This window comes from Eumetopias jubatus, unplaced genomic scaffold, assembly GCF_037043125.1.
Source record: "Eumetopias jubatus isolate StellerSeaLion01/CBP00866 unplaced genomic scaffold, mEumJub1_p1.0 scaffold_9, whole genome shotgun sequence".
Classification (NCBI taxonomy): Eukaryota; Metazoa; Chordata; class Mammalia; order Carnivora; family Otariidae; genus Eumetopias; species Eumetopias jubatus.
Window position 1 is genome coordinate 115,907,588 of NW_028274815.1, and position 288,358 is coordinate 116,195,945.

General features: G+C 43.4%; 3 protein-coding genes, 1 long non-coding RNA gene, 2 other non-coding genes and 1 pseudogene across 15 annotated transcripts; 4 read left to right on the top strand and 3 right to left on the bottom strand.

The window, feature by feature from the left end:
- The first annotated feature begins 1,916 nt into the window (after positions 1-1,916).
- On the top strand, positions 1,917-23,242 carry LOC148163596 (uncharacterized). Of its 2 annotated transcripts, XR_015769007.1 has the most exons (4): positions 1,917-6,854; positions 9,891-9,963; positions 21,945-22,026; positions 22,736-23,242. It is a non-coding gene; the product is annotated as an uncharacterized LOC148163596 (long non-coding RNA). The 2 variants fall into 2 exon arrangements; XR_015769006.1 differs by lacking the exon at positions 1,917-6,854 and having other exon boundaries at positions 9,762-9,963.
- Positions 23,243-26,675: 3,433 nt separating this feature from the next.
- On the top strand, positions 26,676-28,725 carry LOC114220700 (zinc transporter 6). The gene has a single exon (XM_088026270.1). It carries the CDS (start codon positions 26,803-26,805, stop codon positions 28,186-28,188), a length of 1,386 nt encoding a protein of 461 aa, XP_087882396.1. The 5' UTR covers positions 26,676-26,802; the 3' UTR covers positions 28,189-28,725.
- Positions 28,726-76,391: 47,666 nt separating this feature from the next.
- Positions 76,392-76,498, bottom strand: LOC114220850 (U6 spliceosomal RNA). Its single transcript, XR_003611633.1, has one exon. It is a non-coding gene; the product is annotated as a U6 spliceosomal RNA (small nuclear RNA).
- A 17,491-nt stretch (positions 76,499-93,989) lies between these two features.
- On the top strand, positions 93,990-172,831 carry RALY (RALY heterogeneous nuclear ribonucleoprotein). 9 transcript variants are annotated; one of them, XM_028118508.2, is made up of 12 exons: positions 93,997-94,355; positions 113,799-113,924; positions 116,863-116,939; positions 127,858-127,940; positions 165,133-165,397; positions 166,485-166,557; positions 166,751-166,798; positions 168,727-168,929; positions 169,651-169,794; positions 169,944-170,122; positions 171,263-171,311; positions 172,492-172,831. In XM_028118508.2, the coding sequence occupies exons 5-11, from the start codon at positions 165,142-165,144 to the stop codon at positions 171,305-171,307; spliced, it is 948 nt and encodes a 315-aa protein (XP_027974309.1). In that variant the 5' UTR covers positions 93,997-94,355; positions 113,799-113,924; positions 116,863-116,939; positions 127,858-127,940; positions 165,133-165,141; the 3' UTR covers positions 171,308-171,311; positions 172,492-172,831. The 9 variants fall into 9 exon arrangements, with proteins under 9 accessions (XP_027974311.1, XP_027974309.1, XP_027974308.1 ...); XM_028118510.2 differs by lacking the exons at positions 113,799-113,924; positions 116,863-116,939 and adding an exon at positions 162,622-162,708 and having other exon boundaries at positions 93,990-94,355; XM_028118507.2 differs by lacking the exons at positions 113,799-113,924; positions 116,863-116,939 and having other exon boundaries at positions 93,998-94,355.
- Positions 172,832-176,406: 3,575 nt separating this feature from the next.
- Positions 176,407-203,794, bottom strand: EIF2S2 (eukaryotic translation initiation factor 2 subunit beta). Its single transcript, XM_028118665.2, has 9 exons — positions 203,639-203,794; positions 198,040-198,217; positions 196,477-196,580; positions 191,829-191,964; positions 190,674-190,774; positions 189,666-189,814; positions 186,798-186,854; positions 184,688-184,773; positions 176,407-184,066 (listed from the first exon to the last, which is right to left on the bottom strand). The coding sequence occupies exons 1-9, from the start codon at positions 203,651-203,653 to the stop codon at positions 183,891-183,893; spliced, it is 1,002 nt and encodes a 333-aa protein (XP_027974466.1). The 5' UTR covers positions 203,654-203,794; the 3' UTR covers positions 176,407-183,890.
- A 34,666-nt stretch (positions 203,795-238,460) lies between these two features.
- Positions 238,461-238,567, bottom strand: LOC114220852 (U6 spliceosomal RNA). The gene has a single exon (XR_003611635.1). It is a non-coding gene; the product is annotated as a U6 spliceosomal RNA (small nuclear RNA).
- A 22,733-nt stretch (positions 238,568-261,300) lies between these two features.
- LOC114220579 (large ribosomal subunit protein eL39 pseudogene) lies at positions 261,301-261,877 on the top strand (annotated as a pseudogene).
- The last annotated feature ends 26,481 nt before the right edge of the window (positions 261,878-288,358 follow it).

Here is a 288,358-nt window from a genome sequence, read left to right on the forward strand (position 1 = left end):
AGGGAGAAACAGGCCTCCTGCCGAGCAGGGAGCCCGATGTGGGGCTCGATCCCAGGACCCTGGGATCATGACCTGTGCCGAAGGCAGATAGATGCTTAATGACTGAGCCACCCAGGCACCGCCTCTCTCAGCACTTTAAAGATATCTTCTGCTTTGCATAGTTGTTTTTTTTTTAAGATTTTATTGAGAGAGAGAGAGAGAGAGTGGGTGAGCATGTGAGCAGGGGAGGAGCAGAGGGAGAGGGGAGAGAATCTCAAGCGGGCTCTGTGCTGAGCGCGGGGTCTGACGTGGGTCCCACGTGGAGCTCCGCACTGGGCTCGATCTCATGACCCTGAGATCATGACCCAGACGAAAATCAAGAGTCAGACACAGGCACCCCTGCTTTGCATAGTTTCTGATGAGAAGTCCACTATAATTTGTCTCTTGATACTATGTTATTTCTCTTGCTTCTTGTGTGTCTTCTAATTTTTTGTTGAAAGCTGGATGTCTTGTGTAGGGCAGTAGAGATCGAAGTAAATAGTACTTATGCCTGAAAATGGTCATGCCTTTTCCTTTGCCAGGCCTTTAGCATGGGGTTGGATTGATATGGACAGGAGTTAGCTGGGTTTGGGTTTTGTTGTTCCAAGGATTCCCATCAATGCATCACACTCTTCAAATTCCTCTAGCACTGCTTTGTGTTCAGGGTGGGAGCTGGGTCGCTGGAGGGTATTTTCCCCAGTGGTCCTGTTTCAGCCCCAGCTGTAGATTTTGCCTATGATCCTGCACCACAAAGAGGTTCCTCCTGTATGCTCCCGCCCGCCTCCAGCAGTAGACAGCTGTTACCTATTACTGGGTATTTACTAGTCTGGGGGTAGAAGGTGTGGGAGTTGCTCTCTGTTGTGAAGGTTCTGTTTAAGTCTTAGGCAGGCCCTCTGCGACCGGGGGACTTAGTGATCCAGCCCTCTCTCACCGATAAAGGGATTTTTCTGTGCTTTTCCCCCAGCTGCAATGGGCACTGAGGGCCAGGAGACTTGCTGTCCCTTCCCCAGTGTCTATGGCCTTCCTTCCAACAGTGGCTGCTGTTCCCTCCACTGGGTCTGCACCTCAAGGTGGGCTTTCTCTCTCACCCCCAGTCTCTCCCCCAGACCCAGTGCAGTCTACAGAGAAGAGCCTGTTGGAGGTACAAGTTTCCCCTTAGTTGGCTTCTCTCAGGGGATCCACACCCCCATACCAGCCCACACTCAGCCCTTGGCAACTTTTTAAAAATTTATTTCAATTCTTACTGGTTTATTGGTATCAGCCCTGAGTATGCAAAGGCTCATGTCCCATCTTCCTTGGAAGTGCCTGTGTCTCTTTAGATTTTATTTATTTATTTATTTGAGAGAGAGAGAGAGAGAGAGAGAGAGAGAGAGAGAGAGAGCACGAGCAGGGGGAGGAGCAGAGGGGGAGGGAGAAAGAATCTCAAGCGGACTCCATGCTGAGCGTGGAGCCCCAGCTGGGCTCGATCTCTCCACCCTGAGATCATGACCGCCGCCGAATCCAAGAGTCGGACACTTAACCATCCCGGGGCCCGATGCCTGTGTCTCTTTAGATTTCAGGCCAGTTGTTTGCCCTGTGATCTCAGCTCTCTGATAGGTACAAGAAAAGTTAAAAAGTCACAGATCAGCTGGGTTTTTCTTGTGGCAAAGATGGAAGTGATACTCTTTCCAGCTTTCTACATCCTAAGGGGAACCTGGAAGAAAACTGAACAGTTTTAAACGTGTCCATACATTCTCTGAAGGCAACAGGAATAACTCTGCATGGCTTCTGAGGCTGTGTCTTTTTTTTTTTTTTTAAAGATTTTATTTATTTATTTGACACAGAGAGAGAGAGAGAGTGAGAGCAGGAACACAAGCAGGGGGAGTGGGAGAGGGAGAAGCAGGCTTCCTGCTGAGCAGGGAGCCCGACGTGGGCTCGATCCCAGGACCCTGGGACCATGACCTGAGCTGAAGGCAGACGCTTAACGACTGAGCCACCCAGGTACCCCGAGGCTGTGTCTTAAAAGGCAACACGGCTTCTTCCACTTTGCTCACCGGAATGCTTGCATTGGCGTTCTGAACGGCAGCTCAATTACCCCAAGATCACTAGGCCGCAAGGAAGCCCAGGCCATGGGGACAGGCTACTAGGAAGTGGTCCAGTTGAAAGTTTTAGCTAGAGGTTCGTTCAGCAGCTAAGATAACCTCCAGAGGTGTGGCTGGTGATGCCTCCAGTTCCCAGCCTCCCATCTTGCGGGCAGAGGCCACGGACATCATGGAGTGAAGAAAAGCCATGCCCTCCATGCCCTGTCTGGAGTCCTGACCCACAGGATCTGTGAGCCTCATAAAGGGTTGTACCAATACATTTTGGGGTAATTTGTTGCACAGCCATGGAACCAGGACAGTAACTCATCGTCACAGGCTTGATTCAGCCACTGGGTACCTGCCTTGGGCCTGACACTGAGGAGGCAGAGACACAGGAGACACATCGTCCCAGCCCTCCCAGGGCTCCCAGGCTAATGGAGAGGCAGACAATTCCTGGGTGTAGAGATGAGGGACGGTGGGGACCAGATCCAGGGCCCTTGACACAGCTGGGGGAAGGGGCGGAGGGCAAGGGAAAGCTTCCTGGAGGAAGTGACTCCTACACTGAGACCTGAAAAGTGAAAGATAAAGGAAAGAGAGTTCATCCATGAGAGTACCTTGGGCTGGAAGGCCATTGGCAAGAGATGTGGGTGGCACTTTGGAGGGACCTACAAGAGGCTTGCTAAGGCTGAACTGAGAGAGTGAAGGTTTGAAGGGCAAAAGACGAGGGAGCGTTCCTGCCATCACAACCCAAAGGGATGTCAATGTAATATACTCATTTTACAGAGCAGGGAGTTGAGGCTCAGAGCAATGGCTTGCCCAAGGCCCCACTGTATGTCATAGAGCTTGGACTTGAACCCAAGTTGGTTTGACTCCAAAGCTGACGTGAATCACCTCTTCACACTTCCGAGAGAGGTTGAGGGGTTGGAGGCTCAGATATGGAGCTGTGGAATGTGTCAGCCTTGGCAGCATCTTCCGTTTGTTACGTTATAAACCCCCATCTGAGTTAGGGGGTCATCAGAGAGGGATGGAGGAGGCGGACAGCTGGAAGAGGCACCGGAAGGGCACTGGTGGCCTTGCTACCCCTCTGAATGTGCTGGATCAACTCTAACCAAATTGGTGCCTGCACGATTCTCAGCTGTTGTATTGACACATCTTGCCTTGGAGGCCACATCAGCCCCTAATCAAATTGGATTCCTTATTTCTGGCCATAAGGAGACCTAGGGAGATCAATAATAATAACAAAGACATTCAGAGAAGTACTCTGCCTCTTAAGAAAAATGAACAGGGTGCCTTCCGGCTCTGCCAGAGCCCAGCCAAGGATAGGTGTGTGAGCAAGCAGACATGATGGCTTTGTTTAACTGCCTCGACACATCGAGCAGCCCAAATTCCCCAGTGCCAATCTTAGTTAGGAACAGAGCAAAATAAAAATACTCAGACTGCTTGGTGGGGCCCAGCTGCCATCGTTAGGGATGGCAACCATCTAATGTGTTAAGTGATCATTAACTAGCTATCGACAGAGGACATCTGATGGGTACCAGCTATTTCTGTGGGCTGGGAGGAAACCTTCAGGGACTTGGCGAAATCCTGGAATCTTTGTCACAAATCATTTGGTCATTGATCTACAAGTTCCTTTTTAAAGTTTTGGTTATTTTGGTGGATTCCAAATAGGATGGACCTAAAAGTTCTCTCCCTATCTTCTATTGATCTGGGGTCTAAAGTTTAGGTTAATGGTTTTATCTCTTGTAACAAGTATGACCCAGGGGTAGTGGTGATCTAGAGTGCTGTGTTGAGAAGGATTCTGAGATTCCATGGTTTGGCATTATTCCCACTTCCTTCTGGAATCTGCACCCCCATTCTTCCAGGAATTCCCTTTCCTCTCTGGGTCTAACCTTGTGGATCTAGCAGGAGCCCCATGTTTTTATATAGCTGTTCACTTGGCCATGGCTGAGTGACCCGATTCCTGGTGGCATCTGATCCAAATTGGGCCAGAGTCCTTTAATCTGTAAAGGAGTGAGTCAGCTCCTCTCTCTGGTGTGAGAAGAGAAGGAATGTTGGTGACTATGGTGGCACCTGAAGTAAGAGAGAAGGAATCTGACACATGAGAAGCAGAGACAGAGTGGGGTTCAGGGAATCCTGGTGGCCTCCAGGCCCAGGTACCAGGAATTGGGTGATGCAGGTTTATCCCTCTGCAGCCTGCGCTTGGGTTGTTAACTTCATTTTTGCATTGCAGGAGTCACTCTCCCTTTCTCTTAAGCTGGTGTATTCGTCAGGATTCTCCAGAGAAGCAGATCCAGTAGGATATATAGAGATAAATATAAGAAGAGAGACTCCTGGGTGGCTCAATCAGTTAAGCGTCTGCCTTTGGCTCAGGTCATGATCTCAGTCAGGGTCCTGGGAGCGAGCCCTGCATCGGGCTCCCTGCTCAGTGGGGGGGGCCTGCTTCTCCCTCTGCCCGCTGCTCCCCCTGCTTGTGCTCTCTTGCTCTCTCTGTCAAATAAATACATAAAATCTTTTTTAAAAAAGAGAGAGATTTATTATAGGAACTGGTACATGTGGTTATGGGGGCCAGGAAGTCCCATGAACCAGGAAAGCTGGTGTATAATTCAGTCTGAATCCAAAGGCCTGAGCATTTGGGGGCGGGGGCAGCTGATGTAAGTCCCAATGTGAGTCTGAAAGCCTGAGGACCAGGCGTGCCAATGTCCGAAGGCGGAAGATGGATCTTTCAGCTCAAGCAGAAAGAGGGTGAATTCTCCCTTCCTCCCTCTTTTTGTTCTCCACAGGCCCTAAAACAGATTGGGTGATGCCCACCGCATTAGGGAGGGCCTTCTGCTTTACTCAATTCATCAATTCAAATGCTGATCTCTTCTGGAAACACCCTTGGAGACACCCCCAGAAATAGTGTTTTACCAGCTATCGGGCATCCCCCAGCCCAGTCCAGTTGACGCACACAATGAACCATTGTAACCAGTGTGGACTGGGTTTCTGTTGCTTCTTCTGGATAATACGTTCACCAGCATGGCTGGGGAGAGCGTGAAGTCCCAGGAAGGGAGTGACGGGAAAGTGCTGGCTACACCGTAGTGTGCTATGCCTCTTTGCTGGGACCTTCTCCACTCTTGTGGAGTCCAGAAATGTAGCCATACTTCTGTCCCTGAGGCCCTGGCTTCAGATGAACAGACCCTCTGCATAGTGGGAAGTTGAGGCAGGCAAAGTAATGCTCAAAATACCTGCTGCTTACACTTGCCCAGTCAGGCAGCCTCTAACGTGGAGATTTTGGAATAATAGAGAGTGGAAGAAGAGCTAAAAATTTCCATCAGCTTCTTTTCCAAATCCTGTGGGTATCCAGGATAGGCCTAATATGTAAAACAGACTATCATTTCCAGGGAACATCCTAAAACCTCTCTAGGGACCAAGGATTCTAAGGTCATGCATTTGAACACGTATCTACTTCTTACATTTGATCAAATTCACCCAGTGGCATTGGGAAAAATAAAATGAAGAAATACACCAGGATGGACCATGGCAGGAATATCAACAACTCAGCCTCAAACCCAGGGAAGAAATGAGCGAGTTGGATGTCTGATCATTGCTAGACCTCGGAAGACCTCCCAGAAATAGGAGCAGTGGCGGACAAGGTCTTGATTTTAGAGCAGGGTGAAGTTTGAGGAGCTTGCTTTGTCATCTGGCACTTGGTAACTGGCAATGCCAGAAACTAGGCCCTGGAGGAAGGAGGAGAGGTTGAGAATATTTTCCAGGTGGCCTATTATTTGAGGCTACCTCATCTGTTGGCCCATATCTCTCTGGGTTTCCCAGTGTACATTCTCTGCCAAGGTCAGGCTGATTTCTAGCCACGTGCTCCCTGCTTATTCCCACCCTAATACTTTGGCTTGGGGTATCTCCCCAGCCTTTATAGAAGGTTCTGACCCCACCATCTCAGCTGGGCTCAGTGGAACAAGTATAGAACCACCAGCTACAGCTGGATAAGCACCACACAATCCCAGGGGCACCATTCACAGTCCGATGTTCAAGTTGTCCAGTAACACTCAGCAGATTATTCTGCAGGAGGTTCAGAAGATCCAGGCTTTGGGGTTAGATGGGCCCAGGTTGAGTCTTGGCCCTGCTCATTATTAGCTATGTAACTTTGGACAAAACATTAGCTCTTGTTGCCTGGTGTTCTCATCTGCAAAATGGGGATGTGCCATATTTTATTGATTCTAAGATTCTAAGGCAGTCTTTCACATTTCCCATCTCTGAAATTGGGCTGTATCTCACAATGGATGGTATGCTGTATTTTTAAGCAGTAGCATTTTTTCTTTCTTGGTGGTAACAAAATAATGATGTATATTTTGATTGATACCATTGTAGACTTGTTGAAATATGGAATATGGAAATAGTATCTATCTCACAGGAGGACGGATAAGATTTTTTTTTCTTTTTTTTCGGATAAGATTTAATATGTGAAGTGCAGTGTCTAGTTTGGATCAGCGTCTTGCCCATATTCCTTCAGCCCACTCTGGGGGTCACCTGAAGCTTCTGTGAGCAGTCCCTGTGCTTTTTTTTTTTTCATGTAGAATTTTTTGCATTTTTATGCAAACGAGCAACCTTAATGTCCAAATTGTCGGTGACAATAAGCAAAAGTAATATACAGTGCAGCCAAACAGTTCATTTACAACTTAGCTTTTGTTCTGCGTTGTGGTTGTTACGGTTGTTGTTTTTCCAAAGATCAGTCCCTTAAAATGGATGATCCTGGAATATGAATAAAGAAAATACGTCTGAAAGGTGAGAATTTCAAACAGCTGACCTCTTTATCCTTCTAACTGCTGACCCCATGACAGTAGGCATAGCGCCTTCTGGTTCCTGCTTGCCCTCTTTCTCCACGTACACTCTGAGGTGGAACTTACATTCCTTAGCTCCGGGTGGGATCAGGCCGGGGCTGAAGTTGCACTCTTCTCTGCCTCTTTCCCCTTCCTGTCTTCCACACCCACGTCCAGCTTCTCGTGGGAGAACTTCCTTAACGAGCCACTTGCACAGGAATCCTCATATTTGGGTCTGAGACCGTCCCCCCACCCCCCATTAAGGGGGTCAGTGGCTCTAGCAAAATGTAACGTCCAGAGGCAAAGTTGGGTGTAATTGTGTGACACTTTCCCTTGCTCATGCTTGGGAGGGCCTAGGACCCCTCCTTTGGATGTCTTAAATCAATATGGCTCAAATTTTCAGTTAGTTTTATCTATCTTTCTTTCTTCTTTAAAAAGATTTTATTTATTTATTTGTCAGAGAGAGAGAGAGAGAGAGAGGGAGAGAACACAAGCCGAGGGGGAGTGGCAGGCAGAGGGAGAAGCAGGCTCCCCGCTGAGCAAGGAGCCCGATGTGGGAATCGATCCCAGGACCCTGGGATCATGACCTGAGCCGAAGGGGCAGACGCTTAACCAACTGAGCCACCCAGGGGCCTCTTTCTTCCTTTTTTCTTTTTCTTTCTTTCTTTTTTTCTTTCTTCTTTCTTTCTTTTTTTCTTTCTTTCCTTCCTTCCTTCCTTCCTTCCTTCCTTCCTTCCTTCCTTTCTTTCTTTCTTTCCTTCCTGCCTTCCTTCCTTCTTTCCTTTCTTTTTCTTCCTTCCTTTTTTTTTTTTTAAAGATTTTATTTATTTATTTGAGAGAGAGAGAGAATGAGAGATAGAAAGCACGAGAGGGAAGAGGGTCAGAGGGAGAAACAGGCTCCCTGCCGAGCAGGGAGCCCGATATGGGACTCGATCCCGGGACTCCAGGATCATGACCTGAGCCGAAGGCAGTCGCTTAACCAACTGAGCCACCCAGGCGCCCCCTTCCTTCCTTTCGTCTTTATGTTTTAATAGGAAAATACAACCTAATTTTTTTACATTTAAAAATTATTTTATTTATTTTTAAAGATTTTATTTATTTATTTGACAGAGAGAGAGCATGCACAAGTATGGGGAACAGCAGGCAGAAGAAGAGGGGGAGGGAGAAGCAGGCTCCCCACTGAGCAGGGAGCCTGACATGGGACACGATCCCAGGACCCTGGGATTGTGACCCGAGCTGAAGGCAGATGCTTAACTGACTGGGCCACCCAGGGGCCCCTAAAAATTATTTTAAAATTTATGTACAGTTAAATTCACTCTTTTTGGTGTATAGTTCTAAGGGTTTTTGAAAATGCAGAGTTGGGAACCATCACCACAATCCACAATGAAGATCCTAAACAGTTTGATTATCCCCCCAAATTCCCTCATGCTGCCCCATTATAGTCAAACCCTCCCCTCTCCCTGAACCACTGGCAACCACCAATCTCTCGTTCATTACCATGGCTTTGTCTTTTCAGAATGTCTTATAAATGGGATCACACGATAGGTAACCTTTTGCGTCTGGCTTTTTTCACTTAACACTTGAGATTCATCCAAGTTTTGCAGGTATGACTCACTTGTGCCTTCTTGCTGTTGAGTAGTAGTCCATGATATGGCTGTACGACAGTGTGTTCATTCATTCCTCAACCAAGCGATGTTTGGATTGTTCCCAGTTTTTCATGATTATAAATAAAACTGATACAAATATTTGCATTGGGTTTTTCATTTAAGGTGGGCTTTCATTTCACTTGGTAAATACCAAGAGGTGGGATTTCTGGGTCGTATGGTAACTGTATGTTTAATTTTGTAATAACCTGCCCAGGTGTTCTCCAGAGTGGTTGTACCATCGCCACCAGCAACGTGTGAGAGTTTCTATGGCTCAACATCCTCACCATCTTGGTATTGTCAGGTTTTGGTGTTTTCTTTTCCCCATTCTAATAGATCTATGGCCTCAGTTTAAAATATCAGGTCAGTGTGCCCAGGTGGCTCAGTCGGTTAAGCGACTGACTCTTGGTTTTGGCTCAGGTCATGATGTCAGGGTCATGGGATAGAGCCCTGCATTGGGCTCTGGGGTCAGTGGGCAGTCTGCTTGAGGACTCTCTCTCTCTCCCCCTCCCTTTGCCCCTTCCCCTGCTCTCTCTCTCTTTCAAATTAAAAAAAAAAATCTTCAAAAATAATAAATAAATAAATAATCAGGTCAATTGAGAAATGTCATTCATCTACTTAAATGCTCTAGTGGCTCATATCACCCCTAGAATAAAATTCAAGCCCTTGCATGGCCTCCAGGGCCCTTCTAACCCAGCTCCTGACAGCCCCTCTGGCCCCTTCTTCCTTTGTTCTCCTTCTCCCTGCTCTGGTCTCCATGTTCTTCCTGAGACCTGCCAAGATGCCCCACCGCAGGGCCTTTGCCCTTGCTGCTTCTCTGAAATGCTCTTTCCTCAGATTTTCACATGGGCAGCTTCCTTCCTGACATTCCGATCTCAGATGTAAGTCACCTGTACCAAAGGGCCTTTTCTGGCCTCGCCAACTAATGCTGCCCATCTTCCATCCCCACCTTCACATAACCCTCCATGTTACCCGGTTTTATTTTCTTCATGTCTCTCATGGTGTGAAATTATTTCAACTATTCTTTGTTTAAAATTGTTCTCTCTTTTAAAAGTTTAACTGAGGGACACCTGGGTGGCTCAGTTGGTTAAGCGACTGCCTTCGGCTCAGGTCATGATCCTGGCGTCCCGGGATCGAGTCCCACATCAGGCTCTCTGGCTCTCATTCTCTCTCTCACATAAATAAATAAATAAATAAATAAATAAATAAATAAACAAACAAACAAACAAACAAACAAACAAATAAATAAATAAATAAAATCTTTAAAAAATAAAAGTTTAACTGAGGTATAATATGCATGGGTAAAGTACATACATCTTATGTGTACAGCTCAATGAATTTTTACATATGTTATGCAGAATCACTTCTTGTTATCAGGACGTGAAATGTTTCCAACAATCCAGAGAGCTCCCTCTGCCTCTTCCTCCAAAGGTAATCACTATCCTGATTTCTGATTTGTCATATTCAATGTGCCTGCTTTTGAACTTCATATAAATGGAATCATATGGTTTGTACACCTTTTGTTCAAATTCTTTCATTCATCATTGTTTGTACGGTTCAGCCATGTTTTGCATGTGGATACATGCAATACGTTTGTTCTCTTTTATTGCTGTGTAGTATTCTACTATTTAAATACACCCCACTTTATTTATCCATTCTTCTGATGGTAGACCTGATGGCTGTTCCTGATTTGGAGCTATCAGATAACGCTGCTATGAACATTTTTATGCATATTTTTGGACAGATATACACTCATTTCTCTTGGGTGTATGCCTGAGAATGAAATTGCTAGATCATAGGGAGGGATTATGCTTATAAGCTGTTCATTCTTTTATATGTTTGTTATTTTTCCCATTAGACTCTAAGTTCTGTGAAGGTAGGAAACAAACCTGTCTTGTTCACACTGTATCCTCAGCATGTAACACAGTGCCTGACACAATGTAGGCTCATTAAATATATGTTGAATAAATGAAAGATCAGCTCAAAGTAAGTTATGGTGGAGCCAGGATTAGATCCAACTCCTCCGGACTTCCACCCTCTGCAAGCTGAGATTCAGGAACCCTGCTGACTCAGAAGTAGACAAAGCTGCAGGTGCTGGCTTGGTTTCAGCAACCTGTTATTCTTTGAAGGAAAAGCACTCCCTCTCCCTCTCTTGGCCTGCATTGTCACAGCTTGAAATATTCTTTTGATTATGAGAACATTTCCCACTAAGTGTACGTCTCCAGCGTCCCCCCCCAGGATTTATGAGCTCATAACTCCAGGATCTGTCACAATCAGTGTTACAAAAGTGTATCTGAATGTAATGAAATAATTCGATGAGAAACGTGGCAAAGAGACAGTCGGAATTTTCTCTTGCCTTACAAACCATCCCCAGGGGATGGGTGCATATAAATCAGCACCTCCCTTAATTAAGTAAAACACTTTAAGGAAAAAACAAATTAATTACCACTTCATGGCACCACCGCAGCTGATTACCCAAACGGTTCACGTTCCATAAACCTCGCCTGAATTTAGAACTAATTATTGCTCTTTTGGTCTGTTTATACTTCCCAATACGGCAAAGATCTGTATTAAAAGTGGGCGGTGTGGCTCTCACCACTGCTATTCAACATAGTATTAGAAGTCCTAGCCACAGCAATCAGACAACAAAAAGAAATCAAAGGCATCCAAATCGGAAAAGAGGAAGTCAAACTCTCACTCTTTGCAGATGATATGATACTGTATGTGGAAAACCCAAAAGACTCCACCCCAAAACTGCTAGAACTCATAGAGGAATTCAGTCAAGTAGCAGGCTATAAAATCAATGCACAGAAATCAGTGGCATTCCTATACACCAACAACAAGACAGAAGAGAGACAAATCAAGGAGTCGATCCCATTCACAATTGCACCCAAAACCATAAGATACCTAGGAATAAATTTAACCAAAGAGGCAAAGGATCTGTACTCAGAAAACTATAAAATACTCAGGAAAGAAATTGAAGAAGACACAAAGAAATGGAAAAACGTTCCATGCTCATGGATTGGGAGAACCAACATTGTGAAGATGTCAATGCTACCTAGAGCAATCTACACATTCAATGCAATCCCCATCAAAATACCATCCACTTTTTTCAAAGAAATGGAACAAATAATCCTAAAATTTGTATGGAACCAGAAGAGACCCCGAATAGCCAGAGGAATATTGAAAAAGAAAAGCAAAGCTGGCGGCATCACAATTCCGGACTTCCAGCTCTATTACAAAGCTGTCATCATCAAGACAGTATGGTACTGGCACAAAAACAGACACATAGATCAATGGAACAGAATCGAGAGCCCAGAAATGGACCCTCAACTCTATGGTCAACTCATCTTTGACAAAGCAGGAAAGAATGTCCAATGGAAAAAAGACAGTCTCTTCAACAAATGGTGTTGGGAAAATTGGACAGCCACATGCAGAAGAATGAAAGTGGACCATTTCCTTACACCACACACAAAAATAGACTCCAGATGGTTGAAAGACCTAAACGTGAGACAGGAGTCCATCAAAATCCTAAAGGAAAACACAGGTAGCAACCTCTTCGACCTCAGCCGCAGCAACTTCTTCCTAGAAACATTGCCAAAGGCACGGGAAGCCAGGGCAAAAATGAACTATTGGGATTTCATCAAGATAAAAAGCTTTTGCACAGCAAAAGAAACAGTCCACAAAACCAAAAGACAACCGACAGAATGGGAGAAAATATTTGCAAATGACATATCAGATAAAGGGCTAGTATCCAAAATCTATAAAGAACTTATCAAACTCAACACCCAAAGAACAAATAATCCAATCAAGAAATGGGCAGAAGACATGAACAGACATTTTTCCAAAGAAGACATCCAAATGGCCAACAGGCACATGAAAAAGTGCTCAACATCGCTCAGCATCAGGGAAATCCAAATCAAAACCTCAATGAGATACCACCTCACACCCGTCAGAATGGCTAAAATTAACAAGTCAGGGAACGACAGATGTTGGCGGGGATGTGGAGAAAGGGGAACCCTCCTACACTGTTGGTGGGAATGCAAGCTGGTGCAACCACTCTGGAAAACAGTATGGAGGTTCCTCAAACAGTTGAAATTAGAGCTACCATTCGATCCAGCAATTGCACTACTGGGTATTTACCCCAAAGATACAAATGTAGGGACCCGAAGGGGTACATGCACCCCAATGTTTATAGCAGCAATGTCCACAATAGCCAAACTGTGGAAAGAGCCAAGATGTCCATCGACAGATGAATGGATAAAGAAGATGCGGTATATATACACGATGGAATATTATGCAGCCATCAAAAGGAATGAGATCTTGCCATTTGCAACGACGTGGATGGAACTGGAGGGTGTTATGCTTAGCGAAATAAGTCAATCAGTGAAAGACATGTATCATATGACCTCACTGATATGAGGAATTCTTAATCTCAGGAACAAACTGAGTGTTACTGGAGTGGTTGGGGGTGGGAGGGTTGGGGTGGCTGGGTGATAGACATTGGGGAGGGTACGTGCTACGGTGAGCGCTGTGAATTGTGCAAGACTGTTGAATCACAGATCTGTACTTCTGAAACAAATAACACAACATATTTTAAGAAAAAAGAAAAAGAAGAAGATAGCAGGAGAGGAAGAATGAAGGGGAGTAAGTCAGAGGGGGAGACGAACCATGAGAGATGATGGACTCTGAAAAACAAACTGAGGGTTCTAGAGGGGAGGAGGGTGGGGGATGGGTTAGCCTGGTGATGGGTGTTAAAGAGGGCACATTCTGCATGGAGCACTGGGTGTTATGAACAAACAATGAATCATGGAACACTACATCAAAAACAAATGATGTAATATATGGTGATTAACATAACAATAAAAAATTTAAAGAAATTCAGGGATAAATTAAAAAAAAAGTGGGCGGTGTGGGATTTTTGTTTTCTTGTTTTTTTTTTTTTTTTTGCACTTTTAAGATGATGTTAGTTATCATAGATTCAAGAAGTAGGTTTCTTTTTTTTTTTTAATGTGAAAACACAGGGTATATAGAATGTAAAGCATCCAGAGGGGGAAATAGAAATGATCTTGGGGTGTTGCTGGAGTGGTGGGAAGAAACCCATGGGGTATAGAATGTGTGGGGTCTTGACCTGGATCAGTTGCTGACTTGCTGTGTAACTCTGAGCAAGAAACTGGATATCTCTGGTTTCTATCTGGGCTGGTTGAACATCTTTCATCCAGCCTCCTGTCCCCACTGTGGACCTAGGCCTCCTGGCATGTGGTCCCACTAGGAGGTGAGAATCCTATTATCTATGAGCTATTGTCCAACCGACCTGATGTCTTTTTTTTTTTTTTTGAGAGAGAGAGAGAGAAAGAGTGAGTGCATGAGGGTGGGGGGCAGAGGAAGAGAGAGAATCCCAAGCAGGCTCCACATCCAGCATGGAGCCTGACACGGGGCTTGATCTCATGACCCTGAGATCATGACCTGAGCCGAAATCAAGAGTCAGACACCTAACCGACTGAACCACCCAGGCGCCCTCTGATATCCTTTCTAATGCTCCTTGCTTGGGGCCAGCTCTATTCTTATCTTTGATCCAGACAGAACCCTGTGGCCAGGGCATCTGCTAACTAATGTTTCATCTATTCCCATCGCAAAGTGACCCTGTCCATCCTGGCCCATTGCGTCTGACTGCCTTCTGACTGAGCCGGTTGCCTGATGGAGTGGGCTGTCCAGGCCTGGCCTTGGCTGTTTTGGGGTGTGTGTGTGGGATCAGGGATCTCAATGACATCAAACTTGATTGGCCCTGGGGCACCCTCTCTGGCTGTGATCATTGTTCTAAGTCCAGAGCCATGTGCCAGCTCCTTGTGGGTAGAAAGCCAAATCCTAACCTACCTTTGCTTCTGCCACTTGCCTTGCATGAGTGGCTGTGTATGCTGTAGACACTCAATTGGTGTTGAGTCACCATCCAAATTTTAGTGAAAGACATGGATAACCAGAAAGACATAATAATCTAACCCTTCAAAACATTTTTATTAAGGTATGAGTTGTACACAGTGAAGTACATACATTATAAATGTATCACCCAGTGAATTTTACTTTGGGCACACCCACGTAATCCCCACATGGATCAAGACACAGGGTATTTCCAGCCCCCCTGAATGTTCCTTTGCAGTCACTACCTTGAAGAGAACCATTATCCTGACTTCTGTCACTAGAGATTGGTTTTGTCTGTTCTTGAATTTCATATAAATGCAATCACCTGGTATCTAGTGTGTGTGTGTGTGTGTGTGTGTGTGCGTGTGTGTGTGTGTGTGTGTGTGTCTCCTTTTGCTCATCTGCTGCATCTGTGAGATTCATCCTCAGTGCATAGAGCAGTGTTTTTGAACTCTTTTTTAGATTAAAATTTTAAAAAGTGATTTTGCTAGTGATTGCTGGTTATTGGTATTTCATTTGATGGTATTCTGTCCTTTCTAAATATAACCAAATGCCAAGATATTTGTGGATCTCATACTGTCATGATAGTATAACGCCCCTCACCCCCAAAAAGGGGAATAATTTAGATCTGGAGAGTATTCAAGTGCATTCAAGTTCCAAGTGGAGCAGGGGTGAGTTTGATTAGGAAAGTGTCTGACCACATTCCTTCCCTCTTGAGAACCTTCCAGAGCATCTTCTTATTGCTTTAATTTTGATTTCCTAGGTTATTAGAGAGGTTGAGTGTCTTTTCTTGGGATCATTTGTCATTTATATTCCCTCACGTCCTATAGGGACCTTCTCTGGAGGACGGGGGGAGTTGGGAGGTTGAAGGCTCCTTCCTCTGGGGGCCTGGGGGGAGGGGTGGGAATGACCTGGACACCCCTCTGGGGTTGTTCCCTAAAGGGTCACTCACCCCTGGATCCAAGGAAAATCCAAGGTGGGGGAGAGTCAGGCTCCACTTTCTCTAAGGTCAGACTCAGGCGTTGTCTGTCCCCAGAGAACCCTCAGTTTCAAGCCTCACCTTTAGCCCTGAGAGTGTCTTAGCAATTGATGCCTGGGGCCACACTAGAACTGTTCCAGCAGGTCCAGGGTGGATCCAGGAATCTGATACTTTATTATTTATTTATTATTTGTTAAAGATTTTATTTAGGGGGCACCTTGGTGGCTCAGTCGGTTAGGCGCCTGCCTTCAGCTCAGGGGTCCGGGCTCCTTGCTCAGCAAGGAGCCTGCTTCTCCCTCTCCTGCTCCCCGTTTGTGCTCTCTCTCTCTGATGAATAAATAAATAAAATCTTAAAAAAAAGATTTCATTTTTAAGCAATCTCTACATCCAATGTGGGGCTCAAATTTACAACCCTGAGATCAAGAGTCTCATGCTCTACCGACTGAGGTAGCCAGGCACCCAATCTGATAATTTAAAGCTCTCCTAGGGATTCCCTGGAATGGTCTGGAGCCAGACTGCTTGAATTTGAATTTATCACTGTGACGTCAGGCAAGTGATGTGCCGTAATTTCCTCATCTGTACAATGGGGCTAATAGTAGTATTGATAGAATTTAGTTGCATTAATGCACTAATGCTTATAAAGCACTTGGAAGAATGCCTGGCAGAAAGTAAGTTATCAAACAGAGTCGATGGCTACCACCACCACCACCACCACCACCACCATCATCATCATCATCATTTACGGGAGCATTACTGCTTTACTAACTGCTTCCCTTTACACGTGGGGTAATTGAGGACCAGAGAGGGGCCCCGGCTTATCCAAGATCCTACAGTGAGCCACAGGTGGTGCAGGGACCAGAAGGCCAATATTCTCTACCCTTGGGGCTATGGTCCCTCACCTGCCCACGTAGCCAGCTAGGACGAAGTAGACCAGCCAGGCCCCCCTCTTTTCCTCCTCTTTCCAGGGGTAAGTGGGGCTGGAAAGACCTGAGGCACCTCTGGATTTCTAAAGTTAGGACAAGTATCTTTTACCATTATCAAATCCCACCAATTCCACCTTGAGAATGTCTCTGGAATCCAAACCCACTGCCACACCTGAGGCCAGGTCACCAACCTCTTGCCTGGACAACTGCACTAGCTCCTCCCGGGTCTCCCTGGTGCCACTTCATCCCCTCCACTTCATCCTAGAAACGCACTGCCCCGTCCCACAGTGATTGTTCTAAATCACAGACCAAATTGGGTCACATTCTTGCTTAAAACTCTCCAAGTGATGAATGGATAAAGAAAATGTGGTATATACATAGGATGGAATATTATTCAGTCTTAAAAAGGAAGGCCATCCTGCCATGTGATACAACATGGATGAAGCTAGAGGACATTCTTTTTTTTTTTTTTAATTATATTATTTATTTATTTAGCTATCTATTTATTTATTTTAGAGAGAGCAGGGGGCAGGGAGAGGTTGGAGAGGGGAGCAGAGAGAGAGGGACAAGCAGATTCTGTGCTGAGCACCAAGCCTAAGACCTGTCATGGGGCTCTGGGACTCAACGCAGGGCTCGATCTCAGGACCCTGAAATTACGACCTGAGCTGAAATCAAGAGTCAGACGCTGAACTGACTGAGCCACACGGGTGCCCCTAAGCTAGAGGACATTCTGCTAAGTGAAATAAGCCAGTGACAAAACGACAAAGACTATGTGAGTAGAATATAGAGTAGAATGGTGGTTCCCCAGCGTTCAGGGAAGGGCAAAGTGGGGGAGTTGTTTGATGGATATAGAGTTTCTGATTTGCAAAATGAAAAAGTTTGAGAGACCTTTTGCACAACAATACGAATATAGTTAATACCACTGAACTGTACAGTTAAAAATGGTTATGGTGGGGGTGCCTGGCTGACTCAGTGGGTAGAACATGCAATTCTTGATCTCAAGGTTGTAAGTTTGAGCCCCATTCTGGGTATAGAGATTACTTAAAAAAAGAAAAGAAGATCTTTAAAAAAAATGGTTAAGATGGTAACTTTTTTTTAAGATTTTATTTTTAAGTAATTTCTACACCCAACGTGGGGCTCGAAATTCTGATCCCAAGATCAAGAGTTGCATGCTCTACTGAGCCGGCCAGGTGCCCCTAAGAAGGTAAATTTTGTTACATGTTTTTGTTTTTTGCTTCAATTAAAAAAAAATGAAAACAAAAACAACACCTGTAAGGCTCCCCATAGCCTTTAAGGCAAACGTGGACCCCTTCCTCTGTGAGGCCCTCTGCACTATCTCGGACCCTCCTTTGTAGCCACCTGCCCTCAGTCTCCCCTAGCGACCGTATTCTCCAGCCCCACCAAGCTCTTCAGCTTCCCCCAAACACAGCTCACACTGCCCTGGTGGTTTTCTCTGCCTGGAGCAATCTTCCCTCAGCTTGTCAACTTTTGAATTTCTAATCATCCTTCAAGAACCAGCTGTCCTCCTCTGGGAAACCTTCTCCTAATCCCACCCCTCCAGGAAGAATCAATGCCCAGAGTGTGTGCCCCTGACACTTAATATCGCTACCACCACCACCTTAGCTAGCATTTAACGGAGAAGGGCTCACTATGTGCTGAGCACCATGCCAGGCAAGCTATATGCATCAGTTAATCTTCATGATAACCCTATATCATCCCCATTTTACAGATGAGGAACCTGAGGCTCAGGCAGGAAAGGTATCATGCCCAAGATCACACAGCTGGTAAGTGGTGGCCCTGAGACTTAAACCTTCCTAATTCCAGAGAAAAGCTTTTAACCACTCAACTCCTCTTCCCATACACACCCAAATTCTTGCATTGTCCATATATTGTTTCCTATGCGCCATGTCTGGCCCAGGGCCTGGCACAGAGGGGGCGCTCATTTTGTGGGAATTTTGTCGCCCACCCTTGAGTAAATTGGAGTCAGTTCTAGCTTCCCTAATCCCACGGCTTCTATTTCCCCTCCAGGAATTGGCAGATTGGCGATTGCAAAAGAAACATCCTCAGCTGATCAATAAATAATAATGTTGGAGAATTTAAAATAAGAATCTGGATTATTAAAGTTACAAATCTTTAGTCTTTATACCTTTAATAAAACATGCATCTATTAATAATGGATACTGGTTCTGGCCTGCTGATGCTGAAAAGGGGGAAAAAAATGACCAGTTGAAAGATGCTAATATTTTTGCTCCTTAGCGTGCTTGGCTGCCAAATGCCTCGCTGACATATTGCTCATCGTTTAAAAAGGTTTAAAAATTTTAACAGCACGAAAGGGAAATTAAAGATGAGACATTCAGCCTTATGGGCCCTCAGTAAGAGATCGTTCCCTTCTGGAGGCATCTCTCGCCTGGGCTTTGGTGGACCCACCTCTGCTGGCTCCTCTCTTAGTCCTCTAGCTGCCCCTTCTCAGTTCACCTTTTTTTTTCCCCCAACCTCTTCGCTGTGCCCTCTCCTCTCCCCTCCCCTCCCTCTTCTCTTCTTTGCCCTTCCCCTCCCCTCCCCTCTCTTCCCCTTCCTTTCCCTTCCCGTATCTTTTCTTCTCTTCTCACTTAACTCCCTTGCCCTGACTGACCTCACCCACTCCTGTTGACCACTAGTCATCATCTTTGCATGAAGGCAAGTCACTCAATAGGAGAAAGAGTCAACGAACTAACAAATGGACAGACCATATGGGGCCTTAAAGGCCACATTCGTACTATGGCTTTTACTCCCAGCAGGATGGTGCCGCTGCAGGAGCAGAGGAATGCACAACCTGACTTACGGCTTAAAAGGAATATCTTTGGAGACTGGGAGTAAAATAGACTGGAGGGTGATAGGGGCAGAAGCAGGAAAAACATTTAGGAGAATATTATCATGATCCAGGCCAGAGATGATGGTGGTTTGGAATAAAGTGGAAGCAGTGAGGTGGTGAGAAGTGGTTGGGTACAGGATATATTTTATATTTTAAAGGTAGAGGCCATAGGACTTGCTGATGGATTGGAGGAGGGGTATGAAACAAAAAGAGAAAGGAGTCAAAGATGTCCCCAAGGGTTTTGGCCTGAGTAACCAAAAGGGGGGGAGGGCGGTGTCATTTTCTGAGTTGGGGAAGGCCATGAGTGGAATAGGTTTGGGGAGAAGGAACTTAGTCTTGGATGTGTTTAGTTTGAGGAGCCTATTGGATGTAATGATATAGACTGAATTGTGTCCCCTTAAAATCCATATGTTTTTGTTTTTAAGTAAGCTCTACACCCAACATGGGGCTTGAACTCATGACCCTAAGATCAAGAATCACATGCTCTACCGATTGAGCCAGCCAGGTGTCCCTAAAATCCATATGTTGAAGCCCTCACCCTCAATGTGACTATATTGGAGCTAGGGACCTTAAGGAAGTAATTAAGGTTAAATGAGGTCAAAAGGATGGGGTCTTAATCCAATAGACTGGTGTCCTTATAAGAAGAGGAAGAGACAGGCAGAGATCTCCATCCTCACGTACACAGAGGAAATACCGTGTGAGGACACAGTGAAAAGGTGACTTTCTACAAGCCAGGAAGAGAGGTCACATCAGAAACCAACCCTGCTGGCACCTTGATCTTGGACTTCAGCCTCCAGGACTGTAAGAAAATAAATGTCTGCTGTCTAAGCCACCAGTCTGTGGTATCTAGTTATGGCAGCCCAAGTTAACTAATACAGATGTCTAAGAAGATTTGTAGAATTCGCAGTTGGACACATAGGTTCAAAATTCAGGAGAAAGGCCCAGGCTACAGATAGAAATTTGGGCATCATCAGGGAGATGGTCTTTAAAGTCCTGAGGCTAGATGAAATTGCCAGTGAAGGTAGTGTCACAAAGATGAGAACATGACAAAGTACCAGACCCTCTGAACTTCCTATGTTTAGAGGCTGGGGAGAGGAGGAAGAATCAACAAAAAGACTGAGAAGTTGCCAGTGCGGTAAGAGAGAAACCAAAAGCTTAAATGGTCCTGGAAGCCAAATAGAGAGAGAGAGAGGTCCTCTATATTCAGTGCTGCTGATGGGATGAGTAAAGTGAGAAATGAGGACTGACCATTGGACTTAGCCACACGGAGGTCACTAGTGATCTCAACAAGAGCAGTGGATTTAGTTTTGGGTCCCTTGGTGGTAAAATCAAAAAAGGTAACCCAATGGATTCCACAACTATCATTCTCTTCCGGAAGTGAAACTACCAATTACTCAAGACAACTTTTGCTGGGAATTTATCATGTGTGTTCTTACAAAGGGGGCATGGGGTAGTATAACGAATCTTGGCAACAACTGTTGAAGGTCTTTCCTTTCCTCTGTCCCTTCTGACAATTTGACTCACGTACAAGTGGCAGTCTCATGTATCCATCCCAGTCCAGTTGTGGAGGTCCCCAAAGTGAAGGTGTTTGGAGAAACTTCACCTAGCAACCCACCACAAGGGCACGAAGGAGGGAGTGACTGCCTGCCTCAGGAGCTGAGAAAGAGGAGGTGCCATGGGGATGGGCTTTGAGAAGACAAATAGGAATTCTCAAAGAGAAAAAGAAGACAGATGATATTTTACGCACAGGAACCAACATGTGCAAATTCTAGCATGTACTTTCACTAAAAAATTTTCCTCTGCTTTTCTGACTTTCTTTCTCTCTCTCTCTCTCTCTCACACACACACACACCTATATTCACAAACACACCAGATAACTATTAGAACTCTTGTTTGCAACTGATAGAGAATGCACCTCAAAATGGCTTAAAACAAATAGAGGGAAATTTTTGGTTCATGTAATCAAAAAGCCCAACAGTAAAGTTTTTTTTTATTTTTATTTTTTTTAAAGATTTTATTTATTTGACAGAGAGAGAGACAGCGAGAGAGGGAACACAAGCAGGGGGAGTGGGAGAGGGAGAAGCAGGCTTCCCATAGATCAGGGAGCCTGACGCGGGGCTCGATCCCCGGACCGTGGGATCATGACCTGAGCCGAAGGCGGACGCGTAACGTCTGAGCCACCCAGGCGCCCCCCAACAGTAAAGTTTTTTTAAAAAGATTTTATTTATTTATTCATGAGAAACACAGAGAGAGAGAGAGGCAGAGGCAGAGGGAGAAGCATGCTCCCCGCGGAGCAGGGAGCCCAATGTGGGACTCAATCCCAGGACCCTGGGATCATGACCTGAGCCGAAGGCAGACGCTTAACCGACTGAGCCACCCAGATGTCCCAGTCCAACAGTAAATTTAAGACATGGCTGAACTTGGGGGCCCGTACAATGGGACTATAATTTGGTCTCTTTCCATCACATGGCTCAGCCTTGCTCCATGCTGGATCGGTGTTCACACTTCACACGGGTCGGGATGGCTGCCAACAATCTGAGGCCTAAATCATCCCAGTGGAATTGAACAGAGAGCCTCTCTGTTGTGCCTCATTGGCTTTGATTGGGTCAGTTGGCCATCTCTGAACAAATCCCTGTGGTCAGGGGGTTGAGATGCTCTGATTGCTACAGCTGAGATGAAGACACCCCCCCCCCCACAACCGCCCCCAGGGCCAAGGGTGTAATCAATTCTGTCTAAAACACAGGGACCGAGATCTGGGATGGAGAGATCTCACAAAGGAAAAACTTGTTGCCAAAGAAGATGGAATGGACCTTTGGCCACAAAAGGTGTGTATGTCCACTTCCATGCACTGGGATGCTGAGGATCTCCCAGAGATACTAGAGCCCTTCCTATTGTGTGGACACTTAGGCCTGGATGATTGAATTGCCCTCAGAGCAGTGGAGCCTGCAGGCCTGTGCTCTGAGGTACAGGGAGGGGAAAGGCCAAGAAATGTAGCTGGTGTGGGGCATAGCAGTCATCCAGGCTTCTCATTAGAGAAGCATATGACACCGGAGAGGGTAAGGAACTTGTCTGAGGCCATAGAAAGTTGAAGCAGAGTTGGGATTCAAACTTAGCAGACAAGAAGGCCAGAACGAGGCTCTGTCTATGTGTCTGGCAGCTGTCACATTCATTAGCTCCCTGACATCTTTCTCCTTGTTTCCTTGTATATTTTTACAAGGTTGTTAATTACCAGCCATAAAGCTCCACAAACATTTTGATAGGCTTTAAAAGCTCATGAAAACATTACATTTTAAGGCATGGTTTCCTAATTAATCTAATTAACTGTCAGCTTCACATCCTGCTAGGTTCCAGACAAGGAGAGCTGGGCCTCTCAACGTCTGGATCAGCCCCAGTGGACAGGGCTGGGGACTTTCAAGATCACAGTCTTCCAGCCCGGGAACTAGCCAACATGTGATCTGAGGTGTGGGTTATCTGAAGCAGTGTCTAGATGCTCAGCATTGTTCTGGCTTATTTCCTTGGATGATCTATTTCTAGGAAAAAGACACAGTGGTTGGAGATGCCCCAGATTAAAGCAAGCACATGGATGACTGGCCACCTCAGTTTAGGACCATCGCAGAAGGCCAAGGTACAGACAAATTTGGGGTGCCTTCCCCAATGATGCTTCCTTTTCAGAGATCGGTCCTCACTCATGGTGCTGGCCATGTGGCCCTGTTTCCCCCCCCAACAGCTGATTGGACTGGGATAGACACCTCACTCAAAGATGGCTCTGTCACTTTCGACAGGTGGTCTGGCTCGAAAAGATGAGCTGGGCCAACCAGAGGCCACTCTGCGGATGAAGAAGCAGAAACGGGGAAGGGTGAATTAGTTTGCTTGGGCTACCATAACAAAGTATCACAGGCTGAGTGGCTTAAACACCAGAAATGTATTTCTCTGGGTGCCTGCGTGCCTCAGTCAGTTAAGTATCTGACTCAAGGGGTGCCTGGGTGGCTCAGTCGTTAAGCTTCTGCCTTCGGCTCAGGTCATGATCCCAGGGTCCTGGGATCGAGCCCCGCATCGGGCTCCCTGCTCGGCGGGGAGCCTGCTTCTCCCTCTCCCACTCCCCCTGCTTGGGTTCCCTCTCTCGCTGTGTCTGTCTCTATCAAATAAATAAATAAAATCTTTAAAAAAAAAAGTGTCTGACTCAATTTCGGCTCAGGTCATGATCTCAGGGTTGTGAGATCGAGCCCTGTGTCAGGTGCTGTGCTGGGTGTGGAGCCTGCTTAAGATTCTCTCTCTCTCTCTCCCTTTCTAATAAAAGAAAGAAAGGAAGAAAGAAAAAGAAAGAAAGAAAGAAAGAGGGAGAGAGGGAGGGAGGAAGAAGGGAGGGAGGGAGGGAGGGAGGAAGAAGGGAGGGAGGGAGGGAGGGAGGAAGGAAGGAACTTCTCACGGTTCTGGAGGCTAGATCAAGGTGCTGGGAGGGTTGGTTTCTCCTGACGCCTCCCCCTCCCTGACTTGCAGGTAGAGACCTTCTTTCCGTGTCCTCACATGGTCTTTTCTCTGTGTGTGCACATCCCTGGGGTGTGTCCAAATTTCCTCTTACAAGGACACCAATCAGATTAGAGCTCACCCATTTTAACCCTCATTTTAACTTAATCCCCTCTTCAAAGACCCTTTCTCCAAATAGTCACTTTCTTTTTTTTTTTTAAAGATTTTATTTATTTATTTGAGAGAGAGAGAGAGAATGAGAGATAGAGAGCACGAGAGGGAAGAGGGTCAGAGGGAGAAGCAGACTCCCTGCTGAGCAGGAAGCCCGATGTGGGACTCGATCCCGGGACTCCAGGATCATGACCTGAGCCGAAGGCAGTCGCTTAACCAACTGAGCCACCCAGGCGCCCTACAGTCACTTTCTAAAGAACTGGGGGGCTAGGGCTTCAACATATGAAGCTTAGGAGGTTATAATTCAGCCATGACAAAGGGCAAGCACTAGTGATGAAAATTTACAGAGCATTTGGCCGGGGCAAGGGAGCAGCCATGACTGATGCAACATCCGTAAGTGTGAGATCCCCTGCTCAACACCCTGAACACCGTTACTGCGAACACCTGGGAGCTGCCACCTTCCACCTGAGGGCTTTCATTTGGCTGCTTCCCGCTGAAGGTGCAGGCACAGGCAAACAGGGAAAGCCAGAGTCCTGGGGGTTAACACCCAGGGGGCGGTCCTCCCCCAGGACTGATTGCAGTTGAGGGGTGAATACTGAGGCTCCCTTGCCCCTTGGGTGGGTTAACTCTGACCCATGTTCTGCACCATGTCCAGAGCTCTCTGGTAGGATCAAGATCCTGTTGCACAGTGGTAACTGGCCAATCGTGCATCCTTCCTTTGCTTTCCCTGTCTCACTTTCCATTCCCTGACCAGCATTTGCTGGTGTGCCTCTCAAGTAAACGACTTGCACTTGGATCCTTGTTTTAAGGTCTGCTGCTGGGAGAACATAAACAAACTTAGGTGGCACGTGGACATTATGTAGAAATAGGAGCAGGGAAAGCTGGCCAAAGGGAAGGGGAGAGAGAAAGATTGGACCTGAAGAGGGGGAAAATGTTCCTATGTTACCAAGGTTCAAGTTCTGATCCACATGAGCACTGCCCGGCACTGATCCCTCTTCGCTTTCCAAGTAGTCATAAAATGGGATGTTAGGTGTTCTAGAACATGAAATAATTCAGCCATTTCCCTATCCAAGTGCAGCAAATTCTCTTGGACTCTTCTAGAACCTTCCCTCTGAAATATGCAGCTATAAGGAAGTTCGTACCTCTTGCTCTGGGGAATTGTGCCACAAAGGACATTCTGTGGCTTCATAAATATGCCCCTCAAAGTTAACCCTTGGTTTGCAGAGCTGAAGCTGGGGATGACCTGGGAGAATTTGCATATGGGCCAGGAGCTACCTGGGAGGTCAGGAACTAAGGCCCTGTGCCCTTTTCTTTTGAACTAAAACATGATCATAACCTTTCTGGTTGATTGGGCTGTGCCCAACTGAGGCCCCCGAAAGAGGACATAAACACCCACAGGGAAAATGACCATAAATGCAAAGGGAGTCTGTAACTGTTGACCAGTGTTCAACACCAACTCTTCGGCTGCAAATTTGGAGTGGATGGAAGTAAGAAGGGCCAACTGGGGGAGCATGGGTCCTTTTAGTGAAGGAATCCAATCTTGTTACTTTGAACTTTCCCTGCTTTCTTTCCCTTTTACCCATCACCTTGGGCATGTTATTTTGCCATCCTCAGCAGAACTGAGTGTTAGCTGAAGGGCTAAGATCAGACCCTACCTATAAAATGAGATCCGGGAGTGTGAAGTCTTACAGGAAAATAAGAATATGATCATAAACTACATTTCTAAAATCTAAACACTCAACTCTTTAACACTTCCTATGGAAATTCCTTAGGCTTTTCAGCCCCCAAGCAGCATTTGCTGAACCTGGGTATGTGGGTCCTTGTAGGAATAAAAGGGAGGAAATGAGCCAGCCTAGGCAGGGTCTGGAGTCAGAAAGGAATGGGTGATACAGTTGACTTTTGAGCTAGAGGGGTTCTCAATATAGGGTGCTATAGTCACCAATGAGGTGTGCCCCAAGTGACAGGGGAGTCTGAAAAGCAGGGTGTAGCCCTTGAGTCAGGGATAGCATGATATTTATAATGCTAATGATGGTGAACATGATAATCCTCATAAAATCCCGTTTATTTTTTTAAAAAGATTTTATTTATTTATTTGTCAGAGAGAGAGAGGAAGAGCACAAGCAGGGGGAGGGGCAGAGAGAGAAGCAGTCTCCCTGCTGAGCAGGGAGGCGTTGCAGGGCTCAATCCCAGGACCCTGGGATCATGACCTGAGCTGAAAGGCAGACACTTAACTGACTGAGCCACCCAGGCACCCCATAAAATCCCCTGTTTATTTATTTATTTTTTAAGATTTTATTTATTTATTTGACAGAGAGAGACACAGCAAGAGAGGGAACACAAGCAGGGGGAGTGGGAGAGGGAGAAGCGGTCTTTCTGCGGAGCAGGGAGCCCAATGCGGGGCTCGATCCCAGGACTCTGGGATCATGACCTGAGCTGAAAGCAGACACTTAACGACTGAGCCACCCAGGCGCCCCAAATCCCCTGTTTAAAGATGAGAAAACTTTACCACCCTCAGCAGGGCTGAATGTCAGTTCCAAGAAGTAAAATGAGACCCTAAAAAATATGATTGACTGATTGATTGATTGATTTAACATATAATGTATTATTTGTTTCAGGGGTACAGGTCTGTGACGCATCAGTCTTACACAGTTCACAGCGCTCACCGTAGCACATACCCTCCCCAGTGTCCATCACCCAGCCACCTGTCCCTCCCACCCCCCACCACTCCAGCAACCCTCAGTTTGTTTCCTGAGATTAAGAGTCTCTTATGGTTTGTCTCCCTCTCTGGTTTCATAAAAAAATATGATTTAATTGTCGGAAAGTAGGAAGATGGGGAACAGATTGGGAAATGGGAGTCCTATTTGGGTCAGGATGAGCTGTTGGAGGCCAAGCCTTGAACACTTCAGGAGTATCAGAAGCCAGGTTGGGGAGAGCGTCTTCCGGCGGGAGCTGTGCTGCTCCTTATCATGGGGACAATTCATCTCTTTAGAAAACCGCAAAGATCTTTTTTTGGCAAGTTATTACAGGAATTTAGACTTGTAGCAGCTGACCGAAGGTCCTGGAAGATACTGCTCTTTGGTGCAATAAACTTAACATGTACTGGCTTCCTGCTTATGTGGTGCAGTTCCACTAACAGTATAGCTTTAACTGCCTATACTTACTTGACCATTTTTGACCTTTTTAGTTTAATGACATGTTTGATAAGTTACTGGGTAATGATGAGGAAACCTAGCCCTGTCTATTCATTTGGATTTGAAAGATTAGAAGTCTTAGCTGTATTTGCCTCCACAGTCTTGGCACAGTTGGGAGCTCTCTTTATATTAAAAGAAAGTGCAGAACGCTTTTTGGAGCAGCCTGAGATACACACGGGAAGATTATTAGTTGGTACTTTTGTGGCTCTTTCCTTCAACTTGTTCACGATGCTTTCTATTCAGAATAAACCTTTTGCTTATGTCTCTGAAGCTGCTAGTACGAGTTGGCTTCAAAAGCATGTTGCAGATCTTAGTCGAAGCTTGTGTGGAATTATTCCAGGACTTAGCAGTATCTTCCTTCCCCGAATGAATCCATTTGTTTTGATTGATCTTGCTGGAGCATTTGCTCTTTGTATTACATATATGCTAATTGAAATTAATAATTTTTTTGCTGTAGACACTGCTTCTGCCATAGCCATTGCTCTGATGATGTTTGGCACTATGTATCCCATGAGCGTGTACAGTGGCAAAGTATTACTACAGACAACACCACCCCATGTTATTGGTCAGTTGGACAAACTTATCAGAGAGGTATCTACCCTGGATGGAGTTTTAGAAGTTCGAAATGAGCATTTTTGGACCCTAGGTTTTGGCTCATTGGCTGGATCAGTTCATGTAAGAATTCGACGAGATGCAAACGAACAAATGGTTCTTGCTCATGTGACCAACAGGCTGTACACTCTAGTGTCTACCTTGACTGTTCAGATTTTCAAGGATGATTGGATTAGACCTGCCTTACTGTCTGGGCCTGTTGCAGCCAATGTCCTAAACTTTTCAGATCATCACATAATTCCAATGCCTCCTTTAAAGGGTACTGATGATTCAAACCCTGTCACATCGACTCCAGCTAAACCTAGTAGTCCACCTCCAGAATTTTCATTTAACACCCCTGGGAAAAATGTGAACCCAGTTATTCTGCTAAACACCCAAACAAGACCTTATGGTTTGGGTCTTAATCATGGACACACACCTTATAGTAGCATGCTTAATCAAGGACTTGGAGTTCCAGGAATTGGAGCAACCCAAGGATTCAGGACTGGTTTTACAAATATGCCAAGTAGATATGGAACTAACAATAGAATTGGACAACCAAGACCATGATGTACTGTAAATTAATTTATTTTTATGAGGAATACTGACTTACTGACTTCCAATTTATTTAGTAATCCAACTGTGCATTGACTGTTCAATCATTTACTCTAAATGTTAGAGAATAGTGGGTTTGTTCACATTACATGAAACTGATGAAGCTATATTTTTGTAAAATGTATTTGGGGCTGTTGAGAACCTTCTAAATGTCATAAGGTTTAAATAGGCTTCCTATAGAAAACGTGTTTCTCTAAATTTGAATTTTGCTATTTTTGATTTTATAGTTGACTGCAGTGTGATAGACATCATCTTTACAATAAGAGAACCACTCGATGGAGCAGATCTGTCACATTATTAAAAGTATAGTATTTTCTTCAGTGAAATGTATAAACATATGCTTCTTGAATAATGGTATACATTTTAGGAAAGGAAAAAAATGTCCATTTCAAAAGTAAAAGTCTCTTTTATAGCTTTTCCAAACTTAATTGCTACATTTTTCTTTGAGGTCCTCTTGATTTATGTCTTGCAAAAGGAAAGCAGAATTTTTTGTCAGACATCTTAGAACATATTCTGTCTAGCATAATTTGAAATTTTTAATTATTCATTTTTTATAGTTTTTCTCATTAAAAAATTTCAGTACATTTAAAAAAAAAAAAAAAAAAGAAGAAGCCAGGTTGGGGGTGGGGTTGGCTCTGGGAAAGGGCTAGTTTTGGTGACCTGAGGCCCAACAGGATTGTCCTTCCAGTGGTTTCTATCCTTCATCATCTAGCACTTCCTGGTCCCCGTGCTGCTTGACACTCCCCTACTGGATTTAAATTGATACCCTCAAAATTGTAAAACCAGGGCTGGTTCTCCCTCCCTTTTATCCACTCAACTTCAAGAATTTATTTATTTATTTATTTATTTTTAAAGATTTTATTTATTTATTGGAGAGAAGGTGAGAGAGAGCCTAAGAGGGGTGAGGGTCAGAAGGAGAAGCAGGCTCCCCACCGAACAGGGAGCCCGATGCAGGACTCGATCCCGGGACCCCAGGATCATGACCTGAGCTGAACGCAGCCACTTAACCAACTGAGCCACCCAGGCACCCCTCGCCTTCAAGAATTTAACGAGCTTGTCTAAGGTAAAATGTTTTATTCAAGCCCAGTGCTGGTGGTATCACTGAGGAAGTAAATCCTAAACTAATAGAAGTGAGTGTAATGTAAAATAGCAACTGATCTCTGTCAGAGAGAGTAAGAAAAATTAACAAACTGCTGTCCAAATATTTATTAGCAGGAGAAACTGGACAGATACCCTTATTCTTGGACTGGAGGCAATTGAAACTCAAGGAATTGTCTTGTCTTAAATGGAATAGTTGGTTCAGAAATAATTACAGGGGATGAGAGGACCCATCCTCTGGGAGTTGGGGAGGGGTGAGACCTGTGGTCTCTGAGGCAGGTCAGAATGGGGGACAGTGTCTCCAGATGCTTCTCTCCTCTCCTCTCCCCCACTGAAATCAGATTATAGACTTCATTCTGATGTGACTGTCACCAGGTCACCTCCGTGATACATGTAGGGGGGTTCTGGCCCCTCCCCCATCCAAGAGCTCAGTCCTGAACCTCAGACTTGACCTTCCTACCATTCCCCTGCCTCTAAGTTCCTTTCATCTACTCCCTCTCTGAAGACCTCGGCAGTTAATGACTATTCTGGATTTCTCCCTACAAACGCTCGGCCTCTGCCATTGGCATCACCAACCACCCGTCCGCCTCCATCAGTCCCCCACCTAAGACCTACATACAGGGGACTATAAAGGCTGGTACCTGGAAGAAAAGACTCCAGTTTTCTTTCCAACTGTGGGAGATTGCCTCCCAGGAGACTGGGGCAGGGAGCTCTCCTGCCCTATCACTTGTGCTCAGTTGCAAACTCAACAGAAGAGATGGACTGCACCTGGATACTACTTCACTATCACTTCCGCTCCCTGGCTTTCCTCTTCCCTTAGCAACAGCCCAGCCAATGAGAGACAGTCACAGCTCAGCCAATGAAAAGCCACTATAATTGGGACTTCCAGTTTACTCCAATGGACTTTGTGTTTACAACAGCCCGCCCCACAAATTTAGAGATGGCTCTCTAGAAGAGCATTTCTCTCCTGTGTTCTGTGGACTTGCCTGTGGTTTTGTCATAGTTAGCTTTTCCCAGGTTTCAGTTTTCTGCTCTTTCAGAAACAACAACAACAACAAAAAGCACATTTTTTTTTTTTACTGGTAAAATAATTGGTAGCTTTATTTTTATTTATTTTTTAAAAATATTTTATTTTATTATTTGACAGAGAGAGAGAGACAGTGAGAGAAGGAACACAAGCGGGGGGAGTGGGAGAGGGAGAAGCAGGCTTCCCGCCAAGCAGGGAGCCTGATGCGGGGCTCGATCCTAGGAATCCGGGATCATGACCCGAGCTGAAGGCCGACGCTTAACGACTGAGCCACCCAGGCGCCCCGGTAGCTTTATTTTTAAGGTTAACACCACCTTCCCATCCGTCCCAGAAAAGCAAGAAACATGCTGCTCTTCTCGTCAAGAGGTGGTGTTACTAAGAAAGAAATCCAACTAACTTGCAGGAGAGTAAAGCCCAGCCAGACCCCAGTCATTCCAGGCACCGTCTTGGACGTTGCAGACCCAGCAGAGCCCCCACTTGAGTTCGTGAGTGACCCAGCAATCATCGTGTGGGAGAACTGCACAGCTGCATCTGCCCGTCCCTTGGAATGGTAAGAAATAATAAATCGTTGTTTTAAGCCATTAGAATTTGCAGTGGCAGGGCACCTGGCTGGCTCAGTCTGTAGAGCATGCACCACTTGGTCTCAGGGTCGTGAGTTCAAGGCCCATGTTGGTCATAGAGCTTACGTTTAAAAAAAAAAAAAGATTTGCAGTGGCCTGTGAAGTAGCTGTAGATAATTGAAATACCAAACCTTGTAGGACTGGAGTCTGACTTTCCCTGCCTTATATTCTACTTTACCAACTTCAGAGCCCCTGACTGACACGTGTTGGACTTCCTGGACTGCCTGCCAGGGCTGCTCTCTTCTCTTGCTCGTTCAACTCCAAGCCCAAGTGCATCGTGTTTTTCAACAAACATTGATTCGTATTGGGCTCTCACCCCTGCAGGCTCTGCCTTGGCCTGGGCTCTACAGTTGGGGGAGAATTTTAAGTAGGAGAAGGGCATGATAGCTGGTGTTAGGGCAACATTGGGAGGAACCAGGGACCCGGCCAGAGACAGGAGCTCAGTGAGGAAGCTGGTGAAGTGGTTAAAGTGAAAGAATCATGGCAGGCAAGGGGCAGAGACTGTGCCTAGGATGGAGAGCTTAGGATTCAGAGGTACCAGGCCACCAGCCCAGGGTCCACTGACTCCCAATCCAGTGCTCTTTCCACTACTAAGCAAATGAAGAGTAATTCTAAAGGTGAAAAATATACAGGGAGAGGGGCACCTGGCTGGCTCAGTTGGTAGAGCATGCAACTCTTGATTTCAGGGTTGTGAGTTTGAGCCCAACGTTGGGGCTTGCCTTTTTTTTTTTCTTCTTTTAAATACACAGGAGTACGTGGAGGTAGGTACAAGAATGTTCCTGGCAGCTTTGTTTGTGATGTTAAGAATTTAGGGGAGCTTGGTGGCTCAGTTAAGCATCTGCCTTCAGCTCGGGGTCATGATCCCGGGGTCCTGGGATCCTGTCCTGCATAGGGCTCTCTGCTCAGCGGGGAGCTTGCTTCTCCCTCTCCCTCTGTCTCTATCCCCTGCTCATTTTCTCTCCCAAATAAAAAGAATAAAATCTAAAAAAAAAAACAACTTAGACATAATTTAGGGGCACCTGGGTGGCTCAGTTGGTTAAGTGTCCGACTCTTGGTTTCGGCTCAGGTCATGACCTCAGGGTTGTGGGATTGAGCTCCATGAAGGGCTCCGCTCTCAGAAGGGAGTCTGCTCAGGATTCTCTCTCCCTCTGCGCCTCCCCCTGTTTGCAAGCCCTCTCTCTCAAATAAATAAATAAATCTTTAAGAATTTAGAAATAATTTAAATGTCTATCAGTTGAAAAATAGTAAAATAAATATGGTCCATCTTTAACAATGGAATATTAGAGAGGAACTAAAAGGAATGTTTATATACATTTAGCTATGTGTAACAATGTGGGGTAAGTCTTGTAAACATGTTGTTGCATTTAAAAAGTTCCATATGATATAGTAAAAAAAAAACCCACTTATCCACTAAAAACACATAAAACAGTATTACATATTTTCTATCGGTTTCTATAAAATGCATAAATGTATTTTTAAAAATTCTGGAAGGCACTTGCCAAATTCAGTATTGAGAAAGGGGCCAGGGACCAGGATTGTGTGAGGTAGGCAAAAAAGACTTGTGCTTTATTTATAATATTCTATTAAAAAAAAAAGGCAGAGAAAGACAAATATCCTATGATTTCACTCATATATGGAAATTAAGAAACAAAACAAATGAACAAAGGAAAAGAGACAAAACCAAAAAACAAACTTTTTTTTAAAAGATTTTATTTATTTATTCGAGAGAGAGAGAATGAGAGATAGAGAGCACGAGAGGGAAGAGGGTCAGAGGGAGAAGCAGACTCCCCGCCGAGCAGGGAGCCCGATGCGGGACTCGATCCCGGGACTCCAGGATCATGACCTGAGCCTAAGGCAGTCGCTTAACCGACTGAGCCACCCAGGCGCCCCTAAAAAACAAACTCTTAACTATAGAGAACAAACTGAATCACCAGAGTGGAGATGGGGGGGGGGCGTGAAACAGGTGACGGGGATTAAGAGTACACTTACCTTGATGAGCACTGAGTAATGGGCAGAACTGTTGAATCACTGTATTATACACGTGAAACTAGTATTAAACACTGTATGTTAACTTCTGGAATTAAAAAAAAGCAATGGCTCAATTAGAACTGATATAATTACTTTTTATTTATTTATTTATTTATTTATTTATTTATTTATTTATTTATTTTTACTAATTTCTACATCCTACGTGGGGCTCAAATTCACAACCCCGAGATCAAGAGTCACGTGCTCTACTGACTGAGCCAGCCAGTGCTCCAGAACTGATATAATTAAATATTAATTAAAAAATAGAAAATAATCAGTGGAGGGGAGCCTGGCTGACTCAGTTAGTAGAATGTGCTACTCTTGATCTCGGGACTCTAAGTTTGAGCCCCATGTTGGGTGTAGAGATTACTTAAAAATAAAGTCTTAAAAAAAAAAAAGAATGGATTAAGGATTTGATGGTTGGCATCGTTACTCCCTCCAAATAATAAGCTCAAACCTCTGCTCTTTTTTTTTTTTTAAGATTTTATTTATTTATTTGACAGAGGGAGAGAGAGAGACAGAGAGGGAACACAAGCAGGGGGAGCGGGAGAGGGAGAAGCAGACTCCCCGCTGGGCAGGCGGGGCTCCATCCCAGGCCCCTGGGATCATGACCTGAGCTGAAGGCAGACGCTTCACGCCTGAGCCACCCAGGCGCCCCAGACCTTTGCTCTCCTAGAACTGAGAATGGGAGCTGAGGTTTTGCTATCGGGTGCCCCTTTATTCTGTGTCAAGCTTTGGGTGGTGGGAGTGTCACTGAAAAAAGGAGGGGACCAGATATACTGAACTTCCACTGCCTGGCATGCTCTGTGGGCACCCGGCCAATCCTGTGTCGTGACACCATCACAGCACCTCCAGAGGTGGGTAAGACTGTTGCTGTGTACAGATGAGGCATGAGGGGCTCAGAGGATCAAATAGGATCACACAGCATGTAAGTGGAAGGATTTGAACCTAGGTCTGTCTGAAAGCTGTATTTCTCTGTTCCAAGGAAGCAAGAGGATAGACAGGTATGAAATCACTTGAGAGCTTTCAAAGTGAACAGGTGCCAGGACCCCACCTTCAGAGATTCTAGTGGGATTGGTCTGGGGTGAAAATTTTTTTAATTCTCTTAAAGAGGTGTTTTTGGGGCGCCTGGGTGGCTCAGTCAGTTAAGCATCTGCCTTCGGCACAGGTCATGATCTCAGCTGGGATTGGGCTCCCTGCTTAGTGGGGAGTCTGCTTCTCCCTCTGCCCCTTCCCCTCTTCTGCCCCTTCCCCTCTTCTGCCCTCTCTCTCAAATAAACAAACAAAATTGAAAAAAAGAGGTGATTTTATGCTCTGCCAGTCTTGAAGACACTGCCTTTTTTTTTTTAATTTTATTTATTTATTTGAGAAAGAGAAGGCACATGAGAGGGGGGAGGGTCGGAGGGAGAAGCAGACTCCCTGCTGAGCAGGGACCCCGATGTGGGACTCGATCCCGGGACCTTGGGATCATGACCTGAGCCGAAGGCAGTCGCTTAACCAACTGAGCCACCCAGGTGCCCGAAGACACTGCCTTAATCAGAGGCAGGTTCCTAGCCCCCTGGATCAGCCATAATGGGGTGACCCTTCATCTGTGCCCTGTACTACTGATGTTCCGTCCTTTTCGACAATGACTTTGTGAGCAGTAAATGTTTATTAAACTCTGGGATGCATTTTTGAGAAGCAGCTTGCAAAGCCATTGTCAAATTTGGGTTCCCAGTTTCTCGTCTTTTACTGGGGATGGGAGACTGTTCTTCAAGAAAAAAAAGATTAGCCCAGGACATAACCACCAGTGATAATTTAATGAATTTTAAAGTCAGTGTTTCCCCGCTTCAGGCATTTGGGAATCACCTTCATATTTACTATATGTAGAGGCTGCTTTTAGGCAATAGGCTTGAGAAATGGAAACTTGAGCAAAGTAAAAGGGTCCGTGGTGACCACTGAGCTGAATGTAAACAGGCTCATTAAATGACCTGCCTCAAAATGACCATAGGCCCTAACTGACCAATTACAACCAGGCACCAAGATTACCAAAAAAAGGAAAATTCCATAGTCCCCATTCTCCCTCACTCTGCCGGGTAACTGTGGCTTCTCACCCCTGCCCCATCACAGTCTCTCCTTTGCTGTCCTATCCACTACTTCTTTGCTGTGTATTCAGTAAACTTCTATTTCCTTTGTTCTGCCCAGGTGAATCCTCTCTCTGTTTCTGTCTCTCTCTGTCTCTGTCTCTCTGTCTCACACACACACACACCTACCTTTCTTCTCTCTCACACACCCCCCAACCCCGTACCACCGGCCCCCATCCATTTGGGACCCCCATGCTGTATGTGCTTGTGGCCACTGCTAATTTACCTAGTATTGTACTTTAAATCAGTTCCCACTTTGTAAACTTAAATACTTTTATTTTAAAAGATAACTGTAGGGGTGCCTGGGTGGCACAGTCTGTTAACCTTCCGATTCTTGGTTTCAGCTCAGGTTGTGATCTCAGGTTTGAGAGATGGAGCCCCCATGATGGGCTCCATGCTCAGCTCAGAGTCTGCTTAAGACTCTCTCCTCCCTCTGTCCCTCCCTCTCTCTCCCTTTTTTTTTTTTAAGATTTTATTTATTTATTTGAGAGAGAGAATGAGATAGAGAGCATGAGAGGGGAGAGGGTCAGGTGGAGAAGCAGACTCCCCGCCGAGCAGGGAGCCCGATGCGGGACTCGATCCCGGGACTCCAGGATCATGACCTGAGCCGAAGGCAGTTGCTTAACCAACGGAGCCACCCAGGCGCCCTCCCTCTCTCTCTCTTAAATAAAAAAATCTTAAAAAAAAAAAAAGAAAGAAAACTGTAGGGGCACCTGGGTGGCTCACTTGGTTAAGTGTTGGACTCTTGGTTTTGGCTTTAGTCATGATCTTAGGGTTGTGAGGTAGAGCCCTCCATTGGGTTGCTTGAGATTCTCTGCCACTCCTTCTCCCTCGGCCCCTCCTGCTCTCACATGCACTCTCTCTCTCTCTCTCTCTCAAATAAATAAGGGGTGCCTGGGTGGCTCAGTGGTTAGGCGTCTGCTTTCAGCTCAGGTCATGATCTCAGGGTCCTGGGATCAAGCCCTGAGTCCGGCTCGCTGCTCAGCAGGGAGCCTGCTAATCCCTCTCCCTCTGCCTGCCACTCCCCCCTGCTTGTGCTCTCTCTGTCAAATAAATAAATCTTTAAAAAAATAAAATAAATAAAATCTTTTTAAAAAGATAACTGTATATCACCACTAAAAATGAAAACCAAAAATACTTGTAATAAACATAACTGTTAAAAATAATGGGCAGTATCATGGGGCACCCTGGGTGGCTCAGTTGTTAAGCATCTGCCTTTGGCTCAGGTCATGATCCCAGGTTTTGGGATTGAGCCCCGCATCAGGCTCCCTGCTCAGCGGGAAGCCTGCTTCTCCCTCTCCCACTGCCCCCTGTTTGTGTTCCCCCTCTCACTGTCTCTCTGTCAAATAAATAAATAAAATCTTTAAAAAAAAAATGGCAGTATCTACTACTATGAGATCCCTCATGGCTCATTCCTCACTTCCCTCAAGTTGACCCAAGCGCTACCTTTCTATGGAGTCTTCTCTTCCCTGATCACCCTTTTAAACATTGCACCCCCCCCCACTTTGATTCTTCTCCAGAGCACTCATCACCTTCTCATCTACTGTCCATTTACTTTAAAAAGAAAATTGTCTCATGTCCTCCCACTCTAGTGGACACTCCATGGAGGGTAGAAATTATTAAAAAACAAAATTCAACTGAGTAGATTTAAGTACCAGATTGGCTTGCAAATAGAAAGGAGTTCTGAAGAGCTGAACAAAGTGGGAGACTTTTTATAGTGTCAGGGAGCAAGAATTCCTGTCCCCTCAAAGGTCCTTCTAGCTGTACTAAGAATCAAATAGGCGTGAGACAGCTTAACAGGAGAGATAATCAAATTTAATAAAGCATATGTACAGGGAATTCACATAGACATGGAAATACCAAAGACAGGCAGAATGAGGTATATATGTCATTCTGAATTAAGGAGAAGGGGGTACCAGTCTGTGATTTCAGGGTAAAGGTATGCAATTAACAGAGTGATAAGAAGAGCAGATGTTTGGTAATTAGATGTTTGCCCTACCATACGGATGAGTTACTCATAAAATTTATTTTTGCTGGGCGCCTGGGTCGCTCAGTTGGTTAAGCAACTGCCTTCAGCTTGGGTCGTGATCCTGGAGTCCTGGGATCGAGTCCTGCGTCGGGCTCCCCGCTCGGTGGGGAGTCTACTTCTCCCTCTGACCCTCTCCCCTCTCATGCTCTCTCTTACTCTCTCTCTCTCAAATAAATAAATAAAATCTTTAAAAAAAAATGTATCTCTGCTAATAACGCTTATGCTGGGAAAGACCCCCAATGTATATTCTTCTTTGTAGGGAGGGACAAAAGTTCCTCTTGAGCCCAAAGGGTCTCAAGTGCCTTCAGCTTGAAACAGTCCCCATGTCAGAGTGGCACATCGGTGCAGGGCTGTCCTGAACCCCTTCAGTAGGCAGAAGGAGGCATGAACAAGGAAAAAGCAGAGTATCTCATCTTTGGGGGCCGAAAGCAGTCTATCAAGTGGATTACCTCACTAGTGCTGACCAGGAAATTCCAGATTTACTGATTTAAGATTACATTCTTGGGAGGGGCGCCTGGGTGATGCCGTCGATTGAGCATCCAACTCTTGGTTTCAGATCAGGTGGTGACCTCAGAGTCCTGAGATCAAGCCCTGGGTGTTGGGCTCTGTGCTCAGCGCAGAGTCTGCTTAAGATTCTTCCTCCCTCTGCCTCTACCCTACCAAATAAATAAATCTTAAAAAAAAAAAAGGATGAAGATTACATTCCTGGGAAAGTTGAATCTAATTAGGTTAGATGTTAAGTCTTGGTTTGCTGACGTGGGGTTTACCACAAGTGACTCCATTTTGAGCTTTTGTTGACTTTTTCTTTTTTTTTTTTTAAGATTTTATTTATTTATTTGACAGAGAGAGACACAGTGAGAGAGGGAACACAAGCAGGGGGAGTGGGAGAGGGAGAAGCAGACTTCCCGCTGTGCAGGGAGCCCGATGTGGGGCTCGATCCCAGGATCCTGTGATCAGGACCTGAGCCCAAGATAGATGCTTAACGACTGAGCCACCCAGGTGCCCCTGACTTTTTTTCTTTAATAAAATGTTTACTTCTTTGTGCCCACAACCGTGCTTCACACATAGTGGGTGCTCAGTAAATATTTATTAAGTAACTTGAGCAAAGGGTAGACCTGAATGTAGCCTTAGAAGTAAGTCATCAAGTTCACCAGTCTTCAAACTTATTTCAAGTGAAATCTGACATGGAAGACCTATACTGAAACCGATAAAAAGGAACAATATCCGAGTACTCTGTGCAGGTGTCCTGGCGGGGTCCCCCTCCTTTTGTTAGTCTTGTGTGCTTTTCCAACACTACTGAGCAATTCTCCAATTCTCAGTGGACATTGATTGGTGTCCTACAGATGTAACTCAATTCTGACTCGACCTGAAGATAACGTCAGAACCCACAGGCCAAGTGCTTTAGTCCCACAAATCTGCACCCCCCCTGCGCCCTTTACTCAGATGTCTAAATTCCAGGTTGTCACCTGTGCTTTTGACCAACCAACTGGTTATAAATAGGAAGTTCCCATGACCCCTGTGCTCAGATTCAATTAATTTGCTAGAGCAACTCACAGAACCCAGAAAACCAGTTTACTTACTAGATAACCAGATAACTAATTACAAAGGCTATTAAAGGCTACAAATGAACAGCCAGATGAAAGATTCATAGGACAAAGTAGATGGGGAAGGGGCACAGAGCTAACGTGTGCTCTCTGAGCAGCCACTCTCCCCATACCTTTACGCGTTCACCAGCTCACAAAGCTCATTAAACCCCATCCTGGGTTTTTAGGGAGGCTTCATTACTTCAGCATGGTTGATTAAATCTTGGGCCATTGCTGATGGAGCCGGATCTCCGGCCCCTCTCCTCTCCCAGGAGGTCAGGGGGTGGGGCTGAAAATTCCAATCCTGTCATTGTTGGTTCTCTGGAAACCAGCCCCCATCCTTAAGGGCTTTTCAAAAGTCATCATTAACATAAATTCAGGTGTAGCTGATAGGGGCTTGCTATGAATAACAAAAGGTGCTGCTTTCACCTTTATAGCACTTACCACTTGGGAAATTCCAAGGGTTTTGGGAGCTCTGTGCCTGCAGGAGGACCAAATATCTATTTCTTACTGTAAATCACAATATTACACTTAGTGACAGAAACACTGAGCCCAGAGAGGGGATGTCCCTTCCCCCACATAACTCTACACTCAAAAATAACAGACATAAATAAGCTGGAGTTGCTTTTCTGCTTGGGACTATTGCTTGAATGCCTAGAGCGGAAGAGGAGCACAGCCTAAATGGAATGTTCCCTGTGCTGAGAACTCTCGCACAGTCCTTTCCTGAACAAGGAGCAAGGAAATCAAGTTTTCAGTTTACAGTGTCCTGGTTTACAGGTGCTGGGAGAAGACCCATTATTTCAGAAGCAGTGTGTGCTTATTGCGCTCTTTAGGCAGATGTTAGACTTCTTCCTGGAGAGAGTATTGATCTTTTGTTTGGGAAAATATTTCAAGAGACCTATTGATTTTGCAAAGGGATACCTGCTGAGGGGCCAACCTTGCTGTTCCCGACTAAGCAACAGGGATTTTCAGTTTTACCTAAGTATCTTCTGTACTTGCCTCATATATCTTTGCCTTACTTCCAACCTTTATTTAGCACTTTTTAAAGATTTTATTTATTTATTTGAGAGAGAGCACAAGCAGGAAGGAGAGGGAGAAGCAGGTTCCCCGCTGAGCAAAGAGCCTGATGGGGGACTCAATCCCAGGTCCCTGGGATCATGACCTGAGCCAAAGGCAGACGTTTAACCCACTGAGTCCCCCAGGTGTCCCTAGCACTTTGAACAGATTTTTTTTGTACACAGTATGTAGAGGGGAGATGGGGAAAGAACTTGGCAATAGGCCAGGGCAAAAGGAGTCAGGTATCCAATATGACGTTCCCAGGTAGGGAACATTGGCCACGGTGATGTCTAATGCTCAGTTTAAAGATACTGTTCGTTCTGTGATGATACTGGCCCAGATATTCAGGATCATTGTTACCCCAATGGGTTGAATTGTGGCTCCCCTAAAAAGATATATTCACACCCTAATCCACCTGTAAATGTGGCCTAATTTGGAAAAAGGGGTTTTGCAGATATAATTAAGGATTTTGAGATGAGATCATCCTGGATCATCTGGATGAGCCCTAAATCTAATGAATGACAAGTGTCCTTATAAGAAACAGAAGAGGGGTGCCTGATGGCGCAGTTGGTTGAGCATCCAACTCTTGGTTTCTGTTCAGGTCGTGATCTTGCGGTCGTGAGTTCGAGCCCCTGAGCTCAGCATGGGGTCTGCTTAAGATTCTCTCTCTCTCCTTCCCTCTCCTTCTGCCACTCCTGCTCCTGTTCTCTCTCACTAAAATAAATAAATAAATCTTAAAAAAAAAAAGGGGAAAGAAACAGAAGAGGGGCCCCTGGCTGGCTCAGTCAGTAGAGCATGTGACTCGATCTCAGGGTTGTGAGTTTGAGCCCCATGTTGAATGTAGAGATTACTTAAAAATAAAATGTTTTTTTCTTTCTTTCTTTCTTTTTTTTTTTAAAGAGAGAGAGCACAAGCAGGGGGAGTGGCAGGCAGAGGGAGAGGGAGAAACAGGGTCCCCACCGAACAGAGAGCCCAATGTGCTGCAGCTCAATCCCCAGGACTCTGGGATCATGACCTGAGCTGAAGGCAGACACCCAACCAACTGAACCACCCAGGCGCCCCTAAAAATAAATTCTTAAAAACAAAAAAGGAAACAGAAGAGGAAAACATAGAGGAGAAACAAAAAGACAGAGACAGAGATGGAGCCAGAGGTTGGAGTGATGTGGCCTCAAGCCAAGGGATGCCTGGGGCCACCAGAGTCTGAAAGAAGCAAGAAAGTATCTTCCCCCTAGAGCTTTCAGAGGGAGCCAGGCCCCCTTGTCACCTTGATCTCGGACTTTGGCCTCCAAAACTGTGTGAAAATAAATTTCTGTCATTTTCTGGCACCAAGTTCATGGTTGTTGGCCATGACAGGCCTAGGAAGATAATCCAGGCCCCCGGGCCTTGTTTTGGTGGAGCTTTGGGAATGCGGGAGCAGGTACAGTGAAGGCTGCCACAGGGCATTAATGGGACAAGATGTTTTACTGAAGATTACTCAGGAGCCAGAGCAGGGGCTTCGCCTGTCACGTCGGGTGTCAGGCGCTAATCCGGCTTCCCGATCTGTACCCTCCCACAGTGCTCACTGCTCCCTTGGGTCTCTCCTCTTCGCCCGCAGCAGCTCTGTTTTCCGTGCTGCTCAGCCCGCTGGCAGCTTGCTTCCTGGTCTCAGCTGAACGAGGGTGCCGTCCTTACCGGTGATTTTCCCTGCCTCATCTGGTGAGCCCTAGGGAGTCTCGGGTTCTGAGGAGTTCTCTCCTGACAACCCACAGAATCTTCACTAAGGCACGAGGTATGGAAGGAGCCCCAGTGGAAGGAAAGAGGATTGTTTCCACTGACAGACGCCAGCCCTGGGCCGGGTTCCTCATGATGCACCCCTCTGGGCTTCTCACTGCCTCCCCACTCCCCACCCTCCCCCCAAGAGCTCTCTCTAAAAAGTAATGAGGCCTTAACGAATGCCTGGAACACATGGAATAAACCTCGGTATTTCCCGCGACTTAATATTTTTTGGAATGGAATGAAGGAGTGGATGCCGTGAGGTGTAAACAGGTCCCTGGACGCCCGGGGCCGCCCTCCACTGCGGCAGTTTGGCACCTGCTGGCCAGGAGTGGAGGGTGCCGTGCCGTGCAACCGGCGGGTCATGGCTGTCTGGTGACACCGCCATGGGCCACGCACTGCGGCTTCACAGATTTCCGACGTGGCCCCGCCCCGGGCCCGGCACTTAGCAGGTGCTCAGGAACCGTGTCAAGCTGGACCGTGAGTGTGACGTGCACATGTGGTTAGTTCCCATTCAGTACTGCCCTGAGACCCAGTAAGGGGCTGTCCCCTGCTCTAGGCTCACGCCTCAGGGGCCTTATGCTTTGGAGTGCGTTCCTCAAAGGCATCCTCTTCAGGTGTCTGGAATGGGGGGCGGGGGCAGCAGTACTATTCAGGCCTGGTACCCTCAGCCCGTACCTTGTCCCGCGTTAAGTCCTGGTTGCCAGAAAACCAGGGAAAAAAATGTTTTTTAGATTTTTTATTGATTTTTAGAGAGAGAGAGTGAGTGAGCATGTACAAGTGGGGGGAGGGGCAGAGGGAGAGGGAAAGAAAATCTTTGAGACTCTCCACTGAGCACAGAGCCCAGCCCAGGACTTGATCCCGTGACCCCGAGATTATGACCTGAGCCAACGCCAAGAGTCAGATGCTCAACCAACAGAGCCACCAGGTGCCCCTACCTCAAAATTTCCTAAGAACCACTCTGCCTGGCTAGGGCTGGCAGTGTCATCTAGGTAGGGCTCCCCGAGCCTGAACTGGGGTCCACGTGGGTTCTTGGTTCTCTTTCTCCGCCTCTTTCAAAGTGGTCTCTAACCCTCTACCACATTTATGGAGTTGACCAGATGACCTGAAAAGCTCATGCCTGTGGAGTGTTCCTAGGGTCTTGTGGCCAAGACCTGCTTCAGAAGGATGGTGTAGGAGCAGATCACTCTCTCTGGCTGCTGTGGTATTTCTTTTGTGGTATCACATGAAATCACATCTGCAGAATGATGCTGACACACAGATTCTAGGTGACTCTCATATCAGATGCAGGAGGGGTTCAGAGCTCTCAGCTATGAATGGTTTACCACTGACCCTTGGGTTTGACCCACATATATGGGCCTGTGCATTGGCTTTTGCCCATCTGTGTTCAGACTATAATGCCACCGCTGGTCTGCAGCACCCATGGGTCTTTGTGTAGCAGCAAGCGTCCTTACTCTATACTGTCTTCTCTTAGACTCAAACCACTCTGCAGGCTTTGGGTCATGTGTCTGTCTTCTGAGTGTAGCCGTGCTGACTCATTGTTCTGCAACGCCCATGAGCTCTTCCTCTTGATGAGGAGGCAAGGGCAAGCTGAGGACAAAGCACAGGCTGACATCCCACAACTCCGCACCCCCACCACCACTCCTGGGTGGGATGCATGTGACGGTACTCCTGGAAACTCCCTACTATCTTAATGTTAATGCTTTGCTAGGGGGAAAAACAACCTTAGCTTGACAATAGCAAGGCCTCCGGGATCCTGAGAGTCTTCTTTAGCATATGAAAGTCCTTTTGGACACCTCCATTTTTCCTTACCTTCCCCAACTCCCAAGTATATAATCAGCCACCCTTCACAACCCCTTCCTGCCTCTGTGCCCTGTCCCGGTGCTTTAATAAGATCCCCTTTTTGCACCAAAGACGACATCCCAAGAATTCTTTCTTGTCCTTCAGCTCCGGACCTCACCAGCATTCCAAAACTACATCATTATCAATGTCCTTTCTTGCCTCTAATTGATAAGGCAAATCTTAACTCTTCTGGGTTAGCCTTAAGCTGTGCTGGTTGAGGACAGACATTCTTTGCCCAAATGACACTGTTCTTGTTCCGCCCATGGTCCCCTCGTCTATGCTCCCTGCTGGGGGAAGGGAGCAAGCAGGAGTGAGTGCAACATTGAAATAGATCACATTTTAGGAATGCAGTGATTGCAGCTCAAAGAGTTAAAGAGAAGATGCGGCTGGACACTATAAAATTCTAAATGGTAAATTTAACATGACCAAAAATGAGCTATCATTCACAGATTACCCATGCCCTGGGTAAGACTTCTATCAGTGGCCATCATCGATGAAGCACTACCTTTGAGAGTGTCCATGGAAGCCATTAATCACTGGCAGCAGGATGGAGAGGCAGCCCCATCAGTAACAGTGTAACCAGCATTAAGTAAATGGTATTAGGGAAATGCAGAAGCTAGATCTATATTGTTTCAGTATAAACAGGGTCTGAAGAGTATGGCATTGTAAGCACTAAGTTGCTGCGTTTTTCTCATAGTGGGAGATATAATATCCCAGAACAGCACATTTGACAGTAAAGAACAGGAAGAGATGGATACCACAAAGAATCTATATGTGTGCTGATTGAACAATAAACATAAAGTCATACCCATTATCCCCAGTCTTCTCAATAAATCCCTACAACTCATGGGCCCAGGAATTTTCTATTTCTAATCAAATTGTTTATATGGGCAGCGCTCCCCAAAACATCTTTGTCCAGGGCCCTATGTACCCTAGGGATATTCCTGTTCCCATTTCCAGATAATGATTTCTTTCTGGAGCTCACATGTGGACCTCACATGTGGACCTCACACCCATTCATTCTCCTTCTAGTATTCACACCCCTATTTTCCTCTTGAGAAAACACTCTCTGCCCCATCATCATTCCACATGGAATCTGATGAAACCGAACTCACCCTCCATTCTGGGGGTAAAACTTCTGACTTAGCACATTTCATTCCTCTGGCCCCAGCAGTTGGTTTGTGAATGGGCAATGACCCAGCCAAAGCAAATGAGACATAGTGAGACTTGGGATTCTGGAAAGGAGACTCTGCTGCATACGGTACGTACAACCTAAGAGTATGTAAGAGCTGGATTCGCTACTGCCTTCTTGCTATCACATAGAGCCTGGAACTCAAGCCAGCAACTGAAGAAGAACAAAATAGGGGTAGAGGGAACTACGATTTGGTGAGCTCATCTGATCTCCTGATCAAGCTGCACCTGAAGCCAAACATACTTGGCCTGTGAGCCAATAACGTCTCCTTTTACATAAGCAGTTTTAGTTAGATTTCCTATTACTTGCAGCCAGACTAAACCCAACTGATTATCACATTTGAGGGCAGTTGCCTTTATTGACCATATGCCAGTGCCTTTTCAATCCCCTTTTTTTGGCTTCCTAACAAAATGGTATCATGAAATGTCCATTATCCTCTGCCCGGTTTCTATTCCTGCCTCTTTCCTGCCCTCCAACTGAGACCTCTTGACATCTACTGCAGGCTCAGCCCTTCTTCAGTTACTAAGGGGAAATTCTGCCCTAAACTGAAGAGGTTGATAACTCCAGCCCCAGGACAGACTCAGTTGAATCATTCTTTCCCGTCCTATAGCCTGTCCAGTCTAACTAGGTTCCTCACTCATCAAGTTTTAGGGTCTCAGTCAGTACAAGTCATGTGCCTGAGATTTTTTTTTTTTTAAGATTTTGTTTGTTTATTTGACAGAGAGAGACACAACGAGAGAGGGAACACAAGCAGGGGGAGTGGGAGAGGGAGAAGCAGGCTTCCTGCAGAGCAGGGAGCCCGATGTGGGGCTCGATCCCAGGACCCTGGGATCATGACCTGAGCCGAAGGCAGACGCTTAACGACTGAGCCACCCAGGTGCCACCCATGTGCCTGAGATTTTTAAACTGCAATAACCAAATAATCCAATTAACAGATGGGCAGAAAACATGAACACACACTTCTCTAAAGAAGACATACAGGTGGCCAACAGACACATGAAAAGATGCTCAACATCATCATCAGGGAAATGCAAATCAAAACCACCATGAGATATCACCTCACACCTGTCAGAATGGCTAAGATAAAAAAAACCAAAACACAAGAAACAAGTGTTGGCAAGGATGTGGAGAAAAAGGAACCCTCGTGCACTGCTGGTGGGAGTGTAAACTGGTGCAGCCACTGTGGAAAACAGTATGGAGGCACCTAAAAATTTTTAAAAATAGAATTACCATATGATCCAGTAATCACACTACTGGGTATTTACCCAAAGAATAGAAAAACACTAATTCGAAAAGATATGCATCCCTATGTTTATTGCAGCATTATTTACAATAGCCAGATTATGGAAGCAGCCCCTGTCCTTTGATAGATGAATGGATGAAGACGTGGTATAGGGCACCTGGGGGGCTCAGTCGGTTAAGCATCTGCCTTCGGCTCAGGTCATGATCCCAGGGTCCTCGGATCGAGTCCTGCATCGGGCTCCCTGCTCAGCGGGAAGTGCTGCGCCATCTGCCCCTCCCCTGATTCGTGCTCATGCTCACTCGCTCTCTCACAAAAATAAATAAAACATCTTAAAAAAAAAAAAGGTGTATATATATGCAATGGAATATTATCCAGCAATAAAAAAATGAAATCTTGCCATTTGCAACAAAATGGAATGAGCTAGACATAGATTAGAGAGTATAATGCTAAGTGAAATAAGTTGGTCAGAGATACGGTATGATTTCACTCATGGAAATTAAGAAACAAAACAAATGAACAAAGGAAAAAAAAAAGAAACCAAAAAAACAGACTCTTAACTATAGCGAACAAACAGAGGGGACGTGGGGGGGAATGGGTGAAATAGGTGACAAGGGACTAGAGAGTACATTTATCTGGATGAGCACTGAGCAGTGTGTGGAGTTGTTGAATCACTACGTTGTACCTGAAACGTATAACGCTGTATGTTAACTACACTGGAATTTAAAAAAAAAAAAAAATGTTGGGAGAAAAAACCCACCAACCTGGGAATCTGTACCTGCTAAATTATCCTTCACAACAAACAGAGAAATAAGCCAAAATTGAAGAAATGTGTTGCCAGTCTCCATGTCTTGCAAGAAGTTCTTTAGAGAATGACAATGACACAGGTCAGAAACTCAAGTCTACATAAAGGAAAAGCTTTTAGGAAGGAATAAGTGAAAGTAAAATTTTAAAATGGTCTTTTTTGGGTGCCTGGGTGGCTAGTCGGTTGGGCGCCCAACCACAGGATGGGGCGTCTGGGTGGCTCAGTCGTTAAGCGACTGCCTTCGGCTTGGGACATGATCCTAGGGTCCTGGGTTTGAGTCCTGCGTTGGGCTCCCGGCCCAGCAGTGAGACTGGGCAGTGGGAGGAAGACCAGTGAGTCTTCCTCTCCCACTTCCTCTCCCACTTCCCCTGCTTGTGCTCTTTCTCTCTGTCAAATAAATAAGTCCTTTTTTAAAAATGGTCTTTTTCGGGCGCCTGGGTGGCTCAGTTGGTTGAGCGACTGCCTTCGGCTCAGGTCATGATCCTGGAGTCCCGGGATCAAGTCCCGCATCGGGCTCCCTGCTTGGCAGTGAGTCTGCTTCTCCCTCGGACCCTCCCCCCTCTCATGCTCTATCTCATTCTCTCTCTCAAATAAATAAATAAAATCTTTAAAAAAATTAAAATGGTCTTTTTCTTATTCTTAAATAAAAAATCAGCTGGAATAACCAGAATGATCTACGTTGCCAGCTTGAGGCCACAAATAAAGCCACTGTTTTTCAATTTTCCAATCATTCAAATCCTCACATGCCTTTATTTGTACAAGGGCCCAAATCTCCCTCGTTAGGCTTCCCCCGATTCCTCCATTTTCAAAGCCCAGGGGATAATTGGGTTTAGAGCATCAGTACAGTTCACTGCCACCAGCAGAGAGAGCTAAGAAGTCAGATCAGCTCACTCCATAGCATCACCATATCACTGTTGAAGCCTGGTCTCTGTAGCCGCATGGATCCCCATTCATCACTGACGGCTCTCCTTCCTGGGCTCCTGCTCAGGTCTCAGCAGTGCCCTCTTTGGGCTCCTTCAAAGCACTTGTCACAATTTTAATTACATACTTGTTTCTTTACCTGCTGATTGTCTGACTCCCCCGCCAGTATGTAAGTTCCACTGGTGCTGCCGTTTCCACATCTGCTTTATTTACCACTGCTGTTTTGGAGCGGAATTGGTCCTTAACAAGTATTGCTAACATCAGTGTAAGAATGAAGAAATGTGTACATGCATGAATGAATAAATGAATTAAAGCTTCTGAAGCAGTGGAGAGACGAAAGAAGGTCGTTCTCCAGAGATGGAATCTGGACCCATCCCTTCAGAGAGATTCTGAATCCTCACTGCAGTGGTCCAGCCCATAATCTCCCACAAGGCATAGCAGAAGGCAGACAAAACAAACTTTTTGCCATTCTTTCCCGGTGGTAATAGGATGCAAGGGGAAGTTCTCACTGTGGCAGTTTTAAAATATAGCCCCCGGGTTTTTTGATATTCATTTTAGCAAATAGTGGGATCTATATCCCCTCTCGTTGGTCTGGGCTCTGAATGCTGGACCAGTGGTAGAAATGAAGTACAAGGGGCGCCTGGGTGGCTCAGTCTTTAAGCGTCTGCCTTCAGCTCAGATCACGACCCTGGGGTTCTGGGATCGAACCCCACATCGGGCTCCCTACTCCCTACTCCCCCTGCTTGTGTTCCCTCTCTCGCTGTGTCTCTGTCAAATAAATAAATCTTAAAAAAAGAAAAAGAAGTGCCAGTTTCCAGGCACAGGCTTTAAGAAACTGTCAGTTTCCACTTCCTGTCTCTTGGAACTTTTCATTCGTGAAACCAGTCGCCATGCTGTGAGGGAGCCCAGACAGCTTTGAGAAGAGGTCCACATGAAGAGGAACTGACAGCCAGCACCAACCCACCAGCTGTGTGGGTGAGCCATCCTGGAAATGGATCCACCAGACTCGGTGGTGCTGTCCTAGCTGGTGTCGCATAAGCAAAGATGAGCTGTCCCTCCTGAACCCTGCCCAAATTGTAGGCTCATGAGAAAAATAAGTGATTTCTATCTTAAGCGACTAAATTTTGAGTGTTTGGTTATGCAACAGTTAGAACTGGGACACTCATAAAACTTCAGCTTCTACTCTTTCATAATCTAGTTTGACTCAGTTTCCCTGTTCCACATGCCAGGTCCCCTTTGGGGCCTGCATTCCTGAGAGGCAGCTTACAACCAGTCCCATCTATGGCATGGGGTGGGGGGGCTCCTACTGCCCCGTATGTCTCCAGTCCTGCAGGAAGATTGCTTAGCCTGTGGAACCACCACCCACCTGGCCTCTCTAGCAGCCCATGCTAAGACCTTGAATGTTTCATGGTAGACTGGCTTTTGAGCTTAGGAACGAAATGTGGGTGTCCTTTCAAGCCAGTTCCAAGCCCTTTTATTCCCATGGCTGTATTTGTGAACCCCTTAGCAGAACTTAGCAGAGGTCGTTTATCTGTTGGGGAAGCTGTATGCCATGTCCCAATCCCAGCATTCCTTGTCATGCCCTGTCCCTCAGTGTGGATGCAGACTCTAGACTCAGGGGAAGCATCTCTGAACCCTCTAAATGGTTCTGGAACATGTTTAGCTGCTGTTTAGCTGCTTGGATGAGCTAGTGTCTGCCTCATTAATCTGACAAGCTGTTGGAAACAACTTGCTTGCTTCCCTCCCCCTAGCAATGGGCACCAGCAGCCTCCTCACCTTGAGGACACTTTAAATTTTAGGAGGCCAAAGGAGACTGGCTTTGGAGCTAGACAGACATGAATTCAAATTCCAGCTTTCGTGATGTGAATCTCTCACATTCCTGTGATCTTGGGTAGGGGATGTCCTGTCCCTGATGCCAGGTTTTCACATCTGCTCATAGGGATAATGCCAACTTGAGATTGTAGTTATAAGCAGTCAATGAGATAAGGCACACAATCTACATTTTATTTTTAAAAATTATTATTTTTAATGTTTTATTTATTTTTAGAGAGTGAGCACACACAGGCAGCGGGGAGGGGCAGAGGGAGAGGGAAAGAGAGAATCTCAAGCAGACTCCACGCTCACCCCAATGCAGGGCTCACTCTCAGGACACTGAGATCATGACCTGAACTGAAATCAAGAGTCAGGTGCTTAACCAACTGAGCCACCCAGGTGCCCCACACAATCTACATTTTAACTGGGTCTGCCAGCCCTCTGAGAGTGACCCAAGATGGATTCAGTTCTCCCATTTGACGTTTTATGCAAATTAATACCTAATAGGGGCTTAGAACAATGCCTGTGAGAAAGTGCTAGAGAAAGTCCTGTGAATTTTATGCACTGCTTTTGTGCACCTGACTCTAGGCTTCGGGTAAGTCTGTTTGGAAAGATAGTGAGGTTCCGTGTTTAAAGGGTGGACTCTGGGCACAAACTTCTTGTGTTTAAATCTTGGCTCCAGTACTTGCTCCAGGTGTGATCTTGGGTGAGTTAACCTCTCTGGGCCTCAATTTCCTCATCTATAAAATGAAGATGGTAGTAACACCTGTCTTTTAAGGTTGGTATAAAGATGGGGTGAGTCACTGTAGGGCACCTGGGTGGCTCAGTTGGTTAAGCGACTGCCTTCGGCTCAGGTCATGATCCTGGAGTCCCGGGATCAAGTCCTGCATCAGGCTCCCTGCTCGGCAGGGAGTCTGCTTCTCCCTCTGACCCTAACCCCTCTCATGTGGTCTTTCTCATTCTCTCTCTCTCAAAATAAATAAATAAAATCTTAAAAAAAAAAAAGATGGGGTGAGTCACTATATAAAGCACCCAGAACAGACATAGCGCTATGTAATGTTAGCTATTATGATTCTGCACTATGTTTATCACATATGAAATCTTACTCCTTCCTTAATTCCCACACATAAACTCCCACTCAAAAATATATATTTTTTAGATTTTATTTGTTTATTTGAGAGAGAGAGCCAGAGATAGTGAGAGAGAGCACAAGTGGGGAGGAGAGGGAGAAGCAGGCTCCCTGCAGAGCAAGGAGCCCAATGTGGGAATCGATCCCAGGACCCTGGGATCATGACCTGAGCTGAAGGCGGACGCTTAACCGACTGAGCCACCCAGGCGCCCTCAAAAAAATTTTTGTGTGTATAGTTTCAGTACTTAAAAAACATTTGGATGCAATGGGTAGAGTTAATTTTCTTTTTTAATAAGATTTATTTATTTAGGGCTGCCTGGGTGGCTCAGTCAGTTAAGTGTCTGCCTTCTGCTCAGGTCATGTTCCCAGGGTCCCGGGGTTGAGCCCCATGTAGGGCTCCCTGCTCAGCAGAGAGTCTCCTTTTCCCTCTCCCCCTCTGCTGCCCCCGCCCCCCGTGCCCGCTCATGCTCACTCTCTCCCTCTTGCTCTGCACTCTCTCTCCAATAAATAAATAAAATTTTTAAAGTAAAAAGGTTTATTTATTTTTAGAGAGCACGTGCTTGCACGCTCATGGTGGGGGAGGGGCAAAGGGTGAGGGATAGACTTCTCGCTGAGTGCTGAGCCCAACTTTGGGCTCCATCCCAGGACCCTGAAGTTATGACCTGAGCTGAAATCAAGAGTCAGATGCTCAACTGACTGAGTCACCCAGGCTCCCCTCGAGTTAATTTTCTTTCTTTCTTTCTTTTTTTTTTTTTAAGATTTTATTTATTTGACAGAGAGAGCACAAGCAGAGGGAGAGAGAGGGAGAAGCAGGTTCCCTGCTGGGCAAGGAGCCTGATGTGGGACTCGATCCTAGGACCCTGGGATCATGACCTGGGCCGAAGGCAGCCACTTACCCGACTGAGCCACCCAGGCGTCCCTAGAGTTAATTTTCTAAATGACTGGAAGAACACATGCCAAGATATGCATGCATATCTAGCCTGATCATAGACACTGGAAAATCAGCAAAGCAAGAAGAGTTTTTTTCACCACTCATGTAATTGATAAGAGCAGCTTACCATTGGTATCAATGCCTGTAACAATTACACATGTAACCCAGATGTACCCTAGAGTCTCTCACCATGGGTGATCTCAGTAAGATTGACTTGATTCCAGGTCCACAGTCTATAGGTCCACAGAGCTCTCTCCAAGAGTCTGGAGACTCCAAGGGGCTCACATGCTCAGTAACATCTGCCTCTGGGGGGCTGGTTTTGGCATGAATCTCTGTGACCCAGATGTGAAACTCAGCCACACACACAGACAAATAACCACCCAAATCACAGAAAGCATTCATGGGTATAATTAGATTTTTTTTTCTCAGTTGGTAAAAAATTTTAAATACATAAAAGGACAGAACATAATCTAACAAACACCCATGCCCTCCAACTCTCAGAATTTAATTTTATCATTTTATCATCCGCTTCATTTTATATTTGCTGTTTTTCAACTAGTAGGGTTAAAAGTGAAATCTCTGTACACTTCCCTCCCCAGGGGAATTTACCAACAGGATTTGGTGTCTGTCCTTCCAAATCTTGTTTTTATAATTTTACTGCATGTAATGTATCCATAAATGCTCATAACACTGTTTTGCATGGACTTAAAATGCACAAAAGGGGCACCTGGCTCACTCAGTTGGTAGACATGCGACTCTTGATCTCAGGGTTGTAAATACGAGCCCCATGTTGGGTGTAGCAATTACTTAAAAATAAAATCTTTAAAGAAATTAAAAATAAGTAAATGCACAAAAATGATATCGTATTTTGTTCTCTGGAACTTGCTTTTTTACACAATAATGTGTTTTGAGATCTATCTTTGATGATATATATATACATATATATATACATTAGTTCATTCATATTTTTTTTTAAGATTTTATTTATTTATTTGACAGAGAGAGACACAGAGAGAGAGGGAACACAAGCAGGGGGAGTGGGAGAGAGGGAGAAGCAGGCCTCCCGCCGAGCAGGGAGCCTGATGTGGGGTTCGATCCCAGGACCCTGGGATCATGACCTGAGCCAAAGGCAGACGCTTAACGACTGAGCCACCCAGGCGCCCCCATATTAACTGTTATAGAGTATTTTATCTTAGGAATATTTTAAAATTCCTCTATCTAAAGTTCTGCTTGTAGACAGTGAGGTTTTTCCAAATCTCCTCTATGCAGGAAATTTGGAACTTGCTTTTTTACACAATAATGTGTTTTGAGATCTATCTTTGATGACATATATATATATTATATATAGACATTAGTTTATTCATATTAACTGTTATAGAGTATTTTATTTTAGGAACATTTTTTTAAAAATTTTATTGTTATGTTAATCACCATACATTACATCATTAGTTTTTGATGTAGTGTTCCATGATTCATTGTTTGTGCATAACACCCAGTGCTCCACGCAGAATGTGCCCTCTTTAATACCCATCACCAGGCTAACCCATCCCCCCACCCTCCTCCCCTATTTTAGGAACATTTTAAAATTCCTCTATCAAAAGTTCTGCTTGTAGACAATTGAGGTTTCCAAATTTCCTCTATGCAGGAAATTTGGAAAATTCTGCTCTTTGCAGCATTGTCTGTGCACGTTTCCTGGTGCACGTTAGCAAGAGTTTATAAAAACTTAGAAGTGGAATTGCCAGGTGAAAGGGCATGTGCATTTTGTACCTCACTAGATACATACTACCAAACTGCTCTGCAATTATACTTCTACCAGCAGAATGGGAGTGTTCCTGTATTGTAAGATTTTCCTGAAGATTGGATGGGATGCAAATAAACAGAGAAGTGATTACATCAAAGAAATGCAAAAAAGTTCAAAATAACTCTTAGGTTCATCTCTGCTTAATTGTTTTTCTGTCTCATCTCCGTGCAGACAGATCCCTGCCCCTTGGGGGAGTCCACCTGCTGTTTTAACTCAGTTGTTCCTAGTCTCAAACCATCTTGCTCACAACTTTCTCCTCCTTATCTATTTTTCAGTGCCTTCACTTCCAGTCCCATCTTTCTACCTCCTTTACTGGGGCAAAAAAATAAGTTCTTCCCCGGGGTACCTGGCTGGCTCAGTTGGTGGAGTGTGCAACTCTTGATCTCGGGGTTGTGAGTTCGAGCCCCATGTTTGGCATGGAGATTAGGTAAAAAAAAAAAAAAAAGTTCTGCCCGTATTCTCTTGGAAGACTGTTTCATCATCCCTCGTGTTGCTTGTGGCCAGAGGTTCCTGCCTGCACAAATTTATTTTCTATTTTATCAAGGTGGCTAAAATGTTCTGGTACCAATTCCAATGTTGGGAGGGAGTTCCCCACACCAATAACCAATTCTCAGGACCCCAGTTGAGTGTGTGTCTGGGTTCTGACACTATCTACTGAGAGAGAGCATCAGAGTCCCCTGGCTGAGGTTTCAGTCCTACAAGGCTGCTCCCACCCCCGATTCAGCCCCCAGACAGAAGCCCAGGGCACCCATGCTTCTGACCGACTGGCTGTAAATCAGAGGTTCTCATGACCTCCTCCTCAGGTTTGATTAATTTGCTAGAGCAGCTGGGAGAATGAAAATAAACGTTTTATTTACTAGATCACTGGTTTATTATAAAAGGATCTAACTCAGGAACAGCCAAGTGGAAGAGACGCACAGGGCAAGGTATGGGGAAAGGGGCACAGAGCTCCCGTATCTTCTCCAAGGCGAGCTGCCCTCCCCAGTCTCCACGTGTTCACTAATCTGGAAGCTCTCTGCACTCCATCCTTTTGCGTTTTTATGGAGGCTTCATTACCAAGGTATGTTGGATGAAATCATTGGCCATTAATGATTGGACTGTCTCCAGCTTTTCTTCCCTGTCAGGTTAGGGGGTGGGACTGGCTCCATTGTCAACCAACCCCCATTCTTTTTTTTTTTTTTAAGATTTTATTTATTTATTTGATAGAGAGAGACACAGCGAGAGAGAACACAAGCAGGGGAAGTGAGGGAGGGAGAAGCAGGCTTCCTATTGAGTAGGGAGCCCGATGCGGAGCTCGATCCTAGGACCCTGGGATCATGACCTAAGCCACCCAGGCACCCCCCCCAGGCCCCATTCTTAGAAGCTTTCCTAAAGTCATTTCATTAACATAACAAAAGACACTTTTTATCACTCTCAATACTTAGGAAATTCCAAAGTATTGGGGAGCTGTGAGGCAGAAATGGGGATAAAGATTAAATATATATCCTTTTTTTTTTTGAAGATTTTATTTATTTATTTGACAGAGAGAGACACAGCGAGAGCAGGGACACAAGCAGGGGGAGTGGGAGAGGGAGAAGCAGGCTTCCCGAGGAGCAGGGAGCCCGATGCGGGGCTCGATCCCAGGACCCTGGGATCATGACCTGAGCTGAAGGCAGATGCTTAGCGACTGAGCCACCCAGGCGCCCCTAAATATATATTTCTTATAACAAATCACAATATCACAGGTGGTTTCTCAAACAGTTCTCTCTTGTATCATTTAGGAATTGCTACATAACAAACCCACCCCAGACTTAACTGACTTAAAACAACTATTTATTTATTTATTAAATGAAAGACTTTTTTAAAAATTAACATATAATGTATTATTTGTTTCAGGGGTACAGGTCTGTGATTCATCAGTCTTACACAATTCACAGCGCTCACCATAGCACATACCCTCCCCAGTGTCCATCACCCAACCACCCCATCCCTCCCACCCCCCTCCACTCCAGCAACTGTCAGTTTGTTTCCTGAGATTAAGAGTCTCTTATGGTTTGTCTCCCTCTCTGGTTTTGTCTTGTTTCATTTTTCCCTCCCTTCCCCTATGATCCTCTGCCTTGTTTCTCAAATTCCTCATATCAGTGAGATCATATGATAATTGTCTTTCTCTGATTGACTTATTTCACTCAGCATAATCCCTTCTAGTTCCATCCACCTTGTCATTGCAAATGGCAAGATTTCAATTTTTTGATGGCTGTGTAATATTCCATTATAGACACACACACACACACACACACACACACACACACACACACACATCACATTTTCTTTATCCATTCATCTGTTGATGGACATCTAGGCTTTTTCCATAGTTTGGCTATTGTGGACGTTGCTGCTATAAACATTGGGGTGGAGGTGCCCCCTGGGATCCCTACCTTTGTATCTTTGGGGTAAATACCCAGTAGTGCAATTGCTGGATCGTAGGGTAGCTCTATTTTCAACTTTTTGAGGAACCTCCATACTGTTTTCCAGAGCGGCTGCACCAGCTTGCGTTCCCACCAACAGTGTAGGAGGGTTCCCCTTTCTCTGCATCCTCGCCAACATCTGTGGTTTCCTGACTTAACTATTTATTAGGTCATATTCTCTCTGCTCAGCAGTTTGGGATGGGCTCAGCTAGGTAGTATTCTGTTCTTGTCTATTCATTCATGCATTGTGGTCAGGTGTTGGCTCTGCTTCTGGGGGGTGGTTGGCTGACAGCTGGGGAACAGCCGTGACTTGGCCACTTGTCTTTCATACTCCAGCAGGCTGGCTTGGGCTTGTTTGCATGGTGGTGACAGGGCTCCAAGAGTGAGAGTAGAAACATGCAAGATCTCTGGAGGCTCAGGCTCAGAACTGGTACAATATTACCTCGGCCTCATTCAACACAGCAGCTCACAAGGCCAGTCTAGATTCAAGGAGTGGAGAAGTAGAATCTCTTGACTGGAGAAGTTGTAAAGTCACATTCCAATTGGCATGGATGGGGGTGGGGACAGGTTGGATTCTCTGGAAAGCCGACTCTGAGATATAGACATGCAGGAGGTTGGTTGGGGTTTGTTCTTGGGATCACCTGTGGAAGAGAGAGGAAGGGACAGGCCAGAGCAGAGGGAGAACTCTGAGCTACCAATGTCAGAACAAAGGCTTCAACTGACTGCATGGGAAACTCTGAAGCCAGGACAGGTCTTCAAACTTGTCCTGAGTTGGGATAAAAGGACTGTTCTCAAGTTGATCAATCCTTGTATGTAGGCTGCCTCAAAAAGACAGCCAAGGAAATTGCCAAAGAAGTCTGTCTTTCTTTCTTTCTTTCTTTCTTTCTTTCTTTCTTTCTTTCTTTCTTTCTTCTTTCTTTCTTTCTTCTTTCTTTCTTTCTTTCTTTCTTTCTTTTCTTTTCTTTCTTTCTTTCTTTCTTTTTCTTTCTTTCTTTCTTTTCTTTCTTTCTTTCTTTCTTTCTTTCTTTCTTTCTTTCTTCCTTCCTTCCTTCCTTCCTTCCTTCCTTTCTTCCTTCCTTCCTTCCTTCCTTCCTTCCTTCCTTCCTTCCTTCCTTCCTTCCTTTCTTTCTCTTTTTCCTTCCTTCCTTCCTTTCTTTTTCTTTCTTTCTTTCTTTTCTTTCTTTCTTTCTTTCTTTCTTTCTTCTTTCTTTCTTTCTTTCTTCCTTCCTTCCTTCCTTCCTTCCTTCCTTCCTTCCTTTCTTTTTCTTTCTTTCTTTCTTTCTTTCTTTCTTTCTTTCTTTCTTTCTTTCTTTCAGGATTTTATTTATTTATTTGAGAGAGAGAGAAGGAGAGAGAGAGCACAAGCAGGTGGAACAGCAGAGGGAGTAGGAGAAGGAGGGCCCCCGCGGAGCAGGGAGCCTGATACGGGGCTGGATCCCAGGACCCTGAGATTATGACCTGAGCCCAAGGCAGATGCTTAAGCAACTGAGCCACCCAGGCACCCAGGAAGTCTTTCATCTAGAGGTCATCTGCTTACAGCACTTCCAGCAGCTGGTAGAATAAGCCCTTCATTCCTCAGGGCAGGAATGTCTGTGAGGACTATCAGAGTCCACAACACTACCACATCTCCCCAAGAATTGTGATTTTTTTTTTATAGTAAAACTCTACACCCAGTGTGGCGCTTGAACTCATGACCCCAAGATCAAGAATCAAATGCTCTACTGATTGAGCCAGCCAGGAGCCCCCGTGATGCTAATTTTTGTGATATGTAGCTGGTGTCCATCTTGTCAGTTCAGAGTCCTGTCACCCCTAGGCACAGCAGGACTGGCCAGGAAACACACAGACTTAGGCTCAAAGGTTGGAATGCTTGCTTATCATTCAAAGGAAACCGTAGGACAAGTAGTTAATCAGCACTAATGAAATCTCTAACATACAAAACAAAGATTTTCTCAGATTCCAATTCTCTTGAGGTGGAGTAGACTTCTGGAGCACCAGACGAACAGCACTAGAAATTGTTAAGTAATATCTAAGGTTAACATAACCTTGCGGGCCTCCCATCAACAGTGTCCACATTCTTGGGAAACCCCTGCCCCAAATTTTGCCCTTGAAACCCTCACTTGCAAGCCATCAGGGAGTTCAGGACTTTTGAGCTCCCTGTTCTCCTAGGTGGCACCACACCAATAAATTGCCTATCTTTGTTCACTGCAAAATCTCTGTATCAGTTTTTATTGGCTTACTGCACATCGGGTGGACAAACTCTGGTTTAGTTCAGTTACAACTGTCACTTGCTATATATGTATACATTGAACATCTGTAAGCACTTATTGGGTGTGTTTCATAAACGATGCATAGATTTTACATGAACCCATTGCTAAAGGTCACTCCTTTGAGCTCAGTCTTCATAGTTTCATTGTTCATTCATCTGAGTCACCCACTGAAAACTTAAAGAATGAGGAGAAACTTTGCTTTTTCTTCCGGAAATCTAGACAATAGCAATTTCAAACCATTGCTGGCAACGGAGTCACCAAACTGCGGTTCAGGTAGAGATGTGATGTCGTTCTTTGCAGTAGGAGGAGAGAGAAAGTCTAAGGTCTCGGTCATGGAGAGATGATCACTCAGAGGCACATGAGGGAAGCCAGGATGGGGATTTGGCTGGAGGATCAAGCTGTGAGATGAAAAAGAGAATGAGTGAGGCACTAAAGGATAAAGAAACAGCCCCATCAAGGCAGCTCTTGAGATCTGGGCAGACATTTTATGCCTTGAAAAGGCAAGTTGCTGTTATGGCGGAATTCCAGCGGAGTCACCAAATCAGAATTTAGAGAGCTGGATGGAGAAGTGTTTCCACCGACAGCAAAGGAGAATCTCTGGGAGCACATAGAGAAGACTGCTTTTTGGAAACAAAGGCATTGAGCTTTATATGGATGATTGACATAGGGACGAACTTACGAGGCAGCCAGAAAGGAGGAAATTACAGGAGAAGTGGTCAGCAGGAACCACGAAATGTCAGGGCTCTCAATTTACAGTGGAGAAACCAGTTCAGATTGGTTAAATGATGGGAATGAGATCACACCATGCCTGCTGGCCATTCTGTTTAGCTTTCCAGATCTACCTTTTTACCCTCCTCTTCCTGGGGCTCACCTCTATGGATTATGTCAACAGGATCCTTTATTCTCTGGCTTCCTGTTTGGTTTGCCCAATGGGAAGCACCTGTGAGAGACTGGAGGATGGAAGGAAGGAGAAATGAGGGTATTCATTGCCCCAGCTCCCTTTGCACTGGGGCCATAGACTGGGGCCATTTTATAAGACCCTCTTCTACAACTCCAGTTCTTTTCACATCCCCATAAGTATCCCTTCTCCTTGCCCCTTCAAGCCTGGGGTCCCAATGCTCCCCAACCGTTGTGATCTCTGGGGTGCTTCCCCATCCCTCACTGGTTTTTCTTGACCCTTCTTGCATCTTTATAAAGTCTTTTTTCTCTTTATTCCATTTGAGTGTGCTCTTTCCTAAGGTGACCTTGAATTGGGAGCTAGCTAGTGTAAAAGTATTCATTTATAGTTGCCACTTTTGACTGCCCAGACTCAGAAACCCATACTTGGACCTGGAGAATTTCCCACCATATGAGTCTTAGTGGGAAGTAGAAATCACTTCCCAGTGTAGAATGTGGAAGTGCTAGCTCTTTGCTTTCCAGCCTCCCTTGCAACTAGGGTTTAGGCATGCAGCCTAGGCTCAGGCAGTCAGAGGTGTATGCGTTAGATTTTGAAAGAGGAGCCAGTGATTCAAAGACATAGGGACAGTGGAGAGGCCCAGCCTGGTGATGGTGGCCATTGAGGCAACAGTATTCCATCTCTGGGGCAGCCCAGGCCGTAGGAGCCGTGGCAGTCCCTAGTGTCAGGTGTGGAGCTTGAGCAGGGTCCGATGGGCAACCTGAAGGGTCTGGTACTCTGTTGGGGGCAGCAGGGTCCGCACCAGACTAGCCTGTGCCTCTCCCACCGTGGTAGCGGGGTCCGGTTCTCTAGCCTTCCCTGTGATGCTGAAAGCTTCCCAGTATCTTTTCCACTGAGTTCTTTTCTGCATAAATCCACGAGAATCAGTTTCTGTTGCTTGCATTTATGAATCCCAACTGGTAGAGGTTTCCTCGGAACCCAAGTGGGGAGCACCTCCAGGCCTCGCAAGGAACCAGAAAACAGCCAGGGGTCACGGCAGCCGCTCCCTGGCTTCCCGAGCTGGTGCTTCAGTTCTCCCTCTCTCTCTCTGTGCCTCTGCGTTTTTCTCCTGCTGTGGCTTGGTCCTAATTCATGAGAAGGCAGTCTAGTCTGTTGATTGGAAAGCACCCACTCGGACGTCAGAATACTTGGATTTGAATCCCAGATGTATAGCTCGCTGTGAGGCTTTGGTCTAGTTACTGCACCTTGTTCCTCATCTGTACAGTGATCATGGCAGGGTCTTCTTGTTTTTACTTATTTATTTTCATTTTTAAAGATTTTATTTATTTATTTGACAGAGAGAGAGAGAGAGAGCATAAGCGGGGGGCGGGGGGGAGAGCAGCAGGCAGAGGGAGAAGCAGGCTTTGCGTGGAGCAGGGAGCCTGATGTGGGGCTCGATCCCAGGACCCTGGGATCATGACCTGAGCCGAAGGCAGACGCTTAACGACTGAGCCACCCCAGCGTCCCGGGTCTTCTTGTCTCAAGGACTGAGTAAGATACTGTGTGTAGAGCCCTCACCATGCTCCTTGGCTCACAGTGACCATCAGTAATCACTGCTGTTGTGGTCTTCAGCAGAGCATTTATCATCATCCTGATTCAGGGCCTTACGGAGCCCAAATAGATCAGACGTGTTCAACTTAAGCGCCTCAAGGAGCCAGGCAGGCAACAGGAAGAAGTGAGGTGGAGCTTGTGCGAGGACACCTTGGGGCAAGGTGGGGACTATGGGGTATGGAAGAGTGCGGGCCTGTCTAGAGGGAGCAGCTACTTCTCAGCAGCAGCCTTTATGGCCACATGGAATGTGAGCCCAGTGATGCCAGACTTTCCACTCTTGCAGGAGAAGCCACAAATCTAGATTGTTATGGGAAGCTTGATGTTTTCTAATATCAATAATCTAAAAAAAAAAAAAAAAAGCTGTACAGGCCAAACAAAGCCTCCCAGGGCCCTGATGGGCTGCAGGTGACAGTATGTGTGTTCTGAATGCAAATCTCCGGGTCCAGTTGAAATTCTCAGGGAGAAAATCTAGTTGAGTCAGATTTATTCAATACACTGATGCAATTAGCTATGGCCATGGTCCACTGCCCACCCAGCAGGGATCATGGTGAGAGCATTCTGAGGAGCGGGGGTGGGCAGGAATGTGGTGATGACCATACTTCAGGGAAGAGAGGCAGGGACTGAGGAGGTTCCCCAAGAGTTGCTTCTCTGTGGATGACAGGGGCACTGAAAGCAAATATGTCAGGCATATGATAAGCTCTAGTAATGGCAAACTTAAGATGGGGGATTATTTACCTTACATAAAAATGTGTCTGGAGGGGCGCTTGGGTGGCTCAGTTGGTTAGGCGTCTGCCTTCGGCTCAGGTCATGATCTCTGGGTCCTGGGATCGAGTCCCTCATCGGGCTTCCTGCTCATCAGGGGGTCTGCTTCTCTCTCTCTCTCTCTCTCTCTCTCTCTGCCCCTCCCCACCACTCATTCTCTCTCTCTCTTCTTTCTCTCAAATAAATAAATAAAATCTTAAAAAAAAAGTGTCTGGAAAAAAAAGTGTTTGGAGGAGGCGGAACAGGGCTGGTAGAAAGGCTCAGATATGTCCACATGACTCCAGACTCCATCTTTTCACACCTCCACCTAAGCATGTAGGCTTTTGTTTTCATGTTTGTAACCTCACAGTAGCAAGATGGCTGAAGCTGTAACCATCATGACTATGTTCCAGGCAGGGAGGAAAAGAATCAAGAAGTAAGGGATGGTCCTTATGTAAGGATTTCCCAGAAATCCCCAGCACATTTCCCCTTCCATCTCAGCGGCTAGAACTGACTCACATACTCATACCTAGCCACAAGGAAATTGGGAAAGTGAATACCTTTAGCTTAGTCCATTGCAGCTCCAAACAATATCAGGGTTGTATTCATTGGAATCAAGGGGAGAATAGACCTTTGGTAGGCAATCAGCCTCTGCCACGTCTTCTGAATATGTACTATGTACCAGACCCTGGCTAAGCACTGGGGACTGAAAATTGCAGCCTGAACAGCTGAAAGATCCCGAAGTGGTGGAGAAACCCAGTGCAGCTGGGCCTGGTTTCAAAGTGAGAAAATCAGGTTCTGGTTCCTTACAGCTCCGTCTGGCCTCCCGTCCTTCCTGACCCCATCCTGGCCCTCCTGCTGTCAGGGTGGCCCCTGGCCATGGCCCAAGCATGGTGGGAAGGATGTGTGATTAACACCAGTAGCAGTTTCAGGAGGCACCCAAGAGACGTTCCAGAGAGAAATATGTAACTGGCACATCTGGTTTATAATGTATATTAATCCCTGACACATAATTTGAGTAATATATGTAAAGCAGAAAGTCCAAGTGCTGATTTAGGAGCCTTATTATTACCCTGTCAGCAGAATTCACGTTATGTTTGTGCAGCGCTCGGGGTCCAGCATCTCATCTAGGGCAGCAGGAAGGAGAAGGCTTTCTGATGGATGCCAGCTGAGGGTAGAGGCCCCTGCTGATGGGAATCGGGCATCAGTCAAGTGCTCAGAGCCCCTGGTAGGGTTGGTGGGAGCTCATCTTGGCAAAAAGGACTGTGGGGCTAAAATGAGTTCCAGCTGGGCCTAGGGGCATATCCATCCTCACCCCTCAAAGGAGGAAGTCTAGAAAACTGTGGGCTTTGGGGTTCAAAGCCAGCTCTACCACTTTCTCACCATGTGACATTGGACAAGTTCCTTCCATCTTCTGAGCCTCAATTTCCCCATCTGTAAATGGGAATCACGATAGCACTCACCTAAGAGGACTGTTGTGAGATTTAAAGAAAACATTTAAACATTTTCAGAACCAAACAAATCAGGAACCGAGCATTTACTATGGCTGGGGTAGTGATCCCAAGTGTTTTTACTGTATTATCTCATGGAGTCCTCACAACAACCTACTATGAGGTAGATACTAGTGTGATACACTCCCAATTTATAGTTGAAGAAAATGAGGCACAGAGAAGTGAAGAAACTTACTCAAGATCACACAGCTAGTGACTGTAGAGCTGGGGTTCAAACCCAGACAGTCTGACCCCCGAACACTCTCTGAGATGCTTTAGCAGACTGCTACTTTATAGGAGGCACTCAGTAAAGGGTAACTCTGCATCTCAGTGATGTCCCATAGAAATGCCTGTGATGATGGAAATGTTTTATAATTCCGTGCTGTCTCATACAGTAGCCACTAGCCACAGATAGCTACCCAACATTTGAAGTGTGGCTAGCTTGACTAAGGACCTTAATTTTTTTTAAGATTTTATTTATTAGAGAGAGAGAGAGAATGAGAATGAGTGGGGGGAGGGACAGGGAGAAGGAGACTCCCCACTGAGGAGGGAGCCTGACAAGGGGACTTGATCCCAGGACCCCGAGATCGTGACCTGAGCCGAAATCAGATGCTCAACCAGCTGAGCCACCCAGGAGCCCCCTAAGGACCTTAATTTTTTTTTTAAGATTTTATTTTATTTATTTGAAACAGAGAGAGAGAGAGAGCACAAGAGGGGGTAGGGTGAGAGGGAGAAGCAGACTCCCTGCCGAGCAGGGAGCCCGATGCGGGACTTGATCCCAGGACTCCGGGATCATGACCTGAGCTGAAGGCATCGCTTAACCAACTGAGCCACCCAGGCACCCAGGACCTTAGTTTTTAATTTTAACAAATTTAAATTTAAATAGTCACTGTGGTTGGTAGCTACTGTGTTGGACATGCAACTTTAGGCTCCCTGCCCCCTTTACCCCTGCTGGCAGGGTTTAACCCCTTCCATCTGGTGAGCTAGAACCTCAGGGAGACCGGTGGCCTGCCAGGTAGGGCTCCAGTATTAGAGTTGTGTGAACTGAACAAGGAGAGTGATAGTTCAGTCCTTTCAGTGCCGGTTAGGACATGCTCCGGGCATCACCTTTCAGGATGCTGCTCTTTAAGGTGAATGGGGGCTCAAGATCCAAAACTTTTCAGAGAACCCCTTAGCAGGAAGCTCCAGGATCCTAGACGCTGCCCCAGTCAATGAAATTATATGACAGACATGATCCCTACCTTCCTGAAATTGGCAGTCTGGTGGGGGAAAAGGATAGCAAACAAATACCACTCAATTAATTATTTAGTAACAATTATAAGTCACGCCCGAGTGACGAGCCAATGTCACAACTGATAAAATGGCAGTTAGAGAAAGTGCCTTGGGAACCCAAACAGAGAGCAGTTAATTGTGCGTGGGGAGATGGATTGGTCAGAAAAGCATCCGGACAAAAGGAGAACCTGGTGTTTGCTCTTAAGGAGTTGGAGATTTTAAGGGTGAAGTGCGCAGGAAGGGCATTCCAGGCAGAAGCAACATGGGCAAAGGCACAAAGATGTGACAATCCTTGAAGTGTTCCGATAAAAGAGAACACTGTGATTGAAGCGGCAGTGAGAGAGGATGAGCCTGGAACTAGCAGCGGTAGACCACGTCGTGAAATGTCTTGAATGCCATGCTGAGTGGCTGGCCTTTATCCTAGGGGTGAAAAGGTTTCCTCAGCAGAGGAGGGCAGTTCATTTGTTTTCAGAGGTAGATTAGGGGCGCCTGGGTGGCTCACTTGGTTAAGCGACTGCCTTTAGCTCGGGTCATGATCCCAGGGTCCTGGGATGGAGCCCCGGGTCGGGCTCCCCCTGCTCTGTGAGGAACCTGCTACTCCCTCTCCCTCTGCTGCTCCCCCGATTGTGCTCTCTCTCTGTCATAAATAAATAAAAGGTAAATTAAGCTGTATTGAGGAATGTGGAGCTCAGTTGTTCTCTAGCTGGGAAAAGTCTTCTTTCTGGGCTTTCCAATTCTGCCTTTGGACCCTCCAATCCACTCTCCTTCCAGAAGCTGCAAGATTAGTGGGTTAAGCGTCTGCTTTGGCTCAGGTCATGATCCTGGAGTACGGGGATCGAGTGGGGCTCCCTGCTGAGCAGGGAGTCTGCATCTCCCTCTGACCCTCCTTCCTCTCATGTTCTCTCTCTCACAGTCTATCTCAAATAAATAAATAAAATCTTAAAAAAATATTAAAATTAAAAAAAATTTTAAAAAGATTTATTTATGAGAGAGAGCATGGTGGGGAGGGGCAGAGGGAGAGAGCATGGAGCCCAACATGGGGCTCAATCCCACAACCCCAAGATCACGACCTAGCTGAAACCAAGAGTGGGTGCTCAACTGATTTTCCACCAAGGCACTCCTTAACATAAAACTTTTGTAGATTCACATGCGGTTATAAGAAATAATATTGGGACGCCTGGGTGGCTCAGTTGGTTGAGCATCTGCCTTAGGCTCAGGTCATGATCCCAGCGTCCTGGGATCAAGTCCGCATCGGGCTCCCTGCTCAGCGGGGAGCCTGCCTCTCCCTCTGCCTCCCACTCTCCCTGCTTGTGCTCTTTCTCTGACAAATAAATAAAATCATTAAAAAAAAAGAAATAATATTAAGAGATCCTGTGTACCATGTATTTATCCAGTTTCCCCCAATGGTGACATTTTGCAAAAACTGTGATACAACAGCACCAGCATATTGACATTGTTACAGTCAACATACAGAATATTTCCATCACCACAAGGATCTTATGTGTTGCCCTTTTATTACCACACGTACCTTCCTCTCCGTCACTTCCTCCTCATCTTTTCTTTCCCCTGACAACTGTTAATCTGTTCTGCATATTTATAATTTTGTCATTTGAAGACTGTTATATGAATGATCATACATGTAACCTTTTGGGATTGATTTTTTTTAAAAGATTTTATTTATTTATTTAACAGAGAGAAAGAGAGAGAGAGCACAAGCGGGGGGGGCGGCAGGCAGAGGGAGAGGGAGAAGCAGGCTCCCCACTGAGCAAGGAGTCCGATTTGGGACTTGATCCCAGGACCCTGGGATCATGACCTGAGTGGAGGCAGATGCTGAACCCACTGAGCCACCCAGGCACCCCATGGGATTGATTTTTTTAACTTAGCATAATTCCCTGGAAATTCTTCCAGGGTATTACGTGTATCACTGGCCTGTTCCTTTTCATTGTTGACCAGTATGCCATGGTGTGGACATACCGTAGCTTGTTTGACCATCCACCCATTGAAAGAGATCTGGGCTAGTACCAGTTTGGGGCCATTACAAATAAAACCGCTCTAAACATTTGTGTAAAGATTTTTGTGTGAAGATAAACTTTCATTTCTCTGGTTAACTGCCCCAGAGTGCAATTGCTGAGTTGGTTCAAGTTTCTCTGCATCTTCACCAGCATTTGGCATTGTGACCATTTTTCATTTTAGCCATGTAGTGATATCTCATTATAATTTTGATTTACAGTTCCCTAATGGCTAATGATGTTGAACATATTTTCATATGCTTATTTGCCTTCTATCCATCTTCTTTGGTGAAATGTCTATTCATGTCTCTTGTCCATTTTCTTTCTTTTTTTTTAATTATTTTTTTCAAGATTTTATTTATTAGAGAGAGAGAGAGCATGAGCATGGGGGAGGAGGCAGAGGGAGAAGCAGACTCCCTGCTGAGCAGGGAGCCACCCAATGAGGGCCTCGATCCCAGGACCCCAGGATCATGACCCGAGCCAAAGGCAGACACTTAACCAACTGAGCCACCCAGGCGCCCCTCTTGTCCATTTTCTAATTGGATTATTTCTGAATTTTTTACTGTTGAGTATTGAGAGAATTATTTTATATTCTAGATACTGGTCCCTTGTCAGATATGTGAATTGCAACAATTTTCTCCCAGTCTGTAGCTTGTCCTTTTATCTTAACAGAGTCTTTCCACAGAGGAAAAGTTTTTAATTTCAGTGAGGTCTGCTTTATCAATTTTACTTTTTATGGATCTTGCTTTTAGTGTCAAATCTAAGAACTCATTGCCTAGCTCTAGACTCCTTTATGACTTTGCTGGTGCTGCCATAACAAAGAACCACAGACTAGGTGGTCTAAACAACAGAAATGTATTTTCTCACAATTCTGGAGGCTGGAAGTCAAAGATCAAGATGTCAGCAAGATTAGTTTCTTCTGAGGACTTTCTCCTTGGCTTGAAGGTGGCTGTTTTCTCCTTGTGTTCACATGATTTCTCCTATGTGTAAGTCTGTGTCTTAATTTCCTCTTCTTATAAGGACACCATTCATACTGGATTAGGGCCGATCCTCATGACCCCATTCAACCTTAATTATCTCTTTAAAGACCCTATCTCCAGGGGTCCTGGGTGGCTCAGCCGTTAAGCATCTGCCTTCCACTCAGGTCATGATCCCAGGGTCCTGGGATCGAGCATCGGGCTCCCTGCTCGGCGGGAAGCCTGCTTCTCCCTCTCCCACTCCCCCGGCTTGTGTTCCCTCTCTTGCTGTGTCTCTCTTTGTCAAATAAATAAAATCTTAAAAAAAAAAAAGACCCTATCTCCAAAACAGTCACACTGTGAGGTACTGAAGGTTAGGACTTAAACATGAATTTTGAGAAGGACACAAAGCCCATAACAATCCCAAAGATTTTTTCCAATTTTTTTCTGAAAGTTTCATAGTTTTACATTTTAAATATGAGTCCATAATCTATTTTAAGTTCATTTTTGTATAAGGTGTGAGGTTTAGGTCAAGGTTTTTTGTTTTTTTGTTTTGTTCTATTTTTTTGTTTATGGATGTACAATTGCTCCAGCCCCATTTGTGGAGAAGGCTGTCCTCCACTAAATTGTTTTTGTATTGGGCATATATGTATGGGTCTGTTTATGGATTCTCTATTCTGTTCTATTGATCTATGTGTCTGTCCCTCTTCCAATATTGAATTGCTTTATTATGTTCATCTAATAGACTTTAATGTCAGATAGAGTAATTCTTTCTACTTCATTTTTTTCAAGATTGATTTAACCAATCCTTTTTAAAAAAAATATTTATTTATTTAATCTCTACAACCAATGTGGAGCTCGAACTGATGATCCCAAAATCAAGAGTCGCATGCTCCTCTGCCTGAGCCCGTCAGGCGCCCAGGTTTAACTAATCTGAATTTGTTTATATCTTTTTTAAAAAAACAACACCTTGCTGGGATTTTGATAGGAATTAGATAAAACTTAAAGATCAATTTGAAGAGAATTGACATCTTTACTTCATTGAGTCTTTCAATTCATGGATATGGAATGCCCCTGCAATTATTTAAGTATTTGATTTCTTTCATCAACATTTTGTAATTTTCAGCATACAGATCCTGCATATGTTTTGCTAAGTTTTTTAACCTAATTCTTTAGTTTTATTTGGAGTTTAGTAAGTGGTATTTTGTTTTTAATTTCAGTTTCTACATGTTTGCTATTAGTTTATAGGAATATGATTGATATTTGTGTGCTGATCTTATATCCTATGACCTTGTTTTTTTAAAAGTTTTATTTATTCATTCATTTATTTATTTTTTAAAGATCTTATTTATTTATTTGACGGAGAGAGACACAGTGAGAGAGGGAACACAAGCAGGGGGAGCGGGAGAGGGAGAAGCAGTCTTCCCGCTGAGCAGGGAGCCCCATGTGGGGCTCGATCCCAGGACCCTGGGATCATGACCTGAGCTGAAGGCAGACACTTAACCAACTGAGCCATCCACATGTCCCATATGTATTTTTAATTTTGGTATTTCCAAATTGCCCTCCATAGGGGTTGCAACAATTTATGTTGTTCATTCTTTTCATCAGAGATAAGTAAAGACTGCTATGGGATCCCTAACAGAGAGTGATGTTGGGGTTTTTGCCAATCTGATGGTGAAAAATAGCAGATCAGTGTGTTTTAATTTGCATTTTTCTTATTCTGAGTTAATTTGAACATATCTTCATGCATTCGTTTTTTTGTGAATTATCCGTTTTTATCCTTGCCCATTTTAATATTGGGTTGTTCTTTTTGATTCCCAAAGCTCTTTACATATTAGGGGATTAGCCCTTTGTGATATGAGTTACAGAAAAAAATTTTTCCCAATATATTGCTTATCTTTTAAATTTGATTCTGGTATTTTTGCCATGTAGACTGACTGACTTTCTTTCCTTCCTTCTTTCCTTCCTTTTTTCTTTCTTTGTTTGTTTCTTTCTCTCTCTCTCTCTCTCTCTCTCTGTGTCAAATTTATTTGGAATTTGAATCATGCTTAGACAGGCCTTTTCCATGCCAACAAAATAAAGGAATTTCCCCATGTTTTCTCCTAGTATCTTTATTTTTTATTTTTATTTTTTTAATTTTTATTTATTTTTTTAAAGATTTTATTTATTTATTTGATAGAGACAGACACAGCGAAAGAGGGAACACAAGCAGAGGGAGCGGGAGAGGGAGAAGCAGGCTTCCCGCTGAGCAGGGAACCCGATGCGAGGCTCGATCCCAGGACCCTGGGATCACGACCTGAGCCAAAGGCAGACGCTTAACGACTGAGCCACTCAGGCGCCCCGTATCTTTATTTTTTAACCTAAATCTTTCATTCTTGTAGAAATTATCTTGGTGAAGAGAGTGAGGAATGGAACTAACTTTTTTCCCACATATGGGCTATCCAGCTGTCTGATCAACTCTCTTATTTGTTTGTTTTCCATCAACTCTCTTGAAATAGTCTCTCTTTTCTTCTCTGGTGTGAGATGCCACCATTATCATATACTTAATTCCTGTATTTTGGGTGTATTCTGGACTTTCTCTAATGTCCAAGTAGTTATCTCCTTTCTATTCATGTGACATGGCTGCACTGTTTTGTTGTGGTTATGCAATAAGTTTGAATATCTGATGAAGCTGGTTTCCCTCATTCTTCTCTTCAGGGTTTTCCCAGGTATTCTTGTTTGTTTATTTTTCTATGGAATTTAGAATCACCTTGTTTACATTAAAAAATAACTGTTGGTATTTCTATTGGCATTAGGATAAATGTATGTATAAACATAGTGAAAATGACATCTTTGGGTTATTGAGTCATTTCATCCAAGTACATGTTTTCCTATTTGTTCAAATATTTGATGTTCTTTGGTAGTATTTTAAAGTTTTCTGCATATAGTTATTGTACCTTTATTCCTAGGTGTTTTGTAAAGAAATGATTACATTTCTTTACAACTTGAATCCTTTTGCACCTTTTTGTTGCTGTTGTAAATGGGATATTTTCTTCCGTTAAGTCTTCTACCTGGTTGATGTTTACATATATGATAGCAGTTGATGATGTTTATTAGTTCTTTACCATATTATTCTACAGAATCCTTTTATTGTTCGCAACATTTTCTCAGTTGATTCTCTTGGTGTTTTCAGTTACATACTCCTTTTCTCCAAATAATGATAGGTTTATTTACTCTTTTCCAAATTTATGCCTAATAAGATGTCCTAATAAAAAGATACCTCAGTTCTCTACCCTTGTAATCCATCTAGGAAAGAGATATCTCAAAAGTTTAACCAGAATAAAGCATACAAAATGTAGTCAAGATAAGGAGTTCAGGGGTCTGGAATCTCAGTCCAAGTTCATTTACACTTTACTGTGAAGCGTCCCAAGTGAAGTCCCTGTCTGCCTCTACCTCACCATAACTGCTGCTCCTCAAATAGCCAACTCCGAACTGCCTCTCAAAACCAGACAAAATGTGTGCGTATTGCACTGAACCAATTTAGGTAAAAATCTAATTTAGTGGGGAAGGGAGGAGAGGAAGGGTTGAAATGCTGGCTTTCTTGCTTTTGTATGGTGGCTTCTGCCTAAAGTCTTCACACTGGAACTTGCCCCACCTTTCCAGGGTTTCAAAACAGGGAGAGTTCAGCAGAAAGATCCAGAACCTTTGGTGCAATGAATATATGGCCAAGATATATTGCTAAATAAAACATTTCTGTTACAAAATAATGTACCAAATGTGTCTGTTTTAATTTTTTTTAAGTATTGACATATATTAGTATGTACATAGAAAAAGACATCTAGGGATGCCTGGGTGGCTCAGTTGGTTAAGCATCTGCCTTCGGCTCAGGTCATGATCCCAGGGTCCTGGGATGGAGCCCCACATTGGGCTCCTTGCTCGGCGGGGAGCCTGCTTCTCCCTCTTCCTCTGCCTGCCACTCCCCCTGCTTGTGTTCTCTCTCTCTCTGACAAATAAATAAATAAAATCTTAAAAAAAAATAGAAAGCAATAGCTCTGGGGTGCCTGGGTGGCTTAGTTGGTTAAGCGTCCAACTCTTGATTTTTGGCTCAGGTTATGATCTCAGGGTCATGAGATCAGCTTGCATCTGCTCCATGCTCAGCAGGGAGTCTGCTTGAGATTCTCTCCCTCTTCCTCTGCCCACCCCCCCCCCCCGCTCTTTCTCAGATAAATAAATTTTTTTTAAAGGGATAGCTCTAATATGTACTAAAATGTTTGTTAATGGAATGATATGATGTCTGAGTTTTCCTTCAAAATAATATGAAAGGAAAGGAAGTAGATGTTGGCAGAAATGAAACTAGACTGTCCATAAGTTGATAATCATTGGAGTTGGGTGATGGGCATATGGGATTTTGTTATAAGATTGCTTCTACTTTTGTATATGTTTGAAATTTTCCACAATAAAAAGTTTTTTTAAAAGAGATTATTTTATAGACACAGATGTGAAGAGATACTCACATTATGGTTTTTTAAACTTACAGAATTGTATGTATACTGTTTTATCCGTGTGTCATGATACTTACATATTTATATATGTTGGTGTATGTGGGGAAAAATCTGGAAAAATCAAGTAATAATAAGCAAAATTACTGAACACTTTAGAGTATGTCAGGCAGCATCTTAAGTATAGACTCCTCTAATTTCTTTTAAAAAATGGTATCTTTAGGGGCGCCTGGATGGCTCAGTTGGTTAAGCGTCAGACTCTTCATTTCAGCTCATGTCATAATCTCAGGGTTGTGAGATGGAGCCCTGCATCAGGCTCCATGCTCAGCATGGCAACTGCTTGAGATTCTTTCTCTCCCTCTGTCCTCCCCCTGCTTGTGCTCTCTCTCTCTAAATAAGTAATCTTTAACAAAAATAAAAATGGGGCATCTGTGTGGCTCAGTTGGTTGAGCATCTGCCTTTGGCTCCGGTCATGATCCTGGGGTCATAGGGGTCATAGGATCAAGCCCCACATCGGGCTCTCTGTTCAGTGGTTCTGCTTCTCCCTCTCCCTCTGCAACTCCCCTTGCTTGTATTCTCTCTCTCTGTTAAATGGATAAAATCTCAAGAAAAAAAAAACAACAACCCCAAAAACAAAAATAAAAAATAAAAATGATATATTTAAGACCAGCTGCAGGTCTTTTGGAATTTAAGTGTTTGCTAACTCTGTAAATTCTTTGTAATTCTTTGACATGCCCTTCATTAGGAGGACATGTCTATGTCCTTTTTGAGCCTGGTGGGCTTGTGGCTGTTTTAAGCGTACAGCAGAGGGGTGACTGGGTGGGTCAGTCGGTTGGGCGTCTGACTCTTGATTTTGGCTCAGGTCTTGGTCTCGGGGTCGTGGGATCGAGCCCTGTGTCAGGCTCTGTGCTTGGCTTGGGGTCTGCTTGGGATTCTCTCTCTCCCTCTGGCCCTTCCCCCACTCTCTCTCTCTCTCTCTAAATAGATAAATAAAAGCTTAAAAAAAAAAAGTACAGCAGAAGTGATTCAATGTGATTTCAGAGTCTGGATCACAAAAGACCATGTAGCTGCTGCCTTATTCCCTAGAACACTTGCTCTTGACACCCTGAGCCACTATGTGAGAAGTTGACTGCTCTGAGTCTGCCATGCCATAAGGAATCCCAAGCCGCTTAGAGGAGCCACGTGTAGGTCTGGGTTCAACAGCCCCTACTGAGTTCAGCCTTTGAGTCATGCCAGCCTAGGTGCCAAACACGTGAGGAGAGGAGTCTTCAGATCATTCCAGTTTCTGCCAGTTGAGTCACCTCCAGCAGTTAGTTTTCCTTGATAAAGCCCTAAACATTGGGTTCTCCCTCTCTCTGAGAGAAGTCATCCCCTCTGTGCCCTGTCTGGATTCCTGATCCTCAAAATCTGTGAACATATGTCACTAGGTGGGAATCTTTGTTATATAGCAGTAGAAAACTGGAACATCCAGACTTTCCATTATGTGAGATCAACACATTTGGTTCTTAGGGTTTAAGTCATTATAAAGATTTTTTTTTTCTTAGTCCAGTTAATCAGATCTAACTTATCCACACTTGTAGTCTTGTTTAAGTACATATATATATATTTTAAAGATTTTATTTATTTATTTATTTGACAGAGAGGGAGAGAGAGAAGCAGGCTCCCTGCTGAGCAAGGAGCCCGATGTGGGACTTGATCCCAGGACCCTGAGATGGTGGATTGCCTCTTCCAACAAATCACACCCATGGATATCCCAGGTACAAGCCCCATGACCCAGATCAGATAGATTAGGAAATGTTGTGAGGTCCCAGAGCTGAAACTCCACCATTCTTTCTCCAATTTCTGAAACCACAGCATAAGGTCAGCAGGTAGTGGGCGGCAGGGGCGGGTAATTATATTATAGTGTTCACCTTGAGTCCTGACCGGTAATAATAAAATCAGTTATAATAAAAGGTAAAAGGTTCACTGACTTTTGGATTTTAACTTGTATTAGTAAGATAACCCAAATGTTAACCTGGGTTCACCAGTTTGCATGTTCAAGGGAAATCACACTAATGTCTTGTATCAGTTAGCTATTGTTATAGTAATGCCACACAACAAACAACCTCAAACACTCAGTGGGGTATGACACTTGGTTTTTAGTTTTGGGTTTCCTGATCGGCTGAATAGCTCCCTTTCACTCAACAAGATGGCTTGGGTGGTTCTACTCCCCTGTGTCTCTCATCCTTCCCCTAAATCCAGCGGGCTAACCAGAACATATTTCCTTCCTTCTGAATTGTAAGAGAGCATGCCCAACTACACAAGTATATATATATATTTTTAAAGATTTTATTTATTTATTTGAGAGAGAGAGAATGAGAGACAGAGAGCATGAGAGGGAAGAGGGTCAGAGGGAGAAGCAGACTCCCTGCTGAGCCGGGAGCCCCATGTGGCACTCGATCCCGGGACTCCAGGATCATGACCTGAGCCGAAGGCAGTCGCTTAACCAACTGAGCCACCCAGGCGCCCTACACAAGTATATTTTAAGCCCATTAGCCAAAGGAAGTTTAACGGCCAAGCACAAAGTCAGGAGGTGAGGAAGTATACTCCACCCACGGAGGTAGAGGGGAAGGGAGGAGATATTCTGACAACAATCTAATCTGTCATCTGTCAAAAGCCCATGGTTCCTCTTGTTTTTTACTCACACAGGACCTCAAGCCCCCTTTGCAAAACCTTCCCCATATTTTCCCTTCAATCCCAAAGCATCAACATACAATTCAGCCTCAGACAATAAACATTCACACAGTGGCTTCCTCCCCCACCTTCCTGAATGGGGCTTTAAAAACACTTACATTCACTTTTCTCAGTTAACCAACATTTCTTCCCAATAATAAAAAAGAAATAAAACATTGGTGCCAAGTTTATGCTTCTAAGCGCCCTCCTCTGCCCACCAAGCTGGGGCCTGCTCCTGAAGGAATTGACAAATAACCCCAGTGCTTTATGTTCAAGCTTTCACACGCACACAAGGTCTTCTGTTTGAGAGGCGATACATACACATTGTGCAATTCTTCATAAAGAATGGATCTGTTCTAGTTTTTATGGCTATTTAAAGTTATAAAAGGGAATACATTAATTTAGAAATGCTTCAGAAAAGAGAGAGAGAATAAGAGTCAGAACAATAGCTAATGTGTCTAGTTTTTCTGCTGCCTTATATAGTTAGAACATACCTAGGGGCTGGGCTTTACAAGGGGGTGAATAAGTACCTGACTCAGAGTGTTCTGTTATGGCGATACCTTTTCCTTAAAGCTCTTTTCCCCCTTTATCCCTGGTGTGTGTGCGCACGTGTGTGACTGTGTGTGTATGTAAAGAATTATGTATATTCCCCAGCAGGTATTTCCTATATGCTTAAAGACTAGCTATTGGCAGTCATCTCTATGTGGCCCCTCCTCTGTTGTCCCAGACCCTGATGGTGAACCTCTGTTGCCTGGGAGGCCACCTGCAGCCTCCTCACCTTTTCCATTGCTAGGGATGTCTGTATTAGTCAAAGAGTCTTTGTTGGAAGTGGTAGAAACCCAACTCTATAACTAGTTTGAGCACGAAAGGGGATTTATTGGCTCACATGACCAAACCACGGACAGCATAGGGTAGAGCTGATCTAGTGATGAGCGGATTCAGATATCCAAATGCTGTCAGGCTCTTCTCTCCCTCACTTTTCTCTGCTGCTCTATGCTTGTTGGGGCCCTTGTTGCATATCACAGTTGGGCTTTCTTCCCAGGGAGGGGAATGTGGATTCTAGCAACTCTAGAATCGCAGCCTTTCAGCTTCAGCAACTCATGGAGGATAGAGAAAGTCTCTCCCTTAGCTCTGATGTAAGCAGTTCCAGGAGGTGTCTTTAATTGGCCTTTTTGTTTATTTGTTTTTTTGTTTTAAGATATATTTATTTATTTTAGAAAGAGAGAGAGAGAGCACACAGGGGAAGGGGCAGGGAGAGGGAGAGAGAACTTGGGGCCGATCTCACAACCTGAGCCAAAACCAAGAGTTGGATGCTTAACTGTGCCACCCAGGTGAACCCTCCTTTTGTTTTTTTAAACATTTATTTATTTACTTTGGGGGGGCAGAGGGAGAGGGAGAGAGAATCTCAAGCAGACTCCGTGCTAAGCGTGGGGCCCAACACGGGTTTGGATCTCAAGACCCTGAGATCACAATCCCCATGGAAACCAAGAGTCCAGTGCCTAAATGACTGTGCCACCCAGGCACCGCCTAACTGGCCTGCTTTGAGTCACATGCTCATGGCCTGGACTAACCACTAGGACTTCATTTCCAGAATAAAGGTGGGGAGCACTGGCATGGCTACTGGGGAAACCATTGGGAACCGTGAAACCACTTTAGTTTGCGTGAACTATAGTGCTCCTTATGAGAACTATAAAGTTGGTAACAAGCCCTTTCCTTAATCTGCACCTTAGGAAGCCCATCTATACACTGGCAGGGGGTGGGGTGATCTGGAAGACTTCCCATATGGATGTCCTGTGACCCTGTTATAAAATAACACACTATTCTGGGAGGCAGTTCCAGCTCACACTCTCTTTGAGGACCCTCTGTATTTGGTCTCTGTGGGTCACTGGCTGGGGCAGGTTAAACACCACCAGGGTAGCTGTCCTGGGATGTTGAACTGGACTGGACAGTAATCGCCCACCTCTTTGGGGTAGTGGTGCTGGGAAATATGGTTGCCCACTGTCCCTGGGCCCCTGGGAGGGCTCGTTCCTGGCCAGCTTCCCTGTAATCATGACTGCTTGAAGTTTGGGGTCATTTCAACCTTAACATGAGGGTTGGAACTCACAGCCTTGAGTCCTAGAGTTGGCTCTGCCATGCCGCCAGTTAATTCCCTTCTGTCATCCCTTTGCCGCTTCAAGTTCTCTCCAGGTATATCTCTACTCACCCTGAAGCCTTCGTGAGTAATGTTGAATTTTCTTTTTTTTTAAATTTTTTTATTAACATATAATGTATTATTTGTTTCAGGGGTACAGGTCTGTGGTTCATTAGTCTTACACAAAAATATGAACCGCTTCACAAATTTGTGTGTCATCCGTGTGCAGGGGCCATGCTAATCTTCTCTGTATCGTTCCAATTTTAGTATATGTGCTGCCGAAGCGAGCACTAATGCTGAATTTTCTGAAGATTGGTCCTCTGTCAAAAGATTGGCATCTGGGGCACCTCGGTGGCTCAGTCGTTAAGCGTCTGCCTTCGGCTCAGGTCATGATCCCAGGGTCCTGGGATCCAGCCCCGCATCGGGCTCCCTGCTTGGCGGGAGGCCTGCTTCTCCCTCTCCCCTCCCCCTACTTGTGTTCCTGCTCTCTCTGTCTCTCTCTCTGTCAAATAAATAAATAAAATCTTTAAAAAAAATTGGCATCTGTACATTTATTTATTTTAGACCAAGTGAAAATGTTTGAGGTATATACGTATCGTATGTTATAATTAATCCACATTTGGACTAATTTTGATGCACTGATCAAATATCTGTCTTTTTTTAAGATTTTATTTATTTATTTGAGAGAGAGAGAATGAGAGAGAGAGAGCACATGAGAGGGGGGAGGGTCAGAGGGAGAAGCAGACTCCCCGCTGAGCAGGGAGCACGATGCGGGACTCGATCCCGGGACTTGAGGATCATGACCTGAGCCGAAGGCAGTCGCTTAACCAGCTGAGCCACCCAGGCGCCCTCAAACATCTGTCATGACAGCATGAAATAAAGGGGCTTCTGCTATATTTGCTTATTATCTATCATTACCTAATATGACATTTAAAAGCTATTGAATGGATGGTGCCTTAGGGCTTGCTCATTGTAGACGTTGGGACAAGAATTTGAGACCAAGTAGTTAATTTGGGGGATGATCTCAAGAAACACTGTTGGTAGGGTGGGGAGCAAGACAGCAAAGGAAAGGCTGCCAATGAATTATGTGTGATCATGTAATTTACCACTGTGGGCAACTCGAGCTAATCCCACTGGGGAACTCTGGGAGACAAGAACACCCTTCTGAGTTGTCCCACATGAAGGGTGAGGATGCTGGTAGCCATCAGCTTCCCATCTGTAATTGGTTGAAGGATATTGGGCATCATCACCAGTAATGCTGCATTATCTGGTGCATGGGCCAAGCGTGCTCCTGTAACTGAGTCTTTTGGGTCATAGCTGTAGTAATCATCTTGGACTATGGAGGTGAATGCTGAGGAGATATGGGACGGCTCTGGCTTTTGGCTACAGATGGGTCTTCCTTCCTATAAGCTCTGGTATCCTGGGGTTTCCCACCCTCCCACTGAATCAGTGGGGAGGGGAGGATGGGCCACGTATGGGTCCACATACTGTCTCCCGACCTCTTAGTTAACTGTCCCAGAGGATAGCACAAGGATCCATGTATGGACTGGCTGACACCCACATGCCACCTTGAGTAGAGGAAGGGGTAGGGGTCAAAAGAAAGATGAGCCCTTAACTCAAAAGATACTAAATATCTGCATGAGACTGTTTTCAACTGGCAGAGACTAAGGTACTGTTAATAATCATGTTTCTCTTTTTCTCTCAATAATAGGGGCGACACAAGAAAAAAATTAAGTCACTTATAAAAAGTAACCTATACTTTTTTGTGGGTGTGCCTATGAGTTGTAGAGGTAGATTTCAATCCTCCTACAAATATAATCTCCATGAAGGCAGGGCCTTTACCTGATTTGGCCTTTGCCATATTTATAGTTTATGGCACTGTGGCTGGTACATAAAAATGCTAATTAAATATTTGTTGAATGAATAGATACTCTATATTTCCCCACCGGTGTCCCCTTGCCTTCTGAGATCCAAACCATTTAATTTCAGTTAGTTTATTGCAGCTTTGCCCAGAGCTGGGCAGGACTGCTGGTATTTTCTCTTGGACAATTAAGCTCTTTAGTAGAGAGTCAGTGTGAGGGGCCGCTCTCTGCACCCCATGCAAGCAGAGTTGGACTTAGAGAGAAGAGTGAGGCTGTCAGAGCACCGGCTGGTAACTGAAGAGCTATGTGTGTCCCTTCAATTTAATGCCCTGTTAATTAATATAAATAATGGCTGGGTTGTCACTTGCTGCCACTACATTTCTCTGTTCAAGGCTCATTATGATGAGGGATGAACAGCCCTCCTCCAGCCTCTATATCCCCATAGTTATGGAGTAGAGCTCCATGGATCCCAGGCCCAGCACTGCCCCTTTCTAGTTGGATGACCTTGGGCGAGTCGTGTTCCCTCTCTGAGCCTTGGGTTCTTCATCTGGATGGGGCAGCAATCTTGAGGATGGTTCAAGGCTTTTTTCTTGGCATAGCCTCTCATCATGATGCAGATATATGTGACTCTTCGACGTTACAGGCCACACACCTCTTCACTCACAGGGATCCCCTTAATGATGTGGGTCTGGAGTCAGCCAGACATGGGTCCAAATCCTGGATTCAAATTCACCACCTCCTCCTAGCTGTGTGGCTTGAGACAAGTCACAACTTGTACGAGCTACATTCTTTTTTTCTAATTAAAACACACGCATGCATGCGCATGCACACGCGCGCGCGCGCACACACACACACACCCCACACATATCCCCAGGTGCCAGGCACTGCCCTAAAACTGCTGAGTTCAAGTCCTGGATCTGCTGCTTGCTAGCTGTATGACCTTGGGCAAGTCTCTTAACCTCTTTGCTCTCAGTTTCCTCATCTGTTAGGTGGGAATAATAATAACATTTTCCTCCAGGGATGTTGTAAGGAGTAAGTGAGTTAATACTTGTGAAACACTTAGAACTGTGCCAGGAACATAGCAAATGCTGATAAATGTTTGCTGTTATTATGGCTACCCATTTCATTGAAACTTTATAACCCACTCTGGGAAGAGGTCTGACTTTCTCCCTTCTAAACTGAGGGTAATAATACTCACAGCATAGAGGTGACTGGATGGCTCAGTCAGGTGAGCATCCGACTCTTGGTTTTGGCTCAGGTCATGATTGCAGGGTTGTGAGATTGAGCTCTGCACTGGGCTCTGTGCTCAGGGCGGAGTCTGCTTTAGAGTCTCTGTCCCTCCCACTTGCACCCTCTCTCAAATAAATAAATAAAATCTTAAAAAATAATAGGTTATGAGTTCTGGCTTAGGTGGTTATGATTATGAAAGGTGGTTATGATTATGAAAAGTAACATAGGCAAAATAACAAAGGTAGTATTTATTGAGTACTACAATGAACCAGATATTATGCTGTCTGAGTCAGAAATGTACTTGGTGGCAAGAAACAAAAATCAAAAGTAACAGTGGCATGAATATATTAGGCTTCATTTATCTCGCATAAGAAGTCTGGAGGAGGGCGCCTGGGTGGCTGAGTTGGTTAAGCAACTGCCTTCGGCTCAGGTCATGATCTCAGGGTCCTGGGATCGAGCCCTGCATTGGGCTCCCTGCTCAGCGGGAGGCCTGCTTCTCCCTTTCCCACTCCCCCTGCTTGTGTTCCCTCTCTTGCTGTCTCTCTCTGTCAAATAAATAAATAAAATCTTAAAAAAAAAAGAAAGAAGTCTGGAGGAACCCAGGCTCTTTCTGTTTTTCTGCTTTATCATTCTTATCAAGTCAGAGTTTGTTCTCAAGATTTCAAGATGCCTGCTATACCTTTGCATCACTTCTGTGTTCTGGGCAGAACACAGGGTAAGTACAAAAGGCTGAAGAATGCCAGTTGTCTGGCTCTAAAAAAAACTCCACAACTTTTCTGGAAGTACACTTTTCGTGATGAACACTGACTAATGTATAGATCTGTTGAATCATTATATTGTGCACTTGAAACTGATATAACGCTGTATGTTAATTATTCTTGAATTAAAAAAATACTTATCAGATAAGTAACACCAAACAACTTTCACTTACATATCATGAGCCAGAACTCTGTCACCTAGGTTGTATGGGCAACCCTACCTGCTAGGGAACCTAGGAAATCAAGCCAGCCTTCATGGCAAGGGAGGCTGTAAACAATTTGGGGGTACCCAGCTCACAATATCTGCTACATATAAACTTTCTGTTTAATTCCCACCAAAGCCTTGAGGGACTGGAAACATTAAGATTTCTGTTGTAAAAGAGGAGTAAACTGAGGCCAGGAGAGGGAAGGGATAAGCCCAAGGATACATAATTCACAAGTGGCAGGGTCAGGATTCAAACCCAGATCTGTTTGGGTGTGAAGGTCTGGGCTCGTCACCATTTTTGATGCTGCCGAGTGTCTGCTGTAATGCCTAGCACACAGTAAGTACTGAGGAGATGTTATTTCCCTTCTACTCCTAGCCTTCTACTGAGGTTCTACCCATTTTAGGCTTTGGAGGCTAGGACTTTGCACCTCTTTCCCTGCAGCAGAAGTATGGGCAGGCTGGACTCTGGAAGAACATGGTGGTCACACCCAAGGCTCTCTTGCTCTTCAGGCCTATGACGCAAGTGGGATAGATGGAAATGTTATGTGTGTGTAGGGCCTAAGTAGGACAGGTAGGCATCTTTATTTGATGATAGTTTAAACTCTGGCAGGGCACTTTGGTGTTTTTTTTTTTTTAAGATTTTATTTATTTATTTGAGAGAGAGCGAGAGAGAGAGCATGAGTAGGGGAGAGGGGCAAAGGGAGAGTGAGAAGCACACTCTTTGCGGAGCAGGGAGCCTGCCATGGGGCTTGATCCTAGGACCCTGGGATCATGACCTGAGCTGAAGGCAGACATTTAACTGACTGAGCCACCCAGGCGCCCCTGGCAGGGCATTTTGAAATAAAGTGGTCAAAAGTTTTCAAAAGAACAGCCCAAAGACCAAATGAATATAATTTTTGTTGTTGTTGTTCCACATAGTATTTTTTTTTAATTCAAATGAATTAGTAATATTTTAACATTGGGAAACTTCACATTATAACCTGTATTTCCTATCTCTCCAAGGGGAAAAAAAAATCAGGCGATCTGCCACACGGGGCCCAGATTCCACATGGTAACACTGCTGGAGCTGGTATGTGTGCTCACCCACCACCACAGCCCCGGCCTGGCCTGCTTCCCTTGTCTGGGATTTGCCTGGTTCCTATGAGCTTCTGAGTTTTCCCCTTCACTGAAACACTGGAAAGACTGAAGCTTAGGGAAGTGATTTGAGTTGTCTAAGCTCATACAGCCAAGCAATTCTGCTGCTGTTGATACATTTATCCATTTGGATAGAAGTTATTGCAGTGGGAAATGCAGTGGAAGGAGCTGACTCAGAAGTGTATGAGTGGGGCAGCTCACTTTCTGTTTGGCTGGGGATATTATTTCCCTTTTTTGGGCCTCAGCTTTCCCATCTGTAAAATGAGGTTATTAACAGTCCCACTCTCTTAGGTGTGGGAAGGTTTTGAGAATTTTGTGGAGCTAAGAAAGGTTATTGAACATTATTGCTGATTTGATTGTCTGTTGCTATGTAAAAAAAGCACCCCAACTTAATAGTTTAAAACAACCATTTTATTTTTTCATGATTGTGCAGTTTAGGTTCAGCTCAGGTAGGTGGTTTTTCCACTGATCTTGCTGGTGATCACTCTGGTGGTTGTAATCAGGGGGCACGTTGGTTAATGGCTAGGATTCTGACTCTCCTCATTTGGTCTCTCTAGTCATTCTTACGTTGTTGTTCAGGGCGCAAAGGAACAAGCATTCCAAGAGGATAAGCCAGTGTGAAAGTGTTTATTAAGTCTCTGCTTGTACCTGGCTTACTAATGTCCCATTGGCTAAAGTTTATCACATGGCCAAGCCCACTGTCAATATGGGAAAAGACTATATAAGAGTTGACTCTTGGGAAGTGTGGTTCATTGGGGACCATCAAAGTAATGGCCTAGCATAATTATTTCATGGTATCTGACCAATGGCTAGAACAGGGAGAGTGCGCTTTTACCTGCAGCATGAAATTTGATGGTCCATGAATCTCCCCACTCGGAATTCTCTCTCCTGATAAATTGGCCTAGAATCTTTTTTTTATTCTTAATAAATCTTTATTTAAAAAAGACCTTCAAACCCAAAATCTTTATATGAGAAGATTGCCAGCTTTTTTACATTGTTTTAGAGCATGACTGGGTTTTTTTGTTTTGTTTTGTTTTGTTTTGTTTTTTGGGGGGTTTTAAATTTAAATACAATTAATTAACATATAATGTATTATTTGTTTCAGGGGTACAGGTCTATGATTCATCAGTCTTACATAATACCTAGTGCTCATTACAACACATACCCTCCCCAATGTCCATCACCCATTTACCCCACCCCCTTATCCCTCTCTGTTCCAGCAACCCTCAGTTTGTTTCCTGAGATTAAGAGTCTCTTATGTTTGTCTCCCTCTCTGGTTTCATCTTGTTTCATTTTTTCTTCTCTTCCCCTATGATCCTCTGCCTTGTTTCTTAAATTCTACATATCAGTGAGATCATGATAATTGTCTTTCTCTGACTGACTTATTTTGTTTAGCATAATACCCTCTAGTTCCATCCACATTGTTGCAAATGGCAAGATTTCATTTTTTTGATGGCTGAGTAATATCCCATTGTATATATATACCACATCTTCTTTATCCCTTCAACTGTCGATGGACATCTGGGCTCTTTCCATAGTTGGCTACTGTGGACATTGCTGCTATAAACATTGGGGTGCAGGTGCCCCTTCAGATCACTACATTTGTATCTTTGGGGTACATACCCAGGAGTGCTATTGCTGGGTCATAGAGTAGCTCTATTTTCTTTCTTTCTTTCTTTTCTTTTTTTTGGTGGGCAGCAAAGCAAGGTTTATTGAGCAATAGCAAAGTGATAGTACAAAGCTGCCGGCGATGTGGGAGAGCGAGGTTCTTGTCTCATGGAGTCAAAGAATGAATCTCACAAAGGAGAGTGAGTAAAGCGATAGAAGTTTATTAAGTAAGGATACTGAAAAGCTCTCAGGAGTGAGAGGGGTCCCAATAGGGTTGCCTGGGTAGCTCTATTTTCAACTTCTTGAGGAACCTCCATACTGTTTTCCAGAGTGGCTGCACCAGCTTGCGTTCCCACCAACAGTGTAGGAGGGTTCCCCTTTCTCCACATCCTCCCCAACATCTGTCATTTCCTGACTTGTTGATTGTAGCTGTTCTGACTGGTGTGAGGTGGTATCTTATTGTGGTTTTGATTTGTATTTCCCTGATACCAAGTGATGTTGAACCCTTTTTCATGTGCCTCTTGGCCATTTGGATGACTTCTTTGGAGAAATGTCTGTTCATGTCTTCTGCCCATTTCTTGACTAGATTATTTGTTCTTTGGGTGTTGAGTTGGATAAATTCTTTATAGATTTTGGATACTAGCCCTTTATCTGATATGTCATTTGCAAATATCTTCTCCCATTTTGTCAGCTGTCTTTTGGTTTTGTCGACTGTTTCCTTTGCTGTGCAAAAGCTTTTTATCTTGATGAAGTCCCAATAGCTCATTTTTGCCTTTGTTTCCCTTGCCTTTGGAGACGTGTCTCGCCAGAAGTTGCTGCAGCTGAGGTCACAGAGGTTGCTGCCTGTGTTCTCCTCTAGGATTTTGATGGATCCCTGTCTCACATTTAGGTCTTTCATCCATTTTGAGTCTATTTTTATGTGTGATGTAAGGAAATGGTCCAGTTTCATTCTTCTGCATGTGACTGTCCAATTTTCCCAACACCATTTGTTGAAGAGACTGTCTTTTTTCCATTGGATATTCTTTCCTGCTTTGTCGAAGATTAGCTGAACATAGAGTTGAGGATCCATTTCTGGGTTCTCTACTCTGTTCCATTGATCTATGTGTCTGTTTTTGTGCCAGTACCATACTGCCTTGATGATTACAGCTTTGTAATAGAGCTTGAAGTCCGGAATTATGATGCCACCAGTTTTGGTTTTCTTTTTAACATTCCTTTGGCTATTCAGGGTCTTTTCTGGTTCCATACAAATTTTAGGATTATTTGTTCCAGTTCTGTGAAAAAGGTTGATGGTACTTTGATAGGGATTGCATTGAATGTGTAGATTGCTCTAGGTAGCATAGACATTTTAACAATACTTGTTCTTCCAATCCGTGAGCATGGAACATTTTTCCATTTCTTTGTGTCTTTCTTTCATGAGTATTCTGTAGTTTTCTGAATACAGATCCTTTGCCTCTTTGGTTATGTTTATTCCTAGGTATCTTATGGTTTTGGGTACAATCGTAAATGAAATCGACTCCTTAATTTCTCTTTCTTCTGTCTCATTGTTGGTGTATAGAAATGCAACTGCTTTCTGTGCATTGATTTTATGTCCTGCCACTTTTTTGAATTCCTGTATGAGTTCTAGCAATTTCTGGGTGGAGTCTTTTGGGTTTTCCACATAGAGTATCATGTCATCTGCAAAAAGTGAGAGTTTGACTTCTTCTTTGCTGATTCAGATGCCTTTTATTCCTTTTTGTTGTCTGATTGCTGAGGCTAGGACTTCTAGTACTATGTTGAACAGCAGTGGTAATAGTGGACATCCCTGCCATGTTCCAGACCTTAGGGGGAAAGCTCTCAGTTTTTCCCCACTGAGAATGATATTCACTGTGGGTTTTTCTTTTTTTATATATATATATATATTTTAAAGATTTATTTATGTGAGAGAGCGAGAATGGGGGAGAGAGAGAGAGTACATGAGAGGGGGGGAGGGTCAGAGGGAGAAGTAGGCTCCTCGCCGAGCAGGGAGCCTGATGCGGGACTCGATCCCGGGACTCCGGGATCATGACCTGAGCCGAAGGCAGTCGCTTAACCAACTGAGCCACCCAGGCGCCCTTTAATATATATTTTTAAAGACTTTATTTATTTATTTATTTGACAGAGAGAGAGAGGAAACACAAGCAGGGGGAGTGGGAGAGGGAGAAGCAGGCCTCCTGCCTAGTAGAGAGCCCAATGCGGGGCTTGATCCCAGGACCCCGGGATCATGACCTGAGCCAAAGGCAGACCCTTAACCACCCAAGCACCCAGGTGCCCTGGGCTGTCTGATTTTAGTATCCACAGTTTATGGCCTGGATCAAGAATGGGAGTGAAGGTTCATAGGAAAGTCAGGTGCTGATATCAAGAAAAGGGGAAATGATACTGTGCAGGGAAAAATAGTATCTGTAACCTACAACCACCCATTAATACCCATAAAAAGATAATGTACCACTTAGAGCACAATTTAAAAAACATTTTATGTTCTTTTTATAGATATCTGAGTACTTGGATATATCCCTGTCTATTCCAGTTGTGATTTTTTAAGTCTCTGGGTCCCCTGGTGGGATCCAAGCTAAATTCTTGGGCCATCTGGGCAAGAATTCCTGAGGTACAACAGCAAATAAGAATATCTGGTCAAGAACTCTTAAAAGAATATGGAGAAATGGATTTGTTGAAGTCGATGGAGAACATGAAGGGTAATGTGGTGGACAACTCTTACAGAAATGCACCTGGGAGGCAAGGATTGAAGCAAGGCTGATGGGAAAGTCTCAGGAAGTGTGAACGAGTTTTCTGAATATTGGGGGTGGGGAGGGGGTGGCAGGCCTAATGTATCTGTCATTTCCTGGGCACTTAGTAGTTTTTGAACAAGATGCTCTAGGGATAGCTTTTCTCATTAGAACAAATGCCACAGACACAAACCTTCCTCGTTTATATTTCTTCTAATGTGCTTCTGCTTGAGCAAGTGAGCCCTTAATGTCAATTTCAATTAATGTTGATGCATCTGATCTTGGTGTTGTGGCTCATGGATGCAATGGTGGGGCCCGGGGGGAGAAGGTCACTGGGAAGTGGGAGGAGGTGTCCCCTCTTATTAGGAGGCTGAAAGTCCCTGGTGAAGGAGGCATTGGGAGGGAAGGTATGGAATAATTTTCTCCCTACTTAGTGAAGATCATACTTTAAAGATGCCAGCCTGTCTACTGTTTGATAAATTTGGAGACCTAGTAGTAAGGCAGAGAGGAGAGATAGGGCTCTAGGGATGAGCCAGTGAGGAATGAGAGACAACCTTCCATTAACCTATATGAGAGCTTCCCCATAACCTTGAGCCACCAGTAGCAGGGGTGGGGACCATATGCTCCAGCCCTGCTATCTGCTGTCATGGGGGAGCCTTCTGAACGGCCTCATGTACTTCCTCCCTCCCAGCTAGGGTGGCCCAAAGCTGGTGGTCTCACAATAGCATGGATGTGACTTGAGCTCAGCACTGCTGTGGGATGGAGCAGATGGGGTAGAGATGGCAGAGCAAAGTTCAGGGGAAGGTAGAGACTGTCACAGCTTGCCCACTTTCTCTCCTCCTCTTCCCTTCTAACAAAGGGAGTTCCTTTGTTCAGGAAAGATATGGATTTACGTTCTCCAAGAGAAGAACCTCAGGAACAATTCTTTTTCCTTTGAAAAATCAGAGCTCTTTTTTTTTCTTTTTCCAGAGTTCTTGTTTTTTTCATCCTCTTTATCATCAACAATCATCAGAAGAGCTTACTATTTCTTGAGGACCTTCTATGTGTCAGGGACACTATACACATTATTGCTAGTCTTCCCAACTTTTAAGGTAAATGTAATTTATGCCCATTTTACAGAGAAGAAAATTGGGGGCTTAGAGAGCCCGAGAAACTTGTCCAGTAAGAGGCAGTGTTGGGGTTGGAACCGAGGCCTGTTCATTTGATATCTGGCTCTATCTGGCTCTGATGTCATCAATTACTGAACACTAGGGAGGTTTGGGCTCCTGGCTAAGATTTGCCAATAAGATATGCCTTCTATTCTTTTCAGATGTCCCTATTGGCAAGGATTAAACACAGAGTTTAATCTGCCCTGGACTAGAAGTCAAGATGAGCGGTCTCCAGCCCTGGTTCTGCAACTCTTCTGATGGACAGCTTTCAGCATTCATGACATGTGAGTTACCCTTTCTAGGTCTCATTTCTCTATCTATAAAATGGGTGAGTTGGACTAAACACCTCCAAGGATCAGTTCAGTCCAATCCAATCTGACAGCACTTAGGGGGGCTTCTTGTTTGACTGTGTTGCAAGGATGCAAAGATTGACAAGACATGCCTCCATTCTCTAGGTAAGCTGGATGTGTGTTCTCTAATAGTTATAAAGGGCAACAAAGCTTGGAGAGTGTAACCTTTCATTTAAACTTAGCTAGTGGCAAGTGTGCATGGCAGGGGAGATGAGGTAAGCTTCACTGAGGAGAGAAATGCTTGTCCCCTTCTCTAACCATGTGGTTCTAATGGGGGCTGCCATCTTTTTATCCATCTCACATCCCTATTGACAATGATTGGTTACAGAGTGGGCACCTTGCTCAAGCTGGGCCAGTCACAGTACCTGACCCTACCAGCAGTGGATAATTGGTCTCAGGATGAGCACCTACTCATGCAGGGGCAAAGTCCTTGCTTAAAATTCTGTCATTAAGACTGGAAGCAGAAAGCTGCAGGCTGTCTGGTGGAGCAGCTGAGAGTTGCGAGTGCTGAGAGCTATGGCAGCTGTGTCCAGCCTTGAGCAGAAAAGCTTACATGCAGAGAGAAGGAAAGACAAGGACTGGGGAAGAGTTCTAGCAACATCTGTGTCTCTGGTCCTGGCACCTCCGCTCTCTGAGATCCCAGTACCCTCCAGATAAATTCCTTTTCTACTTCTGTAAGCCTGAGTTCATTCCCCACCCCCACTAGTTGGCCACCATCAACCCTGGCTATATCCTGGGGCTTTGGGTCAATGCTAGGGGGGCTACTCCCTACACCAAGAGAGAGCTTATTCTCAACCTGGTGGACAAGAAGGAGGGAGCACCATTCCTACTGGAAAGTGCATTAGCATGGAAGGCAGGAATCCCTTCCTGTCACTGAAACTTAGGCAAATTTCTATGCCTTCCTGAGCCTTAGTTTCCATATTTCTAAAATGGGACCTGGAATATAATGATGATTCTCAAACTGTGTTCTGTAACACCCTGGAATTTTGTGGAGGGACTACAGCTTAAGGAGGGTGGTTTGTTGCTTGCGGGGTGGGAAGGCCTAGTAGGCCAGACTCTGGGTTTCCCTCCCCTACTCAGAGCCACTTCCCTCCCCCATCTGTTTTATTCACTGCCTTTCTGTGAAAAGTCTGGCTTAAAAGAGGGTTCTATAGCTTAACTGGTTTGAAACCCCCTGGATGAGATGTCTTTGAAGACCTTTCTAGTTTATCTAGTTCATGATTTCATGGGTTACAGGAAAAAAAATAACCTCACACTGATGATAAAATTATTTTGAATGTTTGCTTGCCCTTGGTCAGGTACTGTGCTAAGTGGTTTACATACATTTATTTTTAAAAATCCTTACAGCAACCCTCTAATGTGGGGAATTAATTATCCCCATTTTGCAAATAAGAACCTGGGACTTCCGGGGCACCGGGGTGATTCAGTCTGTTAAGCATCTGCCTTCGGCTCAGGTCCTGATCCCGGGGTCCTGGGATTGAGCCCCATGTTGGGCTCCCTGCTCAGCAGGGAGTCTGCTTCTCCCTCTTCCTCTGCCACCCCCTAACCCCCTGCTTGTGCACGCATGCTCTCTGTCTCAAAGAAATTAAGAAAAATCTCTCTTAAAAAAAAAAAAGAACCTGGGACTTCAGAGGTGAAGCAATTTGCTCAAGAGCACACAGCTGGTAAGTAGTGAAGGGGGTTTGGACCAAAATTGATTAGCAGGCACAAACTAGCTGCTCACAGGCCGAACTCAGCCCTAAGGTGTGAGTCTTTTGGCCAGGACAGTGCTTTTTTAATTTGAATTAGGTGCCAGCACTTAAAAACCAGATGATTTCATATAAAAATCTGGACTTGCAGGGTTTTTTTTTTTTTAATTGTTTTTGTTTTTTTAACACCTGGCAACTGGCAATAATCCTGGGCATCTCTATCCCACATGACTAGTATAGTAGTTGCCTCCTCTAGAAGGAGCATGAGCTCCCAGCTTACTACAGACCCCTTTACTCTTTATTATCTTACCCACTTTGCTCATTTATGGTCCCTGCCTGGTCCTTAGGCATCTGATTTTTCAACCCGTTCTGACAAGCCTGTGTCTTCCTCAATGACTTCTTATATCCCTCCATTTCCATTTGCTCCTTCTCCACATCCTGCTGATTCTCCCTTACCACCTTCTCCCTCATTTGTCCCTTCCTCCTAATTCACTTGCCTTCCTCATCTGCCTTCATTCCTTGCCTCCAATGAAGACACCTGTTGGGTCCTTCTACTCTCCTATCTTTCACATCCATCTTCCTCATCCTACCTCAGGTAGCTCTACAAACCTCATGGTCAAATCTTTGAAGAGAGATTCACCCATTCAGGGTGGGCTCACAGGGCAGAATTAGTGGTGGAGAGAGGAAGAGGTTCAATGTATGCCTTGGGGCTCAGCTGGCCCTGGGTTCAAATCCTGATTCCTTTGCCTCCCATCTGTGAGGCATTGGCAGTGTCACATTGAAATGAAGACAAAACAGCTCAAAGTTGAATCAGATTACTTCTAAAGTTAGTTCTGACCTTGACACTTTATCGTTTTAAAGTAACTTCTGCTCAAAACTTTTCAGTGATTCCCACTATCTACCAACTTGAGTGTAGAAACCCAGTTCCTCTAGATACTAGTTCTAGCCTATCTTTTATATCTCATCTTTCCCAACTCAGCTCATACCTTGTGCTAGTTCTTACATTCCTGCCTTTATACTTGTTATTCTCCCTATCTGGAATACCCTTCAGCATTCTGTAAACAAACTCCCCATAAAAATGTGAGGCATTATACCTCCACCTGTTGAACTCTACTCATCTGCTAGGAAATTTGTTTTCAGTGCAAGTTACAAAAACCCCAACTAAAGCTACTCAAACCATAAAGACATATTGGTTCATGGAAAAGTCCAGAGGTGGGTCAAGCTTCAGGTATGGTTTTATCAGGTCTCTGGCTCATTTTTTCTATAATGTTTTCTTAGTCCTGCCCTCCTCCATGTGATGGCTTTATTTCTCTGGCTGGCTTTCCCTCGTGGTGGCTGTGATAGTCAATTTTATGTGTCAAGTTGACTGGGCTAAAGCATGCCCAGATAGGTGGTAAAACATTTCTGGGTGTATCTGTGAGGGTGTTTCTGGAAGAGATTAGCATTTGAATTGGTACACTAAGATCACCCTCACCAATGCAGGTGGGTGTCATCTAATCTGTTGAAGACAGATTAGAATAAAAAGGCAAATTTGCTCTTTGCGTGAACTGACATCCATCTTCTCTTGCCCAGGACACTGGACATCACTGCTCCTGGTTCTTGGGCTTTTGGACTTGGACTGAATTATACCACTAGCTTTGCTGGTTCTCTAGCGTGCAGATGGCAGATCATGGGACTTCTCGGCCTCTATAACCAGGTGAGCCAATTCCTATCATCGATCTATTCTTTTAAAAATTTTTTAAAGATTTATTTTTTTGAGAGAAAGAGAGAGAGAGAATGTGCACACAAGTGGGAGGGGCAGAGAGGGGGAGAGAGAATCCCAGGCTGACTCCACCCTGAGCATGGAGCCCAATGTGGGGCTTGATCTCAAGATCCCAGATCATCTTCCTTCATGCTTTAATCTTCAGGGATTCTTCTGGACAACACAGAATATTCCTAACACTTCTCTGTTTAATTCATAGTCATTCATTCAACAAATATTCATTCTAGGGATGAGGAATGAGCAAAACAGACAAAATCCTGTCTTTGTGAAGATTACAAAAAGTGTAGTAGAAGGTGGGGACAGGAAAGAGACAACAAACAAATGAACAAATAATATTTCAGGTGGTAATAAGTGCTATGGAGAAAAATCCAGCAGGAAAGGGTACAGAGAAGTAGGGTGTTGCTATTTTATTTTTTAAAGATTTATTTTTGGGAGAGTGAGTGAGTGAGCAGGAGTGGCAGAGGGAGAGGGAGAGAGAATCTCAAGCAGCCCTGAGTGCAGAGCAAGACATGGGCCTCAATCTCAGGATCCTGAGATCATGACCTAAGCTGAAACCAAGAATCAGATACTCAACCAACTAAGCCAACCAGGCACTCCAGGGTGTTGCTATTTTATTTTTTAATTTTTTAAAAAGATTTTATTTATTTGACAGAGAGCGAGCGAGCACAAGCAGGGGGAACAGCAGGCTGAGGGAGAGGGAGAAACAGGCTGAGGCAAGGAGCCTGAGAAGGGCTCAATCTCTGGATCATGACCTGAGCCGAAGACAGACGCTTAACCGACTGGGCCACCCAGGCGCCCCATGGTGTTGCTATTTTAAATATGGGTCAGGGGAGGCCTCTCTGGGGAAGTGACCTTTGAGTGGAAACCTGAAGGAGTGAGCCACGCCCACATCTGGGAGGAGAGCATTTGAGGCAGACACAACAGCAAGTGCAGAGGCCCTGAAGTTAGCAGTATGCTTGGCATGTCAGAAGAACCGCAAGGCCAATGTGGCTGGAGCCGAGTAAGAGGAGGTGAAAGCAATACAATAGGGGATAAGGTCAGAACAGTAGCGGAGGGCAGATCAGGACCTTTGAAGCTATGAATATAATCCTCAGTGCCAGCAGGAAGAGGATTATCACCTGCATAGGCAGGTTTCATAATCAAGGCTATGAACAGGGAGGGGTGAACACCTGGTGGTGGGGAGGATGGGAGGTCAGAGAAAGCCTCTCAGAGGAGGTGGTTCCTGAGCTGAGTTTTGAAGGATTAACAGGAGGCATCTAGGCAGAAGGGGAGGAGCAGTCCAAGTAAAGAATGCTATAGCAGAGGGTGCTGAGAGACTGGGGTGTATTCAAGTACACATGGTTTTAAGGCTGGTACAAAGGGAGGGAGGCCAGTAGCCAGGAGTGGCCAGAAACAGAGCAGAAGAGATTGGCAGGGACCTATTCCTTAATTGGTTGATTGATTCATTCACTCAAGTGTTTATTTTTTTATTTTACTTTTTTAAAAGATTTTATTTATTTTTTGACAGAGAGAGACACAGCGAGAGAGGGAACATAAACAGGGGGAGTGGGAGAGGGACAAGCAGGCTTCCCGCAGAGCAGGGAGCCCGATGCGGGGCTTGATCCCAGGACCCTGGGATCATGACCTGAGCGGAAGGCAGAGGCTTAACGACTGAGCCACCCAGGCGCCCAACACTCAAGTGTTTATTGAACGTTAGGTCTATACCAGCCATTGTACCAGGTCTGGTAACAGTGATGGACTCACAACCAAAGATTTCTGGTCTCATGGAACTTACCTTCTAGTGGCGAGACAGACAAAAACACACAAACAGACCAAAAAATGACAAGAATAAGAAATGCCATGAAGGAAATGAACAAGAGGCCAAATTAGAGAGCATCTTTAGGTGGGGTGTTCAGGAAAATCCTCTCTGAGGAGGTGATATTTAAATAGAGACTTGAGGCATAAGAAGGAACCAGAGTTAGAAGAGGTGGGGGAAGAACGTTCCTGGCCTTGGTCTCAGTGTCACTATCTCTCTAATTTGATTTCTCTTCCTCTGAAGGGAGACACGGAGGTCATCAAACAACACAAGCAGAGTTGTAATTGTTGGTCTGGCAGAGCCAGGATTCCATCCAGACTCTGCAGTTTTAGGACTCGCGTCTCTTAGGCAGGTTCTGGGGGCAGCAATGTGAAAAATACAATCATGAAATCACAGGTCGGAGATGGAGAATTTGGACAGTTCCCAACCCTCAAGGAAGTCTATAGCTGAGAAGGGCAACGGTCTTCGAGTGCTCTTGCAAGCCCCTCCGGCTGTTCCGTGGAGCCTGGAACACTGATTTGGGTGAGAGTTTCCGACAGGAGAAAAATTCAGTAGAGAGGACCACCACCTAGATCGGGTTATAAAACATTTCCCGCACCCTAGAAGGGTAAAGGTACTTGAATTTAACCTCCTTTGTAGGTGGGAGTGGCACGTCCTCCCCAAACCCAACCCAACCGCGGCCTCTCCGCCCAGCCCTAGCCTAGGCTGCGAGGAGCTATCCTAGCCCAGTCCACGCACCTGGTTCTCTGAAAGTGAAAGGACCTGGAACTCCTTCCTACCGCGTCCCTCCCGCACTCCTCGGGCACCGCCCCCCGCCAACGTGTTTGGGTCCCATCTCCAGGCCCCGCCCACCTCCAGCACGAGCCTCCTTCCGGCTCATCCCTAGAGTGGCCACCTTTGGGCCCCCTCCTCCCTGTTCTGCTTCCGGGCCCGCCTCCTTCTGTCCCGCTTCAATTTTTCCTCCCTTCTGGATCTCTCTTCGGCCCCATCTCCTGCCCCCTCCTCTAAGGGCCCCGCTTTCCCCAGTTTCGCCTCTTGTCTCCCTCCACCCTTAACTCCTCCTACGGGCACGGCCTCCGTTTAGCCCCACCCACAGCCCCTCCTTTCAAGCGCAGCCCTGGCTCCTGGCTCCGCGCGGCCTCCACGGTCTTCCATACCTGCCTTGCGCTTCTCTCTTCTCTGGCATCACCACCCTGTCAGCCCTGCCCCGCCTTCGGCTCGCTTATTGGTGTAGAGGAGTCTCTCTCTCTCTCTCTCTCTCTCTCTCTCTCTCTTTTTTCCCGACCTTAGCCCCGCCTCCCCAGGCTTCCTCCTCAGTCCCTCCTCCCTGTCAGGCCCCGCCCTGGCCCCGCCTTCCTCTTCCTCCCCGCCGAAGCTCTGGACCTTTCCAAAGCGAGGCTGAGGGGGTGGGGAGAACCCATGCGCTCGGGAAGTCGCGCTGTGTCAGGGTGGGGCTGAGGACTCCCAGCGCTTGTGTCACTGTGTCCTTCTCTGGAGGCAGAGTCGGGGGTGTGGAGGGAGGGCCCAGGCCCGGGGCTGGAGCGGCGGGCGGGGCCAAGCTGAGGAAAGCCGTTCAGGGCTCCCCCATCCCTGCGCGCTTCAGTGGTGTCGGCCGAGGGAAGGACTCGCGGCTGCGGGGCTCGCGCCGCTGTCAGTGCGGCGGGGCGCGCGAACGGCGCGGGCGCAAGGCGGGCACAGCCGAGAGAAGCTGAGGGAGCGGCGGCGGGGGCGACTCCCGCGCGTGTGCTCAGCTCCTCACGCCGCGGCCGGGGCCGCCTTCTTCCTCCTTCTCTCCTTCCCTTCCGCCCCCGAGAGCGGCGGCACCGCCTCCTTCTGCGCCGCGCGGCTTCCTCCAGACCTCTCGGCGCGGGTGAGTGGGGGCCACGGGCGTCTCCTTGGGGGTGCGGGGGAGTGTTCCTTGTTCCTTTTCGGCCGCCCACCTCTTCGCGCGGGTTGCTGCCTATTTTTAGGAACTCTTATTTTCGGCCATTCTGGGCGTCCCGGGAACGGGACTAACTCCCGGCCCCCTCCCCCCGCACCTCCCCCCAAACCCCGTGTCGCTGGCCCGGCCCATCCGCGCCTGCCCCCGGCCGTCTGGCGTTCCCTGGCCGCTTCCTTCTCGCGGGCCGGGCCTGGGCCAGGAGTTGGCGGGGTGGGCCGGCGCCCGCTCGGAAGTTGGAGTCTTTGTGCTCGCGCCCCGCTCCGCCCGGCGAGGGGAGGAGGGAGGGGAGTGGAGGCCGCGCTGGGAAGGCCTGGGCGGGCCCGGCCCGGGCTCTAGCCCGGCCCGGGCTTCTTCCCGCTCTCCCTCCCGGGCTGGGTCTGCCGGCTCCCCGAGGCGCGCAGAACTGGCCCTGCCTCCCTCCTCGCGGGCCTGAGCACCGCCTCGGCCCCCACCGCTGCCGTTGCTGGGCTCGTTGCACACCTTGGGGCTCGGAGGGGAGCAACAACGCGCCCTCGAGCTGGGGCGGTGTTCCGCACTTCACGCAGCCCCCTGTGCGGCGGAGCTTCAGTTTGCCCCTCTGTAAGATGGGGCAAAGAAAGTCGCTTCGCAGGTTGTTTGTGGATTTAGGGGACTAGTATGTGAGAGAAGTGTTTAATACCAACAGGTAACATTTAATGGACTTGACTAGGAACTTCGTAAGCTTTATTTCATTTAATTCTCAGGACGGCCTTCTGGGGGTTATCCCCCTTTACATAAGCAGAAGTCAAGGTGCAGAGAGGTAAAATAATTTGCTTCAAATCACAGTAGCCACAGGAGTGTAAATCCGTGGTACTAGTACTTGTTATTTATTTCTTAGTGTCAGCTTGTGTAATCTCGTAGTGCAGAGAGGATTTTGACTTATCCTTGGGTCGCTCCGTTTTCCCTGACTCCTAGGCTAGTGTCCACTATACTATGGATGAAATCCCATTCTGTGGATAGGGGAGGTCCGGGGGGAAGGAAATTACTATGAATTTCTTGCTAGTATTGCCCGTTAGAATTTGATGAATGTAGGGGACTCCAGATCTCAAGCACAGCTGAAGTTCTCTGGGGTTTTGGCTCATGGAAGGCTTAAGTCATTAGAACAGTGAGGTCTGTATTTTATTTATGGCATGTTCCTTCCCCGCCCCCCCTCCCCCAACCTTGCGTGTTCTCTATAGTGTTTAGATTTATAGCTCCTACTTGGGGGAGGAGAAGGAGGAAGTGGCTCAAGTCAACAGCTTCAACTCCTTGCCTTCAAATAGGGTTTTATTTTTCCTATTTTCAGATAAGATCAAGAGGGGTAAAAGTGAAGTAAAATTAACTTCGGCAGGTTTCTAGTTTTCCAGTGTGTTTGATCCCTATTGTGGGGAGTGTCTAAAAATCAGAGTTCCCAGGGCACATCTTGAAGGAGTCTCCTAATGTTTGCATTAGTTCTTTGGAGTCTGGAGGTCTGTTGTGCTCTCTTTCCAAAATTCTGGATTTAGGAGTTGTGGTAGGTAGGACCTGGAAGGGGTCTTACCATCTGGTCTAACTTTTTTATCTGCCTTGTTCCCTCTATCCTGTTAACACTGGAAAGGGGAAGTAAGTTGTCTAAATTCACAGACTGCCTTAGTGACAGAATCAGAATTAGAATTCCCAGTCTTTTGCTTGGCAGTCCAGTAATAGTTTTATTTCTTCCATCCCTTGCCACCTTTTGAAGGGGCACTAAACTACTTACTCAGGCCTTAACAGAACAGGAATCCTGAGTAAATTGAAATCTTGAGAAAGTTGTTTAGTTCCAGCCACTCTCCATGCCTTAGGTTTAGCATTAAAAGGAGGTCAGATTTTGTGCACAGGTATACCCAGTTCTCATTAGTCATTACCTTTATCATATGGTACTTTATGGTTTTTAGTAATTTTCTGGAATCATCTGATTTCTAACCCAGTTCTGTGAGGGAGTTCTTAAGAGTTTGCTTTACATCTCCTTTTTACAGCTGTAATTGGGAATTGAGACACAGCAAGGTTGGGGCACTTGCCTTAGGTCACCAAATTAACAAGTGGTGGGGACGGGACACCTTTCCTGGGCAGGGGATTTGATGTAAGCATCATTAACTGAGCCACTCATTGTGGCTCTTGTGAACCTGTTTGTGTGGGGACTGTGAGAAATGGCTGTGAAAGTCTATTGTAGTAGTAGAAATAATAGCTAACATTTATTAAGTACTTAACCGGGTACCAGTTCTTGGACTTTCTGTGGGGTATCTCATTCATTCCTCAGAGCTGAATGTATGAATTAGTTAGTATCCCTGTTTTACAGAGGAAGAAAGAAACAGGCTTAGAGAGGTTATATGACTTGCTCAGGATCATGCAATTGATAACTGCAGACAATATAACTTTAAAGCTGGTGTGGCTTTGTTTTTTGGTAAAAATATACATGAGGTAAAATTTGCCATCTTAACCACTTTTAAATGGACAGTTCTCTGGCATTAAATACATTCACACTGTTGAGCAACCATCACCACTAACCATTGTTGTCAAGAACTTTTTCATCTTCTGCAACCGAAACTCTGTTGCCATTAAACACTAACTCCCTGTTCCCCTCTCTCCCCAGCCCCTGACAACCACCATTTTATTTTCTGTCTCTGAATTTGACTACTTTAGGTACCTCATATAAGTGGTACATTCTTTTGTCCTTTAGGGACTGGCAAAACTGGCACTTCTAGTGCCTCCCTTGACCTCAGGGTGCTTTGTAAATGCAAAATGATTAGTCCTCTGCAGTAGGGTGTGGCATGCAGCCCCACAGCAGGAACAGAGGCCTGGTTGTACCTCTTTTTCCCCCTTTTTCCTCTGCTCTGTGGATTGAAGTTCCTTACCACGGAAGCCTTTTCTGGAGATCTGTGCTGGCCCACTTTTGTGTCTTTGAAAGGGACCTCCTACCCTCGAAATAGAACCCAGAGGACTCTCCACCCTTGCTTCTTTGCACCTGCTTTTCCGACTATCCGGGGTTTGGGCATATCGGGCTGCAGTGATCAAGAATAGCAGTGCTATGACAGAAGCTCGGATCAGAACTACTCAGAGGATGATTAAATGGATTACCTTTATGAACAGCATTCTCTCTGCCCTCCTCTTTCCATAAAGTCACACAAGAAGAATTAGTTTTGGGTTCCTAGAGGGTGTTTATGAATACTTGCTGCTTGCAGGTGGTTAAGATGGAGTTAAATGCATTTAGCCTTTCAAAACTCCTTTAGGTTTGACTGCTTCTGTTTCTATATGTTTGGAAGGTGGTGGAATATGGTATTTTTGAAGGGTAGTTGGAGTTTTGTTCTGATACCAACAGGGGGTGGGGGTGGGAGGTGTTCCAGAGATGGATAATAGGGCAGCAAACTGATCTGAACATGTTGCACTTTCCTTAAAGATCTGATGACCTAACATTGCCTAGGTATTAAGTCCGATAAGTGCGATAATGAGGTCTGAATGTGTTGAATTGTTTATTGGATAGGATCTTGTAGTTGAAGGGCTTTTAAAGTCCTGTCGACCAGCTAGCCATCTGGCCAACATTTGAATTGGCTACTTGCTGAGATTCGGTTTCATTGAACACTTAATTATTAGAAAGTTTTCCGTTTACGGAGAAATTATTAAGCATCTGCCATGCACAGTCCTAAGCTTGGGGATTTGAGTCTATACAGCCTCGTGGGGAAGGCAGGCAAGTAAACAGGCAGTGTGAGAAGTGTTGTGAATAGGGATAAACACTATTAGAACATAGAGGAATGGTAACTAACCAAGCCTTGGAGGTTTCTTCAGAGAAGTTGGCTAAGCCCAGATCTCAAGAAAAATAGAAACATAAGGCAGGAGGAAAAGAAGAGATTTGGAGAATTGAGGAGGAGACAAAGATAAGACTAGGCAGAAGGAATAGCAAGTCTATTGATGGTGGTGGTAATAGTTAAGACTTTTGGCCATTTCCTGTATCAGGTGCTACTCTAAGCATTTAACATGTGTTAATTAATTTTTTCCTATAACCACCCTGAAAAGTACATACTATTGTTATTCCCATCCTGTAGGTGAGGGGTTGCATTTAATCCAGAGGGGTTAAATAACATCTCTCAGGTTTCTCAAGGTTTCTGGGTGGAGAATAAAGCAAAAGATGGGTGGATATGGCAAGAGATGAGAAGAGACTGGTAAGGTAGGTAGAGCAGAAGCCAAGTCATGAAAGGGCCTTTTTGCCCCGGTTGACGAATTTGGATTTCATTTCGAGGTGAAGGGGGGGCCATGCTCCTATGGGCATTTTAGAAGGATATCTCTGGCTACCTCTTTGGGGAGTGGTTTGCAGGGCTAGAGCACCATGGGCAAAAAGACCAGTTAGAAGGAGGCTGTTGTGGTAATACAGGTAGGAGATGATGGTGTTTCAAATGAAGGATGTGTATGTGTGGAAGGACTTGAGCAGTGAGACACAAAGATTACTGGTGTGGAGAGTCATCAAGGATGACTTCTAGATTTCTGCCTGGTGCAGTTATTATATAGATGGGGATGCTGACTATTGAGGAGACATAAGAGAGGAGGTGGGTTTCTCATGCAGGTTCATCTTACATCTTACATTTTACATCTTACATCTTTCATTTACCTGCTAGTTATTGATCCTAGTTCTCCAAGCGGAGAGTTGGGGGTGGGAAGCATGGGTGAGGGACAGTATTGCACAACACATCTGGTAACTATTATTCCTGGCTAAACTGGATGATGTAAACACTAGTTTAGAAAAGGAGGAACTATTAGATCCCAGACACTTAGGCGCTGCACAGCCCTGAAAACTGCTTATGTTAAGCCAAGGAAGGCTTACGTTTTTTCTAGACAATGCCTTGGGTGCTGAGACGCTCTTCATCTGCTTATGTGGCCCTCTGTAAGTCATCTGTATTTACTACCTGCTAGGCACTGGGAAAACAAAGGTAAGTAAGACGTAGCTTCCAGAGCTTGCATCCAGAAAGGCCGCAGATCTCAGGAGCTTAGATAGCAGTGGTGGAGGTAGAGGGTGGGCTGGGGCAGGTCAGGGTGGGACAGGGTGGAGAGGGACCACGAGGGATTTATGTTGGGACGGGAGTCAGGAGACCCTGCTCTGTACTCCAGTCTTTTCATCAGGTGGCAAAGGTCCAGGTTAGGTCATCTGAATATGATAGAAAATAATGACTAGATGACTATGAGGGTTCCTTCTAGCAGTAACATTTTATGATTCTAGATGATGATTTAGATAGTATATCTCTTGGAGAGGCATTTCTTTCCTCCTTTCTTCCCTTTTTTTCTTAGGCAATGGTAGGGGAAGGGGTAGAGATGGGAGGATTTTCACATGAATGTCTATAAAAACCTAGTTTTTTTTTTTTCTCTTTTAGTATCATGTATAAAATGTATAGTTGGAAGGGGAGAAGATGACTAGTAATGTTAGCCTGCTGACCTACAACTTCCCAGTAGGTTCTGTAAGGAAAGTTTTAGACCTGAGGTGGCGTACAGCTCCTAGACTCTCAGGATTGGGGGGGGGGGGCAGTGGGATAAACTGGGAAACCCAGTCATGAGCCTGAGGATCATTTGGTCTGGTTTCTGCTACTAACTTAGTCTGTGGGCTTGGCCAACTCCTTTGCTTCTGTGGCCGGCCTCATTTCATCATAAAATAGTCTCAGACCTCCCTTAAATTTTGTAAAAGACCAAAAGGGTGGGAGCCAGAGAGAAAAAGTTTTGGAGGTCCTTCTCATTTTCGTCTCCCTGCTTACTGAATAACTAGAGATAGGCATCTGCCCAAGTGTTATTAGTTACCTATTTATTTTTTTAAAGATTTTTTTTTTAGTTTTTCTTTTTTTAAGATTTTATTTTTTTGACACAGAGAGAACACAAGTAGGCAGAGTGGTAGACAGAGGGGGAGGGAGAAGCAGGCTCCCTGCTCAGCAGGGAGCCCAGTGTGGGACTCCATCCCAGGACCCTGGAATCATGACCTGAGCCAAAGGCAGTTGCTTAACCGACTGAGCCACCCAGACGCCCTATTAGTTATCTTTTCTGTTTCCGCAACCCCTTCTTTTTCTTTGGTTTTAGTGTCTTTCTGTTACTTCATAATGGACTTGATGTGAATAAATGGGCTGTACCTCATCAGAGGAGGGGGGAAGGGTGGAATATTATCACTAGGTTCTAGCTTATATTTCCAAAAGGTCATTTAGGCTGTCCACTGCCCCTTGCTCTCCATGCAGGGGTAAGGGTAGGGAGATTGTGGTTAAATACTTAGATTTTTCTGAGGCTCAGACACATGTATTTGGAGTGCTCCACTGACTGAAGTGCAAGTCGGGCCATTCTCCCCACATGCCCAGTGTGGTTCTACTGGGGGAAACAGCAGGCATTTGATGCTTGCCAAAGACAATGTAAATTATAATTACCTGATATTCTCTGGGATCTCAGTCTTCCTGTCTTAAAACAACAGGGTTGGACTAGATAATCTTGAGTGATATTTTTACCTCTTAATGTATTAATTACGGTTCTCAAGCCATAAGTGGCTTGAGAACTCATCTCTGGAAGGAGCATTGAGAGTATGTCAGAGGGCTAAATTCTGGGTTCACAGATACCTTTCGGTATATAAACAGATGGATATTGCTTTTTAGAGTGGACAGATTGCTGAAAAATTGCTTGTGAGATGAATTTATCAAATTGTCTGCCGAGTTCCATTATAAACTTGGAGCTGTTGTCCCGTGGACAAACTTGGAGTCTAAGACTATAAAAAATTATATTTAAATATGTAGCAAACTGTTTAAAATCATAGAATAAAGAGAACATTAAAAAAAACCACACACACAACACTGTAAGATGCCCAAACAGTACTAGGGTTGGAAAAAACACTAGACCAGAAATTTGCATTTCCTTAGAGCTTTAGCTATATGAGGTAGATACCTCTGCTGAGGTTTCCTGGCCCTTGAAATGCCATCTGTAGAGAGTGAATAGTTCTGTTTATTTGTCAAGGTAAGAATCATTGCTTTATTCTAAGTAAGTATTCTCTTTTAGAAGGCCAGGCTTATAAGCTTAATATTATTGGCCATGTTTTCTTCATTCCAGAGGCATTATCTGGTATTTAGCAGTCTCCTGTTTGTTTTATTAAGGATTTTACTAAGCCTAGTTAAAGGTATTGTTTGCAAGGTGTCTGTTGATCTGTTTGTCTAGTTTCTTTTGTAATTATTTGTGCCAGTGAAAGCAAGCTTCAGCAGTAGATTTAAAAGCATCATTTCCATAACTCATTATTTCTCTAGGTCCTGGGTTTCCTTTCTGGAAGTATGATCATGCTACACTGAGAAGTCAAATGTTGTTCTCTGCTTACACAGACCATTTTAAGGCTTTGGGACTTTGTTCTTCCACACAGCTGTAAGCTGACACTGAATGACGGTTTTGTCAATATAATAATTATAGCTATGCCTGAATCAGTTGAACACAAGAATATCTTTTCTTCAGACCTTAAAGACTCACCCTAAATTGATTTTCACATCAATTAAAAGATTAAAATTAGGGTCTTGGTAGAGTTACCATGCTAAGTAGGTTACCTAGCTGCTGTAGCATGATTATGCTTGGGTAGCTGCTTTCCATCCCAGAGTTCAGTCATTCATTTCCAGGTATTTGGAGTACCTGCTGTATTCTCTCTCTGGAGAACATAAAAACCAAGCAGGACATAATTCCTGCCCTCAAATTATTTCCAGTTTTGGGAGGGAGACAGAGAAGTACAGTAGATCCTAGCTGCTTCTTACTCCTGCTTCCTTGGCCCAGATATTTGGGTTGAGGGTTCAGACTAGAAATAGAATTGATGGATGTATCACTAGGCAAGGAGACCTGTTTGAATATGACTTCCAATGTTTAGAAAGAGTTACTTATTTTAGAGAGCACGCACACACACACAAGCTCACTCGAGCAGGGGGAGGGGCAGAGGGAGAGAAAGAATCTTGAAGCAGACTCCCCACTGAACACGGAGCCCAACGTGGGGCTCAGTCCCAGGACCCTGAGATCATGACCTGAGCCAAAATCAAGAGCTCCAAAATCAAGAGCCAGACGCTTAACCAATTGAGCCACCCAGGTGTGCCTTCCCCACCTTTATTTTCCCTCCCTTTATCCTTTATTGCTGAGGTGTCCCACATGCAGTGTTTTGTAAAGTGAAGAATGTTAAGGTAGGGGACAACATTGTCCTTTAGGTTTGGGTGTCCAGACATCTGCCTAGTGCTTTCCCTGTTTTCCTCACATCAATTCTCTGGCTGGCTTCCAGAAAGATTTGATATTGTCTAGGTTCTTATTTAGGAAGGAAGAAAATTAAGTTTCATATTGAATTATTTTAAGTTTTATTATACTCAGTTTTGAAATAAGATAGTTCTCTATTTTGCTTGCAAGTGAATTATTTGAGGTGTGGTTTCTGGCATTTGCTCAATTTGTGACTTACTAGTTACGATTAACTTGTGGTTCTTGAAGCCCACCGCTACTGTCTATACCAGCCGCCTTTGACTCTTTGCAGCACAGATCCCTTAGGAAATGGAGGGACTGTTGAACTCCCTGATCTTTCTCTTTCCTGGTCTCTACACTTAGTTTTTTGGGATGCTGTGTTGTGTTCATAATTTCTTCCAGCAATTAATTTAGCATTGCCTTTGAGGTCTAGAAGAAGAGGAAATATGTCTGTACCCGTTCTTGAAGACTGGTGGACAATATTGAAATCAGTCATCCAAACTGTATGGAGTCCACCTAGTGCCTTCTTGGTGCTGTGAGGGATGTCAACATGTATAGCATATTGTTGCCTTCAGGAAACCTATGGTCTCTTTGGGGAGATAAGATTATCATGAATATGTATCTGACAGTAAGGCAGTTTGGTGTAGATAGCTTGGTTTGGAAGACTAAGGTCTACTCTTGTTCCGTGGCACTAATTTGGCCAGGTAAATGGAAATAAGTCATTTTTCCTCTTGGAACCTCCATTTTGTCTTCTATAAAAGGGGGTTAATATTCCTTATCTTAACTTCCTCACAGTGTTATTGTGAGGAGCAAGTTAGATAATGTTACTAAAAGTAAAAAAGTACATTATAAAACCAAATGATAAAATTTACATGTGAAGAATACATGAGCCATTTGTCAGAGTTAATAGGTAAATGGCAGAGTTTTCCATAGAAGAGGAGATCTCTTTGGGCTGGAGTGACCAGGGAGAGTGGTCTGAATCAGCCTCTAGGATGTGGAGAAAAGAATGATGGAAGCATTTAGACAGGGGCAGTGATGAGGCAAAAGGCTAGGAAAAACTTCGGGGGGGATCAGTTAGTGTTCTCCAACCTCACGCTTTAGTATGTTCAGCTTTAGTAGTTACTGCCAAACACTTTTCAGAGGCACCGCAGATCACACTGTCATCAGTGGTATATGAGAATTCCTGTTGCTCCATGTCCATGTCAGCACTTAGCATTGTCTATATTTCTCATTTTAAGTCATGCTGATTGGTGCGTAGTTACAGAAGTGAATTTTAAGAACCATAATATGAATTCTCAGGTAGCAGTACCATAAAGAGGAAAAGAGATTGGGATTTGAGAGGAGGGAGAGATTGCTGCATTTTTGGGGGGGTGGTACCCAGGGAACATTAATGGAGGTGTGAGCATTTCACTGGGTTTTGTAGGATAAAGATAGTGACCGCATATTATCTGGGACCACTTTAGTTTCTAGTATTCTGTCTGGTTGTGCTTATAAATTGTGAACCAATATTTCTTTTCTGTGTGTGTGTGTGTGTGTGTGTGTGTGTGTGTGTGTGTGTATATTTTTTTTTTGGTGCACCAATATTTCTGTGTCTGGACTATATCTCCCAGACTACCCAGAGGCAACACCCAGATATCCCTTCTCAGTTGCTGTGCCCTTCTTCCTTCTCCTCCCCTTTTTTCCCAGAAAGTATGGTCATAGGAGATTTTAGGCTGTAGAGATAGAGGACATTCTGTATGACGGGAACATCTTGAACAGAAACACATGGGTGACTAAATTGAGTGGCATCCCTATTCCTGCTAATGAGCTGAGGGGGGGAAGGATGTGTCTCATACTTTAAGGGTGGGTGATGCCTTCTCATAGCCTTCTGGAGCAGGTGGAAAAGGTCTGTTCCCAAGCCAATTTGTATTTAAACTGGATAGAAGGATGAGAATGACTGCCTATAATTACATCATTTCAGGGAATAAATTAATCCAGTGAACAGTCCTACTTGAAGTATGTTGAGAGTTTGTCTTCTCTTAAAAGAAGGGGGAGGGGGCAAGATGGGAATGCCAAAACCTAAAGAGCTTAGTCTCTTTGAGCTCATCTATTACTTGTATATTTGCTCAGGGAAAAATTGCCATTTCTTTGTCAGCTTTTATCCTGCTGGGTCGACCCTGGCTGGGTGTTTATTTTCTGTAGTTTTACCAAATCACTTTGAAGGCTGGCATGAACATTGATCATTTCTTGGAGGCTTTCCTGTTTGTTCTGTCAGCAAATATTAGAAAATGTACCTTAAATTATCTGGTTGGGGGAAATAAGGTGGCCCTGCCTGCTCCCAGAGAGCAGCACTTCCATGTTAAACATTAGTCAGGTTCTGATCCTGTGTCAGGTCCTGGGGTATTTGTCAGGAGAGACGGGGGATGTTAGAGCTGCCACTGGGGACATTTTTGCCAGAGGGTAAAATACGGCTTTCTGTCGAGGAGACTAGTTGAGTACTTGACTAAAAATCTGACCTAGGTTCTAAACCTGAGTCAGTGTTTCATTCATATATTGGGTGCCCACTGTGTTGAGATACCATGCTTGGTACCTTGTGTTCATACTAACAGGGCTGATGTTTATGAAAGTTACTATGTGCTAAGTTCTTTGTGTGTATAGAAATCTTTATAAATGATGTATTATAAGACTTATATGTGTAAATTTATACCATTTCCGTGTTATATAATTTTATATGTCAAATATGGGTGGCTCAGTCAGTCAAGCGGCTCCCTTCGGCTCAGATCATGATCCCAGAGTCCTGGGATTGAGCCCCACGTCGGGCTTTCTGCTCAGTGGAGAGCCTGCTTCTCCCTCTCCCTCTGTCTGCCTCTCTGTCTACTTGTGCTGTCTCTCTCTCTCTCTCTCTCTCTCTGTCAAATAAATAAAATCTTTAAAGTTTCTTTAAAAAAATAAATCTGTATATATAAAAATCATATTTATTCTCACCTCAACCCTAAGAAGTAGCTTCTGTTGATCCTCATAGATGGGAAACTGAGACACTAGGAGGTTAAGAAATATGCGTATAGTCAACACTGCTAGTAAATGGAGTTGCCAGGATTTAAACCTAATCAATTATTTTTAATATGGAAAATTTTAAACGTACACAAAGTAGACAGAGTAGGTTAATGAAGCACGATATACCTGTCACTCAGCTTCAATTCACAATCATATTTCGTTTATACCCCTACCTACTTCTCCTCATCCTGTGCTTTGGAGAAAATCTCCGCTATTCTATTTTGCCCTTAACTATTCCACAATATATTTCTAAAGGATGACTTTAAAACAACCACAGGGACACCTGGCTGGGTCAGTCAGGAGAGCATGTGACTCTTGATCTCAGGGTTGTGAGTTCCAACCCTATGTTGGGGGTAAAGTTTATTTAAAAAACAAGAAACAACCACAATGCCATTTTCATACCTTATAAAATTTAACAATTCCATAATAAAATCTAAATCCAGATTGTGTTCAAATTTCCAATTATCTCATAAATGTCACGATCTTATTTTTACAGTTTGTTTGACTTAGGATTCATATAAGATCCACACATTTTAATTGGTTGTTACATATCTTAAGTCTCTTAATTTGTAATTTCACTTCTATTTTTGTTGTTGTTACCTTTATTTGTTGAAGTAACTGGGTTTTTCCTGTAGGGTTTTCCGTGTTCTGAATTTCCTGTAAATTCGTGGTTGTATCTAGGGGACAGTGTATGTCTTAATTCTCATGGCAACTCTGCAAAAAATAGGTATTCTTATTTTGGAGATGAGAAAACAGACGGAGAAAGGTTGAGTTGGGTGACTTGCCCAAGGCCTCACAGCAACCTTGGGTGTGAACACAGACGTTCTTGCCTCCAAAGCCTTTGTTCTTTGCTTTTTACCACTCACCCATTCTGTGAGCTTGGGCAAATCACTTTAAGTTCTCTGGGCCATAGTTTCTTTGATATGTACACTGAGAACTCCCACAGGAGTGGTGGTTTTTGGGTCTACGACCATTTGAGTGCCTACCGTGTGATGGCATGGTACTAGATGCTGGGTGATACTCAGACGAGTAAGACTGTCTTCAGTGAGCAGGTAGTCAGCTAGGGACTGTAGGACCATACCCTCTTTCAGACATGGAGCCTGTTTTTGGCCATGGCGGGACTATAGGAGCTTCCTAACTAGCCTCCCTGCATCCTTTCTTGCCCTCTTCCATGCCATGCTCCTCCCTGCTGCCAGACGCCTTTTTCTAAAAACATTTTTGTTGTGTTCTCCCCTGCTCATAAATCTAGTTTGAAGGACTTGGTAAATAAACAAAATTTTTCCAAATAAACCTTCCCTCCTTGGATTGAGTTACTATTTCAAGGGCAGCTAGTCTTTTTTTCTTTTCTGTTTGGCAAAGGTGTTACTGCTTTTATGGAAATGCTGAGGAAATCTGGAGATGATAGAGTAATAATGGAGTAAATCATGGGAATGCCATCTTGATTCAGGGGAGAGCATACATTTAGCATTGCAGTGTTCACTCCCAGGGACATCTGACTGTAATGGGGCAGTTGTGTTCTTTTGCAAAGAAAACAACTTTTAGTTGTAGAGTTCAGGGACGACAGTTTTAAAGATAACCCTTTGAGGGGAACCAAGCTGCTGAGCCTTCATTTTACTGGCTAGCCAAGCCATTAAAATGGATGTGGTATATAGGATTGAATGTGGTATATAGAGCAGTGGTTTGGGTCTGTAGTAATTTGGGTGGCAGACAGCCAGCACTGGGTCCAGGTCGACATACAACTATAAGTAGTAAAGTCAAAAGTCCAGAGAAGTAAGGTTCAGAGCATTTGTATTCCTAGAGTGCCTTGCATGTAATAGGTACCTAATATCTTTAAATCTTTCTTTTGACAGTGGATTAAGCAAAAGAAGGCAGTAGAATCATGGGTTCTAAAGCTCAGGAGCCAAGTGGTGTAGGACCCTGGATAGCTCCTTGGAAAAGCAGTTCCTCTGGCAAAAGTTAGGCGTCCTTAGGGGACTCCTAAATCCTTCCTGTTTAGAACTAGTCAGAGGATTTTCTCCTCTAGATCAGGGATTGCAAACTGGCAGCCCCTTGGGGTGTTTCTGGCCTGCATACGTATTTTGTTTGACTTGTCCTGCAGTGTTTTTCTGTTTTGTTTTGAGTTGGACCCCAGCCTGGGGATATTGGGGCTGCCTTTCAGTGGAGATACCTTGTATGAGATGAGAGGTCCTGGCATGTGGGGTATGAGGGTGACTGATTTCTCCTGAAGAGGGAGGAGGATTTTTTGAGGAAGTATCGGGCTGGAACAATTTTCCTCTTCACAGAAGTGGGAATAGCCCCCAGCGATTTTGTGGAAGGCTTCACTCCCTGAGCCCTCTACCAGGGTCTCCCTGTGTTGTGACTCCTTGTACTGGCCTGTCCATGTTTAAGAAGCTTGTAGCTTGGCTTTTTTTTGGTCTTTGTCACCGGGATATGATTCTCATCTTTGGACAAGTCTGCATTAACAGCTTAGTTTGGCAAAATGTTTTTGTTTAAAGAATCACGTTCTTCATTTCTGTTCATTTCACATACTGTTTCCTCATTGGCTGGCTTCTTTAGATAGGGCATATTTGTTCTCAAGTTTGTCAAAGCCCTCACCATTTCCTGTTGTCTCTGTGATCCAGTGCCAGTTGCCATTTATCACCAGACTAGCACTTTTTTCTTCGAAACACTTGGTCAGCTGTACTTATTTTTGCTACCTGCTTGGTCCTTTTGGGCCAACCCCGCTCTGGTTGGAACTCTAATATTGAAGGGACTTTGCCCAGTTACAGTGCTTAGTCCCCTGGGACTAGATGAATTATCTTCATTTTATTAGAAACTTTGGTGTTCCTCCCTGTTGGCTGGTAAGTCTGTCTTTTGGCTTGTCTTAGGATTTCACAAGGGCAACAAGCTAGTCAAGGCTCAGTGAACCTTGTCCTTATAAAATTAGCATTTTTTGCAGTCTCTGACACAAGTTTGGCGGGGGTGGGGGTATGGAAAGTAGGTCCTAATGCCTCATGAAAGAAACCATGACGTCTAATACAAAACTGTTTTACTTAAGAATTATTCCCTGGTCTTTCTCCCCACCTAGCTGCAATGAGCAGCAGCTCCTATGTGTGGAAAGTAGGTGACTTTTTCTGAGTGACTCTTTCTTGTTGCCTGTTCCTTTGGCTTCTGTAATTACTGTAAAATCATCTTGTATGTGGAGCACCATGGTAATCTCCATGACAACTGATCATGATTTCCCAGATAAAGGGAGGAAGCTAATAAGTATTAGGAACTCAAAAAGGATATTGGGCTAAGTTCTTGTGATGCTAGTAGAATTTTGAGCTGGAAAAGACTTTTCAGCAGCAAAAGCCTAATTAAACCTTTTCCTTTTACAGACAAGTCCCTATTTGAGATCCTTAGTTTAGTGTTTCTTTGTGCTCCCTACTCTCTATGGCTTTTTCCCCATTATATCCTACTGGACCATGAGCTCCACAAAGGTAGGAACCATGCCTGTCTTGTTAATTACTGTTTTCCCAGTGCTTACCGTAGGACCCGAGTATGTTTTGAGTGAGTAGATAAACTGTGTTGGAGTTTCTCGAACTGGGACACATGGCTGCATATATGAAATCACTGGATAAAACATATCTTCCTGAAGTGTCAGTGTACTAAGATTTTTTGGAGTTGAATTAGTTTAAATATTATAACTAGTAATTGAAAAGTTTACTCACATTAAATCATGTTAGTATGGATTTTTTTTTTTTTTTTGGTGAGAAGGCATCAGATAAATTATAGGATTACAGTAGGCCCTTTGACCTTTACCCCACGGGATCTAGGGTTGCCAGAACTCTTTTTTTTTTTTTTTTTTAAGATTTATTTTAGAGAGAGCACACACATGTGGGGAGGGGCAGAGGGAGAGCAATCTCCAGCAGACTCCCCGCTGAGTGAGGAGCCTGATGCTGGGAGCCCAAGATCACGACCTGAGCCTAGACCAAGAGTCAGGTGCTCAACCGATGGAGCCACCCAGGTGCCTCGAGAACTCATATTTTTGAGAAGTTGGAAAACTTTCTAAAAACATGAGATCTGATTTGAAATGTTAGCAGTTAATTCAGAGGTTTTTTTGTGTTGTTTTTTTTTAAGATTTTATTTATTTATTTGACAGAACACAAGTAGGCAGAAGGGCAGGCAGAGAGAGAGGGAGATGCAGGCTCCTTGCTGAGCAGGGAGCCTCATGTGGGGTTCAATCCCAGGACCCTGGGATTGTGACCTGAGCCAAAGGCGGACGCTTAACTGACTGAGCCACCCGGGCGCCCCAATTCAGAGGTTTTTAAACAAATTTATGTGGGTCAGACAAAACACATCCTTGGGCCTGGGCATCTGTTTGTGACCTAGGAGATAAACAGGTCTGGGTAAGGGAATAAATTTTGGACAGGGCCAAATGGATAATAGTGTCAGGGACAGCTGCCATTCTGGGTCTGACTTCTCCTTGGCTTCAAACTGGCCATAGCTCAGAGTGGAAAGAATGAAGTTATGACTTGATAGGTTAGGAAAATTCCCACATTACATGTCACCCTCTGTGGGAAGCAGCTTCATATAAATTCATAGACTCTGCAGCCCCTAAGAGAGCGTCACCTTTACTCCCCTTGTTTTGCAGATGAAATTGAGGTCCCGGGAAGGAAGCGGAGCTTTTCTGGGGTCCTGGGCAGGCCCCGGTTCAAACTCCAGACCTTTGTTTGGTGCTCCTGCCTCATGCACTCTTAGGGCATGGGGCAAGGTGTTTCGGCTACTTTGGGGTGGTTGGTAGAGCTGGAGCAAACTCCATTGCTTGGCACAGCTCTAACATCTTGTGCAAAGGGAGGGTTGAGGTGGCAGTTAGTAAATGTGCTCAGTCTCAGCACAAAGGGTCTATTTCTGTCGCCAGCATCAGATTGACCTTATTTTTTCTACCTAGAAAGATGTAGAGGACAGCTCAGCAACAAGGAGCCTCACTGCAGAGATCCGTCTCTCTGCTTCTGTTTCCTCCCCTCCAGCTCCTTTCTCCTTGAGCCTCCTGCCCTCCCGTGTGCATCACTTGCCTCCACCACCAATCCCCACCCTTTTATTCCTTGTTTTCCTGACTGTTGCCTGCCCTTCTTCTCTGTGGGAAATTCTTACAATGCCTCTGTAGTAGGCAGAGCCTGGGATTGGACCCGTTTCCAGGGTTTTTGAGGAGACTTGCTCTAAAGTAGGGCAACTCAATAAAGGAGAGTAAACATTTTAAAACAGCCCCCCCTTCTCCACCTCACTCCAGGTTGGAAAGGATAAAATCTCAACTCTTGGCTTGGCTACAAGGCTCATACAGTCTGGTGCCACCTCACTATGCTGCCTTCTGCCAGCAGCATGGTAAAAGCCACTGTTTCCCTGTGCTCCCACTCAGTTCAGAATGACTTTGTTGTTTGACTGTTCCCCTGCGTAGAAAGCTCTCAGCTCCTTGCCCCCTTTACCAGAAAAGCTCCTGTTCATTTTTTCAAAGCATTCCAAATGCCATCTTCTCAATGAAGTGTTCCATGATCACTCCATGAGCAGAATTCTTCTTTACACTTTGCTTCTACTTCTGTAGTTGTACTCTGCTGTTGTATCACACCCAAATCTGCTCTCATTCATGAAATTGAGATCTTATGGGTCAGGAAACAGTGTACTACTTACCTGTTTCCTTTGTGTATACTGATACCCGTGGTATAAAGTTGAATGTTAAATGCTTCAGGTCAAATATGACAAAGTGCTGTGGAAGTTTTATGGGAGTTCTTGAGAGCTAACTTCTAACTGGGAGAAATCTTGGAAGCTTCTAAAAGCTGGTAGCCTTTGAAAAAGTTCTTGAGGTTTAGAAGTTCAAATTGGCAAAGATGGTGGGAAGAACATTCCTGATGGAGGGAATGGTTGGACTAAAAGCAATGAGGAAGTATAGAGATGGGGCCCTACCACCTACTCCACCCATCATCCGCTTGGCTAGAGTTCCTGCTATAGAGTGTGCTAAGTGCCAGCCTAAAGGAAATTCTCTTTCCTGTCTTTTCTACGTTTTTTCTTTATTCTTTCCTTCCCTTCTCCCTATCTCTTGTAACCTACTTGCGTTTTATTTTTTTTCCCAACTTTTCTCTTTCTTTCATCTTTGCATTTCTCCAGTCCTCCCCCCTCTATTTTAACTTTGTTGTTTACCTTTCTCTACCTACTTTATTCTTTCTTGCCCTCTTTCCCAAGTTACCTAGAAAATTCAGTCCTTTGAGTTGAGATGTGAATCAGCTATACAGTATTTAACTCCAAATAAACACCTCCCCTTGTGAAGCTGAGAAATAATTGTGGCATAATTGCTTCTTATATGTCTGTCGTGTTTTATTGGCATTGACTTTTTTTTAACCTCCCTTGATGCTGGGGGGGGGCGTGTTACCATTTTTCTTTCTTTCTTTCTTTTTTTTTAGTAGTTGTCATAATGACATTTTTAATGAGAAATTTCTGCAGACAGGCCTGCTCTTGAGTGGTACGAGCCTTCAGGCAGAGCTAGGGCTGGATGAGTCAGATATGCTCGTGGATCTGTTTTCTTATGCATACAAGTGTCTAGGCCACACGCAGTCTCTCCTGTCGCTACAAGTTCATATGTTTTGCAATACATAGACACAAAATTGAGTCACAAAGTTGCACACATTGCTTCTTTTCCATACAAATCCATATTATCTCCCTTACATCTTCAGGTTACCTACTTCTTCCTCCTGCCATGTACCCACACATTTATCCTCCAATACCCCCTGCCCCACTCTTTTCTAACCAGGTGCTCAGAAGTGTATGTGTTACGGAGGTATCTGCAAGCCTCAGACAACACACTGTTTCCTTACATATCCACACAAGGCCTCCCCTGTACACAGACGACATCTCCCCACGCCCCATGTCTCACACTCAATACCACACCATTTCCCACAATTCCCTGCTATCCCCTCCTTGGGTATTTGAAACTAAATAGTTTCAAACTAGTTTTGAAAGGAAATGTCTTTGCGGACAGCCACACTAGTGGACTGACAGCCACACTAGTGGACCGTTAGAAGTCTGAACCATTTATGACAGATAGTTCTGAGGCCCTGAGAATAACCTTGTTATGGTTGGGTCAGACAACAGAGGGTTGCTTCTAAATGGCACTATTATGACCCAAGGTGGGTTTGAACCTAGCTGCAAACTGGTCCTGTGATTTCAGGTTTCACTTTTATTGGAAGATGATCATCTACGTAGCAAAAGAGACAGAGCCACTGCATATGTTCCATATCAGGTTCTCTGGGGTGGGGCCTAGAAAACTATATTTTTAACAAGTTCCCAGAGTCGTTCTATTGTGTAGCCAGGTTGGGAAGCAGTTATCAAGATCTTTTTTGTACCACATTGGACAGATCCTTTTCTGGACCTCAGCTTTCTCACCTGTAATATAACAAAGCTCATGCTTGTAAAGGACCCTTTCAGCTCTAAAATTTTATGCTGCTTTATGATGAGTTCAGTCTGGTATTCTTTTCTACCACAGAAGTGGTGGTTCTCTGGGTCTACCCTGGGCAGAGCATTTCAGGCTTTGGCCAGAGGCCAGCAGAGGCAGCCTAGGCCCTGACCTTCTGTCAGAAGCACTGACACAGGTCCTAATTAGAAATTGATCGATAATGGGCCTGCAGCCAGGACTGGGAGCCTGGGAGGAGGCTAGAGGAGTGCTCCTAGCTAAGGAGAACCTGATTCCCATGAAGTGGCTCTGGTTATACTGGTCAACACAACAGTCCCTCTTCCCCTGGGACCGGCAGGCAGGGCTGCCCTGAGCAAAGGTTAACTTGTATCCCCCTTTGATATCTTTTCCTGATCTCTGTAAACTTACAAACGTAATATGATGCTAGGTGTATAGTACAGGTGCCTTCTTCAGGTGGAAAAATCATTTATTGAATACCTACTAAGTGTTAAATACTGGTTTAAGCCCCTTTGTATATTTCTCCTACTGTAACAACTAACTGGGATAGGTTTGAAAAGGAAGCTGAAGCTCAGGGAAGTGAAATGACTTGGCTGTCCTATGTCACATTGCATGTTCTTTATTGTACTACATTACAACATTTCTGAGCATTTGCAGCACAGATTCCAAGCTGATGAAGTGCTTTCTTACCAGGGCCATCCCTTATCTTTCCGCAGATTGAACTGGAGCTCGGCCCTCTCCCTGGAGCCCTTCAAAGACTGGAGGAAATTCTTTAAAATCATTGATGAAGAGGATGGGGGGAGATGCTCTGCTTGCCTTTGCTTTCTCATCTCCTTTCCAAGGTCTTTAAGGAATAAGCAGGCTCTAATGGGAGAGATCAATCATCATTTGGGATCAGTGGGAGGACTTCCTCTTGCATGGAGTGCAAAGTCAGGTTTCTGAACTGGCCCTGTGCAAGGAGGGGGAAGGAACTCATGACTGGATATTTGTAGGCATTGTAGTCCATAAGGGCTTAACATGCTCAGCTACCAGTTGTGGTCAGACCCAATTCCCCCTATCGTTGGTCATTCAACAAGTATTTATTGAGTATTTCCGATGTGTCAGGGCTTGTGCTAGTGCCTAAGGATTCCTATATGAAGACCCAGTCTCTGCCATGAAAGACTTCACAATCTACCATCAGAGTCAAACAAGGAAACAAACCACAGTATTCTGTGTATGCCTTAATGGAGGCATGTGCAAGGGATTCTGGGATTACAGGCACAAAGAAGAGCTTTCCTGGGGAAGATAACTTTGATTTGTGTTTTTAAGGAAGAGGAAGAGTTGAGGCAGGCAAGGCAAGGAGGGTCACTCTAGACTAGGGAATTAGCACAAAGAAAAGCATAAAAATGTGACCAGGAACTCCTGACAAAGGGGTGGACATTAATGCATTCCCTAACATGTAGCAAATCAGATCGTCAGCCCTAAGCTCGTGCCCCTTGCCAGACTTGGGGCTGTAATAGTAGCTGCTGAATTGCAGTAATACAGGAGCAGGAGGTGGGGAGAAGGAGGTAGATTTATTAGCAGATGCTGACTGAAACAGTTTCAGGGAGGGAACTAAGGAAGAGAGCTGGATCTTTGTCCTCTGGGCCAAGCCTGCACAGGTGTGTGCTGGGGGTTCTGGGCAGTGTTTTGAAAGCTCATGGCCCAGGCACATGGCTTCGCTTCTCTCATGGCAAAATCCTTTGCTCCACTCAGCCTGCCCCTCCTTTCTATGTTCTTTCAAAAAAAGAAATTAATGGAATCTGTTCAAAATACCCCTGAAATGAAATTACATTTTTAACTCTAATTACCCTAATTAAAATTTGACAGCAGTAATCCTGGAATGGCAGATATGCTAAGTACCCCATGCCTGTGACAAGCTCACTTACCCAGATGGAATGTTGTTCCGTTCTGGGCTTAGGAGAAAAATTCTTTTGTGTGTTTGTTTTGTTTTGTTTTGTTTTTTCCCATCAGCAATTTAGTCTTTGGCCTCATAGCTTCCCCGGGCTAGGGCTAGGATAGCCGTACTTGTGGGCTATAGGCTTGCCCAGGACCTTTAATCTCAGTAGAGATCCCTTTGTAGAGGCGATGCTCCTGATGATTCTTACCACATACTTTTGAGTTTCCTCTTCATTTGAGGTTGGACTGCCTGCCCTGAGGCCTTTCCCTGGGTGAAATCCCCTGCCTTCAGGACCAGGGATCTGTGCTTGTTAGAAGGCTGTCTCCTGATCTAGGGCTAGATATGTGTCTGGGATCATTTTATGGCTGATATTAAGAATACAGTTTGAGGTCAGGGGCAGAGGTTTGAAAATAAGATCCCTCTTTTCACATATCTGAGCACAGGCTAGAACCACCTAGTAAAATGCTTGGTCTTAACCAGTTACCTGGCCAGTTTGAGGAACACAAAAGGGAGGTGGGGGGCAGCTCTTGAAGCCGACTGAAGGCTCTGTTGATGCTGTGAGTATTCAGTTAGAAACAAAGGTCCCCATGTTCTAGTGATCTTAAAAGGGCCTAGAAACCAAGCCTGTTCAGTCAGCAGACACTGCGTGCTATGTTAGGTACTGCAAAGGATACAGAGTTGACTATGACACAGTGCTTGCCCCTGTGAGGCTGACAATTGTGGGGGAGTGGGGAGGCGGTGGTGGGTGAGGGACAGCCCTATATAGAGGGCTAATTAAGGCAAGCAAGGACTTTCACAGGTGTTGCCGTTTGAACTTGTCCCTGAATAGGTATTATTGACAGGAATGGAGGGCATTGCTGGCGTCAGGGAATAGCAGGGGGGAAAGGTAGGAAGTTGCCAGGTGAGAGCCTGCTGTAATTGGAGTACAGTGTGCAGGGGAACGGTATGGTAGAGGGTGGGGGTAGAGTGCAGGGGAACGGTATGGTAGAGGGTGGGGGTAGAGTTTAAACTTTATCTTGTAGGCAAAGGAGATCCATGAGGGTACAGGGCTTGTCATATGAGTGTGTATGATGGATTGGGAGACAGGGTGGTTAGAGACAGTAGATTAGTTAGAACAGGTGTCAGCAAACCATGGCCTGTGGGCTGAGTCCAGTCTGCTACCTCTTTTCATAAAATTGGACTGAGGTACTACACACTTGTTTGTTCCTCTCTGAGTGTTTTCATAGTACAGTGGCAAAGTTGAATACTATAGAGACTGCTATAGCCCACAAAACCTAAAATATTTACTGATACAGAAAAAGTTTGCTGGCCTCCGAGTTAGAAGGTAATTATGAAAGTTCTGTAAGAGACTAGGCCTGAAATGAATTGGAGGTTTCAAATGAGACTTTTCAGAAGGGACAGCATGATTTAGCAGAAGACACTAGCCCTGCCTACCTCTTAAAACTTTATAAAGATCAAATTTGCTGAAAGTTACCATGGTCACAAAAGGACACAGGATACCAACAAGTCCTGGTTTGCCCTTATTAGCTGTGTGACCTTGGACAAATCACTTGTCGGAAGTTCAGGTGAATATGGTAAATAGGACAAAGAATTCTTCCACTTGGTGCAGAGCTCTGCCACTTCTCTGTGCTTCACTTGCAGTTTATAAGTCTGAGTGCCCTCTAATGGAAGAGACACATACCCTCAAATCTGGAACATAGTTTGAGTTGAGAAGTTGGGGATGGTGGGCAAGAGGGTTTTGATCACCCAGAGTAGCTGCTGTTGTGGGAGAGAGGCTCATGATTCTTTGAGGACACTGTTTACCCTTTTTATTCCTTAACTGCTCACACTTGTTCTAGCCACATTGAACTTCTACCCTTCAGCTTCCAGAGCATATTAGGCCTCTGTAAAACCAAAGGCTGGATTTACTTCTCGGTTCCCTCTCCCAGCCAGAAACTGCGTAAGTACCACTTGACATCCCTTATGAGTTGCTCCCTGTCACTACACCGTATCCCCTATGCCTCCCCTTTTTCTAGAACACTGTGCATCTGCCCTATAGGATGGAAAAAAAACACTAGATGGGGAGACTGCAATGGTGGGTTCCAGACTTAGTTCCCTTTAGCTTACTATGTGACCTCGGCCCCTTTGTTTCATGTCTCATGTTTCTACCTTCTGTATGCTCCAGTACAAATGACTTTAGCCACTTCTTGGAATTTGAGATTTCTTCTCTAAGACCCCAACTTCAGAGCACACCTTCCCTCACCCCCCCATGTTCCCTCCCTCCTTTCAATTTAAAATATTAGTATATTCCCACACTTCATCTACTTGAAATTCATTGCCTTTGACTGTGAGGAGAGTAGTCCTATCTCTAGCTGTTTTTACTGGCAGGTTCCAGGACCTGGCACTCAGTCTAATTACCGGAGTGGAACAGGCTCTGGAGGTCAGGTCCATGTGATCCTAGAGGTTCAGCAAGGCATGGTGTCTCTAGGATGGGCAGTCTAGTTCAGTACAGGCAAACACTTGGCCTTGGGCGTCCATGATACAGTAGAGGAAGGTGCTGATCCAGGCAATTTACGGACTTTTTCCTGTTTATCTCACAACTCTTGAGATCAGGGATATAATCCCTATTTTACAGACAGTGGGAACTTAGTTTTAGGGGATCATTCAGTAGACAGTGACTGACTCATAGAGGTTATGGGGAAATAAATATTCCTTGTTCCCAAGTAGGGGAGAGTGATAGAGGACAGAGACAGGTAAACAGTGATGAGAGCTCTAAGAGGATACACAAGAGCAGTTAAGGAACAGTGCCTAGGGATATGCAGTGTAGGTGACAGAGCCAGGGCTCAAACCCAGGTCTGTCTGCATGCTATTTCTACCGTACCATGCTGCCTTCCCTGCCGAAGGGAAGTGCAGGTTCAGGTTCCTAGGCAGTGTCTGCAGAATGGCCACCGATGGGGAAATCTGGCCTGGGATTCAGAGCTAGGCTTTAGTCCTTGGAGGGCCTGAGTTGTTACGGGACTAAGGCAGGGGTTATCGCATGGACTTAGGCACATTTATAGAATAGTCACATGATTTTGTGACCTCTAGAAGGTGAAGTCTGGTGGTCAGCACTGGCAGTAGCCTAGAACAGCACAGGGAGCCCACTGTCAACTCTGGTAGCAAATGGGGAGGAGGCGTTGATATCCGGGCCCTATGGGTAGGGGATGGAGGTTGCAGCTAAGACTGATGTAAATACTTCCTGCCTGGAGTCAGAATTAGTTCAAGGACTGGATTGGAGTTGCTGATTCCTACCTGAAATGACAGAGCCACGATAGACAGTGAGAGGGAAAGGAAAGAGGTTTTAGAGACTGACAGGAGCTGGTCTTCAGGCTGAAAAAATAAGCCTTGTTAGATTCTACAAATTATTCCAGCTTAAAACCTTGAGCCATTTTCTTCTCAATGCAGCTGTTGCAAGTGCTGGCTTCTTTTCCCAGAGACCCTGTCTTCCTTTTTTTCTGACTGAGGCTATCCATGGCTAGCTCTAGGCTGTAACATCCTTCACTCCTGCTGCTTCACCATGGGTCCTCTCCTCTGAAGCTCCCTAGATTCAGTTTCTTCATCTGTGAGCAGACTGAGGTCCAAGTGTACTGTCCTCAGGAGCTCCTTTAGCCACCAGACCGGAAGTTCATTTTTAAGTCTAACTTTGGATCCCACCCTTGGTATCTGTAGTCTGCACGTAACTGAACTGAATCCCAGCTAAAATGTACAGATTCTTTTTTTTTTTTTTTTTTTAGATTTTAAAATTTTTAAAAATTTTTCAACACAGAGACAGCGAGAAAGGGAACACAAGCAGGGAGAGTTGGGAGAGGGAGAAGCAGGCCTCCCGCCAAGCAGGGAGCCCGATGTGGGACTTGATCCCAGGACCCTGGAATCATGACCTGAGCCGAAGGCATACGCTTAACGACTGAGCCACCCAGGTGCCCCCAAATGTACAGATTCTTTTTTTGCCTGACCACCTACTTGAGATTTTAATTTTGGGGTAAAATTGGCATTGGCATTGGGATCCTGCTTTTCCATCCCAGAACTGAGATTCTTGGGGCTGAGTCCCCCCTATCTACAGAACATTGTTGTTGCCTTTTTTTTTTTTTTTTAAAGATTATATTTATTTGTTAGAGAGGGAGAGAGCACAAGCAGGGGAAATGGCAGGCAGAGCAGGCAGAGGGAGAAGCAGACCCGCCGAGCAAGGAGCCCGATGAGGGACTCGATCCCAGGACCCTGGGATCACGACCTGAGACGAAGGCAGCCACTTTACCGACTGAGCCACCCAGGAGTACCTGTTGTTGCTTTTTAAGTACCTATTCAAAACCATTATGTGTAGGGGTGCCTGGGTGCCACAGTTGGATAAGCATCTGACTCTTGATTTCTGCTCAGGTCATGATGTCGGGGTCGTGAGATTGAGCCCTGTGTCTGGCTCCACACTGGCCTTGGATCCTGCTTAAGATTCTCTCTCTTCCTCTCCCTGTGCTCCTCTCCACCGCCCCCACCCCCACTCAAATGCTTGCGTACGTTCTTTCTGTAAAAACAAAACAAAAAACAAAACCAGTATGTGAACTTGATACTTGGAGTTCCTGGCTCCACATTGAGGACACTTCCAAAGTCATTCTGTACTGTAGGAAGTCTGGATGATGTGGGAAGTGTCCTGATTGGGAGTAGGAATCTGGCCCTTTCATGTGCTTCCTTCTGTGACTTTGGACAGATCCTCTTGCCACTCTGGTCTGCCTTTTCTAAAATGGTGGGGCCTCTTCCAGCTCTGGTCTCATCAGGGACAGAAAGCCATCGTCTACACAGTTCAGTTGCAGAGGCACTGTCTGTCCCAAGCTTTGGTGTGTGGGTTACAGATTATAAAGCCTTAGATTCTCCCTTCCAGCTAGGGTGGGGGGAGGGGAACCATCCAACTGTCTCATTAGCATGGAGAAAAGAAAACAGTAATTACTGGTGCCTCCCTTGATGATTCCTGCAGGGTTGGTTCTTCTAGGGAAGGAGGAGGGGGAAACTGGAGACAGCTTCAGCTGAGGAAGAAGTGCTGTTAGCTGTTAAGAAAATTCAGAGGCAAGAAATGATTGTCTTGCACATCTGTTGTATTCTCTGGACATTCCTCCAGGCAGCCTAGAGACTGCCTGGATTGAGTTTCATCTATTTATGGCATGAATAATGTTCTCATACACGGACATGGACTAAGCTCAAGAGCCCTAACGTCACCTGTCAGTAAGAAACCAGCTGCCCTTGAGGGCCTCCTTTTGTGATATGCTGGGCATCCTGACACCTGTCTTTGTTGGGGAGTAGAGGAGGGTTTTACTGAGCTATTTTGTGACCTGGCTGCATTTTTATGATGTTGTGAGTCATCTTTTTAGCCCCTATGGCAAGCCACAGCCAGTTGGTTTATTATGCCTGGGCATAGGCAGTCACACAATAGCGTCAGTCACAAGAGTCAAGGTCAGGTATCTTTGTGAGTGGGAGGAGTCTGGTAGAACTGTAAGACCATGGGATTTGGTCAAGGCTGGGAAAAGCAGGCCTCACAAGGATTGAGGCAGTTCATTTTGAGGCCAAGAGGTTAGAGTGCAGCTGGAAAAGAACTAACAACTTGGCAAGCATGGCTCCTAGGACAAAGGCTACTTGCTCAGTGGCTAATCTTATATTCCCTGCTGGATGTGGGCAGTTGTGCACCCTCAAGTGCTGATCAGAGCAGAAGTGGGTTTGAGGCCACCTGCAGGCGAGCCCTGTCTGATTGTGTTTGGAGCTGTTATCCTATGATTATTTCCTGGCACTGCTCATTCTTGAGTTGGTTGCCACCCTAGAGTCCTAGAGAACCCAACTTCTATTTTCCTTCTCCTCTCCAGAGGAAAATATCACTTCAGCAGTACCTCTTTGAGTCTTCCTGTAGGCCTTGGAGAGTCTTCTTTAAACAGCAAGGGTTTGATAGGGACATACTATTTAAAAACAATTTTTTTTTTTTTTTTTTTTGCTTTACAAATGTAGGAGATGATTTCTTCTATCAGAATCTTTCCTTAGCCCCCCCAAAGCACTCCCTTTTCTTGTCCCAGGCCTTTTGCTTGGTTCCCCACCCTCCCAAAAGCCTTTGATGTCTAGGACTCAGTTCTTCCCCAGATCTTCTCTTAATTCATTTCCTGGCTCCTTTCCCCTAGTTGCAAGCTGTAGTTCCTGGTTTCTGTGTACTCCTGTAGAACTTGTTCTTTATTATTATTATTATTGTTGTTATTTTGGTGGAATGCTCCAAAATAATGGCCTGACCCAAGGGAAGGAGTGCTTCTTTTCAGACTGACTTGTGGTGATCTGGGCCATAATAAAGTGCTTCCCAGAAATAGAGACGGTATGCACATGCAGGACACAGTACATACTGAGTCTTGCAAAGGTGTTCCTAGCATTGTATTCCCTCCCAGTGTTAGGTGTTTTGATCAGGTATTTTGAGTTCAGCCCAGGCTGAACCTCTCATGGCTTCTTGACTGTTTGATATAGTCTTAGAACATCTTATCCTTTTGGGTGTAGTATCCAGTTTGGGAATAGTCCCTCTCTCTTCTCTTACTGCAACAACTGGCTGAGAGCCCTTTGCGAAGGTCTGGTAAGCCAAGTCCTGCAAGTCTGGATCTTGATGGTACACTTATATTCCACCCCTGCCCATCTTTTTCCCAGGCATGCAAAACCAGTAGTTGCTTCATCAAGTACAAAATGGGAGAATTTGGTCCATTTCCTAAAATTTTATTATTGGTGCCTATAGGTGGTGGCGGGGTCTTCTTATGTTTGAGCCTGAGAAAGTACAAGGTATATAGTAGAAAGAACAGTCTTTGGAGTCAGACCTTGGTTCCAGTAAGTTCTATTTCCTAGCTGTGTGGTATTAGACAAGTTATTTTTCTGAGGCTCAGTTTCCTCTTGTAAAATAGGGATCATTTTATTGACCTCAAAAGCTTATTAGGAATAAATGAAAGTAATTAAGGCTTTGGGCATAGGACATGATACATGATAGGTAATGGCAAATGTGCATTTCTTTTTTTTCCTCCTAGGTCTTTTTATTGTTTCTGATTCATCCTTTTGTGGTACTTAAATGGAATAACAGTACCTATCATTGAGTCACTTTTGCTAGGCTCTTAGGTATGGGCTTTCCCATGCTGTCTTATTTATTTTTCCCAATAAAACATTTACGAAACAGGAACCATTTTTTTAAAAATTTATTTTATTTATTTGACAGAAAGAGCACAAGCAGGGGGAGCGGCAGGCAGAGGCAGAGGGAGAGGGAGAAGCAGGCTCCCTGCTGAGCAGAGAGCCCGTGGGCCTCTCAGCCCAGGACCCTGGGATCATGACCTGAGCTGAAGGCATTTAACCGACTGAGCCACCCAGGTGCCCCAAAGCAGGAACCATTTTTTCCCTTTAAATTTTTTATTGTTATGTTAATCACCATACATTACATCATTAGTTTTTGATGTAATGTTCCATGATTCATTGTTTGTGCATAACACCCAGTGCTCCATGCAGAACGTGCCCTCTTTAATACCCATCACCAGGCTAACCCATCCCCCCAACCCCCTCCCCTCTAGAACCCTGAATTTGTTTTTCAGAGTCCATCATCTCTCATGGTTCGTCTCCCCCTCCAGTTTCCCCCCCTTCATTCTTCCCCGCAGGAACCATTTTTAATAAATGTAGGAAACTGAGGCATAGAAGGTCAGTACCTTGCCTAAGGTCACAAAGCTAGTTAAGAGACAGAGTAGGATTCAAGTCCAGGTGTCTGATTCTAGAGTCTGAGCTCTTCACCACTCAACTGATTATTACTACTTGTACTTTTCCTGAGCAATATGTGACTTCCAGTGGTTCTTGTTTTCTCTCTGCTTGGACCTGTTGGGATTTGCATGCATGTGGTCATGAGTTGTTTTGTCTTGGTTGGCGCCTCTCTTTCGATGGAGGTACGGGCAGTGAAGTGTCTGCCACAGTTCCTCCTAATCCTTTCACTCAGAGCAGGTCCTTCAACTGAAGGGTGGTATAGCCCTTTTTCTTTCTTTCTTAAGAGACCATCCCCTCATTCTTTCTTTACCATTCATATAGAACCACATAAATTTACTGTTCTTGCCAGTCTTTTTGATCCCTCAAAAGATTCTTCAGAAGAGCAGATGCTGGCTCCCTCATTTTACAGATACGGAAACTAAGGTTCAGGAAGGTGAAAGGACTAGTCCAAGGTCACACAGCGAATCAGAGGTGGAGCTGGAACTTAGCTGTTAGGTTTTCTGACTCTCAGCCCAGTGTTTTCTCTACTAATTTAGGAAGAAGGAGAGGTATGTTTGTATAATTTGCAGATCAGACCTAAAGAAGGTTAAGCTGTATTAGGACTCAGGATGTAGAGTTCTGAAGGGACCTTGCCGCCTTCATCCACATCTTCACCCCAGTTCTTGCACACACATTTGAGGAACTCAGCAGAAAGGGAGTAATTCTTTTTCCCTTAGGGTTCAACAAAACTTTCATGACAGGGAGCTGTGGTGAAGCATCCAGAGGATGTCAGTGTCTCCTCATCCATAAGGAAGGTTGGATTCCCAAGGCTTACTAGCCTGGAATAACCCTTGGAGGAGGAGCAGAGGAGTATCGGAAGAACCGGTATGTCTTCTGACCTCTGCAAGCTTTAGCCTAAACCAGGTGAAGGTTGGGCTGAGGCAGGACGGTGGTAACAACTGAGGATTGGAGCCTTGAGGAGTTTCATTCTATCTCCTGCTGGTAGATTTAGTCTGGGGTTTTGGACAAGCAAGTTCCCTTCATTTGAAGTTTATAAAGAGGAATTCTTCGGCTGCTCTTTAAAAAACAAACAAACAAACAAATAAATCCTTGGTTCTGGTACCAGAAAAGAAACCTTTCCCAAAGTCTGTGTCTCAGACAATTCCTTCCTTTTGTCTCCTTCCTTACCTTCTTCTCCTTTCACCCTTTTCCTCTCCCTCTCTTTTCTCTTATCCACCCGGCTTCCCTTCTTATCCTTTTCTCTCCTCACCTCTCCCTTAACTCCTGAAAACAAGAATGGAAAAAGGGAACCTTCAGACAACAGATTAGTAGATAGCTGGTATTAAAGATGCTGGGGCCGAGAGTCATAACGTAGAGCTTGAGATTTTGGACCTTACTTCTAGACCTCAGAGCAAAGGTTCATGGGGAAGGTGCTTATTCATTCATTCACTCACAGTGTCTCCTAAGTATAACCTGCCAGGCTCTGTGTCAGATACTTAGGCTATTCCAGTTAATAAGACCCTAAACCTGCCAATAAAATTACAGTCTTATGGGGAAGACATTAGCAGCAGTAGACCTTCTCCCCTATTCCCCCATTCATATCATTGGATTTTTTTTCTAAGTTGTATTTATTTAAGTAATCTCTATACCCAGCATGGGGCTCGGGCTCCTGACCCTGAGATCAAGAGTCTCATGCTCTTCTGACTGAGCCAGCCGGGTACCCCAAATCATTGGCTTTTTAAGGTAGAAAGAACTTTAGAGTTTATCTGGTCCTCTAGATCATAAAGTACGTAAGTAACCGTATGCAGGCTTGGGTTCAAATCCTAGCTGTGCTACTTACTGGCTGTTTGACCTTAAATGGTACAATTAACCTTGCCCATATTCAGTTACCTTGGATATCAAATGGGCACCCCATCACCTCTTCACAGGGTAGTATGAGGGTTAACCTCATAACATCTAGCCCAGTGCTTGGTGCATAGTAGCATGTGTCTTTCTGTCATTCTGCATCAAGGCTTGGCTTAAGTCCTTGCTCCTGTGAAACTTCTGAGGCCACCTCCAGTCAGCCTGATTTCTTCATTTTTACAATGCGTGGAGCACTCTTTGTACTGTTGGATCCTGCCTAATATTAGTAGTAGTCCTTTTGCAGGAAGTTCACATAGTCCCACCCTGGAATGCAAGGAGCCTAAGGATAAGAACTGTTCTTATTCATCCCTGTGCCATCTGTAACCCCTAACTTAGAGCTGTGACCATGACCAGCCACGCCCAGGAAGTATTTTTTGATTGATGGGCTTAGAAGGCTTCTATAAATATGCTCGGTGTTTTTCAGTGAAAGAAAGAGCTTTTAAAGACCTGGCCTGGAATCTCCCATCCTAACACCTCCCCCATCTCCTCTTCTGTTACTGCAATGATTCTCACAAAATCCCTGTCCTATAATCAGGATGGGGATTGTATCTCCATTTTGTAGAAATCTGAGGCTCAGATTAGAACCCAGGTCCCTTGTTAGGTGATAGATCCCGAGTAAGGTAAGAGTAGCAAGAATGAGAACAGAAATCTTAACTGAGTAGGTCTTCATTCTCTGGAACCGGCAAGAATCTTTACAAGAAGAAGGAACAAAGGAACTGGTTTTGAGGCTTAAGCTGATGATGAGGCCAGAGCCAGGTGTAGTCACAGAGATGATTCAAGAATATGACAGAGTGGTGAGAAAAAGGGTTCAGGATAACTTTATAGATTGGCTAGGCCTTGGAAGATTAAGAAGGATTTGAATACGTACAAATAGACAGGAATTCCAAGTGAGACAACAGCATGGACGAAAGGATGAGAGCTGGAAAGCCCATGACAGAGGTAAGGCAGATGATGACCAGATGAAGGCATACTGAGCAAAGCTGAGGTGATTGGGAGCCATGACTTTTTTCATTTTTCTTTTCTGAGCAGGGGAGTGGCATTGGGAACATTAGTCTGGCAGTGTGGACTCAGTGGTTAGCGTAGGAAGGGATAGGGGGAGACTACTGAAAGACCAGAGAAGAGGCTACTGTAACAGTCTGTCCTTATAATGTCAATAAATTTTAAGAAATATTCCAGCCTTGCAGGCAAGAGATAGTGAGATCCTGAACCAAGAGGAAGTTGTCACAGTAGGGAATAAAGAAGAACTGTTTGGATGTAGAGCTCTTAGAACAATAACGAAAAAAATGCATGAGGAATTGTGGGAATGGGGCATGAGGAAAGGAGAAGTTGGAGAGTATGAACATTTGGAGTCTCAGTACTTGGAAGAATGGTTATACCATTCGCTGAACTCTGGAGGAGGAGACGAGTTCAGTTTGTTGACATATTGAATTGGAGGTGCTAATAGTCTTTTCCCCTTACTGCTCACCTCCTAGTATCTCTGCCTTTGGCCTTTGACGCGGGCCTACAGAGATTCTTCAGTTCCATGTGTTTGCTCCTTTGCCTCCAGGCCTGGAGCCCCCTAGAAACCCCTTCACCCATGTCTTGGAACAACTGTCACTCTCTTGTGTGAAATAAGATAGTCCATGTAAGATTCTTAGCCTGGTACCTAGTCTGTTTCAAAGGGTACATTCATCGTTAGTGGCTGTTAAATGGCGATGGTCATGGTTGTCGACGCTTTCTGCTCACAGTAGCTAGAGATTAGAGAAGCGTGTGGAACCACCGGACTGAGGGACTCAAGAGTCATTCATCTGGTATTCAGTAGGAAACCTGGACTGCAAGTAAACGGAGAGGATTTCAGGCTGGGGGTTATTGAGGCTCTGAGCCATATTGGCTAGGACTAGAGAATGTTTCCTGTCTTTTTTTTAAGAAGTTGATGTAGTATGGTTAAGAGGGCAGGGCAAGCCCCAGAGGATGGACTTTCTGGGTTTAAGTCTGAGCTCTGCCTTCTGTTAGCTGTGTGGCTTGGGCAAATTTACTTATCTGAGCCTCAATTTCTCTAGTAGTAGAATGGGGAAATAACATAGCAACCTTTATAAGACTGTTGTGCAGATTAAATGAGTTAATATAAATAAAGGGTTTACAACAGTGCTTGGCATGTACTACTGTTCTCCTTAACCCTGGAGTCTCCGTCTCCTCTCTTCCACATTCCAGGTAAATATAGCCATTTCCCTGTTTTTCAACCATCCTCACCAACAGAAGAGGGGTTGAGTAAAGAAACCTGAGACCAATTTTAGAGTGCTTGAATTGTCCCAACTGGGGTCCGGGTTATCTAAGCTGGAGGAACCTGGCCCAAGATTGAGACAGAGTTGTCTGGATGATCTGAATTCCATTCACAGTTCTTTTTTGTTAAGATTTTATTTTTAAGTAATTCCTACACCCAATGTGGGGACTGAACTCAAAACCCTGAGATCAAGAGTTGCATGCTGTACTAAGCCAGCCAACTGCCCCTCCATTCCCAGTTCTGCCACGGATTTACTTTGACCTTGGGCAAGTCACCTAACCTCTGAGCCTGTTTTCTCAGGTGTAAAATAGGGAGCGTAATTAATTCCTCCATATATATTTAGTATCTCAGTTTTTCCATCACCGCATTCTAGTTATATTGACTTTCTTGTTCTTTAAGCATAACAAGCTTATTCTTGCCTGTTATTGCTGTGGGGTCTTTATACTTGGTATTCTCCCTCTCTGAAACAGTCTTCCTTCAGATCTTTGCAGCTCTTACTCCCTCACTTCATTCAGGTCTCTTTCTGGTGGTCACCTCTTGGAGAAGGTTTCCCTGATTTTTTTTTTTTTGAGAGAGAGAGCACGAGCAGGGAGGAGGGGCAGAAGGAGAGGGAGAAGCAGGCTCCCCGCTGAGTAGGGAGCCCCATGCGGGGCTCGATCCCAGAACCCTGAGATGATGACCTGAGCTGAAGGCAGATGCTTAACCCACTGAGCCACCCAGGTGCCCCAGGTTTCCCTAATCATTTTATCTAAAATAGGCCTCATTCCCACTCCTTGTCATTCTTTCCTCTCTTATTCTGGTTTATTTTTCTTAATAGCACTTAGCATAACTTGAAATAATGTATTTAATTATCAACCTATCTTTTGCAAAGATGCGAGACATGTGAGAGCAGGAACCTGGAATACCTGTGCTGACCTAAGTTCATGCCTGTTCTGAGCAGGACCCTAACTGACTTCTCTCTCTGTTTTAGGTGAGCCTTGTTCCCAGAGGCAGCTGGTGCTGACCCTGTGACCCAAAAGAGAAAATTGTGGGCTGAGCTCAGCCTTGGTACTGGTGAGTGAGGGTCTTGGGCAAACTCTGGGCAAGCTTGAGCCAAGATATAGGGTAATTAGTTTGGGGCTTATTTTTATCTTTAGTACAGGTAACTTCTAGGCAGTTACTCTCTCCATGTCTGAGAGACTGGCATAGGCAGGCTCCTGTACCGGGGGGAGAATCGAACTTGGCTTTCTGGGAACTGCCATAAGATGGTTTGGGATCATTTGCGGTGAATAAGGCAAAGCGGGATCAATTCCTTCTGGCTTCTGCCAGCTGCTTTGTCTTGGAAGTTATCTTGGACCTGGTAGCTAAGCCCATTCTCCTATAAGCTCTCTTAACATGACCTCATAGCCCTTAGAAACTTTCCTGATTGCAGTCTTGAATGTGACCTACCAAGCCCCTAGGTCAACTTCAGAAACTAGTTTTAATCAGTCCTGGAAAATGTGATGGTAGCTAAGCCCATTCTCCTATAAGCTCTCTTAACATGACCTCATAGCCCTTAGAAACTTTCCTGATTGCAGTCTTGACTGTGACCTACCAAGCCCCTAGGTCAACTTCAGAAACTAGTTTTAATCAGTCCTGGAAAATGTGATTATGAATGGTGGTGAGGTTGGAGTGAAAGAGCTGGGGTCGTGTGAAAGGGAAGTCAGGGGAAACTTAGAAAACCACAGGTAGTGAGATGGGAAGGGAGGTCAACACATTAAGAACCAATTGTGTTATGGGTCTCATTTAATCTAGACAAAACCCCATTTTATGGATGAGGGAATTGAAGCTCCGGAAGCACAAATAATTTGCCTGAGGTTTGCATCTGAGAATCTTTAAAGCTGATGTTAGACCCGGTCAGTCTATTTTAAATACCATTGCTCTCCCTGGCTTGGCAGGCTTTCCTTGGACTGCTATTCTCCCTGGGATCCTGAGTTTTCTTATAAAGTTCAAGAAGACAGACCTCCTTAGGGATTCAGGAAGGAGGTCTAGTTATTTGAGGGACCCAGCAGGGCAGGCAGGAGTTGGGGGTCCTTTCTGAGGCAATGGTGTTTCTAGTGAGGGAGCCAAGAGGCTAATAGAATCTTCTCTAGCAGTTAGAGGCCCAGGCTCAATATAACTAGGAGGAGAAGAAAACACCTGTAACACATGAGATACTGTAAACACTCGGGCCAGCAGAGATAGGGACCTAGACAGCTGGATTGGGGTTGGGAAACCTGGGTTTTTATTTTCTTTCTCAACATTTGTCCTTGGACAATCTCCCCTCCCCTATTTATAAAATTGGAATGCTTCCCCGCACCCCCACATGTCTATTGTATGTATACCAGCCTGCAGGATGTTGCAGAGAATCAAATGAGAAATGCGTGTTGGAAAGCTCTGTGAATTGTAAAGCACCATGACTGAAATGAGAGAAAGTGAGAAGAAAGCATTATAAGTATCCCTGGCACCTTAGTCCCTGACCTGTTTGCTACTCCACTCCCCAAAGGGAAAAGGGAAGGTTTTCCTTTGGAAATTTGTGCTGTAAATCTTCTTCCATGCCCTTTTCTTCCTCTTCTTGTGCAGATTCTACCTGAAGCTCAATCTTTCCACAAGGGAAGGGACTCCAAGGCACAGAAACAAAGCCAGGCAGCATAGGCAGCATGATTTGCAGCAGGTGGGTTGCAGAGTGCAGGTTTAAATGCACTCACACTGCCTGGCTCCAAGGCCACTGCTAGCACAGATATTAAAGCACTTTTCAAGGGTCCATCCCCAGCATGTGTCTCCACTCACTGACTAATTCCACATAGATCTTGCCTTGTTTCCTACTGTCCTCTCAGAAGAGGAAGGCTGTTCCTATTTTGGCCTTAAGTACCCTGCCCATCCCCACCCCTCACCCTCCCAACTGCTAGTGGAAAAGGCACTTATACTATGGCCTCATAATCTTGTCAGGCGCCATGGTCATCCAGTTTTCCCACCATCTCTCTCTTGCCCTTGGCCAGTGATATAGGCCACTCTCTTTACATTCTCTAACAGTGACATTTATGTTCTTCCTTCTTCCTGAAGGTGTACAGAGGGCTCTGTCCCCAACCTGGTGCTCTTGGAATCCGCATTAGCCAACCTTCCCTCCTACTCTGAATCTCCAGGCTCTTGCTGCCACCTCTTACTGTCTGGTTAACCTAAGTTCTGTAGCTTCTGGCTTTCCCATGGCCTGGGTGCCCAGCTTGGACCTTACTGTTTTTGTACCAGCTGCCCTCTGAAGAAGTTCCATCATTGATTGTTTCAAAATATGAATGATTCCATGTAAAAAAGTATCTTGCTTATTTATCCAACATACTCAAGTTTCTACTAAAAACAAATTTCAACTAAAAAGAAGGAAGCAAAACATTGTCATCCTTAAGCCCTTGCACAGCACTAATTTATTCCTATTTTTATATGTTGTTGTAACAGGTTTAGCAATCTGGTTTCTAAACCCCCATAAGATTGAAAGCAGCATATCAAAAAGGGAGGAGGAGCTGCTATATTAACAGCAGCAAGAGGTGAGAGCTGAGAGCTAACAGTAAGGGAAGGATGAAAGAAGAATGGTAAGAAAGAGAAGTTAAAATGAGTATGGAGGCCATTCACTTTAGGGGCAGACATCTGTGTGCTTCAGTGAAGTAGAGTTGTTAATATTTAAGGTAGTTCTAGGTTCCTCTTGAGACCGGGGGTATCAGAAAACGCTAAATTATTTATAATGTCTACTATATTATCAGATGCTATACTGAATGCTCTACATAAGTTGATTTCATTTTCATAGCAGCTTGGGAGGTAGGTGGTGATATTCTCATTTTAGAAATTACTGAGGCTTCGAGAGAGACAAACAGGCAGTGATTGGAAGAGCTAAGCTTAGAACCCAGAAGAATCCAGCTCTAGACAACCAAGTTTTTTCTATTATCCTATCCTAGCCTATAGGCTCTTTCCTATATATAAAGACCTGAAACCCTGGTCTTTCTCAGCCTCTTGAGCCACTGGTTTCCCCCTGCCCTTTTTTTTTTTTTTTTTTGAAGGTTTTATTTATTTATTTGACAGAGAGAGACATAGCAAGAGCAGGAACACAGCAGGGGGAGTGGGAGAGGGAGAAGCAGGCTTCCCGCAGAGCGGGGAGCCCAATGTGGGGCTCGATCCCAGGACCCTGGGATCATGACCTGAGCCGAAGGCAGACGCTTAACGACTGAGCCACCCAGGCGCCCTCCCTGCCTTCTTTTTATTCATTCTCCTGTATAAAACTTTATTATTTAAGACATTCGTTCAGTGAGTATTATTGTCAACCATGTGCCAGGAACAGCTTTGAAATACAGCAGTGAAGAAGATAGTTTTCTCTTTTGTAGTTCAGATTCTAGTGGAGGAAAACAGATAGACAAATGTCTATGTATGAAGAAAAATAAAGCAGGGTAAGGGAACAGAGAGGGACTTAGCAATGAAAAAAGGCCTCTATGAGAAAATAGATCTGTGCAGAGATATGCAGGATCTGAAGTAGTGAGCTCTGTGTGTATCTTGGGGAATAACATTCCAGGCATAGAGTTCAAGTTCAGAGACCCTGAAACCGTTGCATGCTTATTGTGTTTGAGGAGCAAAAGGAAGCCAGGTGGCTGGAAGTGGAGTGAGCAAGAGGGAGAGTGGAGTATGGAGAAGTCATAAGGGTAGACAGGGACCCCAGATCATGCAGGGCTTTATTCTGCGTGAAACAGGAAGCTGTTAAATTGTTTTGAGTAGAGGAGTGATATAATCTGACATCCAGTTAAAAAAAAAAAAAAAAAATCCCTGTGCCTCATTGCACCAGTTAAGACCTCCAGCACAATGTTGAATAGAATTGGTGAGAGCAGACACTCTTACCTTGTTCCCAATTTTAGGAAGAAAGTGTTCAGTCTTTTACTATGAAGTATGGTATTAGCTATAGAGTTTTCTGTAGATGACTTTTATCAGGCTGAGTTCCCTTCTATTCCTAATTTACTGAGAGGTTTTACTATGGATGGATGTTGGGTTTTGTAGATTGTATGTTTTTTGTCCTTTATTCTACTAACATGGCACTACATTGATTTTTGGTTATCAAACAACCTTGTACTCCAGAGTAAATCCCACTTGGTCAGAGTGTATGATCCTTTTTAAATGGTGTTGGATTTGCATTGCTATTTTGGTGAATATTTTTGCATCTTTGTTAATGAGGAATATTTTTTTTTTGTGAGGTCTTTGATTTTGGTATCATAGTAATAACTGGCCTCATAGATTGAATTGGAGAGTGTTTCCCCCTCCTCTGTTTTCTGGAAGAGTTTGTGAAGGGTAGGTCTTACTTCCTTTTTGATTGTGTGATACAATTTATCAGGGAGGCCAGTGTGGGCCTGGGCTTTCTCTATTGGAAGGTTTTTAATTATTAATTTAATTTTTGTTTCTTGGGGTTTTTTTTTTTTTGCTTGTTGTAGGTCTACTCAGATTTTCTGTTTCTTTCTGAGTCATGTTTGATAATTTGTGCCTTTCTTGAAATGTTTTCATTTCATCTAAATTGACTAGTTTCTAGGTTTAAAGTCGTTCATGGGGGTGCCTTGGTGGCTCAGATGGTTAAGTGTCTGCCTTCGGCTCAGGTAATGATCTCCAGATACTGGGATCGAGCCCTGCATCTGGCTCCTGGCTCAGGAGGGAGTCTGCTGCTCCTTCTCCCTTTTCCTAACCCCCTGCTTGTGTTCTGTCTCTCTCTCAACTGAATAAATACAATCTTAAATACGTACATACATACATATAAATATAAAAGTTGCTCATAGTATTCCCTTATAATCCTTTTAACTTCTGTAAGATCAGTAGTGGGTATCCCCTTTTTCATTCCTGGTTTTGGTAATTTGTATTTTCTCTTTTTCTTGGTCAGTCTTGATGTTTGCCAATTTTGTTGAACTTTTCAAAGAACCAACGTTTGGTTCTGTTCTTTTTCTATTCCACTAATTTCTTTCTGTAATCTTTATTATTTCCTAACTTCAACTTTCTTAGGGGCTGGTTTGCTCTTCTCTTTCTAATTTCTTAAGACTTAGGGTTTTTTGTTTTGTTTTGTTTTTTAAGGTGCTTTGCAGCCCAAACGAATGGTCTTCAGTATGTAGAGCTTCTGAGAGGGCCTAACTCAGAAACAATGGGGTGGACAAGTTGTCTGCATTGTATATGTTACCCACTGGGAGGGAGGGGGCTAGGGCTAGACCCCTAGTGCTGGGCAGCCTTAATGCTGCCCGTCCCAAGTCAGGATTTGGGTCAGGCCTGAACTTCATGTAGGAGGAGGGCAGGTGACACACAGAAAGCCAGAGCTTCCCCGGCTTCTGAGGAGATTTTGTCGAGACACAGAGTTGGCAGAGGTAGCTGCGCACCTCACAGACTTCAGAGGCTTCAAGATGGCTTTCGAGACCTTGCAGAATACCTCTATTGCCAGTTAATGACTGAGATTCTAAGCAGAAATTTAATTCTGCTAAAGAAATAAGGCTTAAATGCAGATCCCTTAGGTAACATTGAGGTGGAAGAGCTCTGAGCAATGCCTGGGCTCGTTGGTTACTTACATGTGGTCTTTAGTTCCCTCATCTATAAACAAAGAGTAACAACTTCTATCAAGGTGTGTCAGGCACATGTCAACTAAGTGTTGTATAAAGCTGTTAGATACTATACAAATATAAGGGACTATTCATGTTAGTAATTCTGGCAATAGGGACCAGGGACAGAGTCTGAGAAGGTCCAGGAGCAGTAGCAGTGCATTATTATCCTTCAAGGTGTGGGATGAATGTCTGACCAAAATGGACTTTGTAGCTTAGTAAGGCACAGGAGGTTCTTTGTCTGCCAGTGTAATAATCAGAGGGCTCCTAGAGAATTAGTGGAGAAAATCTGAGGGAGGCCTCCAGAGTAACTCATATAAGAAGCAGCTGTCCCTGTTCTTTTCCCACCCAGGAATTTTGCCCACATTCTATTACTCTGGTTCCAGAAACAGCCGGCTTTCTTGAGGGTTGCTGTCACAGGAAAGCAATAAGGTCCAGCTCACTTGATGGGGAAGGAATAGTATGTAAAGGGCTCTGGGCTATATTGGGCCTGTGTCTCCCTCCTTCCTTCTCTAGTTTTCATTGAAACTAAAGAAGATCTTTCTGTCTCACTGGGGCAGCAGCCAGACAGCAGAGGGACTGACAGGTCCTGTAGGTCAGATGAGCTAGAAGGCAGTTCTAAGGATGTGGCAGAGAGGCAGGGTCCTGAACCTAAGAATAAGGCCAAGAGATCAAAAATCCAAGCTGTGAAACTGGGAAATAAGAGATCAGGAAACCAAGGTCTATCAGCAACTATGGTGTTAGAACCCTGAGATGAGTACGGCATGAATTGAGGGGATTTACGATTTAATGGGGCAGATACAGAAAAATAACAAAACTGTCCTACAGAAGACCCATGTTAACACCAAAGCAGAAATTGCTTTTGAATTAATTTGTCATTTTGTATTGTCTGAATCTTCACTGCTCCCCTTCCCTCAGGGCCTCCCCCCGCTCCCATCTTCCCAGTTAGGATAATATGTCAAGAGTTACTGCACTAAGTACATAGGGCAGGAGACAAAAGTTACCTACAGTATACACCTTTCCTGTGTACTTCTGAGCTGTAGTTTCCTCATCTGCAAAATGGGGAACAAAAATGCCTGTATGGTTTTTGGGATGCTAATAGGAGATGAAGAAAAACATGCCTGGGCTGGATTGGTGTTCAGTCACTAGTGACTGAAATAAATTCTGATACCATGTGTTCAGTGTCAGATTATAATGGAAGGTGAAGATCCTGACCCAGGCTCTTAACACTGTTTTCCTAACTCCATCTTCGGAAAGCATTTAATACCTCAGGGCCTCTGTTTCTTCTGCTCTAAAAAGAAGGAATGAGGTAGAAAGTTGACCTGTAATTGCTGATGTCCCTTCTAGTTTTGTGCCTCTAAAGGCACATGGGTCTCTGTGGTTCAAAGGCATCAAAGTCAAGATGAAACAAAAAGTCGAGGGGGTCAAAGAATCCTCACTTTCAGTCCTGTTCAAGGCTACAGCAAGGACAGTTAGAGAGAAAGAGCCATTATCTGCAATGAGCAGGTGTTGGAAGTGTCTGGGAGTCTGCTTCAGGGGCAGTGACCTGCTTGTCACCCAGCATTTGGAAAAGAAATAGCAGAGCAGATCAGAATGGCCCAGAAGGTTGGAGACTGAGTAGATACCTAGTATGAGAGAGACCATGAGGCGTAGGACCCAGTTTGTGCTCCATTGCCTAACTCTATCTTGGTGTTCCCAGTCAAGCTGTTTCTCTTTCTGTAGCCTTCATATCCCCATCTGTAAAACGAATTAGGTGATGTATTCTCCAAGGGCTTCTTTAGGGCTCTCTGAAATTTCATTGTTCACTTTCTTCTGGCTCTCTGTGGTGTTGAGGATTTCATTTATATGTGAAGCCTTAACAAGCCAAGCTTTGTCTAGCCCTAGAGTATTTAGAATGCCCTTGAAAGCACTGTTTCAGGCCTCTAAGAATCATAAATTTTCAAGTTGAGGAATGCCTTGGTCCACCTGGTCTAACCCCTCATTTAACATTGGGAGGTAATGCAGCAGAGTAGAAAGACTACAGGCTTTGACAGCCGACTTTGAATTCAAATTCCTACCAGTACCAGCTTAATCTTACAGAGCCATAGTATCATCATCTGAAAATGATGACAGAGTGACAATAGAGTAGGAGGCGCAAGAGAATTACCTTTATTTGGAGGAGGAAAGAAAAAGCTGAGGACAGAGAGATAAAGCCACCTGCTCAGGGTTCAGGTCAGACTAGAACCTAGGTCTCTTGTGTCTCTGTCCAGAGTTTTCTTCTCTAGAGCCAAGGTCAGTTGTACTCATGTGTATGTTGTAGGAGAAATTAGAACTGAAAGCATGTCAGCTTTCTTAACATACTCGCCAACAGCCTTCTCAATTCCCCTGTGGCGTGTGTCAATAACACAGCCCGCACTTGTTTTAGGAACAAGCGCTCCATAAGCACTTCTCTTTGATTTGCTTTGGCTGGTACAGGATCCAGATGCTCTTAGAATAGCACATCAGACTCTCCAAATCAGTCCATTCCCATTCTGAGCAATTCGTGGCTCTGATCTGCTGCTGACTGGGGTTTGTCCCCAAGTCCTCCCTACCTGTCATGAGAATCACATTCAGTCGTCTTTTGCTATTTGCCCTTTCCCTCTTGATGGGAGTAACATTTATTGAGGTGTCTACTATGTGCCAAATACTGTGATAGGTACTTTAAATTATCTCCCTTAATCTTTGTAATTCATTAAGTTATTAATAGCTCCAGAGGGAAAAGCTGAGGCTCAAGGAAGTACATGAATTTGCTTGAGGTCACATAGTCTGTGAAAGAGCTGGGTTTGGACTCAGGATAGATTCTGTAGTAAGTTCTTCCCTGAGTACTATACTGCCTCTCTGGCCTTAGCCTTCCCTGAGGATAGACTATTCAGGAGTGCCCAGGAATAGGCATTTAGTGGCTTTAGCATAATGGGAATATCTTCCATGCTTTCAGTGCCATTTTCCCGTGAGTTTCTTCTCTGCCTGCCTCACACCAGCTTCTCCAGGACCCAGGTGTGTGGCCCAGAGATCCAAGCACTAAGCAAGGGGCCAGATTTCCATCTCCAACATGGAACACTACATCCCTCGTAAAGAGTGTACTTGTCATGGGGCGCCTGGGTGGCTCAGTTGGTTAAGCCACTGCCTTCGGCTCAGGTCACGATCCTGGAGTCCCGGGATCGAGCCCTGCATCGGGCTCCCTGCTCAGCGGGGACTCTGCTTCTCCCTCGGACCCCCCCCCCCATGTTCTCTGTCTCTCATTCTCTCTCTCGCAAATAAATAAAATTTTAAAAAAAAGTGTACTTGTCATTTTTGGAATTGAATGAGGGAATATTTTAAGCATTTGTAACAGCAACTCTGAAATGCAGGGAAGGAAGAGAGAGGGTCTGTACATCTCAAGTTTGATAGGCCTCCTTCAGGGGCCTGGCAGAAGAGACATACACACGAGATTTAGGAGGAAGGTTGTTCTAGTAGGTTGTCCGATCTGTACTCGCTTTTCAGTTACAAAGCACTTGACTTGCAGAGATCTTACTATCAGGAAACTGAAGGCACCTGCCTTTATGTGACAGAGCCAGTAGCTAGAATCCAAATCCTTAGTCTTGATAAAGCCAGTAAGTCTGAGCCCTTCCTGAAAGGGTTCTGTCCCTGGTCTTGGGTCCCACCCAGTCTTCAGACACTTTAGTCTCTGCCCTTTTCTGAGCCTTTTGCTATTTGTCCCCTTCCTCACCCATTGCTACTCAACTGCTGGGGCTTCTTAATGAGACCCCCTTCTAATGATAGATTTTTTAGGAATAGGGTAAGAGGATATATTTTTGGCTCTGCATTTTCCCCAGGATCATTTGCCATAAAATGATGGAATTTTAAGATGTCAGAGTGAGAAGAGACCTTAACTAACAGACATCAAGTTTACAGAGAAACCCTTTATAATTGTGAAATTGAGGCCCAGTAAGGGGCAATAAGTAATATGCCCAGGGTCACACAGTGGCAGGTCTCCTGACTCTCAGCCTGGTGCCCTTTCTACTACACTGAGCTTTATGTCCTTTCCTAAGTGACCACCTGTTCCACTTGACTAACATCCGGTGCCTGGATGTCAGGCTTCTTGTGCCTCCTTGCATCTGGTTCTTTTGAGGTAGGCAGGCCTATGGGAGTTTGTACTTTGTCAGGGCATAATTCTCATACATACGGTGAGCATGTGTCAAGTTTTGTTTGATTCATGAGTATGGAAACCAGAAAGAGAAGAGCTGAGAAACTGGATTTCATGTTGTTAGTGGAAAAAAGGATTGCTGAAATTAGATTGCTAAGTTAGATTCAAAATTGATTAATGTCCTAATGAAAATGTAAACCTTGGCCTTATCTCCTCTGCTTAGAAGTGCATCACCGTCTTGGTTTTCTACACATTAACCTCTAACGTTGCAGTTTTCAAAACATTTGGGCTCTAACCATTTGTTCAATGGTAAGTCAAACAAAATTCTATTCTCCAGAAGTATCAGATGAGCATCAGATGACTCTGAGATGTGTATTAAAAAATGTTCTAACATGACTTTAAAAGGTCACCCAGTCATCTTTTTGCCTTTTTGCCTTATTTCTAAGTTTTGGATAATTTTCCTTAACCTACCACCACTGAAAATTATCAGAGCCTCTTGTATGTATTAAAACCAGCTAGAGCTGTCCCAACCCAGGAAGGCACCTTTCTGCTCAGGGCACAGACCTGCTTGCTGATGACTGCTACCAGAAGCTTCAGCATTCCGTGCTGAAGCTTCTGGTAGCAGTCATCAGCAAGATCTTGAGCTATCTCCTACAGTTCTACTCACTGGCTTGGAGCTTGGCCTTTGCTGTTCCTAGATTTGCTTCTTTCTCTGGCCAAGGAGGCTTTTTCCTTGCTTCTGGTTTCCCTCAGGGCCATCTTGGATGTAAAGAAGTTACATAGTTCCATCTGGAGGAAGTTAGTTTTGAGCACAGAGTTCTATTCCGGTGAAGTAAGTAACTGCTTTGATTATGTGGTTTTGTCTCTGAACATGTTGCCCATCTTCTCCTTATTGCTACCACCCAAGGCCAAATTTTAATCCTCTCTCACCAGGACTATTTTAATTGTCAATTAACTCCTCTCCCCACCTCCAGTCTCTGCTCCTGAAGTGTAACCTCCTTTCTCTCTCCATAGGTTTTAAAATACATTTCTTATTCTTATTACTTCCTGCTCCTAAAACCTCTAGTAGAATAAATCCAATCTCCTTAGGCTGTCATTCAGGGCTCTGCAAACTTTCCGCTGCTTCTCTATCCCCTTCTTCCTCAGGCTCTTTATTCCAAAGGAGTTCATACTCCTTTGTGGGTAGAAATATTAGGGAAGCCAACTTTTGGACAGTATGAAGGCAGAACTGCCTGATGGAGTCTACCAAAGAAGGTTAGGAAGTGTTCTTAGTTGTGGTGCCATGTTAACACCCAATTTGATAAATATTTGTGGCAGGCACAGGGATATAGGTCCTTAGGGATATGGAGAAGGCAAACGCATGGTCAAGGCCTTTGGAGCCCATAGTTGATTAAAGATGACCGGCAGGTAAAATAAGTAGACTACAGTGACATCAGTATAATGGAAGCATATACTTGTGGAGATGTTACTGTGGAGTGCTTTGGGAAGATGGAGGAGGGGGACACTAAGGGAGGCTTCACAGAAGGTGATATTGGAGTTGGACTTCAAAGATGAGGTATTTGACAGTTGTGAAAGAAGTATTTGGTAATTGTGAAGGGGAGTCTGCAGCTCCTAAGCAGTGAGACTAGTGAGGACAAAGACACAGAAGCTTTATGTGTATGTCTCAGAGAAGGGTGTAAACAGTCCAGTGTAGCCAGAGTAGAGGATTTCAGGAATAGAGTGTGGTTAGGGTTAAGGTTAACAGTAAGTTGGCTAAATTGTGTAAGGTCTGATATTCCAGGTTAAGGAAATACTGTGTGTGTTGTGTTTCATACATAGCATGTGATAATTATCTTTGAATTAAGTGATATGTATTTGTCTACTTGTGCATGTGTGTAGCTGTGTGTTAGTGTGTGTGTATTACATTTGGAGATAATTTGTGAAGATCCACTGAGGCAAAGTGAACGTTAAAAATGGAGCCAGAAGGACAGGTTAGACCTAAGCTTACTTGGGCTTGAACTTCTGAGATGTTCTCCAGTTCCCAGGCCCATATGTTAATCATTGCATGCTAGAATTGGAATGAACTTTCGAGACCAGTTCATCCATTCATTCATTCAGTTCTCTATTCAGCAAATGCCTGATACTACTCGTGGAGCTGGGATATGGTAGTGAACAAGTGAACAAAACAGACTGCCTTCATGGAACTTGTTGTAGTGGGGGAGACAGAAACTGAGTAAATCATTAGTTATTCTATCATTTTGTATGTGTTACAAAGAAAGATAAGCAGGAGTAAAGGGTTAAAAAATGGCCGGGAACCCCTTTCTGAGGAAGATCATTTTCAGCTGATAGAAGAGCAAGTGAAAAGTCCCCAAGGTAAGAGCATGTTTGTAGAAAAACTAGAAGGCAGACAGTATGGCTGGAGCAGCACCCTTAAGGGGAAAGAAGCAGGAGATCAGGTTGGAGAGGGAGCAGCTGAGGCTAGAACATAGGGCCCTGAGGTGCATTTGGCCTGTGAGAAAATGAGGCTGAGTAATCAATAGCCAGGGCCATACAGCAAGTTATCAGCTACCGCCCTGGTTCAGCTTCCCTGCCTTTGCCTCCCTCCTATCTTCTGGCTTTGACCCAAGATTAACTTGAATCTCATTTAATCCCTTCTCCCCTCCCTCACTCCGCTCTCTTTCCTCTTGTGCCCGGGGCTCCTGTCACACCATTGTGGTGTTTCATTTCAGGCTACTTTTCTTTATCACATAATTAGCATTTCCCAGACTCACCTTTGCACACATGACCTGGTAATGGCTTGCTTTCTGGAAGGTCAAAGCTAGAGAGGTCCTTGGACACTCTCTTATTTCAACCCCCTGATATTAGAAACCCGGAGAAGGCAGGTCATTTGCCTAAGGCCACCTATCTAGTTAGTTGCAGAGCTTGATTTCCTTTGCCACCCGGTCTCTGGCTTTTTATTTTCTGCATGCTGCCTCCCTTTCTTAGTGTCCATCAAAAGGGAATCAAGTTGTGACCCATGTAGTTGGCAAGAGCAGCTAGCATTTAATGGTTCTCTGCTGTGTGCTCTTACTTTAGCTTTTTTATTTGGTCTTTGTCATGTGAATTTATTGTTCTGGCCAGTGTCTTTGAACTACTATGCTTTGCAAAGATAGCATGTTGCTAAATTCTGCACTCATATTCATGAAGTCCCCACACTTGAATAAGCAGCCTGCTCTTATCCTCCAGTCTATATCCAGGCTTGTCTTTGAAGTCCAGCCCCAGTCTTATCTCCAGAGAAGCAATGTGGAAAGGGTATAGGGTTTGGAGTTGGCTATACCTGGATTTGAATCCCAGCTTTGGCACATACTGGGACAAAGTAATCTTGGATAAGTTACTTGACCCTTGAGAGCAATTTTCTTATCTATAAAATGGGGGTTGTTAATACCTGCTTAATGGAGTCATTGGAAAGATTATTTATGGTATTCTATGTGTATACCTCAAGGCTTCTATAAAGAGAAACTTACTTTTCCTCTATGGTTCATCCTGGATGCTCTCCCTTTTTTCTAATTATCTAATAGCTAACACTTAGAGGAGTTTTCTGTGTGCCAAGCACTGTGCTAAGTACTTTTAAAAAAATAATTACGGCACATGAGTCTACAATTTTCTCAAAGTTAAAAAATTGTAGAAAGCATTAATTTCATTTTTTCTACTTGTATTCTTTTTACGTGTGTAGATAGATGTCAGGTTAGGATTCAATGTGTACCTATGTTCTAGTGTTGCTGTTTCCTAGCTGTGTAAAGGATGACTCTTGACCTCACTCTTAAATGTTTTTCCCACCAGTGCCTTAATATTTCCTCCTGTAACCATTTGGAAACCTGACATGCTTACCTGCTCACCTTGGAAAATGTGTTGATGACTGAGCAGTAGTAATTGGGCTGGCCCTATATGACTTATGACTTGGAGAGGACCAGATGGGGAGGCAGAGAACTGGGTGCCTGGGAGCCATTAGATCAGGGATTGGTAACTCCTCTCAAATCAAATAAATCGAAAGATTTCTAGGGTAGGAGCCTTGGTATAGTGTTGATGGTGACTCTCCTTGGATTATGTTCTGAGAATAAGGGGATTGCCAGCTCCATTGAATGAGAGGACCAGCAATGCCTAGCCACCCTTGCTTGTGCCTGGGCAAAAGACAGTGTGTGGTGGCAAATGTCCCAGCATGGCTGTGGCTGCCCACAGACCATTTCTGTCATTCATGACATCAGCCCCTGACCTTGTGTTAGCCCCCTGGAAAAGGCTGCTGTGGTTTGATAGAAAGAGCCCAGTCTCTGGAATCACATAGATGTGAGTTAAAATCCTTGTCTACCAATTACTAATTGTGTTTTTTAGTCTAATTCTTAGTTTACCTCTCAGAGCCTCAGTTTCCCTTTCTGTAAGATAGTGCTATTGATACACTTTTGGGATTGTGAGGATTCAGAATACTTAGCTAAATAGGTGTCACACAATACCTGATACTTACTGAGCAAACGGCAGGTTGATCTGTTGCGATTAGCTCTGTGAAGACCAGTATCTTTAGGAGGTGGCATTAAAGTCAAGGCCGCTTTGATTCTCTGACCACCTCCCCACCCCCACAGAAATGCCCTGGATTCCTCCTTTCCTTCCTCAAGTTCTGGCCCCAGAAATAATGGGCAAGAAAGAGCCTCTCAGGCTAGTCTCTGTCTCCCCAGGTGGTATATCTGAGTAAGCAGAATTGTTACATAGCAGACATAGAGGACCAGGGCAGGTAGCTCAGGTGGCAGCTGATGAACAAAAAGGCTTCTCTCTGTTCCCAATAAATTGGTCCTTGGGGATCCTAGCTTTGAAATTCTAATTGACACAGGAAGGAAAAGATTCATTAGGCTCTGGACTCATTAAAATGCTCTGCTGCTCACCTACGATTTATTCTTGGCACTTCGTCAGGAGGAATTAAGTAAACCAACGGGCTGGGAGGCTGCTGACAGCCTAGTCTGCTTGTGGAGTGGGGTTGTTGGGCTTCCCATGTTATGTAGCACACAGTTGGCCTCTGAAGTTCCGCACCCCTAGACTTAGCATGTGTCTAAGACTGGTATGCTGTCGGTGCTGAAAGGACCTTTTGAGATGATTAATAGATAATAACAGCTCACTGATGGATCATCCAAAGAAGGACTGGGGCTTACCCAAGATCACCGAGCACAGTAGTGATAGAGCTAGAATTAAGAGTCAGGCTTCCCGACTTCGAGGCCAGGAGTCTTTCCCTGCAACTCCTTTGGATTTCCAGATCCAGTATTTCATTCATTCAAGTATTTGCTTTTAGGAGATATTTTTGACACATCTGTGTGCCAGGTTGTGTGATAAACAAAACAGTCATGGGAGGAGAGGGAATACCTGACCCAGTGTTAGATTAGAAAGGCCTCCAAATCTGAGGGGTGAATAGGAATTAGCTCAGCAAAGAAGCCGATGAGGAGTGTTTAAGGCCGGGAGACCAGCACATACAGAGACCCAAAGACTTGCCAGGAATGGAAGGTTGAGTCTTAGTAGAGTGGGGGAATTGAGGAAGAGAGGAGAAGTTGAGACGAGTCAAATCTATGAGGTTTAGGCCACTTCTCTTTGGTTATAAGAACCCTAGACTAGGCATCCTGGGTTTTGGATGTGTTTCTGCTACCAATGTTGGTCATCATTCAGGTAACATTTACTTAACATCTTTTAGGTGTGCCACGCTGAGCATGGATGTATGAAAATGCATAAGATGTATCTAGTTCCCTGCCTCAGAGATATGTTGGTTTAATGAGGAAAACAAACTAATGAACAACGCCTATAATAAATCAAAGGAATTTATTATATAATATTATAATAGTAAATCAAAGGAATTTATTCCTCTGCTGGAGGAAGTTGGAGTAGAGCTGAATGTTACTGTCATATTTTCTCTGGACTTTGATTATCTCACCTGTCACCTGGTGATAACCACTGTTCTGTGTGGCTCATGAGCTGATGGGAAGACAGCTTTGTAATAACTGGCATTTGTGTGGCATTTTGTGGGTTACAAAATACTTTTCCATCGTTAATTATCATAACTATAGTCATCACTTCGGAAACTCCCCCCTGATTTACAGATGAGGAAACTAAAATAGGTATTGCGGCCTGTTCATGGTCTCACAGCTTTTGTTTAACAAAAGCTAGGATTATAAATCCAAGTACGGTAGATCCAAATAAACTTTTGAAAGTAGAATGATGGCAACCTTTCTATCCCCTACTTGTGTGGCACATTTCCCTCTTCCATCACTGGAAAGGCAAAGAACATCTCCAGTGTGAGAAAGGCAGACCTAAGTTGGTTGGGGAGAAAGAAAGGGAGCTTATTTCAGGTCTTTCCCAGATTGGGCTCTGAATTTTTAAGACCATATGTCCCAGTGCTCCTTCAGTTCCTGCTATTCCATGTCATGCCATTTACAGAGTGTGTATCTAAATGGCCACACATACCACCTTATGGGGGTAGACAGAGCCTTCTGTACAGATGGGTAAACTGAGGTCCACAGAAGTTAAGCGTTCACTGAATTATTCATGCCAGGTCGAGGACTGGAATCCAGGGCTCCTGACACTAAACAGGTACTCTTAAATCATAGAAAGTAGGCTCTTTTGATTCAGTTCGTACAATTCTTGAATATACCCCGTGAATCAGAGACTTTGCTATACAAGAGAGCCCCTGGTTAGGCTCAAAATATCTTGGTCCAGTGCTTTCCTTAAGAGCAGGGACTTGTATTATTTACTTCTCTGTCCCCAGCCAAGGCCTAGTTTCAAGAATGCTTTGCTGTTGGTTTTGGCCTTAGTCTGCCAGAAGCTTGAGGGAGCAGATGGCCATAGCAATGTGTATCATGAGGGTGTGATCCCAGGCAGGGCTAGAGGACGAGTTGAGAGCCCTACACCCGTATACTGCTCTTTCTGTGCCTAAGTCCCCGCCAAGGTATTTTTCTACCCTAGAACTAGGTGAAGCCGGCCAACCCAAAGTGAAGATCCCATCTCCCTTCACCCCGCCCCCCCCATACACCACATACTTGTTGGTCTCCTGGATATATTTCATACAAAGGCTTCTAGGACCTGCTGTCCCAAATGACCCTTTGGACCTATTTTTCCCAGGAATGTTCCAAAATGAGGTTAAGGAGTCTCATCCCACAGCCATTCTGGCATCTCTTTTGTCTACAGGCCTCTTACCAGGCTCCTACCTACCCTGCTGTTTTTTACTCCTGATTCCTTACATAGATTGGCTGCTTAATGTGACTTTGACAGACTAGTAGTCGATGCTGAGGAATTAACATGTTTCCTATTTATCCAGTCTATTTATTTTTCATTTTTAAATTTTATTATTATTACTATTATTATTAATATTTCTTTATCCAAAATCTTAACTGGAAAATTTTAAGGAGCGCTGTGGGGTGGTGAGTGACGGAGATTGGGACAGTTGACTTCCATGATGGAAAGTGTATAATAACCTCAGGTACCTTATAAGTCATGCAAGGAAATATCAGCATTTATTCACAGTGTTTCACATGCCCTTCATATTCATATCTTTATACATTACAGAGCTCTTTCATGCATATTACTGCCTTTGAGTCTTAGAGAAACGTTGTGAGGGAAGCAGTGCAAGGATTAGCATTCCCACTTGATAGTTGAGACCAGGGAAGTTTAGTGACTGATAGTCATGGTGGCAGAGTCCTAAACAAACCAAAACTTGAGAGAGCAATAGTCCTGGGTTTGAAATCTGGTGCTCACCACTTGCTAGCTGCATAACCAGGCAAGTTACTTAGCCTCTCCAAGCCTCAGTTTCCTTCTCTGTAATAGGAGGATAACAATATTTATGTCTTACGGTTATCTAAGGATTAAATGGTATAATGAATGAAAAATGCCAACAGGGTATAGAACAAGTATTAGAAGCTCAGTAACTGCAGGTTTTCCATTTCATTGTTTTAAGTTCTTGCATTCTGAGTCTTTGAAAATTAGTACTCACAGTAAAGTGAGCAATATGTAATACATTTCTATTAACCAAGGTATCATTTAAGTGCCTCCCTGGGCTGAGAGAACTGAATTAGTTGGAAGCAGGGGTGCTGGGGCACACTGGCTAAGTACTTCTGATACAAATCACAGTGGGTTAGAGTGGATAGGGACCCCAGAGGTGTGTCCTAGAGTGTCTTTCTCAGAGGAGATGTTAATAAGCTGGGAGAAGTCAGACCGAATAATGCAAAGTACATTTCTCTCCTGCTGACTTCTCAGGGCTTAGTGTGCACGTGACTCTGGGTAGAGCAGTGTGTTGTGGGGAGAATGGAGTATGCCAACTTTCCTATTTGTATTTGACTTCAGAGTCAAATTTTTTGAGGAAATTTTGTGAGGAACTCTTAACATCTTGAGGAACACTGATCTTCTGTGGAATAGTTCATGCATCACTGAGCTGATCCAGGTCCTCTATTTTCTGGATCAGGTAATTGAGGTCTGTAACCAAGTTTCCAGAGCCACTCCACAGTGGAATCAAGTCTGAAGTTCAGGATGCCTGACTCCCTCTTGGGCCACACTACTGTTGGTACTCCACCATTCTTCCTCTTCTGGCCAACAAATCATAAAATTACAGAGGATTCTGCAAACCACTAATCAGAGTATTGTTAGAGCATAAAGCTTTCGGTTTTGATGTGTTTATCCCAGTAAACAGAAAGATTAGGGAACAACAGGCTTAATAGCCAACAAATGTTTCCAAACAGTTGAAGGACCGGGGGTTTGGTCATTAGCTTAGTGTCTGGAAAGGTTCCTCTAATCCAAAAGGTTTTAAGTCTGTTCTTGCTTTAAGAAGTTTCCATTGTATCCAGGGGCTCATTCGAGAGGCTCACAGTGGAGCTGTCAGTGATGAACACTCTGACACCAGTAACTACGGGGAGGATCCCGAGAGGGGTTTGAAGAGAATGTGTCAAATTTGTGTTCCTCCATCGCAGTCTCCACTACAGAATTCAGCAGGTAGAAATCTGCTGGGTTTCTATCTAGACCCTGGCAGAAGGAGTTGTCCTTGACATTTAGTGGGCGCTATCCTTGCATTTTGCTAAGTCTTCTAGTTCAGATCTAGTTAAAAACATCACCTTTGCATTTGCAAAATTGTACAGTAGACTTTTCACAGCACATCTGATACTCAAAACAATTCCTATGACAGAGGTTATCTTCCACCTGTATGTGAGGACACTAAGATTCAGAGAAGGGATAGTGACTTGTCCAAGGTTTGACAGCAAATTAGTGATATATTCATGGTTGTACTACAGGTCCCTAGTGCAAGCCTGACATAGTCGATCCTCAAGAAATATTTATTAGATGGAAAGTTAGTATATTCTCAGGCATGAACTTCACATCTTCAAACTCTTTGATCAGTGTTCTTTCCAAAAGCCAGGATGGTGGGACCCAGTGGTTGGGCTTACTCAGGGTCACCGGATAATTCGGAGAGGGAGGGCTGGGTCTCCCTCACTGTGTTGACTGCTGACAGGGATGGAGGTTTCCAGCCTTTGCTGCTCTCTGCTTGATGAGGACCTTGTACGTCTTTCCCCATAGAAAGCCCAGAATCAGTAGTTTCTGGGCTGCAGCTTCAACCTCTCTCTCTCTTTCTTAAATTAATCTCTACACCTAATGTGGGGCTCAGAGTCACAGCCCTGAGATTCAGAGTTAGTTGCTGTACTGACTGAGCCAGCGAGGCGCCCCTCAACCTCTCTTTAGAGCCTCTGCTCCCTGTGTATTCTACTGAACAAAGACACAGTGGCCCCCTGCTTCTTGCTCTGTCTCTCCTTTGTTTTATCTCCCATCACTGTCTTAACTGTTTTTCTGCCATGCTGATGGGTGAGGAACTTGGGCTCATCTCATGAACACCAACTGTACAGTTTACTTTTAAGGAGCTGCCCGGTCAGGAACACTGGGAAACCGTTTACTGAAACAGCACTCACCTAGGATTCTTTCACCTGTTTGGTAGCAGAAATTCTCCTAGCAACTACTGGCTTCCAGGGTAGCGCCAGAGGCTTGGATTGTGAAGATTAATGAAAATCTCTCTGTCTTCAAGGAGTTCAGAGTCTCCTGGAGAGAGGCAGGAGTGTGAATACAAAAGTGCCACAAATGTAGAGATCTGTAGAGGATACTGGGTTCCAGAGGAGGGAGTGACTGGGTCTGCCTGGGGGATGGGAAACAAAGGCTTTTCTGAAGAGTTTTCATCAGGGGCATCACATCGGTGGATTTGTGCTCAGAGAACTCCTTCTTGCCCTAGCCTCCGTCACCAAATCAGAAATTGGCTCTGGTCCTGCTTTACTGATGAAGCAATCTCTTTCTTAAGCTTACTCAACGGTAAGAGTGTGATATTTGGAACAGTGGGGCCAATAGTACTTTAATTTAGGAAATTCCTGAATGCTGAACTTTATACATTATCTCATTGAATTCTCACAAAAACCTTATGGGGAAGATACTGTAATACTACTTCCATTTACAAATGAGGAAGTCATTTACCCAGGATCATAGCGCTGATCTATGGCAAAGCTGGGATGTGAACACAGGTTGTCTGACGCCAGTCATTCTTCTGAAAGGGCCTCAGAAAGTGTTCTTGTGACCTTCCTATAATTCTTACCTTAAAGCCTTGTAAGAATGGGAAGTAAAATACTTAGCAGTGCATTGTCACATAATCAATTAATAAATCATAATGACCATTTATTACTTTATCAAACAGACTGTCCTACATGTTGGGGTGAAGTAGGCCCCTGCGGCAATGCCTCCTTTCTCTCTCTCGCGAGTCTCTCTTGTCTGTGTTCCCTGTGCAGCCTGCTGCTTTACGAGGCATGGACGGTGGGGGTGGCAGGGGCAGTGGTACATGGAGTTCATTTCAGCAGATACTCCCTGAGCTCCCACTCTGGGCCAGGGCCTATCCTAAAAGGCAGAGGGGATGTGTAGATGAAAAGAGTGTGGTCCCTGCCATCAGGAATTCACAGTCAGTGTAGGAAAGGAGATAATGCAGAAACAGACCATTTTAATACAGTCTTGGAAGGTGGATATTAGCCAGCACATCAGATCCCACTGCCCATGACTCATACCACAACTAGCAGGGTAAGAATGACTTACTATTATATTAATTGTTGAAATAATCATCCTATTAATATCCTTGTCATCATTAAAGCAGCTGTTATTAATGTAGAAAGTAGGTAATACCTTAGAGAAAGGTCAGTAGCTACTCAAAGGAGACTTTTAACATGCTCAATTGGAAAAACCTATTTTATTTTTATGAGGGGGGAGGTGGTGGTGTTCCAAAACTGCCGGCAGAGCTGAGGGAGTCCTTGGCTTGAGGAATATACAATGGGGAAGGATTTATGTCCCTCAGGCCTTCCCCCCCGCCGCCACCCTTTGTGCTCCTTAGTTATCACATACTTTATAGCTTCTTGTACCCAGGCACATTTTTTTACTTGGCAGAATGAGCAAGAAGGGGGAGGTAGCTTTCTGAGGCAGGACATCTGCCAAGAGAGGCAGTGTTGGAGCATCTGCTGAGATTGGCAGGGGCTATGCCAGGGCAGCAAGGGCACTATGAGTTGTGTGTATTATTGCATGAGGTAACTCTAGTTAATTGATCCACGAGCATTATTGGAGTTCCTGCCATATATCTGTATGCTAGGTGATGTGAAAAGTACCCCAAAAGTTTTATGGTGCTTGGTGAGAGAAGACTGATAACATGAGACAAAAAGGAGTCAACACTGATGGGATGATCAGGGAGTTGACTTGTGTGGTTCAGACTCTCAAGAGCTGTAGGGACTTAGGAGTGCCTCCTTACTGAGCACTGTCCTCCGTGTGACGTAGGAGTGGGTCATGGCTTCCATGAAGTCCAGGTTCTTCAGCGGTCCGCAATGCTCTTTCTGATCTGGCCTCTGCCAGGCCCTCTGCTTTCCTTGCATTCCAGCCAAACTACAGGACATATTATTGTTCCCTGCATGTGGAAACTCTGTTTAGCTTCCACAGCTTTGCTCATGTTCTTTTTTCCTAAATGTTCTCCCTCTCATTTGTATGTGGACTAACTTCACCTCATTCCTCTGGACAGGATCGGAACTTCTTGTTGAGTCTTTCTGACTTCCTCCTCTCTCTTCTCTCCTGTCCTTTGAGTTTCTAAGTTTTCCTGTCATAGCCCTTTCAAGATGAAATAAAAGTTCTGGTTTTTGCTACCACTGGACTGTGAGTTCCTCCAGGGCAGAGATGGTACTTTGTTCATGTCTATATTTTGTACAGTGTCTGGCAGTAATACGTGCTCAATAAATGATTTTCTTTTTTTTTAAGATTTTATTTATTTATTTGACAGAGAGAGACACAGCGAGAGAGGGAACACAAGCAGGGGGAGTGGGAGAGGGAGAAGCAGATTTCCAGCTGAGCAGGGAGCCCGATACGGGGCTCAGTCCCAGGACCCTGGGATCATGACCTGAGCCGAAGGCAGACGCTTAACGACTGAGCCACCCAGGTGCCCCAATAAATGATTTTCTGATAAATGAGCAGATAAATAACTTTTTCAGCATATTATCCCTCTGCCTAGGAACCTATAATAACTTATTTGTGACATTTAAAACTCAAAATTTATAGACTCAAAAACTAATAAACACAGGACACTATTATCTTCACATATTCATGAAAACAACAATGAGGATTTGCCTTTTTCCTCCTAATTAACCCCCACTTCCCCCACTCCCCCGGCATTGTAATACACAGTTCTGGTGAGGTTGCCTTGAAAGTGGCATTCACAGGGCACCTGGGTGGCTCAGTCGGTTAAGTGTGTGCCTTCGGCTCCGGTCCTGATCTCAGGGTCTGGGATCGAGCCACAAGTCTGACTCCCTGCTCAGTGGGAAGTCTGCTTCTCCCTCTGCCCCTCACCCCCCTCATGCTCTCTTGCTCTCTCTTTCTTTCTCTCTCTCTCAAATAAATAAAATCTTGAGAAAAAAAGAAAGTGGCATTCATTGGTGATAGCAGTGTAAATTGGTACAGCATTTTTGGAAAGCAATTAGGCAGTGTATCTCAAGAGCCTTAAAATGTTCATACATTTTGACACAGTAATTCTACTTCTGGGAATCTGTCCTAAGGAAATAATCAAATATATAGAATAAACTTTACCTTAGATGTTATTTATAATCATGAGAAATTGGGAGAAGCATAAATGACCACCTGACAACTAGTCTAAACTATAATAAGTTCACTCAGAAAACTGTGAGTTATTAAAAACAGTAGTTCTAAAAAATGGGGCTTATTGAAAACTATGCAGCAATGAAGACAAATATGTTATAACCTATATAATATATGTTATGATGTTAACTGAAAAATTAGGCTACAGAATTGGATAAATGATTTAACTATGTAATCCAAATACAATGCAAAAGGAAAAACACTGGAAGTAACTAAACCAAGATGCTGACAGGAGTTCCATCCTAGAGAGGAGTAGGGGTTTAGGTGATTTCTTATGGTAATTTCAAAAAATAAACACACTAAATAGTACAAATACCCAAATTATTGGCTAAGAATTTTGAAATAATAAAGCAAAGCTTTAATTCCAGTTTTAAGCAGAGGAGTGATATGGTGATTTTATCCCAGTGACTGTGTGGAGGGTGAATTTGGGGAGTGGTGGTAAGAGTGGAGACAGGGCTACAATCTAAAAATCTTTAGGAGGCCACATTAGCAGGCCTTGGTTTACTATGTGAATGAGGGGATGGATGATTCAGTATATGGGGGGGAGTATATGCCTAGTAGAGAACATTGACTCTGGAGAGTTTCATGACTTATCCAGGGTTACACGGCTAATAAGTAAGTGATTGATCTGGATTTAAATCCTGGTGTTTTCTGTTCCATTACCCATGCTTTTGCTCCCACAGCTGAGACCTCTATTAAAGTTTTGGGTAAACTTTTTTTTTTTTTTTACCAGCTATTGGAGTGTAGAAACTTCTTCACTGTAATGTCTCTTTTGAGGGGAAAAGGGACCAAAAGGGTTAGTTAATTCTTTCTAAGATGATGACGGGGGAAAAGACCGTAGCTGCTTCTGTCATGATCATTTGAACTGACTAGAAGTTCCTTAGGTATTGGTTATGCTTGCTTTCTTGGACTCCCCGCCCCCCCCCCCCCCCCCGCCCCAGTTGTGGGTCATTGGTTGGCTTTTATTTGATGCTCCTGGCATCAGCACCTCTTGAGCTTAGGTATGCAAATGTGTGCCATATTACATGCAAATGAACATTTTGGTCATTATGCTAGGTTTATTAATGATGCAGCTGTGAGGGTGGAAGAGGTCAGATTAGCAGCCTCCAGCAAGGGGCAGTGTCTAGGCAGCTCCCCGAAAGGAAGGGTTTGTCTGAGCCAAATGATGCCCTGTCCCCACACTTGTCTCATACAGCCTTGTCCAAGAAAAGGTCTTTGGAATCTGATACCCAGCCCTTCAGAAGAACCCAGTTCATGTCGACTTGTTCACTGTATGACCATGGGCAACTGACTTTGCCTGTCTGAACTGGGGTTTACTCATTTGTAAAGTGCGTCTGACTTATAACCCCTTAGAGTATTGTTGTGTATGGATTTGATAGCCTTAACTCATGAAGGGGCTTCTAAGCCACATTAAAGGAGTTGGACTCGAATCTTGGTGGTGGGAAGGCACTGAAGATCTTAAACGGGGTGGCAGGAACACACTTGCTGTATCACTCTAGAGACAGATGCTTAGTAATGTTTGTGGAGTTAAGTTGTTACCAGAGGGACAAAGGCAAGAGTGGCTATGACTGTGACATCATTTTCAGTGGTCCCCTTTGGGCCAAACATATGGCACTGTGGGGTCATGCTCAGAGTGAGCTCTAAGATGCATTTAGATCGGCACCCTGGAGAGAGGTCAGCTTTCTTCCCTTCTGCCTGAATGTAGGCAATTAGAAAAACATATATATGTCAATGCATATGCTGTCTGCAGGATCAAGATTTTGTGGGGCCGTGAGAGGTGGCATTCAGGATTTCCAAGGAGAAAGATTGTTGTAATGAGCAAAATATTGATTCCACGTGAAAGGATTTTAATCAACTGTCCTTACACCTGAGGGGCACAGTACTTGGCTGCAGTGCCAAGTTGTGCACCATGTACCCCCTGCTTCCAGCCGACTGGCTTCCTGTCCAGGCCCCTCTGTCTGGGAAGACCTGCAGCAGCAGTCCATCCAGGCAATATTCCTGTCCCTATTTATGAAGCACATCTCATGTAAAAGGGTACACTCCCATATGTTATCTCCTTTGACCCTCACAACAGCCTGCATTGCAAGTGGGCAGAGCAGGGATTTTTACCCCATTTTACAGTTGGGGAACCTTCAGCGAACTCAGGGAAGTGAAGTACCTTCCCAAGTTCACACAGCTAGTAGAGGTGGAATTCAGGACCCAGGGCTACACAGGCAAGCAGAAATCCAAAGCTAATAATTCCCTAGTGCTGTTTTAACTTAGGGCAAGCCCTGTCTTGAGAGGGGTTAGGCCTCCCTCTCTCTGTTCCTCAGAGTCCCTTACTTCTAAGGTAGGCTGGAAAATGGGGATACATGCACTACCATGGCACAGCCTTCTGCAGCCTTATTTGGAATAGGGTAGCCACAGGATGTGGAGGTTACATCAGAGACAGAGCAGTGAGCAGTAAGTAGAGGTTTCTTCAGTATTGGGCCCTGGGGCCCTGTTGCCCAGAAGAGAAGCCTTAACCTGCCTTCTGGGGCCTTAAGGTGTACAGAGAGGCCTTTTGGAACCTTTAGTTAGGGAGGGACCTCTTCCTGACCCCCTTCTCAAGTTGTATTCTCTTGGAGGGGCGTGGGGGTAAGAAGGATGCTGCTTTACTCTGGATACTCATTTATTCATACAACACTTTTTTTTTTTTTAAGATTTATTTATCTGAAAAAAAAATATTAGAGACAGCATGAACAAGAGGGGCAGAGGGAGTGGGAGAGAGAATCTCAAGCCAACTCCACACTGAGCACGGAATCTGACTTGAGGGTCAATCCCAGGACCCTGAGATCATGACCTGAGCCAAAATCAGAGTCTGACGCTTAACCGGCTGCGCCACCCGAGCGCCCCTCATTCAACACTTCATGAATGCCTACTCCTGTGATTCCTTTTATGTTCAAGACACATTTCCAAATACTAGAATTTTGGTGACACCCTTGAAGAAATTATTGCATCCACAGTGCTAGTGTTCTTCATCACAATTCGGTTCTGGGTGACCTTATCACAGAATTCACTACTTTCCCTTTGATACAAGGAAGAGTTCTTGCCAATAACAATAGGCAGCAGTTGCTAATGTTTGCATACTTTGTAATGTACCAGACACTGTTCTTTTTTTTTTTTTTTAGGATTTTATTTATTTGACACAGTGAGAAAGCACAAGTAGGCAGAGAGGCAGGCAGAGAGAGAGGGAGAAGCAGGCTCTCCACTGAGCAGGGAGCCGGATGTGGGGCTCGATCCCAGGACCCTGGGATCATGACCTGAGCCTCAGGCAGATGCTTAACGACTGAGCCACCCAGGCGCCCCACCAGACACTGTTCTTATAACACATTAATTAAATTTTATTTTCCAGCAACCCCAGAGATATTTATTGCTGCCCCCACTTTATAGATGAGATAACTGAAACCCTAAGAACTTAAGACGCTACCCAAAGGTCATGTCACACAGCTAGTTCAGTGACAGAATGAAGGCATTTTGGCCTCAGAGGCTGCTCTCTTGACCAGATTACATGGCCTCTTATGAGGGAATAAACATGCAGTCTTTGGCTCCTGCTTGGTGACAGACCCCTCCTCACAGCAGCAGGTTATACGCCTCTCTACACTGTATCATATGATCCACTCTACTTTGCTTTATGCTGAAAGATAGCACGACATGGGCTCAGAACAGAAAGTTTTGTACGGTGATGACAATTTGGCTGTGCACCTGGAAGATTTCAAGGTACACTGTTGTGTCTTGGCTGCTCATCTGCTTCAGCCAGTCATACTCTTGGGTATACGGTGGTATTGGAGAATGAATCTGTCCATCTTACTTTTAAGAAACTCCCTGGGGCGGGGGGGATGGGTTAGCCTGGTGATGGGTATTAAAGAGGGCACGTACTGAATGGAGCACTGGGTGTTATATGCAAACGATGAATCATGGAACACTACATCAAAAACTAATGTATGGTGATTAACATAACATAATAAAAAAAAAACTCCCTAGGATAGGGAAGACTACTGTGTAAGCCGCCATGATACAAGACTGTGAAAGGTACAACATGCCTCCCCTTCCTGGCTAGTGTCCTAATGCCATGTAGTGTCAGGGAGAGAGGGTCCAGAAGTACCAGCCTCTTCAGGAATATACCCTCCTCTCAGATCCCAGGTCTCAGGAAGGTTGTGGCATTCTCAGACAGCCTAGATCATCCTCCCTTGCAGGATATAGCGTGACCTAGAGTAGATGACCAAGATAAATCACCTCCTGAAGTGTTTGGTGGCAAGTCCTTGAACTTACAATCGTTGGCCTGCTTACCCTGTTCTCTCATTCTTGAGAGAAGCAAAAGGGAAAAAGATTAGGATCGGTTTTGTAAATTGGCTTAACACCAGAGTCTAAAAGAATTGGGCTAAAAGGACTTGAAAGAAATGAAATAAACTGTTCTTTCTTTGCTTTGGTTTTCATAGAGGGTGACGGGTGGGTAAAAGTTGCCTAGAGCTGTGCTTCTCAGAGTATAGCTCACTGAATGGATGCTAGTCCGCAACTGTTGCGGGGTCGTGATAGGTCTAGAAATTGAGAATAAGTGCCCAGAAACCAGTAATTTGACATTTTTATTGTATTTTACAGATGTATCTGTCTGTAATGTATTGGAAGTGTATTTATTATTTATTTTAAAAGATTTTATTTATTTGACAGAGAGAGATGTAGTGAGAGGAGGAACACAAGCAGGGGGAATGGGAGAGGGAGAAGCAGGCTTCCCACTGAGCAGGGAGCCCGACGTGGGGCTTGATCCCAGGACCCTGGGATCATGACCTGAGCCAAAGGCAGACCCTCAACGATTGAGCCACCCAGGTGCCCCTGGATTGGAAGTTTAAAAAGCAAAACAAAAAGTGGTTCTTCACCACACATAGTTTTGAGAAGCGCTGGCTTATTTAGTGTGGCAAAGTGAAAAAGAACTTAAGTCTTCTTGTCTGTAAAATGAAATTAATAATACCTCCCTCAAAGAGTTGTTTCAGGAATTACTTGATGATAAATAATATTTTGGGATACTTAATATATACCTGTCATCATAACTTGTATTATCCTATTTAATCCTCACCACAACTCTGAATCCCCATTTTTCTGAGACTTTGTTAGGGGCTTGCCAGAAGTCAAACCTCTAGTAAGTGTGTAGGTGGGACTTGAATAAGAGCTGGCACTCTTTCTTTTTTTAAGTTTTTTTTTTTTTTTTTTTTTTTTTTTTAATTAAGTAATCTCTACACCCGGTAGGAGGCTCAAACTCACAACTCCAAGATCAAGAGTCACATGCTGCTCTGACTGAGCCGGCCGGGGCCCCAGGAGTCGGCACTCTGAACTGTTGTGCGATGTTCTGCATGAAAAGCATGGCACATAAGGAGGCTCCCTGTCTCTACTTTTTCTGTTTCACAAGAGATCTGGAGACCTACTTTCTCATTCCATTACTGACTCTAACTTATCTTTGTGACCTTGGGCAAGTCACTTCTTTAGACCTTAATTATCTCATCTACCTTCAGTAGCAGGGACTATGTTTCATTCATCTTTGGTTTCTCAGCATTTGGTGGACAGGGCTTGGCATATAACAAGTATCGTGAACAATTGATCACACTAGATAAGGGCCCCTTTAGTCACAACTTTCTTTGAACATCCTCGGTGTCTTGTCTTCTGTTCTCCTGAGCATCGTCATATTCCCCACCTTCTCCACCTGGCAGCATGACCTTATTTCCTCATGTCTGTTTGTCTAGGCAGTCTTGATCCTGGGTACTTTGAGACAGCCCAAATGGTACCCATGTTTTTACTCATTTGCAAAATAATGTCTAGGATAAACCCACCAGGGATAACACAAGTAAGGGATAGTAGGGGTTGGCTCACAGAATCAGAAACATGCTCTTACTCCATCTTACCCAGTGGGGCCTGGGCCTAGGGTAACCCTGCTGGCAGCGCTGCCAGGCCTGAATAATGGCCACAGCATGGAACAGGGTTTTTCCATGAGCTCCATCGGGGTCTCCAGTAATTGGAACATGGCACCTTCCGACTCATAATGGATGGCAGAACGAGAGGGGCATTTGTCACTGCCTGACTTCCCTGCGGGAAAGAGGCTCATAAGTCACAGCTGACAGACCCTTTGATGACTTTTAAACTTCATTTACAGAAAAGAATAGCTATAATCAGCCGACAGCAAGCAGTGACTAATCTTGCTGCATTATCACTGTGAGGAGCCGGCCCCTTATGGTGTAGGAAGGGGGAAGGGGGACCACTCTACAAGCTCACAGCAAGTGCTTATTGGCTCTTGGATGTGAGAGTATGGCCTCAGCAAGACCCCATGCATTTATGCCCAAAGGATCAGAAAGTGTTAGAAGCTGACCTCCTGGCAGGTGCAGGGTATGCTTAGCATGGAAGCCATTTTGGGCCATGGTCAGAGCACCAGCTCTGGTCTCAAACAGACTGATTGCAGTTCTGCCATTTCCTGGCTTGTGTAAGACTAAGCTCTAACCTTTAGGCTCCTCATCTGTGAAATGAGCACAATACATACCATCACCTATCCCATAGCAGAAGACTGAGTGCAGTAGTAAGTTCTCAGCAAGTGTTGGTAATGATTATCACAGTCATATGGTTAGCCCTGAAAGGGCCCTTTGTGGTCACATGCTCCAGAGCCTGAGGTTTTGTAGCACATCAGCGGCAAAGCCAGGATCAGTCTTCCTATGGGAAGAGGGGGGGTCAGTGGGAGCAATCTAGTGGAGTAGGAAGAGCACAGGCTTTAGAACCAGATAAGCTTAGGGTCTTTTATCCTAATCATGCATGCCACTTAATGTAACTGTGGACAAATTATTTAAGCTGTCTCTGAGCTTCAGTTTCTTCATCTGAAGAGTGAAGAGGCTAGTACTTATCTCATTGGGTTGTGGTTAGGATTATGAGAGATGATGCCTGTAAAGCTTCCAGCACAGTGCCTGGTATAAAGCTGCTGCATATTGAATTGTGTATTCCCTTTTTGTTCTTCCTCAAGACAAGAATTAGTATGCAGCTATCAAGGAAGAGGAGGCAGCACTGAAAAAGAAATTCTCTTATTTCAAACATTTATTTCCAGCCTTACCCTGCATATACTTAACAGGGGGAAGGGCAGAGCAGGGAGCAGAGAAGGAGAAAGGGGCATGGTTTGTGCATTGTTACTGCAGTTCCTCTGCCAGGTGTAGCCTCTCCCCACATCACCACCCAGTTGGAATTCACCTTCTGTAGTGCTCCTTTCCATTCTCTGATATCCCGGACTACTTTGTTTGGGCGGCTTCTGGGGCGGTGGACTCCAGCCCAGGGCACATGTGCTTTGTGGTCATGGAGGATGTCCCCTTGGTATACTGGTAATTCCTTGAGCTCAGGTACCAGACTGGTTGGTGGATGAATGAGTTGGCCCGGTGAGTATTAGGATAGGTATAATTATGATTGAATGGGTAGGTAGGTGTGTGGATGACTTCCTTTGACAAAAATAAAGAGGTTGACAATTATTTTTAGATCCCTAATTGTAATTTAGTATTGGGGATTGTAGGCCCAGGGCTGTACCTACCCGGTCCTTGCTCCCTGTCCCCACATAGCTAGAAGGGCTGCTTGTCACAGATGCTAACTAAGCCTCAGCCTAAGGCCAGAGTTGGGGTAGAGTTAGGGTGCAAGATACAGGGAAGATAGCATATATACCCAGACTACACTGTGGGGAAAGGTGACTGAGGCCCCAGCCCTGCCTCTGCTTTAGGGTCTCCCCTCAGCTTATCAGATGCTGATACATCACAATGTTATAGTATAGGAACAGAAATCTCATGGTATAGCTGAGAAGTAAGTCACTGGCTCAGAAGGCCTAATACCCTACCCAGCTCCTTATAGTAGTGCATGTCAAATCAGGCATGAGTTGGGGGCACCATTATGAAATTTCTAGGTTTGGTTCCAGACACTAGGACAAGGGAGAGAGTGTGCATAGGCCCTCTACCCCTGACTCCCCTGTTCTCAGGCACTGGGAGATGACAGGGGTAAATAACATAGGGCTGGAATGTGGATGATCTAGAGTTTTCATAGGGCCCAGGGCATTTGAGTTTCTTACGTAAATACCTACTGGTCCCAGCCATTATATCAGGCACTTTATACCTGTTATCTCTGTGGGCGTTGGTAAAATTCCCATTTTGCAATTGAAGAATCTGAGGCTAAGTGAGTTTAAGGGACATGTTCCAAGTTTACATCTCCTATTTCTACTATTTTAGGTGCATTTTTCCCTTTGTTGTTCAGAAACGGTTATGAAACAGATTCCTGGAAGGAGGGCTTTGTTGAAAAGGAAGTAGAAGACAAGGCCTGTGAGCACTCTTGCCCAGCATCTCCACAGTGCTAGGGCAGAGGGGAATACTTAAGAAATGTTTGTTGAGTGAGTGAAGGGGATAGGAGTTGGGTAATAATAGCTATATTCCTCTATCTTTCAGAATATGTTATAGGTGCAACAGAGCACTTTGACATTGATTAACCTATTTGATTTTATATCAGATTTGAAAGGTAATCAGGACAAAGATTATTCTTGTTTTCAGAATAAGGATGATAAGGCTCAGAGAAATTGTATGACTTGTTGTCACACAGCAGAGCAGGGGCCAAGCCTCCTGAACCTATAGCCTGTAACCCACCCCCCCAACCTCCACCCCCCACACCCCCGTTCTAGGTGCCCTCAGTGTTCACATATCGGGAGCTGGGGTTTCTCATGGGAGTGGGAATTGTCAGGAACTAAAGAGCATTCCTTGGAAAATTAGTCCTGTCTGGCCAGTAATGATCATTTGGGCAATGCTAATGAGCTGGGGCCTGGTGAATTTAATGAGATTAATAGATGTTCTGTCATCCTTGGCCGCCTGTTAACCAGGAGCCTCTGGACCAAAGAGGCCCTGGGCACTGATCAGTCTAATTGCTTGGCTTTCTCCAGAAATAGCCTCACCATCACTGACTGCTATTTTCCTTCAAAATCACCCAATATCTCCAGGGTTATCTAAGGGCAGAGGTCTAGCCACAAGCTGGTGTGACCCTCATCTGTACACTGGAGAATAAGGCCAGAGGTATTGAGCAGGACTGGCCTAGACAGAGGCTCTAAATAGTTACTAGTTACTGGGGGGCATCAGGACCAAGAGCAGCAGCTCTTCTTTTGAAATTAGTGTTTTAAGAAGAGATCCAGTGCCAGGAACTACAGAGTTGGGGCAGTGGGCATTCTGATGGCTAAGTGCCTCAGAGGTCATGCTGAAGACTAGACTTAAACCTGATAGCCAGGATTGGGAGGGCATAAGAGCTGACCTGGCAGAGTTGGAGGCCTGGGACAGTTGCTGAGACAGTGGTGTGTAGAAGCCTGGATTCAAGTCCCCTAGCTACTCCCTTTACTAGGCTGGATGGCCTTAAGTAAGTTACTTACCTTGCTGATTCTCAGCTTTTCATCTATAAGATGAGACTGACAATGTCTGGATCAAGGATATACACTGGTTTTGTTCACTAAAATCTTGCGCAAACATGAGATGTTGTAGTAGAAAGGGGAAGGGGTGAGGACCAAGGAGAGGCTGTCATTGATTCAGGGTGACTCGTTCTCTCACCTTGGCAAGGAGTACCCAAGGCATCTCAATGAATAGGCTTTATGGAGTCAAACAGACCTGGGTTCCACTTCTGGCTTTGCTGTATTAACCAATAACTTGGCCTCTCTGAGTCTTCCTTCCCCTATTTAAAATACCTCCTCACAGGGCTCTTGTGAGGATTAAATAAGGTGGGGTATGTAAAGTCTGACTCTGGTAATTAGAGGCTCTTCTTACCTTGATGGTTCGGGGGGAGGGGGGTGTCTCATTTACCCACAGTTCAGGGGTGGTCGTACCTTTTAGGGTTTTTCTACCTGTACAAAGCCCTGTCACTCTACCACATGTTCAGGCTTGGCTCTTGGCTTCTAAAACACAGTTTCCATCTGAAATGTTTCAACTGGGGAAAACGGTTTGTTTTTGCCAAATTTCCTCTGTTCTTACTAGCTTGGAGAAGTGAGCCCACCCCTTCCAGCTGTAAATTGCATTTCAAAGCCTGTGTCTCTGGTGGGTTTTAATTAGCTTAAGGGCCCAGCTTTTATGCAGCAGTTGTTCCTCTAGCAGGTAAAGATGAAGACACTTGGGAGCCAGTCCCTAGTTTTCCTTAAAAAATAGCGTATCTGGATTGCCACCTCCCAGCTCCTCACTGTCTGAGGGTTCTCTCTCACCGGCCCAAAAGGAAGAGTGGGATAAAAGAATCCTAGACTTAGAGGACCCATGGGGTTCTTGGCCCTGCTCCTCATGGGCTGGGGCGTTGTGGCCAAGTCCATTCCCCTGTGTTCCTCAGAGCAAGGGCCTTGTTCACTGAAGTCCCTGCTAATCTGGAGTGAAGACACTGTAGAAGTCTCTGGAAATAAGTCTGATTCTTTCTTCCTCTCCCCACCACCATCAAGAACAGTCCCTCTACCCACCTCTCCTTGGCTCATTGCTAAGCATGGGGCCTCCAGGGGCTGCAGACACCTTGCTCTCAATTACACAGCTAATCTGTGAGGCAGAGCTTGGCCCAGGGGGAAATAGCTTATCAAGTCAAGCAGCTTCTGCTGAATAGGATGTCAATATTTTCTAGGGCTCCTACTCTAAGCTAGGGGGAAGCCTGGGAAAACCAAGAAAGAGTTGTGTGGGGAAGATTGAATTGGGGTGGTTGGTCTGTTGGGGGAAGGGGGGTGTTTCGGTCAGAGACTCTAGTCTTTTAATGAGATGCTTGGGACCCTCAGCCCCCAGTGGTGTGTGCACACCCCCCCCCCCTTAAGGGAGGGCTATACTCCTGGGACATTATTCTTACTGCTTCCTCCCTAATATTTATTGGCCACTTACTGTGTTCCAGACTTTGTCAGCTTGCCTCTTAACATTTGCAGGGCAGAACAAAGAGTACAGAAGGAGACTTTACATATTGTATGTCTAAGTATTTGAAGGTTATAAGTGAAGCGAACAAATTTTAAGGTTTGTAACAACCTTGGAAGGCCATGTCTGCATTTAGAATTCTTGACTCTTTGGGATTCTGTACCTGAACCTAGCAGTTCCAGAAGAGCTAGTCTGGGCACACTTTTCATTTCCTACCCCCAACTTGATCTCTCACTTTCAGGAGTCTCATAAACATGTTTAAACACGGAAACTTTTCCATATCTCCACAGATAGCTGTCCCTTTGGGCTTAGGGACTGTGCACAAGAGCAGCACAGACTGCCCTTGGAGACTGCCATTGAAAGCAGATTGAGGGCTGATTAGATAGGGGGCATAGGACGGGGTTGGCGCCTGGAGCGCGCTTCAGGTGGACCTTTCTTGTGGCCCTGCAGATGCCTCACCCGGGATGGCCACAGGCCTACATTTCCCCCGGTCTCTTCTCCGTTGTAGCCTTTTTGTGATGTGGCTTCTGGCTGCCTTTTCTTGGCATTGTTCAGAAGGTGCTCCAGTCTGACTTTGACCCTCATTTAGAATGAGCCTCATCAATGGCAGTGTTACTAGAACAGAGAAGTTCAACTATGGATTTGTTGAACTTTTGGGAGTGGGCCGGGAAGTGTAAGTACCAGTACTTAATGTTAGGCCTTTCCTGTTCCTTCTGGAGCTGTCCTCTGATGTAACCTGTCCAGGGTCAGGGGTAGGAGATATTTGTACAGTCCCTTGGGGTAAAAGACATCCCTACAATAAGAAAAGTCCTTTTTATGTACATTGTCCCAAACCCCAAGTGACAAGAGAAAAGACTGAGTATGGCCAAACTTGAAGATACTCACCAGCTAAGGAGTGAGTGCTGATCCTGCTGTATCACTAAACACAGGTGTCAGCAAATGCTTCCTGCTGAGTTGGTGGTAGAGGCTCCTGCCGGAGGTCTGAGGGAACCCAGCACCTGTCATGTCCCTGCCAGGTCAGTGACAGAGATAGTAGTCATCAACAGGTCTAAACCATCATCCCCCTCTCTTTCTGTTTTGGTCTACACCCCAGGCCAGTGGTTGGTTCCCTCCAGCCAAAGTAGGTGGCCCTTCCCTGAGCAAAAGCTTCATGGCTCTGAGCTGAACCAACCAGGAGAGTTATCTGATGGCCATGGAGGAGCCCCACAAACTTACTTCTCATATCCATGGATGGACAAGAAATTTAACTTTTGAATGGCTTGTCATCCAGGTAGGAGAGGGATTATCAGAGAGGACTGTGAGGAATGGGGGGCCCCAGGGAACCCACATACATTAAGCATTTTCTGCACATGGACAGTATTGTTTTTGTTTTTTTTTTTAAGATTTTTATTTATTTGAAAGAGAGAATGAGAGAGCGCGCATGAGAGGGGAGGGTCAGAGGGAGAAGCAGACTCCCTGCTGAGCAGGGACCCTGATGTGGGACTCGATCCCGGGACACCAGGATCATGACCTGAGCCGAAGGCAGTTGCTTAACCAACTTGTTTTCATGGGTGTTATCTTTTGTGTTCCTCACTGCTTAATAAATGATGATTGGATGCAAAAGTAAACTGAGTAACAAAAAAGAGTCTGTCCCTTCCAGATCCTTTCCAGAGCTGGCACCAATCCCTTCATCAATAGCAGTGCCTTCCTAGCCCCTTTTACTTGGGATGGCACACACTTGACCCCAGTATATCCATGGAGGTACTGCAAGCCCGCCCTAGGAGTAGGTTTCTTCCTCAGAATCATTCTCAGGGCCAGCCTGTGGTTTCCTTGCAGTCAGTGCCATCTGCTGGTCAGAACATGCCAGCTTCCAGGCTGGAAGGATTGAAGAAGAAAAGGGTCTCTTATCCTAGTGGAACAAAAGATAAGCCTTTCCCAGTTTATACTCTGCACTGCTCTAATTCTCTGTCAAGAAGCTCCCTCTACCCTCAAATACTAGGTTAGTAGGCAGGGGTTTACCGTTAGCCTAGGCTGGTGAGAGTTTTTATACGTACTGCTTGGGGTCTTCAGCACCTTCTCTAGTAGCTCTCAGCAGGGGTATTGAAATAGGAATGTTATAAAAGGGAGTTGTACAAATCCATGCCAGTGAGCAGAAGGCTGGGCCAGGAAGTGTAAGCACCAGTACTTAATGTTAGGCCTTTTATACGGTCATCAAGCCTCCTTTTCTGTCCTTCTGGAGCTGTCCTCTGATGTAACCTGTCCAGGGTCAGGGGTAGGAGACATTTGTACATTCCCTTGGGGTAAAAGAATTGCCAGAGTGTGGAGAGCAAAGAGTAGGTACAATATGATCTCTAAGCAAACAACAAAATTTGAATGAGTCAGTAATAAAAGTGGGTAACTCTAAAAAAATTAATTTATTAAAAACAATTCTCAGGTAAGTATGTTTACTTAACTGTAGTATTTAAATTGGCTTTAGCTCTGGCTTTAAGTGATAGAGCTTGGGGGGGGGGTGGAAAAAGGGCTGTAGGGACCAACTGACGTAGGTTTGAGTGCTCATTCCTGGCAAGTTAAAGAACTTTTGGCATCTGTTTTCTGGTAAAATATGAACAATAGTAATACTATTTATAGGGTCTTGTGGTTACTCAGTATTACATGTCACCCTTAGCCTGCAGTGAGTGCTCAGTGAGGCTTGTTTAGCTCACCTTTTTAAAAATGATTGGTACCAGGGCACCTGGGTGGCTCAGTCGGTTGAGCATGTGCCTTCAGCTCAGGTCATGATCCCAGGGTCCTGGGATCAAGCCCCACATCAGGCTCCCTGCTCAGTGGGGAGCCGACTTCTCCCTCCCGTCTGTCTGCCGCTCCCCCTGCTTATGCGCTCTGTCAAATAAATAAATAAAAATCTTTAAAAATAAAAAAATAAAAATGATTGTACCAGTAAAGACAGCCAAAGCTAGGTCAATGTCTGGATCAGACTGAGCAATTTTCATAATGTTGTAGAGCAGGTATTACTTGAAATTTCCATGTGACTTCTTTGCCATGGTTCTACATTAAAGGAACAGAAGAAAAATGATGGAAGGTCTTCAAATTTAGATACTGCGTGAGGTAACTTATTTCAGATAAGCATTAAAGAAGGAATGGGTTTAAAAGAATTAGACTCAAGCAGACCAGGGTTCAAATCTTAGCCCTGTTGCTCACTAGCATCATGACCCCTGAATGTGCATTTTCTCCCTTGTGAAATGGCCTGGTTTTGCTTGTCACGTCAGTACCAAATGAGCGAACATACATAAAGCACCTGGCCATGAGGTCAGCAGTCCAGTAAGCTATAAAAAGGGGAGGCTGGATGCTCTAGGGATGTATGTGTAGCAGGGCAGAAAGCCATCCAGGTTAGCCATGATGTGGGCCATGGGTAACCCTTGAGCACAACTGGGGGACCCAGCTTCATAGTGGCTCTCTCTCTGCAGGTGGCCACCATGTCCTTGAAGATCCAGACAAGCAATGTAACCAACAAGAATGACCCCAAGTCTATCAATTCTCGGGTCTTCATCGGAAACCTCAACACAGCTGTGGTGAAGAAGTCGGATGTGGAGACCATCTTCTCCAAGTATGGCCGCGTGGCCGGCTGTTCTGTGCACAAAGGCTATGCCTTTGTCCAGTACGCCAACGAGCGCCATGCCCGGGCAGCTGTGCTGGGAGAGAACGGGCGGGTGCTGGCCGGGCAGACCCTGGGTAAGCATCTCTCCTTGGCCCTGCTGCTCGTACTCTCCTGAGGCGGGTTCCAGCCTTCACTTTCTAGCTTCTCTCTTAGGCCCCTTTCTGTTTCCCTTGCTACTACCCACTACCCCATCTGAAATGTTAATCACTATTAAGTAGTTAGAAAATCTGCCTGTAGGGAGTATTTCAGGAGCTTCTCAAAATTGCTTCTGTCTTGTCTTTGCATTCGTGGTGACTCTTAATGACAAGCTTTATGGTTCCAGTTAAAATGCAGATTCCTAAGAGAAAAGGAACAGAGTGGACTAAGCATAGCCTATAACATTGGGCTACAGATGGCTTAGGTTAGAACTCTTTATGAGAGCCAGGAAGAGGGCCTGGAGCACAAGGTGAAGCAGGTGCCTTTGCCCTTGGTGCTGTATATATATGATGCGACCATGTGGCAGTCTACCTTGGAGTGTGTACAGTGCACCTACTTCTGTGTATGTTCGAGAAGGGATATCTGTGTGATACCTGGATGTAACTAAGCATGTGGGGAATATGTGGACACATCTTTAGTATATATATATGAAAAATGTGTGTCAGAATATGCTAGTGTGTGTAAGCAGATATGCGTATTTATTTACCAAATATTAATTGAGATCCTGTCATATGCTAAGCACCATTCTAGGTATAAAGATGTTCGGTAGAACATTTGTTTGAATGTGCCGTGGCTCATCTGTATATGGACAGTTCTGTATATGGACATCGGGGTCAAGTACTTGGGAGTATATGTGTTATTTTTGTGGGCGACTTGATTACCTGGATACATGAACATGTGTGTAAAGATACGTATTTGAACTATTTACGTACGTGAGTGTACTTGAGAATGCATGTGTGTGTGAACAATACGTTTGTGAGCATGCATGCAGGTGTCTGGATTTGTAAATAGGCCTGTCTCTGTGATGTGTAGGTATGGGTCTAACGTGTGGAGACCTCTGTTGGTTGTTTGTTAGGACAGTCCATGTGTACCTCACATAAGCAGGTAGAAATCGCTGCTCACGTGCATGAGGGTGATGTGTGTTTGTGCTGCCAGCATCTGACTGTGCCTCCTCCCTCCACACAGATATCAACATGGCTGGAGAGCCCAAGCCCAACAGACCTAAGGGGCTAAAGAGAGCAGCATCTGCCATATACAGGTGAGGCGCTCTGTCTTGTCTGTCTCTCTCCATCTGGGTGGGATTGGTCCCTCTTTGCACAGAGGGAGAGAACACTGGTTGGTGAAAGTGTGCCGAGCCTAGAATTTGGGGAGGCGTTTGGACATGAGGGCCCGTGGAGAGTGGGCTGAGTGGCTGTCCCTAAGCCCTGGCCCTCTCCCCTTTGTTTCCCCAGTGGCTACAGCTTTGACTATGATTACTACCGGGACGACTTCTACGACAGGTGAGCAGGGGAGGGGCGTGCCCAGGCATGGAACAGCCAAGCTGGAAGGGTCCTGAGAGATTGCTGGTGCAGCCCATTCAGTCCTCCAAGTGGGGGAACCAGAGCCCAGAGGTGTGGACAGGCATCTGCCCAAGGCTGCTCCACAGATGGGTGGCAGAGCTGGAACTAGGGTCTAGTTCTGCAGGTGCCCAGGTCAGGGCTTCCCCCAACCCACACTGTCTCCTGCTCTCTGACTGCCCTTCCTCCTCCTAGGGTGGGACTCAATGGGACTGGTCAGCAAGGGACATATAAACATAGCAAGTTGGATTACAGAACAGGTTACAGGAGTAGGTACAGGGAGTTTGAGCCCTCACGCTCCTGGTATTCAGTCTCCTTTCCTATTGGAGGTGCTCAGCCAGGTGGAAGGGACCTCAGAGCTCAGTGTGATCCTCTTGGCCTTTCATTTATAGCCGAGGCCAGCAGTCCTCTGGAGGTCTGAATTAGTCCCTGCCTAGGCTATGGCCCACCCTTCATCAGACCCCAGTGTTGAGCTGTGGGCTCCATTCCATGGCACCAGCCACATTCTTGAGTGGAAATCATGATGGGTGGGGCTGTTCCAACACACCCCACCCTCCCCCACCCCTGCTTGGCCTGTGGGAAGGAGGAACTTTAGAATCTCTCTGAGCCTCGGTTATCTCACTTCTGAATGGTTTCAGGAGACAGTGTGGTGTAGTGGAATGTGCCCTAGCCTGGGAGTCAGAAGACCTGGGTGCTAATCTCAGCTCTGCCACTGAGTGGATTGTGTGACTTTGGGCAGATCCCCTCCCAGTCTCTAAAATGGGCTTGCGCCAAGTGATCCCTCAGGGCCCCTCCAGCTCTGGGATTCTGTGGTTCAGTGATTCTGACCAAGGCCAGAGCCGCCCCCTCCCCTTAGGGGCAGAAATGCAGGGTCTGGGACTGGATCCATTCCCAGAGACTCTCCATCTCCGGCCATCACCACCCCAGGGCAGGGGCTCTCTGAACAAAGGAGTGCCAAGCCATGGGGCATTGAACTGCCCAGTGATGGCATGTTTCCTGGCTGTCACCAAAGTGAGCCCATAGTGTACCCCTAAGGCCGCTCTTCCCTGTGGAAAGGTAATAGTAGCAGATGGGGTGTGAGAGACCCCTACTCAGCCTATAAGCTTCTGCCTGATGAGCAGGAAAAGAAGCCCTCTTGGAGAGGGCTGCATGTTGACATTGGGGCCAGTACGTAATCTGGGAGCCCAGGGTTCTGATTGAGCTGCCTAACCTTGATATGCTGCTGATCTCTTCTCCTCCATCTCTGAAGTGGTCTAAGAGGGCTGGGGTAATTAAGGGGGCCCAGCCCCTGAAATCATAGGCTCCTGGTTTGAGTCTCAGTACCCTGGCCTTCCACCTATCACATCTTTTAACATGTGTGTTTTTAACCAAGTTTTCTCATTCTCTGCCCTCACAGCAGCCTTGGGGTGGGGTGGGGGGTTGGCACAGAATTGGGGTAGTCATCATCATGAAGCAGATGGGAAAACTGAGGCTCAGGCCGACTTAGGGATTCCAATCCATTCCCACATCTTTGTTCCCAGCTGGCAGTTTGCATTGCTTTAGGGACATTGGCAAACTCCAACCAGAGGTTGGGGTGGCAGTTGACTGAGAAGCCAGGTCAGGTAATAACAGCAGATCTAGGGAAGGCTTCTTTCTTGGGCTGGTCTCAGTTTGCTCCTTTCTTGAACTGGGGCTATAACCATTACCACCTGCCTTACCCAACCTGGCTGGTAGGAAAGGTGGATGGAATGAGAGTCCCAGAGGCTTTTAAGGTTGGAAAAGCCTTTTCTCTTCACCCCCAGGGCTTGTTGGGAGCAGAAAGAGGTGTGTAGTACAGGCTGCCCACCAGCCACATGTTGGTCTAGAGTCACAGTGCCCTCTGGTGGCCACAGGCCATGCTGCAGCCTCTGGCCCATTTGCCCCTACAGGCTCTTCGACTATCGGGGCCGCCTGTCACCTGTGCCAGTGCCCAGGGCAGTCCCTGTGAAGCGACCCCGGGTCACAGTCCCCTTGGTCCGGCGTGTCAAAACCACCATACCTGTCAAGCTCTTTGCCCGCTCCACAGCCATTACCGCCGGCTCAGCCAAGATCAAGTGTGAGTGACTAGATCTTCCTAGATCATTTTTATTTTTCTCATTAGCAAAAGAACAGAATCACATATTTTTACATTGGAAAATAGATGAAGGAACAAATCTCCCACAGTTCTGCAGCTCTAACACTACCAAGTGAGTATTTTTATTCATTTCTAAGAGGAAAAGGCTGACCCTTGGCGGGGGGTGGGGGGTGGGGGTGCTTGGGTTGGACACAGAAATGTCCAGTGCTGTGACATGGAACCCAGTGAGGAGAAGGTGTCATCTTTGCTGTAGTAAGGACAAGGTTGCACAGGCCCACTACTCCACATGCACTCTGGTGTACACATGCTGCAGTCAGGCACCCAGGAAATCTGATGGTAAAACACCCACGTTTATACACCTGAAATCAGGGCATCATCCTATAACACGAGGAAAAACACATATGCTTGCTCAGGTGCACACCACACCTGCATTTTTATCCATCTCTAGTCCATTTCAGGAGTTGAGAGGTCAGGGAGAAAGGTCCCAAGTTGAGAAAGGTGGACTGGTTACTGTAGGCATGGCCTCCGAAGTCTTGGGGGGAAGCCACGGACAGCTCCAGCCTTTTTCATGGCCAAAGAACCACAGATGAGGACAGTTCGGCCACCGGCCTGCCTTTGTAGTTGACAGAATGGGGCTAGGGTCTTACGTTAGTGTCAAGCTCTTAGCTCCTGGGTGACAGCCCTGTACTCCCTTCACTCCCAGTAAAGAGCAGTGAGCTGCAGACCATCAAGACAGAGCTGACACAGATCAAGTCCAACATCGACGCTCTGCTGGGCCGCTTGGAGCAGATTGCCGAGGAGCAGAAGGCCAACCCAGGTCAGCTCCCAGGGGTCCTCACCCAGCTCGGTGAGCAGGGGCACAGGGCAGAGCGGGGGGGGGGTGGGGGGGGTGGGGCGGACAGTGCTCAAGGCAGAGAGGGGCTTATTAGCTTCTGCTACGGTCACTGCCCTGGGCAGCCTTCTTTATTCCCTTCTTCCCACTCCTTTCCCCTCAAGATGGCAAGAAGAAGGGCGACAGCAGCAGTGGCAGTGGTGGGGGCAGTAGTGGTGGCGGCAGCCGGCCGCCAGCCCCCCAAGAGGACACGGCTTCTGAGGCAGGCACGCCCCAGGGAGAAGCCCAGGCCCGGGACGACGGCGACGAGGAGGGGCTGCTGACGCACAGTGAGGAGGAGCTGGTGAGGGCGCGACGGGGGGGCTCTGGCGGCCCTGCGAGCTCCCTCCTTCCTCTTTCGGAAGAGCAGGGGAGTGCCTCTTTTCAGCTGTCAGTCCGAAGTCCCACTGAGGACTGAGGCAGACTTCTCTTTAGTCCAGGGCCCATTCTAGATCGGTTTCCACACGGGTTGGGGGAGAGAAGAGTCGGCTCCAGGGAGCACACGCGGTCTGCAGAGTTCCAGGGGGCAGCCACACGGGGGTTGGGTGTGCACCCTACCCAAGGATTTTCTAAACGCCACTACTGCCTAAGTACACAAGAGGCTGTCTCATGAGGGAGGCATGGAGGGAGCTCTCTGTCTGTTACTGGAACTCTTCAGAGTGCCAGTGGGAAGCCATTGGCAAGGAGCTTATGTTGAGTAGGAAAGTAGACCAGACTCTTGAGTATGTAAGGTAACTGTTGTGTGCTTACTGTCCATTTACGTAACAGGCACTCAGTGAGCACCAGGCCCTGTGGTTTCTAACTCCATTTAACCTTAACAACAGCCTTGCACTGTGCAAAGTATTACTCTTCCCGACTTTTACCCAGTGAGGAAACTGTGGCTCAGAGGAGTAGAGTAACTTGCTCAGGGCCTTATAACTGATAGGGGCTGAGCCAGAATTAGAGCCCAGACTTCTTCACCAGGTTTGGAACTTTCTCCTTTTCATCAAAGCTGGGGTTCTGGCACGAGGACAGATGGGCCCGTGGCCACCATACTTATGAGGTCCTCCTCCTCATGCCCCCAGCTCATCTCTCTTTTTTTGACCCAATTACTTTCTTAGGCATAGTAGTCTCTATAAAGACCCTAACCATGTCCCAAAGATGGGGAGCTCACCAGTCTACTAGGCTTTCAGCCTGCTACAGTCTGAGAAGGTCTTTCTATGCAGAAACGCGTCCCCTGCCACACCTAGAACATCCTTGACTGGTCCCTTCTCTCTTCTGGAGGGCCCCCAGATCATCCTGTCAGTATCCCAAGCCAGCTGTGTTGAGACTGTTGCCATAATCATTCCCCTTGGCTGTCTATCCCTCTTTTGGAGTTTGGTCTCCAGATGTGCTCTGGGCCCCAAGGATGACTCAGAGTTGGTAGTGAGTGATGTGTGGTTTCTCGTTGCCTCCTCCCTATCAGGAGCACAGCCAGGACACAGACGTGGAGGATGGGGCCTTGCAGTAAGCAGGTACGGGGGTCCAGGTGGATGGGGTGAAGTGAAGCAGACCTGGCAGGGTCGCGCTAAGCCCAACGAGGAAGGCTCACCCATCCTCAGCCGTTCTGCTGTGCTCCTTTGCGGTGGGAGCTTGGTAGGCTGTGGGAGCAGGAGCCGTGGATGGGCTAGCCAGGCCAGCCCTGCCAGGGGTTCCCTCGGCACACTCCGAGCCATGTTGCCCATCTCCTCCACCCTTGAGGAGCTCTGAGTCTGATGGAAGAAGACCCAAACCATTACCAGTGTGAGCCTGATGATGGGCTGGAGGGCTGGGTGGTCAGAGAGGGGTGTGGTGGAAGAGCCGATAATACGTAGTTGAGCCTGTGGAGGGTTGAGGGAGAGGCATCTGAGGGAACAGCTTTAGCCCAGCACAGGGACCTCTGATGGGTGTCAGAGTCAGTATGTGGGAGACGACTAGGAGCCTCCAGTAGTGGTAGTTGCAGCCCTGCATGGGCAGGGAGTTCATCATCAGAGAGGGATGGTTGTGCCAGGCTTAGGGGCTGGAACTTGATCCTGCCCAGAGGAAACTGTCCCAGCCCTGCAAGGTTGTGATGGTGCCAGCCTAACGGATGTGGGAACTGAGGCACGGCGGCGGGGCCGGTAGCATGTATCTCACCAGTCCCAAGGTGGTAATTGGTGGAGCCTAGGTTTGAGTCCGGTGGTGTTTGGCCTCACAGCCCAGTGTTTACCACCCTGCTCTGCCCCGTTCCTTTGGGGGCCATGTTCAGGGTAAGACAGGCTTGGGTGGAGGAAGGCCTCAAAACAGCACATGTGTCTTTACATAAGACACATCCATGCTGTGAGCTGTTCTACCAGCAAGATCTTCCCCGACAGTTTAGGAAATTCTAGATCGATAGTCTATCCTCTGGGAGCTTCCTGGTTTGTTTTACCAAGGAGGCTAAGTTTGACCTTGTGAAGCCAGTTCACAGATGAGGTGCAGGGCTCTGGTGAGGAAATGGGAGGCTTAGGGAGAGGGAGAGACTCACCAGAGGTTGCATGGCCAGAAAATTAGAAGGCCAGAGCTAGAGTGCAGGCCTGTGTCTGTCTGCAAATGGCAAACACCATTCTCCCCTCTGTCTTCCCAACCCCAGTTATCAACAGTACCAGGGGCTCTTGCTGTCAGCCTCAGTCTCTCCTTTGTCTCTCTCTTTCTCAGCCTGACAGGAGCGATGGCCACCGGCAGGAGAAGGGCGTGCACTGTACCAGGCCTAAAGCTGGGCACCCGCCCCTGGAGACTACTCCCAGCGGGTCCCAGGAGAGCCAGCCGCAGGCACCTCCTCCCGCACACATCCCAGCCAGTGCCGCATTCTCCGCAGGTGGAGTTATTGGCCACCCCTCCCCTCACGCCCTCCCTGCTGGCACCGCCCAGGCCAGAGGGCAGCGCACAGAGGTTTCCCCACACTCTACCTCCCCTCCCAGGACACTCCCAGGCTTGGGGTTTTTCTATAGGTTTGGAGAGGGGAGGGTACCCTGACAATAAAGAGATTGGATCCCAACTTGCTCTGAGATGGGATGGTTTGTCTTTTCTCAAGGTCCCCGGGCCCTCGTGCTGAGCCAGAGTCTGGTCTGGTCTGTTTCACTCCATTCTTTTTCCTCCCTTGCTCCTCCCAGCCAGGGAGCATTGTCCAGGGTGCATAATACTGGTCTGTCTAGGCTTCCACAGCTAAAATGGGGATAAAAATGGCCAATAGGGTTGTTGGGGAGGGTCACATATCCTGGTCCCCAAGAGACTATCCCCAGGAGACTACTTCGGTGGCTAAAGTGTCAAGCAATTGTGACCCACTATGGTTAGACAGTGGTAGGTCCAGGTCTCAGCTTCTCAGTCTCCTTTTTCCCAGCTCTGAGATGATTCTAGAATCCACCTCTTCCTCTCCTTCCCTGTCCTAGTTTGGGACACTGTGTTTTTTTTTTTTTTACTTGGACTTTGTCCTCTCACCAGCCCCACAGCGTCTAGCGTCTCCCTGCCCCATTTCCCACTAGACACCACAGTGCTTTATTGGAGTCATGTCTCTTCCCTGTAAAACCCTTATCTGACTGCTCATCATCAGGACAAAACTCCAACTCCTGTACACGATCCTATATGCCCTGGCCTCTCTCCCTTGTTACCACCTCTCTTTCCTGGCCCACTCAAAACAGGTCCTCCCCCCCTCCCCCCGCAGGCGGCAAGGAATGGAGTCGCAGTCCTTTTGACCTCAGGCAGTAAGAGGTTGGCATCAGAATACCTGTGCCTCCCTCTCCCTGCCTTGGGCCACCTATCTTAGGTGTTCGCTCTGTTCTCTGACAACTGGTGACGTTCCTTCAAATTTCCACTTCTGTCCTGACTTCACCCCACAAGTTGAGCGATTTCCCTGTGTTCAAATTCCCAGGAGAAATCACCTGCCGCAGCGGATCTTTTTGAGTCACTCATAGGTTATAAGTACCTTCCCCAGTCCTGTGAACTGGGTGATAAAGGTGTGGCCACCTGGGCTGGTGTCTCTGGTGTGGGGCTTTGTTCCAAAATCTGGCACGTACTCTTCTTGCTCCTACTTTCTCCACCTGAGAAATATCCACTCACTCTTAAGCTGCTGTTCTAGTGTTGGCACCTCTGAGAAGTATCAGCTTACTGCTCTTCAGAAATTGTTCATTCTCCCTCCTAGGCAGCCTTCCCCAAGACAGGAAATTCAGTCCCATCATCACATAGGGGCTTGGGCTCTCCGTCCATCTTTACATGTTCCTCAGGGTCCCAGGCCTACTAGAATCCTTACTGAAAATCCCAGTTCACACTAGCAGTTCTCCAACATAGCCTCCATCAAACCTCCACCGGGCTTTGGCTCCAGGTTTTGGTGGAGGATAGAGGCTGGGCTTGAGACAGTGCTGAGGCTAGGTTACCCTGAGTATGGAATCACCCAGGGAAGTCTTGGTTGTCTCATGGCTCCCTCCCTGGGCAGCCCTCCTGACTGCTGGCTCGCAGTCTGAAGCCCGAGTGCAGCTCTGCATTCCCAAGCTGTGCAGGGGCCTGACTAGCCAGCCCATTAGGGAGCCAAGAGTTCTGGACCCACAGCTGGGCCAAATGCCCCCATCCCTGCTGGCCATTGCCTCTTAGTGTGATGTGGAGCAGTGTTTCTGCCTTTTTGGAGGTTTAGCTGCCCAGGGGGATCCCAGTCCCCATATGTGTGCCTGCTGGGGACCCTGGGCAGCAGAGGGAGAGAGGGTAGAGACTGAGGCCATCAGTCTCTGAGAGATTCAGACCCAGGGTGAAAAATAGTCCCTGGGAACTTACTCAACACAAAAGGTTCAGTCTGGAGAGCTAAAGAAGGTGTCCAGCGGAAGGGGCTAGGTCCACTGGGAGTGTCCCACCTCTCCCAAAGAGCCCTCAGTGGAGCATACCCCTCTAGTCCCTGAACTCAGGCTGTCCTTGCTGCTCAGAAGGCCAGAGCCCAGTTCTAGCCGACCCACTTGGATATGTGTACAGGTCTTCATGTCCCTACCTGGTACACCACCCTGGACTGGAACTTGGGCAGAGTGCAAAGAAGGGGTTTTGGACCCTGGTGGAGTTTACACTGAGGGCTGGCACCTGGGTTCCTGTGTCCCAAGAGCCTAGTGCTCTGTGCCCATTGCACTGTAATAACATTTTCAGACTCTACAAGGCCCTTAGTAGTGCTTGAGCGAGGCACTCACTTTTCAGTGCTTGGGGGACAGGTAGAACAGGGGTGGTGGGCCTCTGTAGTATGTTAGGCAGAAGAGCAGGGAAGACCCCTTCCAGGGTAGGAAGCATGTGCCCTATGCAGAGGCCCTGTGTAATCACCTTGGCATCAGGATATATCCTAGACAGATTGAGAATCCCCATCCTGGCACCCCAGAAAAGCTCCTGGACTACTTAGCCCATGGGAAAGCTTGAGTGGGAAATTCACATCCACAAAAACCCTGCACAGACCTGCCCATGTCTGGGTCAGGAAAGACCTCCCCTGTTCCATTGCTCATCAGTTTTTGTTATCTGTTCAACTTCTGAAAACCAAAAGATGAAGAAATGTGATACCACATTCTGCCCAAAAGGACTTAATATTCCCTATGTGTTTTGAAGATCTGAAGCCTCATTTGTGATCCTGGCAGCTGTCTTGAAGGAATATTACAGCCAGTGGGTTTACTGGATTTTGAGCCAAGGCTTTCCTCCTGTACTGCTGCCCATAAGGTTTGTGACCCTGGGCAAGTCTTGTTCCTTCCTAGGTCTCTTGTTTCCCCATCTGTGTGAGAGGTTGGCGTAGATCAGGGATAGTAAAGGGGCCTTATATCAGTTATTAACTTGTATAACCCACTCCAAAATTTTTAGTACCTTTAATAAACATTTATAAGCTTCTGACTGAGTGGCATGGCAATTTGGGCTATGCTCAGCTGGGCAGTTCTGCTTCTCTCATCTGGGTTTTGATGTGGCTGAAGTGAGCTGGCAGATTGGCTGGCGGCCCGTGGGTCCCAGATAAACTCACCCACTTGTCAAGTGGTTGGCGGGGCAACTGGGCCATATGTTCCCAGCATCTAGCAGGCAAGACCAGGTAAGCCCCGAGAGGCAAGTGCTCTTCAAGTTCCTGCTTGTGTCATGTTTGTCAGCTTCTGTTGGCCAAAGCAAGTCACATGGCTAAGTCCGAACTCCTCTTAATTTGAGGAGCTTCAGCATAGGGCCACGATTTGTTTTTAATCCCTCTCAGGCCTTATTTCATTTGCCATTCAGAATGTTTAGTAGCAGCTGCTGGAGTGCTTTTTGAGGATTTGGGAGTTTTTAAGTTTTTAGATTCTTAAATAGTGACATGGTAATTTGATCATTTTTGTTTATGGGTGAGGAGTTGAAAATGTGGGTATGTGAGTGCCCAATATTAACCAACAGTGGCCAGGTCATCTCTTGTCCCATCAGGACGTTATCTACTTTACAGTGGACCATCTGGTGAGAACACAGAAATATGAAAGGTAGAGCGGGCAAAAGATTCTGATCAGGCATCCCGGGCTTGAGTTCCAGTTGGGCCACTGATTAAACTTTGGGCAAATACAAATCCTTACAGCTGTGACCACATAACAGTAAACCACTTCTTGAATATCTGCTGTGTAAAGGCACATTTTATATTTATTTAATCTCTGCAACCACCTTTTAGGTGTATGTAATACAAACTTTTGGTTACAAGTTGTAGAAACTGAACTCCTATGTGCTTAAGCAGGAGAAAGTTTATTGTTTCGCATATTTAAAGGTCCAGGGATAATCCTTCAGACCCAGTGGGACTCAGGGGTTCAGGAGTTGTCATCAGGCATCTTCTTCCCTGTTCCTCAGCTTTGCTTCCTCTGTGGGCCTTGTTCTCAAGACAGGTCCTCAGAGCATGGCCCCAGGGCCTGAGTGTGGAGGGGGAGGGGAGAATCTCCAGAAGGAAAACAGGAGTTCTGTTGATAGAAGAAGGGAGGTTTGGGCTGACAAAAACAACAGGTCTTCATTGTGTAGTTGTGCCCATTTTGTAGATTTTATAGATGTGAAGGTTTCTAAAAACTTGGCCATGTTGACGGCTGGTATCTATACCCTCTCCCCTTTATCTGGATTCCGGCTGTTTGATCAGCAGAATACAGTGATGGTGATGCTGTGCCAGTCTCACAGTTCTGTTCTCAAGAACTAGCAGTTTCCACTTCTGTGTCTTGAGACCCAGCTACCATGCTGTGAAGAAGCCCAGACCACATGGCAAGGCCTGACAGCCCCATGTTCCAGCTGACAGCCAGCATCCGCTGTCAAGACAGGAGTGAGGAAGCCTTCAAGATGAGTCCCACCCAGCCACTGACCTGAGAACCAAGTAAGAACTGCCTAGCTGACCCCAGTCAAAGCCCAGCACCGTGAGGGAGAATAATCAGTGATTGTCATCTTTTTAAGGTACCCAGTTTTGGACTGATTTGTTCTCTATCAGTAGATAACCAGAACACAAACTGAGGCTCATAGAGGTTAAGGAGTTTGCTCTACCTTAGGGGGACTGGGTTAAGAGTATAGATTTTGTGTTGAACTGAGTTCCAATCCAGATTATTTGTTGTGTGACTTTAGGCAAGTCAGTTAACCTCTCTGAGCCTTCATCTTCCTCATCTGAAAAGCAGAAGAGAGCACATTGTTGTTATGACAATACTTAATAAATTTTAAGTTCATTTATTATTACCTATTCCGGATTCAGGTGATTTTCTTAAAAATAAGACTATAATTTTCTTCCCTCTTTTTTTCCCCTACTCACTTTATATTCACTTTGTTCCAAAACGTATTTCAGGCAGCTTACAAAGAGAAAGTCAATAGACTATTATAAAAGAGTATAAAAAGAAGGCAAAGGAGAATATTAGCAAGTTTTTTTCCCTATATCTGAGTTATTGCAGTCAAGAGCAGTGTGTCTATCTGGTCACTAAGCCTGTGGAGCAAGCCCGGCTGGCCCTCCTGTGTATATGAATGAATGGACTCCTGCCTCCTCTGACTGGTGAGTGGGCTCCTGGTGCACACACTCCCCTCCCTGCACCCCTGTCTCAGTCTACCTCCTGAGGGAGCCCAGATGATCAGGGTGTCCTTCTACAAAGGTGCAGCAGCCAAATCTTGTTTGGGGAAGTGCATGGGTTTGGCTTTTCCAGGTGCACAGAACAGAAACTTGACAGGGTTACCCACTCCCACTTTTTTTTTTTAAGATTTTATTTATTTATTTGAGAGAGACAGTGAGAGAGGGAACACAAGCAGGGGGAGGGAGAGGGAGAAGCAGGCTTCTTGCGGAGCAGGGAGCCCAACGTGGGGCTCGATCCCGGGACCCTGGGATCATGACCCGAGCCGAAGGCAGACGCCCAACAACTGAGCCACCCAGGCGCCCCCCCATTCCCACTTTCAGACCTGGATCCCATTTCTTGCCCATCCTCCAGTCCCCTCTTACCTCTAAAAATGAGTGTTTCCTCTACCCCCTGCACAGTGTCCAGTTCCCTGACCACACTGAGAGCTAAGGCCAGAGACTGTCTCATTCATTCTTGCCCATAAGGGTTTTAAAAAGGGATGTGTAACTTGGTCAATTAAATAACTATGGAGATGCACAATTCAATCCAGCATCTACCTTGGTGGGTTGGGTTTTTTTTTTCTTTAAGTAATCGCCACACAACATGGGGCTCGAACTCATGACCCCGAGATCAGGAGGCACATGCTGTTCCACCTGAACCAGGCAGGTACCCCCACCTTTGTGTTCTTAATTATATGCTCCCCACCTGCAGCATCTGACTCTGTAGAAAGAGGGATATAACACATATATGTTAGCATTTCCTGTGTGCTCTGCTAAGTTCTTTACAGGGATTGCATTATTTTACTTAACCCTCACAATAATCCCCCGGAGTTGGAGATACTTACCCCAAGTTACAGGTTGGAAAATTGAGACCTTTGGTTGAACAGTTTGCCCAAGATCATGTCTTGGCAGTGAATCTTGTCTTTGAGGAGGTGGAGGCAGGATGCAAACCTGGGCAGTCCTTTCCCACATACCCGTCACAAACTGACCCTGAAATTCCTCTCCTGCTTCTTGGGACAGTAGCCTCTCCTGGCTCTTTCTCCTGTGTACACGGTTTCCTTTGCTGATTCTTCCTTGTATGCCAGTACCTCTCCACCCTTTTTAATATTTCTGTACAGTTTTCCTGGCTAACCGAATCTATGGTTTCAGACTCCACAGTAATGCCTCCCCATCTCCACCCTAACTCTGTACTCCCCAGGAGCACCAGGGGATACATATAATTGCCCACCTGATAGCTGCACTTGGATGACCACAAGGACCTCAGTCAAGCATCTTCTCCTAATCATCAGGTCATGGTCGTTTTCCATCCCACTGCCTTAGATTAGGCCCTTTATATCTTACTTGGACTTTTACAGTAAGCTCGAACCTGCTCTCCCTGATGCTTCCTTGCCATGCAAGTCTTTACTGCCATCAGTTATTCACTGCCCAGTTGGTAGATTCTAGACCCCTTCCTTTCTCTTTGCAGCTCAACATCTCCCGTCTCCCAGTTTGACCCCTATCATCAAGGCACATTGAACTAATTGTGGAAAAGAATGATCTGGCTTTTGTGCCTTTACAGCTGCAGTGCTCGTTCAGACGCCTTCCTGACCTGAGTTCACACTGGCCCTTCCAGTCATGCTAGTTCTATCACCACCCCTCTCACCAGATTATATTTACAACTGGTTTGCGCATCTGTCATCTTCACTAAACTGTAAGCTCCAGGAGGGTAGGGGACTGACTGCCTTTCGCTGCAGGCATTCAGGTAATAACTTTTGAACATATGACACCGTCCATGAGAGGCAGGGCACAGGCTTTGGAGCTGAAATGCCTGGACCTGCAACCTGGCTCCCCGCTTACCAGCTGTGTACCTCTTGGGCAAGTTGCTTATCCTTTCTGAGTCTATTTCCTCATCTCTAAGATGGGGATTAGTATACCTTCCTCAAAGGGTTGCTGTGCTGATTGAATTAACAAAAAAGAAAAACACTAGAACAGGGCCTGGCACAAAGTTAGGACTTCGGTAGTACTAGCCACTTACCTAAAGGATTATTTAAGAATATTTAGGAATAGCTCAGAATTATTTAAGAGTATTTATTTAAGAATATAATAAAAAAAAAATAGGGGTGCCTGGTTGGTAGAGCATGTGACTCTCAGTCTCAGGGACAGAGTTCAAGCTCCATGTTGGGCATGGAGTCTACCTTAAAAATAAATTAAGAAGTAAGAATACCCCAGATTCTGGGCCACAGTAGTCATAGTGAGTGCACGGATATATCTGGGACTGAAAAATCACTCATAACTGTTTTTGGCCTCTGAGAATTAGGATACTGAAGTTGTTGCTTACTATGATAGGATTAGGTTTGGCCAGCTTCCCACGTAAGATTTTGGCTGTCATCTTGTTTCTGGTTCGTTTAAAAAGCTCATGAAAATATGCAGCTGATGAGGCTAATTTTAAAAGATGGCTATTAAAATGTTACTGTTTAGTATGAAGAATATCCATTAATACTTATCCTTTATAACAGCTTATAGTCTAATAACTTCCATATACTCCAATAACTTCCAGTGTTGTATTAATAAGAGAGAGCCCATGCTTAAATCAAGGGGCAGCAATGGGAAGGGTTCAGGAATATTTTATCAGGGAAGGTTTGGAAGGACAGGAGCCATGGCAGCCAGCCACAGGGGACCCAGCAAGTGTTTGGTCCTTTCTTCCCAAAAAGCACCATCAAGGCAACAGAGCCCCAAGGGCCATGCCTCTGTTGCACGTTGTTGGGAGGGTTTGATGCCCCTATGGCCAGGGGTGGCAGGGTTTATCAGGATCTGAGACAAACCACCATCCCTCTCAAGAGCAGTCTTCAATGGGAAGTCAGTAAACCCACCACCACCATAGAAATAAAAGCGATACCTACAGTTTTCACTTGGCTACCCTAAAGTCTCCTGCCCACTGACCCTGGAAATTCAGTCTAAGGGAAGTATTCCACAGAAGGAAAACAGTTCCAAGTGCCAGGCAGGGTTAAGCACTTTACATATACTATCTCACCATCTTTGAGGTAGACAGTTTCCTATTTCATAGGTGACAATACAGGATCTAATCATTGGCAGAGGACTGCCACTCCAGACTGCTCAGAGTCCATACTCCTAGCAGTCTTAAGAATTAGCAAATACCCATCCAAGCACTGATTTAATAAACTATGGTATAACATGGGTGGACCTCTTTGCAGTTTAAAAAAATTATGAAGACTGTACTAACTTGGAAAAATGTTGGTAGGATTATGGGAATTAAGTTTTTAATTATAAATCCATCTTTTCAGTGGAAAAAGACCACATGCTACAAAGCCCAAATTCTAAAAACACATTGCAAAATCTAATGTTCTGTTGAAATGTGAAACCTTAGAATTGCCAACGCAAAGGATCTGGGTGGGGGAAGGTCAGGTCAGAACTGGGGCCTCACAGACCACAGCAGCATATCTTTCAAGATGTCCAGCCAACCATTTTTTCTCCTGTAGAACACTTTACATTGTAAGATGTCTGGGGCGGGGAGAAGGGGCTATAAAAGTCTACATATTCTGTGCCTTTTTTTTTTAAGTGCAAGAGAGAATAAGCATGAGCAGGGGTGTGGGGGTGAGGAGAGAATCTTAAGCAGGCTCCACGCCCTGCATGGAGACTGACACAGGGCTCAATCTCATAACTGAGATCATGACCTGAGCCGAAATCAAGAGTTGGACACTTAACCGACTGAGCCACCCAGGTGCCCCATTCTAAACTTCTTTTAAAGAAACTCATTCAAGGGGTGCCTGGGTGGTTCATTCGGTTAGGTGTCTGGCTTCGGCTCAGGTTGTGATCTTGGGGTCCTGGGATCGAGCCCCACATTGGGCTCCACTCGGGGGAGTCTGCTTGTCCTTCAACCCACCTGCCCACGCTTGCTCGCTCTCAAAAATCTTGAAAGAAACTCAAGTATTGAACACCTACAACTTGCTAGGAACTGCTTGCTCTCAGTAGTTAGGGGTGCATGAGTGAACAAAAAAACCCTTGTTCTAGGTCCCTATGTTATGGTGGGCTGGGAGGGGAAATAGTATTTTACAATGCAGTGGGAAGGTGGAAATGCGGGAGTGAGCCAGGATGGGGTCAGAAAAGGTTTCTCTGAAGACTGAAGAGCTAACTGCGCACATCAGCATACTAAAGACGCATTCATGGAACCTGTTTATCTAGTCGCAGACTTTTTTTTTTAAACCACCAGTGGAACCCTTCTTTTTTCGCCTTTGCATAATTAGAAACACTCTTCGAGACTGTTTCCTACGACACTTTGGAAACGGTCTTGTTCCCTTCTCAACAACCAAACCTGGCTCTTGATCAAAAACCCTCAGGGTGCCTTTTGTCACCCTGTAGAAGGTTCCTTGCAGCTGAGCTGGCTGGTGTGAGGTAGTAGAGACAGATGAAGCTGATGCTACTGTGAATGGGTAACTTAGGACAGCCGAAAAGTGAGTGGGTTAATAGTTAATTCCATTTTAATCAAACAGTCTTAAAGGGTTTTTATCAGTCCAGAAACTGTTCTGAGAATTAAGTTAAAATTGGGTTGAAACTGCAACAACTGTGTGCCAACCTGTCACACAGGCAAAATGGTAAAATCCTGTCTTCCCTAAAGGATCCCACTAAAGTAAAAAGAAACGAGTGAAACACATAGATAGATACACAAGCAATGGAGCGCTAATTACACAAGAGGCACTAATCCTTGCTTTATTCACGCAGTAACATTGGACACTGGGGATTGTCTGGGCATAGATAACAAAAAGGGAAGACGGCATCATAAACAGAGCTCAGCCAGTGTGTGGTCTTCTTGGGACCTACTGGGTCAAGGGACTACTCTGCTCCCTCCAGCACTTCATGGCCAACACTTGGCCTGTACTTTAAGGGTCACAGTGATTAAAAACAACATGGTTAAGACATTCAGGGCTGAGCAACTGCTCCTGGGGCCACTTAGCCATCGAGACTATGAGGAGCATTGTTATGCCCTTACCGTCATGTGCTAGGCAGATCACAGCAGACACATGAAATGATCTTTCTCCCTGTGCTGAATGGAGAAACAGCCTTTCAGCCAAATCATCAGGAGACATAACTCGAGGCACCAAGAGCACCATCACCTCTTGGTTTCTCATGGTGACACTGAGGCTACTTCTAATATAGGAAACAAAAGCACTTGTAGTGGGTCTTTTCAAACCCACAACCGAAGTTGGGGAAAGAAAAGCTTTCTCTAGCATCATAGTTTGCTCAGTTCTCTGTGTGGCACGACATGCCACACTGCTTCCTCACCAATAGACGTCCAACTAGGGTTTTTCTCAGTGTGCTGGTTACAAGACATACTTAAAGGCTGTATTTCTAAGATTTTTTTTTAGTGGCCAGTATAAGAAAGAAAAATTCTGAGGGAGGGAGGGTACCTAGCACCTTGTATTCCCCTCACGTGGTAACAGCTGGAGGACTTGGCAGTGAGGTAGTAGCAACAATCCTCACATAAGTAAAAGGATTCAAATAATCTATGTAATCATTCCCTGGACACTGAAAACGGGTTGTCCTCCCAGATCTCATGTTCCAACCACCCTCTCATGTGAAGCTTTATCTCAAGATAAGCTGAGAAGAAAAACAGCTGCCCAGCTGAAGCACCTGTCAATGGCCGGTTTCTCAGGATGAGGATATAGAGACCTCACCAGAGTCCAGGCACCAACTGTTTTTGCTGAATTCATTAAGCATAATTTTTATAGAAAACTGAAGGACAAAGCAAATTGAAAGAATCACTGTTATAATAACTTTAATTTATCTTGCATTTTACATAAGTCTATGAACGATTTTAAAAAAGCACCGCCTTACCCCATCACGTTTTTCTGACAGTTGTTAAAGTAGGCAATGAGTATGTCAACAGCTTGAGCATCGGCATCTTGCAAGGATTTCAGACCAACCAGCCACACGCCAAAGAACTTGGCAGCTTTTCTATCTTGTTTTTTAATACAGTGGTATATCCATTCTGATGGTAAACCTGTCCAGCCAAATCTCCACAACACACTTTGCAAAATCAGTGGTAGTTAGCCAATTAGTTAGCTTTGGCACGGAGCTGTGCTCGCTTGCCTGTGACAGCCTGGAAGCCGGTTTTGATGCTGGCAACAGAACATCGAGAATGACAAGTTTCGCACTGTAGGAAATAGAGTCGGGTGTCCTTTTGCAGGATTGTGTCCGGTGATCGGCACGTGTGACAGGTAACGTATTCCTCTGCAGGAAAAGCAACATACAGAATTACCTGGCGGCTGCAGTGAGCCAGAGGTTTCTTCCCTCTGAAACATCTTCTACCATGAACTCCACAAGCCCAGGCTGGCACCAAGACCAGGGAAAGCTTTAGCTTAACTTAGATATTCTAAGGATAAAAAGACACAAGCTATTTGCTGTGATGCTTCAGGTACTAAACCAAGGGTTGAAAAAACTCCAAATGTGCAAGGAGGCAGGGATGCTTGCCAGATGCCATTCCTGGTTCTATCTACAGGAGAGCCACTCAGAACTAATTAGCTTTCCTAGGTGGGAATACACCAATTTCAAGTGATTAGGAAGATAAAAGGCAGGCCAAGCCTGATTGCCAAGAGATTTCCCTGACTTGGCCTTCAGCCTAGAACCAAGCAGCGTCCTTGATCTGCTGGGCCTTAAGAAATCAAAACCCTTCTTCTCTGTACCCCTAAGCAGCTGCCAGGAGTAGCTGTCCCATCTTCCCATCATTTCCCCTCATCTTTGAAGGCGAAGGCCAGCCTTTCTAGCTTCATTAAAAAACCTGTAGATCTCCCCCAAAATATTACAGCCTGATTGAGAACATTTCAGAATGATGTAATTAAATTATACACTTACTGATATATCTTCTCAAAACATTTTCTATCTGTTTCTGTTGGAATCTTCCTTTGATTACAAGTTGATTATTACCATCTATAGAACCACTATGAGAGAAAAGAAAAGTATCTCCATTATTGTTTCCTGTAAGAAACCAAATTCCAGAACCTATTTAAAATATATTCAATGGCATAGGACAAGTTCTAGGAGCAGTGCTATACTACCTTGACTTCAAAATTTATTTTTAAGTAGTTGGTGCCTGATGACGTACTATTTCCTCACACTGAATCCAATTTCAACCAATTATATCTCCAGTGACATAATTAGGTTTATGATTAAGTCTAACAAATTGATTCCTTAACTGTGCGTGATGGCTTATTCATCTAACAAAGGAAAAAGACACTTCTACTGAATGTATAGCATGTACAAGGCAGTGAGGGGGGGTCTATAAATATAAAAACAGGAAGGGAACTCTATCTTTAAAAATTCTAAGCACCAAGTGTTTTGATTCAGTCATCGAGTTGATGAAAATATGCTAAAATGAGTTACGGTAATGGCTGTTCAACTATGTCAACATATTAAAAACCATTCATACGTTTAAATGTGTGAACTGTATCTCTACAAAACTGTTACCAATAAAGAAGTACAGCTGAAATCACAGGTCACATATTGTCAGTGGTGCTGACGAGCACTTCTGGTAAGGTAAAGCTTTGCCCTAGATGTTATCATTTGTTACAAATCTGACGAGCACTTCTGGTAAGGTAAAGCTTTGCCCTAGATGTTATCATTTGTTACAAATCACAAAGTCAAACAACAAAATTCAGCCAGGTAGCATTAAATTTACATTTGTTTTGCATCTCATAAAACTGACCTTTGTAAGAACCTCTCCTGTGTTTTTCCTTTAACTATAAAGCTTTATTATCATCCTCCATGGACTGTAACCCTTAATCTCCACGCTACAGTGATTCCAATGGTTGATGTAGGAAATTTTTTCCATTCACTGTCAAAAGATAACTGAATTTTCTCAACAACCCCATAATAGCCCACTGACCATAAATTCACTGGTTACAACCACCCCACCTCTACAAAAACTGTAAATTATTCCGAGAAGCAGGACACCGCGAGTTTTTATTCCTTCATTAGTTTATGCAAGTTAAGAATAGTGTAACAAATTTACATTTAAAGCATTCTTCTACAACAGAGTCTACATATCTACCACTAGTCAAATCAATCACTCCTTAACCCCACAGCGAGTGTAGTCAGTTCCAACAAACTGAGTTTAAATAGTAAGACTTTTGAGAAAGAAGACAGCAAACAACCTTAGTTACCTCTCTAAGCCTTCTAAGAGCCCAAGCTCTAGAGACCGGCAGAGCTGAGTTGGCTGCCTTGACTATGCTAGCGATGTGACGAACTCCCTGTTTCCAAACCTGTAAGACGGGTAATACTAATTTCCACTTACAGTTCACTGGACTATTACAACGACTGAGACAGTACCCCTAAAAAGTGCTTGGCATAGTACCTGGCATACAGTAGGCACTCAGTATGTGTTACTCATCATTATCATGCTCTAAGTCTATGTTACTTACTTTTAAAGGGACTTCTGGATTCCTGGTACTTATGGTCATAACTCATTGGGATGGCTCTGTGGGATACTGGTCTCCCTGCATGGGAATGGACTGGCTTGGTGCCTTCAACATGTGAGCCCTGAAGACAGGGAACTGATTATGGATCTCTGTTTCAATGTCTTCTCCCGTGCCACGCATCAACCTGTTTCTTTGATAGCCTATTAACAATTTAGAAAATAAATTCTGACCTAAGAAAATGGTTTCCTCTGAAGTCTAATATTTGATCCATAAGGAGACCCAAGAATTCTAATGACAGGAACACCAGCAGGCCTGTATGGATGAGCCACTTTTAACTCTGTTCCCTATTCCTAAGCAGCTAAGCTCAAACGATTTCCCTCCCTCACTGAACCTAAAAGTTCCTCTAATTAGCATTATGTGAATTTTTTTGTGTGTGTGAATGTTTTTTCTAAGGGTGTTATGTACCCTTTTCAAGTTACGAGAAGTTCCTTTGAAACATCCAGTACTACTATCTATAATTGTATATAAATGTAAATATAGCTTCTTACCTTGTACCCAATTCAGCCAATAAAAATGCAAGGAGATGTTTGGGCTGACGATGTAATCTAAAAAGAAAGTGATATAAACTTTATCCTTCACTGGAAATCTTACCGGTTATCTAAAAAAATAAAACAAACCCATCCTGCTCACTGTTTTTATCTGTAATTACTCAACTATTTGGTGAATTTTAGTGCCTAGCTCATCAAACCCTGAAATAAAGATACATAGATACCATTTATTTACATTTTACAGCCCATAAAGTAATGTTATTTATAAATGTCTAGAAACATGTTCAGGCTAGAAACATGTTCAGGAAAGGTAAACAACTTTAGAGGTTAACCTTTTTTTCTGAGAAGGAAAGTTGAAAGAATCAGAAAGAGAAACATAGATGTCCTTGATTGTAACTATAAAACCCTCTTTTTAAAGAAGAAAAAAATCTGGGAGTGCCTGGGTGGCTCAGTCAGTTAAGTGTCCGACTCCTGATTTCGGCTCAGGTCATGATCTCTAACTCCCCGCTAGGCATGGAACCTGCTTGGGATTCTCTCTCTCCCCTTCTAAAGAAATAAATAAAAAATAAAACCTTTAAAGAAGAAAAAATCTGATGCACATGTGTCAACAGGGCAAAATACAAGAAACGTAGGCAATGGGACACTTGGCTGTTTGTTCTGCTAATCCCTATGTATTTCCTTTTTGAAAATCTTCATTACCAAAAAAGGAACAATATATAGAGAAATACTTCATGGTAGCACAAGAGCAGAAAAACTGAAAACAGCTTAAGTATTCACAAGTGAGGAGCAGTTAAACAAGTTTTGATACATCTATTCTATCCTGCTTTTAGAACAAGGCAGGTCTCTAAATACCCTCCCCCGCCAAAGTATACATAGGAAAAAGCAAATACAGAGCAATGCCATTCAGTATTTAAACTTTTAGTACTATTCACTTCGGGGGCATCTGGGTGGCTTAGTCAGTTAAGCATCTGACTCTTGCTTTCAGCTCACGTCATGATCTCAGGGTCCTGGGATCAAGCCCCGCATTGTCAGGGAGTCAGCTTCCCCTCTCCCTCTGCTTCTGCTCCTCCCTGCCGCATGCACACACTCTCTAAAATCTTTTCTAAAAAATAATTTTATTTACTTGGCATTGTTTGAACTTGTTCCAATAACCAGGTACTACTACTACAATTTTAAGTTATTCTTTCCCAAAGTGTAGTAAGTGAGGGTTGGTGAAAATATAATAGGAAGGTAAACTCCTACGTTGCTAGTGGGAGTATAAATGGGTAGGAGCTTTCTGGAAAGCAATTTGCCAACATCTGCCATGAAAATAACCCATTCCTTTTCACTTGGCAGTTCCATTTTGGGAATTTGCCCTAAGGCTTTGAGTTACTGTCAAGATACGTGTATTAGGATGTTTCCTAAAGCTTTTCCACTGATCATGAAAACTTGGAAGCAACCATATCCAACTAAGGAACTGTTAAAATATGTTGTGTTGCTACTCAAAACATTTCTGGACTACTTAATGACATGGGTAAAAGTTTTGTGATATATTAAGAAAAAATTCTATTGAAAACCAGTATAATACTAATTTATTTAAAAATACATGCACAATACTAAACATGAAAGTATTATGATTATCTCTTAATGGTGGACTTATAGATTTTTCATTTTCTTTAGCATGTCATTTTCTAGTTTTTTTTTTTTTTTTTTAAGATTTTATTTATTTATTTGACAGAGACACAGCGAGAGCAGGTACACAAGCAGGGGGAGTGGGAGAGGGAGAAGCAGACTTTCCGCTGAGCAGGGAGCCCGATGTGGGACTCGATTCCCAGGACCCTGGGATCATGACCTGAGCCGAAAGCAGACGCTTAACGACTGAACCACCCAGGCGCCCTGTATTTTCTAGTTTTTCTACAGTAAGAATATACTACTGTTGTCATCAGCCAAAAGTCTAAAACCTTTTAAGTAATGCCTATAATGAAAACAAGTGATTATCTCAGGGTGGTAGAATTTTTAGTGTTTATTCTTTTTTGTTCATCACTGTTTTGCCTTTTATCTGCAATAAGCATGTATCATTTATGAAACTGAGTAACAAACAGTAGATAAATAAGGTCAGTTGCCCTAAAGAGCCTGTCAGAAAAGATGCAGCTGAGCTATGAGAAGTGCCAGGCCCAGAACATGACCTGGGGGTCAGATACACATGGGAGATGATGATCATTAAGAAAGCTGAAATCTCATGGGGCCCCTGGATGGCTCAGTTAAGTGTTTGCCTTTGGCTCAGGTCATGATCCCAGGGTCCCGGATTGAGCCCTGAGTCGGGCTCCCTGTTCAGTGGGAAGCCTGCTTCTCCCTCTCCCATTCTCCCTGCTTGTGTTCCCTCTCTCGCAGTCGTTCTCTGTCAAATAAGTAAATAAATAAAATCTTTAAAAAAAAAAAAAAAAGAAAGCTAAAATCTCAATCGACCATGTCTTGGCAATGACCATTCAAAGAAGAGGCACGCCAAATAAAGCTGCTGTCCCGGAGTTCACTTTTGCAGTTTGGCAGGCCCACCCCAGCCTAATGAGTTTTTCCACCTCCTTGGGCTCCCCAGGCTCCTGTCTGAGGACTACATTCAACCTCCTCCCTCTTCCCTCCATCTGGTTAAGATCCACTCTCATGGGTCAGCATGAGTTGGCTTCTCTCACCTCTGGATGCCTGATAAAACAAGCCGAGAGACCTAGAACAGGAAGAACTGACAGACTTGAACTGTGACCTCCCTCAAACCAACCCCGACATTTGTGCATTCTTTCCTTCTACCTGCAACAAAGTGCACAATAAGGACATTTAACATAGTCCCCGCAGAGTATCTGGTATTTGGGGTGGAGGACTCTCCATTAACCAACTTACAGTTTACAGATATCTGTAAAGTTGACAAAAGAAGTTTTCTTTGTTCCTACTCGGACGACCTGTGGAGGTTTCATGACAAATTTCCTTTTCTCTCCAGCAACCATATCTGGATTCTTTTCCCTCATAATGTTGAATACTCGATTCAGTAGCTATAGAGAATCAATTGGTATTCACATACATTCTTATTAATAGCAGCAGTATAAAATTCCTACTTGAGTCACTGTTTTACCTTCAAGCAAAGCAAACATCACTTTTTGCTAAACACAGTGCTCACTTCAGAAGCACATAAACACTTTTTGCTAAACACACACACTTACCACTACATGTTCTGGCCTTGCCTTAAGAGCAGGACTCAATCCTCAACCAGGATCTGGTCAATTAGGGATGCTCAGCAATACTCAGTTCAAAGTTGAATGAAGGAGCCCTACTAACTTTGCTGTTTCTAGGGAAAGTATGTGATACGTGGAAAAGTACGATTCAGGAAAGCCCAAATAAACTCGACTCACACTGGCCCTAACTTAAGTTACCCCCTTCCTCTATACTGCTCTCTCAATTAAGGGGCTGCATGTCCTCAGAAGTTCATAGATTCAGATGGAACAGTGAATACCACCAGAATGACTGCTGAACTCTGGGCATCTGAGGGTATCTGGCAACACTGCACTGATTGTGTGACCTCTCTGGGTCTGTTTCAGGATCTGTTCTTCGATGGCCCTTCCAATTCAGTATAAAGATCTTGCTCTTCAGGGGCACCTGGGTGGCTCAGTTGGTTAAGCATCCGACTCTTGATTTTGACTCAGGTCATGATCTCAGGGTCATGAGATGGAGCCGGGCTCTGCACTCAGCAGGGAGTCTGCTGGAGGTTCTCTTTCTCTCTGCCTCTCCGCCCCCCACACTGTGCATGCTCTCTCTCTTGCTCTCAAATATTAAAAAATAAGTAAATAAAGATCTTGCTCTTCTTTGAATTCGAGTGAACATCTTAGCCCTTTTTCATAACATAATTTATCTTACCTCCTCATATGTGTAGTCTCTTTCTGAGCCCGCCCAAGCAGGACCTGTCTGGTTACTGAATGAGATACCATCATCTTTTTTGCTGTCTTCATCTTCTAAAGCTACAGATAATAAAGACCGTAAGAATGAGTGGTAGGCAGTAACAAAGCGGGGGGGCGGGGGGAGGCGCGCGGAGATCTAGAGAAATGAAAGCTTCAAAGACATTTGTCTTCCCTGCCGCATAAAAGCATCAAGGCTCACAACCAACCTATTACTTCTTCAAGACAGGGATGTTACAACTTTCATAAATAACCCTTAACAGAGACCTCTCTAATTAGGAATTTGTGGTAACAGACAAACCGAATTATTTCTTGATTTAACAAACACATAACATAATGCACTGGAATAGAGGAAAAAAGTCCAGATGTTTTGAAGCGCTTAAGAAACATCCACATTGGGCGCCTGGGTGGCTCAGTTGGTTAAGCGACTGCCTTCGGCTCAGGTCATGATCCTGGAGTCCCGGGATCGAGTCCCGCATCGGGCTTCCTGCTCAGCAGGGAGTCTGCTTCTCCCTCTGACCCTCTTCCCTCTCGTGCTATCTCTCATTCTCTCTCTCTAATAAATAAAAATCTTTAAAAAAAAAAAAAGAAACATCCACATCCATTAAAAAATCCATCTGCTAGGGCGCCTGGGTGGCTCAGTTGGTTAAGTGACTGCCTTCGGCCCAGGTCATGATCCCAGAGTCCCAGGATCGAGTCCCACATCGGGCTCCCTGCTCGGCAGGGAGTCTGCTTCTCCCTCTGACCCTCTTCCCTCTCGTGCTCTCTATCTCTCATTCTCTCTCTCTCAAATAAATAAATAAAATCTTTAAAAAAAAAAATCCATCTGCTAACTACACTAAAGTTCTCTAAAGAACTTCAGCACTTAGAATAAAACAGCACTTTAACAACAAAAAAAGAAACATTATTTAAACAGTTACAGTTAGTGTAATCCCAATTGCCAAATTTTTCCCCCATGAAATCTTGAACTGTTATCATCAAGTTAGATACCCTTTCCTTTCAGTTTCCATTATCAGGCACTGGAAATAACGAGAAGGGAAAAATGAGAAAGGTCATCAAAGAGACCAGGCCAAAGTCTTGAGTAACCTAGAAATGAACTGCTGAGCCCCAATACTACCTTCATCTTTCTCTAGTATTTCATCCTCATCTGGGAACTTAACATTCTTCTTTTTCTTCTTTTTATTGCCAAGCATAATGTCAAGGTCATCCTCTGGTTCAGCTGGTTCTTGGATATCACTTTCAATCTTAAGATCCTAAGAAATTGAGATAAGAATCAACATTTTGATACTAGAACTATTTTTTTTTAAATGACATGGGCTGACATCATTTGGAGGGAAACAAATTTGGAGGAAAACAAATCACAACTGAAGTTATAGATAAGTAATGTCTCTCACGAGTGAACCAAAGTGGTTCAGAAAGTCTGTCATTTAGGGGCACCTGGGTGGCTGAGTCAGTTAAGCATCTGACTTCAGCCCAGGTCATGATCTCGGGGTCCTAGTATTGAGCCCTGCATCAGGCTCTGTGCTCAGTGTGGAGTCTGCCTGTCCCTCTCCCTCTGCCCCTACCCCCCCGCTTGTGCCCTCTCTCAAATAAATAAAATCTTTAAAAACAAATAAATAAGGGCGGCTGGTTGGCTCAGTTGTTAAGCGTCTGCCTTCGGCTCAGGTCATGATCCCAGGGTCCTGGGATCGAGCCCTGCATCGGGGTCTCAGCAGAAGGCCTACTTCTCCCCTCTCCCACTCCCCCTGTGTTCCCTTGTGTTCCCTCTCTTGCTCTCTGTCAAATAAAATCTTTAAAAAAAATAAAAATAAAAAACAAATAAATAGGGGCGCCTGGGTGGCTCAGTCGGTTAAGCGTCTGCCTTTGGCTCAGGTCATGATCTCAGGGTCCTCGGATGGAGCCTCGCATCTGGCTCCCTGCTCAGCGGGGACTCTGCTTCTCCTCTGTGCTCTCTCTCTTGCTCTCTCTCCAGTAAATAAATAAAATCTTAAAAAAAAAATTAAAAATAAAGTCTGTCATTTAAATTGGAAGTTCTTTAATAAGACACCTTGTTTTTTTAAAGGAGGCTCCACACCCAATGTGGGGCTTGAACTCACAACCCTGAGATCAAGAGTCACATGTTCTTCTGAGTCAGCCAGGCACCCCTGTAAGACACTGTTGTGGCATCTTTTCCTTTATTTTATCCATCAGCCTTGAGATCTTGTAATTAGTGCCCATGTTTCCAAACCAGGCCACTGTCATAATCACCTGGGAATCTTTAAAAGATTCCTGTATCAGGGCACCTTGGTGACACAGTCGGTTGAGCATCTGACTCTTGGTTTTGGTTCAGGTTGTGATCTTGGGGTCGTGAGATCGAGCCCTGCATTGGGATTTGTGCTCAGTGCAGAGTCTGCTTGAGATTTTCTCTCTCTCTCCCTCTGTCCCTCCCACTCATGTGGTCTCTTTCACTAAAATAAATAAAATCTTAAGGAAAAAAGGGAAAAAAAAAGATTCCTTTTGGGTTTTGTACCTTTTGGTTGACAATCTTTAGCAGGAACAGGCTTTAGGAGTATTTTAAAGAAGTTTCTAAGTATTCTGATGCAATCAATGGGAGCCGTTTTTCCTCCTGACACCAAATATGTGGTTTTTTCCCACGGCTATTGTCCAACTCTCTGACACTAAATAGGTGGCCTACAATTCAATTCAATTCTGACACTACCCAGGCTCAGTGACAGATTCCACAAGTTTAATGGCTCAGTCTCACAAGATTGTCCTTACTTCAGAGGCCAGTGCAAGCACAGGGTCCCCACGTTTTACCCACACTTAGTCTGACTTGACTACAAATTCAGAACACCCCCCCCAATTTAATAATCTGCTAGAACGACTCAGACTCAGAAAAACACTTTAGTTAACTATTACGAGTTTATGATAAAGGACACAATTCAGTAACAGCCAAAAGGAAGAGATGCATAGAGCAAGAAAAGAGGGGAGGCAGGCAGGTGCAGAGCCTTCTCTGGTTATACCACTTGCCCAACAGTTAGTGTTCACTAACCCTGAAGCTCTCTAACCCCCGCCGTTGAAGGGTTTTTATGGAGGTTTCATTATGTAGGCAGGATTAAATCACTGCCCATTGGTGACTGAACTCAATCTCCAGTTCCTTTCCCTGGAGGAGTGTGAATGTGAAAGTTCCAATCCTCTAATCACGGCTTAATCTTTCTGACAACCAGCCCCCCACCCTAAACCTATCCAGGGGCTCCCAGCCACTAGTCATCTCTCAAAAGACACTTTTATCACTCCAGAGATGCCAAGGGTTTTAGAAGCTGTGTGCCAGGAACTGGGGACAAAGACCAAATATTTATTTTTTTATTATACCACAGTCAGCTCGTACCAGATTGTGAAGAGGTCTTTGGGCATCATTTCAATAGATGACATCATGAAAGAAGGAAAAGGCAGAACCCAGAGATTTACAGTCACCTGATGAATGGATGGTGACACGGTACAGCTTGATCCTAAGATTGGCTGCTACAGTTATGGATGTAAACAGGGCACTAGAAATGAGTCATACACACCCCAGAAGATCAGAAAGGGCCAGTCTCAGTCTCTAGTCTTCTGATGTCTCCATCCTTTTCACCAGCTTATCCGGCTTCCTACTGTCAAGTATGCTGTCAGTACTACCTTATCAACATCTATTTTTACATGCCTACATCCTGAAATACTCTGACACTGGCCACTGTAATTTCATAAATCTTAGCAGAAAAACTGGAATAGCTGGGAGTAAATGACACTCAGCCTTGAGATCCCAAATCCAGCTATGTAGCCTCAATGCCCCATTTGGCCATCAAAAACCAATCAGCTCATGTGTAGTAGCTGGGTAACACATACACGAGAAAGCAGATATTTAGTCTCTAACATGACAGTCATTAAACGAGAAACTTAGATATATACTGGTACAAATTAGCACACAACAGCTAATTTCTAGTCCTATACTATTTACTTCATTCCAGCCAGATCTACCTCCAAACTGAGGCAAAGACCCAGTGAAACACAGAAAATGGCAGACTGTTTTTCAAGATTTTTCAAAAGCCCTGTGATGGTCTGAAAATTCAGGTGTATGAGTAACCCAACACCCAGTATCTTAAAAACACTTTAGTTTCAAGTTAAACTCCTTGCCTTGTCTGATGAAGATACTTGTAGTAACAAGCTATGTTATGCCTTCAATAGTAGAGAAAAAAGTATTTAAACACTTAGTAGGAGCAGAGCTTATAAGTGACTCTTCAGGACAAAAGCTACTAGAGGAACTGACCAACAAAACCTTGTTAACCAAGACCTTCTGTAGCACATCTGGTATGTCACCTTGTTACCCAGGATATTTATACCTGTTTTGTTCAGTATAATCTGAATATTTCTTTCATACTTTCCCTACAACAGTAGGAAGAGAAGAGAATCCCCAAACAGGGAGAGAATAAGATAAATCCAGGTAAAATCATCTTGTTCTAAAGGAGTCTAAATTATTCCTGAACTAAAATAATCTCTGAAAAGGAAAAATATCTCATTCATTTCAGTACCTTAGCAATTAGCACACAATGCCTGACTCACTGTAATTACCAATACATATTTGCTGAATTAACCAAGCTATCAAAATTGTGACACTGTTTCCAAAACTGAACAAATTACTGTATACATTTCCTATTACATGTGAGATACACCTTATTTACTTGAGTTTGAGCAAATAAGCTATTTACCAAAGAAAAATTGGGGTAGAAAGCATAAAATGGGACACTTAATACATGTATATGTGTATTCTCATGCTTGCTCCTTCTCACTTGTATATACATAAAATTGCTATTATCCTGGATTTTTGAAATAGATGTGTGGGCTCTGCTTAGGATTCCTGGACAGGGCCTTTAAAATAGTAGCTCTAAATAAGGGCATAACAGACTTTCAGCTCCTTCTTGATCCATCCTTCTACTATTTACCCACCTACCCACCTATTTATCCACCCTTGTTCAAAAGAATTTTGATATTTATATTGGAAACTGATCCAGTAACAAGATAATCACAGGGCCTCATATCCCTAAAAGACGAGAGAACCCCATAATACCAGCCTAAATGCTCCCATTCTCCTACAGGCCATAAAATCATCAGTCACCAACCATCGCAAGCTGGGGTTCATTTTTTGCTGCTGAAAGGAACATACCTAAGTTTGTATTTTCAACATGCTACTGAAAGTCTAACAGAAGAAACCATATGGGGCGCTTGGGTGGCTCAGTCATTAAGCGTCTGCCTTCAGCTCAGGTCATGATCCCAGGGTCCTGGGATCGAGCCCCACATAGGGCTCCCTGCTCAGCCAGGAGCCTGCTTCTCCCTCCCCCACTCCCCCTGCTTGTGTTCCCTCTCTCACTGTGTCTCTCTCTGTCAAATAAATACATAAAATCTTAAAAAAAAAAAAAAAGAAGAAGAAGAAACCATATGAACATATGCTCCACAGGATTTCTCACTTACAGAAATATCTCCTCAGCCAATCTCAGTGTGGTTAATGACCAAGGGCATTTTGTAATCATCTTAATGGCACTGCAATACAATGTGTAAAACTCAATTTATATTCCTTTAAACCGTTTAATCCCTTTAAGATACCTAGTCAGACACACTCCCAAGAAAATGACCTTAACACTGATCAGGTACTTAATAACAAAAGCAAAGCTGTTGAGACAAGACAAAAAGAAACATCAGCTATTAGCAACCTTTCGAGAGGTCAAATTTTACCTTCAATAAGAAAGCAATACTACCTTTACACCTTCTTCAGCTTCATCAATATCAAATATCTTTTTTGTTTTTTTCTTCTTTTTCTTCTGATTAAAGAAGTTCAAGTCATCTAAATCATCAGAAGCATCTAAAAAGACAGATAATTAAAAGTATTAACAACTAGCAAAAGATACAGCACAAACCGAGTTAAACCAACATTTCAGCTATTAATTAGTCAAGTCACCAGAATAGACAGACTGGGTATTAGTACAGTGGTATCTCTACAACCTAAGGTTATGGTTCTGAAAAACTCAATGGCAAGTCAAGTCAAAGCTTTGTAGGAAAATCCTGGTTAGGGGACCATGTTGGGAATATTTACTTAGTAATCTGACCATACCATGCCTCATTATTCTTATGGCAAAGTCAGAGTTCTAACACAATTTCTAAGGGTCTCTTAGTTTTATCTCTCCATTTCTGCCTACCCTCTCATCTACCAACCCTTAATTCCTGGTTCCAGTCCAACTAAACTACTTCCACTTCTTAGTGTAGTGTGTGTGGTCTCTTACCTAAGCCTCCCATTGGCCCTCTCATATTGCACTTATCTTCATCTCACTGGATCTTGGTTAGAAGTAACTACCATCAAGAAGCCTTCTCTAAGCCTATCCCCCAATTGGGTTTTAAGTGCCCCTCTAAGTGTCTTGAAAGAACCTTGTTACTCCAACAGAGGTGCTTACTGGCTTATCTATCTCCCTACTGGCTACTAAAGTGCTATACTTTTTTCATCTAAATCCTAGTGGTTAGCTCATTGTTACTAAAATCAATCAACAAAGGGCCTTATAAAGTATATGACATTTGTTAAAATAAGGCTACAATTTGAAACTATCCACCATTAGTAATAATGGGTTTATTCAATAAGTCTTCCATTTGTCCTGCCCTATTGTACACTAAGAATATTTTAGGATCCCTCTGCTACAAAGTTTTTCAAGGAGCTGTTTATGAATTCATTTTGTCTTATTACAAGAATGTCTTATTTTTCATTTTTTTTAAAAACATGTACAAGATGCTTAGCACATGCTAGATGCTCAACGAATGTCAGTTCTCCCCATTGCCAGCAGTGTCTTATGTTCAATAGACATAAATCATGTTTATTGTATCATTTATTTCTAGTAATCATTTGGTGTCTGTTAGAGCACAAGAGGGAATAACTAACACTGGTGTCTAAATCCAAACATTTTAGGCTATAATTTTAATCTCTTTTATAGATTCTCAGGTTTGCTAAGATACAAAACTGCCTGTTTTGCTCTAATGTCTTTCTGCCTACACTCAAATACAACTACAATTAAAATTGGAAGAGACCTGACAGGTTAGACTGGAAAAACCAGGCCTGGAATGATGAGGTTTTGTCATCTCTGCAACTTGTGGATTTGGCAGGAATTTCTCTGGAACAAGTCTATCAGGAATCTGGCAAGATCCAGTGCACACAACATATTGATAGCCTCAACTTCATTTACCAGGCTGAGAGATCACTGTGCACAAAATCCAAAACACTCACAGAAGAGAATCAGGTCTCATAGGACATCACTGACTCTTTCATAACTACAACTCACCCTTTTTCCTACTGTCCTCTTCATCAGCTTCTACATCTTTATCCTCAGTTGGCTCTGGTTCTACTTCTTTTGTTTCTGAGGGCTGGGTTTCTTCTGTCTGGGCATCCCCTTCCTCATCTAACATAAAAGGCTTCTTCTTCTTCTTTTTCTTCTTGCTCATAGTAGGATCAAAAATCATCTGTTTAAAAAAAGAAAAAGGAACCAAGTGATCGTTTTTAAAGACACTCACATTCCAAATATGTTGTATACTCAAAAAGTGTACGCTTGAAAGTACAATATATGGTGCATTAAAGTACCAAAAAGGATTTTACAAACACAAACAAAAAGTCCATCCAACCACCTTCCCTTATTAGTAAAGGGGTGGGGGAGGGGTATACTTCGGAAACACATGCACCTGCCTTGAAATTTGTAAATTCTCACAAGATACTGCAACTTCACTTTTAAATTTCACAAGCAAATTTGGAGACTTTATTTACGGCTGGTAACCTGGGGTTGCTATGCCAGGAGACTTGAACTGATAAAAAATTAAAACAAGAACTCCCCCCCGCCCAAGTTCAGACAAATCTTTAAGAAAATCCATCAGCAACCCTTCCTATAGCAAATCTCTGAGTAAGAGAAACTTCCATACAACCTTTTATTTTGCTTTTTGTTTCGGGAACATTAAGTTTTCTTAGTTATTTTAAATCTAATGTCCACTAGAGAGTAAGTGAAAAACTAAACTTACTTATAAACAACTTGTGCACACTGGTATCTTGGAAAAAAATATAGATCATTATTTTAGACACAACAGTTTAACAACATATAGAATAGATGCCTGGTACAATGTAAAGAGGTCTTTGAAGTCAAACAGAATTGTATTCAAGTCCCAAGTATTTTTCTCTAAGCCCTTACCAATCTTTGTCCAAATTCTACCATGCTTAAATTTAGGATTTTGCCCAGGGATCTGAGTGACAGAGAAGTATTTGAAAGCACAAGTCTGGAGTCCAACTGACTGAATTCAAATCCACTCTGGCACTTACTTGTGTTACTCCAGATAAGTTCTTGCCCTGTACATGCCTCATTTATAAAATGGAGATAAGTAGCGGAACCAAAAACAAACCTAATAATGTTATTGGGAGGATTAAATGAGTAATTAAATATAAAACACTTCGCACAGTGCCTGGCACAAAAGTACTCAATGAATGTTAGCAATTATAATTTATGTAATGCTTTATAGTTCTGACGAAGCATGGTATCTCTTGATTCCTATCACTGAAATTTCATCAATTCAGGGTGATTAAATTTCTAAGACATATCATGAAACTCTCAAAAAGATTCCCAAAATTGATTCCAATTTCCTTACATTTCTTTATGACTCAAGTACATTAGAGAAATTGAGCTACACTGAAACCAAACTAGGGTCTGTAATAAGGTAGGGTAGATATCATCCTGACCCAATGAAGAAGGCTCTGCAAGACATTCTGGAAATTGATACAGCCTCATTTCAAAGATTTCCTCTGCTACCTTCACAAAGATTTAACTGTGTAGCAAATGAGTAATTCTGAAATGCAGTCAGTCTGAAGAACATTACTGAGCAAACTTAAAGAAGATATAAAAAATAAATAAAGAAAAAAAGAAAATAGGAGAAACAGGAGGAAGTTCCCCACAGCTAATCTATTAGGTCCTGAGTCACTGTACATGGAATGTTGCAATCTATTCCAGGGAGGCATCCAGTTTATCCTCATTTACTGAAAATGGAGATTTGGCAAAAGGACAGCATACTAGGCACTAAAAATTTGGTTGTCTGGCAGGGCTTACAATTTATTGCATTCTTCCCCAAGTTATCAAGTTCCCTGGAATATTATCTTTTAACTATTATTCAGCAAGACAGACCAAAGATAGGAGGGATTCTTATTTTTTTTAAAGATTTTATTTATTTGAGAGGAGAGAATGAGAGAGAGCACGAGAGGGAAGAGGGTCAGAGGGTCAGAGGGAGAAGCAGACTCCCTGCTGAGCAGGGAGCCCGATGCAGGACTCGATCCCAGGACTCCAGGATCATGACCTGAGCCGAAGGCAGTCACTTAACCAACTGAGCCACCCAGGCGCCCTAGGAGGGATTCTTAAATCAGAGGACAGCACCACAGTTGTCTTCTTACCCTCTGAATATCATTTGTACTTAAGTGTACAGGCAGTTTGCTTGTAGTCTTGTAAAGAGAAATAAACATGCAGGAATGATATACTGAAATAATTAACATCTCTCTCAATTACTGTCTCTGGATACTTAACACATAAAGTCATTGCCTCATATACTCACACCACATAGGAAAATAAGAGTTTAAATATAAGGAAACCAGGGATCCCAAAGTGGTGCCCAGAGCAGGACTCCCCCAAGATAGAAGGCCATGTCAGTCCTGAGTAAAAAAAAAATGTTTTTTGCTTTTTTTTTTTTAAGATTTTCATGTCTGACTTACAAATCAGTACATTCAAAATGTTTTATGAGACTAGTTTGGATTTGAGAAGCAAATAGTTGCCTGACAGTACACTTAGAAAAAAACCACAGCATCTCTTTAGCTTTTTTTTTTTTTTTAAGTCCACAACAAAGCTTTCAAAAGCAGCTTCCCACTTTCAACTTTCCAGGTTGGGTTGGGTTGGAGAATGCTAGAATGCTTCATGAAAGTGGTAACCTACTCTCATCCAGAAGAATTTACCCGAGATGATAACTTTATGGCCACACCACACCCAGGAGGCAAGTGTTAGTTACAGAAGAACCTAGAGAAGCAAGGTGAGAACAAATGCTAAATATTGTCATCTGTGGGTGATGGGATCCTGGGAGATTTTTATTTCTCTGTATTCTTCTGTGCTTTGTAAACTCTGTACAACACACATTCCATTTTTTTTTTAAAGATTTTATTTATTTGAGAGAGAGAATGAGAGAGAGAGAGAGAGCGAGCATGGGAGGGGGGAGGGTCAGAAGGAGAAGACTCCCTGCTGAGCAGGGAACCCGATGTGGGACTCTGTGGGACTCAACCCCGTCCCCGGGACTCCAGGATCATGACCTGAGCTGAAGGCAGTTGCTTAACCAACTGAGCCACCCAGGCGCCCCACACACAGTCCATTTTTAATCAGAAACTTTTTTTTTTAAGTTTAAAGTTTCTTTTGTAAAACATCCTACCATGTTGCGTGAAAACCTAATGGTTCAGACACCTTGTAAATGGGACCTAGTAATAAGCAGTAATCTTAGCTATTGACAGCACTAAAAAAAATGGTCTGAAAAATAATGAATGCCTGCAGATTAGGATATTTTTCCATAATTCTAGAACACTGCTTTTTAAAGGGCATGGTGTTCCACCAGGTTAAAAAAAGTTATATTTTGGTGAGTTTCTGGCTTATTTACTAGGTTTTAAAAGAAATGTACGCAGTTTATTTTATGTCAATTATACATCAATAAAGTGTTTAAAGAAAGAAGGAAATGTGAAGAAAATAGGGAAAAAAAAACTAACAGTAGGTTCTTTAACCCTCTATCCTAGCCCAGAACTTCTACTCTTGGGGAGACCCTGGCAGTTTATAAATCATTTCCATGTACAACTTTTCACTTGATCCTTACATGTCTGTAAAGTAGTCAGAAGTTAAGGACTGGCCTAAGAATACTAGTCAATAGTACTAGAGGAACCAGACTCTGCACATACCTACAGAGTTGAAGCCAAAGGCTGAGTTTCTAGTCCCACTAACTTGCTGTGTGATCTCGGGCAAGTTAACCTCCCTAGGCCCTAGTTTCCTGCCTATAAAATGAAGTTGGACTGGTAGACCTGTGAAGCGCTAAGCTGCTTACTACTTTATTGGCTTCCAAAGCCCTCTGCTGGAATGCTGGTTCTGCCATTTTTTGCTGGCAAAATCTTGTTCACCCTTCAGTAATTTATTCACATTCCACTTCCTTCAAAACTTGATCCCACTGCTAAAACTGAATCCTCCAGCTCCCCAAATCGCTATGTTGAAATGGTCCTATTTCTTCTCCTGTAGCTACTAGTAGATCTCTTAACTCCTTTACAACACTTGTACTTTACCATAAACCCCATACACAGAATAGTACCCCACAGACCTACACAGGCACTGTTAAAGATTATGAAAAGCTGAGAAAAGGAGTAGAAAAGAAACAAGCATGAAACACTGCCACTCTCAGAACTTCTGAAATACAGTGGCCAGAGCAATGTCTTGGAGGTCAGAGCATGACCTCCAAGCAAGAACCACCTACTTCATTTAGACTCTTTATCTCCTAACAGAGCAAGAGCTTCCCAGTTACCTAGATGGAGGCAATACTGCATAGATCTGGAATTCTACTACTGGCTCCGCCACTTAGTATTTAATCATGGGCATCATACAACCCTCTAAGCCTCAGTTCTGTCATCTCTAAAATGGGCATAACAATGATACCAATTTTACACGGTTATTGTTAAAATCAAAGGTGAGAGTCGAGTCGCCTCCTCCAGAATAAAATCCAAATTCCTTAATTTGGTCTTCAAATCCCTCCACGAATTAGCCACCACTTACGTCTCAAGGGAATTAACTCTAAGCAAATTGGAGAATATCCTTTTTGTGAGCACATGTACTTGCCTTCTTAACCACTCCCTTTACCCTGTGATCAGGCCTTTCCACTACTGTGGAAATTCTAAGCATCGTTCAGGGTCTACCTAGAAAAACCAACGCTCGAGGAAGCCTCGATTTTTTCCTCCTCCTCTCCAAGGCGCTATAGGGCAAGCACCCCAATATTTACAAAGTGAATTATAAATTCAAGAGTTTTTTTTTTTTTCGGCGGGGAGACCTGACCGGTAAGCTGTAGCTTTCCCTCAGTCAATACTTACTGACAGTACTTAAATCAAATTTCATTTTAAGCCGTTTGATTTTACATGAACTGGTACAGATCTGGCTTAAAAGGATTTGAGAAAATTTGCTGAAGTACAAGCACGACGGTGGAAAAACATCCAGCCAGCTTCGCAGCCCGATCTTCCCGCTCACGTCGCTGTGAGCTCTCTGTTCAGGGAGGCTCAGGGGCTCCCGCCCTAAAACTTTCCGAGGTGAGTCACTTGAGGCTGAAGGGTCTTTTCCTCTGTCCTATCTCCCTCACCCCTATAATGCTCAAGATGAGAATAAGGGCGGATACCGGCCAGGACAAGCCAGCCTGCCAGCCTGCAAAGTTTTTAACGAGGGCGTTCCGCCGGAGCTGAGGGAGGCTCCTCTCACCACTCCCGGCGCCCAGCGAGGAGAGTTGGAGCCGCACTGTCAAATCGAAAGGAATGCAGAGGTCGGCAGCCCCAATCTCGTTCTTTTGGGGCATTACCCGGGCATTCAAGCCCCCTTCTGGGAGGGCGGCTCAACGAGCTCAAAATCCCGGAAACGCCGGCCACAGGAGGACGCAGGCCTCGGCGCCGCCACCCTGAGGAGAGCCGGCCGCGACCAGGCCCGCGGCTCCGAAGTCCTCACCGGCTCTCTCTTTCCCAGCCGCCTAGGCCCGGCTGCCCCACATGGCGGCGGCCGGCCGCTAGGCCGCAGGCCCGGTCTCCCACACCGGGGTGGGTTAGACTCTCCGCCTCAGTCCTTAGCCCTAGAGCCAGGCTCAGGCCCTCACCTCGTCCCCGGACATGGCTGCGGCTCGAGTAGGCTCGGCACGGACGGGAAGTCGGACGGGTCAGCCCCAGGCCCCGCTGGCAGCGCTGCTCCTACCGACACTGCTCCTACCACCGCACTAGGCTCTTGCATCAGCGAAAGGGAACGACACCCCGCCCTCTCCTCCCAAGCGTTGGAAATACGCCTGCGCAGAGCCTGCCAAAGCGCAGGCGCACGGAGGAACCGCTCCCGAGCGCTCCGTCTGGCGCGAGTTACCAGGCGACGGCGCGGCGCGGCGAGGCGTCAGGCAAGCCGGGACTTGTAGTCCGCCTAGAAGAGGCGGGCACTTACGGGACGGCCGCCCAGCGTTCCGTGCGCGTGTGCGACATCTAAGGAAGCCGGACGGAAGGTTGGCTTTTGCAGTTGGTGGCTGTTACTTCAGCCTGTCTCCGCGCACAGGTTTCCGCGCTCTTGTTCAGGGCTTGTGGAGTGAATTCGGGGCCATTTCTCGTGGGTTAGGTGGTGGGTGGGAGGCTTAGTAATATGAACCCGTTAGGGTTTAGTTTCCTTGCTACTACCTACACTATGAGCCCTTGAGGTGTTCCAGTGTTTGAGGAACTCAGAAGTTGGAGCTAGGGACGCGCACCTCACTAAGAGGTTTTACTTAATGAGAAACTTAATCTGACATGCTGGATTCCAGCTTGGGAGGTCGGAAGCCAAAAGTCTCCCCTGTAGTTTTGAGGAGAGAAGTTGTCCCATGAGAAGTGGCCTGCCAGCAGTCTGTCAGGAAGCCTGAAAATACTTGTTCATGAAATCTCTGCTTGAACGCTCTGGGTGCATCATGCAATTCCCCTTGAGGCATAATAACAGCAGTTAACCTTTGAAGGGGCTCTCACGACTGTGGATGGCCTCCAGCTGAGACCACTGACAACACCACTAAAGTTGAACGAAGTTGGCCTTGTTGTCTCCTTGCAAGGAGGGAGACACACCATAAAGGACGGAGGCATTTCAGGAAGAGGGTGCCTGAAAGAATTTACAGGATTTGGACTTGTGTTAGGTAACCTTTAGGTGTGTTCAAGGAAGCAGGCCTTCTGTCTAGACTGGATGCTGTTAGGAGGTGGGGGTAATTCTATGACGGGATATTTTAATAATTCTTATAAAAGATTTATTTATTTAGATTTTAGATATTTATTTATTTAGAGAGAAAGAGTGAGAGGGTGAGCATGCGGGAGGGGCAGAGGGAGAGAAGCAGACTCCCACAGAGCACAGAGCCTGATGCACGGCTCCATCTCGCTATTCTGAGATCATGACCTGAGCTGAAATCAAGAGTCGGGGCTTAACCTACTGAGCCACCCAGGTGCCCCTTTAATTCTTATCTAAAAAAGGGAGAAGAACCAAGAGAAGCTAAAGCTATGCTTGATTAAGAAGCAGCAGTCCCTCATGTTGGCCAGGAGTGGGGCATATTTGTTTTGTTTGTGTGTGATCGGGACAACGTTCTTTTTTTGTTTGTATTCAGACATGGTTTTGGAGTGGTTTTCGTTTTGTCTTAATCCATCCTGGTCAGAGTGGCTTTGTCTGACATTGGTGTTCCATGAAATTGTTTATATTCAACAGGGCAGCACATCCCAGTTTATGGTACCAGCCTAATTCCCACTATCAGGGGCTGCTTTTCTCCTTCTCACTGTGTTTCATATCACCTAAAAATGTGCTATGCTTTAGGCCTCAGAAGAACTATGTGAGACAATCCACAGATATTTAGTACTCCCCATTGGATACTAGTCCCTAATCTAAGCATGGCAGGTAAAATTAGGTCTCTGCCTCCAGGAAGCTTACAGTTTATGAGAATGCTTTATTAGCCCCTTTTTCCAAATGAGGAAACTGTGCTTTCATGGCTTCGAGTAATTAGTCCAAAATCATACGGTCAGCAAAACGGAACCTGGGGATCCAAGTCCAAACAATCTGATGTCAGTGGCTGTCACTTTACCACCTTGAGAGTTTGCATCCCTAAGGAGGCTGCAGTACCTCCTCAGTAATCTTCAACTACTGATACCTGTTCTTACCTGGGTTTCTCAATAGCAGCATTATTGACCTTTGGGGCCAGATAATTCTTTGTTGTTGGGAGCTGTTCTGTGCATTTTAGGATGTTTAGCAGCATCCCTGGCCTGTATCATGTCAATGGCACCCTGCCTCTCGTTGTGACAATCAAAAATGCCTCCAGACATTACCAAATCACCCATGGTTGAGAGCCACTGGTATATACCATTTATCTCCTCCTGGGTCTTCGATAACAAACATTTGCAGCATGAGAATCCCCAAACCACTTTGAATGGGGAGATCTTGAAGAGAGAGAGAAACTGTGTGGCCTAAAGTTCTGAAAAACCTGTTCAAATAGAAAAATGAAGACTGAGACAAAGCATAGACAAATGAAATGGGAAGAAACAAAGGGAGAAGAGCAGTGATCGAGGTGGAGAGGAGCTCTTAGGAAATCACCCTTAAGTTATTCAATTCATACTAACAAAGACACAAAAAGTCTTAATGAGGCCGCATAGTACCTCTGCTCCCTGTTTGGGAAATGGTATTATGCTTAGCAAATAGTCTTGGCCACTTTTCTGAAAAGACTTCTTTTCCTTTACAGCATGGTCCCAGGTCTGACCTCCCTGAACTGGCTACTTGCAAGAGACTCTTCAGAGATTTCAAGCATCCCCCAAGGTAGTAGTTTGTTTTCCAGGAAAGCCAAGATTCCTTGGGGAGCTGGCAAAAGTCACAAAGCAATGATAGCTAAGCTTTTCCAGGTTTTCCAAGAGACAATCCTACTTAGACTAAGCTAATAAGAGCATCAACACAATCACTTGTATCTTCCTAACCTCTTTTATCTAGGAATCTCTGCAAAATGTATAGTCATCTATTAATTTTCTCCTCATAACAGGGAGAGAAATCAATGTGGTTTTTCTGTTTTAGAGATACAAAAGCCAAGTCATGGAGTCCACAAAAAATAGTAAGAAATCCTGAAATAGACAATTGGAATTTTCACTTTGGGCCATTCTTTTTTTTTTTTTTTTTTAATATTTTATTTACTTGACAGAGCACAAGCAGAGGGAGAGGGAGAAGCAGGCTCCCCACTGAGCAGGGAGCCCGATACGGGACTTGATCCTAGGACCCTAAGACCATGACCTGAGCTGAAGGCAGCTGCTCAACCAACTGAACCACCCAGGCGTCCCTGGGTCATTCTTGATGCCCAGCACCACTCCAGGTCTCCCACTACTCAATAGTAAGGTAATGATAATCCTTCGAGTGTATACTAAATTTTATGTTTTCATAGGCTTTAAAATAATCCATAGCCTCTTCACTTGACCCATAAAATAGCAGGCCTATTTTAGTAGAGGCTATGAATTAAATAAAATAATTAAAATAGAGGCCATGAATTAAATGAAATTAAATAGTGATAGTATTTGAACTGGAACCCAAATCTCATGATTCTTAGTCCAGTACTCTTTCTCCTTGGTAAGCAAGCCCATACATCCTTGTAGTGATACTTAATTTATGGAGAACAGAAGATATTCTAATTCACATAGAAATCCAAACCTATGCAACCCTTTCATCTATTTGTACCTCATTATGTAGGGTCTTTTAAGAGTTAGCTTTGGTGAAGAAAGAGAAAAGTCACTGAGATATTAATGAAGCATCTGGTAACTCTCAAATTAAATTAATCTTTGGATTGACGTAGTAGGCAGAAGGCAGAGTGAGGCTCCCCCCAAAGAAGGCTTAAATAGAGCTAACCTTTAGGAACTAAATTAGTAGGAATGAATTCTTAATTATTTAGCCACATGTAAAAATGACTTCCGAGATAAGTGTCACTGAAGAGATCTGGGAATCACAATTCTAAGCAATTTGACCAGGCTATAGTCTAATGAAAATACTATCTCTACATACTGTCATTATATTAATGATTCCCAAATTCATATTTCCAACCCCAATCTCTCCACTGGGTTCCAGCCTCACATATCCAAGTACCTACTTCTCTATATTTGCTTGTCTCATAGAGATCTCAAAATCACTGTATTTAAAACAGAATTCTGGGTATTTCCTACTGCATGTCTTCCTCATCTCATGAATTAAGGGTACTGCTGTCTACCCAGTTGCTTAAGTCAGAAACCTAGGATTCAACTCAATTCCTCCCTTTTTGTCATCTTCTTCATCCAGTTCATTATCAAATCTTGTTGATTCTATGTCCAAAATAAATCTCAAATCCAACGACTTCTCTCTATCTTCACTGCCACACTAGTTTGGTCCAGGTGACTGTCATGTCTTTCTTGGATACTACAACATTTTCCACTTGACCTTTTCCTTCATAACACTTAACACAATTTGTTTTATTTATTGGTTAGTTGTTTACTTGTGATTTTCATAGTCTCACTTCACTTCTAGAATGTATATAAATTCCTTGAGGATAATTTATTGAATTAATGGATAAAAATCCAATAGTGTTAAAATTTTAACATGATTGCTTAGAGTGATGTAGTTGAAGTTGGAGCCTTTATTTAATCAAATATGGTAAAAAAAAATACTGGAGCTAACATAATTAAAATCAACTATATTACAACTCAAAATGGATGAAAGACCTAAATGTGAGACAGGAATCCGTCAAAATCCTAGAGGAAAACACAGGCAGCAACTTCTGGCTAGACACATCTCCAAAGGCCAGGGAAACAAAGGCAAAAATGAACTATTGGGACTTCATCAAGATAAAAAGCTTTTGCACAAGCAAAGGAAATAGTTGGCAAAACCAAAAGATAGCCTACGGAATGGGAGAAGATATTTGCAAATGTCTTATCAGGTAAAGGGCTAGTATCCAAAATCTATAAAGAACTTATCAAACGTGGGATGCCTGGGTGGCTCAGTTGGTTAAGCAGCTGCCTTCGGCTCAGGTCGTGATTCTTGCTTCTTCTGCCTGCCATTCTCCCTGCTTGTGCTTTCTCTTTCTCTCTCTCTCTGACAAATAAATAAATAAAATCCTAAAAAAAAAAAAAACACAAAAAAACTTATGAAACTCAACACCCAAAGAACAAATAATCCAGTCAAGAAATGGGCAGAAGACATGAACAGACATTTCTCCAAAGAAAACATCCAAATGGCCAATATACACATGAAAAAATGCTCAACATAACTTGGCATCAGGGAAATACAAATTAAAACCACAATGAGATACCACCTCATACCAGTCAGAATGGCTACAATCAACAAGTCAGGAAATAACAGATGTTGGTGAAGATGTGGAGAAAGAGGAATCCTCCTACACTGTTGGAGGGAATGCAAGCTGGTGCAGCCACTCTGGAAAACAGTATGGAGGTTCCTCAAAAAGTTGAAAATAGAGCTACCCTGGGTGCCTCAGTCCTTAAGCATCTGCCTTTGGCTCAGGTCATGATCCCAGGGTCCTGGGATCGAGCCCCACATTGGGCTCCCTGCTCCGCTGGAAGCCTGCTTCTCCTTCTCCCACTCCCCCTGCTTGTGTTCCCTCTCTCGCTGTGTCTCTCTGTCAAATAAATAAATATCTTTAAAAAAAATATATAGAGCTACCTTACGACCCAGCAATTGCACTACTGGGTATGTACCCCAAAGATACAAATGTGATCCAAAGGGGCACCTGCATCCCAGTGTTTATAGCAGCAATGTCCACAATAGCTGAACTATGGAAAGAGCCCAGATGAATGGATAAAGAAGATGTGGGGTACACACACACACACACACACACCACACACACACACACACACACCCCTACAGTGGAATATTACACAGCCATCGAAAAAAATCTTGCCATTTGCAATGACGTGGATGGAATGAGAGGGTATTATGCTAAGCAAAATAAGTCAATCAGAGAGAGACAATTATCGTATGATCTCACTGATACATGGAATTTAAGAAACAAAACAGGATCATAGGGGAAGGGAGGGAAAAATAAAACGAAGAAATCAGAGAGGGAGACAAACCATAAGAGGCTCTTAATCATAGGAAACAAACAGGGTAGCTGGAGGGGAGGGGGATGGGGTAACTGGATGATGGACCATAAGGAGGGCATGTGATGTAATGAGCACTGGGTGTTATATACAACCAATGAATCACTGAACTCTACCTCTGAAACTAATACATTGTATGCTAATTAATTGAATTTAAATAAAATAAAAATTTAAAATATCCAATCATATTGCTCCCCTGCCTAAAAATCCGTTAATTCTCTGTTACCTTAAGATTAATAGCTATCTGGGGCGCCTGGGTGGCTCAGTTGTTAAGCGTCTGCCTTTGGCTCAGGTCATGCTCCCAGGGTCCTGGGATCGAGCCCCGCATCGGGCTCCCTGCTCGGCGGGGAGCCTGCTTCTCCCTCTCCTCCTCCCCCTGCTTGTGTTCCCTCTCTCGCTGTGTCTCTCTCTGTCAAATAAATAAATAAAATCTTAAAAAAAAAAAGATTAATAGCTATCTGCAGTCTACCTCTCCAGCTCTCCTACCACTCTACTCTCTGTCTCTACCCTTCTTACTACTCCCTACTCCCTTACTACTCCCTATCTACCATTCTTATACTCTACCCTTCTTACTACTTCTTATTGTAAGTTCCAGCCACACTAAATTACTTAATATTTCCTGAACATGCCATTCCTCTGGCTAGAATATCCATTCCTTCTCTTCCCAGGTGAGCTCCTGCCATCCTTTAAGATCCAGCTTATATGTTACTTTTTAAAAGAAGTTTATGACTTCTCTGGAGGGTGAAAGCGATTTCTTTTTTTCCTATTTGTTTTCTCTCATTACTCTACTACAGCCCTTTCATACTATAGCTGTCTTTGAGATCCTGGAAGGCAGGATCTATGTCTTATTCATCTTTCCTTGCTTCCCCAATGCCTAGCACATGTTTGTGAATGAAACCCATATGGAGTATGGAGAAAGGACCCGTAAGTATGAGTGCTGATAACTAACTTGCAACAGCCTTAGCTTCTTAAACATTGTCTCCTTCCCAAGGGAAAATGAGAAACTTCTCAACTGTATTCCATTTGAAACAATTGGGTATGAGCATAATCTGGAAAGAAATGTGCTTTACATCCTCTCTTTATGAGTTACCATAAAAAGAGATTATCAGTCTTGTTGACATATCAGCAGTCCCTTAGAAAAGAGTGATTCAGGGACGCCTGGGTGGCTAGTCGGTTAAGCGTCTGCCTTCAGCTCAGGTCATGATCCCAGGGTCCCGGGATCGAGTCCTGCATTGGGCTCCCTGCTCTGCAGGGAGACTGCTTCTCCCTCTGCCTCTGCCTCTCTGTCTCTCATGAATAAATAAAATCTTAAAAAAAAAAAAAAAAGAGTGATTCAGTGCACCATGTATACACTCAGCACCTTGGATTGTCACTACTCATTGCATGTCTTACTTCCTTGCTTTTGAGAGACTTTGTAAGCCCAACACCTGGCTCAGTTTCTAGCACTTATTGGGAGCACAATAAATGTTTATTGAAAGAATATATGAATTAAATGAAATTTAAAAATTAATTTCCTCCTCTCTTGGATAATTAAAACCCTCGCTTTAAAAATGTTTGAGGTGCCACTTGTCTTTAAAGCCTTTTCTAATCCACTGCTATAATTTTATCCTTCTCTGTCTTCATGTAGCACATATTATTTAGAGATTTTACTTTTATTTTTTAAGCAATCTCTACACCCACTGTGGGCTCACACTCACAACCCTGAGATCAAGAGTTCCATGCTCCTCCAACTGAGCCAGCCGGGTGCCCCAGTAGCACATATCATTTAGACTATTCTATCTTGCATTTTTATTTATTTTTAAGTGCATATATCCTTTCTTTCCAGCTAGATTGTAGAATCCTTGAGAGCAGGGACTGTGTGTACTGTTGCATCCTATAGTAGTGTCCTTAAATCTAGTAGGATTTTATTGCTGTAAATTGTTGGTGATGTTCCCCAGGGTCACATAGTGTCTTGTCCTCTAAGAAGACTGCAAAACCCTGAAGATAACCATAGAATGAGACCACCTCACACCTGTTAGCTAGCTATTAGAATAGCTATTATAAAAATAAAGCAACACGAAAAACAGAAAAGCACAAGTATTAGCAAGGATGTGGAGAAATTAGAACCTTTGTGCACTATTGGTGGGAATGTAAAATGGTACAGCTGCTATATATAGCTGTTCTTCAAAACAGCATGGTAGTTCCTCAAAAAATTACCATATGATCTAACAATTCCGATTCTGTGTATGTACCCAAAAGAGTTGAAAGGGGAGTCTCAAAGAGATTTTAAACACCCATGTTTACAGCAGCATTATTCACAATAGCCAAGAGTGGAAGCAACCCAAGTGTCTGTTGGTAGATGGATGGAAAAACAAAATGTGGTATATACATCCAATGGAATATTATTCAGTCTTAAAAAGGAAGGCAATTCTGACACATAACTGCAACATGGATGAACTTTGAAGGCATTATGCTAAATGAAATAAACCAGTCACAAAAAGACAAATACTACATGCTTCCATTTATATGAGGTACCTAGAGTAGTCACTCTCATAGAAACAGAAAGTAGAATGGTGGTTGCCTGGGCCCGGAGGAAGAAGAATGGGGAGTTGTTTAATGGGGGCAGAGTTTCAGTTTTGCAAGATAAAGAGTTCTGGAGATTGGTTGCACAACAATGTGAATGTACTTAACTGAACTGTACACTTAAAAATGGTTAACATTGTGAATTTTATGTTATTAAAAAAAATACAAGCACTGATCAGGGAGTCAAGAGACCAAGATTAATCTTGGTTGTTCCCCAATGACCAGTGAATCACGTGCAAGTTGTTTTTTTACTTGTGCCTTGATTTCTTCATCTTTAAACAGGATAATAAAGCCTGTTTGACTTCTGGGTTTGTGTGAGGACCCAATAGAAATAAAACCAAAACAAAACCAACAACTCTTTTTTTTTTTTTAAGATTTTTTTATTTATTTATTCATGAGAGACAGAGGAGGAGAGAGAGAGAGAGGGAGAGAGAGAGAGGGAGAAGCAGAGGGAGAAGCAGGCTCCCAAGGAGCAGGGAGCCCGATGCGGGACTCGATCCCAGGACCCTGGGATCATGACCTGAGCCGAAGGCAGACGCTTAACCATCTGAGCCACCCAGGCGCCCAAAACCAACAACTCTTAAGATGATTTTTTCAGTAGTAGTTTTTCCAGTATTCCAGTGTCCCTGATCTCTTTTAATATTCATCACAAGTTTCACGTCCTATTTCATAATAAAATATTCCTAAAGATGCCTCAGCAATAACCTGTTACCACTTAAAAGGATATGTATGCTGAACTCTTACAATTTGGGTTGCTCACCTTATAATTTAGTTCCAGGAACACAGCAAATAAACAGCCTTTATGAGGACTATTGAAGACCTAAGATGCTAGTTACTAATGTGGTTTAGCATTACTTGTGGAAATAGAAGCTCAGGATTTTCATGTTAGCATAAGAAAGCTGGTCCCAAATTAGGGAGGTATGAGGATAAATCTGCTGAGTACCTATGAAGCGTCAGGCTCTATAGTAGTTGTGTTACATGCAAGATCTCATTTAATCTTCACAAAAGCCTTATCAGGTTAGTAATATTATACTCATTTTATAAACACGGAAAATGAAGCTCAAAGAGGTTAAGTCATTTACCCCAAATCACACAATGAATGACAAAGAGGGAATTCAATTCCAGATCTGTATGACTGAAGACCATACTCTTTCTACTCTGTTACACTGCCTCTCCAAATATATTTGATTATGCCTATTAGTGATATAGTTAGTAATAAATGATATATGTTCTGTATTTGTAAATTTATGTCAATTTTCTTACTAAGTCATTTTAAGATAGGTTGTGTAGGGATAATTGTCACCACTTTACAGATGATGAAGCAGTCAGAAAATTTAACTTACCTAACATAAACCCAACCAATAAATGACTATAACAGCACTTTAAAATAGGTACTACAATTCTCAGAAGGCTGCTTTTCCACATCAGCCTCATGAGCACAGATTTTATCTCTGACTTTTCTGGTTCTGACATTTTTGTAGAAGCAAAAGAGTGAGCATCTTGACAGCCTGGCAATTCTTGTTACACATGGACAGATTAAACACATGTGTTCATCCCTCTTCTCTTCCCCAAATCACTAAAATGGCAGTGAGTTAATATTTTATTTTTTTCATCTTTTTTTTTAAAGATTTTATTTATTTGACAGAGAGAGACACAGAGAGAGAGGGAACACAAGCAGGGGGAGTGGGAGAGGGAGAAGCAGGCCTCCTGCCGAGCAGGGAGCCTGATGCAGGGCTCGATCCCAGGACCCTGGGATCATGACCTGAGCCGAAGGCAGACGCTTAATGACTGAGCCACCCAGGCACCCTGTGAGTTAATATTTTAAAAGCTATCTGCCCACAAGGACAAAGAGAAAAAAAGCAATGGCAGATGAGGTATATTAAGAAATTTTTGGAAGATTTGGAAATCTGAGCTAAGGAAACTGGATTCCAAATGCCTGAGAGGCATATACTAATGAAAGGCAAGCAGTTTCATATTGCAGAACACTAGAATTGGAAGGAGCAAATATGACAGCAGCAGAGATATCTGAGAGGCTGAAAAGAGGGGGATTGGTTGAAGGTTTATATAGGAAGTTAAATTACGAGGTCCTTTCCTCCTCCTGCTCAGTTAAGCAACTACCTTTCCATTTCTTTGGCAGAGCCCTGGGGTTTATTCTGTGGGGGGAAAGAAAATTGAACTAGAAAAGCTCCAGACTGAGATACCAGGCACAGCTGAAGATTATAGCTGGGGAGGCTGGAATAAGACGATACCACACTGAAAACAGAGATCGGATGAATGTCTACCTGCTGAAGGATGAAACTTGCCAAGCCCTCTCTATCTGTTTCACTCTGGGAATGCTGACAGCAAGGTTTATATTCTCTAGGCAGGAGAACAGAGATTTAATTTTGGGAGAAACTTAAAATTGAATAATCCCAGAAGGAAGATCCATAGATACTGATACTTGAGTGTCCGCCAACAAAACAAATAGGTCCCCACCTTATCGTCCTACAATAAAGCCCACCAATGGACAAACTCTTCCTGTTAACACAGAGCTTCCAAATACTTTTGTAGTAACTCACTTTTAGGTATGAAGGGACGGCAAAGGATCACCAAATAGTTGAGAGAAACCTTCACCAAGAAAGACAGCATCAAATAGAAATGGAAGAGAAAAAGAGAAACTCAGAGGATAGCAGAGACAACAGAGAGAGCAGAATCGATTTTAAAAAAACAGTAAGAATCCTCTGAGAAATAATTATAAGATCTTGTATCCATAAAGCAAAGACAAGAGGCTCCAAAAAAGGAACAATCAGAGGATAATAGCTCCAGGAAATTAAAAATGTAATAGCAAAAATAAATAATTCAAAGTAGTATTAATATGTAAAATTGAGGAATCTCCTGGAAAAGAGAACAAAAAGAAATGGAAAATGAGAGAGAAAAGATCATTAAAAGATGAATTCATAAAGTCCAACATGAGGCTAATAGGAGTTCTAGAAACAGAGAAGAAATGGAGGGAAGGAAATTATCAAAGAAATTACAAGAAAATCTCTAATAACTTCAGGACATGAGTTTCCAGATTGACAGAACCTGCTGAGTGCCCAACATAATGTAGGGAAAAAACCAAAACCAAAGCTACTATGGCACATCATCATGAAATTTCTAAACACAAGAGATAAAAAGCTCAAATCTTGGTGATAGGTGAGGAGGGAGCAGGGAAAGGGGAATGGATTACTTAGAATAGGTAATAAGAGTCTCATATGTTTCAACATTAACACTGGTTGCTAGAAGACAGTGAATCGGTGCTTTCCCAAAATTCTGAGAGAAAATTATTTTCAACCTAGAATTCTATGCTAAATCTTATGATCAAGTGTGAGAGACAAAGATATTTTCAGGCATGCGAGGATCAAAAATTTACTACCCATCCCCTCCCAGCCTTTCCTGGGACACTACTGGAGGATATACTCTACTGAAATAAGAAAGACAAAGCTAGAAGTTTTAAGAAATGGGATTAATCTACGCAAGAGGCAAAAGGAAATCCCAAGATGACAGCTATACAGCAGAGGGAGGGAGGAACTGCCTGGACTGAAAGAAGGAGTGCTCCAGTGGAGTGTTTCCAGCGAAACTGACACGTTTGACTGTGTTGAAAATAGTTTCAGCATTTTTATATCCCTGAAAGAATTAGTGATAATAATACAGAAAATTTAGCAAACAAAAAACAGACAATTATTAATTCCAAGAAAAACAAAAAGTCGTAAGAGAGGCACCTGGGTGGCTCAGTCAGTTGAGTGGTTGAGCGTCCGACTCTTGATTTCGGCTCAGGTCATGATCTCAGGGTCGTGAGATCAAGCCTGCATGCCTGCATCGGGCTCCATGCTCAGCGGGGAGTCTGTTGGAGATTCTCTCCCTCTCCCTCTGCTTCTCCTCCCTCTCAAATAAATGAATAAATCTTAAAAAAAAAAGTTGTATAAGAAAGTAAATGTAATCATAATAGAACTAACTGATCCAGAAGTAAAACACACTTATAGAATCATAATAAGTTTAACATGGAACATTTATTTAATTAAAAATATTGAGATATAGGGGCGCCTGGGTGGCTCAAATGGTTAAGCGTCTGCCTTTGGCTCAGGTCATGATCCCAGGGTCCTGGGATCAAGTCCTGCATCAGGCTCCCTGCTAGGCGGGGAGCCTGCTTCTCCCTCTGCCTCTGCCTCTCTCTCTCTCTTTCTCTGACTCTCATGAATAAATAAATAAAACATTTTAAAAAATAAAAAAATATTGAGATATAACTATTGGGAGGCTGGAGGGAAGGAAGGTATAAGATGTTGGATCTTTATTTTTTATAATAGGTACTTTTTAAAATTTACAAATCAAGAAATAGCAGTATAAATATTTTATTTAGGAAAATGTTGGTAAATATGAAAAGAAGCAAGTAAAAGAGTCTTGTAGGGTGTCTCAGGCTTTGAGGAAGCCACTGCTTTTTTTTTTCCTCCAAGATGTGTGTGTGTGTGTGTGTGTGTGTGTGTGTGTGTGTGTTTTAAAATACACCCCTGCTTTGTTTTGAGTCTTGTAGTTGCACATGATTTTTTTAAACCACATAACTTTTAAAGTATTTACACGTATTACCTTGATAAACATTTACAATATCAAAAAGAGAGAAAGAGAAAGGAGGGAAGAAAGAAAGAAACGAAAAGAAGAAAAGCTTTAGTGTCTATCCAGACCTGTTATGTAAAATGACATTATGAATTTTCTTTATAGAGAAGTCCTGGAGGAGTACTAGAAAATAACAACCCCTGATATTTGAGAAGAATAAAACCCTAACTACTTAGGCCACTATCTTTGAGGTATTGCATTTAATTTGGGGTGTCTCAGACGCTACCCTCCCCCAAAATGAGAGAAAAAAAGTGGAATGCTAAAGCATTGCTATTTTCTGAGTTCTTATCAGCATTACTGGCTGATTTTTTTAAAATTATGAATTCAACGAATATCATAGATCTTCTGGAATCTCAAAACGATGTTATCTTCAAGATTAATATCATGATACTGCGTTATATATGGAATTAGGAGATCTACGTTCAAGTCCCCTTTTTATGACTTATTGGCTACATTATTGTTTCTGCCCCCACCCCCTGTTTCTTCTCCTTATTCTGGAAGCTAAATTGCAATGAATGATGTTCAAAAAGAACTGCTTCGTGCTAAATTCCTCTAATACTAAACATGCTCTAGTGTACTGACTAGGGATTATTCGTTCTCTTCTATTAAACTGTAGAACTTCAGCACCACAGTTGACCCTTTAACAATGCAGGGGGTTAGGGGTGCTGACTCCCTATGCAGTCAGAAATGTTTATATAACTTTTGACTCCCCAAAAGCTTAACTACTAATAGCCTATTGTTGACGGAAGCCTTAACAATAATGTAAACGGTTGATTAACACATATTTTGTATGTTATATGTGTTACGTACAGTAGTCTTACAATAAAGTAAGCAGAGAAAAGAAAATGTTACTAAGAAAATCATAAGGAAGAAAAAATACATTTATAGTACTATACTGTATTATTATTTTTTTTAGAGAGGGATGGGGCAGAGGAAGAGAGAGAACCTTAAGCAAACTCTAAGCCCAGCATGGAGCCCAATGCAGGACTCGATCTCACAACTCTGAGATCATGACCTGAGCCAAAATCAAGAGTCAGACGTTTAACAAACTGAGCCACCCAGGCGCCCCATACTGTATTTTTTGATACTGTAGTTTATGTTGTCTGTTTATAAGACGAGTCATCTGTTAGTACCTACGTCAATATTGTCTTATATGATATAAAACACTGTAGATGTTATGCATATTAATAACACTAGACATCAAAAAGAAAAGGTAATGTGAAAAAGAAATTCATATTTATTTACAGGTATAACAATTCAGGCATTGATAATGAAGAAGCAGCAGTATGATTGCTTCATGGCAACCTAGCCTATACTCTAATGAATAAATTGTTATAAAATTTTTCTTTTTTTTAGAGAGAGCACGCACATGCACATGGGCATGGATGGGGGAGGAAAAGGGGGAGAGGGAGAGAGAATCTTAAGCAGGCTCCAGACCCAATGCGGAACTGAGACGGGGCTCAGTCTCATGACCCTGAGATCGTTCATGACCTGTCATGACCAGAGTTGGATGCTTAATCTACTGAGCCACCTAGGTGCCCCATAGATTGTTATAAATTTTTGTATGGCATTCAGAATTATAGTCATATTCATAATAAGGTATTAGAAAATTGTTACACTAAAAAAAACTTACCTGTAATGGTGGGCTGACACACAATTATGAGCAAGAGAAGCATATACTGTTTGGTAATATAATTTTTTGAAAGCAAAGTTATAATACAGTAAGAAAAGAAACACATTATTAATTTTATATTAAATATCACTTCATGCCTGTGTAAGGATAGGCTATCCACTGCCATACAAATCTTGCACATGATGACCTGCACGATGACTAGTTAGGCAATAATGATGATGACACAAAAACATCTCATACAGTTCTTACCTACAGTTATTATATGTTCACACAAAAATACATATGTACCAGATAAGTTTATTAACTGTACAGCATGATGATTATTTACTATTTATTAAGTGGAAGTGGATCATCATAAAGGTCTTCAGCCCCATTGTCTTTATGTTGAATAGGCTGAGAGAAGGAGGACCAGGAGGAATTGGTCTTGCTGTGTCAGGGGTGGCAGAGGTGGAAGTGCTGGAGGAGATGGAAGGGGTGGCAGGAGAGGCAGCCACACTTGGTGTAACTTTACAGAAATACATCGTAATTTCTGTCTGATGTTTTTGCTTTTTCATATCTCTAAAAAATGTTTCTATATGGTACCAATTCTTCTTTTACTGTTTGCTTTAGTTTCAGTGCCCTATTGTAGAAGGGTCTGTCATAAAAGAAGTTAAAAGCTGTCATGAATAAGCAGAACCCTTCTGCCGTATTGTCTAATGTCAATTTGGTTTTTGGCACTGCTTCTTCTACGTCTTCTTCCTCATTGTCTGGTACTGGTACAGAAGCACTCATCTCCATCAAATTGTCTTCTGTTAATTCCTCTGGGGTGGTGTCTATTAGCTCTTGAATTTCTCCAAGATTCATTTCTTGAAACCCTTCACCTTCCATCTTTTTTTTTTTTTTTTTTGCCATATCCACAACCTCTTTCATGATTTCCTTGATTGGCTCTGTCCTAAATCCTGTCAAGTCATGCACAACATCTGGACACAGTTTTCTCCAGCAGGAATTTATTGTTTGGGGCCTTAATGACTTTCATCGCTTTTTCTATAACAACAATGGCATCTTCAGTGGTCTAATCTTCCAGACTTTCATGATGTTCTCTTCTCTTTCATAGTGTTGACAACCTTTCTATAGAGTATTGTGTGTAATGAGCCTTAAAAGTCCTTATGACTCACTGATCTAGAGGCTGAATTAGAGATGTTGTGTTTAGGGGCAAGTGGAATACTTCAATGCCTCCAGTGTTGAACTCATGGGGTTCTGGGTGGCCAGGGTTATTATTGTTCAATTTCAAAAGAACCTTAAAAGGCAGTCCCTTACTAGCAAGGTACTTCCTGACTTTAGGGACAAAGCATTGATGGAAAGGGTTCTCGTTGCCCAGGCCTCCTTCTTGTATAACCAGAAGACTGACAGCTGTTGTTTATCTTTTCCCTTCAAGGATTGGGGACTAGTAGTTTTATAGATAAGGACAGTTCTCATCGTAAACCCAACTGCATTTGCACAAAACAGTAGAATTAACCTATTCCTTCCTGCCTTACATACTGGTGCTCACTTTTTTTCCTTACTAATAAATGTCCTTTGTGGTTTTTTTTTTTTTTTTCCAGAATAGGACACTTTCATCTTCATTAAAAACCTGATCAGGCAGATATCCTTTCTCCTCAATGATTTTCTTAATGGTGTCTGGGAACTTTTCTGCTGCCTCTTGATCGGCAGAAGCTCCTTCTCCTGTTATCTTGACACTTTTTAAGCCATACCTCTTTCTAAAATTATCAAACCATCCTTTGCTGACATTGACTCTTCCAGCTTTAGACCCTTCAGCTTCCTTTTGCTTTGTCATGTAATGACTTCGCTTTTTCTCGAATCAGAGTCTATAGGTATGCCTTTCTTATAGCAATCCTGTACCCACATAAAAGCTGCATTTTCAATAAAAAAATGAAAAGATATTTTGTGGGGCAGGCACCTGTGTGGCTTAGTTGGTTAAGCGGCCGACTCTTGGTTTTGGCTCAGGTCATGATTGCTCGGCTGTGAGATCAAGCCCTGAGTCGGGCTCTGCCCTCTACGTGGAGTCGGCTTCAGATTCTCCCTCTCCCTTCAGCTCATGCCTTCTTTCTCTCTCAAATAAATAAATAAAATCTTTAAAAAAAAAGATATTTTGCAAAAAGTACAAGACTTTTGTGCCTGCTGGCATAGCTGCAGCAATGGCTTTACAAATTTCCTTTTCTTTTTTTACAGTGGTCTTTACACTGAATTCATTTATCTTGAAATGGTCGCAAGTGCAGCTACAGACCTCAGGCTATGGCACGTATCAAACAATTCAACTTTTTCTTATAATATCATGACTGCTTCTTGGGAGCACTTCCAGCATCACTAGTGGCACTTTGTATGGGTCCTTTGGTGTTACTCAAGGTTTACAGTATTGCACCAAACAATGAAAAATACACAAGAACTGTGAGGGATCACTTTTTATTTACTAGAGAGATGAACTGCGCATGCAGAGTTGATTAGCATCATCAGGTATTTTAAGTGGATACTTGCAACACTTGAGCTCACTGCAATATCAACAGCAGGCGGCTACAAAACTATTATGGCAGTACAATATGTACTACACTTAATTTTATGCTGTCATGATTTAATGCTGCAGCTTTATGTTTGCTTATATTTGTTGACTGTGGATGGCATCATGTACAGTCTGTAAGTATGTGGGTAAGTTTTGATAAATTTTAACTTTTTATAATTGGTTTGTATATGTTTTATGGTAATAAATGATAAAATAGACTAATACCTGCATATATTTTATGCATTCATGACATACCTAACTTTTTAATTTTTTCAGTATTTTTAGGCTACACGGTTCACCTGCAAGTTTTTTCAAATTGTCACAAATCTCAAAAAAATTTTCCAGTGTATTTATTAAAAAAAAAATCCACATATAAGTGGACCCACATAGTTCAAACCTATGCTGTTCAAGGGTCACCTATATAACTTTGCCTCTGAAATTTCCCCCATATCCTATTATTACTATTCTCTGCTTCTAATAGGCAACAAATCAGTGTTTCCACAGATTTATTGATTGGTATTGTGAGGAAAATGTTTGCCATTAAATGTTCCTATAATTCCCCATTTAGAAAAGATAGAAAGTTGCATATGCTCCAGGAAAATTCCATTTTCATTGTTAAATTTAGGCTTAAATTGGAGCTGAACAATAAAGTAAAACCAGAACAGTCTGTTTTCTTCCAAAGAAAGAGTTCCTTAATGATTTATAGTTTTATAAGAAAGATTTTTATCTAACCCTAAGAGACTCCTAATCATAGGAAACAAACTGAGGATTGCTGGAGGGGAGGGGGGTGAGGGATGGGGTAACTGGGTGATGGACCATAAGGAGGGCATGTGACATAATGAGCACTGGGTGTTATATACAACTGATGAATCACTGAACTCTACCTCTGAAACTAATAATACACTATATGGAATTTAAATTTTAAAATATTAAAAAATTAAAAAGAAATAAATAAAATAAAAAAGATTTTATCTAAAACACAGAAGTAAAATTTGGTAAACTTAATTCCTATTCTTACTTCTATCCAGTTCTTATGAGTATTAACAGAAGAATTTGTGACCCATCTATATAAGTAAAACTGTGACATGGAAAGATGAAGCCTGATGAAGGAGATATAAAAAGAGTTTTTATGATCTCGAAAAGCATAAACAGAGTGAGACTCAATTTGTTCAACAATACCTAGAATATTAGAACTTTAGATCACCTTCAGAAATTTAAAATATGCTTTTTTAAAATTTTGTTTTTTAATAAAAACAAAATTAAATATAAGTAAATTTATAATACTAACCTGTTCATATATTTTAGAACACTATAATTTTTCAATTAAGGCTATATTATTATGGCTAATATTTATTGAATGCTTCCTTTTGAACACTCTTCTAAGCTCCTTAATATATTATTTTTTATCACTAACAACCCTGTTAAATAGGTATCATAATTATCCCCATCTTACAAATAAGAAAGTGGGCTCAAAGAGATGAAGTAATTAAATATCATCTTCCAGATATGCTCTAATCAGTTCCTAGATTTTTGTATGTCCTTTTAATGTGAGAACTTTTTTCTTTTTACAGCAGCTGTGTTGTACTGCTAGTTCAGCCTTTGAAGATTTTTTTTCAGTTTGGTTTTTAACTCACCGTTTTAGTTATATCTCCTAGCTTCATGCTATATGCTAATTTTGTAGACATAGATTATATGCTTTTCCCTAATTTGTTGATAAAAATGTTGAAGGGGCAAGGCCATGTGTGGTTCATTACTATAGAACTTTGTCCAGGTCACATGGTCCTTCTATTTAGGCAGCTACAAATTCAACTAAGTATACTTCTCAAATAACACCTATTTCTCCTTTGTATCACCACTGTCCCATGAGATAATCTGTCAAGTATGAACCTGAAATCAGGGTACATCATACCTAACTAAGGAAGGATGTGCTTCATCTGTTTGCCAGTCATATCCGTAAAAGAAATGTGATTTATTTGGTATGACTTGTTTTAATTAACTCATGCTCATTTCTCTGTTACCTTCTTCCAAGTGTTCACAAATCATCGGTTTACATTTAGAATATTGCAAAGAATTAAAGTCACTGACTGGGCTGTCATTTCTAGAAATTACTTTTTCCCTATGTATAATAATTTAGGCCACCTTTACATTTTTCTAGATTGCTTATTGTCTATGATTACTGGCAGTAAACTCTATGTTCTCACTGGTAAAATTTTTAAGAACCTTGGAATGAAATTCTAAACTAGTGGAACTGTGCTCCTTAGAAATGACCCAAGGCTTTCTTACTATCTTCTTTCCTAAATTGTACTTCAGTTTCCTCAGAATGGTATTAAACTCATTTCATTTTAAGATTGTTCTTCTTTGTGGGGCACCTGGGTGGCTCAGTCATTAGGCATCTGCCTTCAGCTCGGGTCGTGATCCCAGGGCCTGCTTGATCCCGGGGTCCTGGAATCAAGCCCCATGTCGGGCTCTCTGCTTGGTGTGAGGCCTGCTTCTCCCTCTGCCACTCCCCCTGCTTGTGTTCCCTCTCTCACTGTTTCTCTCTCTGTCAAGTAAATAAATAAAATCTTTAAAAAAAAAAGATTGTTCTTCTTTGTGGAGCCCTCTTACCTGGTGGCTTTTATTATTCTCTCACCTTATAATCACTTCTAGGCAAAGATTTCTAGCTTCCTCCAAGTATTTCTTCTTAGGTTCCTAATTTCCCAACATACAGTGCTACTTCTTTCCTATTAGATCGCTCTTCTAAACAAAAAATATCTTTGGGGCACCTAGGTGGCTCAGTCGGTTAAGCATCCAACTCTTGATTTCAGTTTAGGTCATTATCTCAGGGTCATGAGATTGAGCCCCATGTCGGGCTCCACGCTCAGCAGGGAGTCTTACTGGAGATCCTCTCTCCTTTTCCCTCTGCCCCTTGCCCCGCGCTCTCTCTCTCTTTCTCTCTAAAATGAATAAATAAATCTTTTAAAAATATATCCTTAAGTAGCCTTATTCTTTTTGAGAAATCTATTCTTTTCCTTCTGCAAGGTCCCTTCCACCCAGTAACCTCAGAAAGCAATAGTCTCTTTCTCCTCTGTACCTTTATAATACTTTACTTTTTTTGCCTGCCTTCTTTATATTATTTGTCATGTTCTTTCTAGCTTTGGAGTTACCTGTATTCATTTCCTGTTTACTAGAATCTAAACCTCTTAGGACAAGAACCAAATTTTACACATCTTTGTGTACTCCATTTAATTTAATGCCTGCACATAAATAATTAATGCTCAGGGAGTGTTTGTTGAGTGAATGGAATGGACAAATGAATAAATGGAGTCGTATCTGCTGGTATGCTGGAGCCTGCTCTTATTGGCTTTTGAATGCTAATTATTAAATTTTCAGAAATTTTCTTAGAGGCTGTTAAACAGTTGGTAGCTTGAAAACTGGCCATGCTAGAATTATTTACACCACAGTTTTGTTGTACATCAAAACAGAGCTTTTTTTTCTCCCTAGAAAGCCAATTATTATTAAACATTTATATTATTATCAAGCATTTATCAGTATACCACTAGTCCCATTCCTCCGTACTGGAAAACTGTATATACCTCTTTGTGTTAAAATTAAACTTATTATGGGACACCTGGCTGGCTCAGTTGGAAGAGCATATGACTCTGATCTTTGGGTTGGTCATGAGTTCAAGGTCCATGTTAGGTGTGGAGATTACTTAAATAAATAAAACTTAAAAAAAAAGGGCAGGGGCCCCTGGGTGGCTCAGTCGCTAAATCATGATCCAAGGGTCCTGGGTTCAGGCCCCATGTCGGGCTCCCTGCTTGGCGGGGAGCCTGCTTCTCCCTCTCCCACTCCTCTGCTTGTGTTCCCTCTCTCGCTGTGTCTCTCTCTGTCAAATAAATAAAATCTTTAAAAAAAAGGGGAAGAAGACATGAACAGACACTTCTCAAAAGAAGACATACAAATGGCTAACAGACGCATGAGAAAACGTTCATCATCATTAGCCATGAGGGAAATTCAAATCAAAAGCACACTGAGATACCACCTTACAGCAGTTGGAATGGCAAAAATTGACAAGGCAAGACACAACAAATGTTGGAGAGGTTGTGGAGAAAGGGGAACCCTCTTACACTGTTAGTGGGAATGCAAGTTGGTACAGCCACTTTGGAAAACAGGGTGGAGGTTCCTCAAAAAATTAAAAATAGAGCTACCCTATGACCCAGCAATTGCACTACTGGGTATTTACCCCAAAGACACAGATGTAGTGAAAAGAAGGGTCATATGCACCCCGATGTTCATAGCAGCAATGTCCACAATAGCCAAACTGTGGAAAGGACCGAGATGCCCTTCAACAGATGAGTGGATAAAGAAGATGTGGTCCACATATACAATGGAATATTACTCAGCCATCAGAAAGGGTGAATACCCAACTTTTACATCAACATGGATGGGACTGGAAGAGATTATGCTAAGTGAAATAAGTCAAGCAGAGAAAGTCAATTATCAGATGGTTTCACTTATTTGTGGAACATAAGGAATAGTGTGGAGGACATTAGAAGGAAGGGAAAAATGAAGGGAGGGAAATCGGAGGGGGAGAAAAACCATGAGAGACTATGGACTCCGAGAAACAAACTGAGGGTTTTAGAGGGGAGAGTTTAGAGGGATGGGTTAGCCTGGTGATGGGTATTAAGGAGGACACGTCTTGCATGGAGCACTGGGTGTTATACGCAAACAATGAATCATGGAACACTATATCAAAAACTAATGATGTACTGTATGGTGACTAACATAACATAATAAAATAAAATTTAAAAAACCCCTTAAACTTCTATGAAAAAAGCCAAAAGACTTTCTAAGTCATCTGTTCCAATTTCAACACTTTACAGATAAAGAAATTGAGGTCCAAGAAGTGAAGCAATTTGTGCATGTCATCCATGTAGGTAGTGGCAAAGCAGAAACTAGATTCCTGCTTTCCGGTCTCCTAGTCATTTCTTCTTTTTGTGCTACCACATTGACTTCATTTTTATGTTGTTTTTCCTTGCTTTGTTCCTTGGTGTAACCTCAAATAAGGCTATAAGTATTGTTCTAAACGTGGTAATTCTTAAGGGTGTCAGGGAACAGAATACAGCTTTCTCCTTCCTTTTTTTTTTCTTTTGCAGATTTAAATTAACACATTTGTTTTTGGAGAAAGAGCAGATAATGTTCCTGAATAATACAGGCTGTGGAAAAAAAAGTTTTGCCTTTAATGTTTCTTTATTGGCCAGTTAAAACCTTTAAAACATTGTTTTATTGAATAAAAAGATTTTATTTCATTAAAATGCACCACATGAAGCTTAGTAAGAGGCTTGTAAACTTTTATTGCACACTCTCCGAGAATGATTGTGAAGACCAGGCTGCAACAATTTTGTTTCTTCCACAGTGACATGTAGTATCTCCCTCATTGACCTCCTTGTATTCTAAAATTCTCACCATTAGTTTGACTATCTGGGATCAAGGTGTTTGTTAAAATGCACAAATGTGGGGCCCCTGGGTGGCTCAGTTGGTTAAGCATCAGACTCGGTTTCAGCTCAAGTCATGATGTCAGGGTCTTGAGATCAAGCCCTGTGTCAGGCTCCATGCTCAGCACAGATTCTGCTTGGCATTCTCTCCCTCCCCCTCTGCTCCTCCCCTTGCACACACTTTCTCTCTCTCTTAAATAAACAAATAAATAAAATCAATAAAATGCACAAATGTTACCTAGGAGGAAATGCACAAAAAACCATTATTAGAATCTTAGAGCAATAAAAACAGGACAGATATTTTGTGACTTTGATGAGATGAGGGTGATAAAGAGAGATCCAAGATAATGTAGAATTGTCTCAAACCATCTGAAGGCCAATCAAATAGAAAAGGATTTAGACTTAGTCTGTTTGGCCCCAAGACCAGCACCAGTGGGTAAAATTTGCAGGGCATCAGGATTAGCTAAATATAAGGAAGATCTTTTTCATAATCCTAACAGAACAAATACAGAGTGGACTACCCTACTAGGTAAGTTTTTATTACACAGGTTGTGTTACAATCAGAAGCTGCACAATTAGGAAAGATGTTGATCTCAGAATTCTTAAAGGATATGTTTATTAAATGATCTATAATCTCTTCCAACCTTGGAACTTTCTGAATCTGCTAGGTTTTGGGGTTTTTTGTTTGTTTGTTTTGAGCTCCAAAGAAACTGTTTCTATATAGATTAAAGATTTGGAGAGGGGCGTCTGGGTGGCTCAGTTGTTAAGCGTCTACCTTTGGCTCAGGTCATGGTCCCAGGGTCCTGGGATTGAGCCCCGCATTGGGCTCCCTGCTTGGTGGGAGGCCTGCTTCTCCCTCTCCCACTCCCCCTCCCCCTGCTTGTGTTCCCTCTCTCGCTGTGTCTCTGTCAAATAAATAAATAAAATCTTAAAAAAAAAAAGATTTGGAGAGATGAAATGGAATGTGGGGAAAAGGCCACCCTGATAGACCTATGCCTTCTATATAGTGAGGATAACAATACCTACAATTGTTGTAAATATTGAGTGGGATACTACTTGTTAAGTACTTTGTACTATGCCTAACATACTTGGCAGTGGTCAATAAAAAGTGACTGTATTAATCATGATAGGCTAGGTTACGTTGTAATGACAAACAGCACCCCAATCTTAATGACTTATAGTAGCAAGGTTTATTTCTCACTCACAATATTGTGAACTGGCTGCAGCTTTACTGCATCTACTTTACTGCAGGACCCAGGCATTCTATCTGAAACATTGCCTGTTTTATGGATGAGGAAAAAGAGGCGGGCAGACCACTCACAGGCTCTTAAAGCTTCTACCCAGAATTCATACATGCCACCGATTTTATTAGAGTAAATCATATGGTGTGGTGGTTTTCTTTCTTCTTTTTTAAATCAGTAATTATGATTTCTTTAAAAAATCTTATTTATTTGACAGAGGGCACACAAGCAGGAGGAGTGGCAGGCAGAGGGAGAAGCAGGTTTCCCGCCTAGCAGGGAGCCCGATGCAGGACTCAATCCCAGGACCCTGGGATCATGACCTGAGCTGAAGGCAGACGCTTAACTGACTGAGCCACCCAGGTACCCGATTTTTTAATTTCTTTTTTAATTGAAGTATAGTTGATACACAATGTGATATTCTTTTCAGATATACAACAGTGTTTTGATAACTCTATATGTAATGCTATCCTCACCACAGGTTATCAGTAATTACTTTAAATATACATGAACTAAATATGCCAATAGGAAGGTGGAGACTGGTAGAATTTATTTTAAAAATGATTCACCTATATTCTTTCCATGAGAGACTCACATTAGACCCAAATACAGTGAAAGGATGAAAAGAGCCATTCTATGTAAATAGTAACCAAAAAAGAGCCAGACCAGCTATACTATATGTATGTATATCAATTAGGGACATTTGAAGTTAGTATAGTATGACTTATGTATAGTACTTTTTGCTGTGCCTGGAATATTACTAGAAATCTTAATATTATATACCTTAAGGACCACTCTATGATTGAACATATGTATTTTGATTTACATCATCTTCATGTGGCTATATCTCATCTAATGTTAATAAATAATACTATGATCTAATGCTTTTGTAAAAACAGAAATTCTGGGAATGCTGGAAGTGAAACTAACATTTAGGATCATAATTGGTTGGGTCAGTAGGAATACTGGACATTATGTTCTGTCTGTGCTTCAGCTCTTGCTTAATATATAAAGACAGAGCAGTAGACAAAGTGACTTGGTATCTTCAATGAAGGCAAAATCAGCAGGTGTGGTGGTTTTCAAAATATGTCAACAAACTCTCCCTTGAGTCACTTAGTTCTAACAAATACATGATGGCAGAAGTGATGATGTGTTACTTCCCAGACAGTCATAAAAGGCATTGCAGCTTCTCCCTTGATCTCTTTCTTGGTTTACTCACTCTGGAGGAAGCCAGCTGCCATGTCATGAGGACACCCAAATAACCCAGTAATTAGACCCATATGATGAGGAACTCAGGCTCTTTACCAACAGCCAGTGATGATCAGAGATCTTCTGCCAACAGCCATGTGAATGAACCATCTTAGAAGAAGATCTTCCTACTCCAGTCAAGCTTTTGGATTGCAGCCCCAGAAAACATCTTGACAACCCCATGAGAGACCCAAGCCAGAAACACCTAGCTAAACTACTCCCAAATTATTGACCCACAGAAACTGTGAGATAATAAATACTCTTTTTAACTGTTACATTTTAGAGTAATTTGTCACAGAGCAGTAGATAACTAATACATGTGGCCCCTTCTGAGTTCAACAGGCAGAATGTGTAATCCAGCAGAGAGGGATACGGTAGGAGGAGAAACTGGAATATTTGGTGAACAGTAATACCTACCACAGTAGCTAAAATATTTAAATCCAATCCTCTACCCATTTATAAGACAAATATCTGAAACAAGGAATAAATCATATCACCTCTGCATATTTACTCCCTTTTCCCTGTTCAATTGTCCAGTAAATTCCATAATCAGCAAATAAAGGGATATTTTAAGTCTGGGATCTGATAACCACTTCCTACTCTCTTACCCCTCTAATTCCTGGAATTAGAAGGTTGTCAGATTCCATTCTTTTCCCTGCTTTTAATCCTTCCTTAGTTCCAAACCAACCAATTTACTCTTATTATTCAAATCTAATCTCTAGATTTCAGCTAAACCATTACCTTTTCCTCACCTTTCACACCAATGGTTTTCTTACAGTGTTATTATTGCCCAGATTGGCTTCCAGACATTCTGGCCATCTGTATGGTATCGCATCATTTTAGTTTTAGATATTCTAGGGAGTGTGAAATGATATCTTATTGTGTTTTTTTTAAGATTTTATTTATTTTATTTGAGAGAGAGAGCAAGTGAGAGAGAGCACAAGCAGGGTGAAGGGCAGAGGGAGAAGCAGTCCCCCTGCCGAGCAGGGAGCCGGATGCGGGACTCAATGCCAAAGCCAGGACTCTGGGATCATGACCTGAGCTGAAGGCAGACGCTTAACCCACTGAGCCACCCGGGGGCCCTCATTGTGGTTTTAATTTACATTTTCCTATTGACTAATAGAGTTGAGTATATTTTATGTTCTTTTGGTCATTCATATATCTTATGTTATGAAATGTCTGTTCAATTGTTTTGCCCATCTTCTTAAAACTGAGGTATAAGAGTTTTTGTAATTGTAATTTTGTAAGAGTTTTAAGAGTATCATTTGAAAAGCAGAAAGTTTTATCTTTTTTTTTAAGATTTTATTTATTTATTTGACAAAGAGAGACACAGTGAGAGAGGGAACACAAGCAGGGGGAGTGGGAGAGGGAAAGCAGGCTCCCCACTTAGGAGGGAGCCTGATGTGGGACTTGATCCCAGGATCCTGGGATCATGACCTGAGCTGAAGGCAGACGTTTAACAACTGAGCCACCCAGGCGCCCCCAGAAAGTTTTATCTTTTTATAAAGTCCAGTTTATCATCTTTTTCTTTTATAGTTAGTGCTTTTCTGTCTTCAGAAATCTTTGGCAATATCAAGATTGCAATGTTTCCTTTTAGAATTAGCAATATATATTTTAACTCTCTATTTATTTTTATTTTTTTAAAAGATTTTATTTATTTATTTGACAGAGAGATAGAAAGAGAGAACAAATAGGCAGAGAGGCAGGCAGAGGGAGAGGGAGAAGCAGGTTCCCCACCGAGCAGGGAGCCTTATGCGGGGCTCAATCCCAGGACCCTGGGATCATGACCTGAGCCGAAGGCAGCTACTTAACCGACTGAGCCACCCAGGTGCCCCTTAACTCTCTCTTTAGAAGGAAGCTAACCTTTAAATGGGCCTACAATATACCAGGCCCTTTCAATACATAATTGGATCTATAATGTGATTACAGTCTTCTGTATTAATTGAATATATCAACAATCTTAAATCTCTTTAGATGAGATGTGGAGATATATAGAAACAACTGGTCATGTTCTTATAGAAATTATATCTTTTGGGTGCCTGGGTGGCTCAGTCATTAGGTATCTGCCTTTGGCTCAGGTCATGATCCCAGGATCCTGGGACTGAGCCCCTCATCGGGCTCCCTGCTCCATGGGAAGCCTGCTTCTCCCTCTCCCACTCACCCTGGTGTGTTCCCTCTCTCACTGTGTCTCTGTCTGTCAAATGAATAAATAAAATCTTTTTTTAAAAAAAGAAATTTTATCTTTATGTAAATAATGGACCTCATATTGACTACATTTGTGGCTGACAAGTGGAGGACCAAGAACACTGGAGAAGTTGCTCAGGAAGATACAGAGAGAAGCTAGAAAGATAGATAGACAATTATGTAAAAAACAAACATATAAACAGAACCCCCAAGCTCTGAAATTACAAATGGGATCTGGGAAGAATGACAGTAATAAAACCTAACCCCAATACAAGGGGTAATCTAGGGATAGTAAACCTCATGTATTGCCAGTGTGACAAGTTGAAAAAGTTCTTACAGACTTGGGTTCTAGGATGAGAGCCTTGAAGACTATACAGCCTTAGATGAGCTGACCCCTGGACAGGGCCTGCAGAAATACCCTGCTCTCTTATTACTCTCACTTATTAATACTTGATTTGCCCTGAGTCTGGGTCTGAAAAGTGAAAGGAGGATGAAGAATTCATACCACCAGCATCTCCTCTACCCTTCACTGGGGTTGTGCACAATTGGAGGTCAGAGACAAATGTGAAAAAAAAAAAAAACTGGATCCGGTATGCTGATAAACTTACCTTCCCTCCAGGTAGATCTAAGTTCTTTATATCCTGACTCTACTACTCAATTTTACAAAGAGAGCTACTCTTCTCTTTCCCTATCTCAAGACCTGAATTCCTTCATTCTCCTTTCAGGATTTTTTACTAGTACCCCTTTCCCTTCTGCCTTAGTCCCAGCATTCACACAAAGTCAGCTTGTAATAAGCATTGGCCGGTTTATAGACATTGAAAACTCTCTTCCAACCTCAAGCATGGCTTTGGCTTTGTTTGTTCAAGTTTTTCATAATGGAAATTTATATTGGTTTTCTGGTTATAAAGGAAACAAAGGCTCATAAAAAAGAAACAATGTGGAAATAAAATATGAAAGCCCTCCAGAATTTTTATTATGCATATACAAATACACACACATATTTTTACAAAACTGGCATCATAAGATGCATTCTACTCTATAATTTTTTCCATTAATAAATTGTGGTCTTTCTATGTCAGTACTAACAGATCTTTCTTATTATTATAACAGAATAATAAAGAAGCTATAGGGCGCCTGGGTGGCTCAGTTGGTTAAGCGACTGCCTTCGGCTCAGGTCATGATCCTGGAGTCCCGGGATCGAGTCCCACATCAGGCTTCCTGCTCAGCAGGGAGTCTGCTTCTCCCTCTGACCCTCTTCCCTCTCATGCTTTCTATCTCTCATTCTCTCTCTCTCTCAAATAAATAAAAAAAAAAAAATCTTAAAAAAAAATAAAGAAGCTATAAAAGCTGGAAAAATAGGCAAGTACACATAACAACTGATTTATTGATATATTACAATATCATATCAATATGATTCATTCAGTGTGTTGTCCTTCATTAGTTTAATGAACTGTGCAAGTTACAATGAACGTGGTTCATAAATGCAGTATTTCCATCAATCCCAACATATGCATCTGTAGTGTATTGCCTCAGTTGATTGTGGCATTGGTTTCTTTGTCCCCTCTGTTGTTAAACTAGAAGAAGTAACCAAGGGGGTGACTGTCTGATTTTTTTATAAATCTGTGTTTCTAGACTCTGGCCATTCTATATGTCACTGAGTAGGTATATTGTAGTTTATTTAACCAATCATTTTTTTCTTTTTTTTAAATCAGGCTCTGTGCTGAGCAAGGAGCCCGATGTGGGACTCTATCCCAGGACCTTAGGATCATGACCCGAGCTGAAGGCAGCCACTTAACTGGCTGAGCCACCCGGGTGTCCCTAACCAATCCTTTTTTTAAAACTCAACAGAAAACATTTAATTAAAAGTAGATATTTAGGGGCACCTGTGTTGGTCAGTCATTAAGTGTCTGCCTTCAGCTCAGGTCATGGTCCCAGGGTCCTGGGATTGAGTCCCGTGTTGGGCTCCCTGTTCAGCAAGAGGCCTGCTTCTCCCTCTCCCATTCCCCCTGCTTGTGTTCCTTCTCTTGCTGTGTCTCTCTGTCAAACAAATAAAGTCTTTAAAAAAAAAGTAGATATTTAGTTTGCAAAGATAATTTTTAATCATACTTCATTTCATGTGCTCTCATTTTAACTTAATTTTAGGGTTCACTACAACTTTCAATTCAATTCTGAGATTTTTAGAATTTAAGTATAATTAACATACAATGTTATATTAGTTTTAGGTGTACAACATATTGATTCAACAATTCTGTGCATTACTCAATGCTCACCATAAGTGTAGTCATCATACAACATTATTACAATGTTATTGACTATATTTCCCATTCTGTACTTTTCATCTCCATGACTTACTTATTTTATAACTAAAAATGTGTACCTCTTAATCCCCTTCACCTATTTTGCCCATCATCCTACCAACCCCCCTCTGGCAACCACCAGTTTGTTCTCAACACTAAACAAACAAATAATCTGATTAAAAAGTGGGCAGAGGGCCTGAATAAACATTTTTCCAAAGAAGACATACCAATAGCCAACAGACAGATGAAAAGATGCTCAACCTCATTAATCATCAGGAAAGTACAAATCACAACCACCATGAGATATCACCTCACCCCAGTCAAAATGGCTAATATCAAAAAGATAAAAAATAACAAATGTTGGCAAGGATGTGGAGAAAAGGGAGCCCTCATGCACTGTTGGTGGAAATGTAAATTGGGGCAATCACTGTGCAAAACAGTATGGAGGTTCCTTATAAAATTAAAAATAGAAATACCATATGATCCAGCAATTCTGCTACTGGGTATTTACCCAAATAAGTGAAAAATACTAATTCAAAAGGATGTATGCACCCTTATGTTTATTGCAGCATTATTTACAATAGTCAAGATATGGAAGAAGCCCAAATTTCCATCAATAGATGAATGGTATGGTACTGGCACAAAAACAGACACATAGATCAGAATAGAAAAGCCAGAAATGGCTCCTCAACTCTATGGTCAACTAATCTTCGACAAAGCAGGAAAGAACATCCAGTGGAAAAAAGACAGTCTCTTCAACAAATGGTGTTGGGAAAATTGGACAGCCACATGCAGAAGAATGAAACTGGACCATTTCCTTACACCATACACAAAAATAGACTCAAAGTGGATGAAAGACCTAAATGTGAGACAGGGATCCATCAAAATCCTAGAGGAGAACACAGGTAGCAACCACTTCAACCTCGGCCACAGCAACTTCTGGCTAGACATGTCTCCAAAGGCAAGGGAAACAAAGGCAAAAATGAGCTATTGGGACTTCATCAAGATAAAAAGCTTTTGCACAGCAAAGGAAACAGTTGACAAAACCAAGAAACAACCTACAGAATTGGAGAAGATATTTGCAAATGTCTCATCAGATAAAGGGCTAGTATCCAAAATCTATAAAGAACTTATCAAACTCAACACCCAAAGAACAAATAATCCAGTCAAGAAATGGGCAGAAGACATGAACAGACATTTCTCCAAAGAAGACATCCAAGTGGCCAACAGACACATGAAAAAATGCTCAACATCACTCGGCATCAGGGAAATACAAATCAAAGCCACAATGAGATACCACCTCATACCAGTCAGAATGGCTACAATCAACAAGTCAGGAAATAACAGATGTTGGTGAAGATGTGGAGAAAGGGGAACCCTCCTACATTGTTGGTGGGAATGCAAGCCGGTGCAGCCACTCTGGAAAACAGTATGGAGGTTCCTCAAAAAGTTAAAAATAGAGCTACCCTACAACCTAGCAATTGCACTACTAGGTATATACCACAAAGATGCAAATGTAGTGATCTGAAGGGGTATCTGCACCCCAGTGTTTATAGCAGCAATGTCCACAATAGCCAAACTATGGAAAGAGCCCAGATGTCCGACAGATGAATGGATGAAGAAGATGTGGTATATAAATATACAATGGAATATTACTTAGCCATCAAAAAATGAAATCTTCCATTTGCAAGGATGTGGGTGGAACTAGAGGGTATTATGCTAAGTGAAATAAGTCAATCAGAGAAAGACAATTATCGTATGATTTCACTCATATGTGGAATTTAAGAAACAACAGAGGATCACAGGGGAAGGGAAGGAAAAAATTAAAACAAGATGTAATCAGAGAGGGAGATAAACCATAAGAGACTCTTAATCATAGGAAACAAACTGAGGACTGCTGGAGGGGAAGGTGGTGGGGGCATGGGGTAACTCGGGGTGATGGACATTAAGGAGGGCACGTGATGTAATAAGCGCTGGGTATCATGCAAGACTGACGAATCCCTGAACTCTACCTCTGAAACTAATAATACACTATATGTTAATTAATTGAGTTTAAATTTTAAAAAAGAAACCAATCTGCTTTCACATAACTTATGTAAATAATTAACCATTTTAATGTTTATATTTCAGTGGTTTTAGTATATTTACTGTGTTGTGCAACCATCTCTGGTTGTTTTATATTTGTTTTTAATGGTTTTTATAATAAAATAAAACACAGATGCAGAACCCCCCCACATACATACTGAGTTTAATGAATTATTATAAAGTGAACTCCTTTTTAATCAGTACCAGGTCAAGAAATAAAACTTTGTTAGTTCCCTTAGAAGCCCTCCTTGTACCTCATGCCAGTCATAATCACCTTCCTCCTCTCAAAAATAACTACTCTCCAGACTTTTATAGTAGTCATTTCCTTGTATTTTTATAGTCTTATTACCTGTGTGTGATACTACAGTTTAGTCTTTAAATCTCTTTTAATTTATTTTCTCATCCCTCTCTTTTCCTTAGAGTTTATCTGTTGAAGAACCTGGTCCATTTAACTTGTAGAATTCCCACAGTCTTGGATTTTACCATTTTCATGTTCAAGGTGCAGTTCAGCATTGTACTGTGTCCTCTGTATTGCCCAAAAATTAGCAGCTAGATGCAGAGGCTTGATCAGACTCAGGTTTGATGCCTTTGACAAGACTACCCATTATGTGTAGTTGCCTGATTGTCCCTTTTTTTGGTGGTGTTAGCAGCCATTGATGCTGTTTTCCTAGATTCATTAATTCATTGAGGACTAGAAACATGACTTTCTAATCCTTTCTTTTTTATTTATTTTCTGAAATACTTCTGTAAAGAGATGCTTTCAAAAATCTACTATTTACTTACCCAGTGGTACAATTCATAAAGGACAGGCAGGATAAATGCTTGATTCATTTCCTTTATTTGCCAGTATTCAAGATAATCAATTGGTTTCCTATCATACTCCAAATTGACCAGTTTTTAAAAATATCATTATGAGCTCAAGGATTTTAGCATATTTAATCAAGTTTACTCCATTCCATGTATTATTTATATTGACACTCCATTTGTCCCATTTTTCTCAGTGAGAGCTTCTTTAAGTTGTTTCTCTCTCTTTTTTTTTAAGATTTTATTTATTTATTTGACAGAGAGAGACACAGCAAGAGAGGGAACACAAGCAGAGGGAGTGGGAGAGGGAGAAGCAGGCTTCCCGCCGAGCAGGGAGCCCGATGCGGGGCTTGATCCTAGGACCCTGGGATCATGACCTGAGCCGAAGGCAGACGCTTAACGACTGAGCTACCCAGGCGCCCCTAAGTTGTTTCTTTAGTCCTTTTGGCACAATCAGTTGTTGCTGACACCTTTCTTGCCAGATGGTGTAACAAAATTTTCCAAATTTGCCTCATACTTTTGCAGTCCCACATCTAGAATCAACTATTTCTCTAGGACATCCTAGTTTCTTTTAGTGGGAAATAGTATTTTAAGATCACAATCAGGGCATTAGGGATTCTTATTACTACTGGGTAGGTCATTGTTTCTAGACCTTCCTGGTTGTGTTAATATCTTCCCTTAGGTTTTGATGATTTCACTGTAATGTATCTAGGTATGGGTTTAGGTTTATTAATATGCTCAGTATCCATTATGCTTCTTACATCTGAGGTTTTTATTTCCTACATCAATTTTGAAAAATGTTTAATTTCATTAGAAACTCCAATCAGTTTTCTAAAATGGTTATATAATTTTGCACTCCCATTCACAATGTATGAGCATTCCCGTGATTCCATATATTCATCAACAATTGATATTATCAGTCTTTTAATTATAGCCAATTTGGCAAGCATGTAGAGTGGTATCTCATTTTGGTTCTTATTTGCATTACCTAGACGAGGAATGATGTTGAGCACCTTTTCATATATTTGTTGGCCACTTGGATATCTTTTGTGATGTTTTCAGACTTTGCTTAGTTTTTTAACTGGGTTGTTCTCTCTCTCTCTCTTTTTTTTTTATAGATTATTAGGAATTCTTTATATTATCATTATCAAAAGTTCAGAAATAACAGAAGTAAAACCAGTGAAACACTGAAGTAGTAAATAGTTAAAGTTTATTGTGCACATACCAAAAACACAGTTAGCAAACCAAGAGCACTGAAACCAAAGCATGGAATGAAGCTCAGGGGTATATAAAGTAGCTTATATAGTGAGAAAGCAGTGACTGTTTATTCTTCACAGTGACTGTTTATAATATTAGAATTTTTTTAAGTGATAGAGAATTGGTTAGTAGTTACCTCATATCCATCTTGACAAACAGTTTAAGTTTTGTTTATAATTTCCCAAGGCATAAGCAAGAAATGACCCTGGTCAAGTTAATCTTGTAAAATAAGCAAAATTAAGCTTTGTGGTATAACTAAACTGGTTTTGTCTGATCAGAGAATTTTCAAGGCTGGCCTCCTATTGGCTTTTTGGTTTTTAAATTTTTTTTTAAAGATTTAATTACTGTATTTCACCTAATATTTCAGAATCCATAAAACTGAGTAACTCACAAAATAGGATGTTTCATATGATCATTATTTTTTGCCCATTTGCTGTTTTTTTCTTTAAAAGTCTTAAAAAAGGGGCGCCTGGGTGGCTCAGTCGTTAAGCATCTGCCTTCAGCTCAGGTCATGATCCCAGGGTCCTGGGATCAAGCCACATCGGGCTCTCTGCTTGGCGGGAAGCCTGTTTCTCTCTCTCCCACTCCCCCTGCTTGTGTTCCCTCTCTTGCTGTGTCTCTCTCTGTTAAATAAATTTAAAAAAACCTTAAAAAAATAAATAAAAGTCTTAAAAAATAGGGGTGCCTGGGTGGCTCAGTCGTTAAGCATCCGCCTTTGGCTCAGGTCATGGTCCCAGGGTCCTGGGATCTAGCCCCGCATCGGGCTTCCTGCTCCACGGGGAGCCTGCTTCTCCCTCTCCCACCCTCCCTGCTTGTGTTTCTGCTCTTGCTAACTCTCTATCTCTCTGTAAAATAAATAAATAAAATCTTAAAAAAAAAAACTCTTAAAAAATATATGGAATGCTTCACGAATTTGCATGTCCCCCTTGTGCAGAGACCATGCTAATCTTCTCTGTATTGTTCCAATTTTAGGATATATGCTGCCAAAGCAAGCACTGGTCTCCCTTTGTTTTTGATTTTACCACATTTTCTGGATACAAGTCCTTTAACAGATGTATGTTTTGGAAATATTTTTTTCCCAGTCTATGGCTTGCCTTTTCACTTTCTTAATGGTGTCTGTTGATAAGTTCATTCAACTGACTCATGCTTATTGTGGAATATTTTATTGCACATTTTGTAATTTTTAAGAGCTCATCTTTGGCAGGACTTTCTTTATCTGTGTGGATTTTGTGTGATCTAATTTGAGATTGTCCTCTCTGGAGAGGTTTAGTATTTGCTCTTGTCAGATGCCTTAATATAGGACCAGTTTTTTACCTTAATGTTTTGGCTTTAAGGTCCTAAAAACATGTAGTTAGGGTAAATGTGATTCTCAAACCCAACTGAGGGTGGGCCTATTGTTGCAAATTCTTGAGGGAGAGTTTTTTCATGCAAAGCAAGGCTAAAACAGATACACCCTCTTATTATTTGTAATGGTGAAAGAACTTTGGTTCATTCTTTGACTAAAGGTCCAAGTTTTCCCTGGGCATCCTGCTTCATTTTCTGTTCATGTGTCTTTTAAAAGACCGGGTCCTTGATTACCAAGATAGGCAATCTCCTCCACTCCACCATCTATAGGATCAATTCATGTTCATCCTATAGTTTTAGCTCCTTTATTTTTTTGTCCCAGGACTTGGGGGGAGGGGGAAAAAGAGTCCCTGGACTATCACTTTCATAGAAGTTCAAATGTACATTTAAAATAATGTTCATAGAGGCGCCTGGGTGGCTCAGATTGTTGGGCATCTGCCTTCGGCTCAGGTCGTGATCCCAGGGTCCTGGGATCGAGTCCCGCATCAGGCTCCCTGCTAGGCGGGGAGCCTGCTTCTCCCTCTGCCTCTACCTCTCTCTCTCTCTGACTCTCATGAATAAGTAAATAAAACATTTAAAAAAATAAATAAAATAATGTTCATGGGAGGAGCTTGGGAAGATGGCAGAGTAGGAGGACCATAAGTTCACCAGGGCCCACATTTACAACTAGATATTAATCACATCCATGTAGGTAAACTGGAGAGCAATCCGAAATCTGGTTGAACAAACTCCACAACTAAATGTAGAGAACAAGCTGCATCCAAGAGGTTAAGAAGGGCAGAAATGGTGGTCAGGAGCTCCCCTTAGGAGGGAAAGAGCTGTGGCATGGGAGAGGGGGAAAGGAATGGTCCCTTGCACCAGGGAGCCCACACAGGGAAGATGAATCTCCATAACATCTGGCTTGAAAACCAGAGGGGCTGAATTACGTGAGTTTGACCTGGAGCCTGGAGCTTTAAATGTCAGCTGGCTCAGTGCTGGGCAAGCCTGGAGGGTGAGTGATAGCTGGGTCCCCACCCTTAAAGAGATAGTAGCCTATGCAGAGGCAACATAGAAGCAACAGTTTGCACAATGCCTAGGCCAAATGGGAGGAAATCTGTTTATACTGATTTCAGACTGTGTTGAGGGACTTCTCTGGGACCAAAGGAGCTGGCAGGTGCCATTTTCCTCCCCAACCCCAGCATAAACACAGAGACACTTGTGGGAGGCTGCCCTACACAAACACTTGCTACCTGACCTGCTAGCAGTGTGCCCCATCCACGTGTTCTCCTGAGAACTCCCCCACTCCAAACCTGGTGGCCTCAGCCCTGGGCTTAGTGAAAATTTTAATGTGTGTTCACCCTGTCCACATGGCAAGTGTGCCCCTTGCCACCACCACACACTGCACCTCGGACCACCACAGCCACTGTGCTTCAGGGGATTGGCTTAGGACTATTGGCTTAGTGCAAATTTTGCTAACACCCCTGCCCTGCCCCTGAGCCCTCTTGTGGTCATGCTCCCTGGTTGCTGGCCTGCTAGGTTCTCATTAACACCACAGAGAACAAGCACAGCCCACAACAGGCAGAGAGTCAGCACAGATGTCTGAACTGAAAGAAAAAGCAACAAACACAATAGCAGGATGCAAGCAACACACAAAGGAGACTCCCTGGAAGTGCCAGGTTCTGGTGAACAGGAGACACTGCCCTACTGGGCACTACAGGACCTCTTCTTCATTTAGCCACTACTTTTAAGAGCAAAAGATGTAGCTGACTTGCCTAACACATAGAAACAGACACAGAGAAGTAGACAAAATGAGGAGACAGAAGAATGTGTCACAAATGAAAGTACACGACAAAATCACACCAGGAGATCTAAGCAAAACAGAAATAAGTAATATGCCTGATAAAGAATTTAAAGTAATGATCATAAAGATTCTCACTAGACTTCAGAAGAGGGTGGAGGACATCAGTGAGACCCTTGACAAAGAGATAAAAAATAACATATCAGAGATGAAGAACTCGATAAGTGAAATTAAAAATAACTAGATGAGGGGCAACTGGGTAGCTCAGTTGGTTGAGTGTCTGCCTTCAGCTCAGGTCATGATCCTGGGGTCCTGGGATCGAGCCCTGCATTGGGCTCCCTGCTCAGTGGGGAGTCTGCTTCTCCCTCTGCCTCTGCCTCCCCCCCCCCCCGTCTCTCATGAATAAATAAATAAAATCTTTAAAAAATACACTAGGTGAAATAATAGTAGGATACAGGAAGCAGAGGGATATATAAGTGGCCTGAAGGATAGAGTAATGGAAAGCAATGAAGCTGAATGAGTGAGAGACAAACAAATACTGCATAATGAGAATAGACTTAGAGAATTCAGTGACTCCATCAAGCATAACAGCATTCACATTATAGGAATCCCAGAAGGAGAAGAGAGAGAAAGGGGAGCAGAAAATTTATTTGAAGAAATAAGAGCTGAAAACTTCCTGAATGTGGGGAGGGAAAAGAGATCCAGATTCAGGAGGCATAGAGATCCCCTAACAAATTCAACCCAAAGAAGTCTACACCAGGACACATAGTAATTGAAATTGCAAAAAAATAATGATAAAGGTTGCAAGAGAAAAGAAGATAGTACATGCAAAGGAAACCCCATAAGGCTATCAGCTGATTTTTCAGCAGAAACTTTGCAGGCCAGACGAAAGTAGGACAATATATTCAAAGTGCTGAAAGGGAAAAATCTGCAACCAAGAAAACTCTATCCAGCAAGGTTGTCATTCAGAATAGAGGGGATATAAAGAGTTTTCCAGACAAACAAAATTTAAAAGAATTCATGACCACTAAACCAGCCCTACAAGACTGTTAAGGGGGATTCTGTGAGTGGAAAACAAAAACCATAAGTGAGGAAAATAGGAAGCATAAAAGCAAAAAAAAATTAAGTATATCTGTAAGAGTCAGGAGAAGTGCAGAATAAAAGGATGTAAAATATGATACCAAATATCTGAAACATGGAGGGGAGAGGAGCAAAGAATGAGTTCAAAATTAGGCGACTATCAGCTTAACATAGACTGCTACATGCAGATGATATTATATATATAAACTGTATGGTAACCACAAATCAAAAAACAGTAATCGATATGTAAAAAATAAAGAGTAAGGAATCCAAGTATTTTGCTAAAGAAAGCCAGCTAATCATGAGAGAGGAGAGCAAGAGAAGGAACAGGGAGGAACTACAAAAGCAACCATAAAACAAGTAACAAAATGCCAATAAATACACACATATCCACGATTACATCTGAATGTAGATGGACTAAATGCTCCAGTCAAAAGACATAGGGTGATGGAATGGATAAGAAAATCACAATCTATATGCTGCCTACAAGAGACTCATTTCAGACCTAAGTCACCTCCAGATTGAAAGTGAGGGGATGGAGAAATATTTATCATGCAAATGGAAGTGAAAAGAAAGCCAGAGTAGTGACACTTGTATAGTAAAAATAGACTTTAAAACAAAGGCTGTAACAAGAGACAAAATAGGACACTATATAATCTTAAATGGTACAATCCAACAAGAAGATACAACAATTGTAAATATTTATACACCCAACATGGGAGCACCCAAATACATGAGGCAGTTAATAACAAACATAAAGGAACTAATCAATGGTAATACAATAATGGTAGGGTACTTTAACACCCCACGTTCATCAATAGACAGATCATCCAAACAGAAAATCAACAAGGAAACAGTGGCTTTGAATGACACATTGGACCAAATGGATCTAACAGATATATTCAGAACATTCCATCCTAAAAGGGAGCAGAATGCACTTCTTTTCAAGTGTACATGAAACATTCTCCAGAAGAGATCACATATTAGGCCACAAACCAAGTCTCAACAAATTCAAAAAGAGCAAAGTCATACCATACATCTTTTCTCACCACAATGCTATGAAACTAGAAATTAACCACAAGAAAAAAACCTGGAAAGTACACAAACATATGGAGGTTAAAAGACATGTTACTAAACAATGAATGGGTCAACCAAGAAATCAAAGACAAAATAAATAAAACACATGGAGACAAATGACTATGTTACATGAAAATGAAAACACAATGGTCCAAAATCTTTGGGATGTAGTAAATGCTGTTCTAAGAGGGACGTTTATAGCCATACAGGCATACCTTGAGAAGCAAGAAAAATCCCAAATAAACAATCTAACCTTACATCTAACAGAACTAGAAAAAGAACAACAAACAAAACCCTAAGCTAGTAGAAGGAAGAAATAATAAAGATTGGAGCAGAAATAAGCAAAATAGGAACTAAAAAAACAATAGAACAGATCAGTGAAACCAGGAGTTGGCTCTTTGAAAAGATCAACAAAATCAATAAACCTTCAGTCAGACTCATAAAGAAAGGAGGACTCAAATAAATAAAATCAGAAATGAAAGCTGAGAAAAACAACTGACACCACAGAAATATAAAAGGTTGTAAGAGAATATTATGAAAGATTATATCCCAACAAATTGGACAACCTAGAAGAAATGGATAAATTCCTAGAAACATATAACCTTCTAAAACTCAATCAGAAAGAAATAGAAAATTTGAACAGACTGATTACTAGGAATGAAATTGAATCAGTAATCAAAAAACTCCCAGCAAACAAAAGTCCAGGGCCAGATTGCTCCACAGGTGAATTCTACCAACCATTTAAAGAACAGTTAATGCCTATTTTTCTCAAACTATTCCAAAAATTAGGAAAGGAAGAAAATCTTCCTAATTCATTCCATGAAGCCAAAATTACACTGATCCCAAAACCAGATAAAGACACTACAAAGTCAATATTTCTGATGAACATAGATGCAAAAATCCTCAACAAAATATTAGCAAACCAAATCCAATGGTACATTAAAAAAAACCATTCACCACTATCAAGTGGGATTTATCCCTGGAATGCAAGAGTGGTTCAATAATTGCAAGTCTATCAATGTGATACATCACATCAATAAAAAAGGGATAAAAACCATATGATCATTTCAATAGATGCAGAAAAAGCACTTGACAAATTACAACATCCATTCATAATAAAAAGCCTCAACAAAGTAGGATTAGAAGGAATATACCACAGCATAATTAAGGCTGTATATGAATACCCACAACTAACATCATACTAAATGGTGAAAAACTGAGAGCTTTTCCCCAAGGGGATAGGGATATCCACTCTTATCACTATTATTTAACAGTACTGGAAATCCTAGCCACAGCAATCAGACAAAAGGGAGGAATACAAGTCATCTAGATTGGTAAAGAAGAAGTAAAACTTTCACTCTTTGCAGACATGATACTATGCAGAGAAAACCCTAAAGACTCCACCAAAAAACTACTAGAACTGATAAATGAATTCAGTAAGGTTGCAGGATACAAAATCAATGTATAGAAACCTGTGCCATTTTTATATACTAATAATGAAGCAACAGAAAGAAAAATTAGGAAAGCAATCCCATTTACAATTTCACCAAAGATAATAAAATACCTAGGAATAAACTTAACCAAGGAGGTGAAAGACCTGTACTCTGAAAATTATAAAATATTGGTGAAAGATATTGAAGACAACACAAACAATTGGAAAGATATCCCATGCCCATGGATTGGAAGAACAAATATTGTTAAGATGTCCATACTACCCAAAGCAACCTACGGATTTAATACAATCCCTGTCAAAATACCAACAACGTTTTTCACAGAACTAGAACAAACAATCCTAAAATTTGTATGGAACCACAGAAGACCCTGAATAGCCAAAACAATCTTGAAAAAGACTAACAGGGGTGCCCTAAGTGGTACGGTCGTTTAAACATCTGACTCTTGGTTTCAGCTCAGATCGTGATATCAGGGTTGTGAGATCAAACTCCACATTGGCTCTGCTCTCAGCTCAGAGTCTGCTTAAGTTTCCCTCTGCCCCTCCCCCGCTCTCCCTCCCTCTATCTCCCAAATCAATAAATCTTTAAAAAAAGAAAAAGAAGAACAAAACTGGAGGTATCACAATTCTGGACTTCAAGTTATATTGTAAGCTGTATTAATCAAAACAGTGTGGTCCTGGCACAAAATAGGCACATAGATCAATGGAATAGAATAGAAAACTCAGAAATAAACCTATGTTTATATGGTCAATCTCTGAGAAAGGAGGGAAGAATATGCAATGGGAAAGAGATAACTTCTTCAACAAATGGTTTTGGGAGAACTAGATGGCTACTTGCAAAAGAATGAAACTGTACTATTGGCTTACACAAAGAAATTTCTTACACAAAGAAAATTCAGAATGGATTAAGGACCTAAATGTGAAACCCGAAACCATAAAAATCCTAGAAGAAAGTACAGGCAGTAATTTCTCTGGCATTGGCCATAGCAACATTTTTCTACATATGTCTCCTGAGGCAAGGGAAACAAAAGCAAAAATAAACTGTTGGGACTACATCAAAACAAGAAGCTTCTGTAGAGCAAAGGAAACAATCAACAAAACTAAAACACAACCTAACTGAATGGGAGAAGATATCCACAAATGACATATCCAATAAAGAGTTAGTATCCAAAATGCATAAAAGAACTGATACAACCCCAAAAGCAAATTTCCAATTAAAAAAGTGTTAGAAGACATGAACAGACATTTCTCCATAGAAGACATATAAATGGCCAACAGATACATGAAAAGATGCTCAACATTACTCATCATCAGGGAAATGCAAATCAAAACCACAATGAGATATTCCCTTGTAAAACATAAGAAATATGTGTTGGAGAGGATGTGGAGAAATAGGAACCCTCGTGCTCTGTTGGCGGGAGTGCAAACTGGTACAAACACTGTGGAAAACGGTATGGAATTTCCTCAAAAAGTTAAAAACCGAACTACCCTATAATCCAGTAATCACACTACTGGATATTTACCAAGAAAATACAAAAACACTAATTCAAAGGGATACATGCACCCCTATGTTTATTGCAGCATTATTTACAATAACCAAATTATGGAAGCAGTCCAAATGTCCATCGATAGATGAATGGATGAAGATGTGGTATATATATATATATATATATACAATGGAATATCATTTAGCCATAAAAAAGAATGAATTCCTGCCATTTGCAATAACATGGATGGACCTAGAGAGAATAATGATAAGCAAAATAAGCCAGTCAGAGAAAAACAAATACTATATGATTTCACTCATATGTAGAATAAGAAACAAAACAAAAGAGCAAAAGGAAAAAAAAAAAAGGAGAGACAAACCAAGAAATGGACTCTTTTTTTTTTAAGATTTTATTTATTCATTTGAGAGAGAGAGAGAGCATGAGTGGGGAAGGGAGGAGGAGAAGAGGGAGAGAGGGAGGGGAGAAGCAGACTCCCCGCTGAGCAGGGAGCCCAATTCAGGGTTTGATCACATGACCCCGGGATCATGACCTGAGCCAAAGGCAGATACTCAACTGACTGAGCCACCCAGGTGCACCCAAGAAACAGACTCTTAACTATAGAGAACCAACTGATGGTTACCAAAAGGGAGGTGGGTGGGGGGATGGGTGAAATAGGTGATGGGGATTAAAGAGTACATTTATCATGATGAGCACTGAGTAATGTATAGAATTGTTGAATCACTACATTGTACAGCTGAAACTAATATAACACTGTGTGTTAACTATACTAGAATTAAAATAAAAAACTTAATGAAAAAATAAAATAATGTTCATGATGTTTTAGTCAGCAATTTTGGGTGTTTTGTGGCAAAGGTTTGTCAGACAATCTGGACTGAAATCTTGCTGGAAATACAATGCCAAACATTTCTGTACCCATTACACTATTCCTTTTCTCATTTCTTCACAGTCCCTTGGGAGAAAATAGATAGTAAAGATGTGAGGGCCTGTTGAGTCAACACAGGCTTTCTTGGAGTCTGAAAAGTCAAAACAGTGTAGCATAACTTCCTTCATCAAGATTCTGCTTTAATCCTTTGGTTGGCAGAGGGGAGGTGGGTGGGTAGATGTGTGAAATAAGTAAAGGGGATTAAGAGGTACAAACTTTAAGTTATAAAATAAATAAGTCATGGAGATGAAAAGTACAGCATAAGGAATATAGTCAATAATACTATAATAATGTCATATGAGGCACATGGTGACTATACATATCGCAGTGAGCACTGAGTAATGTATAGAATTGTCGAATCACTATGTTGTACACCTGAAGCTAATATAACATTGTATGTCAACTATGCTTCAATAACAAAAATTAAATAAAATTAGTTTCCAAAATTTTTTTGATAACTCGAAACTTTAAAGTTATAGTAATTTAGAGCAAATGAAAGTTATTTAATATATAGATCATTTCCAAATAAAATAAAATATCAAAACATTAATTGCCTTAAGAAAGATTCTGCTTTAGGCCTTGAGGATTTTGGTAACATTTGGTTTTGCTTAATTTAACCCACATCCTCATTTTCTCAGAAACTGGCATCATGGGGGTTTTAATGGTGTCTGGAACATCAAATAGCTCTTAAAAGTAAAATTGTGATGGATTGAGTGTGAATGAATCAAACAGGGATTCAATTTCCCTTGAAATACATATGGATTTAATAATTAGCTGGAAATTTCTTTGTAATTAAAAAAATGCTTAGGAGAATGTTTGACTTTTTTGGGGGGGGAATGTTTGACATTTTAGGGGAATGCAAAATGTTGCTAGACTGTACTGTTTCAGCATATAGATTCCCTCTGAAACACTGATATCACAGTCATAGACCAAATAGTCCCTATCAGGACGTGAAAAAGTCTAGCAATTTCTGGTACACAGTAAGCATCTAAGAAGTCTTAATTTCTGTTTTCCAAGTATTTCAAACACCCCTAAACTTATTTTGGTTTAAGAAGAAACTTCTTTCATACCTGCCCTTAGGAGTTCAGAGTCTAATAGAGGAGTCAATGTGCAAACAAAGGAAAGCAATAGAATGTCCACTGTATGGTGCAGAGAAAAGGACGTCCTAACTGTACATGCTACCTAAAGCCATCTAGAAAGGCAGCGCAGGTAATGCTGGACCTGAGTCCTAAGAGAAAAATTGTTTGCCTGCTGAACTATTAGGGCAGAGGAACAGCATGTGTAAAGATCCAGAAGTGGGAAGACAGCTTGGAATTTTTAGGAAACTACAATTAATTTGAGATGCCAAAGTATAATAAAGAGAGGGGCACAATGAGAGACGGGGCTGCAGGTAGAGTTAGAGGTCTGACTAAAGAGGAGTTGGGATCCAAGGATCTTGGGTTTTGTACTGAACGATAAACATTTTGATTATTATCATAGCAGCTCTGCACTTATATATATATATATAAATTATGCCTTTAAAAGGTGATATCTTGAAATGGGTGCATTTTACTGGATTTATATCATTTATACCCATTTTATCATTTATATCCATTTTAAGTGTATATCTGGGTGACTTGACAAATATATATACCTCTGTAACTACCACTACTCAATCTATAGAATTTTACTATTACCTCAAAAAGTTTCCTTGTGCCCCCTTTTCAGTCAGTCCTACAGACACACACACCGAGGCAACCGCTATAGATTTCTTTCACTATAAATTAGGTATGTCTTTCATTAAATCGAATCATATAGTATATACTCTTGTGTCTGGCTCCTTTTGCTCAGCATGATGTTTATGAGGTTCACCCATGTTGTTCTTTAGAACAGTAGTTCATCCTTTTTTACTGCTGAGATTTCATTTATATTCCACAATTTGTTTATCTAGTCACCTAATGGTAGACATTTGAGTATTTTCCAGTTTCTGGCTGTTACAAAGCTGCTATAAACATTTGTTTACAGGTCTTCACCAGCATTCTAATATGTGTTGTAGCTAATAAATTTGTCTGGGAAGACTGTACCACCCCACCCCACTAGCCAAAGTATCTGTATGTATTGCCAGGAGTGGAGGGAGGGCAGCATGGAGAATTTTTCTCAGACTTGGACGTCATAGTACTTCATTTTCCTGCAACAGTAACTGGTCCAAGGAGCAGACATGTGACCAAAGAAAGTTAGGGTTGTTGGTTTTTTTTTTTTTTCCAGAAGAAAGATAATCTTTTTTTCCACTTGGGATGCAAAAATGGGACTGTAAACTTGAAGCTGTCACACCTTTCTTCCCTGGAGGCATAGAGGAAGCCCTTCTATGGTAGGAAAGAATAAAAATGATGCATAGGGGGGCGCCTGGGTGGCTCAGTCGGTTAAGCGTCTGCCTTCGGCTCAGGTCATGGTCCCAGGGTCCTGGGATCGAGCCCCGCATTGGGCTCCCTGCTCGGTAGGAGGACTGCTTCTCCCTTTCCCACTCCCCCTGCTTGTGTTCCCTCTCTCGCTGTGTCTCTCTCTGTCAAATAAATAAATAAAATCTTAAAAAAAAATTAGAAAAAAAATGATGCATAGGGGGAAATGGGAACAGAGAGAGAGAGAAAGAGAATCCCTATGTCCCCAGGAATCACTTATGCCTGACAGGAGCACACATATTTAGACAGAATTGGGACTCCTAAGAACCTAATAAAGAAGGAAATGAAGGCTAGAGAAGGACACAGTGGAGACAGCTGAAATTCATGAATCATGTTCTCAATGATTTGTCCTGCATTCCATAGTGTCAGCCTTTTCTTTGAAATTAGACATGGAAACTGCCAGCCAGGGGCCTTGACACAGAGGGGTAAATTGACTTCTCAGTGTGAAGTAAGATCACTAAGACAGAGAGGTGTTTCCCTACCACTCTTCCCTCTCCACCCATCCTCAATGCAGTTTAACAGATACGTATATTTTTTTTAAGACTGATTTATTTATTTGAGAGAAGTGGGGGGAGGGTGAGAAGGAAGGGAAGAGAATCTCCAGCAGGCTCCCCACTGAGCACAGAGCCCGACTTGGGGTTCCATCCCATGACCCTGAGATCATGACCCAAGTCGAAATCAAGAGTTGGATACTCAACCAACTGAGCCACTCAGGCACCCAAGAGATATGTATCGACATCTGCCTGTGAACGGACTAGTGTGATGGAGTTTGGGGACATAAAAATAAACTAAACACTCTCTCCCTCTCAAGACATCACATTAGTAGAGCAGGGATAACTCATTCAGCCTGGAGGTGAGGGCAGTCATGAGCTCAATCTTAGAGAATAAAATGAGAAAGAGATAATAGCACTACAGGCAGAGGTACAGAGACAAGAAACATTTAGTGTTCTGGAGTATATGGTCAAAGACAGGGAGTAGTCAGAAGTAATGCCAGAGCAGCAGGAATTGGGTCATGAAAGACCTTGAATGAAATGAAAGGCCACACCAAAAAGTTTCCATTTCATGTTGTAGGCATTGGAAAGTTGTATTAGTTTTTGAGAGATGCCATAACAAAGTACCACAGACTGGGGGGCTTAAGCAACAGAAATCTATTTTCTTATGTTGTAGAGGCTAGAGGTCCAAGATCAAGGTATTGACAGGTTTGGTTTCTTCTGAGCCCTCTCGTTGGCTTGCAGATGGCTGTCTTCTCCCTCTGTCTTCACATGGTCTTCCCTCTGTGTCTGTGTCTACATTTACCCTTTTTATAAGGATACCAGTCAGATTGGATTAGGGTCCACTCTAATGGCCTCATTTTAACTTAATTACCTCTTTAAAGACCGTGTCTCCAAACACAATCACATTCAGAGGTACTAGAGGTTAGGATTTCAATATATGAATTTTTAGGGGACAGAATTCAGCCCATAAGAAGCCACTGAAGGATTTTAAGTAGAGAAGGGCATGAACAGATCTCTACTTCAGAAAAGTTACTGGTAATAGGGTGGAAGATGGACTGAGGGAGGATAAGACTATAAAGGTTATAAAGGCTTGTTAGGAGGCTTTTGGAATTGTCCAAACAAGAGTTGATAAGGACTTGAATCAGAGAGCCTACTTTCAGACTGCTACCTGGTTAGAATATAAATCACCTTTGGATAGAGTAGCCTATGAGAAGTTGATGACTCTTCCCACTAGAACAAATTCTACTATGTAAGACGTTTTAGCACATTTGTTTTGAAGGAGAAGGGTAGGTAGAATGAGGTAGTTAGGAAGTCTCATGAAGGATTCCTCAAACTATGGTTTTATAAGGCTCCCTAAGTTTGGATCATATTCCTTTACTTGTCACTGTTTCTATTCCTATTCTTACTCTTGTTATGGAGATTTATTTTTTTAAAAGATTTTATTTATTTTTTGAGAGAGAGACAGCGAGAGAGGGAACACAAGCTGGGGGAGTGGGAGAGGGAGAAGCAGGCTTCCCGCTGAGCAGGGAGTCCGATGCGGGGCTCGATCCCAGGACTCTGGGATCATGACCTGAGCTGAAGGCAGACGCTTAACAACTGAGCCACCCAGGCGTCCCTGGAGATTTATTTTTGATGTGGGATAAAGACCACAAGTTGTAGAGTTGAACTCCTACTTGGAGCCTTAATTCTGGCAGTTACTAGGTGAGTAACCTTGGGAAAATCATTTTATCGGGCGCCGGGGTGGCTCAGTTGGTTAAGCGACTGCCTTCGGCTCAGGTCATGATCCTGGAGCCCCGGGATCGAGTCCCGCATCGGACTCCCTGCTCAGCGGGGAGTCTGCTTCTCCCTCTGACCCTCCCCCCTCTCATGCTCTCTCTCTCTCTCATTCTCTCTCTCAAATAAATAAAATCTTAAAAAAAAAGAAAATCATTTTATCACTCTGAAATTCAGTTCCTTTTATGTGAAATGGAGATGATAATAATATCTAGCTCACAGGTTTGTTGAAAGAATTAAATGAGATCATACATGAAAAGTGTTTTTGAAAGAGCTGTTCACTTGTTATTTATTCTACTTGGTACCCCAAAGGATATTTTTATGTCTATAGGTGGGAGTGGGAAGCAGAGATTCTTTACAAAGCATAGTTGTGGCTATGATTTATTGAGTTACCTGCTATGAGTTTAGATGTGAGCCCTAGAATATCTCTTTCTTCTGGAAGAGGATCCGCAGGTCATAGGAGTTGTTGGGTAGTAGTTATATCAATATCTGAGAAAAATATGACTCTTCTATGGGCTAATGGATCTGATTACCAGGAAAAAAAGAAATGCAGTTTGATTTCAGTAAATGCTAGAATTTGGGGACGTGTTAAATATCACTAAAATAAAGGGAAGACCCCAAATATACAAAAGTAGAGAAAAAGAGGTGAGAGCCACAAGAGGGAGTATGAAAACAAAAGGCAAAATCAGAAAAGAAATTTAAAAAAAAGGAAAAAACAAAGAATGTATATCCCTTGGTGTAAGATTTTATTTAAATTTTTTTAAAAAGGATTATTTACCCCAGGACAGACCCATGTCTCTGATAAAGGTTTTGAAGTGAATAAAGTTTTAAAAACTCAAAAACTAAAAAATAAAAAAGATAATTTAGTTGATTAAACATAACGCTTTTATTTTTTTATTTTTATTTTTTTTAAAGATGTACTTATTTGACAGAGAGAGACACAGTGAGAGAGGGAATACAAGCAGGGGGAGTGGGAGAGGGAGAGAAGCAGGCTTCCCGCAGAGCAGGGAGCCTGACACGGGGCTCGTGCCCCTGTAATAACTTTGTATGGTGACAGATGATAACTACTCTTACCATGGTGAGCATTTCATGATATATGTAGTTGTTGAATCACTATGTTATACACTGGAAACTAATATCATATTGTATGTCAACTATAATAATAATAATAAGAGAGCTATCATGATTAAACACATTGCCAACCACACAACAAGATAAAGGGCCAGGCTGTCTCCCTTTCCCCAACACTCAGGCTCCTTTGTTTTAGAGATCTTGGTTGATTCTGACAACTGACCATTGGACCACTTGTTTTTTTTTAAACTCCCATTCTTGTGTTTTAAATTTACCAGTAATGCATGAGCCTATGAATTCTAAGCCCCTACCCAAGAAGACCCCAATAAAAGCAGAACCTCAGGCCAGTGTGCTCTCTCTCTAAGTATCACCTTGCTGTGTGGCCCTAGGTGTGCTGTATAATTTCCAGGTTCTATAAGTAATAAACTTTTATTTTTTCATAGTTTCCTGATGGTTGTTGCTGAAGGGCATTTTGCAATCATAATAAGAACCAGAAGGCCCATCCAACCACAACATTGGTTATTGACAGGATGAGACCAGCACAAAACAATCCTTAAGTTAACATCCCCACTCCCAATCTTTGTCCTCACCAGGGACAGAATTAGCCCTGGTCTCATGGGTAGCTCTGTTTCAAATGTTAGCAGTTATTTTAGCCTTGACCACACCCCAGACACTTAGCAATTAGTCAGCATGAACTATAAGGATGGGAGAAACAAAACAAGGATCTTTTTTAGTGAGCTTTACCTGAACGAGACTCCCAAGATCTGCCACACAAGCCTGCTTTGATGAACCTCACAATGAACTCTTTCCTGTCTCAGGGCTACAAACAAGTTGTTTCCTCTGCCTAGACTACTTTCTCTTCATTCTTCTCAGGACTAACTCTCACGCATCCTTCAGGATTCAGTTTAAACGTAATTTCCTCAGTCACCCACACTCAAGTTTCTACTGTTATTCTCATTCATAGCACTGTGTACTTTTCCTTCATAAAAAGTATCACAATTTGTAATTTTATGTTGCTTACATGTTTATAATTTATTTACTATTTAACTCTCCCACATAAAGGTAAGCTCCATGAAGGCAGGTATTATGTCTGTTTGATTCACCCACTCTACACCTACCACCTGACAAAAAGCCCCATGTTCAATACATATCTGTTGAATGAATGAAAATGGATCTCTGGTCTCATCTGGTGACCAATTCTTTTTTTTTTTAAGTAGGCTCCATGCCCAGCATAGAGCCCAGCGTGGGGCCTGAACTCAGGACGTGAGATCAAGACCTAATGAGATCAAGGGTTGGATGCTCAACTGACTAAGCCACCCAGGCACCCCTCATCTGGTGAACAATTCTTGCCATGTTTTCTAGTTCATAAGAACTTGGTGGATTATCAAGGAAGATTGTTAGTATTCAGCTTCAAGTTTAATAGTTTTCTTATGTGAAAACATGTCAGACTTCTTTGAAGAAACATTCCCTCTGAGGTATGGTCTTTAAAAGCATTATGTTTAGGGGCACCTGGGTGGCTCAGTCAGTTAAGCGTCTGCCTTCAGCTCAGGTCATGATCCCAGGGTCCTGGGATGGAGTCCACATCGGGCTCCCTTCCCTCTACCTGCTGCTCCCCCTGCTTGTGCTTTCTCTCTCTGACAAATAAATAAAATCTTAAAAAAAAAAAAAAACAAAGTTATTACACTGTTATTGACTATATTCCCTATGCTGTACTTTCCATCCCATGACTTGTTTATTTTATAACTGGAAGGCTAATGAGTTTTAAATATGGTTTATAGACATTGAGCAGGCATCTGCTTTATCTGATCCCTTTTTTTTAAGATTTATTTATTTTAGAGAGAGAGTAAGCAAATGAGCAGGGGGAGGGGCAGAGGGAGAGAGAATCATGAAGCAGACTCCCTGCTGAACAGGGAGCTCAATGTGGGGCTCGATCGTAGGACCCCAAGATCATGACCTGAGCCAAAATCAAGAGTCAGCCGCTTAGCCAACTGAGCCACCAGGAGCCCCTCTGATCCCTTCTTAAAATTCAGATTCTAAAGAACCATCAGCTTTCTTTTTACCCAGACTTCTTCAACAAAACTGGAAAAGGTATTAATCTTTATACTTGGTGACTAATGACATACATTTGAGGTTGCTTCTTTTAATATTTGCATTTTAGCCAGCTTTTATAACTTTACACCTTTTTCCCCCAATATTGAGATCAGTGGCAAAAGAGATGTTAGAAATCAGAAAGTCATGGGGCACCTGGGTGGCTCCGTTGGTTGGGCATCTGCCTTTGGCTCAGGTCATGATCCCGGCATCCTGGGATCGAGCCCCGCATTGGGCTCCCTGCTTGGCGGGGGAGCCTCCTTCTCCCACTCCTTCTGCCTGCCTGCCTGTCTGCCTACTTGTATCTCTCTCTCTCTCTCTCTCTCTGTCAAATAAATAAATAAAATCTTCAAAAAAAAGAAATCAGAAAGTCAAACCATAAAATTCCATATTCACCTTCTTCCCAGGCAGACCAAACTGGAACCCTCTAAACTTGGTCCCTAGAACCTTCTGGATCAGAGGAACATGTGTCTTCCTAGTCCTCTATATTTGTTGGCTTCTCTGCTTTCAGTGGCATGAGCAGTCTCCTCCAATGCCCTACCGGCTACTCCTCCAAGAAGAAAACCCAGGAAAAGCTCTCCCTCCTCTGCTTTACATGTCCTTTCCCTCCCTCTGTCCAAGTCTCCCATGTCTATTTGGTGCTATTTTAATTAACATTTAATGACATGTTCATACCACAATCCTTTTTTTTAAGATTTTATTTATTTATTTTGAGAGAGAGAATGAAAGAGAGAGAGAGCACATGAGAGGGGGGAGGGTCAGAGGGAGAAGCAGACTCCCTGCTGAGCAGGGAGCCCGATGCGGGACTCGATCCTGGGACTCCAGGATCATGACCTGAGCCGAAGGCAGTCGCTTAACCAACTGAGCCACCCAGGCGTCCCATACCACAATCTTTCTTAGCTGGCATTCTGTAACAATATCTCTTTGCTACCTAGACTAATAAGGAGATCTTAAAAAAGAGCCTTGTTGGAATTAATCCTTTTTCCATACAACACTATTATAGTACCCATAGGCAATTAATTATGAATGCAGTCATATGACTTCAGCATGGATTTACACACACATCATGCTTTTATAATTATTTCCAAACAACCTCCTGTCCCAGTTTATACCAGAATCCCACATGTAGCTCTTCTAGTCACAGTAAAAATAGCAATTTCCCAAACTATATTCCATTACCATTCCTAACTTCTGGGTTTAAGTGCCCTCTCCAGAGCCTCTTGAACACCAATACTAACGTTCCACTTTGTTTTTTTTTCTTTTTTTAAATTTAAAATCAATTAATTAACATATAGTGTCTTATTAGTTTCAGAGGTAGAGTTTAGTGATTCATCAGTTCCACATAATACCCCATGCTCCTTACATTGTGTGCCCTCCTTAATGCCCATCACCCAGTTACCCCATCCCCCCACCCACCTCCCCTCCAACAACTAAGGTTCCACTTTGAAATCTGCCTGCAAAATGTCCAACTTAACCCTTTCCTTCCCTGTCATACAACTTAACACATGTGTTCCCACCATACTCAGTTCCCTTTCAAGCCTTCTTTACAACTTTTTCTAAGAAAGCTTCTTTGTATCACCTAGGAGGCACAGAGCTTTATATATTTTGTTGTTTTTGTCACCTTCAAATATTAGGATAAATACCAGTTAGGACAAAAACCTAAGAGACCGTTATATTTTAATTATCTTAGCCCTAGACAGACTAGAATTAGTCACAATCTGTACATAAATCATGTATGACTGGGAGAGTAAAGTCTAGTTTTCGCATAAGAAGAGAGGCAGCAGAGAAAAGGATAGGATTTCGTCACATCCCTAAATTTAGGCTTCTTTTGCTAAAACTGCATAAAAGCATGTGTCAAGAGAACTCAGCCCATGATTGTCCTGGAAGTTGACAGCAGGGCTGCAGTTCATTCTGGGCAGCTCACGTCTGGGAATTACCATTGGAAAAATGTCTTTGTGCTTCTTTCTCACAGACATGTGCTTTAGAGGGGAGATTTGGATGGTGTAAAGTTTCTAAGCAAGTGGGGAAGGCCTAGAAACAAAACACTTTAAAGTGCAGATCGTGTTTTTTTTCTCCTGATGTAGGGAATTCTATGAGATTTAAACTTTTTCCTTTCTGGAAGCTGGTACCACTTTTCTCCCTTGTAGAAAAGCTGCAGCTTTTTAAAAGATGAAGAAATTCACTTTGACTAGAAAACATCTGAGGAGAGAACAGCTGGTCTTCAAGGTAGGAAAAACATTGGTCAAATGTTCTTGTGCCTCCTGAGGGGTAACTGAGCATTTGACAATTTCCTCCTTTCTGCACCTGAGTCAAATAGGCATTAAAAGACAAACAATCCCCCCCCAACCCTCAACCCCCACCCCCCACCCTGACCCCGTCAAAGAAGGCCCAATAGAAAGGTTGGGTTTTTCTAAGCTGTCCTTGCTTGTCTTCCCTTCGCAGGCTTGCTGGAATTTGACTACTTTGGGGTTAAATGTAGTGGATGGAGTATAGGGGAACTTGAAGCTTCTACTATTAAACTCTTTTTAAATTTGCTCAGACAGACGAGGGGCTCTTCTGTGAAAAAAAAAAAAAATCCCTGCCAAGCTATCAAAACTGTGTAGTTTTAACTGAAAATAACCTAAGATGTGCAAGAAAAATATTTTCTTCTTCTGACTCATATAATGAGATATGAAAATCAAATCGATCCCTTAAGAAAGATGAGATTAGAATTGATAAGGTCATGGGGCACCTGGGTGGCTCAGTTGGTTAAGCAACTGCCTTCGGCTCAGGTCATGATCTCAGGGTCTTGGGATCGAGCCCCGCATCGGGGTCCCTGCTCGGCAGGAAGCCTGCTTCTCCCTTTCCCACTCCCCCTGCTCGTGTTCTCTCTCTCTCTGTCAAATAAATAAATAAAATCTTAAAAAAAAATAAAAATAAGAATTGATAAAGTCATCACCTACAGATTTAGGAGGTAAGTGTTTTAGGGCTGGAACAAGGTTAGCACTTGGTCAGTGCAAGCAAGGCAAGGATTCAAGAATAAAGAGAACAATCCAGGGACTTCCTAGGCTATTTATTTATGAACTGAATTTTTGACCCTTCTCATTATTGGCTGCGCCCTACCCTTAAGGTTTGATCTTCCTTTTTCAGTCCTTTTAGAGTATGGTTCTGTTTCCTGAAGATCTACCAGGAATCCTAGTCAGACCCAATTCTGTTAGCCTAACAATATGAGGAGTTCAGAGGGTTAAGCATACTCACTGCTTGGGCTTGAATGAATGAATGGATGAATGTACAAGCAAATCAACAAGTCAATGAAAGTCATTCTACTAAGGAAAAACAAACAACTTTCTCTAAGGTCACCAGTGACTTCCAAATTGCTAAAATTGCTAAAAGACAATTTTCTGTCCTTATCATGCCTGACCTTTCTGGAACATTGGACACTACAGAATATTGTCTCCTTCTTGAAATTCCTCTGGTCTCTTGGCTTTAATGACAAGTCTGTCTTCGCTCTCCTCGTTCTTCTTCTCTGTGTACTTCTCAGTTTCCTTTACTGACTTCCTCCTCTGCGGCACCTGAAATGTTAGACTACTCCATACTTCTATTTTCCTCTCTCTCTCTCTCTCTCTCTCTCTCCTTTTTTTTTTTTTTTTCAGTATGTGCTCCCTGGATGACCTAATCAATGGCTTCAGATTCTGTAGCTAGGGCACAGTGGTACAAGAGCACCCGGCTCTGGGGGTCCCAAATAGATCAGGTTCGGCCACACACTGCCAACAAAATCCAAAGACTGAGAAACAAGTGGTGGTAAAACAAGAAAGGAATTTATTTCAGTGAGGCCAGCACCTGAAGACAGTGGACTAATGTCTCAAAGACTGTCTCCAAAGTTCTGAAAATACTTCCAGGTTTATATAAGGAAAATGTGGGACAGAAGTCAGTGGGTACACGCAGGTGGGCAGTGAAGGTCAAGTTGATCATTGTCTTGGGGTCAGTTATGAGTGAGTTTTGCTGGTTCGCGGCAGTCCTTATTGCTTGAGGGGATAGGTTTGGTTCCCATCAGGGGACATTTTGCCCTCAGGGTCTTTTGCCTGATTAAGAGATAAGCTGGAGAGAAGAATTTAATCAATTAGAAAGTTTGCAGTCAAAATGGAGGTAGATAAAGTCCTCTTTCAACTGTGTACTCACGCTTCTGAAATCTCCACCTCTAATTCATTTATTCCCTCTGAGCATGAGATGGATATATACAGCTATCTATGCCCATACAGACCTCATCCTTAGTTATACCCTAAACCAATCTCCTTATCTCCCCTGCCCAGCTCCCAGTCTATGTGTTTGTTCATGAATCCCCCAACTTGGGGAATGACACCACCATTCAGACTGTCAGCATCCTCCATCCCTCCTTTTCTAATTGTTTATCAAGTCATGTTGATTTTATTTCCATGGTATGTTTTGACTCTAAATCCTGCTATTGGAGAGAAAACCCAGGTGGAGTTCAGCAATCTCCCTGAACTAAGATGAAGCTGGAGATCCAGGGAGGCCAAAGCAGCTAGAATTCACACAGCACAATTTTGAGAAGAGAAGAGGGCTACACAGAGACAGAGCACTCCAGAGGTCTACAGAGAATCTCCCTTGAGGCTTCAGCTAAATACCAATCAGAACAGGATTTGAGGAAACTATCTGAGGCTGGTTAAAGTACCACTGGAAAAGAGCCCAGAATAATCCTCAGAGTATCAGCTCCAATAAGATAAAATTCACAATGTCTGGCATCCAATAAAAGTTACCAGCATGCAAAGAAGCAGGCAAATATGATGCGTAATGAGGGGAAAAATAATCAATATAAACAGATCAAGAATTGCACAGGAGTTAGAATTAGTAGACACATGTAACAGTTGTTATAGCTATATTCCATATGTTCAAGAAGTTAGAGGAAAGATCGAAAATGTTAAGTAGAGATATGGAAGATATTTTAAACTTTCAGAGATGAAAAAATATAATATTGGATATGAAAAATACATTAGATGGGATTAATATCAAAGTAGACATTATAGAAGCAAAGATTAAAAACTGGAATATATAGCAGTATAAACAATTCAAAATGAAACAGAGACAAAAGACTTAAAAGTAAAAAAGAATATCAGTGAGCTGTAGGACAACTTCAGGTGACCTAATATGTATATAATTTGAGTCCCCAAAGGAAAGGCAGTACAGAAAAAGTATATGAAGATATATTGACTGAAATTTTTCCAATTTGATTTAAACTATAAAGCCATAGAGCCAAGAGGTTTAATGAACCCTAAACACAGGAAACATGAAGAAAACTGTACCAAGGTGCATGGTGATAAAATTGCTTATACTTAGTGATAAAAGAGAAAGTGTTAAACCCTGTTCTCCATCCCCACTCCTTTAGGTTAGGCTCTCTTAATGTCTTAGATGGACTTTTACTATAACCTCCAACTAATTTCCCTACCTCAAATTTACTTCCATACTACTCTTCTCCTTTCACCATTATCAGAGAGTTCTTCATTGTTCCCTGAATAAAATCCAAATTTTGTAGTCTGGCAAATAAAGCCCCCCTTAGCATGGCAAATCTGACCCTTTTTTCTCTTTCCAACCTCAACATCTCCCCAAACTACATTTGCCCCTGTCCTCTAGCCACATGGAACTGTTTGTGGAAACATCTGTCCTGTCTCTGACCTCTGTGCCTTTGCATGTGCTGTTGCCTGTGCCTGGGAATGCCTTTCCTATACTTGGTTTATTAATCTGTGGTCCCCAGTAATCTATAAGCTTTTGGAAGGCAGGGACTGCCTTTCCTCTATGTAGTGCCTGCTACATAGCTCAAATACATATTTCCAGTGAATGAAATTATCATTTAAATTTTTATTTTTATTTAATAACAGCCCAACATTCTGGGAAATCTGTTGTTATGTACCTACACATTGAGACTGAAGAGAAACTATTTTTATTTTCAGAAGCCAGAAAAGTTTCCTCTCAATACAAGGTGTTGCAGGTTGTTGATAACTGTCTTTGGCTTCATTTAATTTTTAGCTCATTAAGGTTCACAGAAGATTTCAATTGACAATCGTGTTTAGAAGGAAGGCTATTATATCATTGAGCACCAATAATACTAATATGTCTATGAATGGCTGTATTTTCTGGATGTCTTAAATACACGGCAATTTCTTTTATGAATGAGCATCTAACGTGACCCATTTCCATGAAAAAGACAAATGCTCTTTTGATAAATGCCAGAGAAGAAAATTACTTTGAGTATATATATACTGCCTACAAACAATTTCAGCTCATGTCATGATCTCAGGGTTGTGACACTGAGCCCCACATCGGGCTCTGTGCTCACAGAGTCCACTTGAGATTCTCTCTCTCCCTCTCCCCCTAGCCCACTCATGCTCTCTCACACTCTCTCTTTCAAATAAATAAAATCTTTTTTTAAAAAAAGGTGGGAGGAGTGGTAGGGGAAGGGTGAAAAGAACAATAGAAAAGACGAGACTGAATTGCTTAGCCAAGGTGTTTTATTTCCAGAAAGAAGGTAAGAATAGGAGAGAAATGTTGGGGCAAGATGCAACCAAGAGGTCTAGTAGAAGTGTAGGCTGTGAGCAGAGGGAGGAAATCTTAGGTTGAAAGGTAGGACTAGAAGAGATAGAAAGAATTTAGGGGAGTTTACTACTGGGGGTTCTCTTTTGATCTTAAAGGTAGTAGGCAGCTCTCTTTTTTTTGCCGCCATCCTGCTCTGCGTGGCTGGCTGCTTCTCGCCATGTCTTCTCACAAGACTTTCAGAATCAAGCGATTCCTGGCCGAGAAACAAAAGCAGAATCGTCCCATTCCCCAGTGGATTCGGATGAAAACTGGTAATAAGATCAGGTACAACTCCAAAAGGAGGCCCTGGAGAAGAACCAAGCTGGGTCTGTAAGGCGTCACACGTCATGAGATGACACACCTAATTGGCATACATATTTAATTAAGCTGCGTGAAGATCATGTGTTCTATCATTCTGTAAACGTCCTTCCTACCTGGCCATAGACTTGTCTTATCATGGAAATGATTTTTCTCTCTGACTATGCCTCTGCACCAGTAGGTTGGTTCAGTAATAAATGTGAGACCTCTCGGCTCTACTACTGCTGTGTTTCTGATTTGCAAAGTACTGAATTCCCCACCTGTCAGATCATGCACAGCACTGTCAGAACTTCCTGCAGTGATAGAAATGTCCCTTGACAAGCAAGTATGTAAAGTGTGGCTAGGGGGTGCCTGGGTGGCTCAGTGCCTTAGGCCCAGGTCATGATCTTAGGGTCCTGGGATCGGGCTCCCCACTGAGCAGGGTATCTGCTTGCCCCTCCCCTGGCTCGAGCTCTCTCTTCTCAAATAAATAAAATCTTTAAAAAAAAAAAGGTAGTAGGCAATGTCATCTGCTGCAAATTAGGTGGGCAGGGGGCTTGAAGAGAGCAAGGAAAGTTTGTGATGTGGAACATGACTACTTATATTCAAAACATTGTATCTGATCTTCTGAAGAGCCTCTGTTGAAGACTTTAATCAGAGTTGAAAACAGCAGGAAATATATCCTAATAACTTTTACTCTTGCAAAAAAAAAAAAAAAATGTCCGCAGACTCTCTAGACAGATCCCTGCCTGATAAGATTTTGAGTATGGGGTTTTCTCTGTGCAGGGGAATGGGAAAAGACAATATATAGAGGAGTACAAATCATGAATATAGATAGAGCAAAATGAATGAGTGAGTTCTATTTAATTTTTTGATACATATTGAGATGATTATATAGTTTTGAATTACATAAATAAAGTTTCTTCTTAATTTTTTAACTTAAATTTTAGTTAGTTAACATACAGTGCAATATTGTTTTCTGCAGTAGAATTCGGTGATTAATCACTTACATACAACACCCAGTGCTCATCACAGCAAGTGCCCTCTTTAATATCCATCACCCACCTAGCCCATCCCCACCCACACATAAATAAAGTTTCTAATGTGGAACCATTCCTGTGTTAATATCCTTCTTGATCATGAAATTGAATTTGATTTCTTTGTATTTTATTTGGGATTTTTGCAACTGTGCTCATGGATAAGATTAGCCTGTAATTTTTTTTTCTTCTCTTACTGTCCTTGTTTTTTTTTTAGCTTAAAGGGTTTGCTAGTCCTATAAGCTAGCATGATGTATCAACATGTTTAACAACTTTTTTTCACCATTGCTTCTTGCACTCCCCTATTTCCTTCTTGGTTTTGATTCTGGTTTGAGTACATTCCTTAATAGCTCTTTTAGTAAGAGTGTTTTGATGGTGAATGTTCTAAGTCTCGGTAGGTCTTAATTTTTTTTTAAGATTTTATTTATTTATTTATTTATTTATTTATTTATTTATTTATTTATTTGACAGAGAGAGGGAGAGCGTGCGCTCGCACAAGCAGGCCGAGCTGCAGGCAGAGGGAGAGGGAGAAACAAGACTCCCCACTGAGCAGGGAGCCTGACATGGGGCTCCATCCCAGCACCCTGGGATCATGACCTGAGCAGAAGGCAGACGCTTAACCGACTGAACCACCCAGGCGCCCCTCTGTAGGTCTTTAAATACATTTATTTTGCTTTTCCTTTTAAATTATAGTTTGTCTAGGTATAGACTTTTAGGTTTACCCTGTCCATGGACACCTCTGTATTTGATCAGTTCTAAACCCACTTTTATGTTAATTTCTCAGTTCACATTCCTGAACTACATAGATAGTATGAATTTGAAACACATGGTTAATGTAGTACATGCTTGGAGAAGTAGTTTCTCTGCAGTATCTATTTCCTATCCACAGTACTGGCTTATGAGCCATAATTTCCTTGCGACCCCAGGGTGCCAGAAATAGAGAGGGAAGTGTAGCTACTTTGGAAAACAGTTTGCAGCTTCTCAGAATGTTAAATGTAGAGTTACCATATGAACCAGCAATTCTACCCAAGAGAAATGAAAACACATGTTCACATAAAAACTACCCAAGTATATAGTTGATAGTTCTGCCATTAACTAGCTGAGTGAATCACATAATTGCTCTGGGTTAAAGTTTTTGTTTTAATATATAAAAAGAAATATATATATTAAATTATCTCAAAGAGCTCTTCCCATAATAAAGTTCTGTGAAGTGCAAACAGAAATAAAATTGGAGATGCCTTGCTTAGTAGAGGTCTCCCATAGTCCTGTGTGCTCAAGGATAGAAGATAGAAAGTATTTAGCATGCTTATTTATCTCATTTGTCCTTAGAGAACAAAGCCTCCCTGAAATATCTTTCACCAGAGGAGCTAGAAAGCTCCTTGGCTGGTGAAGGAAATGACACTGTTAACTCCAGAATACTGTCAGGACAGCTTTCAAGTCCAATGGGATGACTAAACAGTTTAGTAGAAGGAAGATAACTTAGAAAGGGAAGAAAATTCTTTTGTGTGCATCATGCTCTATGCTAATTACTTTATATAGCCATCTCATTTACTCTTTATGTATGATGTAGATTTATTGTCCCCATTTTTAAATGTAAATTTTTGGATAGAGGGAAAATTGAGGCTCACAGGGTTTAAGTGATTTGAAAGCCCATATTCTTATCATATCTTATCCCATCTCTGTACAGAGAGTCAAATTCTTCCATGGAACTTTTCCTGCTCCTTCCATAGAAACTTCCTTGACCATTTTGCCCCACAAAGATTTCTTCTTCTGCAGTTCTCTGGTGCATATTATCTATACAATCAGTCTCACACCTATAATTTTTTGCAATGTTGGTTATATTTGACTCATTTATTAATAAGTAAGCATTTATTGAATAGCCACCATAGAATCCCACTAGGCAGTAGGGATACACAGATGAATGACACAGTCCCTGCCTTCAGGAGTTAAAATCTAGTGGAGGAGACAACCCTGTTAGCAGTTTACTCACACCCCAGTCACTCTAATTCTGGCTCTCCCAGCCTGGAACATTCCCATTTTAGCTCTCAGGGGGAAAAAAAATTATATAGTGAGCCTGAAGGTAGCAAAACTGAGTTTTAAGGGAAAGGAGAATTTTAATTAATGAATTACAGTAGCACACACTCCATTAGCATCAAGGACAAAACACAGAGGAGGTAATGATTGACTGAAAAACTTAAATTTTCCTATGCAAATCCCCCCGGGGCAGAGGGGATTTGAACCAAGCTCCCAGCCCCATGGCAGTTCCAAATGGCTGGTGTCACACTGTCTTAACCCATCCCACAGTAAGGGGAAAGGTCTTACTTATCACTTGCTGGTAACTAGGCATGGCTTCAGGAACAAGACTCTATTTCAGCCACTGTTCTAGCCAGTTATGCTACTAACAACATATTCCTAAGCTAGTCTTCTTAAGGGCACCTGGGTGGCTCAGTCGTTAAGCGTCTGCCTTTGGCTCAGGTCATGATCCCAGGGTCCTGGGATTGAGTCCCGAGTCGGGCTCCCTGCTCAGCAGGAGGCCTGCTTCTTCCTCTCCCACTCCCCCTGCTTGTGTTCCTTCTTTCGCTGTCTCTCTCTCTCTCTCTCTCTCTGTCAAATAAATAAAGTCTTAAAAAAAAAAAGATAGTCTTCTTAAGTGCAATAACTTTCTAGTAGATGGTGAAGGTCCTCAGATAAAAGTTATGTGAGCAAAGTCTGATACATATAAAAGATTCTGCCAGGGGCACCTGGTGGCTCAGTCAGTTAAGCATCTGGCTCTTGATTTAGTCTCAGATTATGATCTCAGGGTCCTGGAATCGAGCCCCACGGGGCTCTGTACTTAGCGGGAAGTCTGCTTGAAGATATTTTTCTCTCTCCCTCTGCTCCCCCCCCACGTGCACTCTCTCACACTCTCTCTAAAATAAATAAATAAATATTTTTAAAAAATATTTTAAAACTGAGAAAAAAAAAGGAAAGAAAAAAAAAGAAAATAGGGGCACCTGGGTGGCTCAGTTGGTTAAGCGACTGCCTTCGGCTCAGGTCATGATCCTGGAGTCCCGGGATCGAGTCCCACATCGGGCTCCCTGCTCAGCAGGGAGTCTGCTTCTCCCTCTGACCCTCTTCCCTCTCGTGCTCTCTCTCTATCTCATTCTCTCTCTCAAATAAATAAATAAAATCTATTAAAAAAAAAGAAAAAAAAAGAAAAAAAGAAAATATTCCCCCCAGCTTTGGTTTCTTCCTGGTTCTTTTAGTCAGTCTGGATCTTGCTCTCTAGCAATTTTAAGTTGCATTATTTTTCCTTCAGTTTCATGTTCTAGGATACTGAGTTAATCCAATTTAATGAGTGCCTTCGATGTGCAAAGCAATATGGTAGATACTTAAAGGAAATAAACATGAGTAAGAGGATTCCTGCTTCAAAGAGTTGTGAGTCATGTAAATAATTGTCTAGAATATGGACCTGGTAATGTCATGTTCTTGTGACAAGTACTTTTGCTCTCAAGAGCCTTATATATGAGCCAGATATATGACCTCATACATTCCACCCTATACTGTAAGATAAAAATCACTCTGTCTTCAGGGTTCTGGGCTGGGCTATGTAATGAGTCGTGGTCTTGCCTACTAATAGGCTTGTCCCAGAAATGAACATTGCGAGCATTTTCTGAAGTGGAGCTAAATTCAGACAGAGTATCTCTTGGTCTTACCATTGTAATCTGAGAAAGAGAGAGACCAATCCTTGTTATTTTCTAGGGTATTCACCCCATATCCTTCCTAGAAGTGCCCTCGAGGACTATTTCAGCCCAAGCCTTATACCACCTATGAAGCAAGAGGTGAGGCAGATGAATAGATTCTCTCTAAAATGTAGAAGGTAGGGTTAAAGGAACTGGAATTTACTGAGCACCTACCATGTATTACACATATCATATCTCATTTAAAGTTCACATTAAGGAAGTCCCTATTTTACATCTGGGAAAGCTGAGGTGCAAAGAGGTTAAATAACTTGTTAGGTTCACATAGCTAGTAAGTGGTATTGATTCAACTTGGAGAATGGCACTGGATGAAGTCCTAATTAAGAAATCTATTGGGGGCACTTGGCTGGCTCAGTCGGTAGAGCATGCAACTCTTGATCTTGGGGTCGTGGGTTGAAGCCCTATGTCGGGCATAGACCTTACAAGAAAGAAAGAAGGAAAGAGAGGAAGGAAGGAAGGAAAGGAGGGAGGTAGGGCTGGGAAGGGGAAGGGATGAAAGGAAGGAATCTGTTGGTTTCTGGCTGTACCAGGGCTCTGTCATGGCTAAGTGATGTTTCAAATTATCAAACTGCTCCAAAGCCATGCACAAGAAGCCCCTATACAGCAGGCTCAACTTCAGGGAGACCCAGACAATGCCTGAAATTCAATTGCACCAAATCCTTTTGGTGTCCAAAATTAAGTTTTGTGCATTTTAATTTCAGGCTGCTTCCATATTAGAAATGTGATAGAAAAGTAGCCTTAAAGCAAAATAACTCACACCAGGGAAACCCTTGCTGAGTTGTAACACCCTGGGAGGTAGAGGTCCTTGAGGCAGAGGAAGCCATGGAGCAGGAGAATATAGAGGCCCCTTGGCTCTGAGAGTGCTGAAGATCTGGGAGGCCAGATAAAGTGGTTTGAGGGGTGGCACCACACCTTGAGGTTATTTGCAGCTCAGGGTTGCATAAAAAGGAGTGGGAAGACGGGGATAGCTTTGGTCGGGCTCCCGAAGTCACCGAACCAAAGCTTGGTCTCTGAGTTCACTGACCTTTCCCACTCAGCAATTTCTACAGGTAAGTCCAAAGGAGGATTGCTTCGGGAATCTGACAATGTAACTCTCCTCTGTTGATAGAAGGATTTCATCACCAAAATCAGAGAGAAAATGGGCCGATGGTGATGACATGATTTACTAATGGGGTCAGCCTATTTTTCTGCAAGGAACTTGGCAGGAATGCTCTAAAACAATAGACAACCTCCAAATCCCTTATAACTCACTTTGAGATTTGGGGTGGCATTTGGCAGCAGTAAGGTTCCTTATTACGTTTAACTTGGGTTAAAAATAAAAATGTGTAGTCTTTGGGAATGCACTGATTGATGCATGAGAGGAACAAAGAGGGACAAATTGGTTGTTTAGATATTGCCATCAATGATCCACAATGAGAAGGGGAGTCATAAATAAATAATTCTAGCCACAGAAGTTGGTTCTTTGTTAGAATCTGGGCACAGAGCCTTAGCACTAAACTAGGGTGGGCAGAAAGATTCATTGGCCAGATTTCTGAAATCTTTTCCATAGCTAGTTTATACCCTTTCAGAGAGGGGTTTATTTTCAATCTGTTTTCCTTTGGCACCTAAAGTCCCTTCTCAGAAGAAAATTAAATTCCCTGCTCCAGACTAGGACAAAGTATGTAAGGTTTGTCGGTTTCATCTCTGTCTACAGGCCTAATAACTTTAAGGTGGACTTCCTCAGGGCTGAGTGTCTAATGACGGTATTTTCACCTTTCTCTTAGGATGGGCTTGAATTTCCCAAACTGACTTTGAAAGACTCAGGTATTTTATTTTATAAAGAGTAGTTACAGATTTTATCTATCCATCACTCATGTTATCTACGCAAAATCAAGAAAATACACTTGAATGGATACAAACTTAGGGTACCAGTCTCTTATGTATGGCAGATAAGGAGTGTTCCTTGATGATTTAAATGCAAGACACACCTGGAACACTTCATTATGAGAGGGAACCTACTTTGAAGTTATTTCACCACTTGAAAATGGGACAAGACCATTGCAAGAGTAAAGAAAGTTATTTATCAAAAGCCAGGTCTCCAAGTTCAAAAGAGGAGAAAGAATTATTCTTTTCAAGGTTCAGTCCTTAGAACCGATTCTACATTGCTGGTTTATGGCATTTCCATACCTTGCTTAGACTTTAGGCTGAGCCTGTATCGGTTGGAGGTGGGAGATAAGGGATTACCTTTCAGAAAACCTGTCTACCTCTTGGGCTCCTAGGGTCCTATTTGCACAATTTGTCCGAATAATACCATTTTGTTCAGTCAGTCAGCTCCAGGTATCTATTGAGCATCTATTATGGATGCCATCCTATCCTAGGTGCCAGAGATGATACAAAAATAAATTTTAGAAAATTTACAAAATGTTGTAAAAGGGTTTATACAAACTTGTAAAGGACGTGAAGTTGGCCTTTGAAGATTCTCTACTTGGTTTTGTCGATTTACTTCTAGTATCTAATAGCCTCAGTTTTAGCTCCCACATCCCATGCCTGATTTACTCTCACGCATCAAAACCTTGTTTCCAAAAGTTTAGGGCATGTACCAGTGATAGGATAGTATATGAGATGACATTGAGTTATATGGGACATAATTTTAGGTGGTAAATGGACAAGCATAAAATAACAAAGAGTCATATCATGAGAAAGTAATTCCCTTTGCAGTCCTCTTTCAAGCCTGAATTACACGTGGAAGAAATTCTCATTTGGGCCTAATATGTCAGGAATATAATCTAACACTTATTAGTCTCCTTTTCAACCAAAAAAATAGACCTCAAACCTTGAGGTTTTTGTTTGTTTGTTTGTTTTCATCTGACAACAGTAGCTATTTAGAATTTAACAACACTGCTTTATTCATTTTCTTTCCTAGGATTATATTCTTTTCATGACAAGTGAACTGATACGATATAAATGTTCCTCTCCCATAGCTTGCAGCCCTTCCTCAGCTGGGGCTGGTGGACTGCTGCCTTTAGGACACATAGAAGCAGACAGACTACCTCTGCTTCTGGAGACAAGCTACTGCAGAGCTTCTGTCAGCTCTGCCACTGTCCCTCCACAGCCTTTCTAACTCAGAGTCACAGGCCAGCTCTGTTCCCAACCAGGAGTCTAGGCAAGAGTTTCAAGACCCTTTAGGATCCTACTCTGTCATGTTAACCCAGAGCTTCGAGTCAATAGCTGGGAATTTCCTCTGTGACAGTGTCGGGGGAAGTGCTGGTCCCACATCCTGCCCATCCAATGGATTGAATCTGTTACAGCCTTGGCATCATCACAATCACCCCTGACTTTACCAGTTGCTTTACAGAACTCCCCAGATGAGAACTGAGTAAGGTATAGATGTGAAAGCAGTTAGTAAACTCCAAAGCCCCAGAAAAATGTAAGACAGTACTACCAAAGGTTTCCTTGTCCAGAGTTTAGTCCTTGGATCTCTGTCCTTTTCTTTATTCCTGTTCTCCTTGGGCAATTTCATCTGTTCCCCTGGTTTTAATTTTGATCATTATGCAAGTAACACCCAAAATCTGCATGTCTAGCTTATTATCTCTCCCAAAAACTTTAGCTTTTATTTCTAACAGATTCCCAGATATCTCTATTTCAGTGTATCCCAGAGATACATTAGAGCAAACAGAACTCAACTCCTTCCTCACTAAGCCCTGCTCTTCCATTGGAATTTAGCATCTAATTGGCAATACCATCAGCCACACAGTCACCTGAGCCAGATATTGGAGAGCCTTCCTTGATTTTTCCTTTGCTTCATCTCCTTCATCCAAGGCCCTTAGAACTGTTGTTTCCTCCCCAAACTCACTAATTCAGGTGCTTATTTTTCTTTCTCCTATATGGTTCTGCTTTAAGTTAGATTATTTTCTCTGGTCTCCTTGTCTCCAGATGTGTTCCGTCAATCTCCCCTCCATAACCTCCGCTCATGTATTTGTAAAATTAAATCTGACCATATGTATCGCCTATTTAAAACCTTTCAGCGACTCTACGGGATTTGATCCAGGCTCCTTGATCTAATATGTGTAAAGCCCTTCCTGTCTGCTTCTTCTGACCCTTAGGGCCCCTCCTGCCCCCACCTTTGTTTCTCTCATCATCATCTTTGCTACTGCTGGCCTTTCTGTCTTAAATGTGGTCTCCTTTTGTTGTCAACCCCCTGTCCCCACATAGATAACACTATTCATCATTTAAGATTCAGCTCAGACATCACTTCTTCCAGGAAGGAAGTCTTCCCTGATTAGTCCCATCCCCTGGTCCATTAGGTGCTTACATATCTTTTACATACCTCTATCGAGGCACAGACCTCATTTATTATTGTTATTTACGATTTATTATAATTACATTATACTTATATGTCTCTTTTCCTGAACTGTAAGCTCTTTGCAGATGGAGACAATGTCTTTACATCCTCCATTTCTAGTATAGTGCATAGCATAAACTAAGTCCCCAATAATTCTTTGAATGATTGAATGTCAGAAAGGTTTAAAAAATATCTTTAATAAACTAGAGGGTATTATGCTAAGCGAAGTAAGTCAGTCAGAGAAAGACATGTATCATATGATCTCACTGATATGAGGAATTCTTAATCTTAGGAAACAAACTGAGGGTTGCCGGAGTGGTGGGGGGTGGAAGGGATGGGGTGGCTGGGTGATAGACACTGGGGAGGGTATGTGCCACGGTGAGCGCTGTGAATTGTGTAAGACTGATGAATCACAGACCTGTACCTCTGAAACAAATAATACATTATATGTTAAACAAATAAAAAAAGAAGATAGTAGGAAGGGAAAAATGAAGGGGGGGAATCGGAGGGGGAGACGAACCATGAGAGACTATGGACTCTGAGAAACAAACTGAGGGTTCTAGAGGGGAGGGGGTGGGGGGATGGGTTAGTCTGGTGATGGGTATTAAGGAGGGCACGTATTGAATGGAGCACTGGGTGTTATATGCAAACAATGAATCATGGAACACTACATGAAAAACTAATGATGTAATGTATGGTGATTAACATAATAAAATAAAATTAAAAAAAAACAAAAAACCTTTAATAGTAGAAACAGAAAAATTATTTTAGCTAAACCTCAGTTACCTGATGTTCTCTTGCCCCAAATCTCTGAGCATTTTAGCTAGTGAACTGAATTGATTTTTCTGAATATATTGTGCCAAAATTACATAGTAACATTGCAAAAAGACATTTCTTTGACATTTCAGTGCCCAATTTGGTGATTACAGATCTCTTGGCTTCTCCCCTGTCTCCCCTTGTCTCCACACTACTGGGTCGCCAAAGAGCTGGAAGAGTCACATATATCTCAGATATTCTTCTCCCCAAACCAAATGGGAGGCAGAGCTCTGGTGTGGTCACCTGGGGGCAGTGCAGACTTGCAGATGGGTTTCACAGCTGAGCCTGGGGAGCCCCAGTCCTGAGCAATCCCAGTCTTGCGTGCCACTCTACCCAGCAACCTTTCCTCCCACTTCCAGGGGATGTCCTTGGTCAAGTCTACCTTTGACTCAGGCTCCCATTGAATTGGTAAGAGAGGGACCAGACCGGAATAGGCATTTTCACAGAGCAGCATGCCCACCCATACACACATATCCTGGAACACTTCCAGCTTCCAACTCCTGAGAGGCAGGTTAACAAATCAAATTGGAGGTTTCTTTGAGCCAAGAAACCTAAATACTTTAAAGGAAGGGGTGAAGGCTGGTGTTAAACACTGTTAACAGGTAAAGATTTGTTCCATGACATACGGGTCACATTCCTTTAGTGTTCTAGATTAAATATCCTTTGTTCCCATCCACCAATGGATATAAAATCCAACCTTGGTCCTTTTTCAGGGGCTTATGGGTATTTGGGGAAACTCTTTAATCAGTGCCTGCCACCCTTGGAACTCTTTGTCCAGGACAATTGTCTATTCTAGGACCTTTTCTCTAAGTCTAGCTGGCATGGAGACTTGTGCCAAGGCTCCCAAATAGCAGTGCTTTTGCTCACCTCCCTGAGCACTCAGTCCTCCCCATTCAAGGTTCTGCCATGCCAGGGACCTGTGGGAGAGTGGGAGCAGGGCCTGGCTGTACAAGAAGACCGCCATACCCTTTAGCACCATTCCCTCCAGAGCCAAGCTCAGGAGATTCTCTCTCCTCTGCCCTCCTCTAATCCTAAAAGCACCTCCTTCTCTCAGTAAAAATAGCTTTGTCACCGCTGAGACTCTAGGCTGATTTCAGAAACAAAAGCCTGTTGAATTTGTTTGTTTTCCAGAGGTGAGAAAAGTCCTGATCTCCAGAACAAAAGGCCCTGGTCACTCTTCTGGGGTGGGAAGTGTAGAGAAAGGTAGGAATGATTCACTCTTTCACAAAGAAAAAATTGGCTGATATCACAGAAAATAAGACCATCAATTCCTCAAGCAGGTTAGCCCGTCAAACACTGAAAAACAGCCTACCTCGTACCTTGTTCCCAGAGTGTGGGGCATCTCCAGGAAGAGGTAGTAGGCCAAACTGGTGGTGGAGATGCATACTGATACCATACCAGCCACTGAGGGGTGTTTCAGGTTGGAAGTAAGCAGCAGATGGCTCTGCCATCTTCTGCTATGTCCTGGATTAACTGGGGAGGGTGGCGCTGGTACTCCTAGGTTCCAATTCCTGGGAGGTGGTCTGGTTTAGGCCTTCTCATTTCCTGATCTGAGGAAAGAGTTTGAAGAACCCATGAAATAATTACCCCAAGATCACATCTAACCCTTGAATAACGAGCTGGATAATGGAATAATAGAAGAGAGCCTCCCTGATCACTGATTTCTTTTGCATAAATTTTTATCTTAATAATTCATTTAAATATTGTTATTTTAATTACTAAGATTTTTGGGACCCCCTTAAATTTTAAAGATTTTTTTTATTTTTAAGTAATCTCTACACTCAATGTGGGGCTCAAGCTCATAACCCTGAGATCAAAAGTCACGTGTTCCACCAACTGAGCCAGCCAGGCACCCCAACATCCCCTTAAATCTTAGACCTTTGATGCATGTCTTGCTTATCTCACCCTAGTCTGTCCATTGACAGCTACCCCTGCCTTAGCTACCTGGAGCCCTTATAGTTCAAGGGAGGTGGGGAGTAGCCTGGGCCTAGCTACGTGTGAGACCCTTGGTGGGACAAAACCATCTCACCCTGGCCTTGGGTCAGAGTTGGGGGCTCAATATCCTGGCCTAGCTCTTCTCCCAGACCCTCAGCTGGACTGTATTTGAGGCTACACCTGTGAGGTGCATTGAGACCTCTGGGCGTCAAGCCAAGAGTTCTTTGATTGATTTCTGTCATAGATGGAGAGAACTTGCTAACACACCACCACTCATCAGGGGTCACGTAAGATCACTCCAGAATCTAGGTTGTTCTGATATGACTAAATCCATATTCTTTAGCATGGCCCAGAATAAGACCAGCCCTTCACCATTTCATCCATGTTTCTAGCCTTATCTCTAGCCATTTTACCATGTACACTCTGTTCTCATCTCAGGGAACAATTTGGTCTGCCTACTGTTTTCCAGGCATAACAAGTACTTTCAAGACTCCACACCTTTGCTCGTGCTGTTCCCTTGCCTGGAATACCCTTTTTCTCTCTGCCTGATGAATTATTTACTTATCTTCAAGGCCCAAATCATATGCTATCTCCTCTGTAATTTTCCCTGAATGTTCCCTTTACTGAATTCCATAACACTCCTGATAGACTTTGCCCTATTTTCATGTAGCTATTTCTTCTGTGTCTCCTTATCAGTGGTGAATTCAAGGAAATGGCTTGAGAACTCAAAGAAGAGCAACTCCTGATTTTACTTCCTCTCCCCTTCCTCTTTCAACCTATGAGTTCATTCACCTTTGTATCAGTAGCTCTTAGTACACAGGAAGTACTTAACAAAGGTTTGTTGACTATAATGAAAGCTGGAAGGCATCAGACAAAATGTGGTTGTTCTTTTATATTCACTTTCTATTTCCCCTTCTCAGAAGATTGGTTACTGGTCCCAATTTCCTCTCCTGATCACTTCTGTTCTTTCTAGCCATATGCATACCATTTCAATTTTACTTAGCTTTCCTTGGCTAGCTCTTCCAGTCCTAACACTCCACTCATTTATTCATATATTATTGTTCGGCATATATTGATTGAAGATCCGCTGCTCTGCAGGCACTATTCTAGGCACTGAAGATGCAGCAGTGAACAAGATAGATGGGATATTTTCATGGACCTTACATTATGGTTGTATAACTCAAACCAAAACAAGTAAACAAACAAGATACAGGTATACCATGGGGATATTGAAGGTTTGGTTTCAGTCTACCATGATAAATGAGTATCTCAGAGTAAGTCAAATGAATTTTTTGGTTTCAACCATAATGTAAAATAACTGTACTGTAGTCTATTAAGTGTGTGTTTTATCTAAAAAAACATGTACATACAGTAATTAAAAGACATTTTGTTGCTAAAAGAATGCTAACCATCATGGGAGCTTTCAGTTAGTTGGTCCTGATCTTTTTACTAGTGTAAGGTCTTGCCTTGATGTTGATGGCTGCTATCTGACCAGGGTGGTGGTTGCTGAAGGTTGGGGTGATTGTGGCAGTTTCTTAAAATAAGACAACAATGAAGTTTGCCAAAACAATTGACTCTTCCTTTCACAATTTCTCTGTAGCATGCAGTGCTTTTTGATAGCATTTTACTCACAGAACTTCTTTCAAAATTGGAATCAATCCTCTCAAACCCTGCCACTGCTTTATCAACCAAGTTCATGTGATATTCTAAGTTCTTTGTTGTCATTTCAACAATCTTCAGATCATCTTCACCAGGAGTAGTTTCCATCTCAAGTAACCCCTTTCTTTACTCATCTGTAAGAAGCAACTCCTCATCCATGTAAGTTTCATCACGGGATTGCAGCAATCCAGTCACACCTTCAGTTCCACTTCTTATTCTTTTGCTATTTCCACCACATCTGCAGTTACTTCCTCCACTCAAGTCTTGAACCCCTCAAACCCTGAGGGTTGGAGCCAACTTCTTTCAAACCCCTGTTAATGTTGATATTGTGACCTCTTCCCATGAATCACAAATGTTCTTAATGGCATCTAAAATGGTTAATCCTTTCCAGAAGGTTATTAATTTGCCCAGATCTATCCGAGCAGAGGGATCACTATCTATAGCAGTTACAGTCTTATGAAGTGTATTTTTTAAATAATAAGACTTGAAAGTCAAAATTACTCCCTGATCCATGGGCTGCAGAAGGATGCTGTGTTAGCAGGCATGAAAACAACATTAATCTTGTATATCTCCATCAGAGCTCCTGGGTGATCAGGTGCCTCGTCAATGAGCAATAATATTTTGAAAGAAATCTTTTTTCTGAGGAGTAGGTCTCAATGGTGGGCTTTAAATATTCAATAAATTGGGATGCCTGTGTGGCTCACTTGGTTAAGCGTCTGCGTTTGGCTCAGGTCATGATCCCAGGGTCCTGGAATCGAGTCCCGCATCAGGCTTCCTGCTCAGTGGGGAGCCTGCTTCTCCCTCTCCCTGCTGCTCCCCCTGCTTGTGCTCGCTCGCTCTGTCTGACAAATAAATAAATCTTTAAAAAAATAAAATAAATATTCAATAAATCTCGTAAATAGATGTGCTGTCATCCAGGTTTGTTGTTCCGTTCATAGAGCACAGACAGAGTAAATTTAGCATAATTTTTTTTTTAGGATTTTATTTTATTTACTTGACACACAGAGAGAGAGAGAGAGCACAAGTAGGCAGAGCAGCAGGCAGAGGGAGAAGCACGCTCCCTGCTCAGCAGGACTCGATCCCAGGACCCTTGGATCATGACCTGAGCTGAAGGCAGATGCTTAACTGACTGAGCCACCCAGGTGTACCAACTTAGCATAATTCTTAAGGGCCCCAGGATTTTTAGAATGGTCAGTGAGCACTGGCTTCAACTTAAAGTCACCAGCTGCATTAGCCCCTAGCACAAAAGTCAGCCTGTCCTTTGAAGCTTTAAAGCCAGGCATTAACTTCTCCTCTCTAGCTATGAAAATCCTAGATGGCACCTTCTTCCAATATAAGGCCATCTCATCTAAAATCTGTTGTTTACTGTAGCCACCTTCATGAATTATCTTAGCCAGATCTTGTGGATAACTTCCTTTAGCTTCTCATCACTCACTGCTTCACCCTGCACTTTCATGTTATGAAGACACCTGTTTTCCTTAAACCTTTTGAACAAACCACTACTTACTTTGAACTTTTCTTCTGCAGCTTCCTCACCTTTCTCAGCCTTCAGTGAATTGAAGAGAGTTAGAGCCTTGCTATGGATTAGATTTTGGCTTAAGGGAATATTGTAGTTGGTTTGATCTTCTGTCCAGACCGCTAAAACGGTCTCCATGTCAACAATAAGGCTGCTTTGCTTTCGTATCATTTCTGTGTTCACTGAAATAGCACTTTTAATTTCCTTCAAGAACTTTTCCTTTGTACTCACAACTGTTTGATGCAAGAGATCTAGCTTTTGGCCTATCTCAGCTTTTTTTTTTTTTTTTAAGATTTTTATTTATTTGAGAGGAGTGAAAGCAAGAGAGATCACAGAGAGAGAGGGAGAGGGAGAAGCAGAAAAACCACTGAGCTGAGAGCCAGAAGCTGGCTCGATCCCAGGACCCCAAGGTCATGACCTGAGCCTAAGGCAGACACTTAACCGACTGAGCCACCCAGGCACCCCCTATCTCAGCTTTTGATGTGCCTTTCTCACTAAGCTAAATCATTTCTAGCTTTTGATTTCAAGTGAGACACATGCGATTCTTCCTTTCACTTGAGCACTTAGAGGCCACTGTAGGGTTATTAATTGGCCCAATTTCCATATTGTTGTGTCTCAGAGAATAGGGAGGCCTGAGGAGAGGGAAAGAGATGAGGGAACAGCCTGATGGTGGAACAGTCAGAACACACACATTTATCAATTAAGTTTGCCATCTTATATGAGCATGGTTGGTGGCACCTCAAAACAATTACAACAGCAAAGATCAGTGAACACAGATCACCATAACAAATATAATAATAATGAAAAAGTTTGAAATATTGTGAGAATTACCAAAATGTGACACAGAGTCACAAAGTAAGCAAATGCTGTTGGAAAAATGGCACCAATAAACTTGCTCAATGCAGGTTGCCACAAATCTTCAACTTGTAAAAAATGTAATATCTGCAAAGCACAACGAAGTGAAGCACAATAAAATGGGGTATGTCTGTAATATCAAATAATGATGAGTTCTAGGAAGGAAATAAATGATATGATAGGGAGTGAAGGAGGGATCACCTGAGAGAGGTTGGTTAGGTAAGCCCTCTCTGAGAAGGAGACACTGAAATCTGGAGGACAAGAAGGAGATAACTAACAAAATATAGGAGATGCTTGAAGACTTTGCTAAGTCAAAAAAAAAGGAGATAACTCTATGGGGATCTGCTTTAAAAAGCATTCCAAGTGGAAAGGTCAGCAAATGCATGGGTCCAGAAACAAGACCAAAAGACTAATAACTATAAAGCATTATATAAATAAACAAAATGTTACTTCTGGGTTTTTCTTAGCCTGTCACCATCCCCTCACCCCTTTCACATAGAGTATCTTTGATCACTTCTGAGAAGTGATTAACTTCCCCTAACCTTCACCTTCCTTACCACTCAAATCACAGAATTTTCTTCCACTGACCCCCATGGAAGCTCATCTGAAGTTAATCTGACTGCAGCTGTTTTTGCTAACTGAAACACCAATTTGTGGGATTAGAATCTTTGTGTGGTTCCTTATGTCAGACAATACTTCCCTTCCCTATCTTTTCCAGAAGGACTAGGTCCTGCTCTCCCATCTCTAGGGAGGGTCATCTCATCAGAAGACTCAGATGGAAATCTGGGGGGAAAGTCAGTTCTCTGGACAGATACCCAAAGGTAGCTAAATTGGAGTCCACCTCTTTGACTCCCAGGAATGTCTCCCCACCTCTACAGCCATTCTGGGCACCCCTCCTCCACACTGCATGTTACCATCCACTGGGCTTTTGTGCCCAGCTGGTGAGAGTCCAAAAGAGCTGGCATCCTCTCTTAAATGCCAGAGCAGCTACTTAAAGAGTCCAGAGGGCTTCCCGCCACCAGAGAGACATGAAATGCTCTTGGTAAGTCAGAAGCCAGAATCAGAACCATATGGTTTGCTTTGCAGTAAAGATCACAGGGCCTGAAAAACTAGAGGAAGGGGGGCCAGCCAGGGGACAAGTTTTTGGGTAAGGGGGAGGCACCTACCCTAATCCCAGCAGCCCTGTACTCAAAAGTATAGCCCTCCTGCCAAGGAGGTAACTCTATGGGGATCTGCTTTAAAAACATTCCAAGTGGAAAGGTCAGCAGATGCATGGGTTCCAGAAACAAGACCAAAAGACTAATAACTATAAAGCATTATATATATTTATTATTTATCAAATAATAAAGGATGGAAGATTGGGACTACTACTGCCTAGAACATCAGGATTCCCTAAAAGCCTCCTGACCAGATACCCCCCAAATGGAAACTGTCCCTATTTGCTCTTGTCTCTAATGAACGGACATAACCCACATCTTAAAAATATTTAAGAAGCAGCTTGCTTACATGTATCTAAACAGATTCGGCTTGTCTAAGAGGGGGTCTTAGATTTCTCCAAGCTGCTCCTGAAGGAGAATCCACAAGTATTAAAAAGAAATTCATGCTAATAGCCCCTTCTACAAGGGTAGACTACATGGACCCAGTGTGGCAAGCCTGGATTTGGATCTGCTTAGGACTTTAAATGTGAGGGCTTGTGTTAGTTCCAGTGGGTTCCTGTCCTTACTCACTTATGTGAGCAGGGATTATTTATGGACAAACTGGGGAGGAGATGCTGCATGCTCGGAACTGGGGTAGCTAGCAGTGGCTTTTCCTTTGCAGACCAAGACCAGGGCACCTGAGGAAAGGTTGAATCCTAATTCTCACTGTCCACCCACTACCTCCCTGTTTCCCACCCAACACACAGCTTCAGTGACTCCATGCAAAAAGCAGCATTGGTGGGCAAAGATCTATGTTCACATGTCCCCATGTGCATGCAGAAGAGTTTGGGGCAGATGCCTTTGCTTTAGCACCCAGGCTGACCTATAAATGAAAGGAACATTCCAGGCAGCCCTTTGATACAAGAAAGGGATAGACCCTCAGTGCCTTAGAATTGATAGCCTGCTCCATAAGCCTCTCCCATAATCTCTTCACCCAGGGCAGATCTGCAATATGCTGGGTCGTGGAAGAAAAAGCAGAAGCAAAAAATAAGACAAACATTGGGTTTTCCTAACTTTCTTCTATAAGTATTTTCTTGGATGGGAAGGGAAACAAAAAATCTGATAAACAGGACCCATTCTCCTTCTGGGTCGCTATTGAAAGTCAGTGTTTACAAGGTTCTGGGTGATGAGTGATTTGAGGGTAGGACTTTGTCTTAAGCTTCTCAAAGTTGCAAGGTTGACCCCTTCCCTGCCTGCCAAATCTCCTGACTTGCTCCACTATATATATATATATATTTTTTAAAGATTTTATTTATTTATTTATTTTGACAGAGAGAGACAGAGCGAGAGAGGGAACACAACCAGGGGAGAGTGCGGGAGGGAGAAGCAGGCTTCCCACGGAGCAGGGAGTCCAATGCGGGGCTCCATCCCAGGACCCTGGGATCATGACCCGAGCCGAAGGCAGACCCTTAACGACTGAGCCACCCAGGCGCCCTTGCTCCGCTATATTTTAAGGTCAGAGCAGAGAACAATCTCCTGAAGCCATTAGGCTCCAAACATGCCCCTCAGTACTAGCCGTCAGAGACATGGCTTAAAAACGTCAAATGGGCCCACACGGGAGACTTAAAAAAGCTGCAGCCAAGCCTTTGTTCATCTCCTAGTATAATTTCTCATTGCCTTTCAAGGACTACACTCAGAACCCAAGGGACTGGCTATTTGGGTGAGTTCAGTGAAGGCATTGCCAGTTATATTCTGGTCAGCCACAAAAATAGGATTAAATTAAGTTTCAGACAAGCTTGCCAGAGCATATTAGACACTGCTGGTTTGGCAGGATTCTTTTGAAGTTTTTGACTCATATACGTTGTATTTTTATTTTTATATGTTTTATATTTTCTTGTATAGACCCCATCTTATTTAAGCTTCACAATTACACCATGCTTTGGAAAAGGAAAGTATGAATATCACAATTATATAGGTGAGGAAACAGACGCAAAGAGACTAAATGACCTGCCCAAATTTATCTAGCTCTGTTACCAGAATCAGGACTAGAACACCAGTTTCCTAACTTCCTGTTTAGTACCTTTTCCGTTCTGCCTTAGGAGCAAATATCCTCCGAAAAGTTGCATTAAGACGGGAGTATTTGGCAGTCACTGGACTCCTTCCTTGGTTCCCATTATAATTGTGGGGTCTTCCTTTTTCAAGGCAGAGTTCTCCTTTGCCATAATGTACTCCCCCAGGTTCATATGCTGTTCATGTGCATTGAGCCCCACCATCACGTTACATACCATTATCTCAATTCATTCCCCAGTATCTCCATTGAGGATATTTACCCACATTACTGATTAAGAAGCGGAAGCTCAGAGAAAGCAGATAAATTAGCTTAAAATCCCAAGGCTTGTAAGTGGCAGAACTGAAACCAGGTCTTCTAACATTTTGGTCCTCTTTCTGCTATACACTAGAGATCCAGAAACATTAGCCATAACTGGAATCAAACATAGATCTACTGCTCAAGACATGGACATGTTTGTGGCCTTTACCTGCATGAGTCATATTCTAGGGCTGGGACACCACACTATATAGAAGAGAACCTCCAGTTCTCCAAGAGTGGCAGATACTCCTCCCACTGGGTAGCCACACAGAAATATGTGAGCATGCTCACATGGCATGTGCTGCCCCACCTCCCCCTGCCAGGGATTGGGTCACAGCTACAGCATCTTGACAACCTATTTAAATAAACTTGTAGTAACTGGCAGCACAGTATCATTCCCTGGCAGGCTGAGTCATTGAGCCTCTGCGACTTTGGAAGAGAGAATCATTAGCCGAAACATTCAAGAGCCAGGGGGTCCCAGAGAGGTATGTAATAAATTCCATCCAGATGTTGGGATTGTTTTTTCCTTTTTCTTTTTCTTTCTTCTTTCTTTCTTCCTTTCTTTCTTTCTTTCTTCCTTTCTTTCTTTCTTTTTCTTTCTTTCTTTCTTCCTTCCTTCCTTCCTTCCTTCCTTCCTTCCTTCCTTCCTTTCTTTCTTTCTTTCTTTCTTTCCTTCCTTCCTTCCTTCTTTCTTTCTTTCTTTCTTTCTTTCTTTCTTTCTTTCTTTCTTTCTTTCTTTCTTTCTTTCTTTCTTTCTTTCTTTTTCTTTCTTTCTTCCTTCCTTCCTTCCTTCCTTCCTTCCTTCCTTCCTTTCTTTTTTTTCCCCCAATCACACTGAAAGAGTGAATAAGTTGTTTTCACCTTACCAAGCATGGTAGGAAGAACATCATTCCCTTTATTCTTGGGTGGGTCTGCACCAAAGGATTAAGAGGGCTAACAGAATCTAGGAAATTCAGGATGGCATCTGAATTATCAGAGAGCACTTTGTACACATGAAGGAATTATACAGATAGGTAAATAATATTGCACATACTTCAGCAAAATCCAATTAGATTGGATAGTCCATTCCAATTTACAGCTTCCATACCATTTACCTATGGGGTAGTCAGCCTGTTTTGAAATCCTTCTAAGAAATTATGAGTGTGCAAATTGGTCCAACAAATAGCTGAATGTGTACCTTGCTCTGTTAGAGAGGGAAAGGCAGATGTAGCCATAAGTACTAAATTTTATCTCATGGCATGGTAGCTTTGTCATGCTTTATAGCTAATAACTGGGTCATGAGGTAACTCAAAAAGTCCTCTCCAGGGGCGCCTGGGTGGCTCAGTCGTTAAGCGTCTGCCTTCGGCTCAGGTCACGATCCCAGTGTCCTGGGATCGAGCCCCACATCGGGCTCCCTGCTCCGCAGGAGGCCTGCTTCTCCTTCTCCCACTCCCCCTGCTTGTGTTCCCTCTCTCTCTGTGTCTCTCTCTGTCAAATAAATAAAATCTAAAAAAAAAAAAAAAAAAGTCCTCTCCAGCAGTCCAGGCTCTGTTGGGGTTAACTTTTGCTGTGGGGCTAGGATGAGGAAATACAGATCATCTTAAGCTACAGCCTCAATTGACATCCCTTTCACCCCACACCTGAGCTCCTGCTCCCTGGAATAGAAACCTGAGAAAAGACAACTGTGGCCGCAGAAAAAGGTTCTTTCTGGCAGTGGCTGCTTCTGACTTCAGGGATGTAGGCATTGAACTAAAAAGCAGTGCTGAGAGAGGACCAGGAAGTAAATGACACTAGGAAATGGGAAACAGGGAAGAAAGGACCTGGCTTTCCTCCCCTCAAAAATATGTGCTTTGCAAGGTTCACCTTTTTATCTGGACCGGTGAGTCTTACAAGAGTTTTAGTCCTTAGACTACTTGAGCAGGACAAAAGAGTCTTACCTGTTTAGTAGATTAAATAAATAAACCAGCAAACAAACAAAAGAAAACATTTTTGAGGTGTTTTTGCTGAATTCCTGTCAATTATTTGTAGCTCCCTTTAAAAATGCTTGTTTCGGTGCTTTTAAGTTTTCATTGAAATCTGCAGTGGAAATTATATTTCAAAGGGAAAAAAGAAAAAAACACCCAACATACTTCTACGCCTTGCATTTTGACCCAGCCCACAAAACGATTGGAAGAATCTTTGCAGACCCACCAGAGATCCCTGGATTCACTTGGAGAATCATTGATCTAAAAACAACATCTTGAGTTCAGAACCCTTCTTTTGGTCTGGAATTATCTGTTATTGACCACAGAGAGCTGCTACTGACGACTCCTGGGACAGGGCCCTGTATAGTGAGAGGTGAGCCCCAGTGTGGGGAGAAGAAATCTCTTTCTCTTTCTCAGCCGGTGTTTTGGTTAGTACGATATCTATGCTTAGTATATCTGTGGACTCAGTTTCTTTTCCTCCTCTTCCTCCTCCTCCTTCCTTCCTCCTTTTCATCTTCTTCTATTTTTTGTTTGTTTGTTTCTTCTATAGTAAAAATTTTCTCAAGCCCTTGGTGCCTAGATGATTTTTGCCTGGCACATTTCACTGATTGGAGTTTCAGAATCACAGTTTCTTATTTGGGTGCAGAATTTTTCTAAATATCTAAGCACCTAAATTATTGTAAAAGCAGCTGGCCACCACCATGCCTTGTAGACAGGTAAGTGAGATGGTACCAGAGAAGAGAAGGGTTCGGGTCTCTACCCTTCACTGTGTCAGAACTCGGAGCTCTATTGAGATACATGTAGGAAAGGAGAACCTTCATGGAGGGAGCAGCCATGTTGCAATGAGCCGAAAACACAGACAGTAGGAAGAGCAAGTCCAGGGAATAATGGAACCATACCCTGGAAGCATGAAGTTACAAATCTCCCAACCACGCTGAGCCCTGAGAATGAAATAATTCCTTTGGCCAAACTGCTCTGAAAATAAGGGAAAAGACTCTGACTCACACTTGAAGGTAAGGAGCATGTCTGCGTCTCTTCTGCTTAAACCATGGGGATCTCATTAAGGATCGGGACACTAACACCGATGGCTTCACTTTGGGCACAGTCCTCAGCAGGAGGGCCCCATGCAAAGGTAATTACCAGGAATGGGGGGAGGGGCCCACTATAGCCTTTTGATTTGGTCACTCAAACATCCTGTCAGGCAGAGGAAAAGGAGATCAAACCTTACCTCAAAAAAAGTAAATTGTAGGTTGAAGTATTTGGTTTCAGTATCTGTCAGGTTGAGGCTTTGAAAGGCAAACCTGTGGTCTAGGAAACCGCATACGGGATTCTGTTGCTTTGGAGCTCTGAAAATTCAACACTATAAGGAAATGTATAACCCAGATTGAGACAATTACTTTCAATTGGCTGTTTTACTGTCAAGTGCAATAACCCCCATTTTGTGTAAGTGGCCCTGGGTTAGAATGCAATCTTTCTGGAAAAAGAGCTGTTTCTAGTCCTCTAGACAGTCTTCAAGACTGTCTGGAGGAATTTCAAAAGTTAAAATAACACAAAACTTGCCATCTCTTGGTTTTACCATGAATGTTTCTTTATTCCAAGCACTTCTCCATATAGGTAAGCATTCTAAACAGCCTGGCACCAGGAAGCAAAGAAGCCAGATGTTCAGAGTTGGGCAAAAGAGGTAAAGAACCAGAGCCACAACATTAGTCCAAAAGAGAGAAGAGTTCTTATAAAAGAGAAATAGAAAATAGGAACCAAAAAGATCAGATGAGGGGGTGAGGGGAAGGGCCCAGGGTGTCATCTTTGGTTGAAATAAAAAAAGAATACAATTCAGAGAGGAAAATATACACAAAGAAATAGATTATGATTTGAGAGAAAACTAATTTCAGTTGGATAGGGAAGATTTATTCAGATTTTAGGGAGGAAATTGGAAAGAACTGTAAAGTTAGAGTTATCCAACTTAAATACCTGTGTAGCTGGGTCTGGGGGCCAAAGTAGTCCCTCTACTCTTAGAGGTCTGTGTGTTGCTCAAAAGGCAGCTATCTTGAGGAAAACGAAGAAAAATGGGGGCATGGGAGAGGGTGGGGAGTTCCATAAGTCCCCCTAGTGGCCCTCACAAGGCAGGATTCAGCCATAAATTGCCTGCTAGACAGCCCAGTTCTGTCTCCATCTGTTCCCCAAAACTTTGCTTACAGATTCTTTGTTTATATTCAGGTGTTTTTAAAAATCAATCAGCTTGAAGCAAAAATACTACATTCAAAACATTCTAAATCACAATTTGAATCTTGTTTAAAAGATGAAAGGATGAGAAGTGTGACTCTATTGTTTAGAAATAGTCGTTGTAGACGGGATCCCAGATGTTATGTGTTTTACTCTTCCCTAGGTTTATTCTGCTCTCAAGCGCCATCATGCCTCATTTAATAGTCAGTAATTGGGCTTTGAGAAGGGAGAAAAGTGGTTATTTCAAATTGTCTCCTTATGTTCTTTCTGTAGCTGCACCACTTGACATCTGCTTCCAGGGAAGTGTACGCAGTGATAACTCACTGGATATCTGCTTTAAGTCTGTTCAACTGAAATAAATCAGGAGGCCATCCCGTCTTTGCCATCACTATAAATTAAGGACACAGAGAAAAACTCACTGGACCCTAGGGAAGGCATTCATGGCTTAGAGCCTAACCTCAGAGTGGTCAGGTGGCCTGGCTCACAGGAGTAGCAGGTCCTGGTTCACAAAGCTCAGGAGCAGAAATTAGGGGACCAGTTTTTGGTACCACATCTACCCCTGACTGTGACGCTTTAGTCTAGTCATTGGCCTGCTCAGGGCTGCCATCCTCCTGCGCATCCAATGGGAAAACGAAGACTAGTTTCCCCTACTTGCAAGGATGCTTGTGGATAAGAGGACAACCAAAAGTAATTGCCTTAGCTGGGGTAGAGAGAGCCGGGTCAGAGAAGGTATGTTGTGATAGCTGACTTTATCATTTCATTGCTTAATTTTTAAAATCCTCATCTCCCTCTTCCCTGAGCTCCTGAATGGTCTAGAAATACTTTTATTTTCTTTTAAGTGTTTTTATTGAACAAAAAAGTCTCCACCATGTGAACGCACTCAGGAAACCAGAACCTAGGTATAGAAATAGGACATGGGGCACCCAGGTGACTCAGTTGGTTGGGCATCCGACTCTTGATTTTGGCTCAGGTTGTGATCTTGGGGTTGTCAGACTGAGCCCCCATGTTGGGCTTGGTGCTCCTTGGTTAGCAGGGAGTCTGCTTCTCTCCTTCTGCCCCTCCCCCAGCACACACGCATGTGCACATGCTCTCCCCTTCTCTCTCTAAGATAGATGGATGGATCTTTAAAAAAATAAATAGAAATAGGACATTATCAGCACACAAAGCCCCCTTAGGTCCTGTAAGTCCCTTCCTTTCCGAAGGGTGACCACTAACTGACTTCTAACACCATGTTTAAGTTTTGCTTGTTTGGGGGGCTTTATATATGTGTGTATGTACTTTTTAAATGTGTGACTTCTTTTGCTTAATATTGATTTGTAAGATTTGTTTATGTTACTTTATGTAGTCATATTTTGTTTATTCTCAATGTTGTATAGTATTTCATGAATTAATATGCCATAGTGTGCTTATCCATTTCCTTATTGGTGGATGGTTAGATTTCCAGTTGAGGACTATTATGAACAGTGCTACTAGGAACATTCTTGAACAGTTTTTTGATGAATATATCAGTACATTTCTATTGAGTTATCTAGACGTGGAATTGCTGAGTCACAGAACATGTGTTAAATTCTGCTTTAATAGCCACTGCCAGTTTTCCAAAGTCCAAAAGCATTTTACACTCCCACCAGTCATGTCTGAGATTTCTGTTTCTTCTACATCCTCATCAACAGTTGGTATTGTCTTTTACATTTAGCCATTGTGGAAGCTTTTGTTTTTAATTTTAATTTTCTTGATGACTAACAAAGTTAAGTATCTTTTAATATATTTATTGGCCATTTGGATATCTTGTTTTATGAAATATCAATCAAGTCTTGAGACTGTTTCTTCTGTTGGATTGTCTGACATTCTTATCGATCTATAAGAGTTCTTTAAATATTATAGATACTTGTTGTGTACATGTTGCAAATATCATTTCCCATAGTGTTGTCAAGTCATATTGGGGCTTGAGGCAAAAGGAAACATCAGAAACACTGATACTTATCTTTATTGAAAATTTTGATATTTTGTTCATCATGGTGGTTTTTTGCATTAATTATAATTTTTTAAAATATTGCATTAACATCTTGCTTGTCTTGATTACTGAGTTTTGGGCATCCCCTTAAAAATTTGTGTCCAAGCCAAGTACTTCACTTGCTTCACCCTAGTCCTGGCTCTTATCCCATTCTGTGTCTTGTATTTTCACTCTCTATAGTGTTATTTGTTGAAAAGGAGTTCCTAATTTTTTTTAAAGATTTTATTTATTTATTTGAGAGAGAGAAGAATGAGCGGTGGGGAGGGGCAAACAGGGGGAGAGAGAGTGAGAGAGAGAGAGAGAGAGAGAGAGAGAGAAGCAGGCTCCCCACTGAGCAGGGAGCCCGATGCTGGGCTGGATCCCAGGACCCAGAGATCATGACCTGAGCCGAAGGCAGATGCTTAATGGACTGAGCCACCCAGGCACCCCAGGAGTTCCTAATTTAATGAGGTCCAATTATTCAAGCTTTTCTTTTATAGTTAACATCTTTTTTAAAAAAAATTCTGTTTAGGACATTTTTTCTTACCTAAATTCATGAAGATATTCTCTTACGACTTCTAGACCAGTGCTGTCCCATAGAACATTCTGCAACGATGGAACTGTTCTGTAGCTGTGCTGTCCAGTATGGTAGCTACTAGCCACATATGGCTCTTGAGCACTTGAAATGTGGCTAGTATGTCTGATGCACTGAATTTTAAATTTTATTCACTTTTAATTAAATTAATTAATTGTGGTTAATGGTGATATAGTCTGACAGTGCTGTCCACCTGGAATTAATTTTGGGGTATGGCATGATGTGAAATTTCCTTTTTTTTTCCTTTATAGATATCCAATTCACCCAGCATCATGTACTGAAAAGACTGTTAATTCCTTACGTTTATAATTAACCATTTGTTTATATGTGGATCTGGTTCTGGAATATCCATTCTTTTCTATTTGTCTGTTAGTCTGTCTTTGTGCCAATTCCATACTGTTACAATTATTATACATGATAGAATAACTTCTTTTCTGGTGTTCCCCAAAATTGTATTGACTATTCTTAAACTTCTGCGTTTCCACATAAATTTTAGAATAACTTTTCAAATTCCACCAGAAAAAAAAAAGCCCTCCTGGGATTTTTATTGGGATTGTATCAAATCTATGCATTAACATGGGAATCTTTACAATATTAAAATTTCCTATCCATGAATATGGTATAGCCCTCCACTCACTGAAATCTTTTTAACATTTTTTTTATAATGTTTCATAGTTTTCTGTGTAGAGGTCTGGCATATCATTCATTGGATTGATTCCTTATTATTTTATATTTGTTATAGTTATGTGATTGGCATGTTTTAATGTCCAGTTTTT

Excerpts from the sequence above, each read along its gene's own strand:
- LOC114220700 (XM_088026270.1), top strand. The coding sequence starts at position 26,803 with ATGGGGACAATTCATCTCTTTAGAAAACCGCAAAGATCTTTTTTTGGC.
- RALY (XM_028118510.2), top strand. The coding sequence starts at position 165,142 with ATGTCCTTGAAGATCCAGACAAGCAATGTAACCAACAAGAATGACCCC. Across the intron at positions 165,398-166,484 it reads GCTGGCCGGGCAGACCCTGG|ATATCAACATGGCTGGAGAG; the intron begins GTAAGCATCTCT and ends CCCTCCACACAG. Across the intron at positions 166,799-168,726 it reads CGGGACGACTTCTACGACAG|GCCATGCTGCAGCCTCTGGC; the intron begins GTGAGCAGGGGA and ends TGGTGGCCACAG.
- EIF2S2 (XM_028118665.2), bottom strand. Across the intron at positions 191,965-196,476 it reads AAGCTGAAGAAGGTGTAAAG|GATCTTAAGATTGAAAGTGA; the intron begins GTAGTATTGCTT and ends TCAATTTCTTAG. Across the intron at positions 184,067-184,687 it reads TGTTTTGAGAAGATATATCA|AGGAATACGTTACCTGTCAC; the intron begins GTAAGTGTATAA and ends CTTTTCCTGCAG.